Below are 244,091 nucleotides of genomic sequence, written 5' to 3'. Positions count from 1 at the left end.
GCCGAAACGTAAATACGCTTACGACCGTTTCGAACGGTAAGCTTTCTTTCGACGTAACGCACGCATAGGTACGCCCTATAACTTTCGAGCGCATAGCCGGACAGACGTACACGTGAGGACAGACAGATAGATAGACAGACAGACAGACAGAAAGAAGTATCCGTTTATATATATAGATAGATAGAAGATAGATAGATAGATAGATAGATGCTTTTGAGTTGTTGTTGTTGTAAAATTTGCCCATTGACAAAAAGGAGTTCATGGCCTGCTCAGTTCAAAAGAAATTAGAGGGAACATTGCTTAGGATATCCGAAAGTGTTTACAGCCAATTCAATACTTTTGAAGTGGAGTCACTGTTGTAATGTAGGAAACACAGCAGCCAATTTGCGCACAGCAAGCTCCCACAAACAGCAATGTGATAATGACCAGATAATCTGTTTTAGTGATGTTGGTTGCGGGGATAAATATTGGCCAGGACACTGGGGAAAACTCCCCTGCTCTTCTTCCAAATAACAACAACTTGCATTTATATATAGTGCCTTTAACATAGTAAAATGTCCCAAGGTGTTTCACAGGGAGCGTTATCACAGGGAGCGTTATCAGACAGCAAACCATGTAAGGAGGGTATTAGGACAGATGACCAAAAGCTTGGTCAAACAGATAGGTTTAAGAAGCATTTTAAAGGAGGAGAGAGGTAGAGAGGCAGAGAGTTTTATGAAGGGAATTCCAGAGCTTATGGCCCAGGCAGCTGAAGGCACGGCCACCAATGGTGGAGCGATTAAAATTGGGGGATGCTCAAGAGGCCAGAATTGGAGGAGCGCAGAGATATCAGAGGATGCCAAAGGATCTTTTTACGACCACCTAAGAGGCCAGACGGGGGCCTCAGTTTAACATCTCATCTGATAGTGCAGAGCTCCCTCAGTACTGCACTGAAGTGTCAGCCTAGATAATGTACAGAAGTTTGTGGAGTGGGACTTGTACCCACAACCTTCTGACTAAGAGGAGAGAGGGGGCTGCCCACTGAGCCACAGCAACAGGCACCATTCTAGGTGCAAGCAGTGAACCGTGGAAATGTTGATGAAGCAGCCTCCTCAAACTCAATACTAGCCTATTCATTCAGCAAAGGACGTTGAGGAAGCTAGTTTTCAGATGCACTTTATCATAAACAACAATGACAATGTATAAACTGAGGTGAAGTAAAAGATCCCCATGGCACTATTTCGAAGAAGAGCAGGGGAGTTCTCCCCGGTGCCCTGGCCAATATTTATCCCTCAACCAGCACCACTATATGCATCTTAAATACAAAGGAAATAAAATTCAAATATGAAGGGAAAGTCAAATAACATGGTGGAGCCTACAGGGACCATTAATACACACAGGGGTCGGACTGTGAAACTGTGGACAGCTTGAATGATGGTGCCTCGAGATTGAAGACTAATAATTAACCAAAGTCAACCCTCCTCCAACAATACTGAGCATAAACTTCGATCAATCAGCATTTAAATCCAATCTGGTTGAATTATTTTACTTGCACTTTTTCACAACACAAAACGCACTATTTAGAAAAGTTGCTCCAAAAACTTTCTTTTATCTGCAATGAAACATCTCCCAATCAATGTGTAGGTGCCCCATTACCTTGAGCAATACTGCTATCTAACAGTATTGGATTTCCCACAGCTTTGGTCACCATTCCTTCATCATTGAAGGTCACTTTTAGATGTCCAAGGTACTTTCCGTATGCGTAGGGCCCTGAACGACAGGAACATCGTTGCCATAGTCTGACCGTACCATGTACGGGTAAGGACCAGCTGGGATATCATTGGAAGGAGCAGTGCCTGTCAAGTTAAAACAAACAATGTAAGCACTGCAGACAGATGTGGACAGCAAAAGTTAGCATCTATTTATTTTCCCTCATAGAATCTTACAGCAGAGAAGGAGGCCATTCGGCCCATTACGCCGCTTTGAAGTTAGTTTCACTCCCCTGCTCTTTCCCCAGAGCCCTGTACATTTTTCATTTTTAAGTATTTATCCAATTCCCTTTTGAAAGTTACTAGTGAATCTGCTTCCACTGCCCTTTCAGGCAGCACATTCCAGATCACAACAATTCGCAGCGTAAGAAAAAAAGCCTCCTTATCTCCCTGTGGCTTATTTGCCAATTATTTTAAATCTGTGTCCATCGGTTACTGACCCTCCCTGCCAGTGGAGACAGTTTTTCCCTATTTACTCCATCAAAACCCTTCATAATTTTGCACATCTCTATTCAATCTCCCCATAACCTTTGCTCTGAGGAAAACAAGCCCAAATTCTCTAGTCTTGCCACATAACTAAACTCCCTCATCCCTGGGTAGCATTCTAGTCAATTTCCCTGCACCCTCTCCAAGGTCTTGACATCCTTCCTGAAGTGTGGGGCCCAGAATTGGACACAATACTCCAGCTGAGGCCTAACCAGTGATTTATAAAGGTTTATCATAACATCCTTGCTTTTGTACTGCCTCTATTTATAAAGCCAAAGATCCCGTATGCTTTTCTCAGTTTCTAACAGTTATTTACTCCCTCACTTGATCCTTGAACTCCACAACCAAGAAAGCAGGTCGATAACTCACTGCAAACATCAGGAGAAAGAAAGGGAAGACTTGCATTTCTATCGCACCTTTCACATCCTCAGGACATCCCAAAGCGCTCTACAGCCAATTAAATACTGAAGTGGAGTCACTGTTGTAATGTAGGAAACACGGCAGCCAATTTGCGCACAGCAAGGGCCCTCAAACAGCAACGTGATAATGACCAGATCATCTGTTTTAGTGAAGTTGGTTGTGGGGTAAATATTGGCCAGGACAACAGGGAGAACTACAATTAGTGCCTTGTAACCTTTTACATTCAACTCAGAGGCCTCGGCTCAGCATCTCATCCCAAAGACAGCATCTACAAGAGTGCAGCACTCCCTCAGTACTAGTCAGCCTAGATTATGTCCTCACAACCTTCTGACTCAGAGGCGACAGCACGACCACTGAGCCAAGGACAGAAAGTATCTCAAGTTGGCTCACCCTTTGATTTCCCATTTTTCAATGTGCGAGATGCCTGGCTTCTATTGTGCACTGTCCTATCTATCCATCTGGGATTAACAACTGAGAAATCAGATACCCTACTTTAGGGGGCAGTTATGCTGCCACTCTGCAGTGACGGGAAACAGTTTCAAGTGACCATTGACATGAAAGTTAGCAGAATAACTCATCTACCAGCTGAGCACACTAAAACCAGGCCATGCGTGAGACTACCACCCCCCCACTCCACACTCTACCTCAACTTGGCACCAGCTACAGTATAACTTATGTTTGGTGCTAAAAAATACACTTAAAAATTGCCAAGGTGCGCCACCCTTTGGTATTACAACCCCCTTTTAAATTATTTTTGTACCTGTCCACTAGTGTTTAGTGATTTTAGGGACCCCTGAACCTCTCGACTCCTCCGTAGTTCCTAGCTTCTCACCATTTAGAAAATACTCTGATCTATTTCTCTTTGGCCCAAAGTGGATGAGCTCACATCTCTCCACACTGAGATTCATCTGCCACAGTTTTGCCCACGATTAGAGATGGTGATTGGCAATGTTCCCTCTAATTTGATAGCCGGTGAGCTGGCTGCGCGGGACCTCCAGAGTGCTGCGTGGCTGCGTGGGACCTCCAGAGTGCTGCGTGGCTGCGTGGGACCTCCAGAGTGCTGTGTGGCTGCGTGGGACCTCCAGAGTGCTGTGTGGCTGCGTGGGACCTCCAGAGTGCTGCGTGGCTGCGTGGGAGCTGCAGAGGGCTGCGCAGCTTAAAGCGAACACTGGTGATGGGTTGCCAGGTTGCTGTGCATGTCGGACATTTGACTGACCAACGAATGGCACTGAAGTGTGGCTAACATTATAGTGGTCAGAGAACATCAAGACATATGCCTAGAATATGGATTGCGGTCAAATTCAAGTGTGATTCAGGCGTGGTGACAGCCGGCAGCACCACAGGAAATTGGTTCGCTGACCTAATTTGCATATTATCGGTGGGCTGCGGGTGCCAGTTACGGCCCAGAGGCAGCTTATTGACCGCGGGGGGCAGCATGCTTGGTCGGCTGGCTGAGGACAGCAGGTGAGTCCTGGGGGAGGGGAACAATCAGGAGATTCTTCATTGGAGCAAAGAAGGTTAAGAGGAGATTTGATAAAGATTGTTCAGAATTTTCAGAAGTTTTGATAAACCATGACAAACCATTTGGTGAGTCGGTAACTAGAAGGCATCAATTTATGAATAACGTCGAAGATGAACCGAGAGGTTTGGAGAATTTATTTTATGCAGGGCATGAAATGTGGTAACAGCTGTGGTGGTGGGAGCAGAGCTCATCGCAAACATGAAAAGGGTGTGGGAGTGGGCGGGGGGAGTGGGCGGGGGGAGTGGGCGGGGGGAGTGGACGGGGAGAATGGGCGGGGGGAATGGGCGGGGGGAACGGGCGGGGGGAACGGACGGGGGGAGTGGACGGGGGGAATGGACGGGGGGAATGGGCGGGGGGAGTGGACGGGGGGAGTGGGCGGGGGGAGTGGGCGGGGGGAATGGGTGGGGGGAGTGGGCGGGGGGACTGGACAGGGGGAACGGGCGGGGGGGGATGGGTGAGAGGAATGGGCGGGGGGAATGGGCGGGGGGACTGGGCGGGGGGAACGGGCAGGGGGAATGGGCGGGGGGAATGGCCGGGGGGGGATGGGTGAGAGGAATGGGCGGGGGGAATGGGCGGAGGGAATGGGCGGGGGGAAGAGCGAGGGGGCATGAGCGGGGGGAATGTGCTGGGGGAATGAGCGGGGGGAATGGGCGAGAGGAATTGGCAGGGGGGAATGAGCGGGGGGAATGGGCGGGCGGAATGGGTGAGAGGAATGTGCGGGGGGGAATGAGCGGGCGCAATGGGCGGGGGGAATTAGCGATGGGAATGGGCGAGGGGAATGGGCGGGGGGAACGGGCGGGGGGACCGGGCGGGGGGACCGGGCGGGGGGGACCGGGCGGGGGGAATGGGCGGGGGGAATGGGCGGGGGGAATGGGCGGGGGGAATGGGCGGAGGGAATGGCCGGGGGAACGGGCGGGGGGAACGGGCGGGGGGAACGGGCGGAGGGAATGGCCAGGGGAACGGGCGGGGGGAATGGGCGGGGGGGGGACGGGTGAGAGGAATGGGCGGGGGGGAATGGGCGGGGGGAATGGGCGGGGGAATGTGCGGGGGGAATGGACGAGTGGGGGGAACGGGCGAGGGGAATGGGTGGGTGGGGAATGGGCGGGGGGGGAAGGTGCGGGGGGGAATGGGGAGGGGAATGGGCGAGGGGGAATGTGCGGGGGGAATTGGCGGGGGTGAATGGGCAGGGGGGAATGTGAGGGAGGAATGGGAGAGGGGAAATGTGCGGGGGGAATGGGCGAGATGTATGGGCGGGGGGAATGGGCGGAGGGAATGGGTGAGAGGAATGGGCGAGGGGGGAATGGGCCAGGGGGAAATGGGCGCGAGGAATGTGCCGGGAAAATGGGCCGGGGTAATGGGCGAGAGGAATGGGCGAGAGGAATGGGCGGAGGGAATGGGCGGGGGGGAAAGGGTGGGGGGAATGGGCGGGGGGGGAATGGGCGAGGGTGGAATGAGCAGGGGGAATGGGCGAGGGGGGAATGTTTAGGGGGAATGGGCGGGGGGAATGGGTGAGAGGAATGTGCGGGGGGAATGAGCGGGGGGGAATGGGCGGGCGGAATGGGTGAGAGAAATGTGCGAGGCAGGAATGTGCGGGGGGGAAATCGGCGATGGGTATGGGCGAGGGGGGAATGGGCGGGGGGAATTAGCGATGGGAATGGGCGAGGGGAATGGGCGAGGGGAATGTGCAGGGGGAATGAGCGGGGGGAATGGTCGAGAGGAATGGGCGGGGGGAATGGGCGAGGGGAATGGGCGAGAGGGATGGGCGAGAGGGATGGGCGAGAGGAATGAGCAGGGGGAATGGGCGAGGGGGGAATGGGCAAGGGGATTGGGCGAGAGGAATTGGCGGGGATAGTGGGCGAGTGGAATGGGCGAGAGGTATGGGCGGGGGGAATGGGCGAGGAGGGAATGGGTGGAGGGAATGGGTGGGCATGGCCGGGAGGAATGGGCGGGGGGAATGGGTGGGGGCAATGGGCGGGGGAAATGGGCAGGGGGGAATGGGCGAGGGGAATGGGCGAGGGTGGAATGAGCGGGGGGAATGGGCGGGGGGAATGGACGGGGAGAATGGGCGGGGGGGAATGGGCGAGGGGGGAATGAGCGGGGGGAATGGGCGACGGGAATGTTTAGGGGGAATGGGCGGGGGAAATGGGTGAGGGGAAGAGCGAGGGGGAATGAGCGGGGGGAATGTGCTGGGGGAATGAGCGGGGGGAATGGGCGAGAGGAATGGGCAGGGGGGAATGAGCGGGGGGAATGGGCGGGCGGAATGGGTGAGAGGAATGTGCGGGGGGGAATGAGCGGGCGGAATGGGCGGGGGGAATTAGCGATGGGAATGGGCGAGGGGAATGGGCGGGGGGAATGGGCGGGGGGAATGGGCGGGGGGAATGGGGGTAATGGGCGAGGGGAATGTGCAGGAGGAATGGGCGGGGGGGATTGGGTGAGAGGAATGGGCGGGCGGAATGAGCGGGGGGAATGGGTGGGGGGGAATGGGCGGGGGGAATGTTTAGGGGGAATGGGTGAGGGGAAGAACGAGGGGGGAATGAGCGGGGGGAATGCGCTGGGGGAATGAGCGGGGGGAATGTGCGAGAGGAACGGGCGGGGAGAAATGAGCTGGGGGAATGGGCAGGCGGAATGGGTGAGAGGAATGTGCGGGGGGGAATGGGCGGGCGGAATGTGAGAGAGAAATGTGCGAGGCGGGAATGTGCGGGGGGAATGGGCGATGGGTATGGGCGAGGATGGAATGTGTGGGGGGAATGGGCGAGGGGAATGGGCGAGGGGGAATGTGCAGGGGGAATGAGCGGGGGGAATTAGCGATGGGAAAGGGTGAGAGGAATGGGCAGGGGGAATGGGTGAGGGGGGAATGAGCGGGGGGAATGGGCGGGGGGAATGGGCGAGAGGAATGGTCGGGGGGAATGGGCGAGAGGGCTGGGCGAGTGGAATGGGCGGGGGGAATGGGCGAGGGGAATGGGCGAGAGGGATGGGCGAGGGGAATGGGCGAGGGGAATGAGCAGGGAGAATGGGTGAGGGGGGAATGGGCAGTGGGAATGGGCGGGAGGAATTGGCGGGGTAGTGGGCGAGGGGAATGGGCGGGGGAATGGGCGGGGGGGAATGGGTGAGGGGGTAATGGGCAAGTGGGAATGGGCAGAGGGAATGGGCGAGGCGGAATGTGTGGGGGTAATGGGCGAGGGGGAATGGGCGGAGGGAATGGGCGGTTGGGAATGGGCGGAGGGAATGGGCGAGAGGACTGGGTGAGGGGGAATGTGTGGGGGTAATGGGCGAGGGGGAATGGGCGAGGGGAAATGGGCGGGGGGAACGGACGGGGGGGAATGGGCAGAGGGAATGGGTGGGTGGGAATGGGCGGGTGGGAATGGGCAGAGGGAATGGGTGGGTGGGAATGTGCGAGAGGACTGGGTGAGGGGGAATTTGTGGGGGGAATGGGCGATGGCAATGTGCGGGGGGAATGGGCGAGGGGAATGGGCAATGGGAATGGGCAAGCGGGGAATGGGCAAGCGGGGAATGGGCAAGCGGGGAATGGGCAAGCGGGGAATGGGCAGGTGGAATGAGAGGGGGGAATGGGCGGGGGGAATGGGCGGGGGGAATGGGTGAGGGGGAATGGGCATGGGGAATGGGCGAGGGGGGTATGTGCGGGGGGAATGGGCGAGGGGAATGGGGGAGGGGAATGGGCGAGGGGGGAATGGGCGAGTGGCATTGGCGGTGGGGTATGTGTGAGAGGAATTGCCAGGGGGAATGGGAAGGGAATGGGCGGGGAAAACGGGCGGAAGGGAATAGGGATGGGAATGGTGAGGGGGGAATGGGCGAGGGGGGATTTGGCGGTGGGGGAATGGGCGAGGGGAATGGATGAGGGGCAATGGGCGGGGGTAATGGGCGGGGGAATAGGCAAGGGGGGAATGTGCGGGGGGAATGGGTGAGGGGGAAATGGGCGGGGGAATGGGCGAGGGGGAAATGGGCGGGATGAATGGGAGGGGGGAATGGGCGAGAGGAATGGGCGAGGGGAATGGCAGGGGAATGGGCCGGGGGAACGGGCGAGGGAGGAATGGGCGGGTGGAATGGGCGGGGCGAATGCGCGAGAGGAATGGGCATGTGGAATGGGCAATGGGGGAATTGGTGGGGGGATTGGGCGGGGGGGAATTGGCGAGGGGAATGGGTGAGGGGAATGGGCGGAGTGAATGGGCGGTGGGAATGATCGAGGTGAATGTGTGGGGGGAATGGGCGAGGGGGAAATGGGCGGGGGAATGGGCGGAGGGAATGGGCGGAGGGAATGGGCGGAGGGAATGGGCGGAGGGAATGGGCGGGGGGAATGGGCGAGGGGAATGGACGGGAGGAATGGGTGGGGGGAATGTGCGGGGGAAATGGGCGGGGGGGTTTGGGCGGGGGGGGCATGGGCGAGAGGAATGAGCGAGAGGGGAATGGGCGGGGGGGAATGGGCTAGAGGTATGGGCGGGGGGAATGGGCGGGGGGAATGGGCGAGGGGTTTGGGCGAGAGGAATGGGCGAGGGGGGAATGAGCGGGAGGAACGGGCGAGAGGGATGGGCGAGGGGAATGGGCGAGGGGAATGAGCAGGGGGATTGGGCGGGGGGAATGGGCGGTGGGAATGGGCGAGAGGAATTGGCGGGGATAGTGGGTGAGGGGAATGGGTGGGGGAATGGGCGAGGGGAATGGGCAAGGGGGGAATGGGCAAGGGGTTTGGGCGGGCGGAATGGGTGGGCGGAATGGGCAAGAGGATTGGGCGAGGGGGGAATGAGCGGGGGAATGGGCGAGAGGAATGGGCGAGGGGAAATGTGCGGCGGGAATGGGCGGGGGGAATGGGCGGGGGGGGAATGTGAGGGGGGAATGGGCGAGGGGGAAATGTGCGGGGAGGGAATGGGTGGAGGGAATGGGCGGAGGGAATGTGTGAGAGGAATGGGCGAGGGGGGAATGGGCCAGGGGGAAATGGGCGGGGGAAATGGGCACGAGGGATGGGCCGGGAAAATGGGCCGTGGTAATGGGCGAGAGGAATGGGCGGGGGGAATGGGCGGAGGGGAATGGGCGGAGGGGAATGGGCGAGGGTGGAATGAGCGGGGGGAATGGGCGGTGGGAATGGGCGGGGGGAATGGGCGGGGGGAATGGGCGGGGGGAAATGGGCGAGGGGGGAAATGGGCGAGGGGGGAATGTGAGAGAAATGTGCAAGGCGGGAATGTGCGGGGGGAATGGGCGAGGGGAATTGTCGGGGGGAATTGGCGAGAGGAATGGGCGAGGGGGAATGTGCGGGGGTAATGAGCGACTGGAATGGGCGAGGGGGGAATTTGCGGGGGGAATGGGCAGGGGGAATTAGCGATGGGAAAGGGTGAGAGGAATGGGCAGGGGGAATGCGCGAGGGGAATGTGCAGGGGGAATGGGCGGGGGGATTGGGCGAGAGGAATGGGCGGCAGAATGGGCGAGGGGGGAATGAGCGGGGGGAATGGGCGGGGGGAATGGGCGAGAGGAATGGTCGGGGGGAATGGGTGAGTGGAATGGGCGGGGGGAATGGACGAGGGGAATGGGCGGGGGGAATGGACGAGGGGAATGGGCGAGGGGAATGAGCAGGGAGAATGGGCGAGGGGGGGAATGGGCAATGGGAATGGGCGGGAGGAATTGGCGGGGTAGTGGGCGAGGGGAATGGGCGGGGGAATGGGCAGGGGGAATGGGTGAGGGGGGAATGGGTGAGGGGGGCATGGGCGGGTGGGAATGGGCGAGGGGGAATGTGTGGGGGTAATGGGCGAGGGGGAATGGGCGGAGGGAATGGGCGGAGGGAATGGGCGGGGGTAATGGGCAAGGGGGAATGGGCGAGGGGGAATGGGCGGGCGGAATGGGTGAGGGGGGGAATGGGCGGGGGGAATGCCGAAGAGAATGGGTGGGGGAATGGGAGGGGGTAATGTTTAGGGGAATGGGCGGGGGGAATGGGTGAGGGGAAGAGCAAGGGGGGAATGAGCGGGGGGAATGCACTGGGGGAATGAGCGGGGGGAATGTGCGAGAGGAATGGGCGGGGGGAAATGAGCGGGGGGAACGGGCGTGCGGAATGTGTGAGAGAAATGTGCGAGGCGGGAATGGGCTATGGGTATGGGCGAGGATGGAATGTGCGGGGGGGAATGGGCGAGGGGAACTGTCGGGGGGAATGGGCGAGAGGAATGGGCGAGGGGGAATGTGCGGGGGTAATGAGCGACTGGAATGGGCGAGGGGGGAATGGGCGGGGTGAATTAGCGATGGGAAAGGGTGAGAGGAATGGGCAGGGGGAATGGGCGAGGGGAATGTGCAGGGGGAATGGGCGGGGGGGATTGGGCGGCAGAATGGGCGAGGGGGGAATGAGCGGGGGGAATGGGCGAGGGGAATGGGCGAGAGGGATGGGCGAGAGGGATGGGCGAGAGGGGAATGGGCAATGGGAATGGGCGGGAGGAATTGGCGGGGTAGTGGGCGAGGGGAATGGGCGGGGGAATGGGCAGGGGGGGAATGGGTGAGGGGGGAATGGGCGGGTGGGAATGGGCAGAGGGAATGGGCGGGTGGGAATGGGTGAGGGGGAATGTGTGGGGGTAATGGGCGAGGGGGAAAGGGCGGAGGGAATGGGCGGGTGGGAATGGGCGGAGGGAATGGGCGGGTGGGAATGGGCGGAGGGAATGGGCGGGTGGGAATGGGCGAGAGGACTGGGTGAGGGGGAATGTGTGGGGGTAATAGGCGAGGGGGAATGGGTGAGGGGGAATGGACGGGGGGAATGGGCAGAGGGAATGTGTGGGTGGGAATGGGCGAGAGGACTGGGTGAGGGGGAGTTTGTGGGGGGAATGGGCGAGGGGGAATGGACGAGGGGGAATGGGCGAGGGGGAATGGGTGGGGGAAATGGGTGGGGGGAATGGGTGGGTGGGAATGGGTGAGAGGACTGGGTGAGGGGGAATGGGCGGGGGGAATGTGCGGGGGGAATGGGCGAGGGGAATGGGCGAGGGGAATGTGCGACCGGGGAATGAGCGAGCGGGGAATGGGCAAGCGGGGAATGGGCAAGCGGGGAATGGGCAAGCGGGGAATGGGCAGGTGGAATGAGAGGGGGATGGGCATGGGGAATGGGCGAGGGAATGGGTGAGGGGGGTATGGGCAGGGTGAATGGGCGAAGGGAATGGGCGAGGGGAATGGGCGAGGGGGGAATGGGCGAGGGGGGAATGGGTGAGGGGCATTGGCGGGGTGGTATGTGCGAGAGGAATGGCCAGGGGGAATGGGAAGGGAATGGGCAGGGAAAACGGGCGGAAGGGAATGGGCGAGAAGAATGGGCGGGGGGAATGGGGAGGGGAATGGGCGGGGGGAATGTGCGGGGGGAATGTGCGGGGGACTGGGTGAGGGGGAAATGGGTGGGGGAGAAATAGGTGAGGGGGAAATGGGCGGGATGAATGGGAGGGGGGAATGGGCGAGAGGAATGGGCGAGGGGAATGGCGGGGGAATGGGCCAGGGGAACGGGCGAGGGTTTGGGCGGGGGAGGAATGGGCGAGGGAAATGGGCGAGGGGAATGGGTGAGGGAGGAATGGGCGAGGGGGGAATGGGCGAGGTGTGAATGGGCGAGGGGGGAATGGGCGAGGGGGGAATGGGCGAGGGGGGAATGGGCGAGGGGGGAATGGGCGAGGGGGGAATGGGCAGGGGGAATGGGCGAGGGGGGAATGGGCGAGGGTGGAATGGGCGAGTGGGAAATGGGTGGGGGGGATGGGCGAGGGGGAATGGGCGAGGGGCGAATGGGCGAGGGGGGAATGGGCAAGGGGGGAATGGGCAGGGGGAATGGGTGAGGGGCATTGGCGGGTGTGGTATGTGCGAGAGGAATGGGCGGAGGAATGGGCGGGGCGAATGCGCGAGTGGAATGGGCGGGAGGAATGGGCATGTGGAATGGGCAATGGGGGAATGGGCGGTGGGAATGATCGAGGTGGATGTGCGGGGGGAATGGGCGAGGGGGAAATGGCCGGGGGAATGGGTGGGGGGAATGGGTGGGGGGAATGGGCGGGGGAATGTGCGGGGGAAATGGGCGGGGGGGTTTGGGCGGGGGGGGAATGGGCGAGAGGAATGAGTGAGAGGGGAATGGGCAGGGGGAATGGGCAGGGGGAATGGGCAGGGGAGAATGGGCGAGGAGAATGGGCGGGGGGAATGGGCGAGGGGAATGGGCGGGGGAATGGGCGAGGGGAATGGGCGAGGGGAATGGGCGAGGGGAATGGGCGAGGGGAATGGGCGAGGGGAATAGGCGAGGGGAATAGGCGAGGGGAATAGGCGAGGGGAATGGGTGTGGGAATGGGTGTGGGAATGGGCAGGGGGAATGGGCGAGGGGAATGGGAGGGGGGAATGGGAGGGGGGAATGGGAGGGGGGAATGGGCGAGGGGAATGAGCGAGGGGGGAATGGGCGAGCGGTCAATGGGCGAGGGGGGAATGAGCGGGGGGAATGGGCAGGGGGAATGGGCGAGGGGAAGAGCGAGGGGGAAATGAGCGGGGGGAATGGGCAAAGGCGAGGGGTATGGGCGAGGGGGGAATGTGCGGGGGTAATGGGCAAGGGAGAATGGGCGGGGGGAATGGGTGAGGGGAATGGGCGGGGGGAATGGGCGGGGGGAATGGGTGAGAGTAATGGGTGGGGGGAATGGGTGAGAGGAATGGGCTAAGGGAATGGGCGGTGGGAGTTGTTGAGGGAAATGGGCAGGGGAATGGGCGAGAGGAATGAGCAAGGGGCGAATGTGCATGGGGAATGGGCAAGGGGGAAATGGGCGGGATGAATGGGAGGGGGGAATTGGCAAGAGGAATGGGCGAGGGGAATGGGCCAGGAGAACGGGCGAGGGTTTGGGCGGGGGAGGAATGGGCGAGGGGAATGGGCGGGGGGAATGGGAAGCGGGGAAACAGGTGGGGGGAATGGACGGGGGTATGTGCGAGGGGAATGTGTGAGAGGGGAATGGGCGAGGGCGGAATGGGCAGGGGGAGTGGGTGGGGGGGAATGGGCGAGGGGAATGGGCGAGGGGATTGTGCAGGGGGAATGGGCGAGGGGAATGGGCAAGTGGAATGGGCGGGGGGAATGGGCGGGAGTCATGGGCGGGAGTCATGGGCGAGAGGAATGGGCGGGGGGAATGGGCGAGGGGAATGGGCGAGGGGAATGGGCGAGGGGAATGAGCGAGGGGATTGAGCGGGGGGAATGGGCGAGGGGAATGGGCGAGGGGAATGGGCGAGGGGAATGGGCGAGGGGAATGAGTGGGGGGAATGGGCGGGGGGAATGGGCGAGGGGAATGGAGGTGCGGAATGGGCGAGGGGAATGGACAGGGGGAATGGGCGAGAGGAATCGGCGGGGGGAATGGGCGGGGGGAATGGGCGAGGGGAATGGGCGAGGAGGGAATGGGCGAGGAGGGAATGGGTGGGGGGAATGGGCGAGGGGAATGGGCGAGGGGAATGGGCGAGGGGAATGGGCAAGAGGAATGGGCAAGAGGAATGGGCAGGGGGAATGGGCAGGGGGAATGGGCGAGGGGAATGGTCTAGAGGAATTGGCGGGGGGAATCGGCAGGGGGAATGGGCGGGGAGAATGGGTGAGGGGAATGGGCGAGGGGAATGAGCGAGGGGAATGGGCGAGGGGAATGAGCGAGGGGAATAGGCGGGGGGAATGGGCGAGGGGAATGCAGGAGGGGAATGGGCGAGGGGAATGGGCGAGGGGAATGGGCGAGGGGAATGGGCGAGGGGAATGGGCGAGGGGAATGGGCGAGGGGAATGGGCAGGGGGAATGGGCGAGGGGAATGGGTGGGGGAGAATGGGCGAATGGATTCGGCGGGGGGAATGGGCGGGGGGAATGGGCGAGGGGAATGGGTGGGGGGAATAGGCGGAGGTAATGGGCGGGGGGAATGGTCGAGAGCAATGGGCGGGGGGAATGGGCGAGGGGAATGGGTGAGGGGAATGGGCGAGGGGAATGGGTGGGGGGATTGGGTGAGGGGGGAATGGGGGAAGGGAATGGGCGAGGGGAATGGTCGAGGGGAATGGACGATCGGGAATGGGCCGGAGGAATGTGCGAGGGGAATGTGCGGGGGGAATTGGGCGAGGGGAATTGGGCGAGGGGAATGGTTGAGGGGGGGAATGGGCGAGGGAGAGAATGGGCGGGGGGGAATGGGCAAGGGGGGGAATGTGTGAGGGGAATGGGCGGGGGAATTCGGCTGGGGGGGAATGGGCGAGGTGTAATTGGACGGCACTCACCTAGCGCGCTGCTTGGAATGTGTAATTGGAAGACCCTTTTGCGTATAATTTCTTTTTACACAGGAGTTGTTGTGATCTGGAATGCGCTGCCTGAAAGGGCGGTGGAAGCAGATTCAATAGTAACTTTCAAAAGGCAATTGGATAACTACTTGAAAAGGAAAAATTTGCATGTCTATGGGGAAAGGGCTGGTGAATGGGACTAATTGGACAGTTCTTTCAAAGAGCCAGCACAGGCATGATGGGCCAAATGGCCTCCTTCTGTGCTGTGTGATTCTATGATTAAGTCACGATTGACAGAGAGAGTTGGATGAAAAGTTTACCTGTGTAAAGAAAAGTGTTGGAGTGTCCTCCCACCACAACATCAACTCCCCTCACTTTCTTTGCAATTTGTTTGTCCGTCTTGAAGCCTGAATGACCCAGGGCGATAATCTTGTTAACCCCCAGAGTGGTGAGTTTGTTGACTTCACGCTGCACGGCTTCAATCTCATCCTCGAAGATTAGATGCGGCCCTGCAGTTCAAAAAACATATTTGGTGGCCGTTTCAGAGCTCCGTAACACAGTGAATCTCAGCCTCCAATGGTACATCCTAGGGTTTTGAAAGAGGTGGCTATAGATTGGTTGTCATCTGGAAGGTAGCAAATGTAACTCCGCTATTCAAGAAAGGAGCGAGAGAGAAAACAGGGAACAACAGGCCAGTTAGCCTGACATCAGTAGTAGGGAAAATGCTGGAATCTATTATTAATGACATGGTAAAAGGGCACTTAGAAAATAATAATAGGATTGGGCAGATTCAACACGGATTTATGAAAGGGAAATCATGTTTGACAAATCTGTTAGAGTTTTTTGAGGTTGTAACTAGTAGAATAGATAAGAGGGTACCAGTGCATGTGGTGTATTTGGATTTTCAGAAGGCATTCGATAAGATGCCACACAAGAGGTTCTTAAACAAAATTAGGGCTCATGGGATTGGGGGTAATATACCAGCATGGATTGAGGATTGGTTAATGGACAGAAAACAGAGAGTAGGAATAAACGGGTCATTTTCTGGATTGCAGGCTGTAACTAGTGGGGTACCGCATGGATCATGCTTGGGCCTCAGTTATTCACAATCTACTTCAATGATTTGGATGAGGGGATCAAATGTAATATATCCAAGTTTGTTGATGATACAAAGCTGGGTGGGAATGTAAGTTGTGAGGAGGATGCAAAGAGGTTTCAAGGGGATATAGACAGGCTAAGTGAGTGGGCAAGAACATGGCAAATGGAATATAATGTGGAGAAATGTGAAGTTATCCACTTTGGTAGGAAAAATAGAAAAGCAGAGTATTTTTTAAATGGTGAGAGATTGGGAAATGTTGGTGTTTGTGCCCTCGTACACAAATCACTGAAAGTTAACATGTAGGTACAGCAGGAAATTAGGAAAGCAAATGTTATTTTGGCCTTTATTACAAGAGGATATTAATATAAGAGCAAAGACGTTTTACTGCAATTATATAGGGCCCTGGTGAGACCACACCTGGAGTATTGTGTAGAGTTTTAGTCTCCTTACCTAAGGAAGGATATACAGGTACTTGCCATAGAGGGAGTGCAACAAAGGTTCACCAGACTGCTTCCTAGGATGGGGAGATTGAGTAGACTAGGCCTACATTCTCTAGGGTTTAGAAGAATGAGAGGTGATCTCATTGAAACATACAAAATTCTTACAGGGCTTGACAGGGTAGATGCAGAGAGGATGTTTCCCCTGACTGGGGAGTCTAGAACAAGGGGTCACAGTCTCAGAATAAGGGGTCGGCCATTTAGGACTGAGATGAGGAGAAATTTCTTCACTCAGAGGGTGGTGAATCTTTAGAATTCTCTACCCCAGAGGGCTGTGGAGGCTCAGTCATTGAGTATATTCAAGACAGAGATCGATAGATTTTTGAATATTAAGGGAATCAAGGGATATGGGGAAAGTGCAGGAAAGTGGAGATGAGGTAGAAGGTCAGCCATGATCTTACTAAATGTCAGAGCTGGCTCGAGGGGCCAGATGGCCTACCCCTGCTCCTATTTCTTATGTTTTTATGTACCCACCTGGGTCTGAGAGCATCGGGGTTTCTTTGCTGGTGTATCCAACCAAACCAATCTTCTGTCCACCAACGTTTAGGATCTTATAAGCCTGATAGTGGCCAGTGAGGGTTGCCGATAGCTGTTGATCAACTTTTATATTCGCGCTCAGTACTGGGAAAGAAACATTCTGAAGGAAGGGGTACAAGAGGCCGTCCACACCATTGTCAAATTCATGATTTCCCAGAGCCTACAGAACGGAACAGCAGTCAAGTTACAAAGTTAAAAAGAAAAAAGAGTAACCAAACTCATTCCGAGAATCAAAACTGTCCTGTTCACAGACCTGGATTCAGTCTTGTTCCCACTTTTTTTAATGACTATATACTTTGCTGAATTTGCTACTGTTGAACAGTCAGTGCGAATGGAGAAGGAGGGGGAAACTGTTGTAGTTTTGGTCATGAGTTCAGAGGCTCTCTAAATGAAAACCAAAAGTGTTGCCGCTGCCTCCAACTCAGTGTCTGTCACAATGGTGAGAACATTCACTCCCAATAAAATAAAGGAAAATGCTTGTGGGGGATTGAGAGATCGTGGTGTTTTAGCTGATAATAGTTTACTGTTATATTTTTCCATTTGAATTATAATGAGGGCAGGGTGCTAGAATTTTATTTTACAATAAGAAACATTGATACTGTTTCTGTTAACTTTGCCTTTGTCCTTTGGGCTGGAAAGACTGTAGCTAAAGCAAATCCACAAATTTAGCAATAGGTTGGTTCCTCATTCTGCTGTCATTTGTCTTTACTGTCTTTGCTAAGTAGAGGCACACTTCCACTCTCTCATCAGCGTGGCAGTCTATCTGAAAACAACCTAACTGATTGATATGGCAGTCAGCGGTAACAGTTCAGAGTGATTGATCTCGTAATCCAGTAGATGAGGGGAGGGGGCAGCAGTTTACACACTAGCTGCTGGAAGGTATAATTAACTAAAAGCTTGTCTCCCTGTTTGTTGAGAAAGGGCAATAATAAGGACTCTGGATAATCCTCTGGTTTTGCCAAATATCTTAAATCTGTCCCATCTGGTTACCGACCCTTCTGCCATGGGAAACAGTTTCTCCTGATTTACTCAAAACCTTTCATGATTTTGAACACCTCTATTAAATCTCCCCTTAACCTTCTCTGCTCTAGGGAGAACAATCCCAGCTGCTCTAGCCTCTCCATATATCAGTGGTTGTGCCTGAGTTGTTAACTTACAAAACTTATCAAGGTTATGGGGAAAGAGCAGGGGAGTGGGACTAATTGAATAGCTTTTAAAAAGAGCCGGCGGAGGCACGATGGGCTGAATGGCCTCCTTCTGTGCTGTAAGATTCTTTGAGTGTCAGCTCAAGGAAACAGGAATGTTCCTGGATCTGTCAGCAGTTTAAAGGTTGAAAATCTTTGGGAGAAATAGATAATAGAGATACGAGTAGGTTATTTGACTTGACCAAAGATCTAGAGGAGACACACACACATATTATAAGTGGGGATTTTGAACTCCTGGGTGGAAAGCTGGTGGGATCTGTGGGACACCCACCTGAGAGCTGCACTGTGAGGCCTTGGTCCATTTTAATGTTCGGGCTTCATTAACATACCACCGACCAGCTGCTGCCTTGAGTGTCCAGAGGCAACTTGCTGGCTTTGGGCCTGTGAGGTAAGTCGGCACGCCGGGGGAGGAGCGGGGGGGTCATGAGGGTTTCGCCTGCCCAGGAACCCAGGGTGGGACTGGCCCTCCTGCTCTGCTCGGCCCCACAAAGTTAAGTTTTAAACGTTCCTGACGGGGGGGAGGTGGGGGGGGGCGGTGGCGGGGGGGCCTCTCTTGGGTGTCCGCCAGGTATCACTGGACGCTTCACTCAGTTGGCCGTTAAAGTCGCACTGGGGATCCAATCAGAGGACCTGGATTTACATGAAATCATGAGGACCCCAGTCTGAGTCAGGCAGGTGTCTCAAACGCCCAATATTTCTTAAGGCTAAAGGGATTAAGGGATATGGGGAGAAAGCAGGGACAGGGTACTGAATTTGGATGATCAGCCATGATCTCATTAAATGGTGGAGCAGGCTCGAGGGGCCGAATGGCTTACTCCTGCTCCTATCTTCTATGTTTCTATGTTTCAATAAATCAAGAGGTGTCAATGGCAGCAGGGCAGGAAAAGGGCAGGAAGTCCACCCGACCGAGGGTGTTGAAATTGCCCCTACAGTTACGATACGGGATCATAGGTATTCTTTCCCTTCACAGAGCGTGGCCCGTGTGATGTAGTGTCCCAGTCAAACCAAATAATGCTAGGCTGATGGTATTGTTGACACACTGGTGCCATGAAACTAGCTCCTGAGGCCACTTCAATGATGTGAATTCAATAATCAAACAAGGGCTTAGTGAGAGGCCTCGGCAGAGGGCCAAGGAGGACAGTACGGGCCGTCCCCTAGTTGCAGTGATATATTAGTTGCAACCTGAGAATTCAGAGGCATTTCTCTGACACTAGTTAGTGTAGATGGTTCAATTAACATCCACCAGTTAGAACCAGACTGGTGAGGTCAGTCTGAAGAGGTGGGTGGTAGCCCTGGCTGCTGCTGCTCCTGTATTATGCCTACATGTTATGTGGTAAATCTAGTTACTATTCTATAATTTGATGTTGGATTATTGAGAATTATAAAAATTATAAAAACGCAAGAACAACATTAAAGGTTGTGGGTGCCCCGTTATTGGGCAAGGAAGCCGGAGCCCTACGGTGTACTGGAGATGCCCAGCGCACCTGAATGCTGATGGCGGCTGCAAAGAGCCTCAAAGCCTGCAGACAAGCTGTGTGTCAGGTTCGTTAGGACCCTAAGCTTCATGTAAATTAGTTGGTGGCTCATTAAACGGCTGGAGTGTCAGCCTCGGAGTCACTGCCATCTTTGGAAGAAACGCTGAGGGGGAGGTCACCTTCCAAATCAAACTAATTCTGGTATCCTTGCTGCTCTTGCCTGGTGCTCTCACTGCCCCTTGCGCCATCCCCTGTGGTGTGTTGAAGGCATAAGATTTACTTTCAATGGAGGGTCTGGGGGAAATGGCCTCTATCTTTGTAAATCAATTTCATTCAGAGATGGCTGGAGTCACGCCCTCAGGGCTGGATTTTGCCATTGGGGGCAGGCTGGGGGCGTGTTAGGTGGTTGGCGTGGCAGGATCCCGACTCCGATGTGAAGTGGGACAAAAGTGCGATTCTGCCCTAATTGGGCACTTGATTTCCAGCGTGTGGGAACCCTGGCCCAGTGAGTCTTTTCATACAGAATGTCACCTCCGATGACATCATCAATGCTGGTGGATTTAAGGCCTGCAAGCAGCCTTGCTTCTTTTTCAGCCTTTAAACTTTATGCCCATTGTTCTGAGCGCTTCCTTCAGCAATTATGTCCACCAGTAGACGAAAGTGTGCTCCAAGATTCGATGAGGCCTCCCTCCAAGCTCTGGTGGAAGGAGCTCTTCCCTTCCTCAGGGAGGAAAAAGCCTCCCAAGCAGACTAAAGCTCTGTGGCTGCAAGTGGTCCAAGAGGTAAATGCAATTTCTATGTGCAGCAGAACCTGGCTGCAGTGCAGAAAGAGGTTTCATGACCTTCTCCACACAGGAAAAGTGAGTATGACATTCCCATCACCCTCAATCTCATCCCCATCAACTCTCCTCACCAGCACTCTGCTTTGCCAACCACTTCCTCCACATCCCACTTGACCCTTACATCCCTGCACCCTTACCCATTCCCTCTCTCTCTGTGGTCACATTCACTTAACTATTCAACCACGCAGCCCTCACATTCCCTATCACTGTGATGCAATGACAACAACTTACAACACACAGGCCCTTTGTCTCCTTCTAAGCATCTATACCATGGATTCTCTACACTCACTCCTTCATTCTCACTCAAACTCCACCTGTCTCCCTCATTGCAGGAAAAGAGAGCCCACAATAAGAGGGAAAGAGTGAGGACAGGAGGAGGGCCACCCTCAGTAGCCCAGCTCACCACTTCGGAGGAGGCGGCCCGGCAGATCGTGGGAGTGCAGGAGAATTCCCAAGTGGGGGACGGACAGACAGGCGCCTCACAGCAAGCTGGTGACAGAATAGTTTTACATCTCTCTCATTGACATTGCATGTGTTACATAGTTATGTTGGGACTACATTGTACAAGTGTACTAACACTCAAATCAAGTGTAGCAGCACTACGGTGCTGGGAAAGTAGTGCGCAGGCGCCGCACAGGCACTTGAAAATATCACCCCGCACCATGCGACAGGCAGCCATTACAACTCAAATAAAATAGTAGTTTATAATTACAAACTACCGAGTCCAGAGGCGTCTTTACAAAGCACTACGAGCGCCAGAAGACATAACATGGTGGCAGCGGTATAAGTGAGTAAAACTTACGCACATAAAAACGATATCAGATTGAAGAAATAAATTTACAAGTAAACTCTGCAGCGTTTTAACCGTGAATCGTTCGGGCAGCTAAAATGGCGATGTCCAATGCACTGACCGCGAATATGCTCCCCATCATGAACTGGGAAGCCGACGATATCGTGGAAGCTTTCCGGAAATTTAAGCAAAAATGTGCGCTTACATTTAAAAGTTTCCTGAAAGGCTCCTCCGATGAGGAAAAAGTCAGCTACATTCTACTGTGGGTGGGAGAAAAAGGCTTAGATCTCTATAACAGCTGGAGTTTATCCGAAGAGGATAAAACAAACCCGACGGAGATTTGTGAAAAGTTCAGTAACCATCTCGAGCCTAAATCAAACCACCGCATACACATTCCAAAGCTTAAGGCAGGAACCTGGTGAAACGGCTGACAATTTCCTGACGAGATTAAAAAACGAAGCCAGCAAATGCAAGTTTACGGAACTAGAAGAAAGGCTGGTAGACCAATTAATATGGGGATCAGCACATACAGAAGTGCAAAAAGAACTAATAGGAAAAGAAAAGCTCGGAATATCAGAAGCCATAGATACAGCAAGGGCTCACGAAGCCACAAAACAACAGATGAAAACACTGAATACTCATACGGCTCACACAAAAACAAGTATATGACAGCGGGAAGAATACGTGTAGAAACTGCGGAAGACAACACGACTACACAGACAGAAGAAAATGCCCAGCGTATGGAACAAGCTGCAACACGTGTAGTAAAGCAAACCACTGGCAAAAGATGTGCAGAGCAAAAGAGAGGGGCTACACACCAAAAGCAGAGGTGGACAGCAGAACCAACAAAAGAAAAATAAAATCCATACTATGGGTGAGCAAGATGACGAAGACTGCGGGTATGACAAAGCTCTGAACATTGAAACCATAAAGGTTCTCTTACACGAAACGTCCAGAGCGGAAAGCACCCCAAAGAAAGAATGGCACACTATCATCCAGATTAACAAGAGGATCGAAGGACAGCCCACAACCGTCAATCTAAAAGTAAAGTTGGACACAGGAGCGCAGAGCAACATCCTTCCACTGAGGCTATACCAGAGGATCTTCCCCGAAAACTTGGGCAAAGATAGATACCCGAAAAGAGGATGTTTAAAAGCAAACGACGTCATGCTGACAGCATATGGGGGGAGCGAGATCAGACAACTCGGAACAACCTGTATAAAAGGAACACACAAAAGCAGAAACATCAACTGCATGTTCTATGTGACCGACTCCGAGGGACCGGTGATCCTGGGACTAAACAGCTGCGAGAAGCTGGGGTTAATCTCGGTAAACCACGAACTAACAAAAACATCACTGAAAGTCGACAGCAACACCCCACTGGAGAATCGTCCACAAATCATGGACACGAAACATTTGATGGACATGTATCCAGAGTGTTTTGATGACACTGTAGGATGCTTTGGGGAGTTCAAGTACCATATAACAATAGATCCAGAGGTAAAACCCGTCATCCACGCTCCAAGAAAAATACCCATCGAGCTAAAAGAAAAATGATACACCGAACTAAAAGAAATGGAAGAGAAAGAAATAATCGCAAAGGTCACTGAACCCACAGACTGGGTAAACTCGATTGTGGTACGGGAAAAGCCGAACGGGCGGCTCAGAATCTGTCTGGACCCCAAAGACTTAAACAGGCAATAAAGCAGGACCACTACCCCACACCAACATTAGAAGAAATCACACCAGGACTGGCAGGAGCCAAAGTCTTCTCCAAACTGGATGCCAGAAACGGCTACTGGAACGTAAAACTGGACGAAGAACCAACTAACCTGATGACTTTTAACACACCATTGGGGCGTTATAAATTCCTGCGGCTGCCATTCGGGTTGAAAGTCAGCCAAGACATCTTCCAACAAAAGATCGATGAAACATACAAAGGCTGTGAAGGAGCCATTGGAATCGCTGATGACATCCAAGTTTACAGAACAAATGAAAGAGACCACGACGTGCACTTGCACGAGGCCATGGAGCACACCAGAACGGCTGGCATCAAGCTGAACACCGAGAAGTGCATCGTTAAAAGTACGAAATGCAAATTTTTTGGCATGATCTACACACCGGAGGGTGTCAAGCCTAATCCCAAAACGGTCGAGGCGATAGCAGAGATGAAACCTCCAAACGACAAGAAGGAGCTGAGAAGCTACCTCGGCTTGGTCCAGTATACGAGTTCTTTCATCCCGAACATGTCAGACTACACAGCGAACCTAAGAGAATTGCTAAAAGAAGACACCGAATACCAATGGTCAGAATCCCATGAGAGGAACTTCAAACACCTAAAGGAATTATTATGTAAAGAAACCAGCCTGTCTTATTACGATAGAAAAAACCTATCACCCTACAGGTAGATGCCTCTACCAGGGGGCTAGGGGCAGCCCTCGTGCAGGAAGGAAAACCAATAGCTTTCGCATCGAAGGCATTGACATCAGCAGAGACAAGATACGCAAACATCGAAAGAGAGTATACGGATGCGAAAAGTTCCACACCTACTTATACGGAAGAAAATTCGAGGTAGAGAGTGACCATTGTCCACTCGAACAAATTTACAAGAAAAACCTAAGCAAGGCCCCAGCAAGACTGCAAAGGTTACTGTTAAGACTCCAAAGTTACGACTTCGAATTAAAATACCGGCCAGGAAAAGAAATGGCACTGGCAGATGCACTGTCTCGATTGTCACCACACGAAAAACACGAGATGAAGGGCCTGACAGTAAAAATACACAACCTCGTAAATGTTACTCCCACAAAGCTTAGCCAAATTCAAGAGGAGACTGGTAAAGAAGAGGAGTTGCTACTACTCATGCAACAGGTAATACAGGGGTGGCCGGAGAAGATCCAGCAGGTCCAAAACCAAATCCGACAGTACTGGACAATCAGAGACGACATCTCGGTGGAGGACGGTGTTCTCCTTGCTGGCTCAAGAATCATTAATACCAAAAACGATGCAAACGGAACTTCTCCACATAATACACCAAGGCCATATGGGGATGGAGAAATGTAAACTAAGAGCCAGATCAGCTGTGTACTGGATAGACATGTACAAAAGCATAGAACAAATGGTCTCCACATGCTGCATATGCCAGAAATACCGAAACACACAGCAGAAGGAGGAGATGATTCAAATGGAAGTACCCCCGAGACCATGGCACACGGTCAGAACAGATCTGTTCCTGTGCAACCAGGAGTGGTACATCATAGTAGCAGACTACTACTCAAAATTTCCTTTTGTCAGGAGGATAAACGACATGAGAGCCACAACAATCACAAAAATTGCGAAAAACTTATTCGCAGAACAGGGCATTCCAGAGAAGGTCATCTGTGACAATGGGACACAATTCACCTCCAGCGAATTCAGAGCACTGGCTGGAAAATACGGATTTAAAATAATTACCTCATCCCCACATTACCCAAGGGGACACGGATTTATTGAAAGACAGATCCAAACAGTCAAAAGAGCTCTCATTAAAAGCAAGATGATGGGAGAAGACCAAGACCTCGCCCTTTCGGCAATCAGATCGACACCTTTGAGAGCAGACTTGAAATCACCAGCAGAACTACTAAACAGTAGAAAATACAAAACAACTCTACCAGCAAAGGTATATCCTCCCCAGGACCAAGAGGACGTTCGGCAGAAGCTAATGGAAACACAAGCTACGGGGAGCACACACTACAACAAGCATGCAAAACCAGTACCGGAGCTGCTAAATGGGCAATCAGTGCATATACAAGATCCGTTGTTGAGAACATGGAGTCCAGCCAAGGTTATTGGAAAAGCTGATACTCCAAGATCTTACTTGGTAGAGAAAGAACCTGGAAACCAATACAGGCGAAACAGGATCCATATCAGACCCTCAACTGAAGCTGTCAAACAATGGACATTAACAGCAGTTATGGTACCAGACACAGAAAACAATATAACGCCAGAAACAAACACCTCAAATACAACAACTGCAAACATGCACTCTCCAGAGCCAAACACGACAGCACCGGCAACAAGAAAAGAACACACCAAAACACCACAGAAAGGAATAGTTACAGCCAAGTCCACAAGATGGAGGAGTAACATACAACCACCTGAGCGGTATCGCGAATAATTATAAATACAATTATAATTCGCACAGAACAGTAAAACAACATGGACAAATATCTGTATATAAATTGAGCAAAGAAAGCTCACGTTCTGTATTTTTGTTAACGTTATTCAACTGGAAACATTGTAAAATAGAAAATTGATGCACTTAGTTTTGTTGGGAAAGAGGGATGTTACATAGTTATGTTGGGACTACATTGTACAAGTGTACTAACACTCAAATCAAGTGTAGCAGCACTACGGTGCTGGGAAAGTAGTGCGCAGGCGCCGCAAAGGCACTTGAAAATATCACCCCGCACCATGCGGCAGGCAGCCATTACAACTCAAATAAAATAGTAGTTTATAATTACAAACTACCGAGTCCAGAGGCGTCTTTACAAAGCACTACGAGCGCTAGAAGACATAACAGCATGAGTGACTGATAATGGCCCAGAACTTGGTGTCGGGGGCTTGCCGCGCATGCAAGCCCCCGATGTGCACTTACCCGGCGCGCCGACGTCTGAAACCTGGCCCGCAGTGAATTTCCTTTCAGTGGCCCGGTTCTGATGTCAGCGCACTGTGCTAACCTGACCCAGCGGCGTAGTTAGTGCGATGTGCCGGCTGGGATCAGGTGAGCACTGTTCAGCCAATCAGGGGAGGGGAAACTTAATTCATCAGTTTGAGAGTAAGAACTGTCAAACTCATTAAAAGTACGGCACCCCAAAACACTACTTAAACTTTAAATAAAATTTTAAAAAACATCCCAATAATTAAATTAACTATGAATAACTTTAAAAAACTATTTTAAACAATTAATAAAATTTTTGAAAAAAATAATTTTTTAATAAATCGGGTCTAAAACTACACTTACCTTACTGTAAAGTCCTTAAAAACAATAAAGCTGTGGAAAAAATGTAATAATTTTAAGTTAAAGACCACTTACCTTCAAGAATGAAGTCCTTGCGTCTCCTTTTTACATTCGTAAAAAGGAGAGGCCCTTACACACGCGCAAACCTGTCAAAAAACAGGAATTCCATTGCACACGCGCTGCCTGTCAATCCGTACGCGTTCCGCCTCTTAACCCCTTGGGTCAGAGGACAGGAAATGCCGGTTTTCCCTGCATGCGCTGTGCATGCTGAAAACCGGCAATTCCTCCGGGCCCACACGTGAGTACCCCGTCCGTACTCACGCGTTGGGACCCGAATTTCTGGCCCAATGATTCTGATGCTCTAACAGATTGACTTATGATCATCTGCACAATTCAAGGTGCATGCAACCTTTATCTCACATCTCTTACTCTTTCCTTTACTGCCCCACCATCGAAAGCCATCGAAAGCCCCCATCCCCACTGTCCAGGAGGAAGAGCCTGAGCCTCCAGACTCCTCAGAGGAAGCTACAACCTCTGAGGGCGCTCCGTCAGCAGAATTCAGTGCACCCTGCACCAGCGCAGACACTCACACCTTGGTGGGACCTTCGCGAGATAGAGTAGTGTTGTCACCGGTGTATCACAGATCACAAGTGGAGACAGCGACAGCAGTGGAGAGTTCTCGTCGGAGGCCGCAGGATGCTCCCAGCTCGGCTCCACTGCATGTTGACCCTGTGCCTCCGGGTCTATCCAGAAGGAGAGTGGTGCTGGAACTCCAGGAACAGGTGCAGGAGTCTCTGGCAGGTTTTGTCTCCAGGGTCGCTGCGAGCGTGGAGCGAATGGAGGAGTCCATCGCGAACAAGAGCAGAGCCTTTGTGGAGGCATTGGCACATGAATGCATCACCACGGAAAGGATGGCAACCTCCGTGGAAAGGATGGCTACCTCCATGGTAAGGCTGGCTACCGTGGAGGAGAGGATGGCTACGGTAGTGGAGAGGATGGCTACGTCCATGGAGGAGCTTAGTCGCCAGGGTATTGAAAACATGGTCATTGTTCAGAATAGAATGACATCTCTTGAGGAGCGATGGTCAGCTATTGAGCATAGAAACCAGGCCTTCATGGAAGTCCTCTGGAGTAGGACTTCCAGTGCAGAAACGGGTCCTCGTGGCCCTGCTGAAGTGCAGCAAGGTGCTGTCAAGATTTCATAGAGGTGTTCAAAATCTTGAAGGGGTTTGAGAGAGAAAATAAGGAGAAAGTTATTCCAGTAACAGAGGATCAGTAACCAGAGGACACAGATTTAAGATAATTGGCAAAAGAACCAGAGGCGAGACGAGGGGAAATAAATTTACACAGCGAGCTTTTGTGATCTGGAATGCGCTACCTGAAAAGATAGTGGAAGCAGATTCAATGATAACTTTCAAAATGGAATTGGATACATACCTGAAAAGGACAAATTTGCAGGATTATGGGGAAAGAGCAGAGGGAGTGAGACTAACTGAATACCTCCTTCAAAGAGCCAGCAGAAGCACGATGGGCCAAATGGCCTCCTCCCCCGTTGCATCAGCCACAGCTGTATCTTTAACAGAATCCCCACCCAGTAGTCAGCCTGATTGATAGGCTTGGCTCCCAGTCGGGTGGAGAGCTCTCCGGAGCGGGCTGCAACCACAGCTAGGGTGCCTGCAGCTGCTAGTGGGAGCATGTGGAGGGTCTGAACCCCGATGGGTGGGGTGGGGGGGGGATGCGGTGCCAGGGAAGCAGGTAAGCTTGGGGGGGGGGGGGGGGGCTGGAAGTGTAAGGTTCTCAAAATTTCCACATTCCCCCAAGGTTATTAATAAAAGGGACCCTGTATGGACAATTTAAAAAAAGGGCACCCAAACAGATGGCATCCGCACCTCGTGACCAAAAGCCTGTAAGATTTTCTGCAGCACAAGCAGGCAGCTTTGGGAAATTGAAACTTAAAAGGCATTTCTGTGAGAAGGACTTTGTGTTTGAAAAGCCAGACAGCTAGGCAAACGTTGAATATGCATTGCGTCAGATCGAAACAGATCAAGCCCAGTTAGGCCTAAGCATAAGGCCATTAGTTTGTCCACATAAATAATCGGAAACAGCTCAAGGGAGCCACCAAGGCTGGACAGACCGATTAAAATGCATTAATGACAATACAACCCGGACACCGGGGCCATCAGGTGCGATAAACGGCCATCTAAAGCCAGTTAACTTAGATTGGTATAATCATTTAAAACAGCCCGCCAAAAGTTAAACAATGGACTGACCTGATTTGGCGCGCAGATAAGGAGCGGAAGAAACGGGTATAATTGGAGGCCTATCAGCAGCAATCGCTCTTGACTCTGACCTCTTGTTCAGTCTTGGGCTGCTGCCGCTCGTACTTGTGCCCTGTCCTCATGGCGGGTTCTCTTCTTGCTCCCCGCATTTTTTTTTACAACCAAGGACATCCATACCAAACGCGGGAGGGGAACGAGACCCGAGTTCAAAGTCATACAGGACACACGGGCCATGAAACGAGACAAAACAAAACAAGACGAAGAAGAAAGTAAAGACCCGACAAGAGCAGAGAAGGGCAGCAGAAGATGCATTGGTAAAAACCAAACGCCTAGTTATAAGCTGGGGTTTGGGGAAGAATTTAGCAGTGTATGTATGTATGGACAGTGAGAATAAGTTGGCTATTAAACACTGCGAATAAGCTGCCGTTAGACGGTGTCCACGCCGCAACGAATATGCTGACGTTTGACGCTTGGGTAGTAAAATCAAACAAGCAGTAAAACCGCCAACAACCCCACGACTGCAACGTTACCGCCGACGACCGCCCGAGGGAGAAGAAGAGAACCCATCGCGACGAGACGACGATGGTAGCTGAGGAGAGGGCAGGTGTGTCGCAGCAACAACTCCAGCACCGCGCCCTGAGACCACGTGGCGACGGAGTACCCCAAAGGACAGGAGACCAAACCTCAAAACTCACAACTGTTAAAGCAACAGGTTTTGGATTGGTGAGCATGAATTCCTGGCCCCTCATAGCTTAATCTAGTTAGGTATAGGGGTGGGATAAGGATAGGGGATTGTTAATGTAGTTGGTTTCCCTCGATGTGCCATGTGTTCCCCATTCTCTGTATAAGTGTAATTGTTTATGCCTGTATTTGATACCAGTAACTTCTCATAAGGCTGTGTTTTATTCTGTTTTAATAAAATCTTGATTTTCTTACACCAAACCACTTGTCTACTCGATTTTCTGTATTGCCGCCTGTACCTAAGTCCGGTGTGGGAGTGATTTGAAACACTCACAGGCAGTCAGGGGCACAACTGACTGGGCACACGCCACCCCCTACAGAAAATGGCGACCGCGGCAGGACACCGGCAACAGGGTTGCGATACAGTAGACAATGGTTCAGATGAGCAAACCATGATGGAGGAAAGGATTTCTGATTATGTGTTTAGCAAAGTGAATATCACGAAGAAGTGGTCTGTTAAGGGCTGGGCGTCCGGTAGATGCAGCAGCTAAGTGGACAGAGGGAAAGGAACACAACAAGTCCTTAGAGAAGGCAGTCTGGCTGATGTGTTTCAAAAAGCAGGTCCAGCTTTTGGACAGGCTCGTTGCACCAAAGGCAGCCGAGTTAAAGGAGTCAGCCCTGGAGAGCCAGGGTAAGGCTCTAGCAGGGGAGAAGTTAATGGTAGCATTGCAGGCCCTGAATCAGGGGAGGTTGTATTTAATGGGAGAACACAAGGCCCAGTTGGAATACCTACAGTGCCAAGTCACCGAAGCCAAGGGAAATGAGTTAAGGTTGCGGGAGAAGAATGCCCGCTTGGCAAGGCAAGTTAGGGAACAGGAAGAGAAAGTACAGGAGGTAAAGGCAGCTTATAAGCTAGCGAGCGAACCGGGGTTTGAGGGGGCAGACCACGGCCCCTGCAAGCAGCGGATAGAAAATCTGAGCCTGGCCCTCAGGAAGGCAAAAGACATGGTATGCCTTATAAGCCCAAAGGCAGGTCAGGCGGATTTTATGGGGAACGAGGGGAGGATAGTTCAGACATCACCGGTAGTGCCCAGGGACGACCCGGTTGAAGGACAGGAGACCTCACGACCACCACCCGTAGTGCCAGGTTTTAGCGAGGTCTGGCAGCAAGGGGGGGGTGGAGCCAGAGGTGGAAGCAGAGGCGGAGCAACTCCCGCCAGGAAGGTCGGAGACGGGACTGATGTGCCCAGCGCGGCATCAAAGGTTCGGCCCACCCGTCAATGGCGACGATGAGGGACCCCTCCAAAACCAGTTCGTATTACCCTATAGCACCCAACAGCTTAGGGCTATGGTGAGCCATATCCCAAAGCTCTCCGAAAAGGGAGACCCCTTGATCCACTTCAGGGAAGTAGAGCAGGCAGCCAGCGTCAATGACTGCGACGGCGCTGAGCAGGCCAAAATGCTGCTATTCTCCCTGGAGTGTAGTCTCCTTCAGTCCCTCTCTGACGAGTGTAAGAAGGGGCAGAGCAGGTATGAGGAGCTCAGGGATGTGGTTCTAGAGGCCATGGGGATGAATGAGGGAAGTCCTTTCTCCTGTGTGGAGAAGACGGTCCAGCTCGCAGGGGAAACCCTGCAAGCTTTCGCGCACTGGTTATGGCTGGTGTACCGGAGTGCCTGTCCGGGGACGCCGAACTGGGTGTTCCTGAACGGGGATCCCCTGGCCCATTGGCTCCGTTGCCTGGTGGCAAACAGCTTGCCACAGGTCCGGGCCAAGGCAGAAGTCTGGTTCGACCCCAAGAACCCCCAGACCACCGAACTTACGGTGATCAGACAGTTGACTCTAACCTATAAAAACGGTAGGGGAACCAATGCACACCGACCCAAGGGGAAGGTGCATGAGGTAAAACCCGGACCGGGTAGGAAAGAGTGGCACCAGGAAGGGAATAACCCCCCCAACCCAAAGACGAATTGTTACGGGTGCGGGAAGGATGGTCATTGGTGGAAGGAGTGCAAAAACCCTTGGAAAGACAACAAGGGAAAGAATTCCATGGCCCCAGCCCAAAAGGCAGAGGCGGGAATCCCTCCTGCAGCGGTCAAGTCATTCTTGGACACCATGAGATCCTTATTGACTGGCCACGGGAGAGTAGCAGCCGCTACTGGTGCTCTGACCCCATCAGCCCCATCCAACCCACAGCCATGACTAGAGCCAGTGCAGCCTGTTTACCTGTGTTCTCTCCAGTACGTTGAATGGAAAAGACCCCTCGTGGAGATGGAGGTGGAAAAGGTGACAGGGACCTATCTGTTGGACACGGGGGCATCATTCACCGTGGTCCATTCAGCTAACCCCACCACCTTGCCTCTATCTAACGGGGTCCCATACAGTCTGTCGGGGTTCACAGGCAAAGAACAGGCCGGCTCGTTTTCCATCCCGCTCGCCATTCGGTTAGGACCGCTCCGCTCCAACTGGACCTGTGTCCTGATGAAATGGGAAGTGGAGGGTGGAAGAGGGGTCCTGGGGGCCGACTTTATTGTAGGCCACGGTGTTGTATGAACGCAATAAAGCATAGAATCAGGCAGACAGGCTCATAACTGCGATGTTCACTTTATTGTGTAAAATGGCTGACTGCCGTTTTTTACGGTTAATTCCCACAATGCAATGCACATTACATTACCGTATTTACTGGTGTCAAACTCGCACATTACATTACCGTATTGACTGGTGTCAAACTCGCAATCAATACACGACACACGGGATCCTAGTAGATTTGAGGAATCATTGCCTATAGGGGGCAAGTAAAGGAAAGGATGGCGAGATAGTAGTAAACCCTATGCACCATGAAGCCCAAAGAGGGTTATAACCTCGAGCTTATGGTCAGTAACACCCCACAGGAGTTCCTGGCATTTGTGCAGGCCCACCTGGCCACATTTGCCACACACAAGCGCGACTGCGGGAGGGTCAACGGGTTTGAGGTCAGCGTAGATGGGGACCCCATGGCCCGACCACAGAAACAGTATAACTTCCCCAGGGAAGCGGAGCCGGACATGGAAGCAGCCATGTCCTCGTTAGTACAGCAGGGAGTTCTAAGGCCAATAGCCACCCACGTAAACTCTCCATTGTGGCCGGTTAGAAAGCTAGACAATTCCTGGAGGGCCACGGTGGACTATTGGGTGCTCAATAGTAGCATCCCAGCCTGTGCACCCACGGTAGCAGCAGTTGTCGACCTGAAAGGAAGTATCCCGACAGCGTCGGCGGGAATCCTGAGCGGCAGAGCGGGGCTATAAAAGTCCCAGAGACCAGGTAAGGCCTCACAGCGTCAGCGGGAATCTCGAGCAGTGGAGCGGGGCTATAAAAGGCCCCAGAGACCAGGTAAGGCCTCACAGCATCGGTGGGAATCTCGAGCGGCAGAGCGGGGCTATAAAAGTCCCAGACACCAGGTAAGGCCTCACAGCGTCGGCGGGAATCTCGAGCGGCAGAGCAGGGCTATAAAAGGCCCCAGAGACCAGGTAAGGCCTCACAGCGTCGGCGGGAATCTCGAGCGGCAGAGCGGGGCTATAAAAGGCCCCAGAGACCAGGGAAGGCCTCAGTGCATCGGCGGGTGTTTCAGCAGCAGCAGCGGGGCTATAAAAGTCTCAGAGACCAGGTAAGGCCTCAGTGCGTCAGCAGGTGTTTCAGCAGCAGCAGCGGGGCTATAAAAGGCCCCAGAGACCAGGTAAGGCCTCAGTGCGTCGGCGGGAATCTTGAGTGGCAGAGCGGGGCTATAAAAGTCCCAGAGACCAGGTAAGGCCTCACAGCGTCGGCGGGAATCTCGAGCAGCAGAGTGGGGCTATAAAAGGCCCCAGAGACCAGGTAAGGCCTCACAGCGTCGGCGGGAATTTCAGCGGCAGAGCGGGGCTATAAAAGGCCCCAGAGACCAGGAGGGTTTACCAATCTCCAGTCTGGGGACTCAGAGGGAAGGAGAGAGGTAAAAAGTAATCCAAGTGTGACGTCACCAGAAACCGGGTAAGTGATTGGTTGGTAAGTATTTCTCCCTTTTTAAGCTTAAATCTCTTTGGATTATAGTTTCTAAGGTGTGATATTCACCATCTAGAATCGAGGCAGAGGGTATTTAAGAATAATATTAATACATTTAATTAATTACATAGAATGGGAGATCAGGCGATGTGTTGCTGCTGCAATATGTGGGAGCTGGTGGACACCATTGATGCTCACGGTGATCACATTTGCAGTAAGTGTTGGCTGCTCGAGGAATTCCGGCTCAGTGTTGAAGAGCTGGAGTCCGAGCTTCAAACACTGAGACACATCAAGGAGGGGGGGAGTTACCTGGACTCTGTGTATCAGGAGGTATTCACACCAATTAGATTAATTAATTCAGATGTAGTCCGTGGCCAGGGTCAGGATGGTGTGACTAGAAGTGAGGCAGGTACGGGGATCCAGGAGGTAGTGTTGGAGGAGCCGCAGCCCTTGCACTTGTCCAACAGGTTCGAGGCTCTTACTCCCTGTGAGGATGGGAACAGGGACTGCGGGTAGGATGAGCAACCTGGCCACAGCACTGTGGAGCAGGGGGCCATTCAAGTGGGAGGAGTTAAAAGAAATGTTGTAGTGGTAGGGGATAGTATCGTTAGGGGGATAGATAGAGTTCTCTGCAGCCGAGAGCGAGACTTGGAGTGGGAGGGGGAGGATCCAGTTGTCGTGGTCCATGTTGGTACCAACGACATAGATAGGACAAGGAAGGAGGTTCTGCTGAGGGAGTTTGAGCAGCTAGGGGCCAAATTAAAAAGCAGAACCACAAGGGTAATAATTTCTGGATTATTACCTGAGCCACGAGAGAATTTGGCTAGGACAAATAAAATTAGAGAGTTAAATGCGTGGCTCAAAGACTGGTGTGGGAGAAATGGGTTTTGCTTCCTGGGACACTGGCACTAGTACTGGGGCAGGAGGGAGCTGTTCCGTTGGGATGGGCTTCACTTGGCCAGTGCTGGGACTAGAGTCCTGGCGGATCATATAACTAGGGCTGTAGAGAGGGCTTTAAACTAACTAGTGGGGGGGAGGTTCCTAGAGAGCAAATAATACAAATGACAACAGAGAAGGTCATAGACTTAGGTAGCAGTGGGGAAATTAAAAACCAGAGCAGGTCAGGAAGGGGCAGAAGGTATGGAGTAAAAGGTAAAGTAATAAAAAGGGCAAAAGCAGGAACTAAGCGTCACAAAACATCTTTGAAAGTTCTCTATCTGAATGCATGTAGCATTCGTAACAAAATAGATGAGTTAATGGAACAAATAATAACTACATATGGGTATGATCTTGTGGCCATTACAGAAACATGGCTGCAGGGTGACAATGCCTGGGAATTAAACATACCAGGTTATTTAACGATCAGGAAGGACAGGCAGGAAGGAAGGGGAGGTGGGGTGGCTATGTTGATAAAGGAAGGAATCACTGTAATAGAAATGATATTGGGTCAAAAGATCAGGACAATGAAACAGTTTGGGTGGAGGTAAGGAATAATAAGGGGAATAAAACACTAGTGGGCGTAGTCTATAGGCCTCCGAACTGTGGCAACTCTGTTGGACGGAGTATCAATCAGGAAATAGTTGAGGCTTGTAATAAGGGAACATCTATAATTATGGGGGATTTTAACTATCATGTTAATTGGACAAATCAAATTGGGCAGGGCTGCCTTGAGGATGAGTTCATTGAGTGTATTAGGGATGGCTTTCTTGAGCAGTATGTAACTGAACCGACCAGGGGGCAAGCAACCTTAGATCTGGTCCTGTGTAACGAGACAGGATTAATTAAAAATGTCCTAGTAAAGGATCCCCTTGGAATGAGTGACCATAACATGGTTGAATTCCATATTCAATTAGAGGGTGAGAAGGTTGGATCTCAAACAAGCGTGCTAAGCTTGAATAAAGGAGACTATGAAGGTATGAGAGCGGAATTGAGTAGAGTGGATTGGGAAAATAGATTAAAGGGTAAGACGATACATGATCAGTGGTGTACATTTAAGGAGTTATTTTACAACTTCCAAAAATATATATTCCACTGAGAAGAAAAGGGTGTAAAAGAAAAGATAGCCATCCATGGCTAAGTAAAGAAATTAAGGATAGTATTCGACTAAAAACAAGGGCATATAAGGTAGCCAAATCTAGTGGGAGGATAGAGGATTGGGAAAACTTTAAAAGACAGCAAAAAATAACAAAGAGATTGATTAAGAAAGGGAAGATAGATTATGAAAGTAAATTAGCAAAAAATATAAAAACAGATAGTAAGAGTTTTTATAGTTATATAAAAAGAAAAAGGGTGGCTAAAGTAAGTGTTGGTCCCTTAGAGGATGAGACCGGGAAATTAATGGTGGGAAATATGGAGATGGCAAAAACACTGAATGAATATTTTACATCAGTCTTTACAGTAGAAGACACTAAGAATATCCCAACACTGGACAAACAGGGGGCTAAAGGGGGGGAGGAGCTAAACACGATCAAAATCACTAAGGAAGTGGTACTCGGTAAAATAATGGGACTCAAGGCGGATAAATCACCTGGACCTGACGGCTTACATCCTAGGGTCTTGAGGGAAGTGGCGGTAGGGATTGTGGATGCATTGGTAATAATTTTCCAAAACTCCCTGGACTCGGCAAAGGTCCCGGCAGACTGGAAAACTGCTAATGTAACACCCTTATTTAAAAAGGGCAGTAGACAGAAGGCTGGAAACTATAGACCAGTTAGCCTAACATCTGTGGTAGGTAAAATTTTGGAGTCCATTATTAAGGAGACAGTAACAGGACATTTGGATAATCATAATTTAATAGGACAAAGTCAGCATGGTTTTATGAAGGGGAAGTCATGTTTGACAAATTTGCTGGAGTTCTTTGAGGAAGTAACATATAGGGTGGCTAAAGGGGAACCAGTGGACGTAGTGTATTTAGACTTCCAAAAGGCATTTGACAAGGTGCCACACAAAAGATTATTGCTTAAGATAAAAAATCACGGGATTGGGGGTAATATTCTGGCATGGATAGAGGATTGGCTATCTAACAGAAGGCAGAGAGTTGGGATAAATGGTTCATTCTCAGACTGGCAATCAGTAACTAGTGGTGTTCCGCAGGGGTCAGTGCTGGGTCCCCAACTCTTTACAATCTATATTAACGATTTGGAGGAGGGGACCGAGTGTAACATATCAAAGTTTGCAGATGATACTAAGATGGGGGGGAAAGTGAGTGAGGAGGACATAAAAAACCTTCAAGGGGACATAGACAGGCTAAGTAAGTGGGCAGAGTTTGGCAGATGGAATACAATACTGGAAAGTGTGAGGTTATGCACTTTGGCAGGAAAAATCGTAGAGCAAGTTATTATCTTAATGGTAAGAAACTGGAAAGTACTGAAGTACAAAGGGATCTGGGGGTCCTGGTGCACAAAACTCAAAAGGTTAGTATGCAGGTGCAGCAAGTGATTAAGAAGGCCAATGGAATGTTGGCTTTCATTGCTAGGGGGATAGAATATAAAAATTGGGAGGTATTGCTTCAGTTGTACAAGGTATTGGTGAGACCGCACCTGGAATACTGCGTACAGTTTTGGTGTCCATACTTAAGAAAGGACATACTTGCTCTCGAGTCAGTACAAAGAAGGTTCACTCGGTTAATCCCGGGGATGAGGGGATGGACATATGAGGAGAGGTTGAGCAGATTGGGACTCTACTCATTGGAGTTCAGAAGAATGAGAGGCGATCTTATTGAAACATATAAGATTGTGAAGGGGTTGGATCGGGTGGATGCAGGGAAGATGTTCCCGATGATGGGTGAAACTAGAACTAGGGGGCATAGTCTTAAAATAAGGGGCTGCTCTTTCAAAACTGAGATGAGGAGGAATTACTTCACTCAGAGGGTGGTAGGTCCATGGAATATGATGCCCCAAAAAGCTGTAGAAGCTACATCATTACATAAATTTAAAACAGAAATAGACAGTTTCCTAGAAGTAAAGGGAATTAAGGGTTACGGGGAGCGGGCAGGAATTTGGACATGAGTCTAGGTTCGGATCAGTCATGGCCCTGTGGGTAGCGGAGCGGGCCCAGGGGCCGTGTAGCCTGATCCTGCTCCTATTTCGTGTGTCTAATTCTGTTAGATTCAGGAGATGGTTCTGTGATAGTGGATTGGCGGTTAGGATCAGATCAGCCATGATCTTATTGAATGGTGGAGCAGGCTTGAGGGGCCGATTGGCCTACTCCTGCTCCTATTTCTTATGTTCTTATGTTCTTATCCCAGCATCCGCGACCACGTTCACGGTGCTGGACATTTCCAACGGGTTTTGGTCCATCCCTTTAAGGAGGGAGGATCAGTACAAGTTTGCCTTTACGTTTAAGGGGAAACAGTACACGTGGAACTGCTTGCCTCAGGGCTTCCACAACAGCCCCAGCATTTTCCATCAGTGTATGGCAAACAGTTTAAAGGATTTTAGCCAGCCCAGACAGTTGGTCCAATATGTGGATGACCTGCTTCTGTTCACTGATTCGAAAGAGGAGCATGGCCCACTATTGGCCGAACTGCTGGAGCTGCTCGGGCAGAAGGGTTTCAAGGTAAACTCCAAGAAAGCGCAGATCGGCCAGCAGGAGGTGAAAGTCCTGGGCCTGACCATACACGCTGGGGAAAGGGCCATAGATAAGGCTAGAAGGGAAGTGGTACAAGAGTTACCGGTCCCCAACACAGTAACGGGTGCGAGGTCATTTCTAGAGCTAACCGGGTACTGCAGAGACTTTATTGAGGACTATGCAGCCACAGCGGCCCCTCTGCTCCGACTCCTACACAAGGGAGTGGAGTGGCTTTGGGATGAGGGTTGCCAGGCAGCATTTGTCAGGCTCAAGAAAGACTAGCAGACCGCACCAGCTCTAGGGGCCATAGATGGGGGCAAAGAGCTTTTCCTGGAGGTAGCAGCCAGCGGGGACAGCCTGATTGCTGTGTTGCTCCAAGAGCGGCACGGCCGGCTGAGGCCGGTGGTCTACTCCTCCAGGATACTCACGGATGTGGAGAGGAGTTACTCCAACTGTGAGCGACACCTTTTGGCCACACATTGGGCTGTGAAGAGATCACTGATCTTCACAGGTACCTCTCCCATCACCCTCCTCACCCATCACACACCCACCCAGATGCTTCTGGATGGGAGGATCAAGGATGGAACAGTGAGCAGTGCCTGCATTGCCCGCTGGACCATGCTCCTCTCACAGATGGATCTTAAGGTAAAGGGTCGCTGCGAGCCAGAGCTCGCAGCCCACCGGTGTTCAATTGAAGGGGTTTGGGAAGTGAACATAGGTTTACGGGCCGGGATACATCCCACGGGCCGCGAGATCTATGTAGACGGTTCCAGCACGGTATCTGCTGGTGAGCGTTTCACGGGGTGTGGAGTTTATGACCCAGCGGCAAACATTGCCCTGGCGATTAAGCTCCCCAGCACCATGAGCGCCCAGCAGGCTGGACTATCTGCGGTAGTGTATGTCGTTACACACCCCGAAATCTTCCCTACCCCATACACGATTTGCTCGGACAGCATGTTTACGTGCAATTTGTGTACAGAGTACCTGGCCATCTGGTCCCGCCGCGGATACACCTCCGCCGACTGGAGACCCCTCACAGTAAAACCCCTGCTGGAGAAAATCTTAGCAGCAGTGGGGTAGGAAGGGGAGATTTTCATCCACAAGGTGAAAGCCCATTCCTCCACAGAACCCCGCAGTCAAGGCAACCAGCAGGCTGACATGCTCGCCAAGGAGGGTGCCCGCACAGGCACTTTCTGGGACCCGTATGGGTCCAGACCCTTGGTGGCAGTCAGAGGTAGGGACGGGACCCAAGGGAGTGCAGGGATAGTGTTAGCCCTGGACCTTAAGACGGTCCAAGCCCAAGACCCCGTCCTCAAGGCAGTCCTTAGTGCGGTGACTGAGGGAAAAAGGGTAGAGGGTCCGTACGACACAGCAACCCTCTCCGTCAAAGAGGGCATGCTGTTCCGGGGGGAACAGTGGGTGTGCCATGGCAGCACCGGAGGGAATTCCTTCAACTGGCCCATGAGGGTCCAGGAGCGGGACACCCCGGGCCTGAGACCACCTGGCAGTGGGTAGAACAGGCGGGATGGTGGCCGGGACTCAGGGAAGATGTCCGCGAGTTCTGTGCCAGCTGTCTTGTGTGTGCTGCTAATAACCCTGACCTCCAAAAAGGAAGGTACCCATGGGACACATCAGGAGGGTAGAGGGACCATGGCAGTCGATACAGGTCGACTACATCGGGCCCCTGCCCACCGCCCAGGGAGGCTATAAGTACTGCCTAGTCCTGGTAGATGTGTTCACAAAATGGGTAGAGGCCTTCCCCTGTAGAACAGCCACAGCTCTGGGTACTGCCAGGATCCTGGTCCGGGAGGTGTTCTCGCGGTGGGGATTACCACAGTATGTGGAGTCCGACCAAGGGAGTCACTTCACTGGACAGGTGATGCAGAATACCCTTATGCTGGTAGGCATCGAGGGGAAGTGGCACGTGGCCCACAACCCACAGTCATCAGGGATTGTGGAAAGAATGAATAGGACCTTAAAAGAAAGGTTGAGGAAGGAGACGGTGGACTCGCCCCGGAAATGGGCCGAGGTCCTACCGTTGGTTCTGATGGGGATCCGGGCCAACCAGTCGAAAAGCACGGGGTACTCCCCGTACGAGCTGATGACTGGCAGGGTTATGCGGAACCCCACCCATGCTCACAGAGGGTCAGCTCAGAGAGATAGACCGGGAGAGGTTCGCCTGAAACCTCTTTGAGCACCTTAAACAGGTCCACGAGCAGGCGGCTGGGAACATGGGAAGACAGCATCGGAGTAACCGATTGCTGCTTGAACCCCGAAAACACCACGAGTGGGAGGTAGGAGATCAGATCATGGTAAGGAACTATGCCCGGGTAGGGAGTCTGGAACCATTATACATGGAGCCCTACAGCATTGTAAATAAAGCCAGCCCCATGGTATACACCATTAAGATGCCTCGGCGCACAAAATGGTTTCACATTAATCAGTGCAAACTGTTTAAACCTGAGAGGAGAAAACAACCAGTTGGGGTAGGGCCTGAGGATAGAGATCCTCGGCCTGCAGCAGGAGCGAGTTCACAGACAGCACAGGCAGGTGCTGTGGCTTGTTTAAGGGGAGGGGCCATCCCGCCCACCAATTGGGACACTCCCCCACTCTTCTGGGATCTAGAGGAGGATGGACCCGAGGGTGAAGACCCCGCCCCTGTAGGGGTTCGCAAAATCCCCTCAGCCTCCGAAGATCGGGAAATATTAATCCACATCGTGGACGAAGACTTGTAGAATTTAAATTATCTCTGGGTTTTTTAAATGTGCCCAGAACCGCAAAAGGCTGCGTTAAGTAGCCCGTGAGCTAAGCAGCATTTGGACACCAGAATCAAAGGACTTTGTGAAAATCGCACACTTTAAAGATAGTACATTTTATTAAAAAAATAAAGATGTACTTTTGAGTTTTGAAACAAAATTTTCAGCAGGAAAAAGGACAGGCCATTAGCATTTGAATGGGGCCCGAGCTGTCAATCACCCTGTGGTATTTGGGAGGGTCAGGTAGCCTACAGCTGCTTGTTTACACTGGGGAGTAGCCCATTTGAATCTGCCAATCAAAGGCAGTTCAGGAAGCCCCTCCCAGCAGAGACAATCGATGTTTGTTTACAGGAAACTACTGCAAGGATGTTTGCATAAGGGATTAAACCACTTGAGACTGCAGTTTCAATGACAAGAGAATGGGTTTCTGTTTACATAGTAATCCAACTCCATTCAAAACCCATCACACACAATGAAACACACCTAAACTACGGAAGAGACTTTTTTAGATTAAGAAAAGGAACAGTTTAAGAATGAATGGGTTTGAATCACCCATTACTAGACAATAGGGACAGTTGTATCCCTTTTGTTAGCCCAGAAAACTCCGGATGTGGGCGGGAACATTTCGGCCCCAGAATGAAGACACATTCAAAACCCCTGCAGTTTTATCGACAGCCATCACAGACAATGGCAACTTTATTCAAACCCATCCCAGACAAGGGGACGGTTTGGATCCCTTTGTTTTAGCCCAGAAAACTCCGGATGTGGGCGTGAACATTTCGGCCCCAAAATTGGGGTATATAGAGATAGCTTCTCAGAGGCCTCTCTCTCTCTCTCTCTCTCTGGCTTGCCTCCATGTGCCCTCTACAGTGTGGGAGTCTGTCTGAAGAAGTAAGAACACCAGCAGTTTACTTTTAAAACACTGGGGTGTTTCTTTACTTCAGGGCAGTGAAGATCTCGTGGGACACGGAGCTGGCACTATAGTGGTGAGCATATATTTTTCTGGCCTTCCACAAGGCAACTTAGGGTAGGCTTAGGGGTGGGGGTAAAGTGGGGATTTAGTTAAGAATTGTTATTTTAGTCGTTTTTTCCCTCGTTGTGTCCGTTTCTTTCCCTCCCCTATTTAAGCAATTTTACAGTGATTACTTTAATCGTGTGGTGTAGTTTCTTTTGTTTAATAAAATTTGACTTTCTCACATCCAGACCATTTGTCCATTTTAATATATCATTAATTATAAGTTCCTCCAGTCAGAACTAGAAGGGTGGGTTTAACGATTCGAAACCGCTGATTGGGATTGGTCAGAGTGCAGCAGCAAAAAGCTGCCTGACCAGGTGAATTACCGTAAACCAGGTAAAGGAAGGTAAATTACCATAAACCAGGTAAAGGATGCCCCCCTACACCCCTAACCCAGGTGTAGAGGAGGAGGGACCTGAGGTCGAAAACCCCGCCCCGGACCCAGTTTTGGGACCTGGGGGCAGAGAATCTCAGCCTGCAGCAACTGGCTGCGAAGAGTTACCTGCCCCTAGCCCAGGTTCAGGAGAGGTCAAGCCTAAGGGGGAAGATCCCCAGCCAGCGGTAGTGGTAAGCCCACAGACCACGCCGGAGGGAGCAGCGGTCCGGGTTAAAGGCCCATCGGCCAAGAAAACCCCATCCGCCAAAATCCCTAGAAGGTCCCCACGGACGCCCCAGTCAAGAAAGCCATGGTCACCAGCTCCCCAGTTTAAAGGGACAGCCTCCCGAGTCAGGGGGAAGTCCAAGGACAGAGGTCCCCAGCCAGCAGCCACGGGCGGTGAGGGACCAACAGTGCAGGACGGTGCGGCCATGCCGGAGGGAGCGGTGTGCCGCAGCCTAACCAGGAATTAGTCTGGCCGCCCGGAGACGGGCGGCGGATGTACATAGTCTAGGTAATTTAAGTTTTGGTTATTGTTAAATTTAGGTGTTAAGCTTAAGTTAAGTAAGGTAGTTTTAATTAAGTCGTAATCTGCTAAGAGAGTGTGTATTTGAGTCGAGGTCTCTTGGGGACCTGGCTGCATGTTTTTGTATCTGTTGCAGAAAGACTTTCGGGATGAAAGGGAGCATAATCCTACTCACCCTGATAGGACTGAGCCTTGGAAGGAGGGGCGACGTGGAGGAATCCCACATCTATGGGTGCTCGGGAGATAGAGCACCAATAGTGACCGACGGAAGCGGTGAACGGGATGTGGAGGAGATCGCCGTCTACGTCCACGAGGGAAGGTAGCCAGGGTGGCTGGGGCCTAATTTGTCTCAGTACTCCAGCCAGACCAGGTTCACGTACGGGGAGGCCTCACTCCTGTGCCCCAGGGTACGGGTCGTTACAACATGGGTTAGCGTCACCGTAGGGAAGCGTGTATGTTTAACGTGCAAAGGACACATTCCTTTGGATAGGTGGTGGTGGCTCAGAAAGCTGAGCAAAGATATGAGAAATCCCGCAGTCGAGTGGGAACGGTTGGGGAACTACACCCACCGGGCGATTACAGGGACTCACGGGGGATTAAGTGTGTGTTGGGACAAGTGGTGGGAGCCGGATCAAGGGATTTATATTTGTATGTGGGGGTCAGAGGGGGTCTGCCCTGCAAGCATATCTATCATTTTCCACCGACAGTGGCAAGATGCCGGGGAGGGGATGAAGTGGGATACCAGCCTGAAGGCATGCGCAGTCCCATTCTCCCCGATCCCAGTCAATGCCACTGAACTTGTGACCCGCCCCCGAAAGCCCCTGCCCATGGTGCAGGCAGTGAGATTACCCAGAGAGGGGTGCCCCACCACCAACAAGGGACCAGGGAATGGGCTGGTACTAGTGCCTACAGATCAGGTGCTGTACCAGGGGGTACACTACGCGGTAGCCTCCGTGATTTTAAATCTCACCGAGGTACATTTACCGGAGTGGTGTCCCAAAGAAACAGAGCAGCTATACCAGGCCCTATTAAAGGACATGTTCAAGAAATTTTATGAGTTCGATTTCGCCAATGTCGACAAAACCGAACTGTACACCACACCCCACAAGTTTTTGGGTAGTGCAGGGAGACAAAGAAGGGAAGCATGGAATTATGTTTTTGCTGCATTTAATACTGGGTCCTCTGTCACCAACAGTCTGGGCGAAATAGAGCTACAGACCCAGATAAACGGTTTAAAAACTCAGTTAAAGAAAATCTTGATGGATGAGAACAAAGTAGTGGGCTTGGAGTTGCATGAGGACCAGGCCATGACGGTCCATTTAAAAGAGATTATAGCGGAGTTGGAAAAACACGCAAAGACCGTAAATGCCCTCATAAGGGAGGACAGAAATGCTTCGGACCAGGCTGTGCAGAATGAGGTGTGCGTGCTGTATGGGGCGTGGTTGCTGGGCGGGGGCCGCAGTAATCTGGAGGATTTTAAACAGGGTTTAGTCCCCTCCTGGATCAGCAACAAGCACCTCGCAGCCCTCCATCCATTTGAAAATGCATTAAGCCCGTGCCAACTCAGGCTAGCCTCCGAGGCCTACCCAGTCCCAGTGGATTGTGGACATCCAACCACACGATCATGGGAGTAGTAGTTAGGATGCCGGTCATGGGTAGGACAGCCTGACCCGCACCGGTATACAGGGTTGAGAACATTGGAGTCATTCAAGGGGGTGCACACATTCGTTTCACAGCGGTCCCACCTTACGTCATAAAGTGGGAGCACGCTGTGACAGGTACTGACCTCTCAGGGTGCCGGAGCCGGGGATCACACATAATCCTGTGTCCCCAGCACTTGAATGCCTATTCAAAACCGCAGTGTGGGTTCAGAGCTGCTGGCACAAAACCTATAAATTGTACCATGGAGGCAATGGCACAAGGCCATGTTCCCCCGCAGGTAGCATATATAGGTGGGACATATTGCATCACCACAGTTGCGTCCCACTACCAGCATGGACAGCATAGCTGGAGTCCGGTTAGTGACAGCAGTTTCTGTTTTAAACCTGAGGCAGAAGTTCAAGTGGCCCAGGAATGAATTGTCCCCATTCCTGAACCCTCCACTGTTCACCTCACTGCAAAGGAGAATTTTACCAACCTGCAGAAGTATGTAGCGCATTTTGGCTACGAAATTCCCCCTCTCCCAGAACACCTTACCAAAATACTCAAAGCCGTTATAGTTTCACAGAAACATTTTTACACTCTAGAGCAGAAAACAGTAGAGATAGGTGCTAAGATATTGGATATTGTGATTCCACCCTGGTGGGACATTTTCAATAACATAGAGGTCCCTTCGTGGATCAGACTGGCTTCCCACATTCTCGTGGTTTGCCAGTTAGGGATAGTGTTGTATCTAGTCTGCATTCAGTGCAAGGGAAAAGGTCAGATACTAGAATTCCGAAACCAGAGGATCTGGAAGGAACATTATGTGAAGGTGGAGGGAGATGTACCTGTTTGAATTTTTTGTATTTTTGATTAAAGATTGTTGTTTTTCTGTTTTGTTGTTTTTAATAAAGATTTTGCGACGCGTTGTTAATAAAGATATATGTGTACCAAGTGGTGCAGGGGTGTTGGACCCCCTCCATGCTTGGATGCATGTAAAAGACTGTAATTATTCTATGTATACTTATGTACACTACATTTTCACGGAATGGGAAGTGCATGTGTCGTTGGTATGTTAGGTAGGTAATTACAGGGGAAGGTCGACTATGGAGGGTCAGAAATTTTGCTCACCTTGTAAGGATGATACTTCAAGCAAGTTTTAGTATCACAGGGGGGAGTGTAAGGTTCTCAAAATGCCCACATTCCCCCAAGGTTATTAATAAAAGGGACCCTGTATGGACAATTTTTAAAAAGGGCACCCAAAAAGATGGCATCCGCACCTCGTGACCAAAAGCCTGTAAGATTTTCTGCAGCACAAGCAGGCAGCTTTGGGAAATCGAAACTTAAAATGCATTTCTGTGAGAAGGACTTGGGGGGAGAAATTGAGTATAGCCCTGTTTGGGGCGCCAGCCTCGCCAGGGCACTAAAAGTAGCACCCCGGAAACATTCGTGCCCCCGCACCGGAAATTGAGTGGTTGTGCCCCAAAGGGAAGTGCGGCGCTACTGGAGGCGCCCTGCATCCCTCTTGGGGCGCAGCGAGTGAATATCGTGGTGCTACGTGCCACAGCACCACACGCTGCGGCACATCGTGCTGCGGTATTGCAGGCCTTCCTCCCCTTCTTAAAGGGGGGGGGCCTTGTGCAGCACGATCTGGGGCCCAGCTGGGCCCCCGAAGATCGGGAGTGCAGGCAAAAGAGCCCGGCACCGAAGAGAAGTGCTGGGCTCTTGGAGAGCAGCCGACACTCCGTGGGGGGTTCAGGAGGCCGGGGACAGGAGCGCAGGCAGGTGCTGCCAGGCGGCCAACAACAAAAATGGCTGCCCCGCACCTTGCCTCTAATTTGTGCCTCCCCGGCCGCAGGTAGGCCCCCCCTGAACCCGTCGGACATAGCGTCCGGTGGTAAATCAGGGGGCGCTGCCAAGTATCATGGCCGGGGCATCAGCGGGGCGCTGCGCACACCAATGATGTCATCTGCAGTGGCGCAGCGCTAACGGTTAGTGCCATCACTAAGGTCCCGCGGAATTTAGCGGGAGGCATGGGCAGTGCCGCGCCCGGGCACCAGTTGGCTTGCAACCCACTTAGCGCCCTCTTAAGGCGCTAATGGGTGGTGCAAACTACTGAATTTCTCCCCCTTTGCATTTGAAAAGCCAGACAGCTAGGCAAACATTGAATATGCATTGCGTCAAGTCGAAACAGATCAAGCCCAATTAGGCCTAAGCATAAACCATTAGTTTGTCCACATAAATAATCGGAAATAGCTCAAGGGAGCCACCAAGGCTGGACAAGCCGATTAAAATGCATTAATGACAATACAATCTGGACATCGGGGCCATCAGGTGCGATAAACGGCCATCTAAAGCCAGTTAACTTAGATTGGTATAATCATTTAAAACAGCCCGCCAAAAGTTAAACAATGGACTGACCTGATTTGGCACACAGATAAGGAGTGGAAGAAACGAGTATAATTGGAGGCCCATCAGTAGCAATCGCTCTTGACTCTGACCTCTTGTTCGGTCTTGGGCTGCTGCCGCTCGTACTCGTGCCCTGGCCTTGTTGTGGGTTCTCTTCTCACTCCCCGCATTTTTTTTACAACCAAGGACATCCATACCAAACGCGGGAGGGGAACGAGACCCGAGTTCAAAGTCATACAGGACACACGGGCCACGAAATGAGATGAAACAAAACGAGACGAAGAAGAAGGTAAAGACCCAATGAGAGCAGAGAAGGGCAGCAGAAGACGCATTGGTAAAAACCAAACGCCTAGTTATAAGCTGGCGTTTGGAGAAGAATTTAGCAGTGTATGTATGTATGGACAGTGAGAATAAGTTGGCTATTAAACACTGCGAATAAGCTGCCGTTAGACGCTTGGGTAGTAAAATCAAACAAGCAGTAAAACCGCCAACCACCCCATGACCGCAACGTTACCGCCGACGACCGCCCGAGGGAGAAGAAGAAGAGAACCCATCGCGACGAGACGATGATGGTAGCTGAGGAGAGGGCAGGTGTGTCGCAGCAACAACTCCAGCACCGCGCCCTGAGACCACGTGGTGACGGAGTACCCCAAAGGACACGAGACCAAACCTCAAAACTCGCAACTGTTAAAGCAACAGGTTTTGATTGGTGAGCATGAATTCCTGGCCCCTCATAGCTTAATCTAGTTAGGTACAGGGGGTGGGATAAGGGGATTGTTAATGTAGTTGGTTTCCCTCGATGTGCCGTGTGTTCCCCATTCTCTGTATAAGTGTAATTGTTTATGCCTGTATTTTATACCAGTAACTTCTCATAAGACTGTGTTTTATTCTGTTTTAATAAAATCTTGGTTTTCTTACACCAAACCACTTGTCTACTCAATTTTCTGTATCGCCGCCAGTTCCTAAGTCCGGTGTCTAGAACCCAGGGGTGTGGGAGCAATTTGAACCGCTCACAGGCAGTCAGGGGCACAACTGACTGGGCACAAGCCATCCCCTACAGAAGGAAGAACTCCTGCCATCCAGGGTTAAACCTGTAAAACAGGTTAAATATGAGGCGCCTAGCCTCATTAATAGTTAAAAGGCCAGCCCGGCCCCTGTCCCGCCTGCGTTAAGCCCGAAAGTGGGCAGGTTGGGGTCGGGTTTGAGATTTAATATTTTTTACATCTTACCCGACCCCAACCCACCCGTTTTTAGGGGTTAAAATTACCCCCATAGTGTTTACAACATCGCCATTTCTTGAGCGCCTCTAAGTCAAGAGTGAAATGGTTTTCACCTAATGCTGCTCTTCACTCGGGCTGGTGACAGAATGTATTCTTCATATTACTATTCAGATTGCGCAATGTAGGACAGTGGTAAACCACTGTTGTTGTTGTTGTTGTTGATACACACTGTTGTACCTATGCATGCCTCAACATGTCTCGGCTGGCTCCACCCACACAGGCCCAGGTATAAAGGTGATTGACCTGCAGCCCCCTGCCTTCTTGGAACCCAGTCAACCACGAGAGGCATGCTCTGTTCTTTGCTAATAAAAGCCTTTAGTTACTCTCTTAACTCTCAGTCTTTTATGAGTAATTGATAGCGCATCAATTTTATTAGCAAAAACAAAATGTTGACATTTGCTGAACAGCAGGCTGCTGCACCAAACGCTGAACAGCAGGCTGCTGCACCAAACGCTGAACAACAGGAGCTGCTGCACCAAACGCTGAGCAACAGGAGCTGCTGCGAGCCCTCAGACCAACATGCCTAGACCTAGACCCCCAAGAGGCGGGTTCGGCTACCAAATTCGCGCATTGGCTGCGTTGCTTCGAGGCCTACCTGCAAGCCTCAACTGTGACCCTGGACGAAAACAAGTTGGAAATCCTGGCCTCAAAGGTGAGCCACCAAGTTTATACAATAATCCAGGACGCGACGACCTACGCGGCGGCTATCGGTCTGCTAAAAGGGCAATACGCACGCCTGGTAAATACGGTCTATGCCCGGCACCTCTTAAGATCCCACAGACAGCAGCCCAGGGAATCGGTGGAGGCCTTCCTACGGGCACTACGGATACTCGGCCGAGGCTGCGACTGCAAAGAAGCATCAGCCGCAGCACACACGGAGGGACTGATCCGAGATGCTTTCGTTGCGGGTCTAAGGTCCGACTACTCCCGGCAGAGACTGTTGGAAAAGGGAGAAATGGACCTGAGAAAGGCAGTGTCCCTCGCGCTCTCGCTCGACGCGGCCCACAGGAATATGGACACCTTCTCCCCTAACCGCTCCGCAACGTGGACACCACAACCTTGGGTCATGGGACCGCCACCTTCAACTGCTGCTGCGATGTCCAAGGCACAGAAATGTTATTTTTGTGGCCAGGCAAAACACCCCAGAGCACGCTGCCCGGCGAGAAACGCTACCTGCTCCGGCTGCGGGAAGAAAGGACACTATGTCAGCGCCTGCAAAGGTAAAACCGCTAACGTCAGCAGCGCCGCGTGTGAACCGTGGGGGCAGCCATCTTGTCCGCCATCTTGGGCTCCCCCAGCCGCATGGGGATCGGGACCATGGGCGCCGCCATTTTGTCCGCCATCTCGGACGTCTCCAACTTCAACCATGGGGGACCCGGACTCAACCACCGCCTCATCTGACGACCACATCGACTCGCTCGACCATACGCTGGCCTCCGTGACGCTGGACCAATCTCTCCCTCATCAACTGTCCAGGTCCATGATGGACATTAAGGTAAACGGCCGCGCCACTACCTGCCTTTTTGACAGCGGGAGCACGGAAAGCTTTATCCACCCCGACACGGTGCGGAGTTACTCTCTCCCGGTCCTGCCGACGCGACATCGGATCTCTCTGGCTTCCAAAGCCCAGTCAGCGGACGTCGGTGGCTACTGTGTAGTGACCCTTTCAGTAAGGGGCACAGAATACAAAAATTTTAAACTCCTGGTCCTGCCCCATCTTTGCGCTGCCGTTCTACTGGGGTTGGATTTTCAGTGCAACCTTAAGAGTGTCACATTAGCGTACGACGGACCCCTCCCCCCACTCACAGTCTGCAGCCAGCAGCTTTTAAATCGCCCGCCGCTCACCATTTGCAGCCTCTCCACCCTTAAAGTCCCCCCCCCCTCCTTGTTCGCTAACCTCACCCGCGACTGTAAGCCCATCGCTACCAAAAGCAGGCGTTACAGTGCCGGGGATAGGAGCTTCATTAAATCCGAGGTAGCAAGACTCCTGAAGGAAGGGATTATTGAAAGTAGCACCAGCCCATGGCGAGCACAAGTGGTGGTAGTGAAGAGTGGTGAAAAACAGCGCCTAGTTATTGACTACAGCCAGACGATCAATCGCTACACCCAGCTAGATGCATACACACTCCCCCGCATATCTGACATGGTCAATCAGATAGCACAATACCGGGTGTTCTCGACGATTGACCTGAAGTCGGCATACCACCAGCTCCCCATCAGGGCTGAGGACCGCCAGTACACAGCTTTTGAAGCTGACGGTCGTCTCTACCACTTCCTCAGAGTTCCCTTCGGCGTCACCAACGGGGTTTCAGTCTTCCAACGGGAGATGGACCGGATGGTCGACCAGAACGCGCTCCAGGCCACTTTCCCCTATCTAGACAACATCACCATCTGCGGCCGCGACCAGCAGGACCATGATGTTAATCTAGAGAAATTCCTCCGTACGGCCCAGCGGCTGAACCTAACATACAACAAGGACAAATGTATGTTTCGTACCAAGCGCCTTGCCATTCTTGGCTGTGTAGTGGAGAACGGAGTCATCGGCCCCGACCCCGACAGGATGCGCCCCCTTATGGAGCTCCCCCTCCCCCACTGCCAAAAAGCACTGAAGAGATGCCTGGGGTTTTTCTCGTACTATGTTCAGTGGGTGCCGAACTATGCGGACAAAGCCAGACCCCTCATCAAGTCCACCTCCTTCCCCCTGACAGCAGAGGCCTGTGCAGCCTTCACTCTCATAAAAGGAGATACTGTGAAGGCCACAATGCACGCAGTGGATGAGTCCATCCCTTTCCAAGTGGAGAGCGACGCTTCCGACTTTGCCCTAGCTGCAACCCTTAACCAGGCGGGGAGACCCGTGGCCTTTTTCTCAAGGACCCTCCAGGGCCCCGAGATTCGACACTCCTCTGTCGAAAAGGAGGCCCAGGCCATTGTGGAAGCTGTGCGACATTGGAGGCATTACCTGGCCGGAAAACGATTTACCCTGCTCACTGACCAGCGTTCAGTGGCTTTTATGTTTCATAATAAGCAGAGGGGCAAAATCAAGAACGACAAGATCTTGAGGTGGAGAATCGAACTCTCCACCTACAATTATGATATCTTGTACCGGCCCGGGAAACTCAATGAGCCCCCAGATGCCCTATCACGTGGTACATGCGCCAATGCGCAGGTCGATAGACTGAAGACCCTCCACAATGACCTCTGCCACCCGGGGGTCACCAGGTTTTTTCACTTCATCAAATCCCGTAACCTGCCCTACTCCATCGAGGAGGTCAGGACCATGACCAGGAACTGCCAAATCTGTGCCGAGTGCAAACCGCATTTTTATAGGCCAGACAGAGCAAGCCTGATCAAAGCCACGCGCCCCTTTGAACGGCTGAGCGTCGATTTTAAAGGGCCCCTCCCCTCCTTCGACCGCAATGTGTACTTCCTCAACATAATTGATGAGTACTCCCGTTTCCCATCCCTTGCTCAGACATGACCAGTACCACGGTCATTAAATGTCTGAATGACCTCTTCGCCTTGTTCGGTTTCCCTAGCTATATTCATAGCGACAGGGGCTCATCCTTTATGAGCGACGAACTCCGGCAGTACCTGCTCTCGAGAGGTATCGCTACAAGCAGGACCACCAGCTACAACCCCCGGGGGAATGGCCAGGTGGAAAGGGAGAATGCGACGGTCTGGAAGGCAGTCCTTTTAAACTTGAAATCTAAGGGCCTCCCGACCTCTCGCTGGCAGGAAGTCCTCCCTGCGGCGCTCCATTCCATTCGGTCACTGCTCTGTACAGCCACCAATGCTACCCCTCACGAGAGAATGTTCTCCTTCCCCAGGAAGTCCACATCGGGGACCTCGTTACCGACATGGCTGACTTCTCCAGGACCCGTCCTACTGCGGAAGCACGTGAGGTCCCATAAGACGGACCCCCTGGTCGAGAGGGTGAGCCTCCTCCATGCCAACCCTCAGTATGCTTACGTGGTGTACCCGGACGGGCGGGAGGACACAGTCTCCATACGAGACCTCGCACCTTCGGGTGCTCCCGAAACACTCCCCTCGCCATCCACCACTACCCACGCCCACCCCCAGTACGCTTACGTAGCGTACCCGGACGGGCGGGAGGACACAGCCCCCACACGAGATCTCGCACCTTTGGGTGCCCCTGAAACACTACCATTGCCATCCACCACTACCCACAACCCAACCCCGCTAGGCGGCATGCCGCAGCCCCAGGACCTGTCATTGACCACCCAACCACTCAATGAGACGCCAGACTCAACGTTGGATGCTACACCATCACCGCCGCCACCACGACGATCAGGACGGCATACAAGGCCACCTGATAGACTTACTTACACGAACCTTTAGTACACTTCACCCCGCCGGACTCAATTTTAAACAAGGGGTGAATGTGGTAAACCACTGTTGTTGTTGTTGTTGTTGTTGTTACACACTGTTGTACCTATGCATGCCTCAACATGTCTCGGCTGGCTCCACCCACACAGGCCCAGGTATAAAGGTGATTGACCTGCAGCCCCCTGCCTTCTTGGAACCCAGTCAACCACGAGAGGCATGCTCTGTTCTTTGCTAATAAAAGCCTTTAGTTACTCTCTTAACTCTCGGTCTTTTATGAGTAATTGATAGCGCATCAAGGACCACTGGATGTGAAGTCATATAGTAAACCTAAATCATCCCTATTTTAATGTAGACTTGACACTCCAGTACAGCACTGAGTCAGAGCCGCACTGTCGGAGGGGCAGTACTGAGGGAGCGCTGCACTGTCGGAGTGGCAGTACTGAGGCAGTGCCGCACTGTCGGAGGGGCAGTACTGAGGCAGTGCCGCACTGTCAGAGGGGCAGTACTGAGGCAGTGCCACACTGTCGGAGGGGCAGTACTGAGGGAGTGCTGCACTGTCGGAGGGGCAGTACTGAGGGAGAGCTGCACTGTCGGAGGGGCAGTACTGAGGGAGCGCCGCACTGTAGGGGCAGTGCTGAGGGAATGCTGCACTGTCAGAGGGGCAATACTGAGGGAGCGCTGCACTGTCGGAGGGGCAGTACTGAGGGAGTGCCGCACTGTTGGAGGGGCAGTACTGAGGGAGCGCTGCACTGTCAGAGAGGCAGTACTGAGGGAGCGCTACACTGTCGTAGAGCTAGTGCTGAGGCAGTGCCACACTGTCAGAGGGGCAGTACTGAGTGAGTGCTGCACTGTCGGAGGGGCAGTACTGAGAGAGCGCCGCACTGTTGGAGGGGCAGTACTGAGGGGGCACCACATTGTCGGAAGGGCTGTACTGAGTGTGCGCCGCACTGTTGGAGGGGTAGTACTGAGGGAGTGCTGCACTGTCGGAGGGGCAGTACTGAGGGAGGGCTGCAATGTCGGAGGGGCAGTACTGAGGCAGTGCTGCACTGTTGGAGGGGCAATATTGAGGGAGCGCCACACTGTCAGAGGGGCAGTACTGAGGGAGTGCTGCACTGTCGGAGGGGCTGTACTGAGGGAGCGCCGCACTGTCAGAGGGGCAGTACTGAGGCAGTGCTGCACTGTTGGAGGGGCTATACTGAGGGAGCGCAGCACTGTCAGAGGGGCAGTACTGAGGGAGTGCCGCACTGTCAGAGGGGCAGTACTGAGGGAGTGCCGCACTGTTCGAGGGGCAGTACTGAGGGAGCATCGCACTGTCGGAGAGGCAGTGCTGCACTGTTCGAGGGGCAGTACTGAGGGAGTGCCGCACTGTCAGAGGGGCAGTACTGAGGCAGTGCTGCACTGTTCGAGGGGCAGTAGTGAGGGAGCGCCGCACTGTTGGATGGGCAGTACTGAGGCAGTGCTGCACTGTTCGAGGGGCAGTAGTGAGGGAGCGTCGCACTGTCGGAGGGGCAGTACTGAGGCAGTGCTGCACTGTTGGAGGTGCCCTCTTTCAGATACAATGTTGAACTGAGGTACCGTCTGTCCTCTCAGATAAAATATCCCATGGCACTATTCGAAGAAGAGTAGGTGAGTTCTCCCCAGTATCCTGGTCAATATTTATCACTCAATCCACACAGATTATCTCATCATTATCACATTGCTGTTTGTGGGAGCTTGCTGTGCTCAAATTGGCTGCCACGTTTCCTACATTACAACACTGACTACATTTCAAAAGTACTTCATTGGCTGTAAAGCGCTTTGGGATGCTCTGAGGTCATGAAAGGCGCTATATAAATGCAAGTCTTTCTTCTGTAACCCGCAATTTACCCCCTGTGACTAGTAATGTCTTGTTCTCTCAGGAGATGGTCTCACTCCCCTTTGAAAGGTTCTGATATTCTGCTTAAGAGGGTGATGACCCTCACCATCAGTGACCCTCAATTAAGTACATAAGTGTAGTCACTGTTGTAATGTAGGAAATGTGGCAGCCAAATTGCACATAGCAAGGTCCCACAAACAGCAATGTGATAATGATCAGGTAATCTCTCGTTTTTAGTGATGTTGGTTGAGGGACAATTATTGGACACTGGGAGAACCCCCCTGCTCTTCTTTGAATAGTGCCATGGGATCTTTTTACATCCATCTGAGAGAACTTGGTTTAAAGTCTCATCCGAAAGACGGCACCTCCGACAGTGCAGCACTCCCTCAGCACTGCACTGGAGTCTCAGACTAGATTTTGTGCTCAAGCCCCTGGAGTGGGACTTGAACCCACAACCTTCTGACTCAGAGGTGAGTGCTACCCACTGAGCCACGGCTGACACAGATGTCTAACCCAACTATCAGCCTATGATTTTACACGCATGCCCCCAAGTCCTACCATCTCTAATAACCCACCCAACACCGGAGAATCTAATCCCCTGATCATTTTAACAACCACAATCAAGTCCACTCCAACCCTAAGTTTCTCTGAAGAAAATAGCCCCAACTCCTTGACCCTACCCTAATAGCTAAGGGCACAAAGACTGGTATCATTTGCTGGTCCTCCTCTGAACCATCTCCAGAGCCTTGACATTGTAAACTCTAGAATACTAAACTTGTCTTCTAGCCAGTCTGGCACAGCCACAGTCTATGGGCTTTTAAGAAACATTAGGGTAGGTTTTCTGAATGAATGTGGGAGGCAACAGCATGTTCCAGGGCTTTGGAGAGTAAAGGGAGCTGGGACAATAGTTAGAAAGGACAGAGGGATGAAGCCTGGGCTTTTGTGAGCAGAGGATCATGACAGCGGTTTTGAATGGGAGAAGGACAGACAGTACCTGAGGAGAGGGAACAATTCACAGTGTCAGCTAGCATGGGGGCCGGGAAGCATATTTTAATGACAGTAAGGTCACATTTTGCCCACTGTGCACAATAGGAATGTATTGGGAAGGAGGCAGAACTCGGCAGTCCCATTGTGTAAATAAACTGAGATAGGAGAGCTGGAGTCCAGGAATTTGTTTTGGCTCCGGCTGGCACTTTCATTGCCCTTTCTGTTCGAGAATCTTGGCCTCCGATCAGCACAATGTGGCTGACTAAAGGAGGTGCACATCCTTCTTTGGCTGGTCTCCCTGATGCCTCTCCCACTTTCTTCAGAGTCCAACAAGCGTGACTAAAGATCTCTGTTACAAATAATGAATTACATTCCGTTGTAAGGAACATGGGGGGGTGGGTTATTTTGGAGAAAGGGTGAAAACAGGCGCTAAATGGGTGCTGTGCTAATAAGACATGTCTGTTTAAAAGTCTGGTTTTAGCATGCAATTTTGGACCTAATTGCTGATTACCATAATTTGTACTTGCCTGGCGGCCCTAAACAGATACCTGCAGGTTTAGCACGCAAGTGCTGATTAGAAGCAATTTTGGTGGAGCAGTATATGTGGGCTCCTTGCACCCACTTCCACTGTAGGTGTGGAGTGTGCTGGCTGGCACACACTGGCACGTTGCTGGTGGCTCAGGGACCGAGGGAGAGGATGCACAGGTTCTCGGACGCAGCACTGGAGATCCTGCTGGAGGAGGTTCAGAGGAAGAGGGGTGTCTTGCATCCACCGGGGTGGGTAGGGAGGTAGGGGGCGTTGGTGGGAAGGATGCCACCTCACCCTCCTCTCCCTTTTTTCTGCGGAACCTGGTGCTGCTCTGCCTTGCCTCATCTCCTCCTCCCATTCCTACTCCAGACCAAGGGGAACCCCTAGCAAGGTATCCATGACCAAGCACTCCCTTTCTCCTGGTGACTCCTATAAGATCTCCAATAAGGTGCAGTAGCACAGCACTCACTCTCTTTAGGTGAAGTCCTGAGAGAATTTCTGGAATAAATGTTGATCAAGTGTTGGTGAAGTCTTGACAAAGTGTCCCAGAAAGTCTCCCGTTGTTTTCCTCTTCACAGCTCCAGCAGCAATGAGCAGGAAATGGTGAGTATCCCTTTAAGTGATGAGTATCCCTTTAAGTGGTGAGTATCCCTTTAAGTAGCAATTGAAATCGACATAAACACTGTGTTTGCTCCCAATCAGCTGGTTGCTGATTGGAGAGGGCATTAGTTGAAGCGCTAGCCACGAAAATACCGTGCAGCCTCTTTAATGAGCGCCAGCAGGCATTTTAAGAAGCAATCAGCAGTTTAACAAGCCTCCGGGCGGCCGCTCCTAGCGCTGGCTTCAACTCCTTTACCAACATCGCATCTTTCACTAAACGTGGGCTAAACCGACGTTTCAGCTGAAGATCTCATCTTGGCCACCTTGGAGGATTCTTAGCACCTAAACGCGCTGCCGAAAATCACCCCCATTATTCCTAGTCACTACAAACAAGGGACACGAAAACCGGGATAGAAATGGTGCTGCAATCCTAGTGCTCTGGAACAAGGAATTTGTTTTCTTATCTCCTTGGCTCTGATCATGATTTTGTTTGCCAAACATTGTATTCGATCTGTGCCAGTTGGTTCTGTTAGCCATTGTACCATTACAGTAATCTTCTTACCCAGCAACTCTTGGCTACTGCTGCCTGTGATTGTCGCACTGCACCAGTGACCCAGGCCATGGCGAGATTGGCATTCCCCATAGTTTCAGCTTGACTGACTGACTTGGGCCACAATATCGGAGCCTAGTATCGAAGAGCTTCGGTGTGGCTCAGTGGTACCACTCTTGTCCTGGGTCATAAAGTAGTGCTTCCAAATCCCACTCCAGAGACCTGAGCACAAAACCTAGGCTGACGCTCCAGTGCAGTACCGAGGGAGAGCTGCACTGGCAGAAGTACCACCTTTTGGATGAGACGTTGAACCGAGGTCCTGTCTGCCCTCTCAGGTAGCCGTTAAAGATCCCATGGCACTAGAAGAGCAGAGGAGTTATCCCCGGAGTCCTGGCCAATATTTATCTCTTAACCAACATCACTAAAAAAAAATGATTTTAATCACTAAAACAGATTATCTGGTCATTATCACATTGCTGTTTATGGGCGCTTCCTGTGCGCAAATTGGCTGCCGCGTTTCCTACATTACAACAGTGACTGCACTTCAATAGTTCTACATTGCCTGCTAAGCGGATGTCCTGAGGTCTTGAAAGGAGCGATAGAAATCCAAGTTCTTTCCCGAGGGCTGACATCTGTCTCCTTCAGCAATACAAACAAACCACATCTCACACCTTCAGCTCAAAGTGGTATTTAATACTTTAAACTGTGTAAAATGTTGAAAAGTAATCAATCTGATCATTTTTCATATATCTTTCCACCACTTGCGCCTGACAGTTCTTCTTTAACTATCGGGCTTCTCTCTTCTCCGCCAAAGCATCCCCTTAATGCAGGGTCATCCTGGAGAGCAAACATCCAACTTATTTTCTTTACTAACCGTCTCCAAGCTCTCTTTCCTCTGCAAAGTCTTTGAACATTTTGTCACCTCCCAAATCCACGCCCATCCTTCCCATAAAGTAAAGCTCACACTGAATATTAATTGCTGTTGAAAAACAATAAAGAACAGACAGGCCTATAAAAGTGATAAGCTTTGAGGGGAACAATGACATTATACATCAGTCTTGAGAGTCTTCTCATATCTTTTATAGGGCATGGATCAAGGCAGTTACAGTGGTTACAGTGTTCCAGCAAACATGAGAGTCTTTGCATCATGTGCAAATTTATGTCACCAAACATTCATGTGACCTTTGCCACAGAGAGTGGTTGATGCAGATACATTTGGGGAAAATTTAATAAATATTTAAGGCAAAGGAAGATACAGGGCTATGGGGAGGGGAGTGGGGCAGTGGGACTAGTTTTGGATTGTTCTAGCGAACAGCCGGCACAGACGCTTGATTTAGCGCTCCACTTCTATTATGTCCGTGTATAATTGAGACACGGACTGCAGGAGTTGATTATAACAAGTCTTTACTGAATGGAGACAACCTGGAAACTGAAACTACAGAAGCCTGCTAGGGCCTTTTATACAGGGGTGGTCACTGCCGGTACTGCAGTCTGAGACCAGTTATTCCCTTAAAGGTACATACACAACAATTCCTCCCCTTTTAGATAAACAGTACAGAACATTCATTTAACAACTAAATAATAACTAATTACAATTACAATTGCTAGATACATTGGTTGAAGTTAAGCAATTATAAGTTCAGTCTTTGAGGAGGCTTCCTGATTCTGTCTGGATAATGCCTCTTTGGGATATCAGGTTCTTCTGGCAATGTTGTGTCGGGATCAATGTCGTTGTTTGGTTCGGCTGCTTCCAATATCACCGATTCTGCGGTAGATGCAATTGGTACTTTGGTTTCATCGCCAGGTGTATCAGATCGTGGTGTGGAGTTGACGTTTTCCAGTGACTCTAGAATCTGGTCAGCATGGCATCTTACAATGCTCTCTCCAACGTCCACGGTATACATTAGAGGTCCTTGCCGTGTACAGATCGTTCCTGGCTGCCATTTCCCTGTGCGGTAGTCCCGGGCCAAAACTGGTTGACCTATCTTAAAACTCCTGGTCGGCCTTTCATTCATATTCTGAAACTGCCTGTTCTCCACATCTCTTCTGACGTTTGGCTTAACCAAATCCAAGCGGCATCGTAGTCTTCGATTGAAGAACATCATGGCTGGAGTTTGGTTGGTAACCGCATGTGTCGCATTCCGGTAGGCAAACAAGAAGTTGTCCACCTTGTGTTGTAGGGGTATGTCTTCATTACACATTGCCTTGATAGCCTTCTTGAATGTTTGAACAAACCTCTCGGCCAATCCATTAGTGGCTGGATGATATGGGGCAGATGTGTAATGCTTAACACCATTGTTCTTTAAGAACCTCCGGAACTCTTCAGACACAAACTGTGGTCCATTGTCAGGGCAAATCTGTTCAGGCAGCCCATTCCTGGCGAATATGGTTCGTAAGACTGTGATAGTTTTTTCTGTGGTGGTTGAGGACATTTTTATTACCTCTGGCCACTTTGAATGTGCATTCACCGCAATTAAAAACATCGAGTCCATAAAGGGACCAGCAAAATCAATGTGCACCCTTTGCCATGGAGATGAGGGCCACTCCCATGGATGTAGAAGGGCTTGTGGTGGGGCGTTTTGGACCTTCTGGCATCCTGTACAGCTCTTGTTCATCTCTTTGATTTCTCTATCGATTCCCGGCCACCACACAAACGCTCTGGCTAAGTTCTTCATTTTTAGCTCTCCCAGATGACCCTCATGAAGCTCATTGAGCACTCTATCCTTCAATTTGGGTGGAATTACTACTCTGGATCCACACATCAAGGTTCCTCTGCACACTGACAGCTGTTCACTTCTCGGCGAGAATACTGGCAGCAGTGGTTCGCCATGTGCTGGCCATCCCTTCACCGTTAAATCATAGACCCAGGAGAGTGTCGGGTCATTTCGTGTTTCCTTTTCTATGTTTGCATTCGTCACAGGGAGACATTCGACTGTAGTCGAGTGGAATAACGCCACTGGATCCACTGCCAGTTCTTCTTCCACCATCGGCAACGGTAGGCGCGACAATCCATCAGCATTCCCATGCTGTTTAGTTCCTTTGTACTCGATGTTATATTGGTGTGCCCCTAGGAAAAGGGACCACCTCTGTAGCCGTTGTGCCGTCATTATTGGTACGCCCTTCTGAGGGTTGAAAATGGAGACAAGAGGTTGATGATAAGTTAGTAGAGTAAATTTCTGACCGTGCAGGTAGTGATTGAACTTCTTCACCCCCCACACCAGGCTGAGGGCCTCTCTGTCAATCTGGGCATAGTTACGCTCGGCTGAAGTTAACGAGCGTGACGCAAAAGCTATCGGCCTCTCTGAACCATCAAGGAATTTACGTGACAGTACCGCCCCAATGCCGTAGGGAGACGCATCACACGCCAGTCTTATCGGTAGTGATGGGTTGTAGTGAGCCAATACTTCTCTTGAAGTGATTAGGTCCTTACTCTTCTGAAAGGCCCGCTTACATTCATCGCTCCATTTCCAAGCTACTCCCGTTCGTAGTAGGGCGTTCAGTGGATGCAGAATTGTGGACAAATTCAGCAAAAACTTATGGTAGTAATTCACCAATCCGAGGAATGACCTTAGTTGCGACACATTTTCAGGCGCTGGAGCCTTAACTACCGCTTCAATTTTGTCAGGGGACTTATGCAACCCCTCTTCATCAATCACGTGGCCACAATACGATATCTGTTTCTTAAAAAACTCGCACTTGGGGTGATTGGCTCGTAGCCCATGTTCACGTAGTCTAGTGAGCACCTGCTCTAGGTTGGCAAGGTGTTCACTGTCATCTTCACCTGTCACTAGGATGTCATCCAAGTAACACTGAGTCCCCGGAATCCCTTGCAGGACTTGTTCCATCACTCTTTGCCATATCGCCGGAGCTGATGCTACTCCGAATACCAGTCGATTATACTGGTAACGACCTTTGTGAGTGTTTATCGTGAGATACTTCCTAGAGGATTCTTCAACCTCCATCTGCAAATATGCTTGTGCTAGGTCAATTTTTGTAAAACGCTTCCCTCCAGATAGTGAGGCGAAGATATCTTCTATCCTCGGAAGAGGATATTGTACAGTGTGAAGGACTGGGTTCACCGTCACCTTGAAGTCCCCACAGATGCGAACCTTCCTTGGCTCCTCAGACTTATTGTTTAACGTTTTCTTCATGACAGGAATGATGGGTGTCACCCACTCGCTCCAGTCTACATTAGATAACACGCCTGCATTCTCCAGATTTGCCTCGATAGCTGGGCGAATTGTATATGGTACCGGTCTTGCTTTGAAAAACTTGGGAATTGCATTCTCCTCTATTTTTATCGAGGCGGTTACGCCTTTAAGAGTGCCCAGTTCTTGTCGAAATACCTCTTTGGCGTCAGCTAAGATTGTTGACAATCGTCCAGGAATGACAGCGTCATCCTTTTTACCAGCCACCGTCAGTGCCTGAATGGAGTGCCAGTCTAAACTTATCTTTCTGATCCATTCACGTCCCAATAACGGTGGTCCACCATCTTGCAGAATGTAGAGATACAATTTCCGTATTTTCTTGCCGTTGTATTCGACAGGCACCCTTATTTTTCCTCTGGGGTATACTTTTTGCCCCGTATACATCATTAAGACAATGGATGTCTCTCTCAAGGGTATGTGTGAGAATAGCCGCTCGTAGTCTCGTCGATTCATGACGGTTAGAGCTGATCCTGTATCCAATTCCATTTTGACTTGGGACCCTGCTATCGTGAGGGTGACCCAAATGGTTCGGTGATCCTCTTTTGCGATTATGTTGTGAAGTTTGAGACAGCTTAGTCTCTTGTTCCCGGATTCACTATCGCTCATCTGGTCTTCGGAACTACTGTCCGTCATCTTTTGTACTTTCCTGTACGGTTCCTTAGTAGCCTTTTTGTTGTCGTTGGTCTTCTTCCCAGACTTGCAAACTCGTGCAATGTGTCCCATCTTTCTGCATTGCCTGCATATTTTGTCCTTGGACCAGCAGTCCTTCTGGTCATGGTTTGTTCTGCCACAGCGATAACATTTTGCAAATCCCCGTGTCATTTCGTGGGTGCCGTATTCCTGTGGTTTTTGTTGTATTTCCGCAGCTCCCCTTGCTGCTGCTTCGTACGATACTGCCACGCTGAAAGCCTTATCTAGCGTCAGCTCTTTCTCTGAGAGTAACCTCTTCTGGGTTCGTTCACTCAGGAGTCCACGGACAAATATGTCCCGTAAGGTATCTGCCAGTCCTGCTCCGAACTGGCAGTGCTTTGATAGCTTGCGTAGTTCCGTAAGGTAATCAGCATTGCTCTCATTTTTATGCTGATTTCTCCTGTGGAATTTAAATCTTTCTGCTATCAGCAGCGGTGTAGGATTTAGGTGTTCCTGTAGGATAGCAACAATTTTGTTAAAACTCTTCGCCTTCGGTTTGGCTGGAGTAATCAGGTCCCGCAATAGGCCGTACATTCTTGCGCCCATTAAATTTAGCAATATCGATGCCTTTTTCTCATCAGCTATTTCGTTTGCCTCGCAATATACCTCGACTCTTTCCACATACGTGGTCCAGTCTTCTATTGCATTATCGAAGGCAGTGATATCGCCAGTCTTTGGCATCTTGAAAATCTAAGATGGCACCTCCCGCGCTTTGCCTTCGTCCCCGCTGGATCAAAATGGCGCCTCCCGCGCTTTTCCTTCTTCCCCGCCGAGTTAAGATGACGCCTCCCGCGCTTTCCCGCCGCTGCCGCTGCTGCCAACACTGTTGCTGGCGATTATATTTATTTTACTATCCTGTAATGGCGACGCCCTATGGTCTTCGCGCCTCCCCGATCGCTGCTGCCAACGCCACTCTCCGCGGTATTTTTATTTTTCTATCGCGCTTCAATATTTGCTCCGTTAATTGAAGAACCGTTCCCGTCGTGGAGCGGACCCTCTGGGACACTTCCCTCCCTCTTCTTAGGTCCGAATGCTGCCCAGCTGTGAAGCACCAGCCGCGCCCTGTGTGCTCCACTCTCTCTCTCTCTTTGCTTCCCGACTCGCTGCCCGGCCCCGTTGCAGAGCCACCCGATCGAGCTCTAGCCCGCCGCAGCCCAGGAAGGATCAGTGCACTACCTGCCACCAGCCCGATTAGCTGGGAAACCACAGACTGGAGACCAAGCCTGGCTCTCGACAGTCTCTCCTGCACTTTTCAATTCGATGATTTGGAGGGCGGTTGCCCACGGTCGACGCCCGTTTCTCGAGTTTCTTTGGATTATTATTTTTTTTTTCTTTCTTCTGGCTTCGACCTTCAATAATGTCGTCTGAGGTGCTGCCGAGTTGCAGGTAAGTTCGTTTCTTACTCGTCGCCAGTATTATGTCCGTGTATAATTGAGACACGGACTGCAGGAGTTGACTATAACAAGTCTTTACTGAATGGAGACAACCTGGAAACTGAAACTACAGAAGCCTGCTAGGGCCTTTTATACAGGGGTGGTCACTGCCGGTACTGCAGTCTGAGACCAGTTATTCCCTTAAAGGTACATACACAACAACTTCCTTCTTGGGGCGCAAACGGCGCCTGGCGCTAACTTTTCAAACTTTACGGAGCGACAGTGAATTTCTCCCCCAAAGTGTTCAGGTCTCTGGAGTGTGGCTTGAACCTATGACATTCTGCAGCAGGAGTGCTACCACTGAGCCATGGCTAACACCCATATAAAGTGCTCTTGCTGTTACAGATTGTTTGGTAGGTACATTTACAAGCTAATAAATTGATTGAATTTTTTGAGGAGGTAACAAGGAGGGTAGATGAGGGCAGTGCATTTGATGTAGTGTATATGGACTTTAGCAAGGCTTTTGATAAGGTTCCACATGGCAGACTGGTCACGAAGTTAAAAGCCCATGGGATCCAGGGCAAAGTGCCAAGTTAGATTCAAAACTGGCTCAGAGACAGGAAGCAGAGGGTAATGGTTGATGGGTGTTTTGTGACTGGAAGGCTGTTTCCAGTGGGGTTCCACAGGGCTCAGTACTAGGTCCCTTGCTTTTTGTGGTATATATCAACGATCTAGACTTGAATATAGGGGGTATGATTAAGAAGTTTGCAGCTGATACTAAAATCGGCTGTGTGGTTGATACTGAAGAAGGAAGCTGTAGACTGCAGGAAGATTCCAATAAATTGGTCAGGTGGGCAGAACAGTGGCAAATGGAATTCAATCTGGAGAAGTGTGAGGTAATGCATTTGGGGAGGGTTAACAAGGAAAGGGAATACATATTAAATGGTAGGACACTGAGTAGTGTAGGGGAACAAAGAGACCTTGGAGTGCATGTTCACAGATCCCCGAAGGTAGCAGGCCAGGTAGATAAGGTGGTTAAGAAGGCATACAGAATGCTTGCCTTTATTAGCCATGGCACAGAATACAAGAGCAGGGGGGTTATGCTTCAACTGTATAAAACACTAGTTAGGCCTCAGATAGAGTACTGCGTGCAGTTCTGGTCACCACATTACAGGAAAGATGTGATTGCACTAGAGAGGGTACAGAGGAGATTTACAAGGATGTTGCCGGGAGTAGAGAATCTTAGCAATGAGGAAAGACTGGATAGGCTGGGTCTGTTTTCCTTGGAACGGAGGAGGCTGAGGGGAGACCTTATTGAGGTGTATAAAATTATGAGGGGCATAGATAAAGTGGATAGAAAGGACCTATTTCCCTTAACAGGGGTGTCAAAAACCAGGGGGCACAGATTTAAAGTAATTAGGGGAAGGTTTAGAGGGGATTTGAGGGGGAATGTCTTCACCCAGAGGGTTGTGGGGGTCTGGAACTCAGTGCCTGGAAGGGTGGTAGAGGCAGGAACCCTAACCACATTTAAAAAGCACTTGGATGTGCACTTGGGATGCTCTAACCTGCAGGGCTACGGACCAAGAGCTGGGAAGTGGGATTAGGCTGGATAACTCTTTGTTGGTTGGCGAGGACACGATGGGCCAAAATGGCCTCCTTCCGTGCTGTAACTTTCTAAGTCTTTCTTTCTTAACCCACAATTTACCCTATGTAACCAGCAATGACCTGCTCTCTCAGCACATTGTCCAGTTTCCTTTTGAAGGGTTCTGGTACTCTGCTTCAGAAGGTGATGCTCTTCAGTGAAAGAAGAAAGTACTTGAATTTCTATAGTGTAGGAATGGAGGTTCCTATCCGAAATAATGGAGTTCGACTCAGTGAATCAAAATAACAAAGTTTAATAAACAACGAAGTTAGCTAGTAAACTACAGTAGAAGATGTACACAGGTCTGTTCAGGTTGCAAGGCACTCGACGACTGCTGAAAGGTTCTGGAAGCTGACGTCATGACGTCATCGCGTCCTTCGCGCCACTGGCGGTCACGCGATCGGCATCATGACGTCATCACGCAGAGTGCAGGAGTACATACAGTATAGCTAACAGAGTTTAAAGGTGCAGTCCACAGCTGCACTACACTGTAGTTAAAGGGATTATTACTAATTGCCCTGAATCTCTTGGTGGCTCCGCCACAGGCGCCCCCCCAGAATTCTCTTTAACAGCCAGTGTCAAACGAATAGGAGGTTTGATGAGCCTGCCCGAAAGATGACGAAACTCAGGCAGCGGAGGTGGAATGTTGGGAAACGAGCTGGTGCTTGGCTGTGTCTGAAGCGGCGCATCAGGCAACAATAGTAGGTGGTGTGGGCAAGGATGAGGCAGATGCAGGCGGTTCAATGGCGGGCCGTTGCATAACTGGTCTGGCGGTCAACGGTGGTCGTCCACGGCGAGGTGGCTGGGCAGCCACGACTGGTTCACTCCAATCTAGACAGGCTGGTTTAAGTTGGTCAATAGAGATGGTATCGGACTTGCCGCCCACTTCGACTGTTAAAAAATTTTCTCCCGATGAGATGACACAGCATAAGGCGGTCTGAGCGGGTCTCTGTGGCCGTCCTGCCGAATAAAGACATAATCAGAGCTCATGAGCTCTGCCGGGACATGAGGCCTCTGTAGGTTGTGATGCGAGGTAGGAATACGCAGGAAATTCCTGGCTGCCTCGTGATGCTGGAGGAGCTGCTGAGCTGCAGGCCACGGTTCAGTGTGTGGAGGGAGAAAATCACCTGGTACTCGAAGTGTCTGACCGTAGACTAGCTCAGCCGATGAAGACTGGAGATCATCCTTGGGGGCTGTGCGGAGGCCTAGCATCACCCAGGGGAGTCTGTCCACCCAGTTGGGTCCACGCAAGCTGGCACGGAGGGATGCCTTGAGAGATCGATGAAACCTCTCGCACAGGCCATTCGCCTGCGGATGGTAAGCGGTGGTATGGTGCAGCTTGGTGCCCAAGCCCTGTGCAACTGCGTTCCACAACTCCGACGTGAATTGCGGACCTTGGTCAGAGGAGATGTCGGCTGGCACCCCGAACCGAGCCACCCACGACGAAATGAACGCCCTGGAGACGTCTGCTGCAGTGGTAGCGACCAAGGGAATCGCTTCCGGCCACCTGGTGGTACGATCCACCACCGTCAGGAGATGCGTGAAACTCCGCGACACGGGAAGAGGACCCACTAAGTCCACGTGTACGTGATTGAAATGTTGTTCTGGCACTGGGCAGGTGGCCACTGGAGCCTTGACATGACGATGGACCTTCGATTCTTGACACTCGACGCAATTGTTTCTCCAGTCCCGGATGTCCAAATGCATTCCTTTCCAAACAAATTTGCGGGACATGAGCCGTTGTGAAGCTCGCATCCCCGGGTGCGATAAACCGTGTATAGCCTGGAATATTTTCTTACGCCATTCGACCGGTACAATGGGCCGGGGCACTCCCATGGATGTGTCGCACAAGAGCGTGGTGCCTGCTGCTTGAAACTTAACATCGGCTACCTGCCAACTGGAAGGCGTGGACCGAAACGCCTGTACTTCGGGATCTGCCAGTTGATCTTCCGCCAATCTGACAAAATCGATGCCCAGGTGAACTGCCTGGACTGGAGCGCGGGAGAGGCAATCAGCCACGAGATTATCCTTACCAGACATGTGCCGTAAATCCGTCGTAAATTCGGATATAAATGTGAGGTGGCGCTGCTGCCGAGCTGACCAAGGTTCTGCCGTTTTGGCCATCGTGAAAGTGAGCGGCTTGTGGTCCATGAACGCAGTGAACGGGCGCCCTTCTAGGAGAAAACGGAAATGTCGGATAGCCAAAAACAGGGCCAGCAACTCCCTGTCAAAAGTTCTATACTTTCGCTCGTTCTTGCGCAGTTGACGGCTGAAAAAGGCTAACGGCTGCCAAGTCCCGTCGACCCATTGTTCCTGGACCACCCCGATGGCGTAGTCGGAGGCATCCGTCGTGAGGGCGACTGTCGTGCCGGGGAGTGGGTGTGCAAGCATAGTTGCATCTGCCAACGCCGCCTTGGTGTCGAGGAACGCCTGGTCCATCTGCAGTGTCCAAGTGATAACGTCCTTGCCCGACTTCCCTTTGAGTGCTTCGTACAGGGGCTGCATTAACTGGGCTGCCTTGGGGATGAAACGATGACAAAAATTCACCATCCCCAGAAACTCCTGAAGGGATTTGACTGTGTGAGGCCGCGGGAATGCAGTAACTGCCTCTACCTTGGTGGCCAGTGGAACGGCACCTTCTGAGGTAATCCTGTGCCCCAGAAAGTCAATACTGGTTACCCCAAACTTGCATTTGGCTGGGTTGATGATAAGGCCATGTTGGCTGAGACGGGCAAAGAGTGTGCGTAAATGCACCATGTGTTCCTTCGAATCCTTGCTGGCAATGAGAATGTCATCTATGTAAACGAAAATAAAAGGCAGATCCCGTAACACAGAGTCCATTAGCCGTTGGAAGGCCTGAGCCACGTTTTTCAAACCGAACGGCATTCGGAGGAACTCAAACAGCCCAAACGGAGTGATGACCGCTGTTTTGGGGACGTCGAGGGTGCACAGGGACTTGGTGATATCCACGGACGAGATCCACTTTGGAAAATACGGAGTTGCCCGCCAGATGTGCTGAAAAATCTTGTATATGGGGTATTGGATACCTGTCCGGTGTAGTGGCCTCGTTTAGGCATCTGTAATCACCGCAAGGCCGCCATCCGCCGCCTGGTTTAGGTACAATGTGCAGTGGGGAGGACCAAGGACTGTCGGAGCGTCGGATGATCCCGAGGCGCTCCATGGTCTGTGTGGTAAACCACTTTTATCGTTCACTATCGTTACACTATAGTTATCACTGTTATATTGTTCTCACTGTTCTCACTGTTGTATCACTATACGAGGTCGCCTCTTGTCACACTGTTATACCTAGGCTGACCATCACTGACTCCGCCCATGGCTCCACCTACCTGCCCAGGTATAAAGGTAGTCGACTGGCTGGTATTCCTCCTTGCTGGATCCGATCACCCATGAGGGTGGGCTCTGTTATTCAGTCAATAAAAACCTATAGTTACTTTCCTAACTCGTCGCTTTTCATTGGACGAATTGATAGGTATATCAATTTTATTGACTAAATTTTAAGATGTCTCATCCAGACGCCCCGCCACAACAGCCACAGCAGCCTTCAGACGCCGAGCCGCAACAATCACAACAGCCGGCTTGGCTGCGAGCCCTCAGACCACCGTACCTGGATCTAAATCCACGGGCAGCGAACGCAGCCCTCGACTTCGATCACTGGCTGGGCTGCTTTGAAGCCTACCTGGAAGAGTCCAACGTGCCTCAGAGATCCAAGCTAAGAGTTCTGAACGCCCAACTGAGCCCTAAAGTATTCGCGCTCATCCGTGACCTTAAAACATACGAGGATGCCATCAACCGGCTGAAAAGACAGTACCAAACCCCGGTAAACCCCATGTATACCAGGCACCTCCTAAGGTCCCGCCCGCAACTGCCAGGGGAGCCGGTGGAGGAATTTTTACGGGTGCTACAAGCACTCGGCAGAGACTGTAACTTTAAAGCAGTAACGGCGGCAGAAAATACGGAAGACAACGTCCGCGATGCCTTCGTGAAAGGCCTACGGTCCGACTACTCACGGCAGTGATTACTGGAAGCAAAGGACCTCGACCTGGACAAAGCTGCAGCCCTCGCTCTCTCCCTGGAGGTGGCCTATCGGGACCAGGAGGTGTTCTCCAGGTACTGTTCGCGACCCTGGGACTCGGGCCCGACCCCTACCGCAATACCCTTCACCGCGCCGCCCCCGGGACCTACCTCAGCGTCGGCGTCCCGGACCCGATCGGGACCGCCACCCCCGGTACCCGCTCCGACATCGGACCCCCGCGGCTGCTTTTTCTGCGGCCAGGAGAAACACCCGAGGTCGCGCTGCCCAGCTAGGAACTCCACCTGCTCAGCCTGCAGGAAGAAAGGCCACCTGGCTAAGGCCTGCAGAAGTGGATCTTCAGAGGCCAGCAGTGCCTCATGCGAACTGTGGGGGCGGCCATCTTCCTTCAAGGCAACAGAGGCCAGCATCCCCACACGTGAGTCATGGAGGCGGCCATCTTTGATCAAGGCAACCGACCCCAATAGTGCCTCATGTGAGTTATGGGGGCAGCCATTTTGTCCAACCTCGTGGGAGACGCCATTTTACCCACCACGCTCGACTGCCACCGTGCCTCCAGACCCGACGACCGCCTCACCCGCAGACGAAAACGACTCGCTCAGCTACACACTAGCCTCCGTCACTCTGGATCAAGCCCGCCTGCATCACCTGTCCAAGTCGATGATGGACATCAAAGTAAACGGCCACGCCACGACTTGCCTGTTCGACAGCGGAAGCACAGAGAGCTTCATCCACCCAGACACGGTGAGCCACTACTCCCTCCCCGTCCTGCCAACGCGCAACCGAATCTCGATGGCATCAAGGTCCCACGCCACGGACATCAGCGGCTACTGTGTTGTGACCCTGTCGGTTAAGGGTACGGAGTATAAAAACTTTAAACTCCTCGTCCTCCCCCAGCTCTGCGCTGCCATCCTACTAGGGCTGGACTTCCAATCCCACCTCCAAAGTGTCACCCTAGCATACGGTGGACCCCTCCCCCCACTCACAGTCGACAACCAGCAGATGTTAAACCGCCCACCGCGTAACACCTGCAGCCTATCCACCCGCAAGGTCCCGCCACCTTCCCTGTTCGCTAACCTAACCCCCGACTGCAAACCCGTCGCTACCAAGAGCAGGCGGTACAGCGCCGGGGACAGGGCCTTCATTAGCTATGAGGTGCGGCGCCTCCTGAAAGAGGGCATCATCGAGGGGAGCAGCAGCCCCTGGCGTGCCCAGGTCGTGGTCGTTAAGACCGGCGATAAAAATCGCTTGGTCACCGACTACAGCCAGACCATAAACAGGTACACCCAGCTGGACGCATACCCCCTTCCCCGCATATCTGACATGGTCAATCAGATTGCACAATACCGAGTATTCTCGACCATCGACCTTAAGTCGGCCTACCACCAACTCCCTATCAGCCCGGAGGACCGCCAGTATACCGCCTTCGAGGCGAACGGGCGCCTCTACCACTTCCTTAGGGTCCCCTTCGGTGTCACCAACGGGGTGTCGGTCTTCCAAAGGGAGATGGACCGGATGGTCGACCAGAACGGACTGCAGGCCACGTTCCCTTATCTAGATAACGTCACCATCTGCGGCCGCGACCGGCAGGACCATGATGTGAATCTGGAGAAATTCCTCCGTACGGCCCAATGGCTGAACCTCACCTACAATAAGGAGAAATGTGTGTTTAACACCTCACGCCTTGCTATCCTCGGCTGTGTAGTAGAGAACGGAGTCATCGGCCCCGACCCCGAAAGAATGCGCCCCCTCATGGAGCTACCCCTCCCCCACTGTCCTAAGGCACTTAAGAGAACCCTGGGACTCTTCGCCTACTATGCCCAATGGGTGCCCAATTATGCGGACAAAGCCAGACCCCTCATGAAGTCCACATCCTTCCCCCTCACGGAGGAGGCGTGCGCGGCCTTCTCCCTCATTAAGGGAGACATAGCCAAGGCCACAATGCACGCAGTGGATGAGTCCATCCCCTTCCAAGTGGAGAGCGATGCATCCGACTTCGCCCTAGCCGCTACCCTTAACCAGGAGGGGAGGCCGGTGGCCTTCTTCTCAAGGACCCTACAGGGCCCTGAGATCCGACACTCGTCGGTCGAGAAGGAAGCCCAGGCGATCGTGGAGGCGGTACGACGCTGGAGGCATTACCTGGCAGGCAAACGATTTACCCTCCTCACCGACCAGCGTTCGGTCGCTTTCATGTTTAATAACAAGCTGAGGGGCAAAATCAAGAATGACAAGATCTTGAGGTGGAGAATCGAGCTATCCACCTACGATTATGAGATCTTGTACCGGCCAGGTAAGCTGAACGAACCCCCCGATGCTCTTTCACGAATTACATGCGCCAGCGCGCATATTGATAGACTTCAGACCCTCCAAAACGACCTCTGCCACCCCGGGGTCACCAGACTTTACCATTTCATTAAGGCCCGCAACCTGACCTACTCCATCGAGGAGGTCAGGACCATGACCAGGAACTGCCAGACCTGTGCCGAGTGCAAACCGCACTTCTATAGGCCGGACAAAGCAAGCCTGATCAAGGCCACCCGCCCCTTCGAGCGCCTGAGCATCGATTTTAAGGGGCCCCTACCGTCATCCGACCGTAATGTGTACTTCCTCAACATCGTTGATGAGTACTCCCGTTTCCCCTTTGCCTTCCCCTGCCCAGACATGACCAGTACCACGGTCATTAAATGCCTGAACGAACTCTTCGCCTTGTTCGGGTTCCCGAACTATATACATAGTGACCGGGGCTCCTCCTTCATGAGCGAGGAACTCCGCCAGTTCCTACTAGCGAGAGGTATTGCAGCAAGCAGGACCACCAGCTACAACCCCCGAGGGAACGGCCAGGTGGAAAGAGAGAACGTGACTGTCTGGAAGGCCGTCATCTTAGCCTTAAAGTCTAAGGACCTCCCAACCTCCCGCTGGCAGGAAGTCCTCCGGACAGCGCTGCATTCCATCCGGTCACTACTTTGCACTGCCGTTAACGCCACCCCCCATGAACGAATGTTTGTTTTCCCCAGGAAGTCGACTACGGGAACCACTCTACCAACCTGGCGGACCTCTCCAGGGCCCGTCCTGCTGCGAAAGCACGTGAGGGCCCATAAAACAGACCCCCTGGTCGAGATGGTGAACCTCCTGCACGCCAACCCCCAGTACGCCTACGTGGCTTACCCAGACGGGCAGGAGGATACTGTCTCCTTACGAGACTTCGCACCCTCGGGCACGCCGGAGACACCACCTTTACCCCCCCCCCCACCACCCCCCCAATTCCAGCCCAGGTAGACGGCATGCCGGAACCCCATGAGCCTTCGCCGACCACGCAGACACCAGCATTAACACCGGATAATGCAACACCGCCGCTGCGACGATCGGAGAGGCTTACGAGGCCTCCGGACAGACTGACATACCAGAACTGGTAGTACACTTCACCCCGCCGGACTCAAATCTAAAGGGGTGAATGTGGTAAACCACTTTTATCGTTCACTATCGTTACACTATAGTTATCACTGTTATATTGTTATCACTGTTCTCACTGTTGTATCACTATACGAGGTCGCCTCTTGTCACACTGTTATACCTGGGCTGACCATCACTGACTCCGCCCATGGCTCCACCTACCTGCCCAGGTATAAAGGTAGTCGACTGGCTGGTATTCCTCCTTGCTGGATCCGATCACCCATGAGGGTGGGCTCTGTTATTCAGTCAATAAAAACCTATAGTTACTTTCCTAACTCGTCGCTTTTCATTGGACGAATTGATAGGTATATCAGTCTGAAACTCAGCCTTTGCAGCTGCAAGCTTACCAGGTTCTAATCTTCGCGCCCGAGCATAAACAGGCGATCCTGTTGTGGTGATGTGATGCACCACACCGTGCCTCGTGACTGCAGCCGAAAAAACCGGCCTGATGAGCTCCGGGAACGTGCCGAGCAGGCGCGTAAACCCGTCCTGCGATGGAACCGCACAGGCGACCGACCAGGACCCGGCGGTGCTGCGGTGGCAGGGCACCGCGTGGAAAGTGGACGCATTAATGAATCGGCAGTGTTGGACGTCGACCAGAAAACCGTTGGCACAGAAGAAATCGACCCCCAGGATGGCCTGCGAGACATTAGCTGTAATAAACTCCCACACAAAACGCTGTCCGGCGAAGATTAAATTGACTGTCCATTTTCCGAACGTGCGAATAGCCACGCCATTAGCTGCCACGAGGGGAGGACCGTGCCCGCCGGATTGTAGATCCAGCTTTGAAGCTGGCAGAATACTGCACTGGGAACCAGTGTCGCACAGGAATTGTCGCCTCGTCATGGAATCCGTAATGTAAAGGAGTTTTCCCGCTGAACCGACCGCCATGGCGACCTGAATGTGTTTTTCAGGCCCTGCTGTCCATCTCAAAAAGCACGGGCTTGCTGAAGTCTTTTTTTTCGGGGAGAAACTGCAGGGAGGACGGCAGCATCGAGCTTTGGCGCCAAAACGTGCGTGGTACACGCACCAGCCTGCTGGAGGAGGGCTGGGCTTCGCTCGCGTGGGGGAAGGGCGCCTCGTGGCTGCACAACACTGCTGTGTAACCATAAATATCTTGTCTGCCTCTGCAGCGAGCTCAGCACAGTCCGTGATGGCAGAATTGGCCAAGGCCACTTGAACTGGTTCAGGTAACTGGCAGAGGAAGAGTTCGCAGAACAAAAAGCATTGGGGCTCTGATGCACTATCAACAACACCAAAGACTACGAGTTGAACTTATACGAAGTAGGCTTTTATTGACTAAGAACTGGAGCATGCCTCTGCTAGTGGATCCATCCTAAGAGCTCCCGGGGGAAGGGTGGTGAGTCACCTTTATACCCGGGCTTAGGGGTGGAGCCAGGGGCTGAGACATGCCTGGACTTGTACAGAGTTAACAGTGGTTTACCACACAGACATGTACAGGGTTAACAGTGGTTTACCACATTCACCCCTCGTTTAAAAAAGAGTCCAGCGGGGTGAAGTGTTTCAAAAGTTCGTATACGAAAGTCTCTCTGGGGGTCTTGTCTGCCGTAATGATCGTCGTGGTGCCGGTTGCGGCGGTTCTTTGCCCACGGCCACTTCTTGCGTGGGACGGAGCACTGGCATGTCGTCCTCTCGGGGTAGGGATGGCACCGGCATGTCGTCAGTTCGTGGTAGACACCCCGGTGGTGCGTCGTGGATAGTGGTGGTGGGTGGAGTTAGTGGATGGTGATCGATGGTGTTTCGGGTGGTACCTGAGGGTGCGAGGTCTCGAATTGAGACTGTGTCCTCCCGCCCATCAGGATACGCCACATAGGCGTACTGTGGGTTGGCGTGGAGGAGGTGAACCTTTTTGACCAGGGGGTCCGTCTTATGGCTCCTCACGTGTTTCCTGAGCAGGACGGGTCCTGGAGACATCAGCCATGGCGGTAGTGATGTCCCCGAGGTGGATTTCCTGGGGAAGACGAACATCTTCTCATGAGGGGTGGCGTTTGTGGCAGTACAGAGCAGTGATCATATGGAGTGGAGCGCATCGGGGAGGATGTCTTGCCAGCGGGAGATTGGGAGGCCCTTGGATTTTAGGGCGAGCATGGCGGTCTTCCACACCGTTGCGTTCTCCCTCTCTACCTGTCCGTTACCCCGGGGGTTGTAGCTGGTAGTCCTGCTCGTGGCTATGCCCTTCTCGAGCAGGTACTGGCGCAGCTCGTCGCTCATGAACGACGAGCCCCTGTCGCTGTGGATGTAATTGGGGAAGCCAAATATGGCGAACAGGTCATTGAGGCACCTGATGACTGTGGCGTTGGTCATGTCCGGGCAGGGGATGGCGAAGGGGAAACGGGAGTACTCGTCAATAATATTGAGGAAGTACGTGTTGCAGTCAGAGGAGGGAAGGGGCCACTTGAAATCGACGCGGAGACGTTCGAAGGGGCGGGTGGCTTTAATCAGGTGTGCACTGTCTGGCCTATAAAAATGCGGTTTGCATTCGGCGCAGACCTGGCAGTTCCTGGTCATGGTCCTGACCTCCTCGATGGAGTAAGGCAGGTTGCGAGCTTTAATAAAGTGGAAGAACCTGGTGACCCCCGGGTGGCAGAGATCATTGTGGAGGGTCCGTAGCCTATCGACTTGTGCGTTGGCACTTGTCCCACGGGATAGGGCGTCTGGGGGCTCATTAAGTTTCCCGGGCCGGTATAAGATATCGTAGTTGTAGGTGGATAACTCGATCCTCCACCGCAATATCTTATCATTTTTGATTTTCCCCCTTTGTCTGTTGTTAAACATAAATGCTACTGACCGTTGGTCAGTGAGCAGGGTGAAACGTTTACCGGCCAGGTAATGCCTCCAGTGCCGTACAGCCTCCACTATCGCCTGGGCCTCCTTCTCGACTGAGGAGTGTCGAATTTCGGGGCCCTGGAGGGTCCGTGAAAAGAAGGCCACGGGTCTCCCCGCCTGGTTAAGGGTTGCGGCTAGGGCGAAGTCGGATGCATCGCTCTCCACTTGGAAAGGGATGGACTCATCCACTGCGTGCATTGTGGCCTTCGCAATGTCCTCTTTTATGAGGGTGAAGGCCGCACGGGCCTCTGCCGTCAGGGGGAAGGAGGTTGACTTGATGAGGGGCCGGGCTTTGTCCGCATAGTTGGGCACCCACTGGGCGTAGTAAGAGAAGAACCCTAGGCATCTCTTCAGGGCTTTTAGGCAGTGGGGGTGGGGGGTAGTTCCAGGAGGGGGCGCATTCGGTCGGGGTCGGGGCCGATGACTCCGTTTTCCACCATGCAGCCAAGAATAGCGAGGCGCGCGGTGCGGAACATACATTTTTCTCTGTTGTATGTCAGATTCAGCCGTTGGGCCGTACGGAGGAATTTTTCTAGGTTGGCGTCGTGGTCCTGCCGGTCATGGCCGCAGATGGTGACGTTGTCTAGATAGGGGAAGGTGGCCTGCAGTGCGTTCTGGTCAACCATCCGGTCCATCTCCCTTTGGAAGACCGAGACCCCGTTGGTGACGCCGAAGAGGACTCGGAGGAAGTGGTAGAGGCGACCGTCAGCCTCGAAGGCCGTGTACTGGCGGTCCTCAGGCCTGATGGGGAGCTGGTGGTATGCCGACTTCAGATCAATCGTCGAGAATACCCGGTATTGTGCTATCTGGTTGACCATGTCAGATATGCGGGGGAGTGGGTATGTGTCTAATTGCATGTATCGATTGATCGTCTGGCTGTAATCAATAACCAGGCACTGTTTTTTGCCGGTCTTTGTACCACCACTTGGGCTCGCCATGGGCTGGTGCTGCCCTCGATAATCCCTTCCCTCAGGAGTCTTTCTACTTCTGATTTAATAAAGCTCCTATCCCCGGCACTGTACCGCCTGCTTTTAGTAGCAATTGGCTTGCAGTCTTTGGCGAGGTTAGTGAACAACGGGGGGGGGGGGGGGGTTTGACCTTCAGGGTGGACAGGCTGCATACTTTGCGCGGCGCCATGTTTAAATTCTGCCGGCTGCAGACTGTAAGTGGGGGCAGGGGCCCGCCATATGCCATCGTGACACTCTCCAGATGGCACTGGAAGTCTAATCCTAGCAGTACGGGAGCGCAGAGCTGTGGCAGGACGAGGAATTTAAAATCTCTGTACTCCACGCCGTTCACTGTCAGAGTCGCTACACAGTAGCCGCCGACGTCCGCCGTATGCCATAAAGACCTGGTGGCGTGTGTGCATAACCGATAGGGAGTAGCGTCGCACCGTGTCGGGGTGGATGAAGCTCGCCGTGCTTCCGCAGTCGAAAAGGCAATTTATGGCATGGCCATTTACCTTTACGTTCATCATGGACCTGGCTAGTTGATGGGGCCTAGATTGGTCCAGGGTGATGGAGGCCATCGTCGAGGTCGGTGGGTCGCTGTAGTATTCGCCCGCGCCGGGGGCCTGGTCCCGAAATGCTGTCCAAGATGGCGGCTCCCCCTCGGCCGGTGGTGCCCAAAATGGCGGCCCGCACGGCTCACACGTGGTTGGTGGGGTCCAAAATGGCGGCCTGTATGGTTCACACGCGGCGCTGCTGGAATTGGGGGTCGATTTCGTCCTGCACACTCTCGCGTAGTGGCCTTTCTTGCCGCATTTGGAGTGGGTCGCGTCCTTTGCTGGGCATTGCTGTCTGGGGTGCTTGGCCTGGCCGCAGAAGTAGCATTTCTGGCCTCTGGTCATTGCAGCTGTAGTTGGGCTGCTGGCGGCTTGTGGCCTTACCGGGTCCCAAGATGGCTGCTCCCGTGGCATCCACGTGGCCATCCGGTCAGTGGGGTAGGTGTCCATGTTCTGGAGGGCCACGTCTAATGAGTTAGCGAGGGCCACCGTCTTCTGCAGGTCAAGCCCCCTCTGTTCCAGCAGCCTCTGCCGAGTATAGTTGGACCTGATGCCGGCTACGTAGGCGTCTCGGATCAGGTCTTCCGTGCATTCCTTGGCCTTCACCGCTTTGCAATTACAGTCCCGGCCGAGGACTCTCAGTGCCAGTAAATATTCGGCGCCCGATTCCCCGGGGCGCTGTTTTCGGGTAGCCAGGAGGTGTCTGGCGTAGACCTCGTTAACAGGCCTCACGTATTGTTCCTTTAGCGTCGCGATGGCGGCCACGTAAGTTGTGGCGTCTCGGATAATCGAGTAGACTCGGTGGCTCACCCGTGAGTTCAAGACAAGCCGTTTCGCGTCATCTGTAGTGACGGTAGTGCTGGAGGCCTCCAGGAAGGCTTCGAAACAGCTCAGCCAGTGTTCAAAGTTATTGGCTGCATCTGCTGCTTGAGGATCCAGGTCTAAACGTTCCGGCTTCAAGATTTGCTCCATGTCGAAAATTAGTCAATAAAATTGATGCACTATCAACAACACCAAAGACTACAAGTTGAACTTATACGAAGTAGGCTTTTATTGACTAAGAACTGGAGCATGCCTCTGCTAGTGGATCCATCCTAAGAGCTCCCGGGGGAAGGGTGGTGAGTCACCTTTATACCCGGGCTTAGGGGTGGAGCCAGGGGCTGAGACATGCCTGGACTTGTACAGGGTTAACAGTGGTTTACCACAGGCTCCGAACCAAAAGCGTGAGCATCTGGTTTTGAGTCCCCAAGGCCGGGCATAGAAATAAGCCTGCATGCGCGCTCCGACTTATTGAGGTCAAACACCTGTAGCAAACGAGTTTTTAGAGCTTCATACTTGCCCTCAGCTGGTGGATTGCCAAGGAGGCTGACGACCCACGAGGCCGTGGCGCTGTCGAGAGCGGAGACCACGTAGTAATAACGGGTCGAATCCGCTGTAACCTCCGGGGTGCAAACTGCGGCAGTTTGAGGGCGACGGCATTAGTGTTCATTATGGAATCTCAACGAAAGTTGTCCGACGAGATCGGGGTCACCAATGTAGGAATGGAGGTTCCTATCCGAAATAATGGAGTTCGACTCAGTGAATCAAAATAACAAAGTTTAATAAACAACGAAGTTAGCTAGTAAACTACAGGAGAAGATGTACACAGGTCTGTTCAGGTTGCAAGACACTCGACGACTGCTGGAAGGTTCTGGAAGCTGACGTCATGACATCATCGCGTCCTTCGCGCCACTGGCGGTCACGTGATCGGCGTCATCACGCAGAGTGCAGGAGTACATACAGTATAGTTAACAGAGAGTTTAAAGGTGCAGTCCACAGCTGCACTACACTGTAGTTAAAGGGATTATGACTAATTGCCCTGAGTCTCTTGGTGGCTCCACCACAATAGCGCCTTTCACAACTTCATGATGTTCCAAAGCGCTTTACAGCCAATTAAGTACTTTTGAATTGTAGTTACTGTTGTCACATAGGAAACGCAGCAGCCAATTTGAGCACAGCAATGCCCCACAAACAGTAATGTGAGAATGACTAGATGATCTGTTTTTGTGATTAAAATCATGGTCAGAGCCAAGGAGATAATAGAAAACAAAGTGGGAACCAATGACTTAGGAAGGAAGAGGGTTGAGGTCCTATAGTCAAAGTTTCAGGAGCTAGGGAGGAATTTAAAAAGCAGGACCTCAAAAGGTAGTCATCTCTGGATTATTCCCAGTTCCACGCACTAGTGAGCATAGGAATAGTAGTATAAAACAGGTTAATGTGTGGCTAGAGAAATAGTGCAGGAGGGAGAGCTTCATATTCCTAGGGCATTGGGACCGGTTCTGGGGCAGGAGGTACCTGTTCAAGGTGGACCGTGTGCACTTCAACAGAGCTGGGACCAATGCCCTTGCGGGAAGGTTATCTAGTGATGTGGAGGAGGCTTTAAACTAATTTGGCAGGCGGATGGGCACCAGGATGAAACATTCGAGAGGAGAAACGAGGTGCAGAGAGGACTGGGAGAGACAAATGGCACTAGAGTAAAGAACAGTTCAGGAATAGAAGGGATCAGATGGAGCAAATGTGAGGCTGTGGCGGAGCCACCAAAGGACTCAGATAGTTTGTATATATTTCCTTTAACAACATGTTAGCTACAGTCTGAGTCTGTATCTTTATTTATGCTGTTTAACTGTACAGAGCGTGGTTACTTTAACAGCGCAGCTAAAACGTGATGACGTCACGCCGTTCATCACGTGATTCCCCACTGGTGGGAAAATGTGATGTCATGACTGTAATGATCAATAACATGTCATTCTATAGTGAACACTAGGTGGAGCCGTAGAGCTGTATATAGCTGTATGTATAAGTCTACACTACCCAGCTGTATGTATATTAAGACTACATTACCCATGAGGCACTAGGCTACCCACAAGGCAACAGTCAAGATGGAAGCCTCTACAGATAGTGTACCTAGTCCACATGTGCTCAATAAAAGTGTCTAGCAAAAGTTAGCCGTGTTCATAATAAGAATGTCTATTTATTAATGAACATAACATGGTACCAGGGTGGTGAAGATCTGCTGAAAATTGTGAAAAGCGACATGGAGAATTTGAAGCCACCAGAGCGTTTGAAACTCACAGGAAACATCGACTACAATTGGCAGACTCTTAAACAACAATTCGAACTCTACATTGCAGCCATCGGATTCGGTACGAAGCCAGACGCAAGGAAGATAGCGTTGCTGCTTACGGTTGCAGGCCCACAGGCGATAGAGGTATTTAATACATTTGTATTTAATCAAGAGGAGAACAGAGAAAAATTAGAAGAGGTGCTAAAAAAATTTGATGCACATTGCTCTCCCAAAAAGAATGAGACGTAAGAAAGATACATCTTCCGTTCTCGGACACAGCAACAAAATGAGACTTTTGATAGCTTTATAACTGATCTGAAACTGAAAGCACAGACATGTAATTTCTCTGAGCTGAAATCATCCATGATTCGTGACCAGATTGTGTTTGGTATTCATGATAAAAAAGTCAGGGAACGTCTGTTGAGAGAAACCGAACTAAATTTGGAAATTGCAGTGAAAATATGCCAAGCCAGCGAGCTAGCTCGAAAGCACGCGAAGACTTTCGGTGAAATCAATAATGATGCGATTGTAATGAGTGATAATGCTGCTGTCAGTGCTGTGTCCTACAAGGGGAAGAAACGTGGGCAGAACAGAAATGAAAAGCAATCGGAGGATGAAATTTTTAATTGTAAACGCTGTGGTTACAAACACCAGTTAAGACAATGCCCAGCTTTTGGAAAAATGTGCACAAAGTGTAATGGAAAGAATCACTTTGCCAAGAACGGAAGATGTATCTTTCATACGTCTCATTCTTTTTGGGAGAGCAGAAGTTCCCAGGTAGGCTAATGGACTGTCCAGCTTTGCACTGGGCTGGTGTCAGTATGGGGCTGATTTGAAGATTACATACCTGACTTCTCAGTTACACTGCCCCGTTCTGCCTGCTTGGCTCAGTGATAGCTCTCCCCTCTGAGTCATCTCATACCCCAGCAGTGACGTACCGAGGGAGTGCTACATTGCTGAGGATGTCACCTTCAAATGAGGCATTAAAGCTAGGCCTTGTCTGCTTGTTCTGGTGGTTCAGGTGGGTAAGAGCATAAGAACATAGGAAATAAGAGCAGGAGTAGGCAATTCAGCCCCTCGAGCCTGCGCCGCCATTCAATATGATCATGGCTGATCTTCTACCTCATCTCCACTTTCCTGCACTAACCCCATATCCCTTGATTCCCTTAATATTCAAAAATCTATTGATCTCTGTCTTGAATATACTCAACGACTGAGCCTCCACAGCCCTCTGGGGTAGAGAATTCCAAAGATTCACTGCCCTCTGAGTGAAGAAATTTCTCCTCATCTCAGTCCTAAATGGCCGACCCCTTATTCTGAGACTGTGACCCCTGGTTCTAGACTCCCCAGCCAGGGGAAACATCCTCCCTGCATCTACTCCGTCAAGTCCTGTAAGAATTTTGTATGTTTCAATGAGATCACCTCTCAGTCTTCTAAACTCTAGATAATATAGGCCTAGTCTACTCAATGGAGATAAAGATCCCATGGCAGTACTCAAAGAGGATTTGGGAAAGTTAAATCTAAGGAGATAAAATCAAAATAAACCTGGAGTTTAGTGCTCCATCGCTTCCTCTAGGTGCCTCTCTGTACCTTTAACATTACAATGCCACCCCACATTGTCCCTACATTGCCATGTGCAAGGAACTGAAAAATTGACCATAACTTCTTAACTTTTCCTTTACTCGGGCACTGATCCTCTCCCTTTCAAACCTGCCATCATCATCTACCTCCTCAAAAAAAACATCTGCGACTTGTCTGTCCTTGTAAGATTTGCAAAATTGAACATTGTCCTATAAGGGTCAATTGGCAGAAGAGGCCTTAATTTTAAAGAATGTTTTAAAAGAAGCCCAGAAAAAGGGGCATACAAAATCGCCATCAGACCCCGTGACCAGCTTTTCGGGACACTTTAAAATGGTTCCTGCAGTCCCCAGACAGCCTTTGTGGATTCAGCCCACAGTAAGTTCTGGAAGGCCGTTTCGGAGAAAACGAAACCAGACAGAACCACATACATATGGATTGGATGCAGATCCAGTCAGATCGGCCTGTAGATAAAGGCCATTTACATGTTTACCCAGACAAAGGGAAACAGTTTTATATTCATAGGGGGAGCATCAAAGACCCATTAAAGACATCAAGAAGCCATTCAAAACAATACAAGGTCATTCCAGACCAGAGATGGCCATTACTGGCCATCCCAAAGTAGTTTAAAACATAATAACTACCCCGCTGTATTACCAGCCCGCCAAAAGTTAAACAAAGACTAACCTTGATTTGGCGGGAGATAAAGGCCTCTTTTGAGAAGTATATCTGGGAGACCCGGGGTAGCGATCGAGGTTCTGAGGAGGTTCACAGGATCCGGGGCTTCAGCATGGCTTCTACATCGGTACGGAGTTCAAGCAGAGACGACGGAGGATCGAGGTTCGAGATGGGAGGTCGAGTCAGCATCTAGCCCCGGGGTAACTGTCAGGAGATCATCGACCAACCCCGGGACGCTGACAAGTATAGGTGAAACCTATATGAAAATGGTGAACCAACTGGGCTGTGCGACGAAACCCATACGAAAATGGTAAAACAGTTGGTCTCTCCCCGCACCGACTTCCAGGCCTGCTGACATCCAACCTGTCCGTGACCTTCACCTCGAGGAAGAAGAGAGAGTGTCGCAGCCCGCAGCGCTGACCACGTGGAGGCAGGACGCCTGAAAGGATCAAAACGCAGACCTGTTTCAAAACTCTATACTTTCCAACTGGATTGGTGAGCATGTTTCTGGCCCCTCACAATCTGATCTAGATAGGCTTAGGGGGTGGGCATTTTAAGGGTAATTTTAACAATGAGTTGTTGTCCCTCGATGTTCCGTGTGTTTCCCCATTTCGTGATGACTTTTGTAAAGTATAATATGCCTGTATATATCTTAGCCAGTACTGTATTATGGTTTGTTTTTCCCTCCCATGTACCTTATTGGTTTGCAGTTTGATTTGTTCCTTTATGCAATAAAATTTCATTTCGTTTCCATTAAACCTGGCCTATAGAGTATTCTCTACATTGTAGTTCATGCCTCAAAGTCCAGTGTCTAGAACCTAAGGGGCGAGTGGGTCGAACCACTCAAGGTTTTACTGTGCGAGAGAGACAGGCCTCTAGAGAGAGAAACCTCTGCGATCTAAAACCCCTTACAGAAAATGGCGACCGCGGCAGGACACTGGCAGCAGGATTGCAATGTATTAGACCCAGGTTTGAATGGTCGAAATGTTATGGATGAGAGAATAGCGGATTATGTTTTTGGCAAGGTAAATCTCACCAAGCAGTGGATTTCCGATCTCTTACTGGATGGGCGTCCTGTAGACGCAGCCTCAGGTGGACAGAGAGCAAAGAACATAAAAAGTCAGTGGAAAAGGCAGTGTGGCTGATGTGCTACAAGAAACAAGTCCAGATTTTGGACAGAGTCGTTGCAGCACAGGCAGCCAAGATCACTACCCAGGCAGCAGAAATAGAGGAAAAGGCCATGGGTGGGGAAAAACTCATCACAGCACTTCACGCGCTGAATCAGGAACGCCAAGTTGTAGCCAGCCAACACCAGGCTAGAATAGAGTACCTGGAATGCCAGGTTACTGAGGCAAAGATCCATGAAGCGAGAATACGGGAGAAAAACGCCCGCCTCGCACAACAGCTAAGAGTGCAGGAGGAGAGAGTAGTGGAGGTTAAGGCAGCTTACAAGCTATCCCTTGAGCACGGGTTTGAGTGCGCAGACCATGGCCCCTACCAAAAGACCATAGAAGACCTAAGAACGGCCTTGGTTAAGGCAAAAGGCATGGTATGCCTCGTAAGCCCAAAAGCAAGTCACATAGACTTTTTGCAGGAATCCAAAAATCCAATTCCTTGTGAAGTAGTTGTGGCACCATCCACTGAACCCTCAGTGCCACCGAGCTATAGTGAGGCTTGGCCCAAAGGGGAGGTGGTGAAAGAAAGGGTAGTCGAGGTGGAGCAGGAGGAGGAACAACCCCTGGTAGTAAAGCCGGAGCCGGCACCAATGTGTCCTACTCGGCACCAGAGGTTCGGTCCCACCGCCGCAAATGGCACGGATGGACCCATGAACCAGCTCGTGGTGCCCCAAGGTGCCCAACAACTCAGAGCGATGATAAGCCACCTCCCAAAACTCTCCGAGAAGGGAGACCCCTCAGTCCAGTTCAGGGAGGTAGAGGAGACAGCCGCCATCAATGATTGTGATGATCTTGAACAGGCAAAGATGCTGCTCTTCTCCCTGGATAGCACAATCCTTCAGTGCCTCTCAGACGGGAGTAAGAGGGGACGCACAGGGTATGTGGAACGCAGAGACGAGGTCTTGGAGGTTCTGGGAGTGGATGACGGTAATCCGTTCCTCCGCGTGGAAGGGACTTTGCAGCGAACTGGAGAACCCCCGCGGGTTTTCGCAGAAAGGCTGTGGCCAGTGTATTGGCACAGTTGTCTGGGCATGCCTGAATGGGCTGCAATGAATGCCGAACAGTGGGTTCATTGGCTCCGTTGTCTGGTTGCTAACAGCTTGCCCCAGATACGGGCCCTAGCCAAATCGTGGTTTGACCCCCAAGGTCCCGGTATCACGGAGGAGACGGTGCTCCGACAGCTTAACATTGCTTACAAGAATTGTAGAAGTCAGGAGACACCTCCCTCTAAGGGAAAAGTGCATGAGGCAAAGTCCGCAGCCCCAAGTAAGAAGGAGTGGCGTCAAGAGGGGAATCGTCCTGCCCAAGCCAAGCTCAATTGTTACGGGTGTGGGAAGGATGGACATTGGCGCAGGGACTGTAAAAATCCGTGGAAGGATAATAAGGGAAAAGCTCCCGCAGCCCAAGCCCAAGCCCAAGCCCAGACCGCCGCCCCAGCACGAGTCCAGGTCCAAACCGCAGCCCCTGTCCCAGAAAAGGGAGCCAGTGCAGCTATGGATCCCGCTGCGATAGGGTCAATTTTAGAGACAATGCGGTCTCTTATGATCTCGCAGGGGAAGATAGCAGCCACCACCGGTCCTGTCGTTCCTGCAGCCACGACCACTGCACCCAAATGACTAGAGCCGGCGCAGCCCGTCTACTTGTGTGCGCTGCGATATGATGTATGGAGGCGACCCCTTGTGGAAATGGAGGTAGAGCGGGAGAAGGGAGCATATCTGTTGGATACGGGGGCATCGTGCACCGTGATCCACACAGATAACCCTACCACCTCACCTCTGTCCACCGGGGTTCCCTATACTCTGTCGGGCTTCACAGGCAAAGAACAGGCTGGCGCATTTTCCATTCCCCTCTCCATTCATTTAGGACCACTCCGCACCAAGTGGAAGTGCATACTGATGAAGTGGGAGGTTAGGCGTGGAAAGGGATCCTTGGGTCCGATTTCTTGGTAGAACACAGGATCCTCTTGGATCTAAGAAATCATTGTCTTTGGGGAGCAGGTAGGGGTAAAAAGGGCGAGGTAGTAGTCATTCCAGGGAAGGGAGAAAAGGGGACCCTGTGCACTGTGAAGCCAAAAGAGGGCTACGACCTCGAGCTCATGGTCGCCAGTGTCCCACAAGATCTGCAGGCATTCGTGTCAGACCACCTGACTACGTTTGCCACTCACAAACATGATTGCGGGAGGGTCACCGGGTTTGAGGTCAGAGTAGACTGGGACCCCATGGCCCGACCCCAAAAACAGTACAACTTCCCCAGGTAAGCGGAGCCCGACATGGAGACAGCAATGTCCTCACTGGTGCAGCAGGGCGTGTTGAGACCAATAGTCACCCATGTAAACTCTCCTTTGTGGCCGGTGAAGAAGCCGGACAATTCTTGGAGGGCCGCGGTGGACTACAGAGTCCTCAATAGCAACATCCCAGCCTGCGCACCAACGGTAACAGCAGTTACCGACCTGATAGGGAGTATCCCAGCATCCGCGACCACGTTCACGGTGCTGGATATTTCCAACGGGGTTTGGTCCACCCCTTTAAGGAGGGAGGATCAGTACAAGTTTGTCTTTACTTTTAAAGGGCAACAGTACACTTGGAACTGCTTGCCACAGGGTTTCCATAACAGCCCCAGCATTTTCCATCAATGCATGGCAGGGAGCTTAAAGGAGTTCAGCCAGCCCAATCAGCTAGTGCAGTATGTGGACGACCTGCTCCTGTTCACAGATTCCAGGGAGGAGCATGGCCCACTATTGGCCGAGTTATTGGAGCTGTTAGGCAGAAAGGGTTTCAAGGTAAACCAAAAGAAGGCACGGATCGGCCAGCAGGAGGTAAAATTCCTGGGTCTGACCATCCCTGCTGGAGAGAGAGCCATAGACAAGGCTAGACGGGAATCGGTGCAAGATCTACCGATCCCCACCACCGTAACAGGTGTGAGGTCCTTTCTGGGACTGACTGGGTACTGCAGAGACTTCATTGAGGATTATGCAGCCACAGCGGCCCCGCTGCTCCGACTCCTACACAAGGGAGTGGAGTGGTCCTGGGATGAGGGTTGCCAGGCAGCATTTGAAAAACTCAAGGGGGACTTGCAGACTGCGCCAGCTCTGGGGGCCATAGATGGGGGGGGGGAGGAGTTCTTCCTGGAGGTAGCGGCTAGTGGGGATAGCTTGAGCGCTGTACTGCTTCAAGAGCGACACGGCAAGCTAAGGCTGGTGGTTTACTCCTCCAGAGTGCTCACAGATGTGGAAAGGAGTTTTTCCAATTGCGAGCGGCATCTTTTGGCCACGCATTGGGCTGTGAAAAGGTCATTGATCTTCACAGGCACCTCTCCCATCACTCTCCTCACCCATCACACACCCACCCAGATGCTTCTGGATGGAAGGATTAAGGATGGGACAGTAAGCAGTGCCCGCATTGCACGCTGGACCCTCCTCCTTTCACAGATGGATCTGAAGGTGAAGGGTCTGTGCGAGCCCAAGCTCGCGGCCAACATGGTATATCCCAGAACAGCCCATTGGTGTTCTGTAGAAGGGGTATGGGAAGTGAACGTAGGTTTACGGGCCGGGATACATCCCACGGGCCGCAAGATCTATGTAGACGGTTCCAGCACGGTTTCTGCTGGCGAACGACTCACAGGGTGTGGAGTTTATGACCCCGCGGCAGACATTGCCCTGGCGATTAAGCTCCCCAGCACTATGAGCACCCAGCAGGCTGAACTGTCCGTGGTAGTGTACGTCGTTACACACCCCGAGATCTGCCCCACCCCATACACGATTTGCTCGGACAGCATGTTCACATGCAATTCATGTACGGAATACCTGGCCATCTGGTCCCGCCGCGGATATACCTCTGCGGACGAGCGACCCTTGACCGTGAAGCCCCTGTTAGAAAATATCCTGGCCGCAGTGGGGGAGGAAGGCGAAGTCTTTATCCACAAGGTGAAGGCCCATTCCTCCACGGAACCTCGCAACCAGGGTAACCAGCAAGCGGATATGCTATCCAGGGAAGGTGCCTGCACCGGCACTTTCTGGGATCCCTATGGGTCCTGTAACAATCAATAACATGTCATTCTATAGTGGACACTAGGTGGAGCTGTAGAGCTGGATATAGCTGTATGTACAAGACTACACTACCCAGCTGTATATATATTTTAAGACTACATTACCCATGAGGCACTAGTACCCACAAGGCAACAGTCAAGATGGCAGCCTACACAGGAGCACACATGCTGCATCTCTACAGATACTGTACCTAGAGAACGTGCACTGAATAAATGACTAGCTAGAAGCTAGCTGTGTTCATAATAAGAATGTCTATTTATTAATGAACATAACATGGTACCAGGGTGGTGAAGATCTGCTGAAAATTGTGAAAAGCGACATGGAGAATTTGAAGCCACCAGAGCATTTGAATCTCGAGGGAAATGTCGACTACAATTGGCGGATTTTTAAACAACAATTCGAACTCTACATTGCAGCCATCGGATTCGGTACGAAGCCAGACGCAAGGAAGATAGCGTTGCTGCTCACAGTTGCAGGCCCACAGGCGATAGAGGTATTTAATACATTTGTATTTAATCCAGCGGAGAACAGAGAAAAATTAGAAGATGTGCTAAAAAAATTTGATGCACATTGCTCTCCCAAAAAGAATGAGACGTATGAAAGATACATCTTCCGTTCTCGGACACAGCAACAAAATGAGACTTTAGTTAGCTTTATAACTGATCTGAAACTGAAAGCACAGAGATGTAATTTCTCTGAGCTGAAATCATCCATGATTCGTGACCAGATTGTGTTTGGTACTCATGATAAAAAAGTCAGGGAACGTCTGTTGAGAGAAACCGAACTAAATTTGGAAAATGCAGTGAAAATATGCCAAGCCAGCGAGCTAGCTCGAAAGCATGCGAAGACTTTCAGTGAAATCAATAATGATGCGATTGTACTAAGTGCTGCTGTCGGTGCTGTGTCCTACAAAGAGTAGAAACATGGGCAGGACAGAAATGCAAAGTAATCGGAGGATGAAATTTTTAATTGTAAACGCTGTGGTTACAAACACCAGTTAAGACAATGCCCAGCGTTTGGAAAAATGTGCACAAAGTGTAATGGAAAGAATCACTTTGCCAAACAATGCTTTTCAAAAGTAAAAACAACGAAAGGGCAACAAGTTAATGTGATTGAGGACACTGATTTAAGTGAGACATTTTTTGTAGGAATGGTGTCATGTGACAATATCAAAAAAGATACAGAAAATGTGCAGCCCTCAGAAATAGACAATGCTGAACATAAAGTTAATGCAGTAAAAGAGGACAAATGGATGATCCCACTGCAGATAAATGGAGCATTAGTTACATTGAAACTGGACACTGGGGCAAAAGCAAACTTAATCAGTATGAGTGACATTAACAATATGAAAGAAAAGCCCAAAATACAGAAAAAGTCAGTACTACTGAAGGACTATAATGGACAGAAAATAGATAGCTTAGGTGTATGCAGACTTAAAGTGACAGTCAAAGACAAAGTGCATCATCTCATGTTTTCTGTTGTGGCTGAAAGACTTGATTCGATATTAGGTGACAAAGCTTGTGAAGACTTAGAACTGGTCAAGAGAGTCTACCGTATAAACTGTGCCATAAGCAGACCAGATGACTCAGGTGATGAAGCAGAGAGCCCATCAAGGATGAAAAGGCCAAAGGGTATCCATGTCTTCAAAAAGCCTAGTTTCTCCAGGAAGAAAGAAAAAGACTTTAAGGTCAAAGAGAAGCCAAAGGAAGAAAAGCACAAAGAGGAAAAACACAAGGAGAAAAAGTCCAAAGATATAACCGCAGCAGATGTTGTTAAGCAGTGGAAAGAGAAAAAGAAAAAGAAGAAGCCTGCACCAGAGCAGAAAGCAGTTCCGGTGGATACTCCTTCTTCCCTCAGGCCAATCTTTGGTGTTCCATTAGCCGAGGCTGCTGAGAGGACTATGCTGTATGATGGGATCCAGCTGCCAGCAGTTTTTCGAGAGTGCATTGACTACATTGAGTGTTATGGCATGAAGAGTGAAGGAAACACTGAAACCCTCTCCAAGCAAAGATCGCAAGGAGACCTCGATCTATACAAGAGCAGATTGATGACAATGCCGCAACTGCATCTTGTCATTCATCGCCAGAACAATCTCATGAAGACACATCAGACTTACCCGTGTTGAGAAGATCCACACGTGAAGTAAAAAAGCCTGATAGACTTAATCTTTGAGTACAATGTAAAGCTTTGAAAATGTGTTGATTGTTTTGAAAATGTTTATGTTTATAGAGCACTAACAAAAGTGTTACTGATATTATCTTTATTGTTTTCTTGAAACTTGATTGATATTGATTTTGTTAAACCTCAAAGGGGGATGTAATGATCAATAACATGTCATTCTATAGTGAACACTAGGTGGAGCCGTAGAGCTGGGTAGAGCTGTATATAGCTGTATGTATAAGACTACACTACCCAGCTGTATATATATTAAGACTACATTACCCATGAGGCACTAGGCTACCCACAAGGCAACAGTCAAGATGGAAGCCTCTACAGATACTGTACCTAGTCCACATGTGCTCAAGAAAAGTGTCTAGCAAAAGCTAGCTGTGCTCATAATAAGAATGTCTATTTATTAATGAACATAAGAATGACATCAGCCACGGGACTGCAGGGGCAGTCCTCGTGGAGCCTCCAAAGAGAGCAGACCTACATTCGATGTTATCCTGCAGTTGCTTGTTAAAACCTGTTTGTTTCATTAAAGTTCGTTTTGTTTGATCGCCTGAGTAGAACTCAGTCTTTTAGTTAGGAACCCACGTTCCTACATTGGTGACCCCGACTTTCGTGAACGGTTTTCGTGGAAGATCTTCAGCATGGAAACGAACGCCGTGACTCTGAAACTGCCACAGTTCTGGGAGCAACAACCAGCCACGTGGTTTATCCAGGCTGAAGCCCAGTTCGCCATCAGGAACATCGTCGCGGATCAGACCCGTTATTACTATGTGGTCTCCGCCCTCGACAGCGCCACTGCCTCGTGGATCGTCAGCCTCCTCGGTAGTCCTCCTACTGACTGCAAGTATGATACGTTAAAGGCGCGGTTGCTACAAGTCTTCGGGCTCTCAAAGTCAGAACTCGCTCGCCGGCTCTTCGCTATGCCCGGCCTCCGGGACTCCAAACTGTCCGAGCTCATGAGCCAGATGCTCACGCTCTTAGGTGCCGAACCGGAATGCTTCCTCTTCCGGGAGCTATTCCTCTGCCAACTGCCGGAGCAGGTACAGGCTGCCCTAGCCAGGTCCGAGGTCACAGACTGTGCCGAGCTTGCTGCTGAAGCAGATAAGATTTTCACAGTAACCCAGCAGTGTTGCGCTGCCACGAGACGCTCATCCCCCACAGACGCGGCTCCAGCTCCTCTTGCAGCGGGCTGGTGCTCCTACCGCACCCGTTTTGGCGCGAAAGCACGATGCTGCCGCTCTCCCTGCAGCTTTAACCCCAAAAAAAAAAAAAAACTCCTGCAGCGTTCCTGGCGAAGGAGGACCGGGTCTAACGGGCTCTCCGCGGCTGCGATAGCCATCGGATCTTCGGGGAAACTTCTTTACATCACCGATTCCCTATCGGGTCGACGTTTCCTTTGTGACACCGGGGCGCAGTGTCGCATCCTACCTGCGTCGAATCTCGATATGCAAGCTGGGGACCACGGCTTTTCCCTCGTGGCGGCTAATGGCACAGCCATTCGAACTTTCCGAAAGCGGCGGTTCCAAGTGTGTTTCGGCGGTCAGCGCTTCCATTGGGAATTCGTCACGGCCACAGTCTCGCAGGCCATCCTAGGGGTGGATTTTCTGTGTGCCACCGGCCTCCTCGTCAATGTCCAGCACTGCCGTTTGATCAATGCGGCTACTTTCCACTCGATTCCGTGCCACCACGGTACCACCGTGTCACGCTCTATCGCCTGCGCGTTCCCATCTCCAGATGACTTCACTCGGCTCCTCGGAGAGTTCCCGGAGCTGACCAGGCCCACTTTCTCCTCCTTGGCCACGAAGCATGGTGTTGAACATCATATCACCACTACTGGCACGGGCTAGAAGGCTTGAACCCGGCAAGCTCGCGGCTGCGAAAGCAGAGTTCAACACCATGGAGCGGCTGTGGATTATTCGCTGGTCAAATAGTCCCTGGTCTTTGCCTCTCCACATTGTTCCGAAACCGGGCGGCGGCTGGCGGCCATGCAGTGCCTACCGACACCTGAACGACGCCACTACTCCTGATCGGTACCTGATCCCGCATATTCAGGATTTCTCGGCCCACTTGGCGGGAAATTCTATCTTTTCTAAAGTCGACCTCATCTGGGGGTATCACCAGGTTCCCGTGCATCCGCAAGACGTCCCGAAAACTGCAGTCATCACCCCTTTCGGCCTTTTTGAGTTCCTGCACATGCCGTTTGGCTTGAAGAATGCGGCACAGGCTTTCCAACGCTTGATGGACTCCGTGTTCCGAGACATAAACTTCATCTTCGTCTACCTCGACGACATTCTCATCGCCAGCGCTAGCAAGGAAGAGCACATCTGCCATTTGCGTACCCTCTTTACATGCCTCAGTCAGCACGGTTTGATCATCAACCCGGCCAAGTGCCAGTTCGGCCTGCAGCGGATCGATTTCTTGGGACATCGCATAACATCAGACGGCGCCGTCCCCTTACTGACAAAGGTGGAAGCTGTTACCTCTTTCCCGCGCCCGCCAACCGTCAAGGCCCTGCAAGACTTCCTTGGGATGGTCAATTTCTATCACCGATTCGTCCCTAAGGCGGCTCAGCTTATGCAGCCTTTGTATGGGGCCCTCAAGGGCAAGTCCAGTAAGGATCCAATCAGCTGGACGGACGAGATGGACCAGGCGTTCATCAACACCAAGAGCGCCTTGGCCAACGCAACCATGCTGGCGCACCCACTTCCAGGTGCCACCATCGCCCTTACCACAGACGCGTCAGACTACACCATCGGCGCAGTGCAGGAGCAGTGGGTGAACGGCACGTGGCAACCGCTGGCGTTTTTCAGCCGTCAACTACGGAAAAATTAAAGAAAATACAGCACCTTCGATCGAGAGTTGCTGGCCCTTTTTCTAGCCATTCGCCATTTCCGGTTCTTATTAGAAGGATGTCCCTTCACGGCTTTTGTCGACCACAAGCCTCTAACGTTCACCATGGCCAAGACCGCCGAACCGTGGTCAGCTCGTCAACAACGTCACCTGCCGTTTATTTCTGAATTTACCACGGACATTCAACATGTGTCTGGTAAAGACAACCTGGTAGCGGATTGCCTCTCCCGTGCGACGGTCCATGCGGTTCACCTGGGGATTGACTACGCCCTCATGGCTGCAGATCAGGCCTCGGACCCAGAGGTTCAATCATACAGAACCGTCCCCTCTAGTTTCCAAGCGACCGACGTCAGTTTCCAAGCCGCAGGCACCACGCTCCTTTGCGACATCTCCATGGGCGTTCTCTGACCTATCATGCCAGTCGCATGACGCTGGAAGGTGTTTGATGCCATACACGGGTTGTCGCACCCTGGTATGAAGGCTTCATAACGGCTAATGTCGGCGAAGTTCGTCTGGAAGGGTATGCACCTCGATGTCCGTGACTGGGCCAACACCTGCGTGGTCTGCCAGAAGGCCAAGGTCCAGCATCATGTAAAAGCTCCAGTGGCTACGTTCGCTGTTCCGGAGCGTCGTTTTGACCACGTGCATGTGGACCTTGTGGGGCCACTTCCACCTTCTCATGGTTGTACGCATCTCCTCACCATGGTGGATGGCCAGAGGCAATTCCTTTGGTTTCCACCACTTCAGCAGACGTCGCTAGAGCTTTCATCTCCTGTTGGGTTGCTCGTTTCGGGGTACCGGCGGATATCTCCTCCAATCGTGGGCCACAATTTTCCTCAGAACTCTGGAACGCTGTAGCTCAGGGGCTCGGCACCAAACTTCATCGCACCACCGCCTATCATCCACAGGCGAACAGCCTGTGTGAGCGATTCCACAGGTCGCTTAAAGCCGCCCTACGGGCCAGTCTTCAAGGTGCGGGATGGGTGGACAGAATCCCATGGGTCCTTTTGGGTCTTCGTACGGTGCCCAAAGAAGACCTGCAATCGTCCTCGGCAGAACTCGTTTATGGCCAGCTGCTCCGAGTATCAGGGGATTTCCTCCCTTCTCCCACAGAGCCATGGTCCGCCTCCCAGCTACTCGTCAGTCACCAGGAAGCGGCCAGATGCTTTGCTCCGGTGCCTACATCAAATCATGGCCTACAGAGCTCCCATGTGCCAGCGGAGCTGAAGAACGCCGAGTACGTATTTATCCGTCACGACGCTCACTGGGATCCGCTCAAGCCCCCTTACACTGGTCCTTTCCGCGTCATCGAATCAGGAGACAAATCCTTTTCGGTCGACATCAGAGGAAAGCCGGATCACATTTCAGTGGACCGGTTGAAGCCGGCTCACTTGGACCTAGACCGCCCAGTCGTCATTGCTCAACCGCCGAAACGTGGCCGACCGCCCGCAGCCGCCGTGCCAGATCAACCACAGCCGCCCGCCAGCTCGACCACAGTCGCCACGCCAGCACAACCACAACCGCCCGCCAGCTTGACCACCGTCCATCAGCTTCCTCTGCAGGGTTACCAAAGTCGCTCAGACAGACTTGTCAGGCCTCCTCGACGCCTCACTTTTGCTGTTAAAGACAATTCTGGGGGGGCGCATGTGGCAGAGCCACCAAAGGACTCAGATCGTTTGTATATAATTCCTTTAACAACATGTTAGCTACAGTCTGAGTCGGTATCTTTATTTATGCTGTTTAACTGTACAGAGTGTGGTTACTTTAACAGCGCGGCTAAAACGTGATGACGTCACGCCGTTCATCACGTGATTCCCCACTGGCGGGAAAACGTCATGACGTCAGCCACGGGACTGCAGGGGCAGTCCTCGTGGAGCCTCCAAAGAGAGCAGGCCTACATTCGATGTTATCCTGCAGTTTCTTGTTAAAACCTGTTTGTTTCATTAAAGTTCGTTTTGTTTGATCGCCTGAGTAGAACTCAGTCTTTTAGTTAGGAACCCACGTTCCTGCAAGGCAGTCTAAAATGGTTTTGGAATGCATGTACATAAATGTACATAGTGCGGTAAATAAGGTTGGTAAGCTGCAGGCACAAGTCGCCACATGGGACTGTGATATAGTGGCAATAACAGAGACCTGGTTCAAAGAAGGGGAGGATTGGGAACTTAATATTCCTGGCTACAAGATATCGGGAAAGATAGGAAACAGAAAAAAGGAGGGTTGTGGCAGTATTGATAAAGAAACTATTATAGCACTGGAGAGGGATGATGTAGTTGAAGAGCCAAAGACAGAATCTATTTGGTTAAAATTAAGGAACAATAGAGGAGCTATTACACAACTGAGTGTATACTGTAGGTCCCCAAATAGTGGAAGGAGATAGAGGAGCAAATTTGCAGGCAAATTACAGAAAAATGCAGGACCTATATAGTAGTGATAATGGTGGACTTCAATTATCCTAATATAGACTGGGATAGTAACAGTGTAAAGGGCAAAGAGGGGGAGGAATTCCTGTAATGTGTACAAGAGAACTGTCTTGATCAGTGTGTTTCCAGCCCAACGAGGAAGGAAGCAGCGATAGCAAAATACTGCAGATGTTGGAAATCCGAAATAACAACAGAAAATGCTGGAAAAACTCAGCAGGTCAGGCAACATCTGTGGAGAGAAATTTGAGTTGACGTTTCGGGTCGAACCCTTCTTCAAAACTGGAAAGAAAAGAAATTAGATCGAAGGCAGGGCTGCGATCGGACAAAAGAAGTGAAAGAAACAAAAGAGCTAGACGAGATGGTAATAGGCTGAGATTAGGTGTAAAGTGTACTGGCAGGGCAAGAGATAGCTACCAGGCGTGAGAGAGAAACAAAAGGAAAGGAGGGGGGGGGGGAAGGAGTAGAAAAATTACAAGAAAAAATATGTAATAGGGGCCGAGGTTATGATCTGAAATTGTTGAACTCGATATTGAGTCCGGAAGGCTGCAGAGTGCCTAATCGGAAGATGAGGTGCTGTTCCTCGAGTTTACATTGAGCTTCCATGGAACAATACAAGAGGCCAAGGACGGTGAGGTCCGAGTGGGAATGGAGCGGTGAATTAAAATGACAGGCGACCGGAAGCTCGGGGTCACCCTTACGGACTGAACAGAGGTGTTCCGCAAAGCGGTCACCCAATCTGCGTTTGGTCTCCCCAATGTAGAGGAGACCGCATCGTGAGCAGCGAATACAGTATACTAGATCGTGAGAAGTACAAGTAAATCGCTGTTTCACCTGGCAGCTATCTCTTGCCCTGCCAGTACACTTTAATCCTAATCTCAGCCTATTACCATCTCATCTAGCTCTTTTGTTTCTTTCACTTCTTTTGTCCGATCGCAACCCTGCCTTCGATCTAATTTCTTTTCTTTCCAGTTTTGAAGAAGGGTTCAACCCGAAACGTCAACTCAAATTTCTCTCCACAGATGTTGCCTGACCTGCTGAGTTTTTCCAGCATTTTCTGTTGTTATTTAGGAAGGAAGCAGCGCTGGATCTTGTTCTGGGGAATGAAGTGGGGCAAGTGGATCATGCTTCAGTGGGATAGCATTTAGGGAACAGTGATCATATCATCAGATTTAGAATAGTTATGGAGAAAGACAAGGTACAATGAAACGCAAAAATACTTAAATGGAGGAGGGCTAACTTGTGAGTTGAAAGGGATCAGGCCCGGGTAGATTGGAATCAAAAATTAGTAGGCAAAACAGTAATCGAACAACAATTACTTCAAGGCCTTCCGAGATGGTTCGGGTACAGAATAGACACATTCTTATGAGGGGGGAAGGAAGGGCTTCAAAAGTAGAGCTCCCTGGATGACTAAAGATAGAGGTTAAAATGAGGCAGATAAAGGAGGCTTATGACAATTGTAAGGTTGATAATACTGTAGAGAACTGAGCTGAATATAGAAAGTACAGGAAACTTTGTGCTATCCGAAGGTTGAATGTCCGGCAGTTTCGATCTAACGGCAGAAATCAGCAGCCGTTTTGGTTAGGTTTTTTTTCTTCTCCTAGCATTCTTTTCACAGGCAGGCTTTGGAAAGCGTCTTTGTAGCTTAGCAACAGCTTCAGAGACGCTTCCAAGCTACTGGGCCGAGTGTTTACAAGCTGTTGCTGAGCAACAGTGTTTGTGGTCAGATACGGCAGGCTCTGGGAGGTGTCTCTGTATCTTAGCAACAGCTTCAGAGACGCTTCCAAGCCACGGGCCGAGTGTTGACAAGCTGTTGCTAAGCAACAGTCTTTGTTGTCAGATACGGAGATGAAAAGCTCCTATCTGATAACATTGACGCTGGTCTATCCGGAAGTTTTGAGGCAACGGCAGCAGCTCGGTCCCGTGGGTGCCGGATAGCACAAAGTTTCCTGTACAGAGGAGATCTAAAAAGGGCATACGAGGGTCAAAGAGAGCGTATGAGAATAGATTGTGGCTGAAATAAAAGGGAACCCAAAAGTATTTTATAAACACATAAATAGTAAAAGGGTAGTTAAAGGAAGGGTGGGGCCGATTAGAAACCAAAAAGGAGATATTCTGGTGGAGGCAGAGGGCATGGCTTAGGTACTGAACGAGTACTTTGCATCTGTCTTCACTAGAGAAGAGGATGCTGCCAATGTAGCAGTAAAGGAGGAGGCAGCTGTGATACTGGATAGGATAAAAATAGATAAAGTGGAGGTACTTAAAAGATTGGCAGTCTTCAAAGTAGAAAACTCACCAGTCTAGATGGGATGCATCCTAGGTTACTGAGGGAAGTAAGGGTGGAAATTGCAGAGGCTCTGGCCACAATCTTCCAATCCTCCTTAGATATGGGGGTGGTGTCAGAGGACTGGAGGATTGCAAATGTTACACCCCTGTTTGAAAAAGGGGGAGAGCGATAAACCTGGCAACTACAGGCCAGTCAGCCTAATATCAGTGGTGGGGAAAGTTTAAGACAATAATCTAGGACAAAATTAATGGGCATTTGGAAAAGTATGGACTAATAATGAAAGTCAGCATGGATTTGTTAAAAGCAAATCATGTTTGACTAACTTGACCGAGTTCTTTGATGAAGTAATGGAGAGGGTGATGAGGGTGGTACGGTTAATGTTGTGTATCTGGACTTTCAAAAGGTGTTTGACAAAGTACCACAAAATAGACTTGTTGGCAAAATTAAAGGATTAAAGGGACAGTGGCAGTCTGGATATAAAATTAGCTCAGGGACAGAAAGCAGAGAGTAGTGGTGAACGGTTGTTGTTCAGACTGGAGGGACGTATACAGTGGTGTTCCCCAGGGGTCGGTATTGGACCAATGCTCTTTTAGCTATATATTAATGACCTGGACTTGGGTACAGGGGGCATAATTTCAAAGTTTACAGATGACACAAAACTTGGAAATGTAACAAACAGTGAGGCAGACAGTAGCAGACTTCAGGAGGACCTAGACAGACTGATGAAATGGGCAGACACATGACAGATGGAATTTAACATAGAGAATTGTGAAGTGATACATTTTGGTGGGAAGAATGAGGAGAGGCAGTACAAACTAAAGGGTACAATTTTAAAGGGGGTGCAGGAACAGAGACTGGGGGTGTATGCACACAAATCTTTGAAGGTGGCAGGGCGGGTTGAGAAGGCTGTTAAAAAAGCACATGGAATCCTTGGCTTTATTAATAGAGGCATAGAGTACAAAAGCAGGGAAGTTACAGTAAACCTTAAAAACATTGGTTAGGCCTCAGCTGGAATATTGTGTTCAAGTCTGGGCACCACACTTTAGGAAGGATGTCAAGGCCTTGGAGAGGGTGCAGAGGAGATTTACTAGAATGGTTCCAGGGATGAGGGACTTCAGTTAAGTGGAGGGACTGGAGAAGCTGGGGTTGTTCTCCTCAGAGCAGAGAAGGTTAAGAGGAGATTTGATAGAGGTGTTCAAAATCATGAATGGTTTTGATAGAGTAAATAAGGAAAAACTATTTCCAGTGGCAGAAGGGTCGGCAACCAGAAGACACATATTTAAGGTGATTGGCAAAAGAGCCGGAGGTGACATGAGGAAATTTTTTCTTTAAAACACGGTAACATGTCGTGATCTAGAATGTACTGCCTGAAAGGGCGGTGGAAGCAGATTCAATAGTAACTTTCAAAAGAGAATTGGATAAATACTTGAAGGGAAAATATTTACAGGGCAATGGGAAAAGAGCAGGTGAGTGGGATTAATTGGATAGCTCTACCAAAGAGCCAGCACAGGCACGATGGGCCGAATGGCCTCCTTCTGTGCTGTATCATTATATGATTCTACGGCTCTAAATTACATGCTCAGGAGCACTGGGATTGAAGCACAATTCAACATGGCTTTTCGTGTCCTTTGTTTGCAGTGGCTAGGAATAATCTTCCTTACAACAGAATGTAATTCATTATTTATAACCGAGATCTTGCGTCACGCTTGTTGGACTCTGAAGAAAGTGGCACCAGGGAGACCAGCCAAAGAAGGACGTGCACCTCCTTTGGTCAGCCACATTGTGCTGATCGGAGGCCAAGATTCTCGAACAGAAAGGGCAATGAAAGTGCCAGCCGGAGCCAAAACAAATTCCTGGACTCCAGCTCTCCTATCTCAGTTTATTTACACAATGGGACTACCGAGTTTTGCCTCCTTCCCAATACATTCCTATTGTGCACAGTGGGCAAAATGTGACATTACTGTCATTAAAATATGCTTCATGATTCAGTGCTCCCAGAATGAGAGGGACTCGTTGTCCTTGCATAAAATGTTCTGGTGGTTGACCCATCACTGACCTTACACTAACATGAGCCGGTCAGCGGCCTTTTACAAACACGTGCCAGTCACTGAAAGTTATGTTCATAAATAAATAGACGTTTTCATTATGAACAGCTAGCTTGAGCTAGTCATTTATTCAGCCATGTGGACTAGTGTACAGGCATCCATCTTGACTACTGCCTTGTGGGTAGCCCACTACTAAACATACAGCTCCACCTAGTGTACCATTCTAGAATGACATGTTACTGATCATTACACCTGACATCCTGTCATGGGACAATCACTGATGTGACATCAATGCTGTGTAACTTCTCAATGCTCAGTCGAGCTTTGGGCTCACCTCACAGTGCTTCTGGGTAAGGCAGGGGCACAAGATGCTTCCTTTATTCTGTGCATCATATAATACTTTATTGTCATTCCTTGTGTGTTTCCATGACAAACTCTCTTCTGCTCCCACTGTACTGTCCACATGGCACTTTGCAGCAACACAGGATACGCAAGAGTTGCTAAGGCTGATTACTCTGCGTAACCTTTGGCCCTCCATTCACCATAATAATTCTGCAGTGTTTGCTGTGCTCAGCCACTCCCTCACCCCCGCCTTGCCTACAGCACAATGTCACCATCTCCTAACCTGGTTGTTCCCCCAGTACAGGCCCCATACAGCTCCCTCAAGTCCAAGGGATGCAAACCTGTCTGTGCCTGGCACACAACTGGATTAGCCTAAATTCACCGGAATTTTCTTCTCAAAATAACATCTTGCTTTAAGTTCAATCAGGAATTGCTAATTCCTTTGTTTTATCCTTGCTCCATTTCCGGGGTGCCTGCAAATTTACATCAATTGTATAAAACCTCTCCACCAGTTACACAGTTATTTGTTTCTAATGGAATCAAAGCCATTAAGTAAAGAGCACAGTACTAAATGAGTAGTGGGAGGCATTCTCCACTGATAAAGGCTAATAGATAATGAACCCAGAGACTGATTTCAAGCCCGTTCCACCCATTCTATGGCTCTAGAATCATAGAGTCATAGAAAGTTACAGCACGGAAGGAGGCCATTTCGGCCCATCGTGTCCACGCCGGCCAACAAAGAGCTATCCAGCATAATCCCACTTCCCAGCTCTTGGTCCGTAGCCCTGCAGGTTAGAGCATCCCAAGTGCACATCCAAGTACTTTTTAAATATGGCTAGGGTTCCTGCCTCTACCACCCTTTCAGACAGTGAGTTCCAGACCCCCACAACCCTCTGGGTGAAGACATTTCCCCTCAAATTCCCTCTAAACCTTCCATCAATTACTTTAAATCTGTGTCTCCTAGTTTTTGGCCCCTCTGCTAAGGGAAATAGGTCCTTTCTATCCACTTTATCTATGCCCCTCATAATTTTATACACCTCAATAAGGTCTCCCCTCAGCCTCCTCAGTTCCAAGGAAAACAGACCCAGCCTATCCAGTCTTTCCTCATCGCTAAGATTCTCTACTCCCGGCAACATCCTTGTAAATCTCCTCTGTACCCTCGCTAGTGCGATCATATCTTTCCTGTAATGTGGTGACCAGAACGGCACACAATACTCTGAGGCCTAACTAGTGTTTTATACAGTTGAAGCATAACCCCCCTGCTCTTGTATTCTATGCCATGGCTAATAAAGCCAAGCATTCCGTATGCCTTGTTAACCACCTTATCTACTTGGTCTGCTACCTTCAGGGATCTGTGGACATGCACTCCAAGGTCTCTTTGCTCTTCTACACTACTCAGTGTCCTACCATTTAATGTGTATTCCCTTTCCATGTTAGCCCTCCCCAAATGCATTACCTCACACTTCTCCGGATTGAATTCCATTTGCCACTGTTCTGCCCACCTGACCAATTTATTGATATCTTCCTGCAGTCTACAGCTTCCTCCTTCAGTATCAACCACACAGCCGATTTTAGTATCATCTGCAAACTTCTTAATCATACCCCCTATATTCAAGTCAAGATATATACCACAAAAAGCAAGGGACCTAGTACTGAACCCTGCGGAACCCCACTGGAAACAGCCTTCCAGTCACAAAAACACCCATCAACCATTACCCTCTGCTTCCTGTCTCCGAGCCAGTTTTGAATCTTGTGCCTATCAAGTTAACTTGTAAGAAGAATTGCCTCACATTTGGAAAACACTATTCGCTGGATTTGATTACCTCTCCAGATCTAATCTTTGGCGGATCTGTCCTCTCAACCAGTGTTGAAACCCAATTGTAGAGTCCTCCCTCCTGCTAATCTCTTCCTACTTTGCTGTGTTCCTGTGGCCCTTGGGGGATGCAGAAGAAAGATGGACTACCCGCTTAGGTTAAGATCTTCATCGTTCTTCCAATGGAAAGTTCTCCACAAGCCACACTGCCTTCCAGCTGTCCTTTCCTGGACTAGTTTTGATCAACTAAGGGGGTCAGAAAGGAATTTCCCAGATTTCTTTCCCCTAAATTGGCCTGGGTTTTTAATCTGGTTTCTCGCCTCTCCCAGGAGATGACGTTGTTTTGGGTGGGGTGGAGAGTGTAGATATTGTGATACACAAGCTATCACAATTGTGTAGAACTTTGAAAATTTTGAAAAAGGGTTTTGACTCTGAAACGTCAACTCTAATTTCTCTCCATGGATGTTGCCTGGCCTAAGTTTTTCCAGCATTTTCTGTTGTTATTTCGGATTTCCAGCAACTGCAGTATTTTGCTATCGTACTAGTGTTTGGTTCACTGCCATACCTCTTCTAGGAATGCCTACCTTGAAGAAGTTCTGCTCTTCTCTTCGACGGGATCTCCGTTTGGCTCTTCAACCTTGTTCATCTTCATTACTTTCAGTTTCCCTTCTCGTGTTTGATCAGGTATCTGCCAAGACTCAGTTTCACAGCCACATCATTTTCCTCAGCAACTGTCTCCGGTTCCGACTTATTCCACGTGGATTCCAACTAAACTTCCACCCTTCGTGTTTCGGTTCCACCCAGGATTACAAATATCTCCAAGATATTCATCATTCCTCGAACTACTGCTCTCGCCGCATCCGGAGATCCACGCTCAACGCCATGCGGTGCCACATGAACACTCTCGACCTCTCTCTTCAGCAACACCAGCGCACTCTATCTCAAAGCTGTCCAGGTCCACAGTTCCATTTCATCCTTCGACTCATCCAACGCTTCAAGAAAAAACGTTTTTTCTTCCTTTCCGATGTCAAGGATTGCAAGCTTCATCAACTCTTGGACACCAACGCCCCTCCAGAACATTCTTCCCCTTCACTTTCCTCTGACCCCCCCTTTTCCCAATCTCACCCCCTGCCGTGTTTTCACTATCCCCTCTGACCTTCCACTCTCTGACCCCGAACGATCAGTCCTCAGCAAAGGCCTGAGCTTCATCCCCTTACGCCCCCACCTCAATGAATTTCGAGCTCGGCACGATGTTGAGCTCTTTTTCCGCCGCCTTCATCTCCGTGCCCACTTCTTTGGCCAGGAGTCTTCCCCCTGCACGACTGACTCTTTCTCCCGCTTGCAGAATTCCCGTTCTACCTGGACGCCTCCCCCTGGCCTCTTACCCTCTCTAGATCTTTTCATCGCTAACTGCCGCCGTGAAATTGGCCGTCTCCATTTCTCTGCTTCCCTCACTCACTCCAACCTACCTCCCTCTGAACTTGCAGCACTCCATTCTCTTAGATCCAACCTTGACATTGTCATTAAACCCGCTGACGAGGGTGGTGCTGTTGTTGTTTGGCGAACTGACCTCTACCTAGCGGAAGCTGAACGCCAACTATCCGACACCTCCTCCTACCTCCACCTGGACCATGACCCCACTACCGAACATCAAATCATCGTTTCCAAGACTGTCACTGACCTCATCTCCTCTGGAGATCTTCCCCCCGCGGCCACCAACCTCATAGTTCCCCAACCCCGCACAGCCCGCTTCTACCTCCTTCCCAAGCTCCACAAACAGGACTGCCCTGGTAGACCCATCATTTCAGCCTGTTCTTGCCCCACGGAACTTATCTCTTCCTATCTCGACTCTATCTTTTCTCCCCTTGTCCAGTCTCTTCCCACCTACATCCACGGCTCTTCGGACGCCCTCCACCACTTTAACATTTTCCAGTTTCCCGGTCCCAACCGCTTCCTTTTCACCATGGATGTACAATCCCATTACACCTCCATCCCCCACCAGGATGGCCTGAGGGCGATCCGCTTCTTCCTTGAACAGAGGCCCGACCAGTCCCCATCCACCACCACCCTCCTCCGCTTGGCTGAACTTTTTCTCACATTGAACAACTCCATCACGTTTCGCTCATCCGAACCACTGTCCACTGCATCGCAACCCTGTTGCCGGTATCCTGCCGTGGTCGCCATTTTTGTAGGGGGTGGCGTGTGGTGGTGTTTGGCGCGTACGCCCAGTCAGTTATCCCGCTGACTGTTTTGTGAGTGGTTCAAATCGCTCCTACGCCCCTGGGTTCTAGACACTGGACTTAGGTACAAGGCGGCGGTACAGAGAAGACTCGAGTAGACAGGTGGTTGGATGTAAACAAAAACCAAGATTTTATTGAAAAGGAAAAACTGATACAATCTTATGGAAAATTACTAGTGTACACTTCTTCAGGCAAAAAATACAGAAGAATAACTATACTTATACGGGGAATGGGGAACACATGGCACATCGAGGGAAAACAACTACCTTAACAATCCCCTTATCCTTATCCCACCCCCTATACCTAACTAGATTAAGCTATGAGGGGTCAGAACTTCATGCTCACCAATCAAAAGGTTTGTTGGACTCAAAACAGTGGTGGGGTTCGGGGTTCGCTCTTGGTGCTCTCTGGAGCCTGCTGTTATCACATGGTTTCCGGGCGCTGCGAGGGCGTCGTCCAGGTTCGAGTACCCCAAAGTTAAAGTCTCTGTTTGGGTACTTTACATTGCAGGGATGATTCTTCGTCGCCAGCCGACAGTTTGAGTTGGTGTGCAGATATTCGAAGGTCGGCTGAGGCTGAAGGCCAGATAATTCGAAGCCTCCCCTCCGTTCGTCTCCTCAGTTGGTCTTATTCAGCCGGCCTTCCTCAGGTGGCCTTCCCTCGTCGCGTCCTGCTTCGCCTGGCCTGAATTGTCCATGTCCGCCCAACCCGGTGCCGGGGTGATTCCAGATGGAGTGGGGAAAAAGCACGGGCAAAGGCCAGGGGGTAAGCGCGGGACGGGGAAAGAGCGGCAGCCACGAGGGCGATGGGCCGAAGAGTGGAGAGAGAAGAGAAGAGCAGCAGCACCCAGCACATCGATTGCTACCCGGGGGGCCTTCAATTATACCTTTTTCGAAAACCCTTATCTGTGTGCCAAATCAGGTTAGTTCTTTGTCTTAATCTTGGCGGGCTATTTTAAATAATGGTAGCAATCCATACTAACTGGTTTTAGATGGCCGGTAATTGCATCTACCAGCCCGATAATCGACTTGTATTGTCATGAAAGTTCCTTGATGGGCCTGTCCAGCCTCGATGGCTCTGTTAATCTGTTTCCGATTATATATGTAGACTGCTTGATGGCCTTAACTATAGGCCTAAACTGAATTTAGATTTGTCTCCAATTCGGTCTAATGCATAATTCAGAGTCCTGTCTGGTTTCACAGACGCTGCAGCTTTGGTTTCGATCCACAAGCTGTCTGCTTTACAGAGTCCCTTTTAAAATTCCACAGGCTTTCTGCCACGAGGCACGAACGCCATCTTGGGTAGCCTTTCTGATTTAAAATGTCCACGCAGGGTCCCGTTTATTAATAACAGCCTTCGGGGAAATGCAGAAATTTTGCAAATCTTACACCTCTACAGTACCCGGTTAGCCCCAGGAATAACCTCATATCCGTTACTGTGTTAGGGACCGATAGTTCTTCTACCGCCTCCCTCCTAGCCTTATCTATGGCCCTTTCTCCAGCGCGCACGGTCAGACCGAGGAATTTCACCTCCTGCTGGCCGATCTGCGCCTTCTTGGGATTTACCTTGAAACCCTTCTGTCCTAACAGCTCCAGCAGTTCGGCCAATAGCGGGCCATGCTCCTCTTTCGAATCAGTGAACAGGATCAGGTCATCCACATATTGAACCAACTGTCTGGGCTGGCTAAAATCCTTCAAACTGTCGGCCATGCACTAATGGAAAATGCTGGGGCTGTTGTCGAAGCCCTGTGGCAAACAGTTCCACATGTACTGTTGCTCTTTAAACGTAAAGGCAAACTTGTACTGATCCTCCCTCCTTACAGGAATGGACCAAAACCCATTTGAAATATCCAGCACCGTGAAAGTGGTCGCGGATGCTGGAATACTCCCGATGAGGTCGGCAACTGCTGCTACTGTGGGTGCGCAGGCTGGGATTTTGCTATTGAGCACCCGATAGTCCACCGTGGCCCTCCAGGAATTGTCCGGCTTTCTGACCGGCCATAACGGAGAATTCACGTGGGTAGCTATCGGTCTCAGAACTCCCTGCTGTACTAACGAGGACATGGCTGCTTCCATGTCCGGCTCCGCTTCCCTGGGGAAGTTAACTGTTTCTGTGGTCGGCCCATGGGGTCCCCGTCTATGCTGACCTCAAACCCCGTGACCCTCCCGCAGTCATGTTTGTGAGTGGCAAATGTGGCCAGGTGGGCCTGCACAAATGCCTGGCACTCTGGTGGGGTGTTGCTGACCATGAGCCCGAGGTTATAATCCTCTTTGGGCTTCATGGTGCAGAGGGTCCCCTTCTCTTCCTTGCCCGGGATTACTACGATCTCACCGTTCTTTACTTTTCCTGCACCCCAAAGGCAGTGATTCCTCAAATCCACTAGGATCCCGTGGCCTACAATAAAGTCGGCTCCCAGGATCCCTCTTCCATCCTCCATGTCCCATTTCATCAGGACACACGTCCACTTGGAGCGGAGCGGTCCTATCTGAATGGCGAGCGGGATGGAAACCGAGCCGGCCTGTTCCCTACCCGTGAACCCCGATAGACTGTCTGGGACCCCGCTGGAGAGAGGTGAGGTGATGGGGTTAGCTGAGTAGACCACGGTGCATGATGCCCCCGTGTCCAACAGATAGGTCCCTGTCACCTTTTCCACCTCCATCTCCAAAAGGGGTCTCCTCCACTCATCATATCAGAGCGAACACAGGTAAACAGGCTGCGCTGGCTCTAGTCATGGCTGTGGGTTGGATGGGGCTGACGGGGTGAGAGCACCGGTGGCGGCTGCTACTCTCCCCTGGCCAGTCAGTAAGGACCTCATGGCGTCCAAAAGTGACTCGACACCTCTGCGGAAGGGGTCCCTACCCCCGCCTTTTGGGCTGGGGCTGTGGGATGCTTTCCCTTGTTATCCTTCCAAGGGTTTTTGCACTCCTTCCGCCAGTGACCATCCTTCCCACACCGGTAACAATTGGTCTTTGTGTTTGGGGGGGGGGGGGTTACTCCCTTCCTGGTGCCACTCTTTCCTACTCTGCACTCCTGGTTTTATCTCATGCACTTTCCCCTTGGGTGGGTGTGCATCGGCTCCCCTGCCGTTTTTGTAGGCTAGGGTTAGCTGCTTAATTGCCGTGAGCTCCATGGTCTGGGGATCTTTGGGGTCGAAGCAGCCTTCTGCCTTGGCCCGGACCTGTGGCAAGCTGTTCGCCACCAGGCAACGGAGCCAATGCGTCAGGGAATCCCCATTCAGGAACGTCCGGCCGGGCGTCCCCGGGCAAGCCTTCCGGTACACCGGCCATAGCCGGTCCGCAAAAGCCTGCAGGGTGTCCCCAGAAAGCTGGATCGTCTTCTCCACGTGGGACAAGGGACTTCCCTCATCCATCCCCATGGCCTCTAGAACCGCATCTCTAAGCTCCTCATACTCGCTCTGCCCATTTTTACACTCGTCAGAGAGGGATTGGAGGAGATTACTCTCCAGGGAGAATAGCAGGATCTTGGCCTTCTCAGCGTCATCGCAGTCGTTGACGCTGGCGGTCTGCTCTATTTCCCTGAAGTGGATCGAGGGGTCTCCCTTGGCAGAAAGCTTCGGGATATGGTTGACCATAACCCTGAGCTGTTGGGTGTCAAAGGGTAACACAAACTGGTTTTGGAGGGGACCCTCAATGTCGCCATTGGCGGGAGGGCCGAACCTCCGATGCCGCGCTGGGCACATCGGTCCCAGCTCTGGCCTCTCGGGCGGGGGTTGCTCCACCTCCGCCTCCACCTCTGGCTCCACTTTGGGTTCCACACCCGGTTCCATCCCCCCTTGCTGCCAAACCTCACTGAAACTTGGCACTATGGGTGGTGGCCGTGAGGTCTTCTCTCTCTCAACCGGGTCGTCCCTAGGCACCACCGATGATGTTGGAACTGTCCTCCCCTCGTTCCCCATAAAATCTGCCTGGCCTGCCTTTGGGCTTATGAAGCATACCATGCCTTTTGCCTTCCAGAGGGCCCGGCTCAGATTTTCTATCCTTTCTCTACAGGGGCCATGGACTGCCTCCTCAAACCATTGTTCACTTGCTAGCTTGTAAGCGGCTTTTACCTCCTGTACTTTCTCTTCCTGTTCCCTGATCTGCCTTGCCAAGCGGGCGTTTTTCTCCCACAACCTGAACTCGTTTCCCTTGGCCTCGGTGACTTGGCACCATAGGTATTCCAACAGGGCCTTGTGTTCTCCTACTAAATGTACTCTCTCTTGGTTCAAAGCCTGTAAAGCTACTAATAACTTTTCCCCCGCAAGAGCCTTGTCCTGGATCTCCAGGGCTGACTCCCTCAACTCGACTGCCTGTGCTGCAACAAGCCCCTCCAAGAGCTGGACCTGCTTTTTAAAGCACATCAGCCAAACTGCCTTCTCTAAGGTCTTCTTGTGTTCCTTTCCCTCGGTCCACTTAGCTGCTGCATCTATTGGATGCCCAGCCCTTAACACAGTGGTGATCCACTTCTTAGTGATATTCAGATTATTATTTGAATGGCAATAGATTGGGAGAAGGGGAAGTGCAAAGAGACCTGGGTGTCCTTGTGCACCAGTCACTGAAGGTAAGCATGCAGGTGCAGCAGGCGGTTAAGAAGGCAAATGGTATGTTGGCCTTCGTAGCAAGAGGGTTCGAGTACAGGTACAAGGATGTCTTGCTACAGTTGCACAGGGCCTTGGTGAGACCGCACCTTGAGTATTGTGTGCAGTTTTGGTCACCTTACCCGAGGAAGGACGTTCTTGCCATGGAGGGAGTGCAGCGAAGATTCACCGGGCTGATACCTGGGATGGCAGGAATGACGTATGAGGAGAGATTGTGTCGATTGGGCTTATACTCACTGGAGTTTAGAAGATTGAGAGGGGATCTCATCGAAACCTATAAAATTCTGTCAGGACTGGACAGACTAGATGCAGGAAGGATGTTTCTGATGGCCGGGGAGTCCAGAACCAGGGGTCATAGTCTAAGGATAAGGGGTAAGCCATTTAGGACTGAAATGAGGAGGAATTTCTTCACCCAGAGAGTGGTGAACCTGTGGAATTCTCTGCCACAGAGGGCAGTGGAGGCTCGTTCATTAAATATATTCAAGAAAGAGTTGGATATATTTCTTGAGGCTAAAGGGATCAAGGGAGATGGGGAAAAGGCAGGGACAGGGTACTGAATTTGGATGATCAGCCATGATCACATTGAATGGCGGAGCAGGCTAGAAGGGCCGAATGGCCTACTCCTGCTCCTATCTTCTATGTTTCTATGTTTCACCTTGCTAAACACAATCAGAAATCCTTTCCTCCATCACGGTTCGCTCATCTGAACCACTGTCCACTGCATAATTACCTGAAGGAAAAAAATTTGCAGGGCTACGAGGAAATGGCGGCGGAGTGGGACTAACTGAAGTGCTCTTGCAGAGAGCCAGCACGGGCTCGACGGGCTGAATGGCTTCCTTCTGTGCTGAAACCATTCTATGATTCTAGACGCCATTTTTATTGTGCTGGTCATGTCAAATACACTACTTTAGGAGTAACTAACCTATTTATTCTAAACTAGCTCGGGGTGCCCGGCGTTGCCAGGGCAATTTTGGGCCGCGCGGTCTCCCTGCCCCTGTCTGCCCCCTCTCTCTGTCCCTCCATCTCCCCCTCTCCACTCACTCCCTCCCTCCCCTCCCTCCCCCTCTCTGTCGCTCCGCCCCCTGTCCCTGCCTAGCGCCTGAGGCCCGGTGCCGTTGTGATACCGGCCATGTGGGGCCTAGCGCTTCAGGCCCGGCTGGGCTCTGGGGCCGAGACGGACCCCAGCTGAGCTCCCCTGCGGGTGGCGCGGTTGATGGCCGGCCGCTGCCGCTCCCCCGCCCGCTGTGTGTAAACTCACCTGCCGGTCCCGGAGCTGCAATGTGGGGGTTTGTTTGGCTGTCTGTGGGGATGAAAAAAATGGCGGCGAAGTTTGGGGAGACTGGAGGATTAGGTCCCGCCCGTGATGCACCGATTGGTCAACCATCAGGTAACTGAACTGTAGGATTGGTCAACCAGCACGTCACTCAACGCTAATGAGAGGTAGGATTGGTCAACCGGTAATGAGTGGAGTTTTGAGGATTTTTGAACGTTTTTTGTATACTGTCCGAACAATTTTTGTCTGACCAAAAAGTAAATATGCCTATGAGACTCCCCTAACGATAAGCTTTCTTTTGATATAACATGCGTGTAGGTACGCTCTACAACTTTTGATTGTATAGCCAGACAGACAGACAGACAAACAGACAAATTCTGTTATATATATAGATGGATTAATAATTTAGTTAAGTAGATCACATGAGAATTTAATGCCAATGCAACAACCAGTGTGCGTTATAAACAGCAAAAAGAAAAATCTCAAACTCATGAGCTCATTGTTTCTGGAGCTGATGTAGTGGGTTGGCACATTGGCTTATACATTCCGATCAGCGAAGTTCACCCAAGGACACTTAACACACTTGTACAACATTCCAACGTGCGCTATGTTTCGGTAACCATCACCCCAAATGGACTTGTGGATTCGCACCGTTGAATTCTGATTTGTTAGCATTTTATCAAAGTCAACCTTGTGACACTTTGAGGCGTGAAGGTCATGCGCTAAACCCAAGGCTTTTATAATCTGTATATGTTGGAGTGGGAAAAAAACTTTAAGAAAATGCACAAAGAAGAACATAGGCCTCTGGGAGAGCCACATAATGAATCCCCATTCACCATATATCACACGCACACCTCCACCTTCCTCACAATGAATGGAGAGGGCAGGTTTGACAAAAGAAAGACAGGAGTACAACATCTGGCCTGACATACTCAAGAAGGGGTGATCCCAAAGGGATTCCCTAACAAGGCCATAAAAACACCAACGTGGAGGTTGCACCAATCTTCCACCAGAATGATTCCCCCCTCTCCCCCTGGAAATTCTAGCTGTCCTCTCCCCTACCCACCTGCACCGCAGGGTGACTGTCACATCAAACATTCTGCTCGTCCGAGCGTGCAAAGCCATCGCAGCAAGAACAGGTACACAGGCAGGCAAATACCCTTTGAGCAAATGGACACTCACTCAACCAGCAGGAAATCTAGACAAAAAGAAACCCAGTAAAGGGGGGAAAAACAGAAAAGATAATGACAAGGAAGATAAACGAGAGTGGGGGTTGGGGGCGGGGGGGGGCGGTGGGGAGGTGAAACGTTAGAGAGAGAGATGTATTTGTAAAGAAACAAGTAAAGACGTCAAAAAGAATTGGAACTTCTGCCCCATCCCATCACACCTCAGGGGGTGCTGCAAATGTTACTTGCAGAAAGGTGCATGTACACTATAGGTTTGGCAGCAGTGCCAAGCAATGCTAAACTTGAAGTGCAGATCACCCTGAGCCCTCTGGGGAGTGGGGGAGGGCTGGGTCGTCTCACACTGCTGTGGTTCGACACCACATAGACCTTAAATCCAGTGAGGTGTCACACCTGCTTTATAAAGCTGCTCAGGGGGGGTTTGTTGGCACTTATTAAATCTAACGGTCATCAATTTAATCATTTGGAGGGTGGGGGTTGTGCCCTGCCCCCATTTGAAAGTCCTGCTCTACGTCCCAGGGTGTTCAGCCAAGCGCACAGTTATCCCCCTGGCAAGTCTTCCAACAGGCAGAGCCAAGCCATGCAGATAGAAAGAACAAACTTGTACTTCTAGAACAGCTCAGCACATGCCAAAGTGCTGCCCATTCAATGGAGTACTTTTGAAGTGCAGTCACTGTTGTAATGTAGGGAGTGCAGTAACTCATTTATGCACAGCAAGGTCCCACAAACAACAATGAGGTAATGACTAGATAATCTGTTTTTTTAGTGATGTTGGTTTAGGAATATATATTGGGGAGAACTCCCCTGCTGTTTGAAGTAGGCCCGAGAGGTGGTGGACGGGGCCTCGGTTTAATGTTTCATCTGAAAGACGGCACCTCTGACACTGCAGCGCTCCCTCAGTGCTGCACTGAAGTTCCAGCCTAGATTATGTACTCAATCTCTGGAGTGGGACTTGTACCTTCTGACTCAGAGGGGAGAGAGTGCTACCACTGAGGCAAGGCTGCAGATTTCCTTCCCTAAAGGACATTAGTGAACCAGATGGGTTCTTACAACAATCTAGTAGTTCCATGGTCACCATTACTGATACTAGCTTTTTATTCCAGATTTATTTAATTAACTGAATTTAAATTAAGACTCAATAGGCTGGGTCTGTTTTCCTTGAAGCAGAGGAGGCTGAGGGGAGACCTTATTGAGGTGTATAAAATTATGAGGGGCCTAGATAAAGGGGCCTAGATAAAGTGGATAGAAAGGACCTATTTCCGTTAGCAGAGGGGTCAAAAACCAGGGGGCACAGATTTAAAGTAATTGATGGAAGATTTAATGGAGATTTGAGGGGAAATGTCTTCACCCAGAGGCTTGTGGGGGTCTGGAACTCACTGCCTGGAAGGGTGGTAGAGGCAGGAACCCTAACCACGTTTAAAAAGTACTTGGATGTGCACTTGGGATGCTCCAACCTGCAGGGCTACGGACCAAGAGCTGGGAAGTGGGATTAGGCTGGATAGCTCTTTGTTGGCTGGCGCGGACACGATGGGCCGAAATGGCCTCCTTCCGCGCTGTGACTTTCTATGATTCTATGAATCTTATCTTTGCTAAATTATGTATAAGACGTTGACATAAAACAGGTGTCATCTCTGCCCAAATTTCCCATATGGTGACCTGTCGCGGGAAGCACTCGTTGGGAGCTCTAAACTGTACAATTTACCGCATTCTTACATTCACACTACTCCGCAATACACTCCCTCCCAGTAACCAGTGACATGCCAGGTAGAATAGTGACCCACAACGTAGAAGGTCAGATTGTAAGCAGCAAGGTTTGGTGGCTAATCTCCGCTGTGTGCTCTATAAATTTGCACTAAGATATTGTTAAAATGGAAAAAAAAGAGGTGCAGTACAGCAACTCGCCAAGGCCTCTTCGGCAGCTCCTCCCAAATCCGCAACCTCTTCCACCTAGAAGGACAAGGGCAGCAGGCGCATGGAAACAGCACCACCTCCAGGGTTCTCCTCCAAGTCACACACCATCCTGACTTGGAAATATGTTGCTGTTCCTTCATCCTCGCTGGGTCAAAATCCTGGAACTCCCTGCCTAACAGCACTGTGGGAGTACCTTCACCACACGGACTGCAGCTGTTCAAGGCGGCGGCTCACCACCTCCTTCTCAAGGACAATTGGGGATGGACAATAAATGCTGGCCTTGCCAGTGATGCCCACATCCCAGGAATGAATATAAATAAAACAACATTGCCATTATTCCTTTTGTAGAACAGGCTCAATTTAATTTCAGGCATGGTTTCCTCACTTATGAAAACAGAAACATAGAAGATAGGAGCAGGAGTAGGCCATTCGGCCCCTCAAGCCTGTTCCGCCATTTAATGAGATCATGGCTGATCATCCAAATTCAGTACCCTGTCCCTGCTTTCTCCCCATATCCCTTGATCCCTTTAACCTTAAGAATCTACAATCTATATTAACGATTTGGAGGAAGGGACCGAGTGCAACATATCCAAGTTTGCCGACGATACAAAGATGGGAGGGAAAGCAGTGAGTGAGGAGGACATAAAAAACCTGCAAAAGGACATAGACAGGCTAAGTGAGTGGGCAGAGATTTGGCAGATGGAATATAATGTTGGAAAGTGTGAGGTTATGCACTTTGGCAGAAAAAAATCAAAGAGCAAGTTATTATCTAAATGGAGAGAAAGTGCAAAGTGCTACAGTACAAAGGGATCTGGGGGTCCTGGTGCATGAAACACAGAAGGTTAGTATGCAGGTGCAGCAGGTGATCAGGAAGGCCAATGGAATCTTGGCTTTTATTGCAAGGGGGATGGAGTATAAAAACAGGGAAGTCTTGCTGCAGTTATACAGGGTACTGGTGAGGCCACACCTGGAATACTGCGTGCAGTTTTGGTTTCCATATTTAAGAAAAGATATACTTGCTCTCGAGGCGGTTCAGAGAAGGTTCACTCGGTTGATTCCAGAGATGAGGGGGTTGACGTATGAGGAAAGGTTGAATAGGTTGGGACTCTACTCATTGGAGTTCAGAAGAATGAGAGGCGATCTTATCGAAACATATAAGATTGTGAGGGGGCTTGATCGGGTGGATGCGGTGAGGATATTTCCACTGATGGGTGAGACTAGAACTAGGGGGCATAATCTTAGAATAAGGGGCTGCCCTTTCAAAACTGAGATGAGGAGAAACTTCTTCACTCAGAGGGTAGTAAATCTATGGAATTTGCTACCCCAGAGAGCTGAGGAAGCTGCAACATTAAATAAATTTAAAACGGAGATAGACAGTTTCCTAGCAGATAAGGGAATTAGGGGTTACGGGGAGAGGGCAGGGAAGTGGACGTGAGTCTAGATTCAGATCAGCCATGATCCTATTGAATGGCAGAGCAGGCCCGAGGGGCCGTATGGCCTACTCCTGCTCCTATTTCTTATGTTCTTATTAAATATATCTAACTCCTTCTTGAATATATTTAATGAATTGGCCTCAACTGCCTTCTGTGGTAGAGAATTCCACAGGTTCTTCTCTGGGTGAAGAAATTCCTCCTCATCTCAGTCCTAAATGGCTTACCCCTTATCCTTAGACTGTGACCCCTGGTTCAGGACTCCCCCACCATCAGGAACATCCTTCCTGCATCTAGTCTGTCTAGTCCTGTTAGAATGTTATAAGTTTCAATGAGATCCCCTCTCATTCTTCTAAACTCTAGCGAATACAAGCCCAATCGACCCAATCTCTCTTCATACATCATTCCTGCCATCCCAGGTATCAGTCTGGTGAATCTTCGCTGCACTCCCTCCGTGACAAGAACATCCTTCCTCAGATAAGGTGACCAAAACTGCACACAATACTCAAGGTGTGGTCTCACCAAGGCCCTGTACAACTGCAGCAAGACATCCTTGCTCCTGTACTTGAATCCTCTCACTATGAAGGCCAACATACCATTTGCCTTCTTAACCGCCTGCTGAACCTGCATGCTTACCTTCAGCGACTGGTGCACAAGGACAGCCAGGTCTCCTTGCACTTCCCATTTTCCCAATCTATTGCCGTTCAGATAATGATCTGCCTTCCTGTTTTTGCCACTGAAGTGGATAACCTCGCATTTATCCACATTATACTGCATCTGCCATGCATCTGCCCAATCACCCAACCTGTCCAAATCATACTGGAGTTTCTCTGCATCCTCCTCACAGCACACACACCCACCCAGCTTTGTGTCGTCTGCAAACTTGGAGATATTACATCTAGTTCCCTCGTCTAGATCATTAATATATATTGTGAATAGCTGGGGTCCTAGCACCGATCCCTGCGGTACCCCACTAGTCACTGCTTGCCAGTCAGAAAAAGACCTGTTTATTTCTACTCTTTGCTTCCTGTCTGCCAAACAGTTCTCTATCCAAGTCCCATGTGCTTTAACATTGCACGCTTATCTCTTATCGAAAGACTTCTGAATGTCCAAATACGCCACTTCCACTGGCTCTCCCTTATCTATTTTAAGAGTTAGAACGTATCAGTTATGTACCCAGCCTTTAAAAGCACCACACCCCTTCCTATCTCATGGGCAAACTGCATGTTTTTTGCATGTAAAGTTTTCCACTTTTACCCACATATCGATTCCTACTCAATTTCTAAAGGTTTTACTGATCTATGACACCGGTGGATGGTGGGAATCTTGGAGCAGCTGATCAAGAGGACAGCCCAGTGTGCTCCCACAAACAGTCCTTTTGCCACAGGCTGGGATTGTGCATTTGTAAAGGGGAAAAGATTTGCATTACAAGCTCCATTGGGTTTCTCACAGCTGTTAGCTCAGCCAGTCAAATCAAAAGTGTAGGTATGCAAGCTGCACTGCCATGGTTACCAATGCGCTGTGGAGTTCAGCTCTTTGATGTTAACCATGGCTCCAGAGACTTGAGCCCATAACCTAGGCTGACACTCCAGTGCAGTGCGGAGGGAATGCTGCACTGTTGGAGGTGCTGTCTTTTGAATGAGACGTTAAACTGAGGCCCCATCTGTTGAGTCTGTATGTCCCAGTTATGTTTAGGATCAATCACTGGACACAGACAACAAGAATAACTTTTAACAGGTCTTTACTAGTCGAAGGTCAGGGCTGAACTGCCCAGCAAATCCTTGCACAACACTTATATACCGGTGTGGTCACCACCGGTATTACAGTATACAGCAGCCAAGAGAAAGTAGTACATCTCTTAAGGTAGTTTTCTTAAGGTGGAACAGGTTACATACACCACACCATCCTCCACCTCTCAGGTGGATGTTAAAGCTCCCATGGACTATTTGGAAGAAGAGCAGGGGAGTTCTCCCCGGTGTCCTGGGGGCCAATATTTATCCCTCAACCAACATCACTAAAGCAGATTATCTGGTCATTAGCACATTGCTGTTTGTGGGAGCTTGCTGTGCACAAATTGGCTGCCTCATTTCCTACATTACAACAGTGGCTACACTTCAAAAGTACTTCATTGACTGTGAAGTGCTTTAGGACTTCCTGAGATTGTGAAAGGCGCTATAGAAATGCAAGTTCTTTCTTTCTTTCATGCCTGGAAAGGAAATGAGAAACAAAAGCTTGCCTAACATGATGAAAGACAGTTCTTCTTTAATACAGAATGGATTTACAAGGGGAACATGCACTTTTTCTTACACTGGTCTCATTAGAGTTTCAAAAGCAGGCATTTCCAGCCTTCTTACCATTGCATCGTAGCCCAGCTTGTGCATGAAGTGGGCAGCCTCTGTCCCCTTGTAGTAATTGAACCAGATGGTGCCCTGGTACTGATCCCCGGCATCCAGCAGCAGCACGTTCCTCTCCTTCGCCTTGATCTGCCGGATCTTAGTCAATCTCCTGGCCACTCCGGCGTAACAGTCGGAGGCGCACTTGCCCGAGTCCTCGCTGGTCTGCTCCACCCTGGCGTGCACGTCGTTGGTGTGCAGGATGGTAATGTCCAAGGGGGCAGTGCGCCGCAGGCACAGGGCGCTGAGCAGCCAGAGACACGGCAACAGGGCGGAGCTGCAGCCCATAGTCAGCTCGCGAGCGAGAGTCTGGCGAGCCGCTGGCCTGACCCGCCGCTCCTCCAGCTTTAAAGAAATGTGAGCCTTGGGCTCTCCCTCACACACAGGGGAGGAGCTCGCAGATACTTTTGGACCGACTTGCTAATGCAAAACACACAGGACTCACGGGAGCGAGCTCATTGGTGGCCCCTGGGAGCTGCAGCTCACCTGCGCGAATTTCAGAACTTTTTTTTGAAAATCTACAAATTTTGCACATTTCTACATTTCCCCCCACTAAAAGTTGGCTGGAACTTTTCACAAGCCACTGGTTAATAGTTCCGTTGTGACTCAGTTGGTAGCACATACGCCTCTGAGTCAGAAGTAACAACAGAAAATGCTGGAAAAACTCAGCAGGTCAGGCAACATCCGTGGAGAGAAATTTGAGTTGACGTTTCGGGTTGGACCCTTCTTCAAAACTGGAAAGAAAAGAAACTAGATCGAAGGCAGGGCTGCGATCGGACAAAAGAATAAAAGAAACAAAAGAAGTAAAAGAGATTAGAAGCTAGACGAGATGGTAATAGGCTGGGATTAGGTGTAAAGTGTACTGGCAGGGCAAAAGATAGCTGCCAGGTGTGAGAGAGAAACAAAAGGAAAGGGGGGGGGGAAAGGAGTGGAACAATTACAAGAGAAAATGAAATGGGGGCCGAGCTTATGATCTGAAATTGTTGAACTCGATATTGAGTCTGGAAGGCTGCAGACTGCCTAATCGGAAGATGAGGTGCTGTTCCTCGAGTTTACGTTGAGCTTCCGTGGAACAATACAAGAGGCCAAGGACGGTGAGGTTTGAGTGGGAATGGAGCGGTGAATTAAAATGACAGGCGACCGGAAGCTCGGGGTCACCCTTACGGACTGAACGGAGGTGTTCCGCAAAGTGGTCACCCAATCTGCGTTTGGTCTCCCCAATGTAGAGGAGACCGCATCGTGAGCAGCGAATACAGTATACTAGATTGCGAGAAGTACAAGTAAATCGCTGTTTCACCTGGAAGGGGTGTTTGGGGCCCTGGACAGTGGGAAGGGGGGAGGTATAGGGGCAGGTGTTACATCTCCTCCGCTTGCACGGGAAGGTGCCAGGCGAAGAGGAAGGGCTGTTTGGGGTGATAGAGGAGTGGACTAGGGTGTCTCGGAGGGAGCGGTCCCTGCGGAATGCTGAAAGGGGAGGGGAGGGGAAGATACGTTTGGTGGTGGGATCACTTTGGAGGTAGCGGAAATGCCGGAGGATGATCCGTTGAATGTGGAGGCTGGTGGGGTGAAAGGTGAGGACAAGGGGAACCCTATCGTGGTTCCGGGAGGAAGGGGCAGGGGTGAGGGCAGAAGTGCGGGAGATAGAACTGACACGGTCGAGGGCCGTGTCAACCACAGTAGAGGGGAATCCTCGGTTGTGGAAAAAGGAAGACATGTCTGAAGCACTGGTGTGGAAGGTGGCGTCGTCGGAGCAGATACGGCGGAGGCGGAGAAACTGGGAGAATGGAATAGAGTCCTTACAGGAAGCGGGGTGGGAGGAAGTGTAGTCCAGGTAGCTGTGGGAGTCAGTGGGCTTGTAGTAAATATTGGTCGATAACCTATCCCCAGAGATGGAGACGGAGAAGTCGAGGAAGGGAAGGGAAGAGTCCGAGATGGAACATGTGAAGGTGAGGGAAGGGTGGAAATTGGAGGCAAGTGAATGAAATTGTCAAGTTCGGGGCGAGAGCAGGAAACGGCACCGATACAGTCATCAATGTATCGGAAAAAGAGGTGAGGGAGGGGACCCGAGTAGGACTGGAACAAAGATTGTTCCACATAGCCCACGAAAAGGCAGGCATAGCTAGGACCCATGCGGGTACCCATGGCAACACCTTTGATTTGGAGGAAATGAGTGGAGTTAAAGGAGAAGTTGTTCAATGTGAGAACAAGTTCAGCCAGGCGGAGGAGGGTCGTGGTGGATGGGGACTGGTCGGGCCTCTGTTCAAGGAAGAAGCGGAGCGCCCTCAGGCCATCCGGGTGGGGGATGGAGGTGTAGAGGGATTGTACGTCCATGGTGAAAAGGAAGCGGTTGGGGCCAGGAAACTGGAAACTGTTAAAGTGGCGGAGGGCGTCCGAAGAGTCGCGGATGTAGGTGGGAAGAGACTGGACAAGGGGAGAAAAGATAGAGTCAAGATAGGAAGAGATAAGTTCCGTAGGGCAAGAACAGGCTGAAACGATGGGTCTACCAGGGCAGTCCTGTTGTCAGAAGGTTGTGGGTTCAAGTCCCACTCCAAAGACTTAAGCACACAAATCTAGGCTGACACTCCCAGTGCAGTACTGAGGGAATGCTGCACTGTCGCAGGTGCCGTCTTTCAGATGAGACGTTAAACCGAGGCCCTATCTGCCGCCAGGTGGTTGCAAAAGATCCCACAGCACTATTTGGAAGATGGGCAGTGGAGTTCTCCCTGGTGTCGTGGCCAATATTTATCCCTAAACCAACATCACTAAAACAGATTATCTGGTCATAATCACATTGCTGTTGTGGGAGCTTGCTGTGCGCAAAATTGGCTGCTGTGTTTCCTACATTACAACAGTGACTACACTTCAAAAAGTACTTCATTGGCTGTAAAGCGCTTTGGGACGTCCTGAGGTCGTGAAAGGCGCTATAGAAATACACGTCTTTCTTGGAAACTCTGATCCTCATTCTCTAATGGTCTTGTGACTCCACTTGGATAGGCATCAGTTTCTGACTGGCTTTCTGTGTAACTGCACCAAATAGTTTTAACTGAGCACTGGAAGCCTTATTGAGCCAAAGGAGAGGGCTCGGGTTGCTAACTCTAGCTGGATGTACTCCTGGTGGCTTCATCACGAGCCAGGGTTACGATTGTAAAGTGAGACGACACTGACCTTACGATAACATCATAAGTTGTGGCTCTGATACACCAGTAAGCTGGTTGAGAGCAGGCAAGCACGTTGCCTTGACATTTGACAAACTTTTTCCAGGAATGTCTGAACCTAACCAGAAGCTGATAACAGGATAAATCTGATTCAGCGTTCAGTATTCCAAGCTACTGGCAGGAGGGAGATTAATCTTTAATTCTTGAATACTCCAGGATAATCTGGGAGGGTTGGCAATCTTAAGAGTGCCGTGTCTGTAGACGTGTGCTGTCACCACTGAGTTATGGCCTGTTGACGCCCCACACAAACATTGATTAGGTGCCCCACCTTCAGATAAAGGGGATAAAAGTTGACTTGGGCTTCACTGCAGTGTTCATGGAGCTGACCCCTCCTTCCAAACATTAACTGGATGGTCTGAATGTCGTGCTGGGGGACCCCACATGAGCTAGAGTGGGTCTCCTCCATGCCCTGTGCCATTGTGCGCAAACTTGCTGTCAGGCTACCCAGCGCAGTTAGAAGGTCCTGCTGTATAGCCCTCAGTTGGCCTCTATAGGCTGTGCCCTCATGGTCTTTATCTTTGCCCTCTGCAGCAGGAGCTAGGTGCCGAGCTTTCCCTCCAGCGAGCTGATTTCCTGGCCGTTCCAGCCCAATGCCCATTCTCCTGCACACTAAAAACAAAGACTTGCATTTCTATAGCGCCTATCACCACCTCAGGTCGTCCCAAAGCGCTTTACAACCAATGAAGTATTTTTGAAGTGTGGTCACTGTTGCAATGTAGGAAACATGGCAGCCAATTTGCTCTACTTCTTGGACGGTGCGTTCCAAGATTCCTCTATCCTTCCATTATACGACAAGCATCACCAGCTGAAGTTCAGAAACTCTGAGCTCGAGGGCAAGCAGTCGGAGACACTTCCTCCATCTGTGATCATTCCCAGGCGTACAAGACATCCAGGGCTTCCCACATCGCACAGGTACCACACATCGCAAGCCTCTGCTGTCCTCCCCCACCCCCTCCATAAGTAACCGCTTAATCCTAAAGGTTTCATCAAACTCAAGCACAACTTCATGATTTAATCCTCAAAATAGAGTTAATAAATCTAGACGTTTAAACTTATGATGCACTGCTCACTAATTACAGCATGCCACTTGGCATTGTGGGATATGTATCCTCCTGAGGCCCAGGTTCGAGGTGGGGTGGGGAGGAGGGGTTTCCTGCCCTAACCTGATCCCTCCTGCTACCCCTGCTGCTGCAGTGGTCGTGTCCACTTCTTCTTCAATGGGGCAGTTAAATCAAGGCAGCTCAGCACTTGCCGGGGGGTGATAGCTGGTTAATTAGACATTTAAGTCTTGAGATCTTGTTACGAGGGGGGAAGCAGAAGTACATTTAAAAAACTCCAACCTCAGCTCCAGCACCACTGAAACCATGGCAACAATCACAGCTGACATTTAGATCTCAATAGATAAGATAAAAAACAAACTGGGGCAATAGTTACTCCCCTTTCTCTTACTCTGGGTACCTTTTACTAGCCGTACCCAAAATTTGGTAGCCTGTCTACCTTAAATGTCTAATTAACCAGCTATCACCCCCTGACAGGTGCTGAGCTGCCTTGATTTAACTGCCCCATTGAAGAAGAAGTGGACACGACCACTGCAGGAGCAGGAGGGATCAGGCTGGGGCAGGAAACCTCTCCCCCCCCCACCACCCCACCTCGAACCTGGGCCTCAGGAGGATACCTATTCCACAATGCCAAGTGGCATGCTGTAGAAATAGGTCTTTTTCTGAGCAGCTGTGCATTCTGGTCCTTACCCCCTCCATTCCTGTCTCTCACCCCCCGCCCCCAGTGGTTAATAACCAAATGACTGCCAGTTCCTGTACTTTGACGACTGAATTGCAACTCTGAAGATTTGAATTTTAAATTTGAAAATTTGCAAAATTAACATCAGTTTGCGACAATAAGCTGTGAAAGGGTTGATAAGATCCAAAGTGATGGAGGTTAAGGCTGCAGTTATACTGCCGCTATCACGAGAGATGGGTATCTGCCGCTTGCCATGCTGACAGTCTGGCTGGCACTGGGATGAGACTCTGGACCAGGAGCATTTGCTTTGTCCTCACACTGAAAAGTATAAAGTTTAAAAAGTTCCCAGGTAGGCTAATGGACTGTCCAGCTTTGCACTGGGCTGGTGTCAGTATGGGGCTGATTTGAAGATTACATACCTGACTTCTCAGTTACACTGCCCCGTTCTGCCTGCTTGGCTCAGTGATAGCTCTCCCCTCTGAGTCATCTCATACCCCAGCAGTGACGTACCGAGGGAGTGCTACATTGCTGAGGATGTCACCTTCAAATGAGGCATTAAAGCTAGGCCTTGTCTGCCTGTTCTGGTGGTACAGGTGGATAAGAGCATAAGAACATAGGAAATAGGAGCAGGAGTAGGCAATTCAGCCCCTCGAGCCTGCGCCGCCATTCAATATGATCATGGCTGATCTTCTACCTCATCTCCACTTTCCTGCACTATCCCCATATCCCTTGATTCCCTTAATATTCAAAAATCTATTGATCTCTGTCTTGAATATACTCAACGACTGAGCCTCCACAGCCCTCTGGGGTAGAGAATTCTAAAGATTCACTGCCCTCTGAGTGAAGAAATTTCTCCTCATCTCAGTCCTAAATGGCCGACCCCTTATTCTGAGACTGTGACCCCTGGTTCTAGATTCCCCAGCCAGGGGAAACATCCTCCCTGCATCTACCCGGTCAAGTCCTGTAAGAATTTTGTATGTTTCAATGAGATCACCTCTCAGTCTTCCAAACTCTAGATAATATAGGCCTAGTCTACTCAATGGAGATAAAGATCCCATGGCAGTACTCAAAGAGGATTTGGGAAAGTTAAATCTAAGGAGATAAAATCAAAATAAACCTGGAGTTTAGTGCTCCATCGCTTCCTCTAGGTGCCTCTCTGTACCTTTAACATTACAATGCCACCCCACATTGTTCCTACATTGCCATGTGCAAGGAACTGAAAAATTGACCATAACTTCTTAACTTTTCCTTTACTCGGGCACTGATCCTCTCCCTTTCAAACCTGCCATCATCATCTACCTCCTCAAAAAAAAATCTGCGACCTGTCTGTCCTTGCAAGATTTGCAAAATTGAACATTGTCCTATAAGGGTCTATTGGCAGAAGAGGCCTTAATTTTAAAGAATGTTTTAAAAGAAGCCCAGAAAAAGGGGCATACAAAATCACCACCAGACCCCGTGACCAGCTTTTCGGGACACTTTAAAATGGTTCCTGCAGTCCCCAGACAGCCTTTGTGGATTCAGCCCACAGTAAGTTCTGGAAGGCCGTTTCGGAGAAAACGAAACCAGACAGAACCACATACATATGGATTGGATGCAGATCCAGTCAGATCGGCCTGTAGATAAAGGCCATTTACATGTTTACCCAGACAAAGGGAAACAGTTTTATATTCATAGGGGAAGCATCAAAGACCCATTAAAGACATCAAGAAGACATTCAAAACAATACAAGGTCATTCCAGACCAGAGATGGCCATTACTGGCCATCCCAAAGTAGTTTAAAACATAATAACTACCCCGCTGTATTACCAGCCCGCCAAAAGTTAAACAAAGACTAACCTTGATTTGGCGGGAGAAAAAGGCCTCTTTTGAGAAGTATATCTCGGAGACCCGGGGTAGCGATCGAGGTTCTGAGGAGGTTCACAGGATCCGGGGCTTCAGCTGGGCTTCTACATCGGTACGGAGTTCAAGCAGAGACGACGGAGGATCGAGGTTCGAGATGGGAGGTTGAGTCAGCATCTAGCCCCGGGGTAACTGTCAGGAGATCATCGACCAACCCCGGGACGCTGACAAGTATAGGTGAAACCTATATGAAAATGGTGAACCAACTGGGCTGTGCGACGAAACCCATACGAAAATGGTAAAACAGTTGGTCTCTCCCCGCACCGACTTCCAGGCCTGCTGACATCCAGCCTGTCCGTGACCTTCACCTCGAGGAAGAAGAGAGAGTGTCGCAGCCCGCAGCGCTGACCACGTGGAGGCAGGACGCCTGAAAGGATCAAAACACAGACCTGTTTCAAAGCTCTATACTTTCCAACTGGTTTGGTGAGCATGTTTCTGGCCCCTCACAATCTGATGTAGATAGGCTTAGGGGGTGGGCATTTTAAGGGTAATTTTAACAATGAGTTGTTGTCCCTCGATGTTCCGTGTGTTTCCCCATTTCGTGATGACTTTTGTAAAGTATAATATGCCTGTATATATCTTAGCCAGTACTGTATTATGGTTTGTTTTTCCCTCCCATGTACCTTGTTGGTTTGCAGTTTGATTTGTTCCTTTATGCAATAAAGTTTCATTTAGTTTCCATTAAACCTGGCCTATAGAGTATTCTCTGCATTGTAGTTCCTGCCTCAAAGTCCAGTGTCTAGAACCTAAGGGGCGAGTGGGTCAAACCACTCAAGGTTTTAATGTGCAAGAGAGACAGGCCTCTAGAGAGAGAAACCTCTGCGATCTAAAACCCCTTACAGAAAATGGCGACCGCGGCAGGACACTGGCAGCAGGATTGCAACGTATTAGACCCAGGTTTGAATGGTCAAAATGTTATGGATGAGAGGATAGCGGATTATGTTTTTGGCAAGGTAAATCTCACTAAGCAGTGGATTTCCGATCTCTTACTGGATGGGCGTCCTGTAGACGCAGCCTCAGGTGGACAGAGAGCAAAGAACATAAAAAGTCAGTGGAAAAGGCAGTGTGGCTGATGTGCTACAAGAAACAAGTCCAGATTTTGGACAGAGTCGTTGCAGCACAGGCAGCCAAGATCACTACCCAGGCAGCAGAAATAGAGGAAAAGGCCATGGGTGGGGAAAAACTCATCACAGCGCTTCACGGGCTGAATCAGGAACGCCAAGTTGTAGCCAGCCAACACCAGGCTAGAATAGAGTACCTGGAATGCCAGGTTACTGAGGCAAAGATCCATGAAGCGAGAATACGGGAGAAAAACGCCCGCCTCGCACAACAGCTAAGAGTGCAGGAGGAGAGAGTAGTGGAGGTTAAGGCAGCTTACAATCTGTCCCTTGAGCACGGGTTTGAGAGCGCAGACCATGGCCCCTACCAAAAGACCATAGAAGACCTAAGAACGGCCTTGGTTAAGGCAAAAGGCATGGTATGCCTCGTAAGCCCAAAAGCAAGTCACATATTCCTTTTGCAGGAATCCAAAAATCCAATTCCTTGTGAAGTAGTTGTGGCACCAGCCACTGAACCCTCAGTGCCACCGAGCTATAGTGAGGCTTGGCCCGAAGGGGAGGTGGTGAAAGAAAGGGTAGTCGAGGTGGAGCAGGAGGAGGAACAACCCCTGGTAGTAAAGCCGGAGCCGGCACCAATGTGTCCTACTCGGCACCAGAGGTTCGGTCCCACCACTGCAAATGGCGCGGATGGACCCCACATGAACCAGCTCGTGGTGCCCCAAGGTGCCCAACAGCTCAGAGCGATGATAAGCCACCTCCCAAAACTCTCCGAGAAGGGAGATCCCTCAGTCCATTTCAGGGAGGTAGAGGAGACAGCCGCCATCAATGATTGTGATGATCTTGAATAGGCAAAGATGCTGCTCTTCTCCCTGGATAGCACAATCCTTCAGTGCCTCTCAGACGGGAGTAAGAGGGGACGCACAGGATATGTGGAACTCAGAGACGAGGTCTTGGAGGTTCTGGGAGTGGATGACAGTAATCCGTTCCTCCGCGTGGAAGGGACTGTGCAGGTAACTGGAGAACCCCCGCGGGTTTTCGCAGAAAGGCTGTGGCCAGTGTATCAGCACAGTTGTCTGGGCATGCCTGAACGGGCCGCAATGAACGCCGAACAGTGGGTTCATTGGCTCTGTTGTCTGGTTGCTAACAGCTTGCCCCAGATACGGGCCCTAGCCAAATCGTGGTTTGACCCCCAAGGTCCCGGTATCACGGAGGAGACAGTGCTCCGACAGCTTAACATTGCTTACAAGAATTGTAGAAGTCAGGAGACACCTCCCTCTAAGGGAAAAGTGCATGAGGCAAAGTCCGCAGCCCCAAGCAAGAAGGAGTGGCATCAAGAGGGGAATCGTCCTGCCCAAGCCAAGCTCAATTGCTACGGGTGTGGGAAGGATGGACATTGGCGCAGGGACTGTAAAAATCCGTGGAAGGATAATAAGGGAAAAGCTCCCACAGCCCAAGCCCAAGCCCAGACCGCCGCCCCAGCACGAGTCCAGGTCCAAACCGCAGCCCCTGTCCCAGAAAAGGGAGCCAGTGCAGCTATGGATCCCGCTGCGATAGGGTCAATTTTAGAGACAATGCGGTCTCTTATGATCTCGCAGGGGAAGATAGCAGCCACCACCGGTCCTGTCATTCCTGCAGCCACGACCACTGCACCCAAATGACTAGAGCCGGCGCAGCCCGTCTACTTGTGTGCGCTGCGATATGATGTATGGCGGCGACCCCTCGTGGAAATGGAGGTAGAGCGGGAGAAGGGAGCATATCTGTTGGATACGGGGGTGTCGAAGTCTCTACTCCGAGTAAGACCCTGAAACAATCTGTACCGTCAGATAAGCAAAGCTTTATTTTACTTGCATACAAGTGTATACAAGGAGAGAGCTGCCTGGACAAAGGCTAGGCCAACATCTCTAAAGGACATCAGCAAATGCAGCATATTTATACACTCAAACAAGCAAGCGTTCCATAGATCACGTGTAATGGTATTGTATCATCTTAAACACATTAAGAGTTTAAACAAGGACAATCAAAAGGTCAGCAGGACAGAAATGTCTTCAGACAAAGTTAGTTAATTATATTCTGTCAGGAGGTTTTGTTTGAATCTTGTTACCAAAAAATGATTTGCTCACTCATGTCTGATTATCATATTTATACAGTGAAGAACACAAGTTCAATATGATCATGTATAAAGAGAAACGAGATTGACCTTTAACAGAATTGTTTTCATTCTTTGGCCAGATGTCATTAGCAGTGCGGTTACCCAATAGTTCTGCAATGTATTGTTCTGGCAGGTTGTGATTAATTTAATTGCAATAGGTCAGAAGATTACGTTAGTTGCTGCTGACTTGGTTTTAGTCCACAGGCAAAGGTACAAAAATACATTAGATGTCAAGTATCCCATCATGCACTAGTAAGGGCAAAATCATATTTCCACAGGGGCATCGTGCACCGTGATCCACACAGATAACCCTACCACCTCACCTCTGTCCACCGGGGTTCCCTATACTCTGTCGGGCTTCACAGGCAAAGAACAGGCTGGCGCATTTTCCATTCCCCTCTCCATTCATTTAGGACCACTCCGCACCAAGTGGAAGTGCATACTGCTGAAGTGGGAGGTTAGGCGTGGAAAGGGGATCCTTGGGTCCGATTTCTTGGTAGAGCACAGGATCCTCGTGGATCTAAGAAATCATTGTCTTTGGGGAGCAGGTAGGGGTAAGAAGGGCGAGGTAGTAGTCATCCAAGGGAAGGGAGAAAAGGGGACCCTGTGCACTGTGAAGCCAAAAGAGGGCTACGACCTCGAGCTCATGGTCGCCAGTGTCCCACAAGATCTGCAGGCATTCGTGTCAGACCACCTGACTACGTTTGCCACTCACAAACATGATTGCGGGAGGGTCACCGGGTTTGAGGTCAGAGTAGACTGGGACCCCATGGCCCGACCCCAAAAACAGTACAACTTCCCCAGGTAAGTGGAACCCGACATGGAGACAGCAATGTCCTCACTGGTGCAGCAGGGCGTGTTGAGACCAATAGTCACCCATGTAAACTCTCCTTTGTGGCCGGTGAAGAAGCCGGACAATTCTTGGAGGGCCGCGGTGGACTACAGAGTCCTCAATAGCAACATCCCAGCCTGCGCACCAACGGTAACAGCAGTTGCCGACCTGATAGGGAGTATCCCAGCATCCGCGACCACGTTCACGGTGCTGGATATTTCCAACGGGGTTTGGTCCATCCCTTTAAGGAGGGAGGATCAGTACAAGTTTGTCTTTACTTTTAAAGGGCAACAGTACACCTGGAACTGCTTGCCACAGGGTTTCCATAACAGCCCCAGCATTTTCCATCAATGCATGGCAGGGAGCTTAAAGGAGTTCAGCCAGCCCAATCAGCTAGTGCAGTATGTGGACGACCTGCTCCTGTTCACAGATTCCAGGGAGGAGCACGGCCCACTATTGGCCGAGCTTTTGGAGCTGTTAGGCAGAAAGTGTTTCAAGGTAAACCAAAAGAAGGCACGGATCGGCCAGCAGGAGGTAAAATTCCTGGGTCTGACCATCTGCGCTGGAGAGAGAGCCATAGACAAGGCTAGACGGGAATCGGTGCAAGATCTACCGATCCCCACCACCGTAATGGGTGTGAGGTCCTTTCTGGGACTGACCGGGTACTGCAGAGACTTCATTGAGGATTACGCAGCCACAGCGGCCCCGCTGCTCCGACTCCTACACAAGGGAGTGGAGTGGTCCTGGGATGAGGGTTGCCAGGCAGCATTTGAAAAACTCAAGGGGGACTTGCAGACCGCGCCAGCTCTGGGGGCCATAGATGGGGGGGAGGAGTTCTTCCTGGAGGTAGCGGCTAGCGGGGATAGCTTGAGCGCTGTACTGCTTCAAGAGCAACACGGCAAGCTAAGGCCGGTGGTTTACTCCTCCAGAGTGCTCACAGATGTGGAAAGGAGTTTTTCCAATTGCGAGCGGCATCTTTTGGCTAAGAGGACGGCCTTCCATACCGTCGCGTTCTCTCTTTCCACCTGGCTGTTCCCTCGGGGGTTATAGCTGGTGGTCCTGCTTGCAGCAATACCTCTCGCAAGTAGGAAATGACGGAGTTCCTCGCTCATGAAGGAGGAGCCCCGGTCACTATGTATATAGTTTGGGAACCCGAACAAGGCGAAGAGGTCGTTCAGGCACTTGATGACCGTGGTACTGGTCATGTCTGGGCAGGGGAAGGCAAAGGGGAAACGGGAGTACTCATCAACGATGTTGAGGAAGTACACATTACGGTCAGAGGACGGGAGGGGCCCCTTAAAGTCGATGCTCAGGCGCTCGAAGGGGCGGGTGGCCTTGATCAGGCTTGCTCTGTCCGGCCTAAAGAAGTGCGGTTTGCACTCGGCACAGGTCTGGCAGTTCCTGGTCATGGTCCTGACCTCCTCGATGGAGTATGGCAGGTTGCGGGCCTTAATGAAGTGGTAAAGTCTGGTGACCCCGGGGTGGCAGAGGTCGTTGTGGAGGGTCTGAAGTCTATCACTTTGCGCGCTGGCGCATGTAATTCGTGACAGAGCATCAGGGGGATCGTTCAGCTTACCTGGCCGGTACAAGATATCATAATCATAGGTGGATAGTTCGATTCTCCACCTCAATATCTTGTCATTCTTGATTTTGCCCCTCAGCTTGTTATTAAACATAAAAGCGACCGAACGCTGGTCGGTGAGGAGGGTAAATCGTTTGCCTGCCAGGTAATGCCTCCAGCGTCGTATCGCCTCCACAATCGCTTGGGCCTCCTTCTCGACCGATGAGTGTCGGATCTCAGGGCCCTGTAGGGTCCTTGAGAAGAAGGCCACTGGTCTCCCATTCTGGTTAAGGGTAGCGGCTAGGGCGAAGTCGGATGCATCGCTCTCCACTTGGAAGGGGATGGACTCGTCCACTGCATGCATTGTGGCCTTGGCGATGTCTCCCTTAATGAGGGAGAAGGCTGCGCACGCTTCCTCCATAAGGGGGAAGGATGTGGACTTCATGAGGGGTCTTGCTTTGTCTGCATAGTTAGGCACCCATTGGGCATAGTAGGCGAAGAGTCCCAGGGTTCTCTTCAGAGCCTTTGGACAGTGGGGGAGGGGTTGCTCCATGAGGGGACGCATTCTTTCGGGGTCGGGGCCGATGACTCCGTTCTCTACTACACAGCCGAGGATGGCAAGGCGCGAGGTGTTAAACACACATTTCTCCTTATTGTAGGTGAGGTTCAGCCGTTGGGCCGTAAGGAGGAATCTCTCCAGATTAACGTCATGGTCCTGCCGGTCACGGCCGCAGATGGTGACGTTATCTAGGTAGGGGAACGTGGCGTGCAGCCCGTTCTGGTCAACCATCCGGTCCACCTCCCTTTGGAAGACCGAAACCCCGTTGGTGACGCCGAAGGGAACCCTAAGGAAGTGGTAGAGGTGGCCATTCGCCTCGAAGGCGGTATACTGGCGGTCCTCAGGGCGGATAGGGAGTTGGTGGTAGGCCGACTTAAGGTCGATGGTAGAGAATACTCGGTATTGTGCGATCTGATTGACCATATCAGATATGCGGGGAAGGGGGTATGCGTCCAGCTGGGTGTACCTGTTTATGGTCTGGCTGTAGTCGATGACCAGGCGGTTCTTATTGCCCGTCTTAACTACCACGACCTGGGCACGCCAGGGGCTGGTGCTCCCTTCGATAATGCCCTCCTTCAGGAGACGCTGCACCTCAGAGCTAATGAAAGCTCTGTCCCCGGCGCTGTACCGCCTGCTCTTGGTCGCGACGGGTTTGCAGTCGGGGGTGAGGTTAGCGAACAGGGAAGGTGGCAGGACCTTGAGGGTGGATAGGCCGCAGGTGTTATGCGGTGGGCGGTTTAAAATCTGTTGGTTGTCGACTGTGAGTGGGGGGAGGGGCCCGCCGTATGCTAGCGTGACGCTTTGGAGGTGGGATTGGAAGTCTAGCCCTAGTAGGACGGCGGCGCATAGCTGGGGGAGGACGAGGAGTTTAAAATTTTTATACTCCGTACCCTTAACCGATAGGGTCACAACACAGTAGCCGCTGATGTCTGTGGCGTGGGATCTCGATGCCATCGAGATCCGGTTGCGCATTGGCAGGACAGGGACGGAGTAGTGGCTCACCGTGTCTGGGTGGATGAAACTCTCCATGCTTCCGCTGTCGAACAGGCAGGTCGTGGCATGGCCATTTACTCTGATGTCCATCATTGACTTGGACAGGTGATGCGGGTGGGCCTGGTCCAGTGAGACGGAGGCTAGTGTATAGCTGAGCGAGTTGCTGTAGTCTGCGGGTGAGGCGGTAGTCGGGTCTAGAGGCATGCTGGCCTCTGTTGCCTTGAAGGAAGATGGCCGCCCCCACAGCTCGCATGAGGCACTGCTGGCCTCTGATGATCCACCTCTGCAGGCCTTAGCGAAGTGGCCTTTGTTCATGCAGTTTGAGCAGGTAGAGTTCCTGGCTGGGCAGCGCGACCTCGGGTGTTTCGCCTGGGCTCTGTTATTTAGCCAATAAAATTGATATACCTATCAATTCATCCAATGAAAAGCGACGAGTTAAGAAAGTAACTATAGGTTTTTATTGGCTAAATAACAGAGCCCACCCTCGTGGGTGATTGGATCCAACAAGGAGGAATACCAGCCAGTCGACCACCTTTATACCTGGGCAGGTAGGTGGAGCCATGGGCGGAGTCAGCAGTGTTCAGCCCAGGTATAACAGCGTGACAAGAGGCGACCTCGTATAGTGATACAACAGTGTGAACAGTGATAACGATATAACAGTGATAACTATAGTGTAACGATAGTGAACGACAAAAGTGGTTTACCACAAAGGGTCTGTGCGAGCCCAAGCTCGCGGCCAACATGGTATATCCCAGAAAAGCCCATCGGTGTTCTGTAGAAGGGGTATGGGAAGTGAACGTAGGTTTACGGGCCGGGATACATCCCACGGGCCGCAAGATCTATGTAGACGGTTCCAGCACGGTTTCTGCTGGCGAACGACTCACAGGGCGTGGAGTTTATGACCCCGTGGCAGACATTGCCCTGGCGATTAAGCTCCCCAGCACTATGAGCACCCAGCAGGCTGAACTGTCCGCGGTAGTGTACGTCGTTACACACCCCGAGATCTTCCCCACCCCATACACGATTTGCTCGGACAGCATGTTCACATGCAATTCATGTACGGAATACCTGGCCATCTGGTCCCGCTGCGGATATACCTCTGTGGACGGGCGACCCTTGACCGTGAAGCCCCTGTTAGAAAATATCCTGGCCGCAGTGGGGGAGGAAGGGGAAGTCTTTATCCACAAGGTGAAGGCCCATTCCTCCACAGAACCTCGCAACCAGGGTAACCAGCAAGCGGATATGCTATCCAGGGAAGGTGCCCGCACCGGCACTTTCTGGGATCCCTATGGGTCCTGTAACGATCAATAACATGTCATGCTATAGTGGAAACTAGGTGGAGCTGTAGAGCTGGATATAGCTGTATGTACAAGACTACACTACCCAGCTGTATATATATTAAGACTACATTACCCATGAGGCACTAGTGCCCTCAAGGCAACAGTCAAGATGGCAGCCTACACAGGAGCACACATGCTGCATCTCTACAGATACTGTACCTAGAGAACGTGCACTGAATAAATGACTAGCTAGAAGCTAGCTGTGTTCATAATAAGAATATCTATTTATTAATGAACATAACATGGTACCAGGGTGGTGAAGATCTGCTGAAAATTGTGAAAAGCGACATGGAGAATTTGAAGCCACCAGAGTGTTTGAATCTCGAGGGAAATGTCGACTACAATTGGTGGATTTTTAAACAACAATTCGAACACTACATTGCAGCCATCGGATTCGGTACGAAGCCAGACGCAAGGAAGATAGCATTGCTGCTCACAGTTGCAGGCCCACAGGCAATAGAGGTATTTAATACATTTGTATTTAATCCAGCGGAGAACAGAGAAAAATTAGAAGATGTGCTAAAAAAATTTGATGCACATTGCTCTCCCAAAAAGAATGAGACGTATGAAAGATACATCTTCCGTTCTCGGACACAGCAACAAAATGAGACTTTTGTTAGCTTTATAACTGATCTGAAACTGAAAGCACAGAGATGTAATTTCTCTGAGCTGAAATCATCCATGATTCGTGACCAGATTGTGTTTGGTATTCATGATAAAAAAGTCAGGGAACGTCTGTTGAGAGAAACCGAACTAAATTTGGAAAATGCAGTGAAAATATGCCAAGCCAGCGAGCTAGCTCGAAAGCATGCGAGGACTTTCAGTGAAATCAATAATGATGCGATTGTATTAAGTGCTGCTGTCGGTGCTGTGTCCTACAAAGGGTAGAAACATGGGCAGGACAGAAATGCAAAGCAATCGGAGGATGAAATTTTTAATTGTAAACGCTGTGGTTACAAACACCAGTTAAGACAATGCCCAGCGTTTGGAAAAATGTGCACAAAGTGTAATGGAAAGAATCACTTTGCCAAACAATGCTTTTCAAAAGTAAAAACAACGAAAGGGCAACAAGTTAATGTGATTGAGGACACTGATTTAAGTGAGACATTTTTTGTAGGAATGGTGTCATGTGACGATATCAAAAAAGATACAGAAAATGTGCAGCCCTCAGAAATAGACAATGCTGAACATAAAGTTAATGCAGTAAAAGAGGACAAATGGATGATCCCACTGCAGATAAATGGGGCATTAGTTACATTGAAACTGGACACTGGGGCAAAAGAAACTTAATCAGTATGAGTGACATTAACAATATGAAAGAAAAGCCCAAAATACAGAAAAAGTCAGTACTACTGAAGGACTATAATGGACAGAAAATAGATAGCTTAGGTGTATGCAGACTTAAAGTGACAGTCAAAGACAAAGTGCATCATCTCATGTTTTCTGTTGTGGCTGAAAGACTTGATTCGATATTAGGTGACAAAGCTTGTGAAGACTTAGAACTGGTCAAGAGAGTCTACCGTATAAACTGTGCCATAAGCAGACCAGATGACTCAGGTGATGAAGCAGAGAGCCCATCAAGGATGAAAAGGCCAAAGGGTATCCATGTCTTCAAAAAGCCTAGTTTCTCCAGGAAAAAAGAAAAAGACTTTAAGGTCAAAGAGAAGCCAAAGGAAGAAAAGCACAAAGAGGAAAAACACAAGGAGAAAAAGTCCAAAGATATAACCGCAGCAGGTGTTGTTAAGCAGTGGAAAGAGAAAAAGAAAAAGAAGAAGCCTGCACCAGAGCAGAAAGCAGTTCCGGTGGATACTCCTTCTTCCCTCAGGCCAATCTTTGGTGTTCCATTAGCCGAGGCTGCTGAGAGGACTATGCTGTATGATGGGATCCAGCTGCCAGCAGTTTTTCGAGAGTGCATTGACTACATTGAGAGTTATGGCATGAAGAGTGAAGGAAACACTGAAACCCCCTCCAAGCAAAGATCGCAAGGAGACCTCGATCTATACAAGAGCAGATTGATAACAATGCCGCAACTGCATCTTGTCATTCATCGCCAGAACAATCTCATGGAGACACATCAGACTTACCCGTGTTGAGAAGATCCACACGTGAAGTAAAAGAGCTCGATAGACTTAATCTTTGAGTACAATGTAAAGCTTTGAAAATGTGTTGACTGTTTTGCAAATGTTTATGTTTATCGAGCACTAACAAAAGTGTTACTGATATTATCTTTATTGTTTTCTTGAAAGTTGATTGATATTGATTTTGTTAAACCTCAAAGGGGGATGTAATGATCAATAACATGTCATTCTATAGTGAACACTAGGTGGAGCCGTAGAGCTGGGTAGAGCTGTATATAGCTGTATGTATAAGACTACACTACCCAGCTGTATATATATTAAGACTACATTACCCATGAGGCACTAGTACCCACAAGGCAACAGTCAAGATGGCAGCCTACACACAGGAGCACACATGCTGCATCTCTACAGATACTGTACCTAGACAACGTGTACTGAATAAATGACTAGCTGGAAGCTAGCTGTGTTCATAATAAGAATTTATCAGGTCCAAAGCCGTGGCAGTAATTCAAGGCAGGGATGGGACTCAGGGGACCACAGGGGTAGCACTGCCCCCAGACCTCAAGACCGTCCAAACCCTAGATCCCGCCCTAAAAACAGTCATCAATGCCATCACTGAGGGCAAGGAAGTAGAGGGTCCGTACAGTACAGCAACCCTCTCCATCAAAGGAGGCATGCTGTTCCAAGGGGAACAGTGGGTTGTGCCACAGCAGCACCGGAGGGAATTCCTTCAACTGGCCCATGAAGGTCCATGAGCGGGACACCCCGGGCCTGAGGTCACCTGGCAACGGGTGGAACAGGCAGGATGGTGGCCGGGACTTCGGGACGATGTCCGCGAGTTCTGCGCTAATTGTCTTGTGTGCGCTGCAAACAACCCAGACCCCCAGAAAAGGAAGGTGCCCATGGGACACATCAGGAGAGTAGAGGGACCATGTCAGTCGATACAGGTCGACTACATCGGGCCCCTGCCCACCGCCCAGGGAGGCTATAAGTATTGCCTTGTCCTGGTGGATGTGTTCACCAAATGGGTAGAAGCCTTCCCATGCAAAACAGCCACGGCGCTTAGTACTGCCAGGCTCTTGGTCCGGGAAGCGTTCTCGCGGTGGGGACTACCACGATTCGTGGAGTCTGACCAAGGGAGTCATTTCACCGGCCAAGTGATGCAGAACACCCTCATGCTCTTAGGCATCGAAGGGAAGTGGCACATGGCCCACAATCCTCAGTCATCTGGGATTGTGGAACGCATGAACCGCACCTTAAAGAAAAGTTGAGGAAGGAGACAATGGACTCGCCCCAGAAATGGGCGGAGATCCTGCCTCCAGTCCTCATGGGGATCCGGGCTAGCCAGTCTAAAGGTACAGGGTACTCCCCACACGAATTAATGACTGGGAGAGTCATGCGAACCCCCACCCATGTAGTAGCCCAGGTGCTCACTGAAGATCAGCTCCGAGAGGTAAATCGGGACAAGTTTGCCCGGACCCTTTTGGAGCGCCTGAAACAGGTTTATGGGCAAGCGGCTGGGAACATGGGAAAGCAGCATCAGGGCAACCGGTTGCTGCTCGAGCCCCGTAAGACACAGGAGTGGGAAATTGGAGACCAGGTCATGGTGAGAAACTATGCCCGAGTGGGGAGTTTAGAACCACTGTACATGGGGCCATACAGTATCGTGGATAAAGCCAGCCCCATGGTATATGCAGTGACGTTGCCCCGGCGCACTAAATGGTTTCACATCAACCAGTGCAAACTGTTTAAGTCGGGTGCAAAAGAGCCAACAACCGAAGCCAGGTCTGAGGGTAAAAATCCTCAGCCTGAGGCGCGCAATAAGTCACAGACCACACAGGCTGGAACCGCAGCCTGCTTGAAGGGAGAAGCTGTCCCTCCCACCTGGGAGGTTTCCCCATTGGCCTGGGACTCGGACGAGGAGGAGCCCGAAGACCAAGACCCTCCCCCTGATCCGAACACCATCGGGGGGGAGCCTGAACAGCCAGGCCCCACCCCTGACACAATTCTGGAGGAGATGGAGCCGGAGGATGGAGATCTCGCCCTCGACTCAGGCGTAGGGGAGGTAGAACTTGGGGACGGAGATTCTCCACCTGTAGGGACAGGTAGGGAGAAGTCGTCTGCCACAGACCCAAATCCCAAAAGGGGCGGAGCCTGAGGGAAGGGAGCCGAAGCCGGCAGTCGTGGAGGAGCCACGGGCTGTGAGGGCTAAAGTCCCAACCACAGGTCCACTCGCTAAGGGAGCCTCGCCCAAGGCACCCTCTCGCAGGTCGTCTCAGACGCCTCAGCCAAGAAAAACCTGGCCAGATTCCCCCTACCCCAGCAGACACCGACTTGGCAAATCCCTGGAAAAACGCAGTCCCCAATTGGCAGCAAAAGGCTGTGAGGGACCCAAGCTACAGGTCAATGCAGCCCCGCCACAGGGAGCGGTGAGCTGCAGTCCAAACAGGGATTAGGCAAGCCGCCCGGGGACGGGCGGCGTTGTACATAAGTTAAGTTTAAGTTTAGTTAAGTTTAAGGTGTGTAATTTTTAAGATGTTAGTGTGTATAAGTAATAGTTTTGGAATCTGCCCAGCATGTGTGTTGTTTTGGATCGAGGTCGAAAGACCCGATCATGCCTTCACCTAGGCCAGAATCTCTCGGGAGCCTGACTGTATCGTTTAATTTGTTACAGGAACCAAAAGGATAATGAAGGGGATTCTCATCGTGTTCACGGTGATCGGGTGTAGCCTGGCCTATTGGGGCTACACCAAGGACTCCATCGTGTATGGCTGTTCCAGGGACACAGCCCCCATCGCAACTGATGGGACGGGAAGACGGGACGTTGAAGAAACAGCCACCTATTTCCACGAAGGGAGGTGGCCAGGATGGCTGGGGTCGAACTCTACAGAATACTCCAGCCAGTTGGGTTTCGCATACAGAGAGACTTCTCTAATATGTCCCAGGGTGAGGATCATCACGCCCAGAGTCAGCGTCACTGTCGGGAAGAAGATCTGTTTAGAATGCTACGGACATGTTCCTTTGGACAGATGGTGGTGGTTGCGCAAGTTGAGCAAAACCATGAAGAACTCCACGGTCGAGTGGGAGCGACTGGGTAACAATACCCATCGGACTATTACGGGGCCTCATGGGGGATTGAGTGTCTGTTGGGACAAATGGTGGGAACCAGATGAGGGGATTTACATCTGTATGTGGGGTTCAGAACGCGTCTGCCCCACAGACGTCTCCATCTTTTTCCAAAGACAGTGGCAGGATGCTGGAAAAGGGATGAGATGGGACGTCAGCACACCGGCGTGCGGAGTCCCATACTCTCAGATCCCGGTGAATGCCACTGAGCTCATCACCCGCCCCCGCAAGCCCCTGCCCACGATTCCGGTAGCCAAAGCCCGCAAGGATGGGTGCCTCACCACTACCAAAGGACCCGGGAACGGATTGGTATTAGTGCCCACAGGTCAGGTGATGTACCAAGGGGTGCACTACGCGGTGGCCTCGGTGATTTTAAACCTCACCGAGGTGCGATTGCCAGAGTGGTGCCCCAGGGAAACGGAGCAATTGTACCAGGTCCTGTTAACAAATATGTTCAGACAGTTTTATGAATTCGACTTTGCTGATGTAGACAGAGCCGGATTGTACACCACACCACATGAGGTTTTGGACAGGGTAGGGAGACAAAGAAGGGGTACAGTAAATGATATTTTTACAGCCTTTAACACAGGGACTTCCGTCATCAACACTCTGGATGACGTGGAGCTGCAGACTCAGATCAATGATTTAAAAGGGCGGTTAAGAAAGATACTGACGGATGAGAATAAGGTAGTGGGTTCTAAGTTAAATGAGGACCAGGCCGTGACACTACACTTAAAAGAAATTATAGCTGAGCTGGAGAAACATGCGAAAACGGTAAATGCTCTCATCAGGGAGGATCGGAATGCGTCAGATCAGGCTGCGCAGAACGAAGCATGCGTGCTGTACGGGGCGTGGTTCCTGGGCGAGGGCCGCAGTAATCTGAAGGATTTAAAATAAGGTTTGGTACCCTCCTGGATCAGCAATAAGCACCTCGCAGCCCTCCACCCTTTTGAGAACGCATTAAGTCCGTGCCAGCTCAGACTAGCATCCGAGGCCTACCCAGTCCCAGTTGTGGTGTATGTAACCGTTCCACCTTTAAGAGAACTATTTTAAGAGTTGCACTACTTTATCTTGGCTGCTGTATACTGTAATACCGGTGGTGACCACACCGGTATATAAGTGCAGTGCAATGATTTATTGGGCAGTTCAGCCCGGACCTTCGACTAGTAAAGACCTGTTAAAAGTTACTCTTGTGGTCTGTGTAGTAATTCTCACTATAACACACAGACTTAACAGTGGCGACGAGTACGATCTTACCCTGCGGCAGAGATACATCCAAGGCAGTTTAACGGGCGTCGAGAGGAGGCATCCGCCCTCATCATTCTGCTGAGGAAAGACTCGGGTCTGCAGAGCAAAGGAAGAATTCTGACACGAAGCCTTCCATCAGCAACAGGCAGTGATCATCCCTTCTATTACGGTGGTGGGTAAGCCGATCAGCGACGAGCAGCAAGTCGGCCACGTTGGCGTGAAGTAGGGGAGGGAAAAACGGAGGATATAAGGGCGGAGAACTCGACCATGGCCGGGGAAAAGAGCCGGACAGAAGTCGGGGCCAGAGGCGCTGAGACTGGGGCAGCGTAAGGCACGGGAGCTGCGGTGAATGCAAATGCAGCCGGTGTAAAAGACCGGGCTGCAAGCGGGCTGGGAGACGCAACAGCGTCGAGAGAGAGCTCGACCGCGACCGGTGGAAAAGGCCGGGCAGCTACCGAGGCCGCGAGGCGCAGCGACCGGGTCAGCGTAAGGCGCGGGAGAAAATAAAAAAAAAACGCAGAGAACTCAGCCGCAGCTGGGGGGAAAGGACCGGACTGCAAGAGGGGCTGGGAGGCACGATTTGAAAACCGCTGGGGGAGGGCGAACACAGCAGTACGACAATCGCCATTACAGCCAGCGGGGGGAGAAAGGCAAACGCGGGAAGCCGCCATTTTCGGAGGCGGGGGAAGAAGACAAGCGCGGGAAACCGCCATTTTGAAAAAAAAAAATAAAAGAAAAATTTCTTTTTTGTTTCTCAAGAAGATTGCGAGGATGCCTAAGCATGGTAACATCAACGATTTCGATCCCAATGTTGAAGATTGGGCCACGTATGTAGAACGCATAGAGATATATTGTAAGGCAAATAAAATATCAGATGAAGATAAAGCACTAACCTTATTAAACTCAATGGGTGCGAAGACATACGGGCTATTGAAGCATCTTCTATCACCAGTTAAACCGACGGATCAGACTTTCGCTAATACTGTTGCTGTCCTGAAGAATCATTTGAACCCCACACCGCTGATGTAAGCGGAACGATTTAAATTTTATGCGAGAACGCAACTGAAAGAGGAAAGCAACGCGGAGTATTTAATTGAACTGCGTAAGCTAGCGAAATACTGTCAGTTTGGGGAAAGCCTGACAGAGGCACTGAGAGACAAATTCGTGTGTGGATTGTCGAAAGAAGGAACACAAAAGCGGCTACTTGAAGAGAATGATCTTATACTTGATAAGGCTGTCACTATTGCAGCATCGCACGAAGCCGCAGTGCGGAAATGCAGCTGAAGGCAGCGGTACTCAGCGTAGATCAAATGGCTTTGGGTACAACGAAATGTTATCGTTGTGGAAAGACAACACACGATCAGAACCAATGCTGGTTTAAAAACCAGGAATGTAGAAAATGTGGCAAGCTTGGTCACATAGCTAAAGTATGCCGGTCAAGAAAGAAGACCAGCAACAAAAAGTCACCACAGGAAAAGTGCAGAAAGGTACATAAGGTGGCTGAGAAGAGTTCGGATGAACAGAATTCGGATTCAGACTCCAACAGCAAGGAACTGGGTAGTCTGAGAATTCACAATGTGAGTAAGGAAGCTGACCGACAAACTATCTGGGTCACACTGCAGATAGCAGGAATCCAAGTGAAGATGGAATTGGACACCGGATCGGCGTTGACGGTCATGAATAAGCAAGATTACAAAAGGTTATTCACACATATTCCCCTACGGGATACGGAGATAGTATTGCAGACATATACGGGGCAAAAAGTATACCCCATCGGAAAGATAAAAGTCAAGGTGATACACAAGGGCAAAGAACACCAAGGAATGGAGTTATATGTACTACCTGAGGGAGGTCCACCACTTCTGGGACGGGAGTGGATCAGGAAAATAAATATGGACTGGCACTCCCTAAAAGCAATGACGGTAGATTCCGGAAAAAGAAATGTCAAACCTGAACGATTGTCCAGAATATTGGATGAGGCTAAAGAGGTGTTCCAACAGGGACTGGGAACACTAAGAGGAATTAAGGCAAAAATCAAGATTGCAGAACATGCAAACCCAAAATTTTTCAAAGCCAGACCGGTACCTTATGCGATACGACCTGCTGTGGAAGCTGAGCTGGAAGGGCTAGAACGTTCAGGAGTACTGTCTAAGGTGGACTGGAGTGAGTGGGCCACGCCCATTGTTCCTGTCATGAAGCGTTCATCGAGTAACAAGCCAGGGGAACCGGGGAAGGTCCGCACCTGTGGAGACTTCAAGATCACAGTTAATCCGGTGCTTCACACGGTGCAATATCCGCTTCCGCAGATTGAGGATATCTTTGCTTCATTGTCTGGCGGGAAACACTTCACCAAGATAGACCTGGCGCAAGCATACTTACAGATGGAAGTTGAGGAAGAGTCGCGCCAGTATCTCACAATCAACACGCACAGAGGCTTGTATCGATATAATAGACTGGTTTTTGGAGTGGCTTCGGCTCCAGCAATTTGGCAGAGGGCCATGGAGCAGGTATTACAGGGGATTCCAAACACTCAATGTTACTTGGACGATATCCTGGTTACAGGAGATGACGATGAGGAACACCTTGCAAATTTGAAACTGGTGCTCACCAGGTTGAAGGAATATGGACTTCGAGTTAATCGCCAGAAATGTGAGTTCTTTCAGAAACGGATCTCGTACTGTGGTCATGTCATTGACCAGGAGGGGCTGCACAAGTCACCTGACAAGATCGAAGCTGTTGTGAAGGCTCCCGCTCCGGAAAATGTATCCCAGTTGAGGTCGTTCCTAGGGTTGATTAACTATTACCATAAGTTTCTGCCAAATCTATCCACGGTGCTGCACCTGCTGAATGCTCTTTTGCAGAAAGAAGTACCATGGAAGTGGAGCGAGGACTGTAAGAAGGCCTTTCGCAAAAGCAAGGCATTGATCACCTCAGAGGAAGTGTTGGCTCATTTCAACCCAATGCTACCTATTCGTTTAGCTTGTGATGCTTCTCCTTATGGTATTGGAGCAGTACTCTCACACAAGTTGCCAAATGGCTTGGAAAGGCCAGTCGCATTTGCATCCAGATCATTGACCTCCGCTGAGCGCAACTATGCTCAGATAGATAGGGAGGCTCTCAGCCTGGTGTGGGGAGTAAAGAAGTTTAATCATTACCTGCAGGGCCAGAAGTTTACACTGCTGACAGACCACCAGCTGTTGGTATCCATATTCAACCCTAAAAAGGGCGTTTCCATTATGACAGCGCAAAGGCTACAGAGGTGGTCCCTTTTCCTAGGGGCACACCAATATGACATAGAATACAAAGGATCAAAACAGCATGGGAATGCTGACGGTTTATCGCGCCTACCGTTGCCAACGGTAGAAGAGGCGCCTACAGTGGACCCAGTGGAGATGTTCCACTCAACCATAGTGGAATGTCTACCAGTAACAAATTCTACCATCGAAAAGGAAACGAGAAATGACCCGACTCTCTCACGAGTCTACGATTTAACGGTGAAGGGATGGCCAGCACATGGCGAACCACTGTTGCCAGCATTCTCGCAAAGAAGAGAACAGCTGTCAGTGTGCCGAGGAACTTTGATGTGTGGATCCAGAGTGGTGATTCCACCCAAACTCCAGCATAAAGTGCTAAAGGAGCTTCACGAGGGGCATCTGGGTGGAGTGAAAATGAAGAACCTAGCCAGAGCGTTTGTGTGGTGGCCAGGTATCGATGGAGACATCGAAGAAATGACCAAGAGCTGTTTAGGATGCCAGAAGGTCCAAAACGCCCCACCACAAGCTCCTCTACATCCATGGGAGTGGCCCTCATCTCCATGGCAAAGGGTACATATCGACTTTGCTGGTCCATTTATGGACTCAATGTTCTTAATCGCGGTGGATGCACACTCCAAGTGGCCGGAGGTAATAAAGATGTCCTCCACCACCATGGAAAAAACCATCACAGTATTAAGGACCATATTTGCCAGGAATGGGCTGCCAGAACAGATCTGTTCTGATAATGGACCGCAATTTGTGTCCGAAGAATTCAGGAAGTTCTTAAAAAACAATGGGGTTAAGCACTACACGTCCGCCCCATACCATCCCGCCACCAATGGATTAGCTGAAAGGTTTGTCCAGACCTTCAAGAAGGCCATAAAGGCCATGGGTAATGAAGACATAAATCTACAACATAAGGTAGATAACTTCTTGTTGGCGTACAGGAATGCAACTCATGCGGTTACAAACCAAACTCCCGCCATGATGTTTTTCAATAGAAGACTAAGATGCCGGCTGGATTTGATCAAGCCAAACATCAGAAGGGACGTAGAGAACCGGCAATTTCAAGGCATGAATGAAAGGCCAACTAGAACCTTCCAGATAGGTCAACAAGTTTTGGCCCGGGACTACCGTACCGAGAAATGGCAGCCTGGAACTATTTGCACACGACTAGGACCGCTGATGTATACCGTGGACATTGGTGAAAGCATAATAAGGCGCCATGTTGACCAGATCATAGAGTCATCCAAAAAGGGACAACCTACTCCACAACTCTATACGCCTAATGATGAAGCAGAGATACCCATAGTATCTACCTCCGATCCGGTGATACTGGAATCAGATGAACCCGACACTGGCATTCAAGCCGAATCAACCTTGCCAAAAGAACCTACTACACCACCGAAAACTACTACATCACCGAGGCGTTATCCGGACCGAGTCAGGAAGCCTCCAGAGAGACTGAATCTGTGAACTGTTTTTACATGAAGTTGTGTATATATGTTATTATGTTATGTTAATGGGGAATATATACTGTTAAGCTAAAAAGGGAGGATTGTGGTGTATGTAACCGTTCCGCCTTTAAGAGAACTATTTTAAGAGTTGCACTACTTTATCTTGGCTGCTGTATACTGTAATACCGGTGGTGACCACACCGGTATATAAGTGCAGTGTAATGATTTATTGGGCAGTTCAGCCCGGACCTTCGACTAGTAAAGACCTGTTAAAAGTTACTCTTGTGGTCTGTGTAGTAATTCTCACTATAACACACAGACTTAACACCAGTGGACTGTGGGAGGTCTAATCACACCATTATGGGTATAGTGGTAAGAATGCCGGTTATGGGAAAGGCAGCTAAACCCGCCCCGGTATACAGGTTGGAGAACATTGAAGTCATTCAAGGGGGTGCACACATTCACTACACAACGGTCCCACCGTACGTCATTCGATGGGAGCATGCAATGACGGGTATCGACCTCTCGGGGTGCCGGAGCCGGGGAGCACACATCATCCTGTGTCCCCAGCACTTGAATGCCTATTCGAAACCACAGTGCGGGTTCAGAACTGCTGGCGCGAAGCCTATAAATTGCACCATAGAGGCAATGGCACAAGGCCATGTGCCCCCGCAGGTGGCATATATAGGAGGTGGGACATACTGTGTCACCACTGCAGCACCCCACTACCAACATGGACAGCACGGCTGGTGTCCGGTGAGTGACAGCAGTTTCTGCTTCAAACCCAAGGCAGAAGTTCAAGTGGCCCAAGAGCGAATTGTCCCCATTCCTGAACCTTCCACTGTTCACCTCACTGTGAAGGAAAATTTCACCGATCTGCAATGATTCGTTGCACATTTTGGGTATATCACTCCCCCTCTCCCTGAACACCTCACCAAGATACTAAAAGCCGTTGCCATTTCACAGAAACATTTTTACACGCTGGAGCAGAAGCCGTTAGAAATAGGGGCAGACATATTAGATATAGTGACCCCACAGTGGTGGGACCTGTTCACTAATATAGAAGTCCCTTCTTGGATTAGGATAGCCTCCCACATCCTTGTAGTGTGTCAGGTTTTTATTGTGATTTATTTACTATTTGTACACTGTAAAAAGTTCAGACATTCGCAGAAGTATGAGAACAGAGGAGAATGGAGGGAGCATTATGTGCGGGTAGACGAGGAGACACCCGTTTAGATTTTCGCTGCTGTGTATAAAGTTAAAGTTTCCCTCCCTCCTCTATGTTTGATGTTTGATCATGTGCAATTTTGTGTGTACTTTATTTTTATTATTGAAGTTCATTAAGTGAGTTGTTGTTAATAAAAGATAATGTGTACGAACCAGATGGTGTAGGGGTATTAGGCCCCCCTCCATGCCTGGAAATGAATGTGTCAGATTTTAAATCCAATGTATTGCCATCTATCAATGCTTAATGTACACTGTAGATTTTCTGAAATGGGAAATACATGTGTCGTGGGATCAAAGATAGGTAAATACAGGGGATGGTTTGATTGTGGAGAGTCAGAAAATTTTGCTCACCCAGAATTATGATACTTCAAGCAAGTTATAGTATCATCAGGGGGGACTGTGAAATTTGCAAAATTGAACATTGTCCTATAAGGGTCTATTGGCAGAAGAGGCCTTAATTTTAAAGACTGTTTTAAAAGAAGCCCAGAAAAAGGGCACACAAAATGGCCGCCAGACCCCGTGACCAGCTTTTCGGGACACTTTAAAATGGTTCCTGCAGTCCCCAGACAGCCTTTGTGGATTCAGCCCACAGTAAGTTCTGGAAGGCCGTTTCGGAGAAAAGGAAACCAGACAGAACCACATACATATGGATTGGATGCAGATCCAGTCAGATCAGCCTGTAGATAAAGGCCATCTACATGTTTACCCAGACAAAGGGAAACAGTTTTATATTCATAGGGGGAGCATCAAAGGCCCATTAAAGACATCAAGAAGACATTCAAAACAATACAAGGTCATTCCAGACCAGAGATGGCCGTTACTGGCCATCCCAAAGTAGTTTAAAACATAATAACTACCCCGCTGTATTACCAGCCCGCCAAAAGTTAAACAAAGACTAACCTTGATTTGGCGGGAGATAAAGGCCTCTTTTGAGAAGTATATCTGGGAGACCCGGGGTAGCGATCGAGGTTCTGAGGAGGTTCACAGGATCCGGGGCTTCAGCTGGGCTTCTACATCGGTACGGAGTTCAAGCAGAGACGACGGAGGATCGAGGTTCGAGATGGGAGGTCAAGTCAGCATCTAGCCCCGGGGTAATTGTCGGGAGATCATCGACAAACCCCGGGACGCTGACAAGTATAGGTGAAACCTATATGAAAATGGTGAACCAACTGGGCTGTGCGACGAAACCCATACGAAAATGCGTACAGTTTTGGTGTCCATACTTAAGAAAGGACATACTTGCTCTCGAGTCAGTACAAAGAAGGTTCACTCGGTTAATCCCGGGGATGAGGGGATGGACATATGAGGAGAGGTTGAGTAGATTGGGACTCTACTCATTGGAGTTCAGAAGAATGAGAGGCGATCTTATTGAAACATATAAGATTGCGAAGGGGTTGGATCGGGTGGATGCAGGGAAGATGTTCCCAATGATGGGTGAAACTAGAACTAGGGGACATAGTCTTAGAATAAGGGGCTGCTCTTTCAAAACTGAGATGAGGAGGAACTACTTCACTCAGAGGGTGGTAGGTCCATGGAATATGCTGCCCCAAAAAGCTGTAGAAGCTACATCATTACATAAATTTAAAACAGAAATAGACAGTTTCCTAGAAGTAAAGGGAATTAAGGGTTACGGGGAGCGGGCAGGAATTTGGGCATGAGTCTAGGTTCGGATCGGTCATGGCCCTGTGGGTAGCGGAGCGGGCCCAGGGGCCGTGTAGCCTGATCCTGCTCCTATTTCGTGTGTCTAATTCTGTTAGATTCAGGAGATGGTTCTGTGATAGTGGATTGGTAGTTAGGATGAGATCAGCCATGATCTTATTGAATGGTGGAGCAGGCTCGAGGGGCCGATTGGCCTACTCCTGCTCCTATTTCTTATGTTCTTATGTTCTTAAAATGGTAAAACAGTTGGTCTCTCCCCGCACCGACTTCCAGGCCTGCTGACATCCAGCCTGTCCGTGACCTTCACCTCGAGGAAGAAGAGAGAGTGTCGCAGCCCACAGCGCTGACCACGTGGAGACAGGACGCCTGAAAGGATCAAAACGCAGACCTGTTTCAAAACTCTATACTTTCCAACTGGATTGGTGAGCATGTTTCTGGCCCCTCACAATCTGATCTAGATAGGCTTAGGGGGTGGGCATTTTAAGGGTAATTTTAACAATGAGTTGTTGTCCCTCGATGTTCCGTGTGTTTCCCCATTTCATGATGACTTTTGTAAAGTATAATATGCCTGTATATATCTTAGCCAGTACTGTATTATGGTTTGTTTTTCCCTCCCATGTACCTTATTGGTTTGCAGTTTGATTTGTTCCTTTATGCAATAAAGTTTCATTTCGTTTCCATTAAACCTGGCCTATAGAGTATTCTCTACATTGTAGTTTCTGCCTCAAAGACCAGTGTCTAGAACCTAAGGGGTGAGTGGGTCAAACCACTCAAGGTTTTACTGTGCAAGAGAGAGAGGCCTCTAGAGAGAGAAACCTCTGCGATTTACAACCACTTACATGCTTTCCAACTAACATCCCACCTCTAACCTCCCGTCGTTACCTCCCAACTCTATACCTATCTTCCCAAAGCCAATTTTTCCAATCATCTTAAATCTTCATTATCTGCGGAGTTGCGAATGGCGCTGAACACTGTGCAGTCATCAACGAAAATCCCCATTTCTGACCTTATGATGCAGGAAAGGTCATTGATGAAGCAGCTGAAGGTGGTTGGGCCTAGGACACAGCCCTAAGGAACACCTGCAGCTGAGAAGATTGGCCACCAACAACCACAACCATCTTCCTTTGTGCTAGGTATGACTCCAGCCAGTGGAGAGTCTTTCCCCTGATTCCCATTGACTTCAGTTTTATTAGAATCATACAATCATAGAAAGTTACAGCACGGAAGGAGGCCATTTCAGCCCATCGTGTCGGTGCCGGCCAACAAAGAATTATCCAGCCTAATCCCAGTTCCCAGTTCTTGGTCCGTAGCTCTGCAGGTTAGAGCATCCCAAGTGCACATCCAAGTACTTTTTAAATGTGGTTAGGGTTCCTGCCTCTACCACCCTTTCAGGCAGCGAGTTCCAGACCCCCACAACCCTCTGGGTGAAGACATTTCCCATCAAATCCCCTCTAAACCTTCCCCCAATTACTTTAAATCTGTGCCCCCTGGTTTTTGACCCCTCTGCTAAGGGAAATAGGTCCTTTCTATCCACTTTATCTATGCCCCTCATAATTTTATACACCTCAATAAGGTCTCCCCTCAGACTCCTCTGCTCCAAGGAAAACAGACCCAGCCTATCTAGTCTTTCCTCATAGCTAAGATTTTCTACTCCCAGCAACATCCTTGTAAATCTCCTCTGTACCCTCTCTAGTGCAATCACATCTTCCCTGTAATGTGGTGACCAGAACTGCACGCAGTACTCTATCTGAGGCCTAACTAGTGTTTTATACAGTTGAAGCATAACCCCCCCCTTCTCTTGTATTCTATACCACGGCTAATAAAGGCAAGCATTCCGTATGCCTTCTTAACCACCTTATCTACTTGGCCTGCTACCTTCAGGGATCTGTGGACATGCACTCTGATGTAAGAAAAAGGAGACTTACCATCAAGTAACTTTAAAGTAAGCTTTAAGTAACTTATAAACACACTATATACACGAGAGGTCTTTACCATGCCTCTGGTAGAAGCCTCTTACAATACTGAACAGACCAGTATTTATACCAGTCCAACAGGAAGTGACATATGACAGGAAGTGAGGTATGTACACAGTTCATAGTTCACAGGAAGTGATGACATAACTTCCCGGAAGTTATCATTTTTATCACATTCTTCCCTCCTGCAGGATTAGGAGGCTGTGGTCTACCTTTTGGTCCGCAGCCGCCGAACAAGGAAGAGTCGCACCCGTTTGGATTCCCGTCGTAGAGGGTCGCTGGTCCGCTTACATGCGGTTGGCCATTGGTCAGAGTCTGTGTGGCCTGGATTGCCCTGTGAAGGGTCGGGGAGATCATGGCTTCGAGTACGAGCCCCAATAGGTTCAAAGTCGGACTGCCTCTGTTCAGAGGGAGGTGCAGAGCTGGTCTGTGGCGGATCAGTACTTTCATGCGCGGTACTGGGAGGGTCGCAACCTTGAGCACGGGGTTCTACCGGCACCAAGCTAGTTGGTGTCCGATCAGGATCCTGGAGAGGGGTACCCGATAGGTCCCAAGAGTTTCCTGGTGAAATGCCATCACCCGATGTCCCACTAGGTCCTGGTGGGCAGGGAGCCAGATCCCGTAATGATACGGTAGATTCTCGGCCGTCGGAATATCGTATGTTTGCATAGGTGGGGTTGGCATCGCTTAGTTCGACCTCGTCTACAAGAGGGTCATTTTTAGACGTCCGAACGTATCTTCGGAGTAATACAGGTCCAGGAGTAGTTAGCCATGACGGGAGTGATGTCCGATGAGATGAGCGACGCTGGAATCCAAAGAACCGCTCATGAGGTGTAGTATTTGTGGCTGTAGAAAGCAGGGACCGTATAGAGTGCAATGCATCCGGAAGCACTGTTTCCCATTGCTGGTCTGGTAGGCCCCGAGATCTTAAAGCGAGACGTACGGAATTCCAGATGATACCGTTATACCTCTCTACCTGCCCATTTCCGATGGGATGGTATGGTGTTGTTTTGCTTGTAGCAATTCCCCGTTCTGAGAGGTAGTCCTTGAGTTCCCTTGACATAAAGGATGGACCCCGATCTGAGTGAATATAAGCCGGCATACCACAGAGAGAAAATACCTGCTCAAGGCAGCAGATTACTGTGGACGCCAGCATATTGGAGCAGGGGAAGGCAAACGGAAAACGTGAATATTCGTTGATCATGGTGAGCAAATATGTGTTCCGAGTTGAAGAGGGCACTGGGCCCTTAAAATCGATGCTAAGTCGTTGCATCGGTTGGGTTGCATGTATGAGTATACCATCTGAGGGGCGGAAGAACTGAGGTTTTAATTCCGCACAAAGCCGGCATTCTGAGCATATTTTTTTTACATCTCCAGTGGAAAAAGGGAGATTCCGTGATCGTACGAAATGTAGCATGCGCGTAACGCCAGGATGACACAAACCATTGTGGACATCCATGAGAGTGGAGGATGACATAGTGGAGCAGAATGCCCGTGTGAGGGTGTCCGGGGCCACATTCTCCTTGCCAGGCCGATAGAGAATGGTATAACCAAAAGAGGCCAGTTCCATCCTCCAAAGTTGTATTTTATTATTCTTAATTTTGGTTTGTTTTCGATTATCGAGCATGAAGGCGACTGATCGTTGGTCCGTGATCAATGTAAAGTGCTGGCGAGCTAGAAAATGGTTCCACTTCCGTACTGCCTCTATGATGGCTGTGGCTTCTTTCTCAACTGGAGGATAATGTAGCTCGGCACCTTGTAAGGTCCTGGACATAAATGCTACAGGACGACCTTCCTGATTCAGAGTAGCCGAGATCGCCACCTCCGAGGCATCACATTCAACCACGAAAGGGAGATTCTCATCAATGGAGTGAAGAGCCGCTTTCTCCAACTGTTTTTTGAGAAGGTTAAAGGCTGCAACAGCCGCTGTTCCCAGTGGAAATGATCTAGCATGCAGCAAGGGTTGGATTTTGTCCGAAAAATGAGGAATCCATTTAGCGTAGTATGCAAACAGACCGAGAGCCCGACGTAAAGAAGCCGGATTCTTAGGTGACGGGAGCTCTTGGAGCGGGCGAAGTCTTTCTGGGTCTGGCTTAATGATACCATTGCCTACGCAGTAGCCAAGGATGTTGATGGTCGGTTGCGACTCAACAGATTTGGATTCATTCAGGGTCAAATTACGGCGATGGAGGGCATCCCGAAATTTTTGGAGGTTGGAGTCGTGTTCCTGTTGATCGTGACCTGCAATGGTAATGTTATCAAGATAGGGAAAAGTGTCCCTTAGGTTTTCCTGCTTAACCAGGCCATCCATTACCCATTGAAAGACAGCCACTCCATTAGTAACCCCAAATGGGAGGCGACGAAATTGGTACAGCCGTCCATTAGCCTCAAAGGCTGTGTACTGCTTATCTGAGACCTTCAAGGGTAACTGATGATAGGCACTTTTTAAATCGTAAGTTGAGAACACTTTGTATTTGGCCAGTTTATTAACCATATCATCAATGCGTGGCAATGGGTAGGTGTCCAAGTCGGTATATTGATTGATGGTTTGCGAATAATCGATGCATAGTCGCTGTTTGTGAGGTTTTAGAGGGTTCTTGACAACGACGACTTGAGCCCGCCAGGGTGACGAACATGGTTCAATGATATCCTCTGCTAGAAGTCGAGAGATTTCAGCCGCAATAAAAGATTGGTCTTCCTGATTAAAGCGCCGCGATTTCGTTATTATCGGTTTGCATTGAGGCGGAATACTGGCAAATAATGAAGGTTCATCAAGTGAAGCTGCTGATAATGCACAAAATGGTAATTTAGACGGTATATTAGAAATAGTAAGTCCGGGTTTGGATCCACCAAACTCAATGGTGAGTTTCTTATGCTGTTTTTGGAAGTCCAGCCCTAAGAGGAGATCACTACATAAGTCCTTGAGCACCGAAAGTCGGGTGGAGGGATACATACGACCATGAAGTGTCATATCAACAACACAAAAGCCGGAGATTCTGGTATTAAGTGATGACTGGGCCATCGCAATTGCCTGGTCCGATGGGAAGACATGTAGTTTCAATTTCGCAACAATCTGTTCCTTAATGAAACTATCAGTACTTCCTGAGTCAATTAAGGCATCTAAGGTATGCCCTTTAATTGAAATTTTTGTGGCTGCATGAGACAGGTTCTGTGGGCAAGCAGCTGTAATTGGTGTCGTTGCACAGAGAGTGGCTAAAACTCTCGGTGTGCTTCTTCGGGAGAGAGCTCGAGAGGAAGCTTGATAGGTCCTAGCTGGAGCATCTTGATAGGCCCTAATTGGGGCAGTTCGGTAGGCCTTAGCTGGATTGGCCCTCGTAGAGGCCCTTGATAGGCAAACTTTAGCAAAGTGTCCTTTTTTCCCGCAATAACTGCAGATTGCATTGCGAGCAGGGCAGGTTTTCCTAGGGTGAAAAGCATCTCCACAAAAGAAGCATTCCTTCCTAGATTGCCAAGAGGCTGCTAAAGTGGGGTCGTCCTCCTCTTCTTCATCAGAATTAGATTCCCCCATGATAGGGTTCACCTGAGACCGCTTGAATTGTCTGGTTGCAGCTACAGCAGCAGATCGAGATCTGGGCAGCTGATAGAGGTCTGCATTTCTCTTTGCCAAATCCAGTGAACAAGCTAGGTCAAAAGCTTTTTGTAGCTCAAGTGTTTTACTTTCTAGTAGACGCTGGCGTATAAATGGAGAGGCAATCCCGCAGATGAAAGCATCACGAATCATTTCTTGGCGGTACAGCTCAGCTGAGGCTGCCTGAAAGTTACAATCTACGCTGAGCCTGCGAAGTTCTTGCAGGAATTCGTCAATTGATTCCCCTGGCCCTTGTCGGGCTGTGGCCAGTAGGTGTCTAGCATAGACCTCATTTGGGGTCTTCGCATACAGTTTCTTAAGTGCCCGAATCACCTCTTCGTAATTATCCCATTCATCAACATATTCGAACACTTTTGGGGTCACATAATTGACAAGTATCTTCAATTTAGCAGGAGCATCCGCTTTACATTCATCCAGAAAATTCTCAAAAGTACGATACCAATGCTTCCATACCCTGCCAGCTGCTGGTGTATTCGGGTCCAAGTCCAGACGAATAGGTCTAAGGATTTTCTCCATGATGGGTGGTTCCCTGGATCCTTAACTTCCGAGTTTGTCTGAAGGTCTAGTATTTGTCAGTGTAAATATTAAGTTACTTAAATTGATGTAAGAAAAAGGAGACTTACCATCAAGTAACTTTAAAGTAAGCTTTAAGTAACTTATAAACACACTATATACACGAGAGGTCTTTACCATGCCTCTGGTAGAAGCCTCTTACAATACTGAACAGACCAGTATTTATACCAGTCCAACAGGAAGTGACATATGACAGGAAGTGAGGTATGTACACAGTTCATAGTTCACAGGAAGTGATGACATAACTTCCCGGAAGTTATCATTTTTATCACACACTCCAAGTCCCTTTGTTCCTCCACACTACTCAGTGTCCTACCATTTAATGTGTATTCCCTTTCCTTGTTAGCCCTCCCCAAATGCATTACCTCACACTTCTCCAGATTGAATTCCATTTGCCACTGTCCTGTCCACCTGACCAATTTATTGATATCTTCCTGCAGACTACAGCTTCCTTCTTCAGTATCAACCACACAGCCGATTTTAGTATCATCTGCAAACTTCTTAATCATACCTCCTATATTCAAGTCAAGATCGTTGATATATACCACAAAAAGCAAGGGACCTAGTACTGAACCCTGCGGAACCCCACTGGAAACAGCCTTCCAGTCACAAAACACCCATCAACCATTACCCTCTGCTTCCTGTCTCCGAGCCAGTTTTGAATCCAACTTGACACTTTGCCCTGGATCCCATGGGCTTTTAACTTCGTGACCAGTCTGCCGTGTGGAACCTTATCAAAAGCCTTGCTAAAGTCCGTATAAATTACATCAAGTGCACTACCCTTATCCACCCTCCTTGTTACCTCCTCAAAAAATTCAATCAAGTTTGTCAGACACGACCTTCCCTTAACAAATCCGTGCTGACTATCCATGATTAATCCGTGTCTTTCTAAATGAAGATTTATCCTGTCCTTCAGAATTCTTTCCAATAATTTTCCCACCACTGAGGTTAGGCTGATTGGCCTGTAATTACTCGGTCTACCCTTTTCTCCTTTTTAAACAAGGGTACCACATTAGCAGTCCTCCAGTCCTCCAGCACCACACCTGAAGCCAGAGAGGATTGGAAAATAATGGCCAGGGCCTCTGCTATTTCCTCTTTTGCTTCGCTTAATAGCCTGGGATACATTTCATCCAGGCCTGGGGATTTTATTTGCCAAGAATTTTGCATGCTCTCTCTTTGCTTTCCTAATATCATTTTTAATTGCACCCCTGCACTTTCTGTACTCCTCTAAAGATTCTGGAATATTTAGCCCTCGGTATCTGTCATACGCCTCCCTTTTTTTCTTTATCCTACCCTGTATGTCTCTAGACATCCAGGGGGCTCTAGATTTGTTCGTCGCACCTTTTTTCTTTAAGGGTACATATTTGGCCTGAACCCTCCGGATCTCCTCCTTGAATGCCTCCCACTGCTCTGACACTGATTTACCTTCAAGTAGCTGTTTCCAGTCCACTATGGCTAAATCCCCTCTGAGCTTAGCAACATTTGCTTTTCCCCAATTTAGAATTTTTATTCTTGGTCTATCCTTTTCCTTTTCCATAACTATCTTAAATCTAACAGAATTATGGTCACTAGCACCAAAATGCTCCCACACTGATACGCCTTCGACCTGCCCAGCTTCACTTTCTAAAACTAAGTCCAGAACCACCCCCTCCCTTGTTGAGCTTGCTACATACTGGCTAAAAAAGTTCTCCTGGATGCATTTTAGGAATTCCGCACCCTCTATACCCTTCACACTAATTTTATCCCAGTTAATATTGGGGTAGTTGCAATCCCCTACTATTACTGCCCTTTTGTTTTTGCACTTCTCAGATATTTGTCTACATATTTGTTCTTCTAGCTCCCTCTCACTGTTTGGGGGTCTGTAGAACACTCCCAGCAGTGTGATCGCCCCTTTTTTGTTTTTCAATTCGACCCATATGGCCTCGTTTGATGATCCCTCCAACATATCATCCCTCCTCACAACTGTAATAGTTTCTTTAATCAATACCACGACCCCCCTCCCTTTTTACCTCCCTCTCTCTCCCGTCTGAAAATCCTGTAACCAGGAATGTTGAGCTGCCATACCTGCCCCTCTTTCAGCCACGTCTCTGTAATAGCTATAATATCATAGTCCCAAGTATCTACCTGTGCCCTCAGCTCATCTGCCTTGTTCGCTATAATCCTTGCATTGAAGTATCTTCTTCTTCTTCTTAGGCAGTCCCTCAGAACCGAGGATGACTTGCTTCCACATTAAAAATGAGTTCGCAGGTGACTGACGAGTCCAATGTGGGACCTACAGTCTCTGTCACAGGTGGGGCAGATGGTGGTTGAGGGGACGGGTGGGTGGGGTGCTTGGGTTGACGTGTGCTCCTTGCGCTGCCTGCGCTTGGCTTCCGCTTGCTCCCGGCAAAGAGACTCGAGGTGTTTGGCGCCTTCCCGGATGCTTCTCCTCCACTTTGTGTGGTCTTGGGCCAGGGGTTCCCAGGTGTTGGTGGAGATGTTACACTTTTTCAAGGAGGCTTTGAGGGTGTCCTTGAAGCGTTGTCATGCCGGAGCTCCGAATAGAGTGCTTGTTTTGGGAGTCTCGTATCGGGCATGCAGACAATGTGACCCGTCCATCGGAACTGATTGAGCATGGTCAGAGCTTCGATGCTGGGGATGTTGGCCTGAGCAAGAACACTGGCGTTGGTGCGCCTATCCTGCCAATGGATTTGCAGGATCTTGCAGAGGCAGCGTTGGTGGTACCTCTCCAGTGCTTTGAGGTGCTTGCTGTACATGGTCCATGTCTCTGAGGCATACAGCAGGGCAGGTATCACTGCTGTCCTGTAGACCATGAGCTTAGTGCCGGGTTTGAGGTTCTGGTCTTCAAACACTCTCTTCCTCAGGTGACCGAAGGCTGCACTGGCACACTGAAGGCGGTGTTGGACTTCGCCGTCAACGTCTGCCCTTGTTGACAGTAGGCTCCCGAAGTATGGAAAGTGGTCCACGTTGTCCAAGGCCTTGTCATGGATTTTGATAATCGGGGGGCAGCACTGTGTGGCAGGGGCAGGTTGGTAGAGGACCTTTGCCTTACGGATGTTTAGTGTAAGGCCCATGCTCTCGTATGCTTTGGTGAAGGTGTTTACGATGGTTTGGAGTTCGACCTCTGAGTGAGTGCAGACACAAGCATCGTCTGCATACTGTAATTCGATGACAGAGGATGGGACGACCTTGGATCTGGACTGGAGGCGACGGAGGTTGAACAGTTTCCCGTTTGTTCTGTAAATTAGCTCCACTCCAGTGGGGAGCTTACTGAGGGTGAGATGGAGCATTGCAGCAAGGAAGATTGAGAAGAGCGTTGGTGCGATGACACAGCCTTGCTTGACCCCGGTTCGTACGTGAATTGGGTCTGTGGTGGAACCGTTGGTCAGGATCACGGCTTGCATGTCGTCGTGAAGCAGGCGGAGGATAGTGAAAAACTTTTGAGGGCAGCCGAATTTGAGGAGGACACTCCATAATCCCTCACGGTTGACAGTGTCGAAGGCCTTTGTGAGATCAAAGAAGGCCATGTACAGTGGTTGGTGCTGTTCCCTGCATTTCTCTTGTAATTGACATATATTTGACGTTTTTATTGAAGTATATACCATTTAGTACAGGCAAACCTCCTTGTTGACTACTATCTAGCCCTTGATTCCTCAGTCCTTCCAATTTACTTTCTACATTTTTGTTTTCAAATTCCATTTTTTCTTCCCTCCCTATTGACTCTATACTTAGGTTCCCATCCCCCTGCCAAGCTAGTTTAAACCCTCCCCAACAGCACCAGCAAACCCTCCTATGATGATATTGGTCCTGTTCCCGTTGAGGTGCAACCCGTCTGGCTTGTAGAGCTCCCACCTCCCCCCAGAAATGGTTCCAATTCCCCAGGAATCTAAAGCCCTCCCTCTTACACCATCTCTCCAGCCATGCATTCATCTGCTCTATTTTGCTATTTCTGTACTCACTAGCACCTGGCACTGGTAGTACTACCTTTGAGGTCCTGCTTTTTAACCTCTTCCCGAGCTCCCTAAACTCTGCCTGCAGGACCTCATCCCTCTTCCTACCTATGTCCTTGGTACCGATATGGACCACGACCTCTGGTTGTTGACCCTCCCTCCTCAGAATGCCCTGCAGGCGTTCAGTGACATCCTTGACCCTGGAACCAGGGAGGCAAAATACCATCCTGGAGTCACGTCTGCGGCCTCAGAAACGCCTGTCTGCTCCCCTAACTATTGAATCCCCTATTGTAAGCTCTCAAAATTCTACAGATTCCCCCAAACCAAGAAAAGAAGAGATATTGGACTGTTTAAAAACAATATTGGGCCAAAAGGGACTTAAAATCAAAACCCCAGGATTTCTGCTATTTTAAAAGGCATGTCCAGGCCTGTGGAAAAGCTGCAACAAAGGGACTGGGTTGGACACTGTGGGACAGACAGTTTGAGTGTTGAGTGTCTGAGAATGTTCTGGTTTAACTGATTTCGAAGCAATTCCGAAACCAGTTAAAGGCCAATTAAACATAGATGGGACCAGCCCCAAAACTTGATGAGCATTTAAACCTATTAAAATTAATGAGCCCGCCAAAATTAACAATGGGCCAGAGGAGATTTGGCAGTCAGATAAGCCAGGCCTCAACACAGTATAATTGAGGGCTGCTTGTTCAGTACAACAGACAGTTCAACGGAGAGTCAGTTGAGGAGACAGCGCAAGACACGCAGTTGAGAAGGTTCAAGTTCAGTACAGGAGAGAGAAAGTACAGTTCAGAAAGAGCACTACTCATTATCATCATTACCGTACATGGTTGGAGGATCAGAGACTTGCGGAAAGAAGAATGAAATGAAAGGAAAAAGGAATCGCGGCAACCAAAGGCCTCAAGAAACCAACAACTAACAATATTACCACCAACTAGGTAATATTGGGCCACCACGACCAACAAGAAACCAACCAGCAAGAAGTCAAAAATCTGCAAGTTTGTTTCCACTCTACAAGCTAGCCTGACTTACCCCTGGGTAGGATTTAGCACAAACGACTCTAAAACTATACCTAACCAAAGGAAATTGGGTACTTACCCGATAAATCCAACTACGCATCCAACCGCATCAGCGGACAGGCGAAGACTGAAAACCCAACGCAGGTGCAGAATTCCACCACGTCCGGGGTATGGCAGGCCCCAACCGCCACAACTAAAGAGAACCCCGAAATCGCGAACCTCTACAACTGTCAAGAAAGTCATTTGGTGAGCATTTCCTGGTCCTCTGGAATTCAACCTTGTCAGTGTAGTGGGATTGGGAGGGTAAGGTATTTTGTCTATTGTCATTCTCCCTCACATATTCCGAAGTGTTCCCCCTTTTAGAGTATAAGATTTATTGTATTGTATATTTTCCTGTCTCAAAATAAAATCTCAATTCTTTTAACCAACTCAGGTGTCTGTTGCAATTTCATTACAACCCCCAAATAAGTCCAAAGTCTAGAACCAAGGGAGTGGGAGTGATTCGAATCACTCAGGGAGTCAGAGGCAAAGCTGACCACACACACCACCCCTTACAGAAAATGACGACCACGGCAGGAATTTGGCAAAAGGGATGTAATTCAATGGACCCTGTGTTTGATGAAAGAACGAAGACGGAAGAGAAGATTTCCTCTTATGTGTTTGAGAAGGCGAATATCACCAAGAAAAGGATGACCAGTCTGCTGCATGCTGAGCGTCCCATGGACGCTGCAGCCAAATGGACTGAGAGCAAGGATCACAAGAAGTTGGTGGAGAAGGCCATCTGGTTGGTCTGCGCCCTACGACAGATCCAGCTTTTAGATCAGCACATTAAAGCATTGACAGAAGAGCTGCAGGAGGCAGCCAAACTGTCTCAAGCAAGAGCTATAGCAGGGGAAGGATTATTGCAGGAATTACAGGCCCAAAATCAGGAGAAGTTACAACTATCAGAGAAACACAGGAACAGGCATGAGTATTTTCAGTGTCAAGTCACCGAGGCAAAAAGCAATGATCTAGTACTGAAAGAGGAGAACGCTCACCTAACCAGACAGTTAAAAGAACAGGAGGAGAAGGACAGAGATGTGAAGGCAGCTTATAAAGTAGCAAGCACTAGGGATTTTGAAGCGGGAGATCACGGCCCCTGTCAAAAGCAGATAGAAAGTTTAAAACTTGCTCTGTCCAGGGCAAAAGGCATGGTATGCCTAGTGAGCCCGGGTGTGGCCCGGGTAGACCTGGAATTAGAAGTAGAAACTGTGCAGACATCACCTGTGGCGCCGGCGAACAACTTGGTTGGGCAGCAGGAGGGACAAGCAATATGTAGGGAGGACAGGGAGGAGTGCACACCACCGCCACCTGTGGCGCCGGGGTTTGACTCAGTTTGGCAGCAGGGAGAAGTAGGCAAACAAATGCAGGAAAGGTCGGAGCCGGGGCCGATGTGCCCAGCTCGGCAGCAAAAGTTTGGCCCACCCGGGGGTGGTGGGGGCCAGGGGCCCCTTGAAAGCCAGTTTGTGATTCCCCATGGGACCCAACAGCTTAGGGCTATGGCAAGCCACTTGAGTAAGCCCACCCACAAGGGAGATCCCTCAGTCCACTTCATGGAAGTGGAACAAGCAGCAGGCATTAATGAGTGCGACGACTCAGAAATGGCCAAGATGCTTCTGTTCACCTTAGATGGCAAGCTGTACCAGTCCCTCTCTGCTGAGTGCAAGAAGGGACAGGGAGGGTACGCTGCCATCTGGGATCAAGTTCTGGAGGCGATGGGGATGAACGATGGTAGTCCGTTCTCCCGGGTTGAGAAGGCTACACAGTTAGCAGGGGAGACCCCACACGCTTTCGCAGACAGGCTGTGGCCTGTGTACAGGAGTGCCTGTAATGGGGATCTCGACTGGGCTAACTTGAACCAGGATGAGCTGGCTCACTGGCTCCGAAGTCTGGTGGCAAACAGCTTGCCATGGATCAGAGCCAAGGCCGAGCTTTGGTTCGACCCAAAGGGCCCCCAAGTCACCGAGGAGACCGTGGTCAGACAACTGACCCTGGCTTACCGTAACGGTAGGGGGTAGACGAACCACAGACTAAAGGAAAAGGTCACGAGTTAAAACCTAGCCAGAGTAAGAAGGAATGGCACCAGGAAGGGGGTAACCCTTCCGATACGAGGCGTAACTGCTTCGGGTGTGGGAAAAGTGGGCACTGGAGAAGGGACTGTAGAAATCCTTTGAAGGATAGTGTGGGGGAAAACTCCCCAGCTCCTGCCCCAAAGACAGAAACACCGACCTCTCCCCCCACAGTTGATTTGTTAATAGCTGCACTTGGAGTTTTGTTGGCTGGCCCAATGAGGGTAGCCACAGCCACGGGTGCTTTAACTCCATCTGCCCCTCCAGTTAACACAGACTTATTATTAGAGCCAGCGCAGCCTGTCTATCTGTGTCCCCTTGAGTGTGATGTATGGAAAAGACCGCTTGTTAGGATGGAGGTGGAAAAGGTGAAAGGGACCTATCTGTTAGACATGGGAGCACCGAGCACCATAATCTATTCAGATAACCCCGCCGCCTCATCTCTGTCTAATGGGGCCCCGTAGAGCTTAGTGGGGTTCACAGGTAACGAGCAGGCTGGCTCGTTCTCTATCCTGCTGTCCATTCATTTAGGAGCACTCCACACCAAGTGGACTTATGTTTTAATGAAGTAGGAGCAGGAAGGGAAAGGGATCCTGGGGGCTGATTTTATCATAGGCCACAGGATTCTAGTGGATATTAGGAACCACTGTCTGTGGGGAGCATGCACTGGCAAAGAAAGTGAAGTGGCAGTTATCCCAGATAAACAGGGCAAGGGGACCTTGTGTATCCTAAAACCCAAGGAGGGTTACTGTTAAGTCCGTGAATGATTGAGACGTGGACCAGCAGGAGTGAAAACAAACAAGTCTTTACTGGTGGAAGTCAATAGCGAAACTAACAAACAGAGGCTCTCTAGCGCCTTTTATACAGGGGTGGTCACTGCCGGTACTGCAGTCTGAGACCAGTTATTCTCTTAAAGGTACATACACAACAATTCCTCCCCTTTTAGATAAACAGTACATAACATTCATTTAACAACTAAATGATAACGAATTACAATCACAATTACTGTTGCTAGGTACATTGGTTAAGTTTAAGCAATTATAAGTTCAGTCTTTGAGGAGGCTTCCTGATTCTGTCTGGATAACGCCTCTTTGGGGTATCAGGTTCTTCTGGCAATGTGGCGTCGGGATCAATGTCTTTGTTTGGTTCATCTGTTTCCAATATTACCGGTTCTGCGGTAGCTGCAATTGGAACGTCAATTTCATTACCAGGTGTATCAGATCGTGGTGTGGAGTTGACGTTTTCCAGTGACTCTAGAATCTGGTCAGCATGGCGCCTTGCAATGCTCTCCCCAACGTCCACGGTATACATGAGAGGTCCTTGTCGTGTACAAATCATTCCTGGCTGCCATTTCTCAGTGCGGTAGTCCCGCGCCAAAACTGGTTGACCTATCTTAAAACGCCTGGTCGGCCTTTCATTCATATTCTGAAACTGCCTGTTCTCCACATCTCTTCGGACGTTTGGCTTAACCAAATCCAAGCGGCATCGTAGTCTTCGATTGAAGAACATCATGGCTGGAGTTTGGTTGGTAACCGCATGTGTCGCATTCCGGTAGGCAAACAAGAAGTTGTCCACCTTGTGTTGTAGGGGTATATCTTCATTACACATTGCCTTGATAGCCTTCTTGAATGTTTGGACAAACCTCTCGGCCAATCCATTAGTGGCTGGATGATATGGGGCAGATGTGTAATGCTTAACGCCATTGTTCTTTAAGAACCTCCGGAACTCTTCAGACACAAACTGTGGTCCATTGTCAGAGCAAATCTGTTCAGGCAGCCCATTCCTGGCGAATATGGTTAGCAAAACATGATAGTTTTTTCCGTGGTGGTTGAGGACATTTTTATTACCTCTGGCCACTTTGAATGTGCATCCACCGCAATTAAAAACATCGAGTCCATGAAGGGACCAGCAAAATCAATGTGCACCCGTTGCCATGGAGATGAGGGCCACTCCCATGGATGCAGAGGAGCTTGTGGTGGGGCGTTTTGGACCTTCTGGCATCCTGCACAGCTCTTGGTCATCTCTTCGATTTCTCTATCGATTCCCGGCCACCACACAAACGCTCTGGCTAAGTTCTTCATTTTTACCCCACCCAGATGACCCTCATGAAGCTCATTGAGTACTCTATCCATCAACTTAGGTGGAATTACTACTCTGGATCCACACATCAAGGTTCCTTTGCACACTGACAGCTGTTCTCTTCTCGGCGAGAATGCTGGCAGCAGTGGTTCGCCATGTGCTGGCCATCCCTTCACCGTTAAATCATAGACCCAGGAGAGTGTCGGGTCATTTCGTGTTTCCTTTTCTATGTTTGCATTCGTCACAGGTAGACATTCGACTATGGTCGAGTGGAATAACTCCATTGGATCCACTGCAAGGTCTTCTTCTTCCACCGTCGGCAACGGTAGGTGTGACATTCCATCAGCACCCCCATGCTGTTTAGTTCCTTTGTACTCGATGTCATATTGGTGTGCCCCAAGGAAAAGGGACCATCTCTGCAGCCGTTGTGCCATCATTATCGGTACGCCCTTCTGAGGGTTGAAAATGGAGACAAGAGGTTGATGATCGGTTAGTAGAGTAAATTTTTGACCGTGCAGATAGTGATTGAACTTCTTCACCCCCCACACTAGGCTGAGGGCCTCTCTGTCAATCTGGGCGTAGTTACGCTCGGCAGAAGTTAACGAGCGTGACGCAAAAGCTATCGGCCTCTCTAAACCATCAAGGAATTTATGTGACAGTACCGCCCCAATGCCGTAGGGAGACGCATCACACGCCAGCCTGATTGGCAGTGCTGGGTTGTAGTGAGCCAATACTTCCCTTGAAGTGATTAAGTCCTTACTCTTCTGAAAAGCACACTTACAATCATCGTTCTATTTCCATGCTACCCCCGTTCGTAGCAGGGCGTTCAGTGGGTGCAGAATTGTCGACAAATTTGGCAAAAACTTATGATAGTAATTCACCAACCCGAGGAATGACCTCAGTTGCGACACATTTTCAGGCGCTGGGGCCTTAACAACCGCTTCAATTTTGTCAGGGGATTTATGCAACTCCTCTTCATCAATCACGTGGCCACAATACGATATCTGTTTCTTAAAAAATTCGCACTTGGGGCGGTTGGCTCACAGCCCATGTTCCCGTAGTCTAGTGAGCACTTGTTCTAGGTTGTTAAGGTGTTCACTATCATCTTCACCTGTTACAAGGATGTCGTCCAAGTAACACTGAGTCCCCGGAATCCCTTGCAGGACTTGTTCCATCGCTCTTTGCCATATCGCCGGAGCCGATGCTACTCCGAATACCAATCGATGATACTGGTAAAGACCTTTGTGAGTGTTTATCGTGAGATACTTCCTAGAGGACTCTTCAACCTCCATCTGCAAATATGCTTGTGCTAGGTCAATTTTTGTAAAACGCTTCCCTCCAGACAGTGAGGCGAAGATGTCTTCTATCCTTGGAAAAGGATACTGTACTGTGTGAAGGACAGGGTTCACCGTCACCTTGAAATCCCCACAGATGCGAATCTTCCTTGGCTCTCCGGACTTATTGCTTAACGTTTTCTTCATGACAGGAACGATGGGTGTCGCCCATTCGCTCCAGTCGACCTTAGACAACACGCCCGCCTTCTCCAGATTCTCCAGCTCTGCCTCGACGGCTGGGCGAATTGCATATGGTACCGGTCTTGCTTTGAAAAACTTGGGAACTGCATTCTCTTCTATTTTTATTGAGGCGGTTACGCCTTTAAGCGTGCCCAGTTCTTGTTGAAATACCTCTTTGGCGTTAGCTAAGATTGTTGACAATCGTCCAGGAGTGACGTCTTCATTTTTTTTTTTACCGTCCACCGTCATTGCATGAATGGAATGCCAATCTAAGTTTATCTTCCTGATCCATTCCCGTCCCAATAATGGTGGTCCACCATTTGGCAGTATGTAGAGATACAATTTCCGTATTTTCTTGCCATTGTATTCGACAGGCACCCTTATTTTTCCTCTGGGGTATAATTTTTGCCCCGTATACGTCGTCAAGACGATGGATGTCTCTCTCAAGGGTATGTGTGAAAATAGCCGCTCGTAGTCTCGTCGATTCATGACGGTTAGCGCTGATCCTGTATCCAATTCCATTTTGACTTGGGACCCTGCTATCGTGAGGGTGACCCAAATGGTTCGGTGATCCTCTTTTGCGATTACATTGTGAAGTTTGAGACAGCTTCGTCTCCTGTTCTCGGATTCACTATCGCTCATCTGGTCTTCGGAACTACTGTCCGTCATCTTTTGTACTTTCTTGTATGGTTCCTTAGTAGCCTTTTTGTTGTCGCTGGTCTTCTTCCCAGACCTGCAAACTCGTGCAATGTGTCCAATTGTCTGCATATTTTGTCTTTGGACCAGCAGTCCTTCTGGTCATGGTTAGTTCTGCTGCAGCGATAACATTTTGCAAATCCCCGTGTCATTTCGTGGGTGCCGTATTCCTGTGGTTTTTGTTGAATTTCTGCAGCTCCCCTGGCTGCTGCTTCATACGATACTGCCACGCTGAAAGCCTTATCTAGTGTCAGCTCTTTTTCTGTGAGTAACTTCTTCTGTGTTCCTTCACTCAGGAGTCCACAGACAAATTTGTCCCGTAGGGTATCTGCCAGTCCTGCTCCGAACTGGCAGTGCTTTGATAGCTTGCGTAGTTCCGTTAGATACTCAGCATTGCTTTCATCTTTGTGCTGAGTTCTCCTGTGGAATTTAAATCTTTCTGCTATCAACAGCGGTGCAGGGTTTACGTGTTCCTGTAGGACAGCAACAATTTCCTTAAAACTCTTCGCCTTCGGTTTGGCTGGAGTAATCAGGTCCCGCAATAGGCCGTACGTTCTAGCGCCCATTAAGTTTAGCAATATCGATGCCTTTTTCCCCTCCGCTATTTCGTTTGCCTCGAAATATACCTCGACTCTTTCCACATACGTGGTCCAGTCCTCTAATGTATTATCAAATGCAGTGATACAGCCAGTCTTCGGCATCTTGCAAATCTAAAATGGTGCCTCCCGCACTTTGACTTCATCCCCGATTTAACAAAATGGCGCCTCCCGCGCTTTGCCTTCTTCCCCACTGTTGTTAGCGCTGCTTTCCACGGTTTCTTGCGCGTTAAATATTGATTCTTTTTCTTTTATTATTTTCCCGTCATGGAGCGGACCCTCTGGGACACTTCCCTCCCTCTTCTTAGGTCCGAACGCTGCCCGGCTTCGAAGCACTGGCCGCGCCCTGTGTGCTCCACCCTCTCTCTCTCTCTTTGCTTCCCGACTCGCTGCCCGGCCCCGTTGAAAAGCCACCCGATCGAGCTTCAGCCCGCCACAGCCCAGAAAGGATCAGAGCACTACCTGCCACCAGCCCGATTAGCTGGGAAACCACAGACCGAGGAACCCAGCCTGGCTCTGGACAGTCTCTCCTGCAAGTTTTCAAACCGATGATTGACGGTCGACGCCCGTTTCCCGAGTTTCTTTGGACTCTATTTTTTTTTTCTTTCTTCTGGCTCCGACCTTCAACAACGTCGTCTGAGGTGCTGACGAGTTGCAGGTAAGTTAGTTTCTTACTCGTCGCCAGTGTTAAGTCTGTGAATGATTGAGACACGGACCAGCAGGAGTGAAAACAAACAAGTCTTTACTGGTGGAAGTCAATAGCGAAACTAACAAACAGAGGCTCTCTAGCACCTTTTATACAGGGCTGGTCACTGCCGGTACTGCAGTCTGAGACCAGTTATTCTCTTAAAGGTACATACACGACAGTTACGACCTCGAACAAATGGTCAGTAACACTCCAGTGGAGTACCAGGCATTTGTGCGAGCATACCTCGGCGCATTTGCCACTCACAAGCATGATTGTGGGAGGGTGAACGGGGTCGAAGTGAGTGTAGACGGGGACCCCATGACCCGACCACAAAAGCAGTATAATTTCCCAAAAGAGGCAGAGAAGGACATGGAAACGGCCATGACCTCTCTGGTCAAACAGCGGGTATTGAGACCGATAGCCACCCACGTAAACTCTCCACTGTGGCCGGTTAGGAAACCGGACAACTCCTGGAGAGCCACAGTGGACTACCGGGTACTCAATAGAAACATCCCCGCCTGCGCACCCACGGTCGCAGCTGTTGCCGACCTCATTGGAAGTATTCCAGCCTCCGCGACCACCTTCACGGTGCTGGATATTTCCAATGGGTTTTGGTCCATCCCTCTACGGAGAGAGGGCCAGTACAATTTCACCTTCATGTTTAAAGGCCAAAAATACCCTGGAACTGCCTACCACAGGGGTTCCACAATAGCCCCAGTATTTTCCACCAGTGCATGGCAGATTGCTTAAAAGGTTTCAGCCGACCTCAACAGTTAGTCCAGTATGTGGATGACCTGCTCCTATTCACTGATGAAGGAGAGGAACACGATCCACTACTGGCTGAACTGCTGGAGTTGCTCAGGCAGGAAGGTTTTAAGGTAAACCCCAAGAAGGTACAGATCGGCCAAAAGGAAGTAAAGTTCCTCGGGTTGGCTGTGCGAGCAGGGGAAAGGGCCATAGATAAAGCCAGAAGGGAGGCAGTACAGGAGTTACCAGCCCCCAGTACAGTGACATGAGTGAGATCCTTTCTAGGGCTAACAGGGTACTGCCGGGATTTTATTGAGGATTACGCAGCCACAGCAGCCCCTCTGCTCCGACTCCTACACAAGGGAGTGGAGTGGGTTTGGGATGAGGGTTGCGAGGCAGCATTTGTAAAACTCAAGCAGAATCTGCGGACCGCACTAGCTCTAGGGGCGATAGATGGGGAGAAAGAGTTTTTCTTGGAGGTCGCAGCCAGCGGGGACAGTCTGAGTGCAGTGCTGCTCCAGGAGCGGCACAGTCAGCTGAGACTGGTGGTTTACTCCTCCAGGATACTCACGGATGTGGAAAAGGGCTATTCCAACTGTGAGAGGCACCTCCTTGCCACTCACTGGGCTGTGAAAAGATCATTGATCTTCACAGGCACCTCGCCCATCACCCTCCTCACCCATCACACACCCACCCAGATGCTCCTAAATGGGAGAATTAAAGATGGGACAGTGAGCAGTGCCCGCATTTCTCGCTGGACCCTGCTTCTCTCCCAGATGGACCTAAGGGTGAAAGGTCTTTGCGAGCCCAAGCTCGCAGCCAACATGGTTTATCCAGGGACGGCCCACCGGTGTTCCATTGAAGGAGTATGGGAAGTCGACATAGGTTTTCGGGCCGAAATACACACCACAGGCCGCGAAATCTATGTGGACGGTTCCAGCACAGCATCTGCTGGGAAACGACTCACAGGGTGTGGTGTTTATGACCCAGGGGCAGACATTGCCCTGGCAATTAAACTCCCCAGCACCATGAGCACCCAGCAGGCTGAACTGTCCACGGGAGTGTACGTGGTTACACACCCAGAGAAATTCCCTACCCTATACACGATTTGCTCGGACAGCATGTTCACGTGCAATTCGTGTACGGAATACCTGGGCATCTGGTCCCATCGGGGATACAGCTCCGCTGACGGGAGACCCCTGGCCATCAAGCCTCTGCTGGAGAAAATCATGACAGCCGTAGGAGAGGAAGGGAAGGTCTATATCCATAAGGTTAAGGCCCATTCGAAGACAGAACCCATGCAGGAGGGCAACCAAAGGGCAGATGAATTGGCCAAGCAGGGAGCTAGGAAAGGAGAGTTTTGGGATCCCTACCAGACAGGTTCGGTAGCCGCAATCCGGGACAAGGGAGGTACACCAGGGGTAGCCTTGGTCCCGGACCTAAAGCAGGCCCAGGTACGGGATCCCATCCTCAGAGCCGTCTTGAACGCGCTCACAAAAGGGGAGAAAGTAGAGGGCTCATACAGTACAGCAGCCATCACCGTCAAGGAAGGCATGCTGTTCAGCGGGGAGCAATGGGTCGTGCCGCAGCAGCACAGAAGGGAATTCCTCCAACTGGCCCATGAGGGTCCAGGAGTGGGGCATCCCGGGCCTGAAGCCACCTGGCAGCGGGTGGAACAGGCAGGATGGTGGCCAGGACTGAGGGAGCATGTCCGCGAGTTCTGTGCCGGCTGTCTGATGAGTGCTGCCAATAACCCTGACCCTCAGAAAAGGAAGGTATCTATGGGACACACCAGGAGGGTAGAGGGACCATGGCAGTCGATCTAGATCGATTACAGCGGGCCCCTACCCACTGCCCAGGGAGGCTACAAGTATTGCCTAGTCCTGGTGGATGTGTTCTCAAAGTGGGTAGAAGCTTTTCCCTGCCGAACAGCTACCGCATTGGGTACAGCTAAGATCCTGGTCAGGGAAGTGTTCACACGATGGGGACTACCACAGTATGTGGAGTCCAACCAGGGGAGCCAATTTACTGGACAGGTCATGCAAGAGGCCCTCGTGGTACTTGGCATTGAAGGGAAATGGCACCTCGCCTACAACCCACAGTCATCGGGTCCTGTAGAGCGTTTAAACCGCACCATAAAAGAAAAGCTGCGCAAGGAGACGGGAGACTCACCCAAGAAGTGGGTGGAAGTCTTACAATTGGTCCTAATGGGGATCCGAGCCAGCCAGTCAAAAAGCACGGGGTATTCCCCACACGAGCTGATGACTGGCAGAGTTATACGGACCCCCACCCATGTGCTAGCCCCGGTACTCATGGAAACATAGAAGATAGGAGCAGGAGTAGGCCATTCGGCCCTTCGAGCCTGCTCTGCCATTCAACGAGATCATGGCTGATCATCCAAACCCTAGCACCCGGTCCCTACACCAATAGCCATCCCACCCAAGCCCTATCCCCGTAACCCCATGTATTTAATCCCCCCTAACACTAAGGGTCAATTTTTATCATGGCCAATCAACCTAACCCGCACATCTTTGGACTGTGGGAGGAAACCGGAGCACCCGGAGAAAACCCACGCAAACACAGGGAGAATGTGCAAACTCCACACAGACAGTCACCCGAGGCTGGATTTGAACCCTGGTCCCTGGCGCTGTGAGGCAACAGTGCTAACCACTATGCCACCGTGCTGGCCAGCTCAGAGAGGTGAACCGGGACAGCTTCGTCAGGAATTTGTTTGAGCACCTTAAACAGATTCACTGGCAGGCTGCTAGTAACATGGGAAAGCAGCATCGGAGTAACCGATTGCTGCTAGAACCCAACAGGCACCACGAGTGGGAGATAGGGGATCCGGTCATAGTAAGAAACTTTGCCCGGTTGGGAAGTTTTGAACCATTGTATATGGGGCCGTACAGCATTGTGGACAAGGCAAGCCCCATGGTATATGCCATCAAGATGCCCCGCCACACAAAGTGGTTCCACATTAATCAATGCAAGCTGTTCAAGACTGAAAGTGGAGAGCGGTCAGCAAGGGCAAACTGTGTTAAAGTTAAAGAGCAGCAGCCTGCAGCTGTGACAGACTCACAGACCGCAAAGGTGGGGGCAGTGACGTGTGTGACTTGAGAGGCCCTCCCGCCAATTAAGTGGGATTCAGGTACAATCCCAATAACCGGAGCCTTAAGAAGCTCTCCTCGCACACCACAGCCTAGACTAGCGTGGTCATCCGAGTATCATTTTAAACAGTCCAGCCCCAGGAGAACCCTTAACAGAAAGGGAAAAACCAAGGTCAGGGACAGGTCTAAGGACACGGATCCCCAGCCTACAGCTTCCAAAGGTGAGGGACTCACAGGAGAGATAGTGTTGGGCAGAGAGAAAGAGAAGGGTCGCCAGCCTACGGCATCAGGCTGCGAGGAACCCACAGGACAGGACTGGGACTCGGCAACCACACAGAAAGTGGTAGTGTGCTGCAGCACAGGAGGGCACACCCCCCCCCCGATTAACTGGGATTCAGGAAAACTCCCAGTTGTTTTAAGGAGGACTCTCCGGGTCCGGTGGCACAGGTCACCTTACGTCCAGGCATACAAGCTACCCAGATTCCACAAAAGGCAGAGGCCTAACAGGAATTAGCCTGGCCGTCCGGAGACGGGCGGCGGATGTATATAACTTTCTGAAGTATTTTAAGTGTGTTTTACAGTTTGGTAGTTTGGGATTTTAGTGGTTTAATTTTAGTATAGGATAAGTTTAAGTTTTGAATTTTGATAACTGTGTCAAGCCAGAGAACCTTCTCGGGACATGGCTATTTTGTTTGTGTGTCCCTACAGAAAGGAAATCGGCATGAAAAAGTTTCTGCTCCTGCTCGCCCTGGTAGGGGTGAGCATCGGTGACTGAGGAGATGTGGAGAACTCCCATATCTATGGGTGCTCGGGAGAGAGAGCACCGATCGTTACCGCAGTGGGTGGCGAACGGGGTGTGGAGGAGCTCGCCATCTACTTCCACGAGGGAAGGTGGCCAGGGTGGCTGGGGTCTAACTCGACTCAGTACTCCAGCCAGACCGGGTTCACGTATGGGGAGGCCTCCATCCCATGCCCCAGGGTGCAGATCGTTGTTACAAGGGTCAGCGTCACCGAGGGGAAACGTGTGTGTTTGACATGTAAGGGACAGATTCCCTTGGATAGGTGGTGGTGGCTCAGAAAGCTGAGCAAGGATATAGGAAACCCCGCAGTCAATTGGGAACGATTGGGGAACAATCCCCATCGGACGATTACAGGGACCCGAGGGGGAGTGAGTGAGTGTTGGGACAAGTGGTGGGAGTCGGATCAGGGGATTTATGTCTGTATGTGGGGGTCAGAAAAAGTCTGCCCCGCAGGCATATCCATCATTTTCCACAGGCAACGGCAAGATGCCGGGAGGGGATGGAGTGGGTTCCAGCCTGCATGCGTGTGCAATCCCACACTCCCCAATCCCAGTCAATGCCACTGAACTCGTAACCCACCCCCGAAAGCCCCTGCCCACGACCACGACATCACGGACTATAGTGCAGAGGTGTCCTACCACCACCAAGGGACCAGGGAATGGGTTAGTCCTAGTGCCAACCGACAAGTTGCTGTACCAGGTGGTACACAATGCAGTGGCCTCAGTGATCCTAAACCTGACCGAGGTGCACTTACCTGAAAGGTGTTCCAAGGAGACAGAACAGTTGTACCAAGCCCTGCTGAAGGAAATGTTTAGAAAATTTTATGAATTCGACTTTGCCAGTGTGGATAAAGCGAAACTATACAGTTTAAATCCTGAGCATAATATGGTTGCGGGGAGACAAAGAAGGGGGACCTGGAATTATATTTTCACTGCCTATAGTACAGGATCCTCAGTAATAAGTAGCCTAGAGGATATAGAGTTACAAACTCAGATAAGTGGTTTAAAGACCCAATTAAGAAAAATCCTAACAGAGGAGAACAAAGTGGTGGGCTCAGAGCTACATGAGGACCAAGCTATGATGGTCCAATTAAAGGAGATCATTGCTGAGCTGGAGAGACACGCCAAAACAGTAAATGCACTCATACGGGAGGACAGCAATGCTTCGGATCAAGCTGCACAGAATGAGGTGTGCGTGCTATACGGGGCATGGTTGCTGGGCGAGGGCCGCAGCAACCTGGAGGATTTAAAAAAAGGTTTAGTCCCCTCCTGGATTAGCAACAAGCACCTCGCAGCCCTCCACCCATTTAGTAATTCGCTGAGCCTGTGTCAGCTCCGCCTAGCCTCTGAAGCCTACCCTGTCCCAGTAGACTGTGGACGTTCCAATCACACTATCATGGGGATAGTAGTGAGGATGCCGGTCATGGGTGGGACAGCCCGACCCACAGCGGTATACAGAGTGGAGAACATTGGGATCATTCAAGGGGGTGCACATGTCCGTTTCGCAGAGGTCCCACCTTATGTCATAAAGTGGGAGCACGCTATGACAGGTACAGGCCTCTCCAGGTGCTGGAGCCGGGGTGCACACATAATAGTGTGTCCCCAGCACTTGAACGCCTATTCGAGACCACAGTGCGGGTTTAAAGCTGCTGGCGCACGACCTGTGAACTGTACCATGGAGGTAATGGCACAAGACAATGTTTCCCCACAGGTAGCATTCATAGGGGGGTGGGACATATTGTGTCACCACAAGTGTGCCCCACTACCGGCATGGACAGTACATCTGGTGTCCGGTGAGTGACAGCAGTTTCTGTTTTAAACTCGAGGCAGAAGTTCAAGTGGCCCAGGATGGATTGTACCCATCCCTGAATCCTCAACTGTTCACCTCACTGTTGGGGGAAACATTACCAACCTGCAAAATTACATAACACATTTCGGCTATGAAATTCCACCTCTACCCGAACATCTTATCGCCCTATTAAAAGCAGTGGTCAAATCACAGAAACATTTCTATACATTAGAGCAGAAGACAGTTGAGATAGGGGCCAAGATCTTGGATATTGCTGTTCCACCCTGGTGGGATATTTTCAAAAATATAGAGGTCCCTTCTTGGATTCGACTGGCTTCACACCTTTTAGTGGTTTGCCAGCTTGATATAGTTTTCTACTTGCTGTGTACAAAGTGCAAGGGAAGGGACCGGATGCTCCGCTCTCAACATGAGGGAGCACGGGACAAAAATAAAGTCTATGACCAGGTATAAAACCAACCTTGACCATTATTAAAAATAAAGTTTGATGAGTGTGTGTGTCATTATTTTTCCTATGTGTATGTAATTTTTTTCCAAGTGGTGCAGGGGTGTTGGACCCCCTCCGTGCTTGGATGTGAATGTAATTGAATTTTTTCGTACCTTGTGTATATCTGTTAAACACTACACCTAAAGGGAATGGAAGAGTGTTTTGTTTTCGGGTTTTTAGTTTAGATAATACAGGTAAAGGTTGGCTCCCGGGGATCAGAAAATGTTGCTCACTCAGCATAATACTATAGTGTTTAAAGTATCACAAGGGGGTGTGTAAGGCTCACAAAATTCTACAGATTCCCCCAAACCAAGAAAAGAAGAGATATTGGACTGTTTAAAAACAATATTGGGCCAAAAGGGACTTAAAATCAAAACCCCAGGATTTCTGCTATTTTAAAAGGCATGTCCAGGCCTGTGGAAAAGCTACAACAAAGGGACTGGGTTGGACACTGTGGGACAGACAGTTTGAGTATTGGAAAGGCCAGATTGTCTGAGAATGTTCTGGGCCATCCCAGCCATTCTACATAAAGACAATGGCCTAGAAATTCACTATGGCCCCGCCAGCTGGCTAGCGCCCAAAAGTTAGCGCTGGGCGGGAAGCCTATAGCGATCGTCAGATATTCATTGTTAGCGCCCCAATTCGGAAGCGGGCGCTATACCAGGGTGTGCCCACCTCCGCTTGGTGTGCTGACACTGAATATCAGCGCTCTTGGTGCCGCTGCGCCAGGCGCTGCGCAGCGGCAGGCTGCGGTACTGCAGGCCTCCTCCTTCTCTTAAGGGGGAGCTGCTTGCAACGGGGAGATCGCCGCTGGATAGTGCCGGCAAATGAGCCCGGCACCACGGAGAAGTGCCGGGCTCGCGGAAAGCAGCCAGCAATGCCGCAGGGGGGGGGTGGAGGAGGCCGGGGAAGGAGGTGCGGGCAGGCGGCCGCCGCAAAAGCGGCCGCCCGCACCTTCCGCTTTAAAGCGCCCCACTAAGGCAGCAGGACGGCCCCGTTTTCTGGTCGCTGTTTGCGGCCGCAACTAAATATGGGGATCGGCGCGGTTTCGGGGCGGAACCGGGGCACTGCGCACACTGATGATGTCATCGGTGCCGGCGCCGCGCTAACAGCTACCGCCGCCAATACCACTGCGCTGAATATCTGCGCAAACTCATTTTTGGTGCAAAATCACCCTTTAGGCGTTAACTGGGCGCAAAGCTGGCAGCGCCTTAATGAATTTCTAGGCCAATAAGCCCACGGAAGGACTGTTCCTGCCGAAACCTACAGGGCCATCAAGAACATGAATAATACAATACATGCCACTAGTCAACAAAAGAGACCCTGGCCCCAGCAGGAGAAGACAATCCAACAACAGTTTAAACCACTCAGAAAGATTTCCAAAAACACTTTGCACATTCAACTGATTTCGAAGCAATCCTGAAACCAGTTAAAGGCCAATTAAACATAGATGGGACCAGCCCCGAAACTTGATGAGCATTTAAACCTATTAAAATTAACGAGCCCGTCAAAATTAACAATGGGCCAGAGGAGAATTGGCGGTCGGATAAGCCAGGCCTCAACACAGTATCATTGAGGCCTGCTTGTTCAGTACAACAGACAGTTCAACGGAGAGTCAGTTGAGGACACAGCTCAAGACACGCGGTTGAGAAGGTTCAAGTTCAGTACAGGAGAGAGAAAGTACAGTTCATTATCATCACCGTACATAGTCGGAGGATCGGAGACTTGAGGAAAGAAGAACGAAATGAAAGGAAAAAGGAATCGCGGCAACCAAAGGCCTCAAGAAATCAACAACTAACAATATTACCACCAATTAGGTAATACTGGGCCACCGCGACCAACAAGAAGCCAACCAACAAGAAGTCGAAAATCCACCAGTTTGTTTCCACTCTACAAGCTAGCCTAACATACCCCTGGGTAGGATTTAGCACAAACGACTCTAAAACTATACCTAACCAAAGGAAATTGGGTACTTACCCGATAAATCCAACTACGCATCCAACTGCATCAGCGGACAGGCAAAGACTGAAAACCCAACGCAGGTGCAGAATTCCACCACGTCTGGGGTACGGCAGGCCCCAACTGCCACAACTAAAGAGAACCCCGAAATTGTGAACCTCTACAACTGTCAAGAAAGTCATTTGATGAGCATTTCCTGGTCCTCTGGAATTCAACCTAGTCAGTGTAGTGGGATTGGGAGGGGTAAGGTATTTTGTCGATTGTCATTCTCCCGCGCATATTCCAAAGTGTTCCCCCGATTTAGAGTATAAGATTTATAGTATTGTATATTTTTCCTGTCTCAAAATAAAATCTCAATTCTTTTGACCAACTCAGGTTGCAATTTTATTACATAGAAACATAGAAGATAGGAGCAGGAGTAGGCCATTTGGCCCCTCGAGCCTGCTCCACCATTCAATGAGATCATGGCTGATCATCCAAATTCAGTACCCTGTCACTGCCTTCTCCCCATATCCCTTGATCCCTTTAGCCTTAAGAAATATATCCAACTCCTTCTTGAATATATTTAATGAATTGGCCTCCACTGCCTTCTGTGGCAGAGAATTCCACAGGTTCACCACTCTCTGGGTGAAGAAGTTCCTCCTCATCTCAGTCCTAAATGGCTTAACCCTTATCCTTAGACTATGACCCCTAGTTCTGGACTCCCCGGCCATCGGGAACATCCTTCCTGCATCTAGTCTGTCCAGGCCTGAAAGAATTGTATAGGTTTCGATGAGATCCCCTCTCAATCTTTTAAACTCCAGTGTGTACAAGCCCAATCGACCCAATCTCTCCTCATACGTCATTCCTGCCATCCCAGGTATCAGCCTGGTGAATCTTCGCTGCACTCCTTCCATGGCAAGAACATTCTTCCTCAGATAATGTGACCAAAACTGCATACTATACTCAAGGTGCGGTCTCACCAAGGCCCTGTACAACTGCAGCAAGACATCCTTGTTCCTGTACTCGAACCCTCTTGCTACGAAGGCCAACATGCCATTTGCCTTCTTAACCGCCTGCTGCACCTGCATGTTTACCTTCAGCGACTGGTGCACAAGAACAGCCAGGTCTCTTTGCACTTCCCCTTCTCCCAATCTATTGCCATTCAAATAATAATCTGCCTTCCTGTTTTTGCCACCAAAGTGGATAACCTCACATTTATTCACATTATAGTGCATTTGCCATGTTTCTGCCCAATCACCCAACCTGTCCAAATCGTACTGGAGTTACACGACATCCTCCTCACAGCATACCCTCCCACCCAGCTTTGTGTCATCTGCAAATTTGGAGATACTACATCCAATTCCCTCGTCCAGATCATCAATATATATTGTGAACAGCTGGGGTCCTAGGACTGATCCTTGCGGTACCCCACTAGTCACTGCCTACTGATATACCTATCAATTCATCCAATGAAAAGCGACGAGTTAAGATAGTAACTATAGGTTTTTATTGGCTAAATAACAGAGCCCACCCTCGTGGGTGATCGGGTCCAACAAGGAGGAATACCAGCCAGTCGACCACCTTTATACCTGGGCAAGCAGGCGGAGTCATGGGCGGAGTCAGCTGTGGTCAGCCCAGGTATAACAGCGTGACAAGAGGTGACCTTGTGTAGTGATACAACAGTGTAAACAGTGATAACCATAGTGTAACGATATAAACAGTGACAACCATAGTGTAACGATAGTGAACGATAAAAGTGGTTTACCACATTCACCCCTTGTTTAGATTTGAGTCCGGCGGGGTGAAGTGTGCTACCAGTTCGGGTATGTCAGTCTGTCCGGATGCCTCGTAAGTCTCTCTGATCGGCGCAGCAGCGGCGGCGGTGATGCAGTATCCGATGTTAATGCTGGTGTCTGCGTGGTCGGCGAAGGCTCGTGGGGTTCCGGCATGCCGTCTACCTGGGGTGGATTTGGGGGGGTGGTGGGGGATAACGGTGGTGTCTCAGGGGTGCCCGAGGGTGCAAGGTCTCGTAAGGAGACTGTGTCCTCCCGCCCGTCTGGGTATGCCACATAGGCGTACTGGGGGTTGGCGTGCAGGAGGTCCACCCTCTCGACCGGGGGGTCCATTTTATGGGCCCTCACGTGCTTTCACAGCAAGACGGGCCCCGGAGAAGTCAGCCATGTTGGTAGCGAAGTTCCCGTAGTCGACTTCCTGGGGAAAACAAACATTCGTTCATGGGGGGTGGCGTTAATGGCCATGCAAAGCAGTGACTGGATGGAATGCAGCGCTGCCGGGAGGACTTCCTGCCAGCGAGAGGTTGGCAGGCCCTTAGACTTTAAGGCTAAGAGAATGGCCTTCCAGACAGTCGCGTTCTCTCTTTCCACCTGGCCGTTCCCTCGGGGGTTGTAGCTGGTGGTCCTGCTTGCAGCAATGCCTCTCGCTAGTAGGAACTGGCGAAGTTCCTCGCTCATGAAGGATGAGCCCCGGTTGCTATGTATATAGTTCGGGAACCCGAACAAGGCGAAGAGGTCGTTCAGGCATTTGATGACCGTGGTACTGGTCATGTCTGGGCAGGGGAAGGCAAAGGGGAAACGGGAGTACTCATCAATGATGTTGAGGAAGTACACATTACGGTCAGAGGACGGGAGGGGCCCCTTAAAATCGATGCTCAAGCGCTTGAAGGGGCGGGTGGCCTTGATCAGGCTTGCTCTGTCCGGCCTAAAGAAATGCGGTTTGCATTCGGCACAGGTTTGGCAGTTCCTGGTCATGGTCCTGACCTCCTCGATGGAGTAGGGCAGGTTGCGGGCCTTAATGAAGTGGTAAAGTCTGGTGACCCCGGGGTGGCAGAGGTCGTTGTGGAGGGTCTGCAGTCTATCAATTTGCGCGTTGGCGCATGTACTTCGTGATAGAGCATCTGGGGGTTCGTTCAGTTTACCAGGTCGGTACAAGATATCATAATCATAGGTGGAGAGCTCGATTCTCCACCTCAAGATCTTGTCGTTCTTGATTTTGCCCCTCAGCTTGTTATTAAACATAAAAGCGACTGAACGCTGGTCGGTGAGGAGGGTAAATCGTTTGCCTGCCAGGTAATGCCTCCAGCGTCTTACTGCCTCCACGATCGCCTGGGCCTCCTTCTCGACCGAAGAGTGTCGGATCTCAGGGCCCTGGAGGGTCCTTGAAAAGAAGGCCACAGGTCTCCCCGCCTGGTTAAGGGTTGCTGCTAGGGCGAAGTCGGATGCATCGCTCTCCACTTGGAAAGGGATAGACTCATCCACCGCGTGCATTGTGGCCTTAGCAATGTCTCCCTTTATGAGGGAGAAGGCTGCGCACGCTTCCTCCGTCAGGGGGAAGGAGGTGGACTTCATGAGGGGTCTGGCTTTGTCCGCATAATTCGGCACCCATTGGGCATAGTAGGCGAAGAGCCCCAGGGTTCCCTTCAGCGCCTTTGGACAGTGGGGGAGGGGTAGCTCCATGAGGGGGCGCATTCTTTCGGGGTCGGGGCCGATGACCCCGTTCTCTACTACGCAGCCGAGGATGGCGAGACGCGAGGTGTTAAACACACATTTCTCCTTATTGTAAGTGAGGTTCAGCCGTTCGGCCGTACGGAGGAATTTCTCCAGATTAACATCGTGGTCCTGCCGGTCGCGGCCGCAGATGGTGACATTATCTAGATAAGGGAACATGGCCTGCAGCCCGTTCTGGTCAACCATCCGGTCCATCTCCCTTTGGAAGACCGAAACCCCGTTGGTGACGCCGAAGGGAACCCTAAGGAAGTGGTAGAGGCGGCCATTCGCCTCGAAGGCGGTATACTGGCGGTCCTCTGGGCGGATAGGGAGTTGGTGATAGGCCGACTTAAGGTCGATGGTGGAGAATACCCGGTACTGTGCAATCTGATTGACCATATCAGATATGTGGGGAAGGAGGTATGCGTCCAGCTGGGTGTACCGGTTTATGGTTTGGCTGTAGTCGATGACCAGGCGGTTTTTATTGCCGGTCTTAACGACTACGACCTGGGCACGCCAGGGGCTGTTGCTCCTCTCGATGATGCCCTCCTTCAGGAGACGCTGCACCTCAGAGCTAATAAAAGCTCTGTCCCCGGCGCTGTACTGCCTGCTCTTGGTGGCGACGGGTTTACAGTCGCGGGTGAGGTTAGCGAACAGGGAGGGGGGCGGGACCTTGAGGGTGGATAGGCCGCAGGTGGTATGCGGTGGGCGGTTTAAAGGCTGCTGGTTGTCGACTGTGAGTGGGGGGAGGGCTCCACCGTATGCCAAAGTGACACTTTGAAGGTGGGATTGGAAGTCCAGCCCTAGTAGGACGGCAGCGCAGAGCTGGGGCAGGACGAGGAGTTTAAAATTTTTATACTCCGTGCCCCTAACCGACAGGGTCACAACACAGTAGCCGCTGATGTCTGTAGAATGGGACCTCGACGCCATCGAGATCCGGTTGCACGTTGGCCGGACAGTGAGGGAGTAGTGGCTCACCGTGTCTGGATGGATGAAACTCTCCGTGCTTCCGCTGTCGAACAGGCAGGTCGTGGCGTGGCCGTTTACTTTGATGTCCATCATGGACTTGGACAGGTGATGCGGGCGAGCTTGGTCCAGTGTGACGGAGGCTAGTGTATGGCTGAGCGAGCTGCTGTAGTCTGCGGGTGAGGCTGTGGTCGGATCTGGAGGCAAGGTGGCGGTCGAGTGTGGTGGACAAAATGGCGGCGCCCACGAGGTTGAATAAAATGGCGGAGAAGATGGCCGCCCCCACAACTCACATGCGGCACTGCTGGTGTCGGTGGCCTTGATCAAAGATGGCCGCCCCCACGACTCACACGAGGGGATACTGGCATCTGTGGCCTTGATGAAAGATGGCTGCCCCCACAACTCGCATGAGGCACTGCTGGCGTCTGTGGCTCTCCCCCTGCAGGCCTTACCGAAGTGGCCTTTCTTGTGGCAATCGGAGCAAGTCACTTTTCTTGCAGGGCAGCGCGTCCTCGGGTGTTTCTCCTGGCCACAGAAGAAGCAGCCGGCGGCCCGATCGCGGGGCTCCGATGTTGCAGCCGATACCGGGGGTGGCGGTCCCGATCGATTCTGAGACGCCGACGCTGAGGTAGGTCCCAGAGGCGGCGGTGCGAGGGGTATTGCGGCCGGGGTCGGGCCGGAGTCTCAGGGTCGCGCAGCACAGTACCTGGAATACGCCTCGAGGTCCCGATGGGCCACTTCCAGAGAGCGAGCGAGGGCTGCAGTTGTATTCAGGTCGAGGTCCTTTGATTCGAGCAGTCTTTGCTGTGAGTAGTCGGACCGAAGGCCTTTCACGAAGGCATCGCGGATATTCCCTTCAGTATTTTCTGCAGCTGTTACAGCTTTAAAGTCACAGTCCCTGCCGAGTGTTTGTAGCGCCCGTGAAAATTCATCTACAGACTCTCCTGGCTGTTGCGAGCGGGATCTTAGGAGATGTCTGGCATACATAGAGTTTACCGGGCTCCGGTACTGCTCTTTCAGCAGGTTGAGGGCGTCCTCATATGTAGTAAGGTCCTGGATGATTGCAAATACTTTAGGGCTCACTTGGGCGGTCAGAACTCTTAGTTTGGATCCCGGAGGCACGCCGGATTCTCCCAGGTAGGATTCGAAACAGCTCAGCCAGTGTTTGAAGTCGAGGGCTGAGTTCACTGCCTGTGGGTTTAGATCCAGGTACGGCGGTCGGAGGGCTCGCAGCCAGGCCGGCTGCTGTGGCTGTTGTACCTGGCCGTTTGGCTGGTCGTTTGGCTGCTCCGATCCACTCATTTCAAAATTTAGCCAATAAAATTGATATACCTATCAATTCATCCAATGAAAAGCGACGAGTTAAGATAGTAACTATAGGTTTTTATTGGCTAAATAACAGAGCCCACCCTCGTGGGTGATCGGGTCCAACAAGGAGGAATACCAGCCAGTCGGCCACCTTTATACCTGGGCAAGCAGGCGGAGTCATGGGCGGAGTCAGCTGTGGTCAGCCCAGGTATAACAGCGTGACAAGAGGTGACCTTGTGTAGTGATACAACAGTGTAAACAGTGATAACCATAGTGTAACGATATAAACAGTGATAACTATAGTGTAATGATAGTGGATGATAAAAGTGGTTTACCACACCTACCACTCGGAAAATGACCCATTTATTCCAACTCTTTGCTTTCTATCTGCCAACCAGTTCTCTATCCAGGTCAATACATTGACCCCAATCCCATGTGCCTTAATTTTACAACTAATCTCTTATGCGGGACCTTATCGAAAGCCTTCTGAAAGTCCAAATACACCACATCCACTGGTTCTCCCTTATCTATTTTACCAGTTACATCCTCAAAAATATCCAGTAGATTAGTCAAGCATGATTTACCTTTTGTAAATCCATGTTGACTTTGTCCGATCCTGTCACTGCTTTCCAAGTGCTCTGCTATTACATCTTTTATAATGGACTCTGTAAAGTCCGCGCCTCAATAATACACGGACTTCGGGAGAACAGTTTAAACAGGTATTTTACTGAATAGAGGGTAACGTTAGACTGAAGTACAGAAGCCTGCTAGGGCCTTTTATACAGGGTTGGTCACTGCCGGTACTGCAGTATAAAATCAGTTCTTCCCTTAAAGGTACATACACAACAATTCCTCCCCTTTTAGATAAACAGTACATAACATTCATTTAACAACTAAATAATAACTAATTACAATTACAATTTCCTCGGTAATATATACATCAACTGAAATAATCATTTATAAGTTCAGTCTTTGAGGAGGCTTCCTAATCCTGACTGGATAGCGCCTTTCTCGAGTATCCTGCTCTTGCGGTGGAGTCGATTCTGGCTCATTGTCATTGGTTGGTTCATCAGCTTCCAATACCACTGCTTCTGAGGTAGACGCAATCTGTACTTCGGGCTCATTACCAGGTGCACATGCTCGTGGTATAGGTTTGGCTTGTTCCTGTGACACTAGAATCTGGTCAGCATGGCGTCTCATGATGCTCTCTCCAACGTCCACTGTGTACATTAGTGGTCCCTGCTGTGTGCATATCGTTCCTGGCTGCCATTTTTCTGTTTGGTAGTCACGGGCCAAGACTGGTTGCCCTATCTTGAAGCTCCTGGTTGGCCTCTCGTTGATGTGCTGGAATTGCTTATCCTCAACATCTTGTCTTATGTTTGGTTTGAGCAAATCCAGGCAACATCTTAGCCTTCGGTTGAAGAACATTATGGCTGGAGCTTGGTTGGTGACTGCATGTGTCGCATTCCGGTAAGCAAACAAGAAATTATCTACCTTGTGTTGTAGTGGTATGTCGTCGTTATACATCGCCTTTATTGCCTTTTTAAAGGTCTGAACAAACCTTTCAGCCAATCCATTTGTGGCTGGATGATATGGGGCAGATGTGTAATGTTTCACCCCATTATTCCTCAGAAACCTCCGGAAATCCTCGGACACAAACTGTGGCCCATTGTTGGAGCAAATCTGTTCTGGCAAACCGTTCCTGGCGAAGATGGTCCGTAGGACTGCAATAGTTTTCTCCGTGGCGGTGGAGGACATTTTGATGGCCTCTGGCCATTTCAAATGGGCATCCACGTCGATTAGAAACATTGAGTCCATAAATGGACCAGCAGAATCAATGTGTACCCGTTGCCATGGAGATGAGGGCCACTCCCATGGGTGTAGAGGGGCCTGTGGTGGTGCATTTTGGACTTTCTGGCATCCTGAGCTGCTCTTGGTCAGGTCCTCAATTTGTTTATCGATTCCCGGCCACCACACATAAGCCCTGGCTAGGCTTTTCATTTTTACCCCTCCCAGATGACCTTCATGAAGCTCATTGAGCACTCTGTCTCTCAACTTGGGTGGAATTACCACTCGGGATCCACACATCAAGGTCCCTCGGCACACTGACAGCTGTTCTCTCCTTGGTGAGAATGCTGGCAACAGTGAGTTGCCATATGCTGGCCATCCCTTCACCGTCAAATCATAGACCCGAGAGAGTGTCGGGCCATTTCGGGTTTCCTTCTCTACACTTGCGTTTGTAACAGGCAGACATGGTCGCATGGAATATCTCAACAAGGTCCACTGCAGGTGCTTCCTCTACCGTAGGCAAAGGTAGGCATGACAGCCCATCAGCATTTCCATGCTGCTTCATACCCTTGTATTCTATGTCGTACTGATGTGCCCCTAGAAAAAGTGACCATCTTTGCAGCCGTTGCGCCGTCATCACCGGAACGCCCTTCTTTGGGTTAAAAATGGAGACCAGGGGCTGATGATCAGTCAGTAGGGTGAATTTCTGCCCGTGCAGATAATGATTGAACTTCTTCACCCCCCACACCAGGCTGACGGCCTCCCTGTCAATCTGGGTGTAATTACGCTCGGCTGAGGTTAACGAGCGCGACGCAAAAGCTATTGGCCTCTCTGAACCGCCAAGGAATTTGTGTGACAGCACCGCTCCAATGCCGTAGGGTGACGCATCACATGCCATCCGAATCGGTAGCGTTGGGTTGTAGTGGGCCAATACTTCTTTTGAAGTGATTAGGCATTTACATTCCTGAAAGGCACGCTTACACTCATCACTCCATTTCCATGTTATTCCAGTTTGCAGCAGGGCGTTCAGTGGGTGCAGAATTGTAGATAAATTCGGCAAGAACTTATGGTAGTAGTTCACCAGTCCGAGAAACGACCTCAGTTGCGACACATTTTCCGGTGCTGGAGCCTTGACTACAGCCTCAATCTTGCCTGGCGACTTATGCAACCCTTCCTCATCAATCATGTGGCCACAATACGAGATTTGTCTCCTGAAGAACTCGCATTTGGGGCGGTTGGCTCGTAGCCCATATTCCTGCAATCGAGTGAGCACCTGCTCCAGGTTGGCAAGGTGTTCACTGTCATTTTCGCCCGTCACCAGGATGTCATCCAAATAACACTGGGTCCCTGGGATGCCTTGCAGGACTTGTCCCATTGCCCTCTGCCAAATAGCCGGGGCTGATGCTACCCCGAATACCAGTCGATTGTACTGGTAAAGGCCTTTGTGAGTGTTTATCATGAGGTATTTCCTAGATGCTTCTTCCACCTCCATTTGTAGATATGCTTGGGCCAGATCAATCTTCGTAAAACGTTTCCCTCCAGATAGTGAGGCGAAAATATCTTCTATCCGTGGAAGTGGATATTGTACTGTGTGCAGGACTGGGTTCACAGTCACCTTGAAGTCCCCACAGATGCGAACCTTCTTCGGCTCCCCAGGCGTGCTGCTCAATGATTTCTTCATTACAGGAACGATGAGTGTGGCCCACTCGCTCCAGTCCACCTTGGACAGCACACCCGAACGCTCCAGACTCTCCAGTTCTGCTTCTACGGCTGGGCGGATCGCGTACGGCACCGGTCTGGCCTTAAAAAATTTGGGGTTTGCGTTAACTTCGATTTTTATCGTTGCCTTTACTCCTTTTAGGGTCTCAAGTCCTTGTTGGAACACCTCTTTCGCGGCAGTTAGAATTTGTGACAGACGTCCAGGTGCGACGTCATCATCCTTTTTGTCAGTCACAGTTAGCGCCTGAATGGAATGCCAATCCAATTGTATTTTTCGGATCCATTCACGTCCCAATAATGCTGGTCCTCCATCTTGTAGTATATATAGATACAGTTTCTGTGTTTCCTTGCCGTTATATTTAACTGGCACCCTTATTTTTCCTCTGGGGTAGACTTTTTGCCCTGTGTATGTCTTCAATACAATGGACGTGTCCTTTAAGGGTATGTGTGAGAATAGCCGCTCATAGTCTCGTCGATTCATGACAGTTAGGGCTGATCCTGTATCTAATTCCATCTTTACTGGGGACCCTGCTATCATGAGGGTGACCCAAATGGTTCGGTGATCCTCCTTTGCGATCACGTTGTGTAACTTTAGACAACTTAGTCTCCTGCTCCCGGAGTCGTTATCACTCTCCTGATCTTCCGAACTACTGTCTGTCATTTTGTTTACTTTCTTGTACTTTTCCTTAGTAGTTCTTGTAGTGTTGGTTTTCTTTCCCGACCTGCAGACTCTTGCTATATGTCCCATTTTTTCGCATTGCCTGCATACTTTGTCCTTAAACCAGCAGTCCTTCTGCTCATGGGTTGTTCTGCCGTAGCGATAGCACTTTTCTGCTCCATACGCCATTTCGTTAGCGCTGTATTCTTATGGTTTCTGTTGTATTTCCACAGCTCCCTGTGCTGCTGCTTTGTAGGATACTGCCACGCTGAAAGCCTGTTCTAGCGTCAGGTCCTTTTTCGAAAGTAGTCGTTTCTGGGTTCCTTCACTCTGGAGCCCGCAGACAAACTTATCCCATAAGGTGTCTGCCAGTCCTGCTCCGAACTGGCAGTGCTTTGATAACTTGTGTAGGTCCGTAAGATAGTCAGCATTGCTCTCATCTTTGTGCTGGTATCTTTTATGGAACTTGAATCTTTCTGCTATCAGCAGCGGTGTAGGGTTTAGGTGTTCCTGTAAGATATTAACAATCTCTTCAAAACTTTTCTCCATTGGTTTAGCTGGGGTAATTATATTCTGCAATAGGCCGTACGTTCCCGCGCCCATCAAATTTAATAATACCGACGCCTTCTTTCCATCGGCCACCTCATTTGCCTTGTAGTACATTTCAATTCTTTCCACATACGTGGTCCAGTCTTCTACCTCGTTGTCGAAAGCAGTGATACTGCCACTTTTTGGCATCTTGGGTGATTTAAAATGGCGCCTCCCGCGCTTTTCCTTCTTCCCCAATGGAATAAAATGGCGCCACCCGTGCTTTTCCTTCTTCCCCTTGCTGCCACGCTGCTCCTAGCGTTCTACAGGGTAATGGCGGCGACCCGCGGCTTCGGCGCGTCTCACTTTCCTTCCCCTCATTTATTTTCTCTCCGCTGCCCGGTTCTTGAGCACCGACCGCGCCCTGTGCGCTCCACCCTCTCTCTCTCTTTCTCCTCCCGGCGACGCTGCGCGGCCCCTTATGCAGAGCCGCTCGATCGAGCTCGAGCCTGCCGCAGTCCGGAAGGGTCAGCGCACTACCTGCTACCAGCACGATTTGCTGGAACACCTTAACTGGGGAGCCGCCGCTCCTGACAGGGTAGAGCTCCGCCTGGAAGCGACGTAGTTCCAAACCCATAGTAGTTCCTGGTAGAAGACAGGCAGCTCCCGCAGGCCGGCATGCCTGCCGCCCACTTTCGCAAACAGGAGCTGCGTGTCGTAATTGAGGCCGTGCAGCTGGCGGAAGAAAAACGTCGCCAGCGCACACCATCTCGGAGGATTCTCGACGTACAGGTATCTCTGCAGCGTCTGCAGATGGAAAGTCACAGCCTGGGTGCGAAGGCACACCAGCGCCTGACCGCCCTCCCTAAGCGGGAGACACAGAACCGCGGCAGAGACCCAGTGCTTCCTTTTGTCCCAGAAGAAGTTGATGAGCTTCTTCTGCATCTTGGCGACAAACGCAGGGGGAGGGATCAAAGTGACCAACCGGTACCACAACATGGCGGCTACCAGCTGGTTTATGACCAGCGCTCGACCCCTGTAGGACAACACTCGGAGCAGTCCTGTCCAGCGTCCTAGGCGAGCGGTGACATTGGCCTCCAGCTCTTGCCAGTTCGCCGGCCAGGCGTCCTCGGCAGGGCTAAGGTAGGCTCCCAAATAGAGGAGGTGCGTGGTGCTCCAGGCGAAAGGCCTGAACTCCTCCGGCAGGGAGTCCACCCGCCACTGACCCACCAGGAGTCCGGAACATTTCTCCCAGTTGATCTTGGTGGAGGATGCGTCCGAGTAAATCTGCTGGCATTCTCGCATCCTCCGCAAGTCAGCGGGATCCGTGACCGTGAGGAGCACGTCATCGGCATAAGCCAAGAGGACCACCTCCATGCCCGGCCCTTGCAGAGCCAGTCCCGTCAACCTCTTCCGCAAGAGGCGCAGGAATGGCTCTACGCAAACGGCGTATAACTGACCGGACATGGGCATCCCTGACGCACCCCCCTCCCGAAGCGAAGGGGCGCCGTCAAGGACCCGTTAACTTTAATCAGACACTCCGCAGCGGCGTACAGAAGTTGGATCCGGGCGACGAAATGCGTCCCGAACCCGAATGCGCGCAGAGTCCCGAAGAGATACTCGTGATCCACACTGTCGAACGCCTTCTCCTGATCCAGGGAAAGGAAGGCGACCGACAGACCAGCCCTCTGGGAGTGGTGGACCAGGTCCCGGACCAGATGAATGTTATCGTGGATGGTCCGGCCCGGGACCGTGTAGGACTGGTCGGGGTGGATCATGTGGGCCAGCACGGTGCCAAGGCGTGCAGACATGGCCCTGGCAAAGATTTTATAATCCGTGCTGAGGAGGGAGACCGGGCGCCAGTTCTTAAGGAGGCGGAGATCGCCCTTCTTAGGCAGCAGGACAATGACCGCCCTGCGCCAAGAGAGGGGCATCTCCCCGGTCGCCAAACTTTCCCCCAGGACCCGCACGTAGTCGACCCCCAAGACATCCCAGAACGCCCTGTGGAACTCCACAGTCAGCCCGTCCAGCCCCGGGGACTTTCCCCTAGAGAGCTGGCGGAGGGCACCGGTCAGCTCCGCCAGGCTTAGCGGAGAGTCCAATTTTTCGGCGCCCTCCGGGCTGACCTTCGGCAAGTCCTCCCACAAAACTCTGCGCGCATCCTCGCTGTACGGATCCGGAGAGAACAGAGCCCCGTAATAGGCTCCCAGTTGATCTTGGCGGAGGATGCGTCCGAGTAAATCTGCTGGCATTCCCGCATCCTCCGCGCTGATTCCCTCCGGATCCGAGACCAGAGATCTGTCGTCGGCCAGCAGCCCCAAGAGCTGCTTACGGACCCCCGTCTTTTTTCCAGCGAGTAGAAGGGGGAGCCGCGGTCCAGGTCCCGCAGGAGCTGGATCCGCGACCTCACGTACGCGCCTCAGGACCCGACGAGCTGCAGGTCCTTCAGCGCGCCCTTCTTCTCTTCGTACACCTTCCGCAGGGCCGGGTCCTCGACAACCTGACCGAGACAGGACTCCAGGTCGAGCACCTCCTTCTCCAACCGCCCGAACCGGGCCTCACGCCTCTTGGTCGACCCCTTCGCGTACTCCTGACAGAAGAGACGGATGTGAGCCTTGCCCACATCCCACCATAGCCTCAAGGAGGGAAAGCCCCCCCGCTTCCTTCTCCAGTCGGCCCAGAATCGACGAAACGAATCCCGGAACCGTGCGTCCTCCAGCAGCAGGTTGTTAAAATGCCAGTACGCGGACCCCGCCCCGCGCGCGCAGCGGAGTGAGCTCCGCCCACAACAGGTGGTGGTCCGTGCACAGCACCGGCCACATGGAAACCGCCGGAACGCAGGAGAAGTACGCCCGGGAAATGTAAAGGCGGTCGATTCTGGACCTTCCTCCCCCAGACCTCATGCTAGTGAAGGCGCTGGAGTCGGGGTGGAGATTTCGCCAGACGTCCACCAAGTCGAAGGACCCAACCAGGTCCCTCAACTTCTCCATCGCCGCCGGGCTTCGCGGGGGACCCGAATGGCCCCTCGCCTCGAGGGTGCGTTAAAATCCCCCCCGAGGATGACGCACTCGCCGACGTCGACGGAGCCCAAAAGAGCAGACACTTCTTCGAAGAAGCGCACTTGCTGTGCACCGGTCTGAGGGGCGTACACGTTCACTAGATGGAGCGGCACGCCCCCCAGGCGAACAGTGACCTGGAGCAAGCGGCACGGCACGTGCTCCTTGACCCCCAAGATATCCGGCTGAAAATGTGGGGCCAGCAAGATAGCCACCCCGCTGGAATTGTTGGAGAGGTGACTCATGCTGACCCCTCCTTGCCACTCCAGGAGCCACGTGGCTTCGTCTCCCGGAACGGTGTGGGTTTCTTGCAGGAAGCACACCGCATACTTCCCATCCCGAAGGACCGAGAAGTTATTGAATCTGCGGCGCGCCTCCCTGCTGCCATTGATATTGAGGCTGGCTATGGTTATCTTCATGTCAGAAGCATAGTGCAACCTCTACCTACACCTAACGGGGAGAGGAAGCGCAGCCGCTGGTCAGCCGCCACTTCCTCAGCAGCCCAGTGAGAAACGTTCTGAGCCGACGCAGCTCAAACGGGTTCACACCCTCATCCGTGCCCATGATCTTAATGGCGGCGCGGACGGATATGAGGAGCAGCGCCAGCTCCGACCACCTGTCGAGGGCCAGACGGACCTTATTGCGCTGACCCAGGCACGTAGCCATAAAATCCCGGAGTTCCCTTACAGGAATGAGGGGAGACTCGGCAAGGGGCACGAGGTCATCCATTGCCTCGTCGGCGCTGGAATCCGAATCGTCCTCCGTGCCCATCACCGAGTCCCCATCCTCCTCCAGGGGGTCGTCACCAGCGGCCGAGCCGTCCGCCGCACAGTGCGAAGCGAACGGCTCGGCCGCACCAGCCAGCCCCGCCTCCGCGCGGATCCCACCCCCAGGATCGACGGCAGAGGATTTCTCCCTGGGCTCCTCCAGGGGTGCTGGGCCAGAAGACGGCGGCGGTTCAGAGCTCCCCTCCGCCCCAGACGCCGGAATGACCGGAGAAACCGGGGAGAGAACAATTCCCAGCTCCTCCAGTGCGTCCGGCACCAGAGACGCAGCCAGGGGGCCATCCCCCTCCCCGCCACCAACCTCCCACCCAGCAGATGGGGTGTTTTGAATAAAACCCTCTACCGGGTCGAGCAGCCCTTGGGAGATGTCCGGGTCGCATTGGGCGAGCTCATTATCCTCAAGCTCGCCCGACCCAGACCCCAGGCCGCCCGACCCAGCGAGGGGTAATGGCACCGATAGGACATCTATTTCCGCCGCGGGTTGTTCCGCGACCCCCCCCACGGGCAGGGTCTCATCCCCGTCCCCGGGAGGCACGTGCTGGACAGACACATCTGCCTCAGCCTCTCGATGGACAGGCGACCCCTGCCGATCGCTGGAGATGGCGACAGCGGGGGGGGGGGCGCAGTACCCGCGGCGGGCGACGACTCCCCCTGCTCGGAGGGACCATCCTCCTCCCGGTCCTCCTCCTCTTCCAGGGGGTCGCGCCTTCTTTTTAGCACGGAGGGAGCGAGGGAGACCTCCATGTCTGCAAAGACCTCCTCCTCAGCTCCCTCCGGCGGAGCAGGTTTGTCGGGCTCCTCGGGCCCGAGCCCGGCCGCAGGTAATGGCGTTTCCGCTACGGCGGTTGCGGCCACAGGCTCGGGCACGAGGCCTCTCCCGCTCGCGTCTGCCCCGACCAACTCCGCGAGGAGCGCGGGTGTCAGGGGCTCTAAGTTTAGGGGCTGGCCATCCACGGGGGGACCCGCCCTGAGGTGTTTCGATTTTCGCCTTGCCTTCTTTCCGCCCGGACGCGCTCCCTCCCCCCCGCCGGAGGCCCTGATGGCATCGGCCTCCGACCGCGCATCAGTGGCTCCCGATGCGCGGACGGAACCGGGGGGGGAGGAGCGGTGGCGGCGCCAGCCTCGGCCACGCCAGACGATCTGGCGGCCTTGGAGGTGGGGCAGTTTTTTCTGATGTGCCCCACCTCCTTGCAGGCGTGGCACCGCACACCGTCCGACATCCAGAAGACGCGATAGGTGGTCCCCTTGTGGAGGATGACGAAAGCCCCGTCGGTGTCCTCCTCCCGCGCCAGCTGGATAAACAGCTGGCGCCGGAAGGAGAAGATGTGGCGAAGGCTGGCTTCCCGGAAGCCGAGCGGGATGGGTGTAATCCCCGACCTCACCTCCCCAAGTTGACGTAAATGGGGAAGGAGGAGCTCACCAGGAACATAGGGTGCGATGTTGGAAAGGACGATCCTCTGCGCGGTGGCCTCGAGAGGATCCACCGGCAGGAAGGTCCCGCCCATGGTGAGCCCCTTGGCGATGGCCAGGGACACTGCCCGCTCCGACCCCAGGAAGAACACAGCCTTCCCATACATTTTTGAGGGCCGCGACGATGGCTGAGGGGCCAACAACCCCAGCCATGGCTTTAACGCAGGCCTCAATGGTCATAGTGGGGTGAGTGTAGCTCTTCACCCCAAGCTTTTTTGTTATAAGTTTAAAGGGTGACGGGGCAGCAGAAGCAGCGGGAGCAACTGTGGCTGTGGCTGCCACTCCCGCATAAGTCCTAGCTGGCCCCGCCACCGGCGAAGATGCAGTCGCCATTATGGGGTGTTTTTATAAGGGCTACACTCACCCCAAGTCACAGGCCTGAAGGTGTTAATGGCCTCAGGTATTTTTTGGTCCTCTATTGAGCAGAGGGAGCTGTTTAAAATGAAGACACACCTCTCCCCTTATTGGTTGAAATTGGGAGAGGGGCCTTCTCCCCTCTGCTCAATAGGCAATTAAAAGATGAAATGAGGTGCCTCAGAGAGAAAGGCAGAGAAAGGCAAAGAGAGAGAGAGAGAGGGGGGCGTGGGAAGGAGGGAGGTGGCAAGGACAGTGTTGCCACTCAGGATGGTGGATGGGTGTTGGCAGGGGTGCACTCTCCGATGGGATTTAAAAGTCTTTGATGGTGGTGGTCTTCTGGCAGGGGGAGAAGATGTCTTCACCTGGGAAAGCTGGAGATGCCCAGGCTCAGTCCTGCACCAGGTCTTAACGATGTAATTAATGGAATTAACCACTTAACCTAGGCAGCTCCAGCTGGCCCAGGTCAGGCAATAGAAGGGCTGCTTAATTAGTGGTGTGTGTGGCCTAGTTTTTAACAAGAACCACACACACACACAGCCTCCCCTTGATGTTCCGGCCTTGTTTTCTTCTTTTCTCCCCCCACCTAAAATACAAAGTCTTTGGGAGAGTGCCCCAAATAACACCCACCTGTAGATATTTTGAAAGGTGATATTCCTCCCTCCTTCCGAACAGTTGGTGTTGGTTGATACTGGTTTCTCTCCCCTCTCTCCTTCTCCTGAAGTGGAGGCCAATTTGGGGAGGCAGTAATGGGAAAGGCCTCTCCCCTGGTTGGTGTTGTTGCTGGCCTCCCTTCTCCTTCTCCTCCTCTGTCCTCTCCCTCCAGGCACCTCAGTTGATATGATGATGGTGGAGGTAGAGGTGGAGGTGGTGGTGGTCCAGCGTTCTCCTCCTCTGCCTGGTCAGGGGACCACCACTTTAGTCCACTCTCCAAGCCTGGCTGCTCCCTCTGCTCGTGCTTGCAGCTGCACAGCCAGCAATGCTGTGTTTACTGAACAGAGGGTAACGTCAGACTGAAGTACAGAAGCCTGCTAGGGCATTTTATACAGGGGTGTTCACCGCCGGTACTGCAGTATAAAATCAGTTCTTCCCTTAAAGGTACATACACAACAGACTCTAGCATTTGCCCCACTACCGATGTCAGGCTTACGGGCTAATAATTCCCCGCTTTTTCTCTACCACCTTTTTTGAATAGTGGGGTAACATTAGCTACCCTCCAATCCATGAGTACTTGTTGTGTCTCAAGGGGTTTTATACCCTTACCCATATAACAATTAAGAAGGACTCCGGGGTGGAGAGTTTAGTTAACGGCCATTTTATTTACAATGTGCTTCTTCACTCAATGCACTACATTTCCCATAGTGCATTGCAAATCACCACTATGGTATCCCATGTGGGACAATTCTAATACACATTCAAAATACACAACATATTTCCTCCCCCTTAAAATAGAATGTCCACAAAACAGAATAACTGAAAATGACTATAACTTTGGAAGAGAGGGTAGACTGCCTTTACATTCCGCTAACCCTGGGGATTATTCTGCCCTATGCACACAGGTTAGCACTAACTGTAACTAAGGCGCTCTGGAGGCTGCCTTTCTCTTTGGGGGTAACGCCTAGTCTCAGGAGCAGGCTCTGGCTGGCTCTCCCGTGACCCTGCAGGCATGGCTTCCTCCCTCGATGGCACAAGAGTGGATGGTGCCACCATCTCAGGGTCGGACGACCAGTCCTTGCTGGAGCCCCCAGCAGGTCCTTGATCCTCTGTTTCTTGGGTTACCTGTGGCGACTGTCTTGGCAGTAACTGGTCTACATGCCGTCTCCATGTTCGGTCGTCTCCGGTGCGGACTCGGTATGAAACGGGGCCCGTCTTTTGAATGACCGTAGCCGGGACCCACCACTCTGGGGTGGTGTAGTTACGCGCGAGGACTTTGCCCCCCACCACAAAGTGGCGTTCTTTGGACCTCTGAGCTCGTCTGCTGACTTGATCCTGCTGATTGGCGTGCACCACTGCTTCTGTGGACGTTGGCCTCAGCAGGTCAAGGCATGTCCGTAGCTGCCTTCCCTTGAGTAGGTAAGCAGGAGATGCTCCAGTCGTAGCATGAGGTGTGTTTCAGTATTTCAGCAAGAAAGCATTCAGGCGCTGCTTTAGAGGAGCATCACTTCTTGCCACTTTCAACGTGTGTTTCAGCATTCTGACAAATCTCTCCGCCAATCCATTCGTGGATGGATGATAAGGCGCGGAGAACGTGTGCTGGATTCCATTGCTCTTGAGGAACTCCTCCATCTCCTGGGATGTGAACTGTGTTCCATTGTTGGTTACGATCTGCTCCGGCAGACCAAATCGCCCGAACATCTCTCTCAGAGTCTCGATGGTTTTCTCCGTAGTGGTAGTGGACATTACTGCAACCTCCAGCCATTTGGAATGGGAGTCCACCACGACCAGGAACATCGCTCCTTCCACTGGTCCTGCGAAGTCCAGATGGATCCGTTGCCACGGTGTCGCCGGCCATTCCCATGGATGCAGTGGCGCTGCTCTTGGCGTATTCCTGGTTGTCTCGCATGATGGGCATGATTTCGCTTCAACTTCAATTTCATGATCCAGACCGGGCCACCAGAAGTAGCTTCGTGCCAGCTCCTTCATCCGGACAATACCACAATGTCCTGAGTGCAGCTCGTTGAGGATATGTTTCCGCAGCTTTGGTGGTATGAACACTCGCATGCCCCAAAGGAGGCATCCTGACGTGACAGACAACTCCTTCCCTCTTGACAGGTAAGGTAGGAGCTCAGGTGGTACATCTGACACCTGTGATCCATCTCCTCGCATCACCCGATCCAGCACCTTGGATAGCGTAGGGTCCACTCTGGTCTCTTTCTTGACCTGCCGGGCTGTGACAGGGGCATTGCTCACCATGTCAAAGTAGAAAATCTTCTGCTCACAGCCTTCAGAGGGCACAGGCAGTGGAAGTCTTGACAATCCATCCGCATTGCCATGTGCTGCTGACCTCCGGTATTTGATGTTGTAATTGTGAGCGCTTAACATCAGCGCCCAGCGCTGCATCCTGCACGCTGCCAGGGAGGGTATTCCTGTGTGTGGACCAAAGATCGATGTCAGAGGACAATGATCCGTCAGCAAGGTGAATTTCCCTCCGAACAAGTAGTGATGGAACTTTTTGATTCCAAAGATGATGCGGGTATTTTACCTCAGCCTTGCTCAGGGACCTTGACGCGAATGCAATCGGCTTCTCTTCGCCTGAGGGAAAGATGTGGGGCACGACCGCGCCGACGCCATAAGGTGACGCGCCACAGGCCAGCTGAATCTGCAATGACGGGTCAAAGTGTGTACACTCTGGGGTCTGTCAAAGCTGCTTTGGCTTTCTTGAATGCAGCTTCGCACTCCTTCGTCCACGCCCAGGCCTTGCCCTGACACAGCAACTCATGTAATGGCTTCAACGGTGATGCCAGCTGTGGAATAAACTTTCCGTAATAGTTCAGGAGACGTAAGAATGACCGCAGCTGGCCGACATTTGTAGGTGCAGGAGCGTCGGCAATGGTTTTCACTTTCGACGGTGCTGTGTGTAGGCCGTCCGCTTCGATGACATGGCCTAGGTACTCCACTGATGGCTTGAAAAATTCGCACTTGTCCTTGCTAACGTGTAAGCCATATTCTTCACGTCTTCCCAGTGTCTTCGTCAGGTTCTGCAGATGCTCATTGTCGTCCTTTCTTGTGACGAGGATATCGTCGAGATAACATTGTACCCCTGGAATGCCGCTTAAGATCTGGTCCATAGCCCGCTGAAACAATGCTGGTGCTGACGTTATACCAAAGGGTAGGCGGCAGAACCTGTAGAGGCCCTTATGTGTGGTGATGGTGAAGTACTTCTGTGAGTCCTCTTCTACATGCATCTGCAAGTAGGCTTGGCATAGATCAATCTTGCTAAACTTCTGACCACCTGCTAGACCTGCGAAAAGATCTTCAATGATGGGGAGGGGGTACTGTTCAGCTGAGAGCAAAGGATTCACTGTTACTTTGAAATCTCCACATAAGCGAACTGTGCCGTCACTCTTCATCACTGGTACCATGGGCGTGGCCCACTCACTGTGCAAAACTGGCACCAGGACCCCTATCTTGACCAGACGCTCCAGGTTAGCCTCCACCTTTGGTCTGAGGGCATAGGGAACGTTCCTGGCCTTCAGGAATCATGGCTGGCTGTCAGGCTTCACCTTGAGTTTGACCGTAATCCCCTTCACACTCCCCAATTCTCCGTCAAAGACAGCCGCATGCTTTGTCAACACTGCCGCTAGCCCCGCCTCTTCGACTGACACCGCATTCACTTTTTTCCAATCCAGATGAATTTTCTCCAACCATGGCCTGCCCATCAGGGATGGATAGTCACCCTTGACCACGTAAACAGGCAGCATCATGGTTTGTCCATTAAGCTCCACCTTGACCTCCGTCTTACCCAGCATTGGGACTGTTTCCCCAGTGTAGGTCTTTAAGATGAGCTTGGCCGGCGTCAGCGATAGGTGGTTCAGTTTTTCTTTGAATAGCTTCTCTGAAATCAAGGAGACAGCGGCCCCCGTATCCAGCTCCATTTTGACCGGTATTCCCTCTAGTAGTGGAGTGACTCCATAGCTTGATGAGCCTCCATTCACCGTTAACACATGGAGATTCAGCTCCCCATCAGAGTCTGTGTCACTGTCTTCCTGTTCTTGTTTCACCATGTGTAGGTTTTTCTTTTTAGAACGCCAGTTGGATGTGTTTCCTTGTGTGTTTTTGTGTGTCTCTGTGTAGGATTGTTTCCTTTGCCCTTTACACACACGTTCAATGTGTCCTTTCTTTTCACATTTCCGACAGGTCAGGTCTTTACACCAGCAGCCAGATGGCTGATGACCTGACCTTCCACATCTGTAACACTCTCTGGCGCCCCTTGCATGCTTATCCGGTGTAGCTGCTACCCTGTGCACTCTTGTTGCAGCCCCCAACAGCTGTGCATCTTTAGCTGCTAACTCTATAGACACAGCGAGCTCCACTGCTGATTTAAGCGTCAGTTTGTCAGTCATGAGCAAGCGCTTCTGTGTTGCTTCACATCTTAATCCACACACAAACCTATCACGGACAGTGTCATTTAGAGTTTCACCAAACTCACAATGCTCAGTTAGCTTCTTTAGCACTGCAACATATTTGGCTATGGACTCACCCTCCCCTTGGTTTCGTTTGTGAAACCTGAACCTCTCGACAATCAGCAGCGGCTTGGGTGCGAAATGTGTTTCCAAAACTTCCACAATCTGATCATATGTCTTAGCGCCGGGCTTATCCGTGTGCATCAAACTCCGTAACAAGCCAAATGTTTTTGCTCCGATCACACTGAGGAACGTCACCACTTTCACATCATCTTTAATGCCATTTGCAGTCACGAAAAATCTTAAACGCTCTGTATAAGCACTCCATTGCTCCGCCGTTTCATCAAATGGTCCAAACGCTCCGGTTAGCATAGCCATTTTGTTTTCTTTTTTTTTCTTTACAGTCCTTTTCCTCCACTTATTTTTTTATTTTTACAGTCCTTTTCCTCCACTTTGTTTCACTGTATCGTTACTCTCCCCCTTCTTATTTGTGTAACACACGAACCACCACCTTTACGAGGCAATTGCATCAGCACGAAACTGCGGGCGCGCCATTAAGAAAAGACAGGAGCTTCTTACTTTAAACATCGCCGATTCCAGTGCAAAGTGATGCACAAGTCCGTCGTCCTCGTCGCCAGTTTTGTTGTGTCTCAAGGGGTTTTATACCCTTACCTACATAACAATTAAGAAGGACTCCGGAGTGGAGAGTTTAGTTAACGGCCATTTTATTTACAATGTGCTTCTTCACTCAATGCACTACATTTCCCATAGTGCATTGCAAATCACCACTATGGTATTCCATGTGGGACAATTCTAATACACATTCAAAATACACAACAGTACTGTTCCAGAGTCTATCGAGTTCTGGAAGATGACCAGCAATGCATCTACTATCTCCAGGGCCACTTCCTTAAGTACCCTAGGATGTAGATTATCAGGCCCTGGGGATTTATCAGCCTTCAATCCCGTCAACTTCCCCAACACCATTTCCCTACAAATACTGATTTCTTTCAGTTCCTCCCCCTCATTAGTCCTATGTTCCCCGACATCTCTGGGAGGTTATTTGTGTCCTCCTTTGTGAAGACAGAACCAAAATATGTATTTAATCGGTCAGCCATTTCTTTTTTCCCCATTATAAATTCCCCTGATTCTGACTGCAAGGGACCTACGCTTGACTTCACCAATCTTTTTCTCTTCGCATATTTATATACAACCCCAAATAAGTCCAAACTCCGAATTCTAGAACCAAGGGAGTGGGAGCGATTTGAACCGCTCAGGGAGTCAGAGGCAAAGCTGACCACACACACCACCCCTTACACTATCACTATTGCTCGCCCTCTCCTCTTCACCCCTGCCTGTGCAGCTGAGCCTTCCATGGTGCTGTGGACTTGGCTTTGTCTGCACTCCCCAGAGGAACCATCGTCCTCACCAGTACTCAGCACCGAATACTGGTTGGTAAGAAAGATGGGCTCAGGGGACTCCTGCACTACCTGCCTGGTCCTCCTCTTCTGTCTGATGGTCACCCATTCCCTCTCTGCCTACACACTCTTAAGCTGCGGGGTGACCACCTCCCGAAACATGCTATCCACACAGCTCTCAGCCTCGTGGATGCACAGTAGTGACTGCAGCCGCCGCTCTAGCTCCGTAACCCAGTGCTCGAGCTGCTGTAGCTGGCGACACTTCCCGCACATGTGGTTGTCCAGACCACAGGAGGTGTCCAGGACTTCCCACATGGCACAGGATGTGCATTCCACGGGTGTGAGCTGCCCTGCCATATCTCTAATTAACAGCTTATTTACTAACCTTGCTGGAATAAACTTAAAAACTGTAATAAGGCTAAGTAAAAATGCTTACCAGAAACTCACCAATCAGCTCCCGCTTTTTGATCATTTAGTTTTTAATCCCAGATCTTCATTTAAACCAATGCCCAAGATAAAGAGAGAAATATTAACCAACCAATCACTTCCCTGCTTTCCTGTGACATCTCTCCTTGTTTTTGTTGTCAGGTCTGCTGCCTCCACTCTCGGGCCTTGCTCTGCTGCGCTCTTTATATCCTCAGGCTCCGCTCTCGCTCCCTCACAGGTTCGCTGCCTCCACTCTCGGGCCTCGCTCTGCCGTGCTCTTTATATCCTCAGGCTCCGCTCTCGCTCCCTCACAGGTTCGCTGCCTCCGCTCTCGGGCCTCGCTCTGCCGCGCTCTTTATATCCTCAGGCTCCGCTCTCGCTCCCTCTCAGGTCCGCTGCCTCCGCTGTCGGGCCTCGCTCTGCCGCGCTCTTTATATCCTCAGGCTCCGCTCTCGCTCCCTCTCAGGTCTGCTGCCTCAGCTCTCGGGCCTCGTTCTGCTGCACTCTTTATATCTAGGGCTCCTTGATGCTACACTCGGTCAAATGCTGCCTTGATGTCAAGGGCAGTCACTCTTACCTCACCTCTGGAACTCAGCTCCTTTGTCCATGTTTGGACCAAGGCTGTAATGAGGTCTGGAGCTGAGTGGTCCTGGCGGAACCCAAACTGGGCATCGTTGAGCAGGTTATTGGTGAGTAAATGCTGCTTGATAGCACTGTCGACAGCACTTTCCACCATTTTACTGATGATTGAGAGTAGACTGATGGGATGGTAATTGTCCGGATTGGATTTGTTTTACTTTTTGTGGACTGGACTTACCAGGGCAGTTTTCCACATTGTTGGGAAGACGCCAGTGTTATAGCTGTACTGGAACGACTTGGCTAGAGGCGCGGCTAGTTCTGGAGCGCAAGTCTTCAGCACTGCGGTCGTATTGGAATTTGAAGTCATGTCTCTGGATCATTAGTCCAGGCCTCTGGATTACTAGTCCAGTAACAAAACCACTATGCTACTGTACTTCCACTGTTGATTGAACTATGTGTCATAAAACCATTTGTTTAACTATATATAACTCTGTATCAACCTGCTCAGTTTAACTCCTTGACACCCTTACCATACATACACCTCTGAGATAATGTTAATTTTAGTAATGTAGGGGGTGGTGTACGGGTTAGCTCTACCTCTGACTTATGAGCGGTTTGAATCGCTCCCACTCCCTTGGTTCTCGACCTGGGACTTATTTGGGGGTTGTGATGAAAAGTGCAGCAGACAACTGAATTTTGGTGAAAGAAATAAGATCTTTATTGAGAAAGAAAATACACAATACAATAATCGTAACACTCTAAATTGGGGGAACACTTCAGAATATACGAGGGAAAATAACAATAGACAGAATACTACACCCCCCCCCAATCCCACTTCACTAGCTAAGTTGGGCTCCAGAGGACCAGGGATAAACGACTTCATTTGGCAGTTGTAGAGGTTCGCGATTTCGGGGTTCTCTAGATGTGTCTGTTGGGGCCTGCCATACCCCAGACGCGGTAGAGGACTTCACCTGCGTGGCTTATCAGTCTTTGCGAGTCCGCTGATGCGGTCGGGTGCGTATTGGATCTATCAGGTGAGTACCCAATTTCTTTTGGTTAGAAGTGGGGTTTAGAGTATATTCAGTAAAAATCTTACCCAGGGGTAAATCAGGATAGATTGTAGAGTGGAAAAACTTGCGGATCTTCGGTTTTCTTCTGAGTTGGGTTTTGTTGGTCGCGGTAGCCCAATATTACCCGGTTGCTGGTAATATTTGGTTCTTTGTTTTGTGGGGCCCTGGCCTGCCGCGAGGTCTCCGATGGTGTGTTACTTCTTCGAGAGGGAGCTTCTTCTTGGACTGAACTTGATGGCTTGATTTGACATGAATGACCGCTCGACCAGAAGTGGACCTGCACTCCTTGAACCAAACTCTGAAACCGCACTGCACCTTTGTTGAACTTGTAGCTTCTTCACACTGAACTCATTGTAAAAACAGGCCCTCAATTATACTGTTTGAGGCCTGCTAATCTGTGCGCCAAATCAGTTCTGTCTCTTTGTTAGTTTTGGTGGGCTCGTTAACATTGCTGGGTTAAAAATTGTTTAATATCTTTCAGGATGGTCCCATCGATCTTAATTGGTTTAAGGTTGCGTGAAGTGGTTTCGGGGTAGTCTCATCGATTCTTAATTGGTTTAAGTGATTGTTTAACCTCTTGCTTAATTGCAGTAACATTTGTCTTTTCCTGTGGGGGCCAAGGTTCTTTTGTTGGTTGGTGGCATGTTCTGCATTATTTATACTTTGGATGGTTCTGTAATTTTGGGCGGGAACTGCTCTTCCGTTGGCCTATTGTCATTATGTAAAATGACTGAGACAGTCCAGATAGTCCCCAGACAGCTTGGCTAATGCCAATACTCAAAACTGTCCATTTACAGAGGCCAATCCCAATTCCTTTGTTGCAGTCCCCTTTTCTTCCACAGGCTCGAACATGCTTTTAAAATAAAACCAAAATCCTGGGGTCCTAGATTTTTAAATCTCCCTATAGGCCCAATATTCTTATACCATTCTGACATGTTTTATTTTAACAGTCCAAAAATCCCTTCTTTAGGGTAGTCTTGGGGAATCTGTTGAATTTTGCGAAATCTTACAGTAAGAACGTACAGGAATAGAAAAAGTCCACGAACCCTTTCTGTAAAGTCTGTAAGTTGTGCAGTAAATAACTTCAGAGACTTTAGGAGTACAAACAAAACAGGTCTTTACTATTCAGAGGTCTGGGCGATTTCTGCCCTAGTTAACGTATCACAACCCTTATATACTGGTGTGGTCACTATCGGCACTACAGTATACATGAGCCAACAGATAGTGCCACCCCAAAGTAGTGCTCTTAAAGGCGAACGGTTACATTCTATAGTTCCCTTAAAGGTAAACGGTTACATACACAACACTCCTCCCTTCCTAGCTTATTACTTACAGAATCCCGTTAAACATACAATCTTCAACTTTATATAAACAGTTTGCAGATATACTCTCGATGGAGTCAACGTCATATAACAATTTACAGATATACTCTCAATGGAGTCAACGTCATATAACAGTTTACAAACATACTCTCAGTGGAATCAGTTTACAGGTTCAGTCTCTGTGGGAACAGTTCATAAATTCAGTCTCTGGTATTAATTCGTTCCAGACAGCATCCTCCATAGCCTTTTTTTTTTTTTTTAACAGCTTGTACTTTCGTCCTGTTGAACCAGCAGTGCGGACTTATACAACCCACTGGCTGTCTTGATAATGTCCCTGGATTTTTTTTACAAATTTAGCACCTTTCGTAGTGTTCGGACTGAGGTAGTAGAAGTAATAATATTTTAAACAGTTATTATTTTCTGCTTCTTCTTTTTCTTTTCTGCCTTTTTGAAACTCTCCGAGCTCTTTTCCCGGCTGCCATCTGTAGCGCCACCAACTCTCTATGTTCCTTAGACCTTAAGTGCTTCCTCAGGATTTCAGCACTTTGGGAGTTCCCATCACAATTTGGGCAGACCACATCCTCATAACATTCGGTGTCACTCAACAGGTCAAAACCCTTCTTCAAGCAATCATATTCATCCTGCTCTTCCTCGGATGTCTGCCCTTCCTTCCCTCCTGGCCTCATTTGTGCGTTCAATCCTTTCCCTTCCTTCAGGGATTTCGTTATCAGGCTATTTAATCCTTCTACTGAAGTAGCTGTTTCCCCATTCTCCTGTTCCCCTGGACGTAATTCAGCGTACTCCTCCATTTCATCCATCATTTTCTCCAATGCTTTCATCTTCTCTTCCTCTTGTACTTTGGCTTCCAGTGCTTGGAGAAGTTGCGCCTCGATGCTCTCTAGCTCATGTTCAGGGCCCATTCCCAGTTGAAACTGTTCTTCAAGTCGGTCAACCTCGGTAATTGCCGCCTCATATTTGTCTTGGGCTTCCTTCCATATTTTTATGAGTTCTGCCATGTCTTTCACCTCTACATCCTCATCTATGTATGGAACTTCTACCGATGAGTCTGTCTTGGCCCTGAGCTCCTCAAGAATTTCCTGCAGCCTTTGGACTTCTTGCTCATGTTCAACCTTTAGTTGCTCATATACTTCCAACGAAACTAGCTTTTCGGAGGTTGCTGAGTTAACCCCCTCCAGAATTGTAGTCTGGGCCTGTTCATACTGTTTTTTCAACTTCTCGCACTCTGCTTGTAAGGAGTCGTAGAGAAGAACTGGAATAAAATCCTGGCTTCCTGAAGATTCCTCTTCATTTGTTTCTTTCGCAATTTCCTGTTGGAGTTCAGCCAAGGCTGCTATGCTATCTGCCTCTCGAAGTCTCACTGCCATCAACTCTTCTTTATTCTTGCAGTCCATCTCAGCCATTTCCCGTTTACTTTCATTTAACTGAGTGAGTAGTCCCTTATTTTGGGCTGAGAGATATTGCACCTTCTCATGTAGACCCTTGCACTCCTTCTCTGCTTGACATAGCTGATTACCGCTGATTTGGTTCTGCGTTTCAAATTCCAACATCCTTTGCTTAGCTTCTTTCAGTTTCGCCCCTATAAGCTCCTCTTGCAACATGGCCACATTATTCTCATCAGGTAAAGAAGCGTTTCTCTTTTCCATGTCCAAGATTTGTTTCTGCATCTCCTTAAGAGCACCCTGTGATTCAACTTCTCTTAACTTTGCCTGCACTAGCTCCGTCTCTAATTGCAGAACAAAATCCTCAGTGCAGCGTGATTTGCCCTTCTGCTGTATCTCTAGATCATGCAAATATTCTAACCCCTGAACATCATCAGGGAGATGTGATCGGTAATTGGTCACGATGGCTCTATGGTCGCTCTCTGCTTGAGCCAGTAGGTTCTGTTGTCTTTCCAGACTCTCCCATTCGGTGTCATAGAACTTTTTCATTGTTTTCATCTCTTGTACGAGGCGGTAACTTAATTGTTCTAATTGTTGTTGTACTTTGAAATAGCGTTGAGTTCGAGCCCGGTGTTCCTCCGTAATGCATATGTCTGTAGCTTGAACAGACTCAGAATTCTCTGTCTTTATGCACGCCATCGATTTTCCAACCTTAGTCCGTGAGTTAATGTTAACCTTGTTTTTCATACATAAGCTGGACTTATCGTCTTCCGGCTCAGAGTCTGAGCTGCTTGTCTGCACCGAGTCCTCACTCGTCATTGCTTGTCGGTAGTGCCATTCCATGTCTATTTTCTTGATCCACTCCCGTCCTAGAAGTGGTGGTCCTCCCTCAGGTAGTACGTACAAATTCATTCTTGGGTGTACTTTACCCCTATCTCTCACCTTGACTCTTATTTTCCCCATGGGGTATACGCGATGCCCCGTGTACGTCTGTAATACGAACTTGGTATTTCTTAAGGGTATGTGAGAGAATAGTCGGTGGTAGTCCTTTTGGTTGATGACTGATACAGCTGATCCCGTGTCCAGCTCCATTCGTACTTGGACTCCAGCTATTTTTAGTGTGACCCAGATCGTCTGTAGACCAGTTACTTTACCCACATTGTGGATTCTCAGACTATCCAACTCCTGGCTGTTTGGGTCTGAGTCTGAATTTTGTTCGTCTGAACTCTTTTCAGCCACCTGATGCACCTTGTTGTACTTTTCTTGTGGTGGTGGCTTCCTTTGTTTGTTGGTCTTCTTTCTGGACCTGCATACCTTCGCGATGTGACCCAGTTTGCCACATTTCCTGCACTCTTGATTCTTAAACCAGCACTGATTCTGGTCGTGCGTTGTCTTTCCACAACGGTAGCATTTGGAAATGCTTGCAGTAATTTGATCCTTCAGCACTGCTACGATCTCTTCGAAGGTCTGGTCCACTGGTTTAACTGGTGCTATTAGATGTTTCAAGAGCCCGTATGTTTTTGCTCCCATCGAATTTAACAAAGTTATTGCCTTGGCGTATATGGTTACGCAATATATTCCTATGCGTTCCCCATACGTGGCCCTGTCTTCTATTTCAGCATTAAAATCATTAATATTTCCTCGCTTAGGCATCTTCTTCTCTTTCCGAGAACAGCACAAGTATTTCTTTACTTATTATAAATTTTCTTCTCTTCTTGAGACCACAAGTATTGCTTTACTTATTTCTTGTTTCTGAAAATTCTAATTAATTTTCTTCTCTCTTCTTGAGAACACCACAAGTATTGCTTTACTTATTTCTTGTTTCTGAAAATTCTAATTAATTTTCTTCTCTCTTCTTGAGAACACACCAGCCTTTCTGAAAAATCTTATTACTTTCCTGAAATTCTTAATAATTTCCAAGATGGCGGTTTCCCGCTTCTTCCTTCTTCTTCAGCGGTTTTCCCGTGAAAAATGGCGGCTTTCCCGCGCTTCTCGGCTCTCCCCGCCCACTTTAATGGCGGTTTTCCCCGCGCTTTTCTGTTCTCCCCGCCCACGGCAATGGCGGTTTCCCGCTTCTTCCCCTGGCGGGAGGGGTACACTTTCCCCCGCGGGCGACGGCCGCTGGCTACCGGTCCCCAGCCTGTGCGTCGGCTTCAGCGCTCTCCGCTGGCTTTCAGACCCCCAGCCCGCGCGTCGGCTTCAGCGCTCTCCGCTGGTTTTCAGATCCCCAGCCCGCGCGTCGGCTTCAGCGCTCTCCGCTGGCTTTCAGATCCCCAGCCCGCGCGTCGGCTTCAGCGCTCTCCTTCCCGCGGCAGGCAACCGGCTCCGGGTACCCCCGATGACGGCGGACAGTTACAGCCTCTGAACTGGCTCTCGGCCAATTCCCGATTTCTCGGCTCTGTCTCACCCGGCCTGCTCCCAGTCTCAGCGCCTCTGGACCCGACTTTGTCTGGCTCCTTTCCCCCTCGACCGTGGTCGAGTGTACCGCCCTTATCCTCTGGTTTTACTCCTTCCTTATTTTCTTTTACTGTTCCCTTACTCACAGTCCGTGGCAGCCTTGCCTCTCTTGTCGATCGGCTCGCTCCTCACTGTGGCAGAAGGGACCGTCAGTGCCTGTTGCAGATGGAAGTTTTCAATGCCAAAATCTTCCTCTTTGCTATCGCTGCAGCCTCGAGTTTTCACCCAGCAGAACGACGAGGGCGGGTGCCTCACTTCGACGCTCCTTAGTTGCTTAGGAACTACTGTTGCCGCAGGGTACGATCGGCCTCGTCGCCATTGTAAAGTCTGTAAGTTGTGCAGTAAATAACTTCAGAGACTTTAGGAGTACAAACAAAACAGGTCTTTACTATTCAGAGGTCTGGGCGATTTCTGCCCTAGTTAACGTATCACAACCCTTATATACTGGTGTGGTCACTATCGGCACTACAGTATACATGAGCCAACAGATAGTGCCACCCCAAAGTAGTGCTCTTAAAGGCGAACGGTTACATTCTATAGTTCCCTTAAAGGTAAACGGTTACATACACAACACTTTCCTTTTAGCTTGATGTGAAACTGCATATCCAGCCTCTCATCATATCTCTCAATTTCTAGGCACAGTGTTACCAGGAAGTGACTGAGCTGATAATCTCCTCTGTGGGCTTTGAGCCAAACATGTGTTGAATGCCAAAATCGTCACCTTTGACCCATATACACATTGGCCAACATTTATATTGTGCATTTCACAGCTTCAGGATGCGTCACAGTGCTTTGCAACAATCAGGTTATTTTGAATGAGCTTTCACTGTTTTTATGTAGATAAACATGTCAATTAATTTGCTTACATTAACTTCTCACAAATAGTAAATAAGTGACTGACCGGATTTGGCTTAAACAAACACTGTTGGTCCAGGACACGAGGAGAACTCTCTGCTCTTCTTCAAATAGAGCCACAGGATCTTTTAGATCCACCCCAACATTGTAGACGGTGCCTCAGTTTAATGTCTTATGTGAAAGAAAGCCCCCTTAATAACACAGCACCACCTCTGTATGGCACTGAAAGGTCAGCCGAGATTATATGTTCAACTCAGCAATAGAATGCTTATCTCATGGGGGCTAGATTCCAAAGGGGGGGGGGAAATTATAGTTCAGTTGTACAGAGCCGTGGTCAGACCCCATCTGGAGCACTGCATTCAGTTCTGGGCACTGCACCTCAGGAAGGATGTATTGGCCTCATAAGAACATAAGACGTAGGAGCAGGAGTAGGTCATTCAGCCCCTCGAGCCTGCACTGCCATCCAATAAGATCATGGCTGATCTAATCTTGGCCTCAACTCCATTTCCCTGCCCGCTCCCCATAACCCCCGACTCCCTTATTGTTCAAAAGTCTGTCTACCTCCACCTTGAATATATTCAATGACTCCACCACCACAGCTCTCTGGGGTAGAGAATTCCAAAGATTCACGACCCTCTGAGAGAAGAAATTCCTCCTCATCTCCATTTTAAATGGGTGCCCCCTTATTCTGAAACTATGCCCCCTAGTTCTAGATTCCCCCATGAGGGGAAACATCCTCTCTGCATCTACCTTGTCAAGCTCCCTCAGAATCTTATATGTTTCAATAAGATCACCTCTCATTCTTCTAAACTCCAATGAGTATAGGCCCAACATGCTCAACCTTTCTTCATAAGACAACTCCTTCATCTCCAGAATCAACCTCGTGAACCTTCTCTGAACTGCCTCCAATGCAACTATATCCTGCCTTAAATAAGACCAAAACTGTACGTACTCCAGGTGTGGTCTCACCAATGCCCTGTACATTTGTAACAGGACTTCACTACTTTTATACTCCATTCCCTTTGCAATAAAGGCCAACATTCCATTTGCCTTCCTAATTACTTGCTGTACCTGCACGCTAACTTTTTGTGATTCATGTACAAGGACCCCCAGATCCCTCTGCACCTTAGCATTTTGTAATCTCTCCCCATTTCAATAATAATTCGCTTTTTTATTTTTCCTACCAAAGTGGATAACCTCGCACTTTCCCACATTATACTCCATCTGCCAGATTTTTGCCCATTCACTTAGCCTATCGATATCCCTTTGGAGATTCTTTGCATCCTCCACACAATTTGCTTTCCCACCTATCTTTGTATCATCAGTAAATTTGGCTATATTACACTCGGTCCTTTCATCCAAGTCATTAAGAGTGTAAATAGTTGAGGCCCCAGCACTGATCCCTGTGGCACCCCACTAGTTACCGTTTGCCAACCTGAAAATTACCCATTTATCCCGACCCTCTGTTTTCTGTTAGTTAGCCAATCCTCTATCCATGCTAATATATTACCCCCAACTCTGTGAGCTCTTATCTTGTGCAGATGTGGCATCTTATCGAATGCCTTCTGGAAATCCAAATACACGACATCTACTGGTTCCCCTTTATCCACCCTGCTTGTTACTGTTGTGTATGTCCCTTTAAGGGAATAACTGGTCTTAGACTGCAGTACCGGCAGTGACCACCCCTGTATAAAAGGCCCTAGCAGGCTTCTGTAGTTTCAGTTTCAAGCTGCCTCTTGTTCAGTAAAGTACCTGTTAAACTGTTCTCCCGAAGTCCGTGTATTATTGAGGCGCGGACTTTACAGTTACATCCTCAAAGAACTCCAGCAAATTTGTCAAACATGATTTCCCTTTCCGAAAACCATGCTGACTCTGCTTGACTATATTATGATTTTCTAAATGTCCTGCTACCACTTCCTTAGTGATGGACTCCAGCATTTTCCCAATGACAGATGTTAGGCTAACTGGTCTATAGTTGCCTGCTTTCTGTCTCCCTCAGTTCTTAATTAGGGGCGTTACATTTGCGGTTTTCCAGTCCGTTGGGACCTCTCCAGAGTCCAGGGAACTTTGGTAGATTACAACCAATGCATCTACTATCTCTGCAGCCACCTCTTTTAAGACCCTAGAATGCAGGCCATCGGGTCCAGGGGACTTGTCCACCTTTAGTCCCATTAGTTTGCCTAGCACTTTGTCTCTAGTGATAGTGATTGTTTTAGGTTCCCCCACACCCCAATAGCCCCTTGATTATCCATTATTGGGATGCTTTTAGCATCTTCTACCGTGAAGACCAATACAAAATATTTGCTCAAAGTCTCTGCCATTTCCTTGTTTCCCATGATTAATTCCTGTAAGATTCTCAAAATTCTCAGATCCCCCAAAGCTAGAAGAAAACCCTAAGGAAAATGACTTTGGACTCTTTCTAAACGAGTTTCAGGATGATAAAATAAAAAGACATGTTTGGACGTTTACAGGGAGAAGAGGCTGCAACAGAAAATGGGATCAACCTCTGTGAAGACAATTTGGATATTGGAGTAAATCTGGGGAACTGTTTAACCTCAATTCATCCTAACAATTGATCCACGAAGGAGCAGTCCCCACCCAAAACACAGGACCCATCCAAAACATGCATAATGCAAATCACCTCACCAACCTACATAGAAATCTCAGGCTCAGACAGAATACTCGAAACCTGAATATAACTATGATAATGAACTAGGTGATCAACAACTCATTGACTAAACAGTACAACATCCCGAAACCATTTTTCACATTTTTATCAAGTTACCTTAATGAGCCCGCCCAAATCAAACAATAAACCAGGACTGATTTGGCGTGCAGATTAGGAGGCCCCAATTAGTATAATTAAAGGCATGTTTTCTAAAGAAAGACACTCTCCAGAAGTTCGAAACAACTCAAGAAGTTTTCTCTCAGAAAGCTCGCCCCAGAAGCAACACACAAGAGAAACCGAAGCATCGAAATGGGTCAGCATTCTACCGTACACCCAAGTTCAACAGCTTCAGTGACCTGGTACATCATTGGACACCCCATGGCAACAAGAGCCTTACAAAACTACCAACAAAATATTACCACCAACCAATCTGGTAATATTGAGCCACCGCGACCAAAGAAAAACAACTCAGGAGAAAAACCGAAGATTCAAAAGTTTCCACTCTACAATCTATTCCTGTCTTACCCCGGGTAAGATTTTTACTGAAAAGGAACTCTAAACCCTATCTCTACCGAAGAAAAGTGGGTACTCACCCCATAGATTCAAAACGCACCCTACCGCATCAGCGGACTCGCGAAGACTGACCAGCAGATAATCAAAGTCCTCTACCATGTATGGGGTACAGCAGACACCGACCAACACATCCAGCAAACCCCAAAACCGCAAACCAGCTCAACTATCAAGGATCCGTTTTGGTGAGCATTATCCCTGGTCCTCTAGAGTCCAACTTAGCTAGGAAGTGGGATTGGGAGGGGTGAGGTATTTTTCGACTGTATTTTCCCTCATATGTATCGAAGTGTTCCCCATTTTTATTAGAGTAGAAGATTGCTGTGTTATATTTTCTTTCTTGAATAAAGATCAACATTTCTTGCACCAAAACCAGTTGTCTGCTGCACTTTTGTCACAACACCCAAATAAGCCCAAGGTCTAGAATCAAGGGAGTGGGTGTGATTCGAACTACTCAGAAGTCAGAGGGGAAGCTGACCTACACACCACCCCCTACATAATGGCGACCATGGCAGGACCTTGGCAAAAGGGATGTGATAGAGTGGACACTGTTTTTGAGGCGAGAACTAAGATGGAAGAGAGGAGTTCCTATTATGTGTTCAAGAGATTAAATATCACCAAGAAATGGGTGCTCAGTCTGTTGCGTGCTGAGCGTCTGATAAACGCTGCAGCCAAATGGACTGAGAGCAAGGACCATAAGAAATCTGTGGAGAAAGCAATCTGGTTGGTGTGCTTCCAGTGACAGGTCCAGCTTTTGGATAAATGTGTTGAGGCACTGGCAGCAGAGCTACAGGAATCAGTTCAACAGTCTCACGTAAGGGCTCTAGCTGGGGAAAGGTTATTGGAAGAACTAAATGCACAAAACCGGAGAAAATGCAACTAGTGGAAACACACAGAAACAGACAGGAATACTTTCGGTGTCACGTCACCGAAGCCAAAAATAATGAACTGGTGTTACGGGAAGAGAACACCCGCCTCGCCAGGCAAGTAAGAGAGCAGGTGGAGAGTTTGAGAGACGTCCAGGCAGCTTAAAAAATAGCAAGCACTAGGGGGTTTGAGGGGGGCGATCATGGCCCCTGTCAGAAACAAATCGACAGTTTGAACCGTGCTCTTTCCAGGGCCAAAGGCATGGTATGCCTAATAAACCTGGGTGCGGCCTGGGTGGACCTGGGAGAGCAAGGGGAAACTGTTCTGACACCACCTGTGGCGTCGGGGAACGACCCGGTTGGGCAGCAGGAGGGACAGACGATTTGTGAGACCGGCAGGGAGTGCACACCACCACCACCTGTGGCACCAGGTTTTAACTCGGTTTGGCAGCAGGGAGAGGTTGGCAAACCAATGCAAGATGGGTCGGAGCTGGGGCCGATGTGCACAGTCCAGCAGCAAATGTTTGGCCCGCCCGGCGGTGGTGGGGGTCAGGGACCCCTTGAAAGCCAATTCGTGGCTCCCAACAGCTTAGGGCTATGGTAAGCCACCTGAGTAAGCTCACTCAAAAAGCGGACCCCTCGGTCCACTTCATGGAATTGGAACAGGCAGCGGGCATTAACGAGTGCGATGACTCTGAAATGGCAAAGATGCTACTTTTCTCCCTGGATAGCAAACTCTACCAGTCCCTCCCTGCGGAGAGCAAGAAGGAGCAGGGCAGATACGCTGTTATATGGGAGGAAGTTCTGGAGGCCATGGGCATGAATGATGGAAGTCCCTTCTCCCGGGTGGAGAAGACAGTACAGCTCGCAGGGGAGACCCCACAGGCTTTCGCAGACAGGCTGTGGCCTCTGTACAGGAGTGCTTGTAGTGGGGTTCTCGACCCGGCTCACCTGAACCAGGATGAGCTGGCCCATTGGCTCCGAAGCCTGGTGGCAAACAGCTTGCCGCGGATCAGAGCCAATGCTGAACTTTGGTTTGACCCGAAGGACCCCCGGGTCACTGAGGAGACAGTGGTCAGACAACTGACCCTGGCTTACCGGAACGGTAGAGGGACAGAAGAGCACCCACCTAAAGGAAAATACATGAAATAAAGCCTAGTCAGAATATAAAGGAGTGGCACCAGGAAGGAGGTAACCCTTCCGATACAAAGTGTAACTGCTTCGGGTGCGGGAAGAATGGACATTGGAGAAACGACTGTAGGAATCCGTGGAAGGATAACACAGGAAAGAACTCCCCAGCTCCTGCCCAAAAGATCGAGACACCAACCTCTCCCCCCACGTTTGACTCATTCGTGGCTGCGCTCCGTACTTTATTAAATGGCCCAGGGAACGTAGCCACCACCACTGGTGCTTTACCCCATCTGCCCCACGCAACCCAGACCCAGACCCATGACTAAAACCAACGCAGCCTGTCTACCTGTGTCCCGTTGAATACGATGCATGGAAGAGACCGCTTGTTCAGATGGAGGTGGAGAAGTTGAAAGGGACTTATCTGTTAGACACTGGAGCATCGAGCACCATCGTCTATTCAGCTAACCCCACCACCTCACCTCTGTCTAACGGGGTCCCGTACAGCTTAGTGGGGTTCACAGGTAACGAGCAGGCTGGCTCGTTCTCCATCCCGCTGTTCATTCGTTTAGGAGCACTCCACACCAAGTGGACCTGTGTCTTAATGAAAAGGGAGCAGGAAGGGAAGGGGATCCTGGGGGCCGATTTTATCATAGGCCACAGGATTCTAGTGGATCTTAGGAACCACTGTCTGTGGGGAGCATGTACCGGCAAAGAATGTGAAGTGGCAGTTATCCCAGAGAAACAGGGCAAGGGGACCTTGTGCACCATGAAACCAAAGGAGGGTTATGACCTCGAACTGATGGTCAGTAACATTCCGATGGAGTACCAGGCATTTGTGCGAGCACACCTCGCCACATTTGCCGCTCACAAACACGATTGTGGGAGGGTAAACGGGGTCGAGGTTAGTGTGAACGGGGACCCCATGACCCGGCCACAAAAGCAATACAATTTCCCCAGGGAGGCGGAGGCAGACATGGAAGCGGCCATGGCTTCCTTAGTCAAACAGGGGGTATTGAGACTGATAGCCACCCACGTAAACTCTCCACTGTGGCCGGTTAGAAAACCAGAAAACTCCTGGAGGGCTACAGTGGACTATCGGGTACTCAATCAAAACATCCCCGCCTGCGCACCCACAGTTGCAGCCGTCGCTGACCTCATTGGAAGTATCCTAGCATCCGGCACCACGTTCACGGTGCTGGATATTTCCAATGGGTTTTGGTCCATCCCTCTGCGGTGAGAGGACCAGTACAAGTTCGCCTTCACATTTAAAGGCCAACAATACACCTGGAACGGTCTACCTCAGGGCTTCCACAACGGCCCTAGCATTTTCCATCAATGCATGGCTAATTGTTTGAAGGGCTTCAGCCGGCCCCGGCAGTTGGTACAGTACGTGGATGACCTGCTCCTATTTACCGATGAGGGAGAGGAGCATGGTCCACTACTGGCTGAACTGCTGGAGCTGCTCAGGCAAGAAGGCTTCAAAGTAAACCCGAAGAAAGCACAGATCGGCCAGCAGGAAGTGAAATTCCTGGGGCTGACTGTGCGCGCTGAGGAGAGGGCCATCGATAAAGCTAGAAGGGAATCAGTGCAGGAGTTACCAGCCCCCAAGGAGTGAGATCTTTTCTGGGGCTAACCGGGTGCTGCAGAGATTTCATTGAAGATTACGCAGCCACAGCAGCCCCTCTGCTCCGACTCCTACACAAGGGAGTGGAGTGGGCCTGGGACGAGGGTTGTGCGGCAGCATTTGTGAAACTCAAGAAAGATCTGCAGACCGCGTCGGCTCTAGGGGCTATTGATGGGGAAAAGGAGTTTTTCCTGGAGGTGGCAGCCAGCGGGGACAGTCTGAGTGCCGTGCTGCTCCAAGAGTGGCACGGCCAGCTGAGACCGGTGGTTTAATCCTCCAGGATACTCAAGGATGTGGAGAAGGGCTATTCCAACTGTGAGAGGCACCTCCTCGCCACTCACTGGGCTGTGAAAAGGTCATTGATCTTCACACGAACATCTCCCATCACACTGCTCACACATCAGAAGCCCACCCAGATGCTCCTGGATGGGAGAATCAAAGACAGGACTGTGAGCAGTGCCCACATTGCTTGCTGGACCCTGCTTCTCTCCCAGATGGACCTGAAAGCGAAAGGTCTCTGCGAGCCGAAGCTTGCGGCCAACATGATTTACCCAGGGACTGCCCACCGGTGCTCCATAGAAGGGGTATGGGAAGTTAACATAGATTTTTGGGCCGGGATACACCCTGCAGGCTGCGAAATCTATGTGGACGGTTCAAACACAATAGCTGCTGGCGAGCGACTTACCGGATGTGGCGTTTATTGTTATGTTCATAAATAAATAGACGTTTTTATTATGAACAGCTAGCTTGTGCTAGTCATTTATTCAGCCATGTTGACTTGTATACAGTAGCCATCTTGACTCCCTCGACCAGTGCCTCGTGTTAAACAAGACAACCCATATAGATGTAGCTCACTACTAAAGCATACAGCTACACCTAGTGTACCATTCTAGAATGACATGTTACTGCATATCATTACATCCCCCTTCCTTTGAGATTAAACAAAATCAATATCAATCAACTTTCAAGAAAAAATGAAAAAGATGATATCAGTAAAACTTTTGTTAGTGCTCTATAAACCTTCGAATGAACTTGTTTTTTTTTACATAACGACACCAACATTTTTTTTTAAACATCTTCACAACAGTCAACACATCTTCAAAGCATTACTTTATGAACTCTAAGCTTTTCATTCTTTTATTATAGTTTTCTTTGTACTCAAAGATTAAGTCTATCAGGCTTTTTTACTTCACGTGTGGATCTTCTCAGCACAGGTAAGTCTGATGTGTTTGCATGAGAGCCTGTATGTGTGTTTGTGTTAGATTGTTCTGGTGGTGAGTGACAAGATTCAGTTGCGGCATTGTCATCGATTTGCTCTTGGATAGTTTCTTGTGTTTTCAGGAGGGAACAGCGGTTCCTCCTGAGAATCTGTCCTTCCTCAGTTCTAACCTTGGTCCTACTTCCTCAAGAACTGTAGCTTTCCTGTTCCATGCATTTGGATCCTCAATCCTGACAACATCATCCCTTGTCAATGGTTTCATAGTTTTGGATGACTTGTCATAGTGTGATTTCTGTTTCAGCTTTAACAGTTGAAGTCTCTGTCTCAGTTCCTTACTCTGCTTTTCTTTTGCACAGCAATGAGTGGTAGGACCCTAGGAAGTACAGGGGGTCAGAGGGACCTTGGTGTACATGTACATAGATCCCTGAAGGCAGCGGAACAGGTAGATAAGGTGGTTAAAAAGGCATATGGGAAACTTGCCTTCATTAGCCGAGGCATGGAATATAAGAGCAGGGAGGTTATGATGGAGCTGTACAAAACGTTGGTGAGGCCACAGCTGGAGTACCTTGTGCAGTTCTGGTCGCCTCACTATAGGAAGGATGTGATTGCTTTGGAGAGGGTGCAGAGAAGATTCACCAGGATGTTACCTGGGATGGAGCGCCTCAGCTATGAAGAGAGACTGGACAGGCTGGGGTTGTTTTCCTTGGAGCAAAGAAGGCTGAGGGGGGACCTGATTGAGGTGTACAAAATGATGAGGGGCATAGATAGGGTAGATAAAGAGGAACTTTTCCCCTTAGTAGGGGGGTCAATAACAAGGGGGCATAGATTCAGGGTAAGGGGCAGGAGATTTAGAGGGGATTTGAGGAGGAACTTTTTCACCCAGAGGGTGGTTGGAATGTGGAACTCAATGCCTGAAAGGGTGGTAGAGGCAGGAACCCTCACAACATTCAAGGAGCATTTGGATGAGCACTTGAAATGCCATTGCATACAAGGCTATGGACCAAATGCTGGAAAATGGGATTAGACTGGACAGGGATGGATGGGCGGCGCGGACACGATGGGCCGAAGGGCCTCTTTCTGTGCTGATAAACTCTATGACTATGAGCAGGGTAGCGTGGTGCGCAACTTGCGACCCATTAGGAGTTCAGCATGTGAAGAACCACAGTCTAAAGGGGAGGCTCGGTAGCTCAGCAGGGCGAGATAAGGATCAGACTTGCTTTCTGTTGCTTTCTTCAATGGCTGTTTGAGAACTTGAACACCTTACTCTGCCTTACCATTCGACTGAGCATACAGAGGACTGGATGTGATGTGCTGAAAGTCATAATGTGCTGCAAACTGTTGCCACTCCTTACAGTTGAAGCACGGGCCATTGTCGCTAACGGCAATCCTGGGAATCCCATGTCTGGTGAAAATGGATTTAACATGCACTATGACACTGCTTGCTGATGTGCTTGAGAGCAGTGCCATCTCAGGATAGTTAGAATAGTAGTCAATCACTAACAGATAGTCTTTACCATTCAAATGAAAAAGGTCCACACCAACCTTTTGCCATGGTGCTGTTGGTAAGTCATTGGTTCCTTTGCTTGTTTGTTTTGGTGTTTCTGACATGTCTCACATTTGCCTATCATGTTCTCAATGTCCTTATTTATGCCAGGCCAATAAACAGTGTCTCTTGCTCTCCTTTTGCATTTTTCAATTCCGAGGTGTCCCTCATGAATCCTTTTGAGCATGTCTCGACATAGAGCCTGTGGAATGACTATTCTGTTTTGTCTTAGTAATAGTCCACTTGCGACACTCAACTCTGACCTGATGTGATAATACTTTGGACAGGAACCTTTTGGCCAACCATGATGAATGTTCTCTATTACTGTTTGTAACACTCTGGGGGAGAAATTGGGTGAGTAGCGCCACCTGCTAGCACCTAAAGAGGCAGCCAGTTACTGTAGCGCCACTGGCTGCACCTCCCGCGATATTCAGCAGGGGTGCTAATGGTGTCGTTAGCCTGTTGTGCTGCGCCGCCACCGATGACGTCATCGGTGTGCGCAGCGCCCCATTCGCGCCCGGTTCACGGGGCCTTACAGCGCCGGCAGAGGCGCAAGTTAAGGTGGAGGTGCGGGGTGGCCGGTTTTTTCAGCGGCCGCCTGCCAGCACCTCCGCCCCCGGCCACCAGATCCCCCCCCCACGGCATTGCCGGCTGTTTCCCAAGAGACCGGCACTTCTCCACAGTGCTGGGCTCTTTTGCCGGCACTCGCGATCGGGGTTCGTGCTGCTGCAGGCCCCTCCCCCTTAACAATGGGAGGAAGGCCTGCAGTACCGCAGCATGCCGTGCCGCAGCGTGTGGCGCTGCGGCATGATGCACTGCGAAATTCACTTTCAGCACCCTAAGAGGGTCGCGGAGCGCCTCGAGCCGCGCCCCGTCTCCCTCTAGGGGCACTGAGGCTGAATATCTGACGATCGCTACTGCTCCGAACGCTGCGCAAAAATCTGCGCCCAGGCAAACTTGGCGCCAGTTTGGCGCCTCACCCCAATTTCTAGGCCTGTATCTTTTACTGTTTCTTCTGCTATTTGCTTTGATTTTGTGTCTGACACGGGCAGCGCAGCAGTGACCATACTCACATGAACATCCACGCCTTCCTCAGTAGAGCTCACATGACTCATTGTGGGTGCTCGGGATAGTGCATCTGCTAACACTATGTATTTGCCTGGTGTGGATCATTTCAAAGTCATATCTTTACAGCTTCATCATGAGTCATTGAATCCTTGGAGGCATCTCATTCAGGTTTTTTTTTACGATGGCAACCAGTGGGCAGTGGTCTGTCTCAACTGTGAAGGTGGGAAGTCCATATATGTAGCCATGGAACTTTTCTAGTCCAACTACCAAGCCTAGACATTCCTTTTCAATCTGGGTATATCGACACTCAGAATCAGTCATAAACCTGGAGGCATAGGCAACAGGCTTCCAATCTTCACCCTCTGCTTGTAGCAAGACCGCGCCTAGGCCATCTTTTGATGCATCCGTTGACACATTGATTCTCTTTGTTGGGTCAAAGAAGGTGAGTACAGGTGTGGTTGTCAGCACTGTTTTGAGGTTCATCCACTCTTGCTCATGTCTTTCTGTCCATGCGAACTCATTTGTTTTATGTAGCAGGTCTCGCAGACAGGCTGTCTTGGCTGACAAGTTAGGAATGAACTTTCCAATGAAGTTTATCATCCCCATGATGCGTAGTACTCCTTTTTGGTCAGTGGGTCGGGGCACGTTGAGTATGGCATTTACTTTTTCCATATCTGGCTCTATTCCTTTACCAGATAGATTATCTCCTAGTAAAGTGACTTCCTGGATGCCAAACTGACACTTGGCTTTGTTGAGCTTCAGTCCATTCCGGCGTTTGCTCTGTAGCACTTTAGTCAGTCTCTCATTGTGTTCTTTCAGTGTGGAGCCCCAGATGATGATGTCATCAACATAGACCCGAACTCCTTCCAGACCTTCAATTATGTGTTCCATCGCTCTGTGAAAGATTTCAGATGCAGATATTATCCCGAAAGGCATTCTGAGGAAACAACACCTGCCAAATGGTGTGTTGAAGGTACAGTATTTGGTGCTCTCTTCATCCAGTTTTAGTTGCCAAAATCCTTGTGAGGCATCGAGCTTTGCGAATTATCTGGCACCTGGTGTGGAGATGCCGGAGTTGGACTGGGGTGGACAAATGTAAGAAGTCACACCACACCAGGTTATAGTCCAACAGTTTTATTTGAAATCACAAGCTTTCAGAGCGCTGCTCCTTCGTCAAGTGAAGTGGAGAGATGCATAAAGACACAGCTTATATAGTCAGAGAATAATGCCAGATGATTACAGGTAATCTTTCTAACTGCCATTTATCACACCTCGGCAGAGAGATAATCACAGCGATCAAAGGTCTGAATGGTGTCCAAACAGGTTAGTCAGGAAAACATTACATCAAAGAACAATGAGTTGGGGTCACAAGGGGTCAAATGTTGCAGATGCTGGGGTCTGTATGGAAAACAAAAAACAGACAAAAAAGCATTTTTTTGTTGTTGCTGGAAATCACAGCAGGTCCGGCCGCATCTGTGTGGAGAGAACAAGTCAACGATGACTCGAGTCTGGGTGACCCTACATCAGGTGGGGTTACATGTAGCGTGACATGAACCCAAGATCGCGGTTGAGGCCATCCTCATGAGTGCGGAACTTGGCTATCAGTTTCTGCTCGACGATTTTGCATTGTCGTGTGTCTCAAAGGCCACCTTGGAGAATGCTTACCCGAAGATCGGAGGCTGAATGTCCTTGACTGCTGAAGTGTTCCCCGACAGACCATCGTTCGCAGCAAATTACCCAGCTTTCAGGAGAACAGCGACCACGACACCACACAACCCTGCCACGGCAACCTCTGCAAGACATGCCAGATCATCAACACAGATACCATCATCACACGTGAGGACACCACCCACCAGGTACATGGTACATTCTCATGCGACTCGGCCAACGTTGTCTACCTCATACGTTGCAGGAAAGGATGCCCCGGAGCATGGTACATCGGCGAGACCATGCAGACACTGCGACAACGGATGGACGGACACCACGCAACAATCGCCAGGCAGGAGTGTTCCCTTCCAGTCAGGGAACACTTCAGCAGTCAAGGACATTCAGCCTCCGATCTTCGGGTAAGCATTCTCCAAGGCGGCCTTCGAGACACACGACAACGCAAAATCATCGAGCAGAAACTGATAGCCAAGTTCCGCACTCATGAGGACGGCCTCAACGCGACCTTGGGTTCATGTCACGCTACATGTAACCCCACCTGACGTAGGGTCACCCAGACTCGAGTCATCATTGGCTTGTTCTCTCTACACAGATGCGGCCGGACCTGCTGTGATTTCCAGCAAAAAAAAAAAAATGTTTTTTTGTCTGTTTTTTGTTTTTCATACAGACCCCAGCATCTGCAACATTTGACCCCTTGTGACCTCACCTCATTGTTCTTTGATGTAATGTTTTCCTGACTAACCTGTTTGGACACCATTCAGACCTTTGATCGCTGTGATTATCTCTCTGCTGAGGTGTGATAAATGGCAGTTAGAAAGATTACCTGTAATCATCTGGCATTATTCTCTGACTATATAAGCTGTGTCTTTATGCATCTTTCCACTTCACCTGGCGAAGGAGCAGCGCTCTGAAAGCTTGTGATTTCACATAAAACTGTTGGACTATAACCTGGTGTTGTGTGACTTCTTACATTTATCTGGCACCTGACATTTCACTGGTGATTTCTTCTCGCTTGGGAATCTGGTAGTGTTCACGTTTTATGTTTGCACTTAAGTCCTTTGGATCCATGCATACTCTTAGATCATTGTTCTTTTTCCTTACACATACCATGGAGTTAACCCAGTCTGTTGGCTCTTTGACTTTCCTGATGATTCCTAGTGTGGCCATTCTGTCCAGTTCTTTCTTGAGCCGGTCAAGCTGGGGTGCTGGAACTCTCCGTTGAGCATGTACCACTGGCTGAGCATCCTCCTTTACCTGGATCTTGTAAGTGAATGGTAGAACTCCAAATCCTTTGAACACATCCTGGAAATTACTCACTACAAAATCCATTGAGTCATCTGGTCTGCTTATGGCACAGTTTATATGGTAGACTCTCTTGACTAGTTCTAAGTCCTCACAAGCTTTGTCACCTATTAGTGAATCAAGTCCTTCAGCCACAACAGAAAACATGAGATGATGCACTTAGTCTTTGACTGTCACTTTAAGTCTGCATACACATAAGCTATCTATTTTCTGTCCATTATAGTTCTTCAGTAGTACTGACTTTTTCTGTATTTTGGGATTTTCTTTCATATTTTTAATGTCACTCATACTGATTAAGTTTGCTTTTGCCCCAGTGTCTAGTTTCAATGTAACTAATGCTCCGTTTACCTACAGTGGCATCATCCATTTGTCCTCTTTTACTGCATTAACTTTATGTTCAGCATTGTCCATTCCTGAGGGCTGCACATTTTCTGTATCCTTTTCTATATTGTCACATGACACCATTCCTACAAAAAATGTCTCACTTAAATCAGTGTCCTCTTTTACTGCATTAACTTTATGTTCTTTCTTTGTTTTTACTTTTGAAAAGCATTGTTTGGCAAAGTGATTCTTTCCATTACATTTTGTGCACATTTTCCCAAATGCTGGGCATTGTCTTGAATGGTGCTGGTAACCACAGCGTTTACAATTGAAAGTTCCATCCTCTGATTGCTTTGCATTCCTGTTCTACCCATGTTTCTTCTCCTTGCATGACACTGCACCGACAGCTGCACTGTCACTCACTACAGTCACACGATTATTAATTTCACTGAAAGTCTTTGCGTGCTGCTGAGCTAGCTCACTGGCATGGCATATTTTCACAGCATCCTCCAATGTTAGTTCGGTTTCTCTCAACAGATGTTCCCTGACCTTTTTATCATGAATACCAAACACAATCAGGTCACGAATCATGGATGATTTCAGTTCAGAGAAATTACATGTCTGTGCTTTCAGTTTCAGATTGGTCACAAAGTTATCAAAAGTCTAATTTTGCTGCTGTGTCCGTGAATGGAACACATACCTCTCATAGGTCTCGTTCTTTTTGGGAGAACAATGTGTATCAAACTTCTTTAGCACATCGTCCATTTTTTCTCTGTCCTCCTCTTGATCAAATACAAATGTATTAAATACCCCTATCACCTGCAGGCCTGCAACCGTGAGCAGCAACACTATTTTCCTTGCATCTGGCTTCGTACTGAACCCGATGGCGGCAATGTAGAGTTTGAATTGTTGTTTGAGAGTTCGTCAATTGCAGTCGACATTCCCCGTGAGTTTCAAACCCTCCGGTGGTTTCAAATTCTCCATGTCGCATTTCACAATATTCAGCAGGTATTACCACTCCTGGTACCATGTTATGTTCATAAATAAATAGACGTTTTTATTATGAACAGCTAACTTGTGCTAGTCATTTATTCAGCCATGTTGACTTGTATACAGTAGCCATCTTGACTCTCTCGGCCAGTGCCTCATGTTAAACAGACAACCCATATAGATGTAGCCCACTACTAAAACATACAGCTACACCTAGTGTACCATTCTAGAATGACATGTTACTGTGTGGAGTTTATGACCCAGAGGCAGACATTGCCCTGGCATTTAAACTCCCCAGCTCCATTAGCGCCCAGCATGCTGAACTATCCGCGGCAGAGTAGTAGGCGCAGGCAGGTAGTGCAGGGGTCCCCTGTGGCCATCCCCCTCTCAAACAGATATACCACTTTGGATACTGATGGGGAGATACCAGGGGAAGGCAGCAGCAAACAATTACCTGGCACCAGGGGTGGTTCTGCTGCACAGGACGGGAGGAAAAAGAGGGGTAGAGCTATATTAATAGGGGATTCTATTGTAAGGGGAATAGATAGGCGTTTCTGCGGCCGCAAGCGAGACTCCAGGATGGTGTGTTGCCTCCCTGGTGCAAGGGTCAAGGATGTCTCAGAGCGGCTGCAGAACATTTTGGAAGGGGAGGGTGAACGGCCAGTTGTCGTGGTGCATATACGTACCAACGATATAGGTAAAAACCGGGATGAGGTCCTAAAAGCTGAAAATAGGGAGTTAGGAGGTAAATTAAAAAATAGGACCTCAAAGGTAGTAATCTCAGGATTGCTACCAGTGCCATGTGCTAGTCAGAGTAGAAATAGAAGGATATTTCAGATGTATACGTGACTAGAGGAATGGTGCAAGGGAGAGGGATTCAAATTCCTAGGACATTGGAACCGGTTCTGGGGGAGGTGGGACCAGTACAAAATGTAAGGTTTGCACCTGGGCAGAGCCGGGACCGATGTCCTAGGGGGAGTGTTTGCTAGTGCTCTGGGGAGGGTTTAAACTAAAATGGCAGGGGGTTGGGAACCTGAGTGGGAGAGAGAGGAAAGGGAAACAAGGATAAAAGCAAAAGACAGGAAGGAGAAAAACAAAAGTGGCAGACAGAGAAATCAAGGGTTAAATCAAACATGGCCACAGTAAATAATAATTCTAAAAGATCTAAGAGCGTTAAAAAAAACAAGCCTGAAGGCTTTGTGTCTTAATGCGAGGAGCATTCATAATAAGGTGGATGAATTAGTTGTGCAAATAGAGGTAAACAAATATGATATGATTAGGATTACGGAAACATGTCTCCAATGTGGCCAAGGTTGGGAACTCAACATCCAGGGGTATTCAATATTCAGGAAAGATAGGCAAAAAGGAAAAGGAGGTGGGGTAGCATGGTTGGTTAAAGAGGGGATTAACACAATTGTAAGGAAGGATATTAGCTCTGATGATGTGGAATCTGTATGGGTAGAACTGAGAAATACCAAGGGGCAGAAAACATTAGTGGGAGTGGTATATAGACCTCCAAACAGTAATGCGGAGGTCGGGGGTGACATTAAAAGGAAAATTAGAGAAGCGTGCAATAAGGGCACAGCAGTTAACATGGGTGACTTTAATCTACATATAGATTGGGGCTAACCAAATTAGTAACAATACTGTGGAGGAGGAATTCCTGGAGTGTATACGGGATGGGTTCCTGGACCAATATGTTGAGGAACCAACTGGAGATCAGACCATCTTAGATTGGGTATTATGAAATGAGAAAGGATTAATTAGCAATCTTGTTGTGCGAGGCCCCTTGGGTTGGGGCGATCATAATATGATAGAATTCTTCATTAAGATGGAGAGTGAAGTAGTTGACTCAGAGACTAGGGTGCTGAATTTAAATAAAGGAAACTACGAAGACATGAGGCGCGAGTTGGGTAGGATTGATTGGGGAATGTCACTCAAAGGGTTGACAGTGAATAGGCGATGGCAAACATTCAAAGATCGCATGGATGAACTACAGAATTTGTTCATCTCAGTTTGGCATAAAAATAAAACAAAAAAGGTGACTAAACCGTGGCTAACATGGAAATTAGGGATAGCATAAGATCCAAGGAGAGGACATATAAATTGACCAGTAAAAGCAGTAAACCTGAGGATTGGGAGCAGTTTAGGATTCAACAAAGGCGGACAAAGGGATTAATTAAGAGGGGGAAAATAGAGTATGAGAGTAAGCTTTCAGGGAACATAAAAACTGACTGTAAAAGCTTTTATAGATGTGTGAAGAGAAAAAGATTGGTGAAGTCAAGCGTAGGTCATAGAGTCATAGAGTCATAGAGTTATACAGCATGGATAGAGGCCCTTCGGCCCATCGTGTCCGCGCCGGCCATCAAGCCCTGTCTGATCTAATCCCATATTCCAGCATTTGGTCCGTAGCCTTGTATGCTATGGCATTTCAAGTGCTCATCCAAATGCTTCTTAAATGTTGTGAGGGTTCCTGCCTCCACAACCCTTTCAGGCAGTGAGTTCCAGACTCCAACCACCCTCTGGGTGAAAAAGTTCTTTCTCAAATCCCCTCTAAACCTCCCGCCCTTTACCTTGAATCTATGCCCCCTAGTTATTGACCCCTCTACTAAGGGAAAAAGCTCCTCAGCATCCATCCTATCTATGCCCCTCATAATTTTGTACACCTCAATCATGTCCCCCCTCCGCCTCCTCTGCTCCAAGGAAAACAAACCCAATCTGCCCAGTCTCTCTCCATAGCTGAAGCGCTCCAGCCCCGGTAACATCCTGGTGAACCTCCTCTGCACCCTCTCCAACGCGATCACATCCTTCCTGTAGTGTGGTGACCAGAACTGCACATAGTATTCCAGCTGTGGCCTAACCAGTGTTTTATACAGTTCCATCATAACCTCCTTGCTCTTATATTCAATGCCTCGGCTAATGAAGGCAAGTATCCCATATGCCTTTTTTACCACCTTATCCACCTGTTCTGCCGCCTTCAGGGATCTGTGTACTTGCACACCCAGATCCCTCTGACCCTCCGTCTTGCCTAGGGTCTTACCATTCATTGTGTATTCCCTTGCCTTGTTAGTCCCCCCAAAGTGCATCACCTCGCACTTTTCCGGGTTAAATTCCATTTGCCACTGTTCCACCCATCTGACCAACCCATCTATATCGTCCTGCAGACTGAGGCTACCCTCCTCGCTATTTACCACCCTACCAATTTTTGTATCATCCGCGAACTTACTGATCATACCTTTTACATTCATATCCAAGTCATTAATGTAGACCACAAACAGCAAGGGACCCAGCACCGATCCCTGTGGTACCCCACTGGCCACAGGCTTCCAGTCACAAAAACAACCTTTGACCATCACCCTCTGCCTTCTGTCACTAAGCCAGTTTTGTATCCAATGTGCCAAGGCACCCTGGATTCCATGGGCTCTTACCTTCTTGACCAGTCTCCTGTGCGGGACTTTATCGAAGGCCTTACTGAAATCCATATATACCACATCCACTGCGTTACCCTCATCCACACACCTAGTCACCCCCTCAAAAAATTCAATCAAATTAGTCAGACATGATCTTCCCTTGACAAAGCCATGTTGACTATCCCTGATTAATCCTTGCCTCTCCAAGTGGAGACAAATTTTGTCCCTCAGAATTTTTTCCAATAATTTTCCTACCACTGATGTTAGGCTCACTGGCCTGTAGTTCCCCGGTTTTTCCCTACTTCCCTTCTTGAATAATGGTACTACATTAGCGGTTCTCCAGTCCTCTGGCACATCCCCTGTGGCCAGAGAGGTCCTGAATATATGTGTTAGAGCCCCCACAATCTCTTCCTTTGCCTCACACAGCAGCCTGGGATACATTTCATCCGGGCCTGGGGATTTATCCATTTTTAGGCCAGCTAAAACCGGCAATACCTCCTCCCTCTCGATGTGAATATGTTCAAGCATATCACAGTCCCCCCGCCCTATTTCTATGTCTACATCGTCCTTCTCCATAGTGAAAACAGATGCAAAAAATTCATTTAGAACCTTGCAGTCAGAATCAGGGGAATTTATAATGAGGAACAAAGGAATGGCAGCCAATTAAATACATACTTTGGTTCTGTCTTCACAAAGGAGGACACAAATAACCTCCCAGTGATTTCGGGGAACATAGGGTCTAATGAAGGGGAGGAACTGGTAGAAATCAGTACTTGTAGGGAAATGGTGTTAGAGAAATTGATGTGATTGAAGGCCGATAAATCCCCAGGGCCTGATAATCTACATCCTAGGGTACTTAAGGAAGTGGCCCTAGAAATAATAGATGCATTGCTGGTCATCTTCCAAAATTCGATAGACTCTGGAACAGTACCCATGGATTGGCGGGTAGCTAATGTTACCCCAGTGTTCAAAAAAGGTGGTAGAGAGAAAACGGGGAATTACAATCTTTTCCTCTTCACATATGTATAAAAGCTTTTATACTGGATCGGACAAAGTCAACATGGATTTACAAAAGGTAAATCGTGCTTGACTAATCTACTGGAATTTTTTAAGGATGTAACTGGTAAAATAGATAAGGGAGAACCAGTGGATGTGGTGTATTTGGACTTCCAAAAGGCTTTCGATAAGGTCCCGCATAAGAGAATAGTGTGTAAAGTTAAGGCACATGGGATTGGTGGCAAGGTATTGACTTGGATAGAGAACTGGTTGGCAGACAGAAAGCAAAGAGTTGGAATAAACGGCTCTTTTTCCGAGTGGCAGGCAGTGACTAGTGGGGTACCGCAGGGATCGGTCCTTGGACCCCAGCTATTCGCAATATATATAAATGATCTGGACGAGGGAACTAGATGTAATATCTCCAAGTTTGCAGATGACACAAAGCTGGGTGGGTGTGTGTGCTGTGAGGAGGATGCCGAGAAACTCCAGTATGATTTGGACAGGTTGGGTGATTGGGCAGAAACATGGCAGATGCAGTATAATGTGGATAAATGCGAGGTTATCCAATTTGGTGTCAAAAACAAGAAGGCAGATTATTATCTGAATGGCAATAGATTGGGAGAAGGGGAAATGCAACGAGACCTGGGCATCCTTGTGCACCAGTCACTGAAGGTAAGCATTCAGGTGCATCAGGCGGTTAAGAAAGCAAATGGTATGTTGGCCTTCGTAGCGAGAGGGTTTGTGTACAGGAACAAGAATGTCTTGCTGCAGTTGTACAGGGTCTTGGTAAAACCACATCTTGAGTATTGTGTGCAGTTTTGGTCGCCTTATCTGAGGAAGGATGTTCTTGCCATGGAAGGAGTGCAGCAAAGATTCACCAGGCTGATACCTGGGATGGCATGACGTATGAGGAGAGTTTGGGTCGATTGGGCTTGTACTCGCTGGAGTTTAGAAGAATGAGAGGGGATCTCATTGAAACTTATACAATTCTAACAGGACTAGACAGACTAGATGCAGGAAGGATGTTCCCGATGGTCAGGGAGTCCAGAACCAGGGGTCACAGTCTAAGGATAAGGGGTAAGCCATTTAGGACAGAGATGAGGAGGAATTTCTTCACCCAGAGAGTGGTGAACCTGTGGAATTCTCAACCAAATTAGATTAACTAATTCAGATGTAGTCCGTGGTCAGGGACAGAAGGGTGTGACTATGAGTGAGGCAGGTACGGGGATCCAGGCGGTAGTGTTGGAGGAGCCGCAGTCCTTGCTCTTGTCCAACAGGTTCGAGGCTCTTACTCCCTGTGAGGACAGGAGCAGGGACTGCAGGGAGGATGAGCAACCTGGCCACAGCACCGTGGAACAGGGGGCCATTCAAGTGGGGGGAGTAAAAAGAATTGTTGTAGTGGTAGGGGATAGTATCATAAGGGGGATAGATAGGGTTCTTTGCAGCCGAGAGTGAGAGTCCCGAAGGTTGTGTTGCCTGCCCGGTGCCAGGGTTAAGGACATCTCCTCTGGGCTGGAGAGAAACTTGGAGTGGGAGGGGGAGGATCCAGTTGTCGTGGTCCATGTTGGTATCAACGACATAGATAGGACAAGGAAAGAGGTTCTGCTGAGGGAGTATGAGCAGCTAGGGGCCAAATTAAAAAGCAGAACCACAAGGGTAATAATCTCTGGATTACTACCTGAGCCATAAGCAAATTTGGCTAGGGTAAATAAAATCAGAGAGTTAAATGTGTGGCTCAAAGACTGGTGTGGGAGAAATGGGTTTTGCTTCTTGGGACACTGGCACCAGTACTGGGACAAGAGAGCGCTGTTCCGTTGGGACGGACTTCACTTGGCCAGTGCTGGGACTAGAATCCTGGCGAATTGAATAACTAGGGCTGTAGAGAAGGCTTTAAACTAATTAGTGGGGGGGGAGGTTTCAAGAGAGCGAAAAATAAAAATGTCAGCGGAAAAGGCAATAGAGCAAAGTAGCAGTGGGGAAATTAAAAACCAGAGCATGTCAGGAAGGGACAGAATATATAAAGATAAAGGTAAAGTAGTAAAGGGGATAAAAGCAGGAATAAATTGTCACAAAACATATTTAGAAGTTCTTTATCTGAATGCATGCAGCATTCGTAACAAAATAGATGAGTTGACGGTACAAATAACTACACATGGGTATGATCTGGTGGCCATTACAGAAACATGGCTGCGAGGTGACCATGACTGGGAACTAAACATCCAGGGGTATTTGACTATTAGAAAGGACAGACAGGAAGGAAAGGGAGGTGGGGTGGCTATGTTAATAAAGGATGGAATCACTGCAATAGTGAGAAATGATATTGGGTCAAAGGATCAGGATAGTGAAACAGTTTGGGTGGAGATAAGGAATAATAAGGGGAAAAAGTCATTAGTGGGCGTAGTCTATAGGCCTCCTAACAGTTGCAACTCTATTGGTCGGAGTATAAATCAGGAAATAGTTGGGGCTTGTAATAAGGGAACAGCTATAATCATGGGAGATTTTAACTTTCATATTGACTGGACAAATCAAATTGGGCAGGGCAGCCTTGAGGAAGAGTTCATAGAGTGCATTAGGGATGGGTTCCTTGAGCAGTATGTTACTGAACCAACCAGGGGGCAGGCAATCTTAGATCTGGTCCTGTGTATCACAGAATCACAGAATCACAGAAACCCCACAGTGCAGATAGAGGCCATTTCAGCCCATCAAGCCTGCACCGTATCCCACCCGATCCCCGTAACCCCTGCACCAACACATATCCCACCCTATCCCCGTAACCCCATGTATTTAATCCCCCTAACACTAAGGGTCAATTTATCATAGCCAATCAACCTAACCCGCACATCTTTGGACTGTGGGAGGAAACCGGAGCACCCGGAGGAAACCCACGCAAACACGGGGAGAATGTGCAAAGTCCATACAGACAGTCACCCGAGGCCGGATTCGAACCCGGATCCCTGGCGCTGTGAGACAACAGTGCTAACCACTATGCCACCATGCTGCCCGTAATGAGACAGGATTAATAAAAAATGTCCTAGTAAAGGATCCCCTTGGAATGAGTGACCAAAACATGGTTGAATTCCAAATTCAGTTGGAGGGTGAGAGAGTTGGATCTCAAACCAGTGTACTAAGCTTAAATAAAGGAGACTATGAAGGTATGAGAGCAGAGTTGACTAAAGTGGACTGGGAAAATAGAGTAAGGTGTAAGACGGTACAGGAGCAGTGGTGTACATTCAAGGAGCTATTTCACAACTTTCAAGACAAATATATTCCAATGAGGAAAAAGGGGCGTAAAAGAAAAGACAGCCATCCGTAGCTAAGTAAAGTAATAAAGGATAGTATCCGACTGAAAACAAGGGCATATAAAGTAGCCAAATCTAGTGGGAGGATAGAAGATTGGGAAGCATTTAAAAGCCAGCAAAGAATAACTAAAAGATTAATTAAGAAAGGGAAGATAGATTATGAAAGTAAACTAGCAAAAAATATAAAAACAGATAGCAAGAGTTTCTATAGTTATATAAAAAGAAAAAGGGTGGCTAAAGTGAATGTTGGTCCCTTAGAGGACGAGACCGGGAAATTAGTAGTGGGGAACATGGAGATGGCAAATACGCTGAATAAATATTTTGTATCAGTCTTTACAGTAGAGGACACTAAAAATATCCCAACACTGGACAAACAGGGGGGGAGGAGCTAAACACGATTAAAATCACTAAGGAGATGGTAAGATAATGAGACTTAAGGTGGATAAATCCCCTGGACCTGATGGCTTACATCCTAGGGTCTTGAAAGAAGTAGCGGTAGGGATTCCGGATGCATTGGTGGTAATTTTCCTAAACTCCCTGGATTCAGGAAAGGTCCCAGCAGATTGGAAAACTGCTAATGTAACGCCCTTATTTAAAAACGGAGGTAGACCAAAGGCTGGAAACTATAGACCAGTTAGCCTAACATCTGTGGTTGGTAAAATGTTGGAGTCCATTATTAAGGAAGCAGTAACAGGACATTTGGATAAGCATAATTTAATCGGACAGAGTCAGCATGGTTTTATGAAGGGGAAATCATGCTTGACAAATTTGCTCGAATTCTTTGAGGACGTAACAAACAGGGTGGATAAAGGGGAACCAGTGGATGTGGTGTATTTGGACTTCCAAAAGGCATTTGACAAGGTGCCACACAAAAGATTACTGCACAAGATAAAAAATCACGGGATTGTGGGTAATATACTGGCATGGGTGGAAGATTGGCTCTCTAACAGAAAACAGAGAGTTGGGATAAATGGTTCATTCTCGGGTTGGCAATCAGTAACTAGTGGTGTTCTGCAGGGGTCAGTGCTGGGACCCCAATTCTTTACAATCTCTCTTGAATAAAGATCAAAGTTTCTTGCACCAAAACCAGTTGTCTGCTGCACTTTTGTCACAACCCCCAAATAAGTCCAAGGTCTAGATCCAAGGGAGTGGGAGTAATTCGAACCGCTCATAAGTCAGAGGTGAAGCTGACACACACCACCACCCCCTACAAACTCCAGGCACAGATGCAGGAGTCTCTGGCAGGTTTTGTCTCCAGGGTCGCTGCGAGTGTGGAGCGAATGGAGGAGTCCATAGCAAACATGAGCAGAGCCTTTATGGAGTCATTGGCGCATGAACGCATCACCACGGAAAGGATGGCTACATCCGTGGAAAGGATTGCTACCAGAGAGGAGAGGATGGCAATGGCCATGGAGGTGCATAGTTGCCAGGGTATGGAAAACATGGTAATTGTTCAGAATAGAATGACATCTCTTGAGGAGCGATGGGCACCTATTGAACAGAGAAACCAGACCTTCATGGAAGTCCTTCTGAGTAGGACTGCCATTGCAGATATGGGTCCCCATGGCCCCCCTGATGTACAGCAAGGTGCTCTCCAGCTACTTTCAGGCACTGACCCCTTTTGGCCTGTGCAGCTTCAGGTGGGTGAGCAGAAGCCTGGCGCTCCTGCTGCTGCTGCTGTTGCTGGTGCTGCTGTTGTTCCTGGTTCTGCTGCTGCCGTGGCTGGTGCTCAAGCTCCTCTAATGCCCAGATGGGAAGGAAATAAATGGCTCCCATGCTTCTGGTATATGCCTCTATTGATGAAGCGCTGAGTGAAGGTGGTGAGTGGGGTTTCCCAGGAGGTCACACTGGAGATGGGTGTGAGGTTCCAACCTTCCACAGGTGTGGTTAAGCCTTCTAAAAGTTGCCCCAGACCTGAGACCACTAAGTCCTGCCACCTGCCAATTATGGCTGATCAAACCTCCTCTTTAATGGTTGACCTGCAGTTGATAGTCAGCAATCCAATAGTGCTCCCGCCAGGTTTCACATTCGTGTTTCCCACCAGGCATGTTTCATCTGGGGAAAGGGTTAAATTTGCAAGGGCCTTTCAAAATAGAATTATAGAGGTCATTTAGTGGTTGTTAAGGGCCTTAATGACCAGTCCCTCCTGTTGGATGCGGGACGGAGTCGGGACCATCAGACACAGCTGAGTTAAAATTGCTTGGAGTCGGGAACCAGGCGGCGGGGGGGGGGGGGGTCCCGCCAGCCAGTTTTTGTGATTTTAATCCCTCGCATGCCTCCAAGCCCGCCTCCACAGCTCAATGAAAATCGAGCCCTTACAGTCCCACCTGTGCTACTTTACTTGCTAGAGTGTCATACTAAGTGAGCAAAATTCTTGATCCCCGAGAGCCAACCTGCCCCCTGTAGTTTACCTATCTAAGACCCACAGCCTACATTCCCCTTTAAATGAAGTGTTCAGATGCATACACAGGTAAAATTCAGTTACATTCATATCCAAGCACGGAGGGGGTCCAACACCCCTGCACCACTCGGAAAATACGATACATACATAGTAAAATAATACGCGGTCACCAACTTTATTACAATGACGATTAAGGCTCGTCCAATACATGATCAAAAACTTAATTGTAATGCTCGTCCAATACCCTCTCATGTCGGGCTCGGAGCTTTCTGCCCCTCCCCTTGCACTTTGTATAGAGTAAGTGGAAAACTATACCGAGCTGGCAGAGTGCCTTTTTGGTCGGCACCAGCACTAACCCATTCCCTGGTCCCTTGGTGGTGGTAGGACACCTCTCTATTACTGTCCGTGATGTCAGGGTCGTGGGCAGGGGCTTTCGGGTGCGTGCTACGATTTCGGTGGCATTGACTGAAATCGGGGAATGCGCACGCATGCAGACTAGAATCCCACCCCATCCCCTTCCCAGTATCTTGCCATTGTCTGGCGATGGTGGTGGATATGCTTGTGGGGCAGGCTCTCTCTGATCCCCACATGCAGATATAGATTCCCTGTTCTGACTCCCACCACTTATCCCAACACACACTCACTCTCCCATGGGTCCCTGTGATCGTCCGGTGGGTGTTGTTCCCCAGTCATTCCCAGTCAGCTGTACGGTCCCCTGTGTCCCTGCTCAGCTTCCTGAGCCACCACCACCTATCCAGGGGAATCCGTCTCTTGCGTGTAAGACACACACGTTTCCCCTCACTGACACTGACCCTTGTAGCAACGACCTGTACCCTGGGGCACGGGATGGAGGCCTCCCTGTAAGTGAACCTGGTCTGGCTGGAGTATTGTGTAGAGTTAGACCCCAGCCACCCTGGCCACCTTCCCTCATGGAAATAAATAGCGAGCTCCTCCACACCCGGTTCGCCACCCCCAGCGGTAACGATTGGCGCTCTCTCTCCCGAGCACCCATAAATGTAGGAGTCCTCCACGTCACCTCGGTCACCGATGCTCACCCCTACCAGGGTGAGCAGGAGCAGAACCTTTCTCATGCCGATTTCCTCTCTGTAGGGACACACAAACAGATAGCCATGTCCCGAGAAGGTTATCTGGCTTGACAAGGTGATCAAATTTCAAAACTTAAACTTATTTCGAAGATAATTCAATAATAAACCTAAAGCTACCAAAACTGTAAAAACACATCTAAATACATCAGAAATGCTATGTACATCTGCCGCCCATCTCCGGGCGGCCAGGCTAATTCCTGTTTGGCCTCTGTCTCCTGTGGCTTCTGGGCAGCTTGTACGCCTGGGCGTAATGTGGCCTTTACCGCAGGACCCGGAGAGTCCTTCTTAAAACAACTGGGGGTTTCCCTGAATACCAGATGATCGGGGGAGTGTCCCTCCTGTACTACTGATGTGCCATGTTAGCGAAACAAAACAAGGCTTTTATTAACTTAGAAGGTAACACGCAGTGGAGAGAGGTATCTTCCATCTGGAGGTCTGCAGTACTGGATATGAGGCCAGACTGAGCTTGCTTACATAGGGGCCAGGTATGGGCAGAGCCCTACACACAATACATTACAATATACAATACAATGATGAGGAGACGGAACTGAGGTAAGGGAACTGAAACCTGAAACCAACCACAGTCACAGGCAGTGATGAATGGAATATTTCATCACAACTACAACACAGCATCCCCTTCGGTGTGGCTGCTGAGCCCCTGCCCTGTCCTGTGGGCTCCTCGCAGCCTGAGGCCGTAGGCTGGGGACCCCTCTCATTCTCTTTGCCCACCGCTACCTCTCCTGTGAGTCCCTCACCGTTGGAGGCTGCAGGCTGGGGATCCCTATTCCTAGAACGATCCCTGACCTTGGGCATTCTTTTCCGGGTTGCGGCCCTTCCGGGACTGAACCTTTGAAACTGATGCGCTGGTGACCACGGTAGTTTAGGCTGGGGTGTGCGAGGAGACCTTCTTAAGGCTCTGGCTACCGGGGGTGTGACCGAGTCCCAAGTAATTGGTGGGATAGCCCCTCCAGTAATACAAGCCACTGCTCCCACCGGTGCGGTCTGTGAGCCTGCCACAGCTGCTGGCTGAGGATCTCTATCTTTTGGGTGGTTCACCCTTGCTGGCCATTCCCCTTTCTCGGGTTTGTACAGTTTACACTGGTTAATGTGAAACCACTTCGTGCGGCGGGGCATCCTTATGGCGTAGACCATGGGGCTTGCCTTGTCGACAATGTTGTATGGCCCCATGTACAATGGTTCAAAACTCCCTACCCGAGCAAAGTTCCTCACCATGACTTGATCTCCTATCTCCCACTCGTGGTGCCTGCGAGGTTCTAGCAGCAGTCGGTTACTCCGGTGCTGTTTTCCCATGTTACTAGCAGCCTGCCAGTGAACCTGTTTAAGGTGTTCAAACAGATTCCTGACGAAGCTGTCCCGGTTCACCTCTCTGAGCTGACCCTCCGTGAGCACAGGGGCTAGCACATGGGTGGGGGGCGGCATAACACTACCGGTCATGGGCTCCTGTGGGGAATACCCCGTACTTTTTGACTGGCTGGCTCAGATCCCCATTAGGACCAACGGTAAGACTTCTACCCACTTCTTGGGTGAGTCTCCCATCTCCTTCCGCAGCCTTTCTTTGATGGTACGGTTTAAACGCTCTACAGGACCCGATGACTGCGAGTTGTAGGCGACGTGCCATTTCCCTTCAATGCCGAGTACCATGAGGGTCTCTTTCATGGCCTGCCCGGGAAAATGACTCCCTTGGTTGGACTCCACATACTGCGGTAGTCCCCATCGTGAGAACACTTCCCTGACCAGGATCCTAGCCGTACCCAATGCGGTAGCAGTACGGCAGGGAAAAGCTTCTACCCACTTTGAGAACACATCCACCAGGACTAGGCAGTACTTGTAGCCTCCCTGGGCGGTGGGTAGGGGCCCGATGTAATTAACCTGGATTGACTGCCATGGTCCCTCTACCCTCCTGATGTGTCCCATAGATACCTTCCTTTTCCGGGGGTCAGGGTTGTTAGAAGCACACACCAGACAGCCGGCGCAAAACTCGTGGACATCTTCCCTGAGTCCTGGCCACCATCCTGTCTGTTCCACCCATTGCCAGGTGGTCTCAGGTCCGGGATGCCCCACTCCTGGACCCTCATGGGCCAGTTGGAGGAATTCCCTTTGGTGCTGCTGTGGCACAACCCACTGCTCCCCCTTGAACAACATGCCTTCCTTAACAGTGATGGCTGCTGTGCCGTATGGGCCCTCTACCTTTTCCCCTTTTGTAAGTGCGTTCAGGGTTCAGGACGGTCTTGAGGATGGTGTCCTGGGCTTGGGCCTGCTTTAAGTCCGGGGCCAAGGCTACCCCCTGTGTGCCTCCCTTGTCCCGGATTGCGGCCACCGAACCTGCTTGGTACGGATCCCAGAATAGCCCTTCCCTGGCCCCCTGTTTGGCCAGCTCGTCTGCCTTTCGGTTGCTCTCCCACTTGGGCTCTGTCTTTGAATGGGCTTTGACTTTATGGATATAGACCTTCCCTTCCTCCCCCACAGCCGCCATGATTTTCTCCAGCAGAGACTTAATTGTGAGGGGTCTCACATCAGCGGAGGTGTATCCGCGATGGGACCAGATGGCCAGGTATTCCGTACACGAATTGCATGTGAACATACTGTCCGAGCTAATCGTGTACGGGGTAGGGAATTTCTCGGGGTGTGTGACCACGTACACTACCATGGACAGTTCAGCCTGCTGGACGCTCATGGTGCTGGGGAGTTTAATTGCCAGGGCAATTTCTGCCTCTGGGTCATAAACTCCACACCCGGTAAGTCACTCGCCAGCAGATACTGTCTTCGAACTGTCCACATAGATTTTGTGGCCTGTGGGGTGTATCCCAGCCCGAAAACCTATGTTGACTTCCCATACCCCTTCAACGGAACACCGGTGGGCAGTCCCTGGGTAAATCATGTTGGCTGCGAGCTTCGGCTCACAGAGACCTTTCAACTTTAGGTCCATATGGGAGAGAAGTAGGGTCCAGCAAGCAATGCGGGCACTGCTCACTATCCCGTCTTTGATTCTCCCATCCAGGAGCATCTGGGTGGGCGTGTAATGGGTGAGGAGGGTGATGGGAGATGTGCCTGTGAAGATCAATGTTCTTTTCACAGCCCAGTGAGTGGCGAGGAGGTGCCTCTCACAGTTGGAATAGCCCTTCTCCACATCGGTGAGTATCCTGGAGGAGTAAACTGTAATGATATCAGCAAATAGAGATGGTATTTGCCTGTTTGATTATGATGCCTTACCAGCGTGTTTGCATGTATTGATTACTTATGCCTGACCAGCAGAGGTCATGTGAGAGACAAGCAGTTGAGTTTAGTTTCTGTTTCATTCTAGATGCATCACTAGCATGATGTCTCCTGTAAATGCTGTATAAAGAGCTGAACAGACTTTAGATTAAAAGACATTCTCTTTCATAAATGTCTCGTCATTGAACCCACAAAGAAATCAATACATGGTGTCAGAAGTGATTGAAAGAGATGAAAAGGAAAAATCTGAAGTTAAATCAGCTCTCCACAGATTAGCAAGCCAAAAGAGAACATCGTTACTTAGCATTAGAGAATAGCTAACGAAGTGAAAAATGGAAGGTTTACTCCCACCGGTGAAGCTTCAGTTGACAGGTAATGTGGCTGAAAATTGGAGGAGATTCAAACAACGTGTGGGGTTGTATTTAGTGGCAATCGGAGCTGACGAGAAAAGTAATAAAAGGAAATCGTCACTGTTCTTACATGTCGTGGGTGATGAAGCGCTGGAGGTGTATAATAACTTCACATTCGCTGTTGATGGAGACAAAATGAAGCTAGGTAAAATAATGGAACAGTTTGAGGCCTACTGCATACCTAAACGTAACGTGACGTTTGAGAGGCACAGATTTTTCACATGTGTACAGAAAACGGGTGAGACTATTGATCAGTATGTGACTGAACTGAGAAACAGAAGCAAATCGTGTGAATTTGGGGGACTGACAGACTCGCTGATAAAAGACAGACTGGTGTGTGGTATTCCAGATAATGGTCTAAGGGAAAGACTGCTAAGAGAGCAAGATCTAGACCTGGGAAAAGCCATAGCACTGTGTAGGGCTACAGAGACTGTGAAGTAGCAGGCAAAGGAGCTGTTCAGTGACAATAGCTGCAACGTGGATGCAGTGAGAATGAACGGACACAAACCGGTTAACAAAAAGAGCGCCAATGTGAAAAAAGAGGTGTGGCCAGCGAACGAAAATGAAAGGGACAATTGAAAGTCATGTAGTCGATGTGGTACACAGCATCCACCAAAAAAGTGTCCAGCATATGGTAAAACATGCAATAGTTGCAACAAAAACAACCATTATGCCCGTTGCTGTAAGAACCAAGCGCAACAAAGCAAGGTCCATGCAGTAGATGAAAGCGAGATAGAGGAGTTCTATGTAAATGTTGTGTCTGAAAACAAAAAAGAAGAAAGAGACTGGATGTTGACACTAAAAGTGAATGACATACACATTCCATTTAAATTGGATACTGGAGCACAAGTTAACATGATATCAGAGACTGATTTTAAGAAAATTAGACCCAGACCAAAGATATATGGAATAAAAGTGAAAGTGACAGGATACTCAGGTACTGATATACCAGTGAAAGGAAGATGCATTGTCAAAGTAACACACAAGGACAGAGAGCACACGTTAGCATTAATCGTGGTGCCAAAGGATGTGCAAGCCATACTAGGTTTAAAAGCCTGTGAGAGACTGAACCTGGTAAAGAGAGTCCTCGTTGTGGAAAGCGAAGGAGAGACAGTCTATGATGAACTGAATGTTGCGTACACACTGGGTAAGCTGATGTATACAGCAGACACATTGTCCAGAGCTGTTGACCCAGGAGAGCCCGCAAACACAGTGAAAAGACTGATGTACAAGGCAAAAGACAGTGGAACTGACTTCTACCAGAGCATGCTTGTATACCGCACAATGCTGCTCGAGTGTGGTAAGTCACCAGCCCAACTCCTGATGGGATGTCGGCTAAGGTCAAACCTACCCATCCCGGAGAAACTCCTGAAAACAAAAGAGGGGGAGAAAGTGAGGAAGTTCAAAGAACAACAGAAAGAAAAGCAAAAGTACTACTATGACAGAGGAACACAAAACCTACCTGAACTCCACACTGGTGACCAAGTAAGGTTGAAAGACAAAACAAACACATGGACTCAGAAGGGAACTGTCCCGAGTGAAGTTCAACCAAGATCATATACCATTCAGACAGATGAGGGTGCTGTTCTGAGAAGAAATCGTCGAGATCTTCTCATGGGACCAGCCACAGCAGGTCAAGAGACTGATACTGTTGAACAACCTGATCACACAGCTGAGAACCAATCATCTGAGGCAACAACTCAGATTCAAGGACAATCAATCAGAAAATCCTCAAGACACGTGAAGCCTCCTGAGAGACTCATTGAGGAAATTTAAGGACTATTGTTATAGAAGGAAGTAATGTTATCTTATTCTTTCTTCAAGTTCTAGTGTATTGACATATTTCATGTGAACACACAAAGCAAGGTTAAAAAACCTTGATCATGATAATGATAATGTAAGTTCATTAAGTGTTACAGTTAAAATGCAGATTAATACAAAGAAAACATGTTGTTAGTTAAAAGTAAAATACTTTTGTTTTAAGAAAAGGAGATGTAATGATATCAGCAAATAGAGATGGTATTTGCCTGTTTGATTATGATGCCTTACCAGCATGTTTGCATGTATTGATTACTTATGCCTGACCAGCAGAGGTCATGTGAGAGACAAGCAGTTGAGTTTAGTTTCTGTTTCATTCTAGATGCATCACTAGCATGATATCTCCTGTAAATGCTGTATAAAGAGTTGAACAGGCTTTAGATTAAAAGACATTCTCTTTCATAAATGTCTCGTCATTGAACCCACAAAGAAATCAATACATAAACCACCGGTCTCAGCTGGCCGTGCCGCTCTTGGAGCAGCACAGCACTCAGACTGTCCCCGCTGGCTGCCACCTCCAGGAAAAACACATTTCCCCCATCAATAGCCCCTAGAGCCGGCGCGGTCTGCAGATCTTTCTTTAATTTTACAAATGCTGCCTCACAGCCCTCATCCCATATCCACTCCACACCCTTGTGTAGGAGTCGGAACAGAGGGGCTGCTGTGGCTGCGTAATCTTCAATGAAATCCCTGCAGTACCCGGTTAACCCTAGAAAAGATCTCACTCCTGTAACTGTGTTGGGGGCTGGTAACTCCTGCACTGCTTCCCTCCTAGCTTTATCAATGGCCCTTTCCCCAGCGCGCACAGTCAGCCCTAGGAATTTTACTTCCTGTTGGCCGATCTGTACCTTCTTCGGGTTTACTTTGAAGCCTTCTTGCCTGAGCAGCTGCAGTAGTTCAGCCAGTAGTGGACCATGTTCCACTCCCTCATCGGTAAATAGGAGCAGGTCATCCACGTACTGTACCAACTGCCGGGGCCGGCTGAAACCCTTCAAACAATTAGCCATGCATTGGTGGAAAATGCTAGGGACGTTGTGGAAGCCCTGAGGTAGGCAGTTCCAGGTGTATTGTTGGCCTTTAAAAGTGAAGGCGAAATTGTACTGGTCCTCTCTCTGTAGAGGGATGAACCAAAACCCATTGGAAATGTCCAGCACTGTGAAGGTGGTCGCAGATGCTGGGATGCTTCCAATGAGGCCGGCGACGATTGCGACCGTGGGTGCGCAGGCGGGGATGTTACGGTTGAGTACCCGATAGTCCACTGTGGCCCTCCAGGAGTTGTCCGGTTTTCTAACTGGCCACAGTAGAGAGATTACGTGGGTGGCTATCGGTCTCAATACCCCCTATTTTACTAAAGAATCCATGGCCGTTTCCATGTCTGCCTCCGTCTCCCTGGGGAAATTGTATTGCTTCTGTGGTCGGGTCATGGGGTCCCCACTCACACTAACCTTGACCCCGTTTACCCTCCCACAATCGTGCCTGTGAGTGGCAAATGCGGTGAGGTGTGCTCGCACAAATGCCTGGTATGCCACCGGAGTGTTACTGACCATTGCCTCACAGCGCCAGGGACCCGGGTTCGAATCCGGCCTCGGGTGACTGTCTGTGTGGAGTTTGCACATTCTCCCCGTGTTTGCGTGGGTTTCCTCCGGGTGCTCCGGTTTCCTCCCACAGTCCAAAGATGTGCGGGTTAGGTTGATTGGCTATGATAAATTGACCCTTAGTGTTAGGGGGATTAAATACGTGGGGTTACAGGGATAGGGTGGGATATGTGTTGGTGTAGGGGTTACGGGGATCGGGTGGGATATGTGTCGGTGCAGGCTCGATGGGCTGAAATGGCCTCTATCTGCACTGTGGGGTTTCTGTGATTTCTGTGATTTGATCGAGGTCCCCTTGCCCTGTTTCTCTGGGATGACTGCCACTTCACTTTCTTTGCCGGTACATGCTCCCCACAGACAGTGGTTCCTAAGAACCACTAGAATTCTGTGGGCTATGATAAAATCGGCCCCCCGGATCCCCTTCCCTTCCTGCTCCCATTTCATTAAGACACAGGTCCACTTGGTGTGGAGTGCTCCTAAACGAATGGACAGCGGGATGGAGAACGAGCCAGCCTGCTCGTTACCTGTAAACCCCACTAAGCTGTACGGGACCCCATTAGACAGAGGTGAGGTGGCGGGGTTAGCTGAATAGACGATGGTGCTCGATGCTCCAGTATCTAACAGATAAGTCCCTTTCACCTTCTCCACCTCCACCTTAACATACGGTCTCTTCCATGCATCGTATTCCTGGGGACACAGGTAGACAGGCTGCACTGGTTCTAGTCATAGGTCTGTGTTGAGTGGGGCAGATGGGGTTAAAGCACCAGTGGTGGTGGCTACCTTCCCTGGGCCATTTAATAAAGCTCGTATCGCAGCTACGACTGAGTCTAACGTGGGGGGAGAGGTCGGTGTTTCGGTTCTTGGGGCAGGAGCTGGGGAGTTCTTTCCTATGCTATCCTTCCATGGATTCCTACAGTCCCTTCTCCAATGCCCATTCTTTCCGCTCCCGAAGCAGTTACGCTTCATGTCGGAAGGGTTACCCCCTTCCTGATGCTACTCTTTCTTATTACTAGGTTTCATTTCATGTACTTTTCCTTTTGGTGGGTGCTCTTCTGTCCCTCTACCGTTCCGGTGAGCCAGAGTCAGTTGTCTGACCACTGTCTCCTCGGTGAACCAGTGTCTTTCGGGTCAAACCACAGCTCAGCCTTGGCTCTGATCTGTGGCAAGCTGTTTGCCACCAGGCTTCGGCGCCATAGAAACATAGAAACATAGAAGATAGGAGCAGGAGTAGGCCATTCAGCCCCTCGAGCCTGCACCACCATTCAATGCGATCATGGCTGATCATCCAAATTCAGTACCCTGTCCCTGCCTTCTCTCCATATCCCTTGATCCTTTTAGCCTTAAGAAATATATCTAACTCCTTCTTGAAATTCTACCGGAGGCCTGAGTGGGTGAGCAGCCGTGGCTTTCCAGCAGCCCAAAGCTGTTCGTGCAGGCGCAGTGCAAACTTGCTTCACAATTATTTTGGACCTTGCCCCTCTTAACCCATTTCTGAGCATTAAATTTATTATCTTTCTGGAGCTAACTTCTTACTCTATCTCTCTTTATTTCATAAACTTACTGGTAGTTTTTGAACCATTAACTTTTAAAACATCTGTATTGCTTTTATTTCTCTAGATTTGACCACGCCTTCTTACAGTTTGCCTGGTTTACGATCTCAAAATCATGAGATAGGTACAAGCCAGAACTCTGAGAAAAACCCATCACAGTCTTGTGCACATAGAAACATAGAAGATAGGTAGGCCATTCGGCCCCTTGAGCCTGCTCCGCCATTCAATGCGATCATGGCTGATCATTCATATTCAGTACCCTGTCCCTGCTTTCTCCCCATATCCCTTGATCGCTTTAGCCTTAAGAAATATATCCAACTCCTTCTTGAATATATTTAATGAATTGGCCTCTACTGCCTTCTGTGGTAGAGAATTCCACAGGTTCACCACTCTCTAGGTGAAGAAATTCCTCCTCATCTCTGTCCTAAATGGCTTACCCCTTATCCTTAAACTGTGACCCCTGGTTCTGGACTCTCCGGCCGGGGGGAACATCCTTCCTGCATCTAGTCTGTCCAGTCCTGTTAGAATTTTATAAGTTTCAATGAGATCCCGTCTCATTCTTCTAAACTCCAGCGAGTATAAGCCCAATCGACCCAATCTCTCCTCATACATCATTCATGCCATCCCAGGTATCAGCCTGGTGAATCTTCGCTGCACGCCCTCCATGGCAAGAACATCCTTCCTCAGATAAGGCGACCAAAACTGCACACAATACTCAAGATGTGGTCTCACCAAGGCCCTGTACAACTGCAGCAAGACAGCCTTGTTCTTGTACTCAAACCCTCTCGCTACGAAGGCCAACATACCATTTGCCTTCTTAACTGCCTGCTGCACCTGCATGCTTACCTTCAGCGACTGGTGCACAAGGACACCCGGGTCTCGTTGCACTTCCCCTTCTCCCAATCTATTGCCATTCAGATAATAATCTGCCTTCCTGTTTTTTGACACCAAAATGGATAACCTCACATTTATCCACGTTATATTGCATCTGCCATGCTTCTGCCCAATCACCCAACCTGTCCAAATCATACTGGAGTTTCTCGGCATCCTCCTCACAGTACACACGTCCACCCAGCTTTGTGTCATCTGCAAACTTGGAGATATTACATTTAGTTCCCTCATCTAGATCATTAATATATATTGTGAATAGCTGGGGTCCTAGGACCGATCCCTGTGGTACCCCACTAGTCACTGCCTGCCACTCGGAAAAAGACCCGTTTATTCCAACTCTTTGCTTTCTGTCTGCCAACCAATATCTCTATCCAAGTCAATACCTTGCTTCCAATCCCATGTGCCTTAACTTTACACGCTAATCTCTTATGCGGGACCTTATCGAAAGCCTTCTGAAAGTCCAAATACACCACATCCACTGGTTCTACCTGATCTATTTTAACAGTTACATCCTCAAAAAATTCCAGTAGATTATTCAAGCACGATTTACCTTTTGTAAATCCATGTTGACTTTGTCCAACCCTGTCACTGTTTTCCAAGTGCTCTGATATTACATCTTTTATAATGGACCCCAGCATTTTCCCCACTACCGATGTCAGGCTTACCGGTCTATAATTCCCCGTTTTCTCTCTACCACCTTTATGAATAGTGGGGTAATATTAGCTACCCTCCAATCCATGGGTACTGTTCCAGAGTCTATCGAATTTTGGAAGATTACCAGCAATGCATTCTACTATTTCTAGGGCCACCTCCTTAATACCCTAGGATGAAGATTATCAGGCCCTGGGGATTTATCGGCCTTCAATCCCGTCAATTTCCCTAACACCATTTCCCTACAAATACTGATTTCTTTCAGTTCCTCCCTCTCATTAGAACCTATGTTCCCCGACATCTCTGGGAGGTTATTTGTGTCCTCCTTTTTGAAGACAGAACCAAAGTATGTATTCAATTGGTCTGCCATTTCTTTGTTCCCCATTATAAATTCCCCTGATTCTGACTGCAAGGGGCCTATGCTTGACTTCACCAGCCAGTGGGTCAGCTCGTCCTGATTCAGGTGAGCCCGGTCAAGAACCCCATTTCAGGCACTCTTGTACACAGGCCACAGTCGGTCTGCGAAAACCTGTGGGGTCTCCCCTGCTAGCTGTGTTGTCCTCTCTACCCAGGAGAAGGGACGACCATCATTCATACCCATGACCTCCAGAACTTCCTCCCAGATAGCAGCGTATCCGCCATGCCCTTTTTTACTCTCCGCAGAGAGGGACTGGTAGAGTTTGCCATCCAGGGAGAAAAGGAGCATTTTTGCCATCTCGGAGTCATCGCAGTCGTTGATGCCCGCTGCCTGTTCCACTTCTATGAAGTGGACCGAGGGGTCCCCCTTTTGGGTGAGCTTATTCAGGTGGCATATCATAGCCCTAAGCTGTTGGGTGCCAGGGGGAGCCACGAATTGGCTTTCAAGGGGTCCTTGACCCCCACCACTGCCGGGCGAGCCAAACCTTTGCTGCTGGACCGGGCACATCGGCCCCGGCTCCGACCTTCCCTGCATTGGTTCGCTCACCCCTCCCTGCTGCCAAATCGAGTTAAAACCCGGCGTCACAGGTGGTGGTGGTGTGTACTCCCTGCCAGCCTCAAAAATCATCCGTCCCTCCTGCTGCCAAACCGGGTCGTTCCCTGGTGCCACAGGTGGCGTCTGAACAGTTTCCGCTTGCACTCCCAGGTCCACCCGGGCTGCACCCGGGCTTATTAGGCATACCATGCCTTTGGCCCTGGACAGAGCAATGTTCAAACTCTCGATTTGTTTCTGACAGGGGCCGGGATCTCCCGCCTCATACCCTCTAGTGCTTGCTAGCTTGTTAGCTGCCTGAACGCCTCTCAACCTCTCCTGCTCTCTTACTTGCTTGGCAAGGTGGGCGTTCTCTTCCCGTAACACCAGTTCACTGTTTTTAGCTTTGGTGACCTGCCACCGAAAGTATTCCTGTCTGTTTCTATGTTTCTCTACTCTCTGCATTTTTTCCTGATTTTGGGCAGTTAGTTCTGCCAATAATTTTTCCCCTGCTAGAGCTCTTGCATGAGACAGTTGAGCTGATTCCCGCAGCTCTTCTGCCAGTGCCTCAATGTGTTTGTTTAAATCTGGCTCTGTCGCTGGGAGCATACCAACCAGATGGCTTTCTCCACAAATTTTTTGTGGTCCTTGCTCTCATTCCACTTGGCTGCAGTGCGCAACAGACTGAGCACCCATTTCTTTGTTATATTTACTTTCTCGAACACATAAGAGGAAATCCTCTCTTCCATCTTGGTTCTTTCTTCAAAAACAGTGTCCACAGCATCACATCCCTTTTGCCAAGGTCCTGCCGCGGTCACCATTATGTCTGGGATGGTGGTGTGTGTCAGCTTCAGCTCTGACTTATGAGCAGTTCGAATCGCTCCCACTCCCTTGGTTCTAGACCTCGGACTTATTTGGGGGTTGTGACAGAAGTGCAGCAGACAACTGGTTTTGGTGCAAGAAACTTTGATCTTTATTCAAGAGAGAAAATATAACACAACAATCTTAACACTCTAATAAAATGGGGAACACTTCGATACACACGAGGGAAATTACAGTAGAAAAATACCTCACCCCTCCCAATCCCACTTTACTTGCTAAGTTGGGCTCTAGAGGACTAGGGATAATGCTCACCAAACGAATCCTTGACAGTTGAGCTGATTCGCAGTTTCGGGTTTTGCTGGATGCGCTGGTTGGTGCCTGCCGTACCGCGGATGTGATAGAGGACTTCGACTGCGTGTCTGGTCAGTCTTCGCAAGTCCGCTGATGCGGTAGGTTGCGTATTGGATTTACCGGGTGAGTACCCACTTTTCTTCTGTTAGAGATAGGGTTTAGAGTCTTTTTAAGTAAAAATCTTACCCAGGGGTAAGTCAGGATTAGATTGCAGAGTGGAAAACTTGCGAATCTTCTGTTTTCTCCCGAGTTGGTTTTCTTTGGTCACTGTGGTACAATATTACCTGGTTGGTTGGTGGTAATATTCGATTGGTTGTTTCGTAAGGCCCTTGTTGCCGCAAGGTGTCTGATGGTCACTGGAACTGTTGCTTTGGTTTCATCTTGTGTGTTGACCTGCTTCCAGAACTGTGAACTTCTTCGAACTTGATGAACTCCTGAGAACTGCCCCAGAACTGTAGGGCTTGTAGAGAACTTGTTGTAACTGTGTAACTGCTGAACTCTCTTCTTGAGAAAACAGGCCTTCAATTATATTAATTGGGGCCTCCTAATCTGTGCACCAAATCAGTCCCGGTTTATTGTAAGATTTTGGCGGGCTCATTAATAGTAACTTGTTTATGAATGTGTGAAGTGGTTTCAGGATGGTTCCATGAGCTGTTGAGCTCTTACTTGATTGTAGTCATTGTGCTCAGGTTTCGAGTTTCCTGACTGGGCCTGAGATTTCTATGGAGTTGGGCGAGGTGATTTGTTTTATGCATGTTTTGGATGGGTCCTGTAATTTGGGTGGGGACTGCTCTTCCGTGGGTCCATTGTTAGAATGTAAATTGTCTGATAGGGGTTGAGTGATGTTAGACAGTTCCCCAGACAGTCTGATCAACTCCAATACTCAAACTGTCTATTACAGAGGTTGATCCCATCTCCTGTTACAGCCTTTTCCTTTACAAGCCCAAACATGCCCTTTTTAAAATTGCAAATCTTGTTTTTTGACCTTGAATCTCCCTCTGTTAGGCCCAATACATTTTTTCACCCTGAAGAGACAAAACCTGCCAGAGACTCCTACATCTGTGCCTGGAGTTCCATCACCTCTGATCTTATGGATGGATCCAGAGGCAGAGGGTCGACATGCTGCTGAGCTGAGCTGGCAGAGTCCTGCGCCCTCCGACTAGGACTCTCCACTGCTGTCCCTGTCTCCACAATCTGCTGATGCTCACTTGTGAGCTGTGATACACCAGGTGACAACACTACCCTATGTCCCGAAAGTCCCACCGATGTGTGAGTGTCTGCGCTGGTGCTGGGGGCGCTGAATTCTGCTGATGCTGCACCCTCAGAGGTTGCAGCTTCCTCTGAGGATCTGGCTGCTCAGCCTCTTCTTCCTGGCTATGGGGGCTGGGTGCTTGTGATGGTCCTGTGGGGGAGTAAAGGAACGAGTCAGAGATGTGATGCAAAGGCTACATGCACATAGCTTTTTGCAGAGGCTCATAAGTCCATCTGTTACAGCTTCACAATCATTATCAGTGTCTCATGCAATGTCAAAGAGAGAGATGGGAAACTTTTCTGTCACCAACTTGCTGTGTTACACCCGTCTGTCTGTCCCCATGCGCGAATCATCCTATATTACCATAATTTCCAGGATGGCCTCCTCCCAGGGGATCAGGTGGGCTATTGAGGCTGTCCCTCCTCCTGTCCTGGCTCGCTCTCTTTTGTTGTGAGCTCTCTTTTCCTGCAATGAGAGAGACAAGTGGAGGTTGAGTGAGAATGAAGGAGTGAGTGTAGAGATTGCATAGCATAGATACTTAGAAGGAGACAAAGATGAAGTGAGGTTGCAAGACCAAGGGCCCTCCCTGTGTGTTGTCAGTTGTGTTCAAAGCCTCAGAGTGATAGGGAGTGTGAGGGCTGCATGTTCGAATAGTTATGTGAATGTGAGCATAGAGAGAGAGGGAATGGGTAAGGGTGCATGGATGTCAGTATCAAGTGGGATGTGGAGGAAGAGATTGCTAAAGCTGAGTGCTGGTGAGGAAAGGCATTGGGGATCAGATTGAGGGTGATGGGAAATTCATACTCACTTTTTCAGTGCGCTGAAGGTCATGAAATCTTTTCCTGCACTGTATCCAGGTTCTGCGGGTGACTCCCAAGGAGTTGACCTCCTCAGCCACCTGCATCCACACAGCCTTGGTCTGAGTGGGAGGCCTCTTCCTCCCTGATGAAGGGAAGAGCACCTCCCTGTTGGCCCCAGCCCCATC

At 50.0% G+C, this 244,091-nt stretch overlaps 1 protein-coding gene across 2 annotated transcripts; it reads right to left on the bottom strand.

Moving 5' to 3' along the window:
• Window positions 1-1,632: 1,632 nt before the first annotated feature.
• On the bottom strand, window positions 1,633-115,970 carry nt5e (5'-nucleotidase, ecto (CD73)). Of its 2 annotated transcripts, XM_085982059.1 has the most exons (4): window positions 115,489-115,942; window positions 16,447-16,669; window positions 14,697-14,885; window positions 1,633-1,835 (listed from the first exon to the last, which is right to left on the bottom strand). In XM_085982059.1, exons 1-4 carry the CDS (start codon window positions 115,813-115,815, stop codon window positions 1,714-1,716), a joined length of 861 nt encoding a protein of 286 aa, XP_085838185.1. In that variant the 5' UTR covers window positions 115,816-115,942; the 3' UTR covers window positions 1,633-1,713. The 2 variants fall into 2 exon arrangements, with proteins under 2 accessions (XP_085838185.1, XP_085838186.1); XM_085982060.1 differs by lacking the exon at window positions 14,697-14,885 and having other exon boundaries at window positions 115,489-115,970.
• Between the last annotated feature and the right edge of the window lie 128,121 nt (window positions 115,971-244,091).

Source organism: Somniosus microcephalus, chromosome 3 (assembly GCF_052327205.1).
Source record: "Somniosus microcephalus isolate GS21.2 chromosome 3, FLI_Smic_1.0, whole genome shotgun sequence".
Lineage (NCBI taxonomy): Eukaryota > Metazoa > Chordata > Chondrichthyes > Squaliformes > Somniosidae > Somniosus > Somniosus microcephalus.
Note: the sequence above shows the minus strand (reverse complement) of the source record. Positions and strands in the feature narration are given on the sequence as shown.

What these genes read in the sequence shown, in the direction of transcription:
- nt5e (XM_085982059.1), bottom strand. Translation starts at nt 115,815, where the DNA reads ATGGGCTGCAGCTCCGCCCTGTTGCCGTGTCTCTGGCTGCTCAGCGCC. An exon ending in AGCTGGGCTACGATGCAATG is followed by an intron (nt 16,670 to 115,488) that starts GTAAGAAGGCTG and finishes TCCGTTCTGTAG; the next exon opens with GCTCTGGGAAATCATGAATT. An exon ending in CAACACTTTTCTTTACACAG is followed by an intron (nt 1,836 to 14,696) that starts GTAAACTTTTCA and finishes TTAACTTGACAG; the next exon opens with GCACTGCTCCTTCCAATGAT.